Raw genomic sequence first — 221593 nt, 5'->3', positions numbered from 1 at the left:
TGCGAAAAGATTCCTGTGTTTCTCCATGGGGAGATATGAGTGAGAAGTGGGTAGTAGAGGAAGCCATAAGAGCAGGGACTACTCCATTGCTCTGCATCATTTTCTCATGACAAACATTATCTTACGCTGAGCGTGCAATACCTGCCTTAATTAATTCAAAGGTCTCATTTTGGTGATTAAGATAATTAGGCATTAATTAGTAGTAATAGATAGATGGTACTCCTCCGGTCCTTAATATAGGACCCAATTCTTGAGTTGGTTTTGATCCTAAATATAAGACCCATTTCTCATATTTATTAATTTTTTCTAAATTACCCCTATGGATCCTCTCTTAACCATAATCAAGTAGAAGAGGGAGGTGGGATATTAAGAAAGATGATTATGGTGTTTTAGGAAAAATGTGTCACTTTTCTTATAATTAACTAACTTACCTAATTTCCTTAATCTAATCAAATTAGTTAAATGGATTTTATATTAAGGACCGGAGGAGGAGTATTTGGACGGAACGGCATGCATTATAGATTTTCTGAGGTTCAATCAATCATCATCATCCCCTCCGCCCCCATGATTATAATTTCCTCCGCCGAACTCCACAAGAAAAATGTAATCTTTAAAGCACAAAAGAAAAACGGCACTATAGACCAGTTTCTGCCTTCTTCCCCTGGAAAATCCAGATCCCGGAGAGCTCGCCTCATGAATCGCCGAGTTTATCCACGTTCCTCTGCCCTTCATCTGCTTTTGGATCTTCAAACCTGGGGTTCGTTTGCGTCAAATAACAAATATTAACAATCAAAATTTATGTTTTAACGATTTTTTTTTTTTTGGGGGTCAAATTATGTTTTAACCAGTTTAACCCGAAGAGATGCATGTAAGTCTTGTTTCGGCTTTGCCACGAAAAAAAGAGGGTAGGCGTATTGGGTCTACAATAAAAGACGACTCGGAAATTTGGGATGAGAATTCATGACACGACACAGAGTTGAACGCGTCAAATTGTGAATTCTAAAGATGAGAAGCTGTGTTTAAAGTCTACGGATAAAGTCTTCCCGTCAATTCCACAGCCTTTAACAAGTTAAACGTGTCGTGCGTGTTGGTGTAAAGTTGAGAGTATTGCTTTAGGTCAAGCATCATAAAAAAAGTTGCCATAATATCATAATAATGAGCATTTCATGTGAGAGAACCATACATGATTGTGCTTGGAGGCAAGATAATCACAGTTCATTCTCTTTTTTTTTTTAATAGAGAATTCCAATAAAATTTCAAAGAAACAACATAGTTACTATAAAATCTTAATAAAACTAAGCAACTTGTAAGGATGAGTTTTAGAGTAGGAGATAACAATTCCTCACTTCTTATTGAAGCTTTTTATAGTTATTTCTTTTATATGAGACTCTATTGCAATTCTCGATTCTTTTTTTTTTAATACACTACTTGATCACACAAATATTAAGTTTGGGGTTTTATTTAAATATGACTCGTGGCGCTGCCTTAGAATTTTTTTCGTCAACTATGGGTCATTCTCAACTCATAAGAGCAAAATGAAGCAAGGCCCACCTGTGAAGCCCTGCTTTTGTTGGGCCTATGATCACATCAAATCGCAACCAATCTTTGTAATTCACTCAATTATCTTTTTAATTAGTTCAAGCTCGCTATTTTCATTCACGGCCCAAACAGAAAACCTCCTTGGATCAATTAGTTTCATCAGGGCCACGCATGCAAACCATATGTCCCCATATGGTGTGAGACCTGCTGGGCATTAGTAAATTGTGATATATCGTTTGATCAGCACAAATATGTGATTTATGTAGTTTAGATGATTCATAATAAACTGGGTTTTTTAATTAAAATAATTATAACGATAATTATGATTTAAGAGATTTTTAAAAGTTAAATATGTGGACATTTATGCGGATTACGTGTGAAGGCGGACAAATGTGGAGCCAGAGGAGTTAAGATGAATGGATTGAGTGGCGCAAATATCACTTTCGTTTGTGTGCCAACTAATTACCCTTTAAATGACTCCCTCCTAATTATTCGGCCATTCATTATTATTATTAATTTTAATTATATATTAATAATGGGCAACCCCTTGGCTTCCCTCAAAGGTCTATATTCCCTCCTCCTTTTAATTTCCATTGCATAACCAAGACAGGCAATCTATTTCTAACACTTAATTTTCAAGAAACAGGAAAAAGATTTCTCTGTGTGTATTTTTTTTTATAATAATTATAATTATAATCCCAATTCACTGTGCATGATTCATCTATTATCTCTGACTTCCGTGTGTGTTTCACATGAATGTCGCTTGTGCTTAATCCGTGAACCAACAAACAAGCCACTTTACTGCATCTTATGTTAATGTTTCAATTTATTTACCAAATACGGGTGAAGGTGTATGATTAACCCCTGTTTTTGTTAAAAAAAAAAATTATTATGCCTGTTGTGCTATTTATCATTTTCCATGCCCAAAAGACGAATGATATTTTAATTTGTTTTGTTGCCACTGCTATTGAAGTGGCGGAGAGAAATAAATTAACATAAAATCGATTTTATATCTTTTTCATAATTAATTAACCAAAATAACTGACTATTACTAAATTATATTATACAGAGCTATTTCTGTCCAGAATAAAATCTTGCAGAAAGAGAAACACACATGGAAAGAGGCCTCCACAGTTCACGTCCCTTTCTTTCTTACCGTCACAAGATCTTTGATCAAATTTTGCAGACTAATTAATATAAAGTTATTAAAAACTTTGGTGATAAGTTTCTTAAAATTCAGCAGTAATTATGGTAATTTTTCAAATTCCGTCAAGTCCAAGTCATGAGAGGGAATTCCTCCTAATGTTGTTAATTTAGGCCTAATTGGCCTGCCTGCCTAAGAGTATAAAGAGGGTGGTCAAGGGAATATAAACCAAAACTTGTCATTCCTATTGACCAAGAAAGTTGAACTTGTTAGAAGCTGTTGAACCAAAACCTTTCCTCTAAGACAAACCATCAGAACCAGTGGTCCTCCGCCAGGGTCGAACCTAACCCACACTTGTGATAGGTGAAGCCATGGATGTTTCAGAGGACTTCACCTTCCCCAGAATGAGCGACACTTGCCCTCTCACCATTGATTCACCTCCTCTCTGGAATATTCCATCTCCTGCTACTCATGAAGACGCCATAAAGGCAAACGAATCAGAAGCAAAAGTGATCGGTGATGAAGATCATGACAAAGATGAGGATACAATGGACTTATTGTGGGAGAACTTCAATGAGGATTTGTGTTCAACTTCTGCAGCCTCTGCTTCATCTTCTTCCACAGAGGTGATGTTTCTTTTTTTTTTTTCTTTCTGTTTAGCTTCATACCTAACCCATGGTGGTTTCTTAATCTGCAAAATTAGGATTAAATGATTAAGATTTTGTTGTGGGGTTGTTTAGAGTTCAGTTGGGTAATGATTGGTGTGTTGCAGAGCAGATGGTGGAAGTGAGATGTGGATCAGGAGCATTAACAATGGTGAAGAGCAATGGTTCAGTGATTGCATCAAACAGCTGTAAGCCTGGCACTTTGGTTCTTCTCAAGCTGTTGAAGAAACTCTTCTCTCTCACCACTCCTCATAGGAAACCCACCACCTCTGCAAGTAAAGTTTGCTGATCATTCTGTAATTCATTACTTTGCAATCATCCTACTGGTATCTGGCATCTAGCTAACAAGTAGTTTTGTTTTCTTCTTTTTATTTTTATTAATCCCCCATTTTGTCCCCGCCATTTCAATGTATATTTGATGAGAAATGAGAACCATACTTATGAATTTTACCGAAATCTCCATTCTTACCAGCTCTTTATGCACCCTCTGCCACTGTTGGCCAATATAATTGGTATGACAAAAACCCAATGGTAAGATTTAAGCAGAGAACAAAAACAGAGTAGTAGAATCACAATCATAATAAAGCTTCCCAACTCTTACATATCTCTGAAAAATAAACATAATCAGACCAATTTGGGAAGCATAACCTTCCACCTGCAATCTCACTTATTCTTGTTTTAATGATCTAGGATTGAAATTTTGGTATTTATTGTAAACTGGAAAGTACAAGCTTGCTCGAGAACAATGGTATAGTTGGGATTCATTTGTAAAACTCGATGACGCCATAAACGGAGAGGGCACGAGCAGCAACACGGAAGCTGGAGAATCCAGAGTTTTTGCAGAGCTTCTCGAATTGTTGCTCAGTTCTTTCTCTACCACCAGCTTGAATAAACATTGAGTTGTCTACAATAGACACATACTTAGAAGCAACACTTGACACTGGTTCCTCAGGCAATATCATGTCCAAAATGATCACCTTCCCATTTTCAGGAAGGGCTTTGTGACAGTTCTTCAACAGTGCCACACATTTTTCATCTGACCAATTGTGACACGTAGCCTGCACAAGTCAAAGAATCGTGTGATTTAACAGTCCAATAATATATATTCTCAGTAAATGTCAAACAATTGAGGATCATCCTACCTTGACCATAATAGCATCACCCTTGGGAACACTAACATACATGTCTCCTCCAACATGCTCGATTCCTTCACAGCATCAGACACATACAAACAATGCAGACCATCAGTACCTTTGAATTAAGTTAAAATTTAATGCTGATAGGGAATCATGTTGAATAGAAAGAACAAGTCAATATGTGAAGTAATAACGCCCTTGGTGATGTACCTGGGTGGGGCGGGGCATGTTGAATGACTTGGGGCAGATCAAAATTAATGCCCTTGATGTGAGGGTGCTTGGAGATTATCATTTGGAGGCTTTGACCAGTGCCTCCTCCAACATCAACCAAGGTTGAAACTCCTTCAAAGCCCTCATACACTTCCAAGTACTTCCTCATCTGAATTGCTGACAGGCCTGCCATTGCCTTGTTGAATGTGCGATTCAGCTCGGTCGCCTTCTCCATGTACTTCCACATTGTTATGCCATGTACTTTGTTGAACAGGTCCACTCCTCCATCCAGAATTGCTTCCTTTATGTTCAGCCTTCAGAGTGATGCATCCATATAGTTTTAGCCACGAAGTGAGTATATTTCAGAATTCAGATAGATCAATATTTGTACACTCTAGAATGACAAGTACGTCAAGTACTGTAAAAATCTGAGAAAGATGGAGAAATAAGACTGTTGGTGAAAATAGACGCTCGCACCCATTGGAACACTCTCTTCATATACCTTTTTTTTTTTTTTTTGGTATACACTCTCTTCATATACTTGATATGCATGGTACTCAGTTAAAAGATATGGGCATTGACCCTGTTTTCCTGGCCAAAAAAATATGGAGAAATAAGAGGGCTGGTGAAAATAGACACTCGCACCCATTGGATCTCCCTCGTCATATACTTGATAGGCATAGCACTCACTGGGTAAGTTAAAAGAGATGGGCATTGACCTGCTTTTCTGGAGAACAAATAATACTACTTCCTGTTCTTAATATAAGACTTTTTTTAACTTTTATTTTAATCCTAAATATAAGACTCTAATAAACTTTATCTCTTATATTTATATATATTTTTTCCAAAATAGTTCTTCTAATTATAGTAGTTCTAGCCAATAAACTTAATCAATAAGGATATTTTAGAAAAGACAATACCTATTTATTATAAATAATTAGCTTAACTTGTTTTCTTAATTTATTCAAATTAGTCAACTAATTTTTATATTTAGAAACGTAAATAGTAATATATTTGTTGGACGACATGGTTCTGTTATTTAGGAATGGCCCTTTTGAAAAGTTTGGCCGGGGAGCATATGGGCTGGGCTGAGGTCAGATGCCCTAATCTATAAATTAGATTAAGAAAAGGAGACTAGTTAATTCAAGTAGACTGGTCAGGCGGCATTAAAAGTAACTGTCAAACACACAACAGAGAGCATAAGAAGTGAAACATACCAAACTTTAGTAGTGGCTGGATGGCACTGGAGGTTGGAGAAAGAAGCGAGGCTCTCAGTTTTAGACTGGAGAAAATAAGTGCCAGCAAGAGACAGCCTATAAAGCCTCTCGACCTGGCCATGTTGGTTGGTGCGAGTGGTCCAATCCAGAACCTTGAAAGACGCCAGCACTCGCAGCATTCGATCGAGCCTGTCATGTAGCTCAGAGTGCTGAGTGGGAAGTTCAGAGGCAATCTCTGAAACTGACAAGTAACCCCCAGAAGCTCCTCCAGCTTTCTCTGACATCTTCTCAAACACGTTCAGCTCTATGGCGGCGTTAAGAATCCCAGGGAAAACCTGGAAGCTCGATAAGAGCATGGCATAGAGGCAGGCTTCATCGTCTTCTTCCTTGGTGGGAAGGCTGGGGTCCTCTGTGGAACTCATGCTTGATTGATCAGTGCCTGCTTTCCTTTTGTTGCAAGCACAGCAAATATGATATGGCTTGGTGAGGGAACACTTGGTGAATGGCCATATAAATAGTCAAATGGGAGTGCCATTTTTCAAATGATGAGCCAGTTATATTGCAGGCCAAATATTGTATTGTGTTTGAAATGGTCCTCACAAAGTTGTTATTTTTTTATTGTATTGGTCAGCACTCTCGATTGCGATATCGGGATTTTACTATTCTGATCGACCCAGTCTGAAAAGAATACTAATAATAAAGGAGGAGGTTAGGTGCGAGTGGTGCCATATCTACTTCCGTTGGCATTACCATGATCAGTCTTTGGCGCTGCTAATTTCCTTAATTATTTTATTCCCATACTCTCTCCCACTTGACATACTTGATTTCAGTGTGTGTGTGTCCAATGAGCACACAGCACGTTGCGCAGACGTGATTTTTTTTCCAAAAATTTTCTTATAATATTCCCTTTCTCTATCCTTTCGATTTGTAACATTTTTCAAAAAAGAAATCTAACTGAAAAAATTACCACAAGTTCGGAGTCCAACTTTGTGGTGAAATTTATCATTCAGGTTCTTGTAGATATAAAATTAAAAAAAAGTTGTGAGGAAAGAATTATATATAATACTAATTATATATATTACATGCACTTTCATTCTTTGTATTATACGGTTTTAGAATTCTATGAAAAAATTTACCCAAAAAAAAATCTGGAAACATAAACATGACAGATTAGTGACATAATAACGTGTTTAGTTATTAGCAGTGCCAATGTTTTACAGTCAATGGGCAAAGATATATACTCCTCTTGTTCTTAATATAGGACCCAATTATTGAGTTGGTTTTAGTCCTAAATATAAAACTCATTTCTTATATTTATTAGTTTTCTCTAAATTATCTCTTTGGATACTCCGTCAACTATAATCAAGTAGAAGAGGAAAATGAGGTATTAAGAAATATGATTATGGTATTTTAGAAAAAACGTGTCACGTTTCTTATAATTAACTAACTTACCTAACTTTATTAATCTAATCACATTAGTTAAATGGGTTTTATATTAAGGACAGGAGGAGTATATATATATTTGTTAATGTGTGAATGTTAATTAATCCCAATCATGACGCAAAAGACTCACTTGCGAAGCCTAGTCTTTGGCTATCTTAAAATAATAATATGATAACATAACATAATGGGGGCTGCTCAGGAAGATGCTCGGTCAGTATGATGGTTCGTCACGTCAAAGTGAAGTTTAGATAAAATATCATAGCTAGTGTAGTTTTTTTTTTTTTAAAGAATTATAATAAGATCCTAAACACAAAAATAATTATCAACAAATTTTAATAACAAATGAGTAATTGTCATTTATTATCCTATGTTATCGTTATAATTTTTTAATAATTAAGTTTCTTATTTAGAATTTTATAGCAATTCACCCGTCTTTCAATCCTTATCAATCCAAACAATTCATAGCATTAAATTAGTTTTATTTTAAGAGATGTTGAATTTATGTGCGTGGCTTATTTTGGGAGCATATGTGTGTGTGTGGATGTGTTCTGTAGGTTAGTCAATTTTGTGTGCAAAATTTGTCAAAGGTGGAATTTGAAACGGTGGACGGTGATATCGTCACATGTGACATCATGGTTTTTGATCAAATGTAAGAAAATGATCCACAGAGACCAATGACTGCTAACATTCGAGGGGGGGTTTCAGTCAACCTTGGATTCGCATTGAATTCGCAGATTGTTTTGGGTTATGGGTGGCGTGTGGGCCTCTTGGGCCCTCGCTCTTTGGACTTCATCTACTGGACTCATACATTTTGGATGGATTTGGGAGAACGACTCTTTCTTCAGGCATGTCATGTCCGTCAATCGTCATGATCAGATCACATTCCCATTTTCAGCAATGCCTTTGTTACAGTTTTCATATCTTACCAACCAACAGGGGTTGGTCTTGGCTCTACCAAAGGAGTTAATCGCTTACAATTACTATTTGATAGTGCCTCCAATAGAACAGTATGTGTGTTTATTTTGGGGGGGGGGAGTTTTCATCTCTTCATCCCAAGGAAGGAAGGGAGGAAGATTTGGTCACAGCTTATAGATTTTGAATTGGTGGCCGGTGGAACCATGAAAATATTAACCCCATGCCATAATTAATTAATTTCGTCAGCCATCTCATAATTAATCATTGGTCTTATAGTTTGTCTGATTCAACAATGAAACAGAGAGGATCCTCTGGCCGCGCTCCATTCTTTAATCCCATGTTCATAACTAAAAGCTCACATATCGAATTGCAAGTGGATTGCAATCATATACACACATTAAATTTTTCACAGGATTCATACACATTATCCCTCCAGTGACCAAGCTTCTTCTACTTAAACTTTAATTTGAAAAAGAATTGTATTTATTCATCTTGCCATTTATCAAGCACGTTAGGTTGAACAATATGGATGGAAACTTTTGCCAGTAATATTTTTCTTCACTTACTAGGTTCAAAACATAAAATTTCACTTGAGAGGAACAGGTGAATCAACTGTTAATGGTGATTAATTAGCTCCTTTATTAATGTACTAGACTGTTTTATTATTTAGCCCTTGAAACTTTTAATCGTACTCCCTGAAAAAAGCCTTCTCCCCATCTAAAATGCTGAATTAAAACAGTTCATTTTTCCAATTAAAAAGGTTTACATTATTCATCTATTTATAAATTACTCACAAGATCATGTCATCTTCATTCTGTAGTGGTCAGTCCATATATGGCTTGATGTTGTAAACGATGAAATGAGTCGATGACTATGAAAGCTTCTTAATATATTAACGTACAAGTACTTTTCTTTGAACAACTAATTAAAATGCAAAACCTCATATATATATATATATATATATTTAGATATGCAAGATTCATGCACTGAGCAACATTTAAAAATTACGTCTTATTATTCATAACTCATGAATATATTAATTGATAACAACAGTTCTAATAAGTTGTTTCTTGCGCACCTTACATCAGAACAATATTCAACACTATGAAGAAATGTATGCATCACACACGCACTCACGCCCATTCAGAAGTCATATAGCTCCCTTCATAAAACTTCGCTTTGTATTTGGTTTATTTGTAAAACTCGATGACTCCCAGGGCAGATGAGAAAACACGAGCGGCAACACGATAGCTGGAAAAGCCAGCAGCTTTGCCCAGTGCTTCCAATTCTTTCTCGGTTCTTTCCTTCCCACCAGCTTGCAGAAACATGACGTTGTCCAGAATCGCAACATATTTATCTCCGTCGGTTGCATTTGGTGCTTCCGGCATTATTAGGTCAATAATAATAAGCTTCCCACCTTTCTTGAGGGACTTGTGACAATTCTTCAGAACTTGTATGCATTTTTCATCTGCCCAGTTGTGAGTTGTAGCCTGCAAGAAAAAAAATAATATAAGCACGGCATTATCATTATCAAAACTTTGGATTTATCAGTATCAGTTATGAGTTGAACCTACTGACCTTGATCATTATCCCATCACCTTCCGGGACACCTTCGAACATACTTCCTCCAACATGTTTGACTCCTTTAATATATAATCCGAGGAAAATCATAAATGTTAGCTCAGAATTGAAGGAAATATTGTATTACCCGATGGGTTTTGGAAAGGATACGATTTAAACATCAACGATATTTACCTGGGTAGGATGGAGCATGCTGAACAACATGTGGCAAATCGAAGTTAATGCCCTGAATTGAAGGGTACTTCGAGACGATCATTTTGAGGCTTTGGCCGATGCCACCAGCAACATCAACCAGAGTTGATATTCCTTCGAATCCTTGGTATTTCTCAAGGATCTGCTTCATGTGCATGAATGAAAGATCGGCCATTGCCTTGTGAAAAAGAGTTTCGAAGGTCGCATCTTTTTTCATGTACTCAAACATCGACATCCCATGAACTTTCTTGAACAGGTCCTCTTCCTCGTCCAGTATCACTTGCTTGATGTTTTCCCTGCCATTATTGTTATATTCACAGCATATACCAGCAAAAATGTTAAAATAAGAATATATAGTTAAAGCCCCTATATACGGATCAACACATGAAGAACTTACCGAACTTTGATATAAGCTGGATGGTAGCTTAATAGTGAGACTGAGGCATAAGAGACTCCATCTTCATCGGGGACAAGGTATTTACCGGTAGGAGAAAGAGCATAAAGCCTCTCTGTGGTGCCATCATCAAGCTTCTTGGAAGAACAAGTCAAAACAGAATGACTTGCCAGCAAACACAGCAATCGGTCGAGTCGGCGAGCCGTGTCCGCATGTGGATTTGGAAGCTTTGAAGCAACTTCAGAGGGCGACATGCCCTTAGGGCTTCCCTCTCCAATGATCTTAAACAGGTTGAGCTCAATGGCAGCATTTAACACAGCGGGGTAAATCATGGCACTTGCCAGCATCATAGCATCAAGAGAAACATCATATTCATGATTATTCTCCATGGTGGGGCTCATACTTAGCTTAGCTTGCTGGCTTCTTCTCTAGCTATATATGGACGGTTATAAATATGAGAGCAGTTCTGTAGCCTAAAGCTTCACACAGCCTGATTTGGTCTTGCACTTGCGGGCGTTATTTATAGTGTAATGAGCCGTACATTCAAACCTTGCGAGATATGAGTACGTTTTTATATAAATCGTATTGGCTCGGATTAACCTTTTTTATTTCAATTGATGTTGGAGCATTAATTAATTACTACTTGCTATAGAAGTCACTTTCTAATTGACGCTTTATATATTTTATAGTGTAACTGGATCGTTCAAGGCGTTCAAAGTTCAAACCCTGTGAGATATATTTTTATATAGAAATTAAAAGTCGTACTGGCTCGGAATAAATTAACGCTTTTTATTTCAATAATCTTGGGGCATTAATCAATTACTACTTGCAATGGAGGTGATCACTTTCTGATCTAAGGCAAGCGAGCACATAAAAGGAGACTTTGTCCCCCCGCCCCCTCCCGGGGGGCAAAAAAAAAAAAAGGAGAATGTACAAATGTGGGTCATGAGAAATGTATAATTTTTGTACAAGGCGTGGAGCGAGAGTAATTGGTACATAAGAATATTAGTTGTCAAATAATAGTCGGATCATGATTATGAACGAGTCAAACATATTCCTCTGCCTGCGTTGACTGGGACTATTATTTCAAGTTTGGCTGGTTTATTTTTTGGTGCATAACAGGCGGGTGCGTAGCTATTCTAATTGACTGGGATTGTATAGATTACAGAACCGCAAAGGAAGCATTAAATACTGGGAAATATGAAGGAACAGTAATATAACATTTATGTACAGGCCACCAAAAAAAAAAACAGAATGCAATATTAATTGATATTATTTCTATAATTAAGCGCGGGTGCACCAGCCGGCCAGAAAAATTGTAATAACGCAGCGGTCAAGTCAAGCTCTTATATGAAATAATATTTCTGTTTGTTGTTTGGTTTTTATATATTTTCAATGCATTTTGATTGCTTCTTATTTTCTTTCAAATAGAGCCTGGATTAAATGGAGTACAGAGAGGGATTATAATATTGAACCTGGGACTCTTGACAGCTAATTTCCAATTTTGCCTTACCTTCGATGACATTGTTAAAGCGACGGATCGATGAAGAAAGGAAATGAATTTGGTTGAACAGGACCTACCTTGTTAGAATATGCATGGTGATGACAAGAAAACCGTCGTCTTTAGTGATCCTGTAAAATCTTGAGCGTTGGCTGGACTTGAGGGAGTAAAATGCACAACTCTTTTTTTTTTTTTTTTCCTTTTATTATTCAGTACTGATTAGATATTGATATGAGTGGAGTCTCTCACTTAATGTTATAACAAGAGTTTTTTCTTTCACCTCATGGACTAATATCTTAAAATGGTTTCTTCTTTTAAACTTAAGCTCATAATATTAATGATGTTTTCGTTGAGTATTTTATGGAATGTGGACTTTCAAATGAATTAGTCTTTTGACACTTCTACAATGAAGACTTTTTACTTTTGTTTTGCAGTGGACATGAAAAGAAGGGACATAAAAAGTACCCCTTTTTTACTTCTGTTTTGAACAGACGAGAAAAGTTGTAGTATTCACGTCTGGTTGATATAAACAGACATGAATTCACGTCTGTTTTGTTTAAAACAGACATGAAGTCTCTTCTGTTTTTGAAAACAGACATAAATGAGGGAGGTAAATAACACATTTTGTTGTAGTGTGGGATGAATTTTTCATTTGGAGTTTTGGACTTTTGTTCACAATAACGTATATTAGCGTAATGATGCTTCGTATGAACAAGAGCATACCATCAGCGTTGAACACTACTTTGATTATTTTGTTGTTGTTGACATTTTCCTACAGACAAAATCGCTTTAACTTAGAAGGAAGAACAGAATATCGCTTAATCACATAAAGCAAAAATACTACTACCTTTGGATCTAATTATAAGACTTTATTTTTATAGTCTACAAACGATATCTTATAATTAGGACCGAAGGTAGTATTTCTTTATAATTGCTCTTCAAGGTTAAAGTCTGACAATTTTATTTCTCAAATGTCCAAAGTCAAAACTTGTTCATCAACTATCTCCAGGATCCACCTGACTTTTGCTTAGGATTTTTGCACAGGGATCTGACCCCTGTTTAGTTTTTCTTTTTCCTCTCTCACAGCTTGCCTTCCTAGTCATCAAAGGGGGAAAAAAAGAAGAAGTCAGAACTTGTTGTTAAGTTGCGGAGGAAGTTTCCAAATGTAATATAAAAATATTGAGCAACGAGTTTTTATTTTCTTCTGTTTCAGGGTAAGAAAAAGCTTTTCTGTCCGTTGATATTAGCACGCTATACAATAGGGCCTGTTTGGAATCATGATCATAAGTACTTATGAATATATTTTATTTAAATCGAGACAAAACTTTTCTTACATTTTATTTTTTATTCTACAAATCACGATAAAAAAGTTACTTATAAGTCATTTCAATCAACCCTTTCCATCCATACATGTTTTTGCAAGAAGAATGTGAGTATTGCACCATAAAATTGATGTATGTTCGTCTTCTGGTTTGAACGATTGATCAAGATAATATATCGGTAGCTCGATTATCAATCTTGATGATGTCTTTCGATCAATCTATGGTAATAATTTTTTGGCGTAAAATTAACTATATATTATCTTTGGTTCTTAATATAAGAGTTAATTACCTATTTTGAGTAGATTAAAAAAGTTTTGGCTATTTGTAACAAATATGTATTATATATCTTCCCTAAAATATCATTGCTAATCATGTAATTATTATGTGATGAAACTTTTAACATGCGTAATCATTGCAAGAACTATTTTAGAAAAAGTGAATAAATATGAGATATAAAGTAGATTGAAATTTTATAATTAAGACCAAATTAAATATCAATCTAGATCTTATATTAAGAATAAGATAGAACTTTATCCATCAATTATAATTGGTATTATTCTATTAGCCAAGATAATGTTTGTTTCATTTATAGTGAAATAAATAGACGTTATATTAATAAATATTTTGTTAAATGAAAACTCGAATTAAAAATATTTATCTATAAGAAACTAAATTCAAAGGCTGAATTCAGGGAGAGGCGATGACATCGAAACGAAATGTATGTTATCCGTACGGGATCAAATTAAAGAATAATTTTATAAACAAATAAATTGAGAATCGGCACCTCATCGATCTCTCGGTAGTTATCTGACATGACAAAGAAGATTGATTTTTCTATACAGGTCAAATATGCATTTACTTGTCGCTTTATATACATAATAGACAAAAGAATATTTTGGCCCAATAATTTTAAGCCGCCGTGTGATTTGAAGGGAGGCGAGTTCAGCAGGATTTAAAAAACAAAAAAAAGAACAAGAAAAAGGAGGAGGGAGACGACTATAATTCTTTAAAAAAGAAGAAGAAGAATAAGATAAATTTATGCATTTATCTCGGAGAATAATTTATCTCGGAAATATATTGTGGATAAAGAAAATAAAATCTACTAATTTTTTAAAGGCACCTGAACCTAGTTGGACTTGAAGGGGTAAGATGATCTATAAAAAAAGGTTGAGGGTTCAAATCCTCCTAATATATAAAGTAAATTTACTAATTACTAATTTTCACCTAAGAAAACAAATAATAATACTATCTTCAGTCTGTAATATAAGAGCTAGTTTGACATTCAATTTAATTCTAAATATAAGACATTAGTTCACTTTATCTCTCATATTTATCTATTTTTTTAAGATAATAATTATAGTAATTGCACACAGTAAAGGTTTTATGAAATGACAATTTTAGTTAATACACATGATTGACAATAATATTTTAAAAAATAACGTTTAACTAATTTTTTAATTTACTTAAATTAGTTAACTAGCTCTTGTATTAAAGATCGAAGGTAATATGATATAAAAGGTTTCTCATGCTAAATTTTTATTTTATTCTTTTCTTGCGGTTTTTATTTAAGTGCTCTCTATCATTTCAGCAAGAACAAGGACTCACGTATTCTAATTACTAATTAGCTCTTTGTTGGTTAAAAAAAAAAAAAGCTCTTTAATTAAATTATTTTATGAACTCAATAATTTGAAATGGCACGCATCGCTGTCTCGTTAACATGGGGCATGGAAGCCACCCCAACGGGGCAGTTCAGCAAGCATCTTTTTTCCTCCGGGAAATTAACAAGTTGCATACTAATTAATAGGATAGTGATAATATATTTGTGCGAGGCTTGTAACTCTCTTAAAATTTTTTAAATATGAGATTATGAATTTAAACTCTTGATAAAAAGTATAATAATGAGCGTGAGTTATGCCAAAAATAATAATAATAAATTTGCACAACCTGTAAGTGTACTTTGAGGATTATTTTTTTCGTTTGGCCAGCATCAGCGTTGAGACTGTTGAAAATGTATGTTAGGGAGAATAATGTCACTCCAATTAGAATTAGAATACTAGTAATTTGCGTAACTAGTGGGTATGTTTAAATATTAACAGCTAATGTTACTTCAATCACATATTCAAAGTCAACTTTATAGTGCAAGGTTAAAAAAAAAACATTTATCATCATCTTTGTATCAGTTTTTCACTTTTTCTTATCACACGCTGCGCTCCCTTTCCTCTTTATTACTACAAAAAATTATTTGGCAACTTATATGTGTATGTGTTTAAAATTTTAAAAATAATATTGTCAATTAAATTAATTAACAAGAGAGGGCTGTTTAACTAGTTATGACTTATAGATTGCATAATTAGGAAAAAAAAATCAAAGCAAATAACATTTACTAGCAAAAGAAACTAGTTATTTTAGGCTTAAACAGTATATTATTTATGATATATGAAAAAATATCGTCACAATAAGAATAAAAGATAATACTCTCTCCTGTTTTAAATATATAAGTTAATTGAGAGGTTTGTTTTAATAATATTAAATGCAAAATCTCAATGCACTTTGTATTCTTTTGGCCAAAAAAAAAAAACTTTGTACTATGAATTTGTAAATATCGATTGCCTATATTAAATGAGGGTTCTCTCAATGAGAATAACAGTTAAAATGGGCATTTTAGTAAAACAAGCCGACAATTATTATAAAATAAATAAATAATTTAAGTAATTTATCTAATGTCTTCATACATACTACCTCCGGTCTTTAATATAACATCCTATTTGACTTTTATTTTGGTCCTAAATATAAGACCCCAATCCACTTTGTCTCTCATATTTATACATTTTTTTTTCCAAAATAACTCTTCTAACAATGATACTTCTAGTCAATACACTTATTAGTAAGGATATTTTAGGAAAAACAACACTTATTTAGGACAAATAACTAACTCAACTTACTTCCTTAATCTTCTCAAATTAGTCAACTGGCTCTTATAATTAGGACCGGAGGTAGTATTAGTTATCCCGTATTCGCATTTAGAGTCTAGGGGTTTGTGTGTGTATGAAGTTAGAAAAATAAGCAATTACTGGTAAAAATATGATTTGCTATAATCTTGGGAACGGCTCATAACAATGAGTTGACATGGTAATGGCATCATGGGACATGTATATTTTGCTCCTATTGTTTTATTTCCTTTTCTACATTTAATTTGTCATTTTATTTTATTTATAAATATAAAGTATCCAAATATCCTTTATCTATCACAATGGTTATTTTTTTATTCTCATACTAATTGGACAAATTATCTTTAGATGAGTTACATTAGTGATCGAGGGTATTACTTAATATTAATAATGTAACGTCTATTCAAAAGACGAAGACCGGTTGCGGGGTGCATCTACGGTCCACCCACGTGAAACCCTCCTAACCCCCGTTTTCTCCGTTTCTTTTGTTTTTTAAAATGTTTTTTATTTGGCCAAACTTTTGTTTTTAAAATGTTATACTCCCGATAAACATGTTGAATTTTTCTTTGGGAATTAAAAAATTAAAATTGAAAAAGAAGGAATCTCTCTGTCCTTTTGGTACTTTTAAGCAGCCACAACTTTGATTTAACCCCCAAGAGTATTTCATTAATTATGTGTTCTTGCACCTGACCCCCCCAAGACGCCACTTGCCAATTATCCCTCCATCTATACATTACTTCTAATTCTTAATATAAAATCTAATTAATTAATTTAAAAATAATAAGAAAGCTATTGAATTGTTTAATTATAACATATGTTATATTATCTCTCTAAAATACTTCTATGTATTATTAGATAGTATATTAATTTATAAGTAAGACAAATTGGTTAAAATAATAATAAATATAAATACTTTAAAGTAATTTAATAATTTTTTTAATCTTCTTATATTAATGATAAATAATAATATATTATTGTTGTTTTTGTTATTCAAATGGATCCTTAAGAAATGGTCACAAGTTTTACTTCTTCATCAAGGGGATGATACGTGCATTCGCGGTCTAGATGCATCATATTTTACTTCTCCTTCTCTCTGAATTTAATGCTTTTTTTATAATAAGGAAAAACAATTGTAATAAATAATATAGTACCTTATAAAGGATCTAATTTTAGAGTTGATATTAGTCTTATATATAAGATATATTTTATATATTTATCAATTTTTTCTTCAAATTAACCCTATTGATATTCCTTCAATAATAATCAAATAGAAAATAGAGAGAGATAATTAAGAAAGATACTTAAGATATTTTACAAAGAGTATATTATATTGATAAATTTAAATAATATTCTTAATCTACTCAAATTAATTAATTAGGTTTAGTATTATAAAGATTAGAGGAGTATTATAAACAGGGTATAGAGGTAGAAATTAAAAAGATTACGCCATCAATTAACAAACATGTCAAATCATGTCATTGTTTATGACTCTCGACTTAAGCACATCAAATCAACTTTACACATAATTAATCAATGGGAGAATTACAATAAAATTTCAAAAAAAACAAAACAAAATAGGTTTCAAAAATTGATATTTTTTATTTTAAAACTTATCATTACAAACTACTTAGATTGTTATTAAGATTTTTTTAGTAATTATTTTTTTTTATTGGGATTTGATTGTAATTATCCTTTAATTAATTCATACTCAATGAATTTAGCTTTCATGCAGAAGCTACCTTGCGTGTTTAAGTAAACCTTGAAAGCATTTTTTTTTTCAAGAATAATTTAATATTTAAGTTTGATTTAATTAATACTTCAGGTGGATCTTACAATATTGATGCAGAGACGACCAGACCACTATTTGTGAGTACTTGATTAGCTGCTGGGAGGGGATAAAAATAAAAGAACAAACCTTGACTTGATTAAAAATTTTCAGTGGACTTTGAAAATTTAGTTTTAAAATTTAGTCGCCGTTATTACTTCTATTTCAGTGGTTGGTCGGATGAACTTCACCAACTTATGTTAACCAACTAATTGTCAGTAACTCATGCCTTTGCTTTTGTTAACCTTCGAGTTAGTATTGAAATTAACTTCTTGTATTGGCCAAAAAAAAAAAAAAAAACAAAGAAAGAAATTAACGTGCCGTAACACTCTTTTGGGTTAGTAGAATTCAGTATATGTTAACAAAAGTATAGACTTTAACTTTCCCAGAGCTCGTTGTTTCACATTTTGCAAGTCTTTGTTCAAGAATTTATAACTTATATCTGTTATTTTGGAAATTGGTTTAAATACTTGGGTACTTAGCTTGTGAATATGTTTTGTAATTGGAGATCTAATTTAGTAATAATATTGTACGTGGTTGAATTTTTGGTTTGGTTCACCTTATATACTTAATGGTTGGTTCTACTCTTTTTTTTGTTTTTTTTTAAATTACAAGGAAAAATTAATTTGAAGATTCTTATAGTTTGCCGCTCTCATTTTGAATCAAGCCCCTGAGATTTTTTTTTTCCAATTAACTCCTTTAAGTTTGTACTGTGATATCCGTTAATCCTTCTCTCTCAAAACCGTTCAAGTGGAATGAAACTGATGAGACAAAGTGGACTCTTGTGCTGTGTGTAAATCTGAGAGTATCATAGAAGTTGCTTTCACTCATGGCCTTCTCTAATCCACAGAGATTTCTAAGTGAAAACTTGTAATGCATGTATATATATTTGGACACAATTCCATGACAGGTGAGAGCTGATCGTCAATCCTAATTAAATGCACATCATCATCATCAGAATCACACAGTACTATTGCTAATTCCTGCAAGAATTACTCGGCGGCAACACCTCCAGGCTCCGGCCGACCGCTTTCCCTCTGATCTTCATTATGGGCCTCTTTGTTCTCTGGACTTCATCTAATTTAGCACGAATTTATAAATTCAACACCATTGACTCTTTTTTACTCGGGGATTGTTTTGTCCATAGTGATATCCCCTTCCCATTTTTATCTGAATATTCCGTTTGCATTAAATATTCAAGGAAATTTATCGCCTCTCAATAATTTGCCCAGGTCACTCAACAATTTTTATTTACTTTGTGTATTATAAAAATATTTTTATTTGAACAACCAATTAATGGGAAAAATCCCTCCAAAAAAATTTAAATTTCAAAATATCAAATTAAGAATTCTGACAAAAATGTGTTGTCATTTGTTTTTCAAGTATAATCAATTGCTATTAAATTGTGGAAAACAAAACTGATTTGGGATTAATTTTGAAATTTCAATTTTTTTTTGGATTTTTCCTAATTAATATGCAAAAGCTCATTCAATTAGATGTGCAAGACTCATGTATCGTACAAAGTCTACAAATTGTGTCTCGCATTATTCATAACTTATAAATATATTAATTTATAACAATACTTCTAAGTCAGTAAGCTGTTTCTTGTAACTTACATCAGAACAAAATTCAACACTATGAAGAAAAGACAAACTTTTCATGCACACACACACACATATGTTGTCTGTATTACACACAACACGCGATCCTTTATTCAAAAATCATATTCCTCCCTTCAATATCACACCCAAAACTTCGCTTTTACATGGTTTGTTTGTAGAACTCAATGACTCCCAAAGCAGATGAGAAAACACGAGCGGCAACGCGATAGCTAGAAAAGCCAGCAGCTTTGCCCAGTGCTTCCAATTCTTTCTCGGTTCTTTCCTTCCCACCAGCTTGCAGAAACATGACGTTGTCAAGAATCGCAACATATTTATCCCCGTCGGTTGCATTTGGTGCTTCCGGCATTATTAGGTCAATAATAATAAGCTTCCCACCTTCCTTGAGGGACTTGTGACAATTCTTCAGAACTTGTATGCACTTGTCATCTGCCCAGTTATGAGTTGTAGCCTGCATCCAACAAAACAAATATAAGTACAGCTTTATCATTATCAAATTTAAACTCTGGATTTATTATGTGAAGTTGTTGTGTTGAACCAACTATATTCACCTTGATCATTATGGCATCACCTTCCGGCACACCTTCGAACATATTTCCTCCAACATGTTTGACTCCTTTAATATATAATCCGAGGAAAATCATAAATGTTAGCTCAGAAGGAAATATTGTATTACCCGATGAGTTTTGGAAAGGATGCGATTTAAACATCAAGGATATATATTTACCTGGGTAGGACGGGGCATGCTGAACAACATGTGGCAAATCAAAGTTAATGCCCTGAATTGAAGGGTACTTGCAGACGATCATTTTCAGGCTTTGGCCGATGCCACCAGCAACATCAACAAGGGTTGATATTCCTTCGAATCCTTGGTATTTCTCAAGGATCTGCTTCATGTGCATGAATGAAAGATCGGCCATTGCCTTGTGGAAAAGAGCTTCGAAGGTTGCATCTCTTTTCATGTACTCAAACATGGACATCCCGTGAACTTTCTTGAACAGGTCCTCTTCCTCGTCCAGTATCACTTGCTTGATGTTTTCCCTGCCATTATTGTGATATATTCACACCATATACCAACAAAATGTTAAAAAGAAGAATATATAGTTAAAGCCCCTGCATATGGAAAAGAACATGAAGAACTTACCGAACTTTGATATAAGCTGGATGGTAGCTTAATAGTGAGACTGAGGCATAAGAGACTCCATCTTCATCGGGGACAAGGTATTTACCGGTAGGAGAAAGAGCATAAAGCCTCTCAGTGGTACCATCGTCAAGCTTCTTGGAGGAACAAGTCAAAACAGAATGACTTGCCAGCAAACACAGCAATCGGTCGAGTCGGCGAGCCGTGTCAGCATGTGGATTTGGAAGCTTTGAAGCAATTTCAGAGGGTGACATGCCCTTAGGGCTTCCCTCTCCAATGATCTTAAACAGGTTGAGCTCAATGGCAGCATTTAACACTGCGGGGTAAACCATGGCACTTGCCAGCATCATAGCATCAAGAGAAACATCATATTCATGATTATTCTCCATGGTGGGGCTCATACTTAGCTTAGCTTGCTGGCTTCTTCTCTAGCTATATATGGACGGTTATAAATATGAGAGCAGTTCTTTAGCCTAAAGCTTCACACAGCCTGATTTAGTCTTGTACTTGTGGGGGTTATTTATAGTGTAACTGGATCGTGCAAGGCGTTCAAAGTTCAAACCCTGTGAGATATATTTTTATATAGAAATTAAAAGTCGTACTGGCTCGGAATAAATTAACGCTTTTTATTTCAATAATCCTGGGGCATTAATCAATTACTACTTGCAATGGAGGTGATCACTTTCTGATCTAAGGTAAGCGACCCTATTAAAGCAGAATTTGTTATCGGTACGATTTATAATACACTTTCTGATCTAAGGTAAGCGACCCTATCAAATAATACTCGAATCATATTCCTCTACCTACATTGACTACTGTACTATTCTTTCGAGTTTATCAGGTTTATTTTTTTTTCAATGCATTTTGATTACTTCTCATATTTTCTTTTAAATAAGGCCTCGATTAAATGGGATACAGAAGGACTGGAATATATTGAACTTGGGACTCTTGGCAGCTAATTATTTACCATTTGGCCTTACACTCGATGACATTATTAAAAGGACAAAAAGAAATTAGCTAAAGTATACCTCTGGTTATTTAACTTTATATGAGGTTTACGTAGATCGGTCTTCCTGCTTCCATGTCTAAGCCTCGTGTTCTCTACTTTTCTTCATCTGCTTCGGATCCTTGGAATCTTCTTTTTGCTTCCACTTGCCCTTTTTTCCCCCCCTTTAATATACGCTTACACTTACCATTCAATCTAACAGGCTGGTGCTCGTCAAGAATTATTTTCCACCACGTAAATCTTCAACCCAAGATAAAATTACTGAAGACCGGTTGGGGGTGCAGCTACGGCTTACCCACGTGAAACCTCCTAACCCCGGTTTTTTAAAATATTGTGCTCCCCACATAAACATGTTGAATTTTTCTTTGGGAGTTCAAAAAATAAAAACTGAAAAATGAAGGAATCTCTCTATCCTTTTAATAATTAATTTAGAGCAGCCACAACTTGATCTATTTCATTAATCATGTGTTCTACCACTTGACCCCCTCTCTTATAGAATATTCCACCTACATAATTAATTTGTACGCAATAACAATGAATTTAGCTTTCAGATAGAAACTACCTTGCGTACTATTACAAAATATTACCTTCAGTCCTAATTATAAGATCTCATTTGTAGTCTACAAACCATATCTTATAATTAAGACCGAAGGTAGTGTAAGTAACCCTTCGCAGGAATTTTTCTTTAAGAATAATTTAATATTTGAGTTTGATTTAATCAATACTTCAAGTGGAACTTGATTAGCTGAGAGGGGATTAAAAAAAGAAGAAAGAAAACTTGACTTGATTAAAAAATTTCCATAGACTTTGAAATTTTGGTTTTAAAATCTGGTTGCCGTTATACTTATATACTGCTATTAGAGAAGTCCTCCAAAAACAGTTTTCCGATGTTTAATTTATCACAACAAATCTAAACTCAATGCGCAAACAAAATTCCATTTCAGTGGTTGGTTGGATGAACTTATGTTAACCTAAACAATCACCCATGCCTGGCTTTAGTTGACCTTCGAGTTAGTATAGAAATTAACTCTTCCAAAGCTCTTAATTATTGTTTCACTTTTTACAAGTCCTTCGAAAATTTTTAACTTATATGTGTTATTTTGGATATTGGTTTAAATACTTGGGCACTTAGCTAGTAACTAGGTTTTGGATTAATTGGACATCTAATTTAGTAATAATATTTTACGTCATTGAGTTTTGATTTTAGGTTAATTTATATACTTATTGGATTTTAATTTGGATGTGCTAGAATTGTAATGTTGCTTTTTGTTTTTTACAACGATCAGGGGGCGCTTGAAAGGCAACAGTAACGTACATACCGACCAAAATGGAACATTGTTATATGACGTTTTTTTAACCATCAAATAAGTGAGGCCTCATTTAATGATTAATAATTATTACTTATTGGTTCAAAATTTAAATGACATCTAAATATTTGATGGTTAGCACTTAGCAACCATCAAGTAAGTCCTTTCTTCTAATAGTATTTTTCCACGTGGAGGCTAACATGTAGGGTTTGAATCTAATTAAACTAATCACAATTAACAGATATAATGGATGATGTTTAGGGAAAAAAGCATGTTTGCTTTGAAAACAACCAACACATGCGTGTGCGAAATAACTGATTAAAAAGGATGATATTTAATATTCTTAATAGTGAGTAATGAGTAGTCTCACATTGTGGTGGAATCACATTATGAATAGAAGCATACGTGTTTTTTTTAAAAAAATAAAACCCAAATTATACACAGATCCGTTGAGATTTATTAGTAATAAGTAAAATTTAAAGGACCTATTTATAATTGTTCCAACCAATTTTGGTTCAGGATATTTTGGGTTTCAGGGTGATAGTGGGTCATTTCTCTTGTTGGGCCTTGAGATAGAGCCCGATGGTTTTGGCTCTAGGCCTCAGCCCAAGTCGTAACAATGATCTTTCTTCAAACCGGCGCAGAAGGGAACAGAAAATAAAACTCGTTTCTTTGATTCAGTGACGAAACAAGCCCAGTTTCTCTTCAGTATGTTTTTCCCACCGTACATTCATTCGTTGGGATTACATTTTAACAATTCAGATTAATTTATATTTTACAAACTTATCAAATGATCTAAATATTCTGGTTAAATTGGAAAGGGAGAGTGAAAAAAGACAGTGTCATGAATAATTTATTAGATTTTATGAAGAGTCTTCTCTCCACAAAAAAAAAAAGGGTCTCATGAACTGTAGGGGTAAGTTACCATTCAACCACAATCCTTCAACCACAATCGCCACAGAAAATGGTTGATATTATTAAATCTTGAGCATATATGATTCGTACATAATATAACTCCAAATCAACCGTCTAGTTAATAACGAGTCGTTTTATAAATCATAAAGTCGTGAGTTTAAATCTTACTCCTAATGTGAAGGGAGATTCCAATTCACTTAAACTTTATTACAATAAGAAGAAATAGTTCTAAATCAATGGTAACAAGGTCGGAACAAGAATCCATCAAACTAAAGGCACACAAAAACAAACACACATACTTAATTAGCTTGCTACCTCTTTCTTTGGTGCAGACTCACTCTAAGATTATTAGCTATGCAAACTTTTCACTCAAAAGGGTATTTGACAACCTCCAAACCATAGTTTCAGAACACTTTTCTACAAAACGAGGCAAACTCCTTTACATATTTACTTTGTAAACCGTAAAAGCACTTCTGAAACTATGGTTTGGTTTCTATATAAACACCCTCTAAAGTTCACACCATTAACCTGCTTTTTCAGGTCTTCTTCTAGGAATGTAGCGCATTGGTCATTGATGACTCTTGAGATGAAAAGATACTGTATATAGTATTGATGATATATGGTTGTGCTGATTTTTCAGGAGCTAAATTTTTGGTATTCAAAATTAGTGCAAGCTTGAACAGAAGCTGTGTTCGAAGGTGTTGATGGTTTATTTGATATTTTGAGGCCTTTGAGGTAACAAAAGATACTATACATCACTTCTACAATATGCAGTGATTAATTAATTGGCTTGACTTTTTCATATATCAGACAATTCCCAAAATGATAGGCGTCATAAGATCTTGAAAACCGGAGGCAAAATTGATATCATATTGCATATTAAACTCGTCCTTTAATTAGCATTATATGGACCAACATTTCCTTCTGCTTGAGGGGTGTTTGGATAGAAACCAAACCATGGTTTCAGAAGTGCTTTTACGGATTACGAATATGGAGGATGTTATCTCGTTTTGCAAAAGTACTTCTGAAACTTAGGTTTTGGTTTTGCCAAACACCCCCTTGAAATGTCAACATGTATAAATATACATCACGTCACGTGACATGATTTCATCATTTAGTTTTCATGATTTAATGATTTATAAAATTTATTCATTTTTATATTAGGATGATTCAAACCCCCACAACACGAAACAAGTGTTATTCAACACAAATCGTATATGGAAAGGCTAAGAAAATAATTGAAAATAGCAAAATGACGGATGTAAAATAAACTAGGATCCGTTGCCTAAGACTCAACGTTATTCAATGATTTTGAAGGTCAAAAATAAATATTTATTCAAACACAGAAGAATTTGTTCCTTTAAAATTTATCAGGAATTCAGGAGTATTCTCCACAAGCAACAGAGACTAAATTTCTTTAAATATTATACGATTATTTATATTATTAGCCATTAAGCTTTGTACGAGGAATTAATAAGAGAGGAAACTACAAAATTAATGAAGTATTTCGTTGACCAGTATGAATAGCTAAAACTTCCGAGTTCTGGGCATATATTTCTCTATACTAGGGACCGTTGAATTTGATAAAATAATTAATCTATTATTCTAAATAAAACGAAATATTGAAAAAAATATTATACACATATATAATAATATATGTCCTGTATAAATTAAATTAGGATCTGTTGACTTTTAAATTAAAATACTCTAATAAGGTAAGAGAACTTCACCTGCATTTGTCATGACAGTTAATATAATGATTTACACCATAATAAATCATTTTATGTTTTGACTATAATATAACGAATTGTTCTTTACACTGATATATATTAATAATTTGGAAAGTTTCCCCTATATAAATTTTATCGTCTTACGGGCATTTCAGTTTGATTGAAATTTAGTAGTCTTGTCGTCTATGACTAAAGCTTAGTTTCCGCATAAAATAATTATATTTCTCTTCATAAACAAAATTAATGTATTGCCCCTATTTGTGTTAGAAAATAGAGCGCATGGTAACTGAAGTTTGTCTATTTTCTATGGCATTTGGTAATTATGATTACTTGTCTTGGTAATTATATTCTTATTATTTTTTGGTTGGTAAAAATTCTTATTTTGCTTCATTCTCTAATACTACCTCCGTTCTTAATATAACACTTCGTTTGATTTTTATTTTAGTTATAAATATAAGATCTCAATATATTGTATCTCTTATATTTATCTTCTTTTTTCAAGCTAGTCATTTTAATAATAGTAGTTCTAACCAATTAACTTGATGTGCGAAAATATTTTAAGAGAAAAATAATCTTTATTTATTATAAATAACTAACTTAACTTATTTTTTTATATTTAGAATAGGAGGTGGTACGTCATTAATGCCTAAAATGAAAAGGTACATCTAGGACTTGGATTTAACGCACAATGGCATGAAAACAAATGAAGAAAAATAAGGGAAAATTATAAAGAAATCCCGGACAAGAAAAATAGTTATTAATTGTCCTGAACTTGACTTATTACTAGCTAAAAGACTATTTGAAAACCTTATTAAAAAAACACACATAATAGGTTGTAGATAATTTTTAAGCTTTCTGGTAAAAAAAAAAAAGAAGATAATTTTTAAGCTTGATTGGTAAATGTTACAAGAGAGCTTGTAAAGATTTATTGGTAACCCAAAACTAGCATGGGATGAAGAAAAACTGACGAGTCTTGCAATGTTTATTTATACCAATCAAATTAACTGATCAGGTATGCTTTTGTATAAGTTCTTCAGGGAGTTTATTAATAGCAAGTTAAATTTGAAGAATCTTTTAACAATTTATTTTCCTGTGGAGCTTTATATGCCCAAACAATAACGACGAAGGAAGACATTTGGATTTCTTATAAGAAAGCTATGAATTATGAGTACTTTGGGCCATCCTTCAAAAACCATTACAAATATAATATATCAAAGTCGTGAATCCCAAAAAGGTCACGTGTTGATTAAAGGACTAGAGTATCACCATTTTTTTGTGTGCAAGAGATCCAAATGAAAACTAGCTAGCAAGTATGGCGTATTAAATGATGCCAAAAATAAAGGCACTAAGAGCGGCTTAATTTGATAGCGTGCTAGTGGGCAAAAGGCGATATATCGCCTTTGTATGTCTGCTACAGTAATTAACTTCGTCACTTGGTAAAGAGCCGGGAAAGAGATTTTATTTTATTCTAATACTACCTCCGATCCTTAATATAAGTTTTTATTTGATTTTTATTTTGATTTTAAATACAAGATTCTAATTTGTTTTTTTCTCATATTTATACGTCTTTTCTTAAGGTAGTCATTCTAATAATGATATTTCTAATCAATACACTTGATTAGTAAGGATATTTTAGGAAAGACAACACATATTTATTTTAAATAACTAATTTAACTTATTTCTTTAATTTACTCAAATTAATCAACTAATTCTCATATTTAGGACTGGAGTTAGTATGTTCAAAGTTCAAGCCTTTTCTTTTTTATTCTACCCCGTCCGGACTTGTCCCAATCTAACTCTCATCTCGTATTATCCAAATTCATAATTATTATGGTACGCTAAAAAATATAACATTGCCTTCTTCATAAAGCTATATACCCTTCCATTAAATTGAGTAATAATGACTAACTCCTTTTGACAGTGGAGATAAAATCATTATAATTCTGTTAAAAATGTTATGGAAAAAAAAAACTAAATTGGTGTCAATAATCCTTGATTCAGTCTTTCTCCAAAAAAAAAAAATCCTTGCTGATTCAATGGATGATGTCTACCAAATAAAAAATAAAACTTTTTTTTAACCAGAACATAATATTCAAACTTTGACGGTCTCCTATTTTTTGGTAAAACAATCTTTTATTTTATTTATTAGACATCACCCGTTGAATCAAGGATTATTGAGACCAATTTAATTTTTTTTTACTTTTTAAAAGAATTATAATTATTTTATCTCGATAAGCGGAAAATTAATTCTCCGATTATTTATTTGTTATCCAAAACAACTAATTAGTAGCAGTATTTAGTTTTTGTTGAGTCATTATCACTCGTTCATTTGATCAACTTCTAGTTTTGTCTTCATCTTTCTCGTAAATTAATTAGATTAAATGTAATAAGGTTAAATTAAGTTGTCGTATTTAATAGTTATAGCAAGACACCAATACCTCACGCATCCAATTAGACTCGTTAGTATTCAGTTTTTTTGACTTTGTTACGTATTGAAGTGCCCAATCCAATCTAATTCTTGAAATGATACTGATATTATTAAATCAATATTGCGACATTTAAGAATCTAATTTAACTCGTGTAAGAATATAATCTAAGTAAAAGTTTATTTTGACAAAATAAATCATCAATTCGATCCTTAATATAAGAGCTGGTTTGACTTTTAATTTGGTTCTAAACATAAGACTCTAATTCACTTTATCTTTTATATTTATTTATTTTTTCAAATTAATCCTTATAGTAATTATACATATTAAAAGATTCCATTAAATAATAGTTATAACTAATATATATAATTAGTAAGGATATTTCAGGAAAGATAACACTTAATTATTATAAATAAGTAACTTAACAAACTTTCTTAATCTATTCAAATTAGTCAATTAGCTTTTATATTAAGGATTATAAAAAGTACAATTTCTGATAACTCTGTTTAATTGCACTCTATATATAGAACGCTTGCAACTTCAATCTAGCTCCAAGCCATATAAACCAGAACCTCAAAAAGCTTCTTAGTAAAGCTGTTTCATTCCCTATTATCAACAGAAAAAAAAAAAAAGGCCAAAAGATGATGAGCTTCACTCAGATTCATCAAAACAATGGTCATGAAGATCACGATGAAGGTCATGCTCGCATCCAAGCCTTGATCCTAGCATGTGGACACACATACCCAGCTGCCATAAACGCAGCCAGTGATCTAGACCTCTTTGATATCATCGCAAAGGGAAGCCCCAACAATGGCGGCGCTCTTGTTTCTGTGTCTGAGATTGCTTCTCAGCTTCCTGTTCTGACCTCCAAGGTTTCCATATCAAAACTCGATCGCCTGCTTCGTTTTCTGGTGAGCTTCTCAGTCCTCACTTTCTCTGCTCGCTCCAACGAAGACGGAAGCATAGAGAAGCTGTATGGACTGTCCCCCACCGGAAAATACTTCGTCAAGAAACAGGACGGTTCTCCCACTTGGGCTTCCTTGTTCCACAAGCTGTCCTACCACCCATACATGGCTCGAGTCTGGTGAGTCATTAATTAAATTCAACGACTCCCTCTAGGTTATACAAACAAGCACACGAAATATATTACTGTGATATGTACGTGTAGGCTAAACTGCAAGGAGGCGGTTCTAGACGGAGGAGTGGACATATTTAAGAAAGTGAATGGGCAGAGGATGTACGAGTACGTGGAGAAGGACTTAGAGCTGAAGAACTTGTTTCAGAGGACAATGGCCGAAATATCTGCACTGCACATGGAGAAGATTCTGAAGTGTACCAAGGGTTCGAAGGCATATCTCAGCTTGTGGACGTGGCTGGTGGTATTGGTCAAAGCCTCAAGATGATCATCTCCAAGTATCCTTGCATGCAGGGTGTCAACTTTGACCTGCCACATGTCGTCCAAGATGCCCCTCACTTCCCAGGTACCTAGGCTACTTTTTCCACCTAACCAACACAGATCTGGTGTCGCTGATCGATACTAACAAAATCCTACACGTAACTTTTGAAGGACTAACACATGTAGGAGGGGACATGTTCAAGAGTGTACCAGAAGGAGAAGCTATAATGATTAAGGTAACAAATCTGAATTAATTTTCCTCTGCGATCCTAAACTATTCATATAGATGCTTCAGTTTGGGATCGTTAATAATAATTTGCGGCTACATTCACATTACAGGGAACAACTCATAACTGGTCAGATGAGAAGTGCGTGCAACTTTAATTTTTAGTAATTGCCGAGAAGCATTGAAGGAAGGTGGGAAGGTGATAGTAATAGACCTGATGATGCCACAAGATCCAGAAATCAGCCAGTCTGCAAAATACCTTAGCCTCTGACAGTGTAATGATGCTGCAAGGAGGCGGAAGGGAAAGAACTGAGAAGGAATTCGAGATTCTGTGCAAAAGAGCTGGCTTTTCTGGCTTCAAGCTTGCTTGTCGTGCTTTGTCCAATATCTTAGGAGTCATGGAATTTTATAAATAAGCTACATCATGGGTCTGTGGTTCATACAACATACTGTTCATGGTTTATCAAGTGTTTTTATATGGATATATAGAAGGGTAGAGTCTGGGATTGGTCGATAACCTAGCATACTGTGCAGTGTATTTTATCATACTGTTTTTGTTTGTCTCCTTTTATTGTTGTGTGGAGTGTTGATTAAAAATAAATAAGATTTTCTGTATCGGTATTTCATTTTCTCAGTGTTGCTTTATTTTCGTAGTCATATTTCTTGGGAATTTACTGGTTATCTGCTGATACACAAAAAACATGAGGGTGGGGTGTATAAATCAACCCAATCAAAACCATGATTCATTAATTCGTCGATATTCCAACTAATTAGTTCACTTTGATCTTGGAAGACTAACTTGCACAATTGCCAGTTTTTAAAGACTAAATAAGATCAAGATGTTGATTCAGCCTATATGGTGAGCCTACCCCAAAATACAAGGCAGAAGTGTGATTGATCCTTCAAGGTATGGTCAACAGACATTTCGAGAAATGTAATTCAATCTTCGGTTGATGCTTAACATCCCTCACTTTCAACAGACGTGCTTTTTGGTCTATTTAACATCAGCTAGATTGTTTACGATAGTTTTGAACGAGAAGAACAATCAATGTTATAAGGAGATGCAAATTTGGAAAAGATGAGAAACCATTTAATTTGTTGATGGACGTAATAAAATACTACTTCCAGTCTTTAATATAGGATTTAGTTACTAGTATTACCCTTGAGTCAATTTTAACTTCCACTCCAATAGTGCAAGGCAAATTACAAGTTTAGAGGGTACCGATTTCCCCTTCTCTCTTAGCCTTACGGACAGCTCTTCAACCGAGAAAATGAGATCACAGAGGGTGTAACCAATACCATTTTATTAGTCGATCTCCTCAAGCGATCATAATTTCCCAATATGCTAGAAATCATAGCCACGTGGCATCTGGCTAATATATCTTGCATCATCTTCTGCCAAGTCAAAACCCGGGCTAGGGAACCCTTCAGGACCTCTAGCAAAGCCACAGTTTATTTTCTGATCATGTGCCAAAATGATTTTTCCCTCTCGTCCGAGCTCTGATTGGCCTGCAAATCTGGGAATCCATTCTTTTTTTTTTTCTCTCCAAGGGGTTTCTCTTCTGAATCTGTATACTGCAAGTTCAATCTCGTAAACTTCTGACATTCTTGGGGCTCTACGAGCTTTGAAGTGGAGTTTAACAACTTCATCTCGCAAAATCCTGGAGAATAGTCACAGGACACGTCAAGCAAGCAATAGAGAAAATATTATCATGCAACAACATTCTTAAAGCAAAAACTAGTTCTATATTATGTAAGAAAGGGTGTTCTGAAAAAAAAATAAAGACAGCTATAAACAGTCCAAAAGACGGTGCTTGAAAATTACAGTTCTTCAATGGAGCTCAACAACGTAAGGGGCAGAATCTAACCAAAACAGACACACACAAAAATAACAAATTTTGCCTTCTGTACAAGAATAATTGTATGATTATCTAAAGGTCACAGAATTACTAATCTTTTTGGAAGTTGCATTGCAGAGATGGCATTGCTAGTACTTAGAGAATGTGACTAGGAAATAAACTAAGAACACAAATAGGGAATATGTATTCACCTGAAATTTCGACGCCTGGGTTTTCTTTTTGTTTTTACTGGTGGTTTACGGATTGGCTGTCCATTAATGAGGCTTTACGTGTGGAGCATTTGGTTTTACATCATGGGAATTTTTTTTCGTTCGGGAAGGAGGCCATCTCAGCATTCTCTGCAACAACATCATCCTTGGTTTCGGCATCAAAATAGTCAAGGGAGGCCTTATGAACTTCATTATTGGATTTTAGTGCAAAATTAGGATGTTCCTCCTTCATATTTCTACTATCATCACAGCCTTCAACCTGAGCATCATTAAATTAAAAAAGTCATCATAATCATCATCTATGTCAGCCGCTGCAATTTTCTTGTCCAGATCAGCAACATGAGACGTTCTTACATGAAACCATCTCATGCTAAGATCATTACGCTTGATATCCATCCTCTGTGGCATATTTCATACTTTCTTTGGGATGCTCAATTTCTCCTCGACTCTTTATATGTTATTACTTTTTATATTAATGTGAAATTCATGTTTCCATTAAAAAAGAGAGGTTCTCCCTTCATACTTTGCTTCATACGTTTTCTATTCGTAGTGTCCAGCTTTATTATACAATCCAACACCTCTTTGACCTAAGCCTGCATGAGAATCATCGTGTATTGTGATTCATCATCAAAAGACATCATCTTTATTAACATTTTCATTCCTGGAACCACCGCTGGCCTGTTCCATCATTTCCTGACTCTAATCTTCATCCCTTCTCCTATCATCTTTATCCCAATGCCTTCAGCCCCGGCCACGTCCCACAGAGCTCTTCCCTAACTCAAGGACTAGTTCTCCCTACCCTTGATACGTTTGTACGAAAATCAGAATCACCCCTTAAATCATCGGTCTCATCATTATAATTGTGATTATTTTGTTTCTGCAACAACAGTTAAACTAACATGAAACAACAAAGAATTCAGAAGCAAAAATCCATGGTATTATATCAGGCGAGAAAAAACTTCGGTGATCAAGTGACATTTGACTTCCAAGAATAAATCTGGTCACTAACAGTGAAAAAGAACACTCAGAATGTCTCTCACATGCCTTAATATTATAGAGTCGCTCAAGCAAAAACCAGAATCCTCATATTCGAAACACCTCGCCCACTCCTCAGGACTCATGCTTCTCAGCAACTAAAAAGGACAACGGGTACTCAATTGGATAACTTCAAGAACCGAACATCTTAAAAGAATACTATTTTAAAGCTGACCTTTGCGCTCTTAAGAATGTAACAATATGCCAGGACAGTGACAAGAAGGACCAGGGAGAGGAATACTAAGACAACTCGAACAGAGTAAAACTGAGCCTCGTCCAATCTCGCTGATCGCCAGAGGCTTTGGCGGTTGTGGATGTGGCACGCATTGCAATGGTGACGAGATCCTTTGTAGGAATGCAATACCATCTTTTGAAAATTTGAAGAGGAGGAAATGTTGTCGACATGCGACTTGCTGTGCATGTGGCTAATGAGGAAACGGTGGAGCGCTTGCAGGTTCTGTGCGATCGGGTTTGGGGGAAGAGTGTGTGATTCGGGTGCAAGTTGGCCTTGCGTTTTGAAGCCTTGGATGTTGAGAAGTTTGATGCTTGGGTGCCGAGGAACGTTAACAAGGCGGCGGATGTGCCCAAAGCCATTATGTATATACGTTCAAATTACAGTTTTCTTCTTTGTAAGCGTTCATAATGCCAGAGATTTAAGTATCCTCGACGACTAATCTTCCATTCCCGCTTTGTTTGAAACAAGACTCTTCTGAGTTTTTTTTACTCGAACTCAGCGAAATGAGCAGAAAACGATTGAGCTACTATAGAATCAATATATATAAATATATATACACATATATATCTATGATATACAGGATATCTTATTATTTATAAACCATAAAAGTAAAGCTTATTTAATCAAAGTATATAACACATGGATCCCACATTTAGTAATTAATGATGAGAAGATATAGAGGCTACCACCAGACACAAAAGTAAAATAAACGCTTGAAATTGAAGTCAATAGCTACAAGGCTAGAGAGTTGTTCAACATTCATACAGCTTGGACGGATTATTACGAAATGATGATAGCGCGAAGCACTAACTGTTTTTGAGCAAAAGCCCCCGGCCCCCCGCCCCGGGGGGAAGGGCTAAGCTAATTCATGGCATATTTTTGAGTCCAAGAACGGGCCATAGTTTCATATTTGGCTTTGTCGTTCTTGTAGATGTGAGCAATCTCAGGCACCGAAGGGTGGATCAGTGAGCAGTGAGCATATTGACTGCAGCACCTGCATGCATCATTCCATTACTCACCACAAATCAAGGTTTGTACATTTTATTTTGACAAAACTTAAGGGAGATTTGCATGGAGATATAGAAAGGCATTATACCTTAGAAACTGTAAGAGCAGGGCTCCACTGCTCTTTCAGAATGTCAAGACAGATACTTCCATAGCTGTTAACGTTTGGGTGATCTACCTTTGTTCTAAAGGAAACCTGTTCAAAACAACCAATTACTAAACGAGAATCGTCTCATATTGCAAAACTTAATGCGTGTATGTGTAACGGGGGGAAAAAACTAACTAGACTACTTGCATTAGCTGATTGATAAGGAGTCCATAGAGCTCTATCAAATTAAGCATTGTGAATTAATTACCTTGGGTGGCTTGAATGGATAATCTGGGGGAAAGTGGATGTTCACCAGGAAGACACCAGCATAAGGACTGTCTGCTGGGCCCATAATTGTGGCTTGCCAATGAAAAATATCTTCACCAACAGGGCCTGTACATATGATATGCACAATACATAACTTACTACCACTAAATCATAGTAAATATAAATTTTGGTTGTGATTGGTTATACTATGCACAGCACAACATATGGCTGCTACAGCGCACACAAGCTAGGTTGTAAGTTAGTAAAACAAAAGGAAACAAAAATTCAGATAAGATGATTTCGATGCGTACCAGCGCTACAGGAAACCGGAGGATCCTTCTGTAAGTCCCTCAATTCCTTATTAATGCGTTTTGAAGCCATTCTCACTCCTAAAATAGCAAGACATAACTACTGAGAACTAGTTGAGATCGAAATGCTTATATAACATGACATAATTGTATCCATTTCAAATCATCCCTGGGAAGAAAGGAAGATAAATAGCATATTTCAAAAACATTCTTCTCACACTTTAAAAAACATGGCATTGGATTTACATATTAGATATAACCAGGGAGCCAAGCGACGTCCCAATAAAATCAAGTTCCTTCTTTTCATTTAAACCTTATACTGCTTCCTTACTCACTGGGAAGGGCTTGTTAAAAGAGCACGTAAAAGCCCGGACTTAACATATAGGTTCTTTACCGGTAAGAAGACCGATTTTTATTAAACATAATAATAATACACGGTTAGACGAATAACAGACCGACTCTCCTCAGTATGAGGGAGAAGATGAAAGAGGGAGGCTACTTATAGTAAAGCCTTGGCATGATAGACCTCTCCTTCTCATATTAGTGGCCATATACCTTTAAGGACCGAAAAATAACATAGTCTGTAAGCAACGAAACTAAAGGAACAGCTAGTGACCAAATCAACGAAGTAATAGAACAAGACCCAAAAAGAATCGATGACAACAAAGAAAAGGACCCATCGAATTCCATGACGCAAAACAAGAAAACAGTAGAATCTCTACCAAAATCTAATAACTTCACAGCCGCTATATACGAAAGCCCACAAATAAAAGGAAGAGCGCGTTCAGTCTCGAAAGAATGATCAATGAAAAGTACGAAAATTGTTAGGGTTTTGGGTTTGAGAAACTCAACTAACCTCGCAAACCCAGGGATTTGATCTTCCTCGAGGGGAGGGCTAGCGTCCGGGAGTGAACGAATAACGGGATACGGGAGGATCTTCTATATATAGCCTCCGGCTGTCGTCGTATGCTCACAAGCCGGCTTCGGAGAAATGAACGATTTTTCCTGTTTTTCTCATATTTGTATGGTAAGATATACTCCTGTATAAATCCCCTCTGATTTTTTATTTCAAGATATTTAAATTTAAATTTAATTTTGAGATTAAATTAATTAATTTAAAATTTGATTTGAATTATATTACACTAAGAAAATAACCGTTGTTTGAATAGTTTATTAATAGATGTATTTGATGTTCATTATTTTCTTCAATTTATTATACCAAATATATGGAGAGCATATTAAAAGTTCGTGAAGTTAATTATATTAATTAATATAAAACATAAATTAAATATACATTACTTTATATTATTCATAATTATTCTATATTATTACTTCAGTTTTTTTTAAAACTTCACGCAGCTTCATGTTTTACTTGACTTAAATACTAAGTTTTATTTAAAAATTTAAAATAAAAATAAATCTGAATTCCACATATGAGGTTTGGCTTCATTATTGCATAATCTATAAATATTTTTATAAATATTTTTATGAAATTTTTTTAAATATTTTAGGGAGCAAGGTTAATTGATGCAAGTAACAAAAAGTAGTTAACTTTATGTAGTGAGCTTCTCTATTAATAAAAAATTTTGGCGCAAAAAAAAAAAAGAAAAGAAAAGAAATCCTAGTATGTGGAGGGAGACAAAATTCCTCTCACTGCGTCGACTGAGGGAGGTTGGGCTGAATATGTCTACTGATAACATAAAGAAAAGGTTTGTTCTCCCTCATAGATATCATTAATTGACAAATAGGATATTTGTGATGCATAAGACTTGAGTGTGTAAGTTTGTTAACAGTTTTTAATCTTAATAACGGACTTATCTTTAAAGGAGGTAGATTTTCAGGATTCTTTAATAACTATCCTTTATAAGGTTCATAGATGAAGGAGAGATGTTATGATCCTTAATGAGGTTATGAATCCTAATACTTTCTATTATCCCTTTCTTTCGACTTCTGTCCTCTTCCTTCAATATTATTTACCTGGCCAACTCTGATGCAGGATGAAAAATTTTAAGAACCAATTTGACTTAGTTGTCAGCATGGCATGTTCATTTGGTGAATTTTGCTTGCCTGAACTGAAGGGAGAGATTGTGGTTTGACAAGGAGGGAAAAGATGTCTGAAAATATGAAAAGGGAGAGGAAAAAAATGTTCTTTGATGCATAAGGAGTTAATGCAGAGAGAAGAGTCAGAGTGAAGAATAAATTGTTTGAAATCCATAAAGGAAAAGAAAAAATGGGATATGAAAGAGTGAGTAGCGTCACACACATGATATTGATGCATATCTGGTTGGTTAAACCTATCCAATTTGTTGAGCAGATAGAATGACCAGTAAGGTTAGATTTGGGCAAAGTTAGTTTCATAGTCTGGTTTGAATACACATCCATCTCATAGCTTAAACTAATTGAACCAGACACTGTCAAATAGTCACATATGATCACAGAAAGAGATGGAATATGTCTAAAGAGGCCCAAAAGTAAAATGCGAGGCACTCAGTTCTGTTTCTCAGTTTAAGTCTCTGAAGAGTACAGCCAAAGAGAAAGTTATAGATCTAAGGGCGCCAAACTAATGCGGCATGAGTGGATAATGATTATGTTCATTGAGTTAATTTGTTATTTGTAGTCTGAGTTGATGGCTTATTTATTACTTAGTGCTTTTGAAATTTCAAAATCAGTTGCCTGGGTCTTTGTGATATCTTATATTGTGGTAGGACTGATATTTTATGTCTTGTTTTGAACTGGGATTTCTTGAGGGCTATGTTTAGGTTGCTTAGTCTTGAGCTTACGTTAGTTGTCATACTACAAATAGGAACTTTTATTGGCCTATGTAAAGGCATGGTGTCAATTTTAGGAATTTACCTTTTAGGTTCTTTCCCATGCTACATCATAAGCTCTGCTACAAAAAGGAAGAATGGGATTTTTTTTTCTTCGAATTGGATGAAAAGGTTTCCTTGAAGATGGTGAAGGTTAGATAAAAAGGGAAATTTTTGAGGTGTGGACAACTGGACTTTGAAAAGGAAACACGTCAATCCTACATGAAGAATTGATGTAGATTCATGTAGTATTAAAGTAGATGGGACTACAAATCCAGCCTCTATCAAATTAAATGAGAATCTTGCGAAGGAATACATACCAATGTTAATTTGAGGTCTTGTTGTGCCAAAAACAGAGTACCGTTTTGATATTATTTAAACTAGGAAAAGAACCTTCATGTCTGGTGAGGTCGTGCACACTACTTTACTCAAGTTTGATTGTTGCCTGCAATACTCAATCAAGAGTCTATACATCATACTAATGCTAACATTTGAGCATCAGACCTGAATGCTGGGAATTTTTCTTCTGATAACTTCATATTTTTATTCATGGCCTCTTGTACTTGTATGATACTTCCTATACTGATCAAATTACTACTCTCCTGCTATTTTAAGCATTATTCTGATATGGAGTGCCATATAGAATCAAGGTCGTTTCACTGTTTTTATTATCTTGTTCAATGCCTCTTAGGTTCTGGAAGATATCACTCTTGGTTCACCCTGACAAATGCTCTCATCCTTTAGCCCACCAAGCATTTATTAAGATAAATAAAGCATTTAAAGAGTTACAAGATCCAAACAAGGTTAGTGATGCAGATTAACTAATTATTTTATTATTGTTTTGTTTTGTTTAATTATTTTTGTATTTTAGAGAGTGGGCAGTTACCCCACTCACCCCACTCTCCTCATTTTATTTCTTTTATTTATTTTGTTTCTTCCTTATAAATAGTCTAGGGTTTCAGTTGTAATCAGACTTGGCATTTTTAGAATTCATCGATCAGTTTTCTCCTGTTCTCCCTGCTCCTCTACTTCTCCTCTCTTCTTCTTCCTCTTCTCTAACCTCTCATCCCTTCCAATCCTTTCTTGTTTTACATCAATTTTGGTACCAGAGCCAGGTTTCCCTTGTGTCTTTTGATTTTTGAAACGCCCAAACACGCCCTTAGTCAAACAACCCACCGCTCCTTCACCATTGTTCGCTCACTCTCCGACAACCGTTCACCGCGCCGCCACTTCCATTCTCACCGTAGGCAACAGTCCGTCCAGATCTCAAAGTTTCACAACCAAAAACCACCGGAAACAGCCTTCACGAGCCAGCGTCACCATCAGCGTCACTTTGAAGGCCCAGATCTCACTTGTCCAACTTCCGTTTGCCACGAAACCACCGCCATCGCCTTCGTCACGAGGAACACGGCCAGCCACCAGAATTTCACGGTCAACGGAGATTCCACGCGCCTACACACTCCGGAAGAATCTATGCGCGTGATATCCACGCGCCTCCGTACCTCTGCGGCTCAGATTCAGTTTTAGCGAAAATTACACATTCTGGCCCATAATTTCCAGAAAATTTCGGATTCACCCCAGGTTTTGAAATTTTACTGTCTGACTCTATTTGTTGGAGGAAATTACACTTCTGGACCCGGATTTTGTCAAAATTTTCACTTCGGCCACAGAATCATTTAGACACTTTGGGGTAATTTTTTCTGGTATCTTTAAGTGTGTTGGTAAGGCGCAATTGACCCTCTCTTTAACTTACTGTGGCTAATTTGACATACTAGAGGTTACTAGTTTGCTTTTGCCATTTTATTGATTATTGTCTACCGTAGTTATTATATTTTATTAGCATTTTCATTTGTTTAAAAAAAAAAAGAAAGGAAAAAAAAGAAGAAAAAAAAGCAAAAAAAAAAAAAGGGAGGAAGAATTTATTTTCATTTTATTAGTAGCTCTTTACTTGCTTCATTATTTGTTGTTAGCTTTCGCCTATCTACTGCATGACTATTCGTGATATTGAAAATAGACAAGACACCTTAGACCAAACACTTCAATCTTTAGAACCTCGTGTTAGCTCCCTTCAATCCCAAATGGACCAGAGACTTCAGACCTTTGAACTAAAACTGAATGAACTTACCAAATGCCTTAAGGAATCTTTGGCCGAGATTAAGCAAGAATATAACTCCCAGTGTCAGGAGCTTAGAGCCACTACTCAGGAGCTTAAGGTATCTAATCAAGAGCTTAGGACCTCCCAGCAAGAAATTAGAGATTCTCTCCTAAGAATTGATAGGCATGTCTTTAGTAAAGGTGCAGAAGGGATTCTTGGAAATGTACCTGAGACCAATCAAGCGCACCTTAAGTTTGACACCATTGGACCATCTCACACTAAAGGCTCCTAACTGTCTGTAGGGCTACGTAACCCACAGGCTAAACCGCTACACGTTGAGACCCTTCCCCCATAGTTCGAGGAAGAGGACAACCCATGGGATGAGCAAGGGACAGAGGCTCGCTACGAATCCCATGTTGTGAACCGACGAGCCTATGGAGGATACGCCGCGCGCCCTAGGTATGGACGAGACCCGTCGCCGCCCAGACGTTACCGAGACACCCTCGGCAAGACTACAATGATGATGCGACGAAGAGGGTTAAAGTTGAGGCACCTGACTTTGATGGTCGTTTAGATGCGAATGCCTTCCTCGATTGGTTAGCCACCATGGACGACTACTTCGAGTGGTACAATATGAGTGACATACAACGCGTTCGTTTTACTAAGATGAAGCTCGTAGGATCCGCAAGGAAGTATTGGCAGTACGTCCAAACGAACCTTGAACGCCTAGGGCAACCTCCTGTCACTACTTGGGAGGAGATGAAGTTGAAGCTTAAGGAAAAGTACGTGCCGGTCAGTCACTTAAGCATGCTTTTCAACCAATTGAACAACCTCAAGCAGGGAACCTCATCGGCAGCCGACTACATCTCTCGATACGATGACCTTCTGATCCGCAATGACTTAAATGAGCCGAGTTTTGTGGTTATTGAGAGGTTCATCAGCGGCCTTAGGGATGACATACAGAGGGAGCTCAGAGTAAACCGTCCTTACACTTTAGAGGAAGCATATCATAAGGCTATCGACATTGACTCCCTGCCTAAGTATCCCTCTTTCAGGCGTCCCAGCTTCTCTGGATTAGAGTCTTATCCAACACGCAGCTCCACTGTTTCGGGCAATCAGCGGGTAAGTCAACAATTTTCAGGACCAAGCGCTTCTAGACCAAGAGAGTCATTAGCCTCGAACACTCGCACAGGTAGCCCATCGATAGAGTGTTTCAAGTGTCACTCTAAGGGACACATTGCTTCAAAGTGCCCGCAACGTGCATTGCTTATCGAATCTCAAGATGATGCACTACTCGAGAGCGAGTCAAACATCGTCATTGACCCTGTCGATATTCCTTCTGATGTGGACGACGAAATTAATTGTGATGACATGCCATTGGGTCATCTTAGAGTGATGCGATGCCTCCTGACTGTCCCAACGCCAGATGACTCATGGAAACGGAACAGTATCTTCCACACCTTCGTGAAGTGCGGTGATAAGTCATGCAAGCTAGTTATTGATAGTGGAAGTGAAAGGAATGTGATCTCTAGTCGAGGTGTTGCTCGTCTTGGACTTAAGACAGAGCAAATTGCTAAGCTTTTCCGAGTTGCATGGGTTGACAACACTTCATTGCTTATCACTCAGCAGTGTCGAGTTCCACTCCAGTTGGGTGACTATAAGGAGGATGTTTTATGTGTTGTGATTCCTATGGATGTGTCTCATATTCTTTTAGGACGCCCGTGGCTATATGACCATGATGTCACTATCCAAGGCCGAGCGAACAACCACATCTTCAAACATGAGGGCAAGACCATCTTACTCCGTCCTGCCAAACCTGAGCCTAAAGTAAAAGGTCTAATCCCCACGAAAGGATCCACTTCTAAACCTATCAACCTTCACCTCCTTCCGGAAAAGCAATTCATCGAAGAAAGTAGAGAGGTTGATGTCATCCTTGCTGTTGTTTCTAAAGTCATTTCTCCTCCTGCACCAACACCTGACAACTTCCCAAAAGAAGTGACCCAACTCTTGGATGAGTTTAAAGATGTTGCACCTGAGGAGTTACCTCCTGACTTGCCACCCATGAGGAACATCCAGCATGCAATCGATTTGGTTCCAGGATCACAGCTCCCCAACCTTCCACACTACAGGATGAACCCTAAAGATCGGGAAGAGCTCAATCGTCAGGTTAACAGCTTGCTTGAGAAGGGCTATATCCAGCATAGCCTCAGTCCTTGTGCTGTCCCTGCCCTTCTGACTCCGAAGAAAGACGGCTCGTGGAGAATGTGTGTTGATAGTCGAGCCATAAACAAGATAACTGTCAAGTACAGGTTCCCGATCCCTAGGTTAGAGGACATGCTTGATTTAGTGTCTGGATCTAAGTGGTTCTCCAAACTTGATCTTCGTAGTGGTTACCATCAGATTCGAATCAGACCAGGGGATGAGTGGAAGACTGCGTTCAAGACACAAGATGGACTGTACGAGTGGCTCGTTATGCCATTCGGTTTAACGAACGCCCCGAGTACGTTCATGCGAGTGATGACGCATATGCTGCAGCCCTATCTAGGAAAGTTCGTGGTTGTCTACTTTGATGACATTCTGGTTTTTAGTAAGTCCAGAGATGACCACTTACACCACCTTAGACAGGTGTTTCTGACCCTTAGGAAGGAGAAGTTTTATCTCAACCTGCCAAAGTGCTCCTTCCTACAGAATCAAGTTATGTTTCTCGGATTTATCGTCTCAGAACAAGGCTTGTCCGCAGACCCTGCAAAAGTCCGAGCTATCCAAGATTGGCCAGAACCGCAAACACTACATGAAGCCCGCAGCTTCCATGGGCTTGCATCCTTCTATCGGCGTTTTATCAAAGACTTCAGCACCCTTATGTCGCCAATTACTGACTGCCTGAAGAAGGATAAGTTCAATTGGACTCCCACGGCCTCTACAGCTTTCAACACTATTAAGGAGAAACTCTCAAGTGCTCCTGTCCTGGCTTTACCTGATTTCAACAAGTGCTTTGAAGTTGCGTGCGATGCATCCGGGGTTGGGATAGGAGGCGTTCTAAGCCAAGAAGGCCACCCCGTTGTCTACTTCAGTGAGAAGCTTAATGAGGCCAAGCAAAAATACTCCACGTACGAGAAGGAGTTCTACGCCATTGTTCGTTCTTTGGAACATTGGAAGTACTATCTCTTTCCCCAACAGTTTGTTATCTACTCAGACCACCAGTCTCTCAAGTTCCTTAGCTCCCAACGGCACTTGAATGCCAAACATGCCAAGTGGAGTGAATTCATTCAGGAATTTACCTTCGTGGTCAAGCACCGCCCAGGGGTAGAGAACAAAGTAGCTGACGCTCTTAGCCGAAGAATCCACGTTCTCAACACTCTGACGGTTAGTGTCGTGGGCTTTGACAGGCTCAAGGATGAGTACACCTCGTGTCCTGACTTTGGCATAATTTATAACGAGGTTAAAGATGGCAACCGCCACGATCATGTGGATTTCCTTATCAATGATGGCTACCTATTCCGTGGGACAAGATTGTGCATTCCCCGCACGTCAGTACGTGATTTTCTTGTTTGGGAATTGCATGCTGGAGGGTTAGCCGGACACTTCGGTGTTCAGAAGACTACGGTCCTGGTTGAAGATAGGTTCTACTGGCCTTCCCTTAAGCGTGATGTTGCTCGAATCCTTTCCCAGTGTCGTACATGCCATACGGCCAAAGCAAAGAAGAGGAATACTGGATTGTACACGCCTCTTCCTGTTCCTGAGGCACCTTGGAAGGACATTAGCATGGATTTCGTGCTTGGATTGCCTAAGACAGTGAGAGGGCACGACTCTGTCTTGGTTGTGGTTGATAGATTCTCAAAGATGGCACATTTTATTCCGTGCACTAGGACTACCGATGCCTCACATCTGGCAAAGCTTTTCTTTCGAGAGGTTGTGCGTCTTCACGGTTTGCCTACCACTATCGTCTCTGATAGGGATGTCAAGTTTGTCAGCTGTTTTTGGAAGACCCTTTGGAAGCTATTCGGTACACAACTGAAGTTCTCGTCTGCTTTCCACCCTCAGACTGACGGACAGACTGAAGTGACTAACCGTAGCTTAGGTGACCTGCTCCGTAGTTTAGTTGGCGATAAGCTTGGTAACTGGGATTTAGTCTTGCCTATAGCTGAATTTGCTTACAATAACTCGGTCAATAGATCCACTGGCAAAAGCCCATTCCAAATTGTTCAAGGTTACAACCCAAAGCAGCCTGTTGACCTTGTTCCCCTTCCCCTGTCTGCTCGCCCTTCTGAGTCCGCCGAGACCTTTGCACATCGCCTTCACGATATTCATGCTGAGGTTAGGCGTAAGTTAACTTTAAATAATGACAGGTATAAGGTAGCTGCTAATGTCCATCGACGTCACCAGGAGTTCGATGTTGGCGATCTTGTCATGGCTCGTATACGGCCTGAGCGTTTTCCAAAGAGGCCTTACAAGAAGCTGCATGCCCGTGCCTCTAGCCCATTTTGCATTTCCAAGAAGTTAGGGCCCAATGCATACTTATTAGAGTTACCTCCAGATATGGCTATCAGTCCAGTATTTAATGTTGAGGATCTTGTTCCTTACCGGGGCACTTTCGAGCCACCCCCTTTGTGTTCTGATGATTCTGCAGGTACCTCGACCTACCAAGCCCCAACTCCACCGTTGCCCAAGGTTGCGCCGCCTGCCCCAGCCATTGATGCCGTGATGGATGAGCAGACGATATCCACTCCAGCAGGTCCCATAAGTCGTTACCTCGTTCGTTGGAAAGGCTGCACTGATGCAGACGCCACATGGCTCACCGAGGACGAATTTCGTCGTATGGACCCCGCCTTCCTTGATGACTTCCAGCTGTCCAACTCTCCAGTGGCGAGTTCTTCCAACCCGGGGAGAAATGATGCAGATTAACTAATTATTTTATTTTTGTTTTGTTTTGTTTAATTATTTTTGTATTTTAGAGAGTGGGCAGTTACCCCACTCACCCCACTCTCCTCATTTTATTTCTTTTATTTATTTTGTTTCTTCCTTATAAATAGTCTAGGGTTTCAGTTGTAATCAGACTTGGCATTTTTAGAATTCATCGATCAGTTTTCTCCCGTTCTCCCTGCTCCTCTACTTCTCCTCTCTTCTTCTTCCTCTTCTCTAACCTCTCATCCCTTCCAATCCTTTCTTGTTTTACATCAGTTAGTCTGCTATGGAGTATGTTTTATTATTTTTGCGACTAATAGATGAGAGTTTTGATGAAAAATTTGTTTGCTTCATCAATATCATTGAATCTTTCTGCTAGTTGTTATCTTGCTGCTGCAACCGTATTTGGTCAAATGGTAATTGATATTTATCTATTTAACAAGACAGCATTGTTCCTTTTGCAGAGGAAAGCAATGGATGATAAAATCAAGCAGAAGCAAGAGCAGGAAGATTTAAAGGTACGACAGATAGTTGGCTTGCTTAGCTTATAACTTCCATGACCAATACCTTTTATGTGTCTGCAGGCTGAGTTCAAAGCTATGCGTGAGGCTGCACTCTGGCGAAGATCACAAGGTGGCTTATTTTATTTAGTTTTAATTTCTTGCATATCAGGGTGGGAAGAATGATAGAGGTGGGGAAAATAAAAAGAAATAAGAGTACATGGGAGCCTTGAACAATCTAATGTCTATTATTGACCTTGCTAATAAAAGAAGAAATAGATTTGCAATTTGTAGGATATAACGTATAGTTTATTAGAGGGGATGATTTTAGCTGTTTTTTCCCTTACTTTTCTACTTATACCTTGTACGCATTGAACTGGGATTAATGTGGGGGTATAAAAATTTATACTAATGTACTGATGTATATTCTTTTCTTGTCTTATACAGAAATTGGACTGATATTAAAAAAGCTTTTTTTTATTTTGTTCTTAATTTGGATTGTCTTGCTTTGTGCCGCTGGGAGAAGGTGCTTTAGGATGTATAGTGATTAGTGACCAGGGCACTTGATGGAGTGTTGCCTGTTATGCATTAATAACTAAACACAGTGCTAAAGTGTTAATTCAGCTGTAATCTTTTTGTGGTGTGCTCTTTCCTTTGATGGTGCTAGTTTACATTTTGAGGGAACATAGGTATACCACACGAACTTTCCGATTGCATGGCCTACCCTTGTAATATGTATTGCAAACACAGTGCTGAAGTGTTAATTCCGATTGCATGTGAGTGCGGCAGTGTTGGTAATCGGGTGTCAGTACTTCTAGAGTTTGTTATCTTATTGTTAGGAAGCTTGTTGGCAGGTATATCAATGGAAGGTGATGATGTGCTTCTGGCAGAGACAGAGGTCAAAGAGGAACTAAAAAGAGATGAATGGATGACAACACTGCCTCCTGAGAGGAAAGTAAGTAATCTTGATCCTTCAATTGTTGGCCTGTAGGAGAGCTTATAAATGAATCCATCAGCACTTATAAGATCAAGAGAGTATGAGCTTGAAAGTATAAAGAAATATTGAAATATGGTCTCTCTTTTTTCCAAAAGGTGGGAAATAGTCACAACCATAGCAGTGAACATTTTGATTTGTGTAAAGGGAGCTCTATCTATTAATATTTCGGTGATTTCGCTAAATGAAGACCATTTGTTTGATGTTTCAGCCTGGTATGCCCACACAAACGACTAAGTTCAGCCGGAGCTCAAAGGAAGGCCGTGGTGATACCAGTGCTTGGACGGATACTCCATCAGACAGAGCCCAGAAAGCAAAGATGAAGTATGTATTCTATTCAAAAGTGCTTTTGGTGGTCAATTTTGCTTCCCTTCTGTTTAGAGCATGAATTAAGGAGATTTGGGTCTCCATAAAGCGACGCCAGTGCTAGTTATGTGTTTTGATTTAATTAGATTATTAATTATTAATTTATATGTTGAAGTTTGTAATTGATACTTCATTTTGGGATGACTGCATGGTGGTCACTGACTCCAAGATGACCACCACATGTTGGAAGTTTTAGTTTTGTTAGAATTTTGCTGAGTGGATACCTGTGTGTGGAATTGCTAGAGGCGAATTATTGGTTCATTGACTTGTTTTTCACTGACAATAACAAAACGTCATATTCAGAGTAGATAGCTTTGTTTTAGTTTTCTGTTGGTCTTGTATCGTAATGATATTTTCATGGCAGTTATTTAGAGGCATACAATGAGGCTACTGCGCTTGCCTCAAATGACGAGGCCAAGAAAAGGGCTAGTGAGGATGCAGAGTTGGTGGACAAATACAATAAAGCGAAGAGGTCAAAATCATTGGTACAAAAGCACCAAGAAGAGCTTACTGGCAAGTCTAAGAAGAAATCAAAGCGGAAACAAGAAGCAGAGAAAGAAGAATGGGTGGGTAATCATCCATGGAAGCCTTGGGACCGTGAAAAGGATCTCACGGCTGGGAGGAAGAGTGTGAGATTGGATCCTGAAAGCATGGGTGAGGGCTTATCTTCAAGGTTTTCTGCTGGAACCTTTCAGAGAAACTTCCTTTGAATGCTATCTGAGCTTGCAATTATCCTCATCAGTCAGTCTTTTGCTTAGGCGGTACTTCTCTTTGTTGAGTTCTTTACATTTGCCTTCTGTACAAGAATAATTGTATGATTATCTAAAGGTCACAGAATTACTAATCTTTTTGGAAGTTGCATTGCAGAGATGGCATTGCTAGTACTTAGAGAATGTGACTAGGAAATAAACTAAGAACACAAATAGGGAATATGTATTCACCTGAAATTTCGACGCCTGGGTTTTCTTTTTGTTTTTACTGGTGGTTTACGGATTGGCTGTCCATTAATGAGGCTTTACGTGTGGAGCATTTGGTTTTACATCATGGGAATTTTTTTTCGTTCGGGGAGGAGGCCATCTCAGCATTCTCTGCAACAACATCATCCTTGGTTTCGGCATCAAAATAGTCAAGGGAGGCCTTATGAACTTCATTATTGGATTTTAGTGCAAAATTAGGATGTTCCTCCTTCATATTTCTACTATCATCACAGCCTTCAACCTGAGCATCATTAAATTAAAGAAGTCATCATAATCATCATCTATGTCAGCCGCTGCAATTTTCTTGTCCAGATCAGCAACATGAGACGTTCTTACATGAAACCATCTCATGCTAAGATCATTACGCTTGATATCCATCCTCTGTGGCATATTTCATACTTTCTTTGGGATGCTCAATTTCTCCTCGACTCTTTATATGTTATTACTTTTTATATTAATGTGAAATTCATGTTTCCATTAAAAAAGAGAGGTTCTCCCTTCATACTTTGCTTCATACGTTTTCTATTCGTAGTGTCCAGCTTTATTATACAATCCAACACCTCTTTGACCTAAGCCTGCATGAGAATCATCGTGTATTGTGATTCATCATCAAAAGACATCATCTTTATTAACATTTTCATTCCTGGAACCACCGCTGGCCTGTTCCATCATTTCCTGACTCTAATCTTCATCCCTTCTCCTATCATCTTTATCCCAATGCCTTCAGCCCCGGCCACGTCCCACAGAGCTCTTCCCTAACTCCAGGACTCTAGTTCTCCCTACCCTTGATACGTTTGTACGAAAATCAGAATCACCCCTTAAATCATCGATCTCATCATTATGATTATGATTATTTTGTTTCTGCAACAACAGTTAAACTAACATGAAACAACAAAGAATTCAGAAGCAAAAATCCATGGTATTATATCAGGCGAGAAAAAACTTCGGTGATCAAGTGACATTTGACTTCCAAGAATAAATCTGGTCACTAACAGTGAAAAAGAACACTCAGAATGTCTCTCACATGCCTTAATATTATAGAGTCGCTCAAGCAAAAACCAGAATCCTCATATTCGAAACACCTCGCCCACTCCTCAGGACTCATGCTTCTCAGCAACTAAAAAGGACAACGGGTACTCAATTGGATAACTTCAAGAACCGAACATCTTAAAAGAATACTATTTTAAAGCTGACCTTTGCGCTCTTAACAATGTAACAATATGCCAGGACAGTGACAAGAAGGACGAGGGAGAGGAATACTAGGACAACTCGAACAGAGTAAAACTGAGCCTCGTCCAATCTCGCTGATCGCCAGAGGCTTTGGCGGTTGTGGATGTGGCACACATTGCAATGGTGACGAGATCCTTTGTAGGAATGCAATACCATCTTTTGAAAATTTGAAGAGGAGGAAATGTTGTCGACATGCGACTTGCTGTGCATGTGGCTAATGAGGAAACGGTGGAGCGCTTCCAGGTTCTGTGCGATCGGGCTTGGGGGAAGAGTGTGTGATTCGGGTGCAAGTTGGCCTTGCGTTTTGAAGCCTTGGATGTTGAGAAGTTTGATGCTTGGGTGCCGAGGAACGTTAACAAGGCGGCGGATGTGCCCAAAGCCATTATGTATATACGTTCAAATTACAGTTTTCTTCTTTGTAAGCGTTCATAATGCCAGAGATTTAAGTATCCTCGACGACTAATCTTCCATTCCCGCTTTGTTTGAAACAAGACTCTTCTGAGTTTTTTTGACTCGAACTCAGCGAAGTGAGCAGAAAACGATTGAGCCACTACAGAATCAATATATATATATATATATATATATATCTATGATATACAGGATATCTTATTATTTATAAACCATAAAAGTAAAGCTTATTTAATCAAAGTATATAACACATGGATTCCACATTTAGTAATTAATGATGAGAAGATATATAGGCTACCACCAGACACAAAAGTAAAATAAACGCTTGAAATTGAAGTCAATAGCTACAAGGCTAGAGAGTTGTTCAACATTCATACAGCTTGGACGGATTATTACGAAATGATGATAGCGCGAAGCACTAACTGTTTCTGAGCAAAAGCCCCCGGCCCCCCGCCCGGGGGGGGAGGGCTAAGCTAATTCATGGCATATTTTTGAGTCCAAGAACGGGCCGTAGTTTCATATTTGGCTTTGTCGTTCTTGTAGATGTGAGCAATCTCAGGCACCAAAGGGTCATCTGGGTTTGGATCAGTGAGCAGTGAGCATATTGACAGCAGCACCTGCATGCATCATTCCATTACTCACCACAAATCAAGGTTTGTACATCTTATTTTGACAAAACTTAAGGGAGATTTGCATGGAGATATAGAAAGGCATTATACCTTAGAAACTGTAAGAGCAGGGCTCCACTGCTCTTTCAGAATGTCAAGACAGATACTTCCATTGCTGTTAATGTTTGGGTGATATACCTTTGTTCTAAAGGAAACCTGTTCAAAACAACCAATTACTAAACGAGAATCGTCTCATATTGCAAAACTTAATGCGTGTGTATGTGTAACGGGGAAAAACTAACTAGACTACTTGCATTAGCTGATTGATAAGGAGTCCATAGAGCTCTATCAAATTAAGCATTGTGAATTAATTACCTTGGGTGGCTTGAATGGATAATCTGGGGGAAAGTGGATGTTCACCAGGAATACACCCCCAGCATAAGGACTGTCTGCTGGGCCCATAATTGTGGCTTGCCAATGAAACATATCTTCACCAACAGGGCCTGTACATATGATATGCACAATACATAACTTACTACCACTAAATCATAGTAAATATAAATTTTGGTTGTGATTGGTTATACTATGCACAGCACAACATATGGCTGCTACAGCGCACACAAGCTAGGTTGTAAGTTAGTAAAACAAAAGGAAACAAAAATTCAGATAAGATGATTTCGATGCGTACCAGCGCTACAGGAAACCGGAGGATCCTTCTGTAAGTCCCTCAATTCCTTATTAATGCGTTTTGAAGCCATTCTCACTCCTAAAATAGCAAGACATAACTACTGAGAACTAGTTGAGATCGAAATGCTTATATAACATGACATATAATTGTATCCATTTCAAATCATCCCTGGGAAGAAAGGAAGATAAATAGCATATTTCAAAAACATTCTTCTCACACTTTAAAAAACATGGCATTGGATTTACATATTAGATATAACCAGGGAGCCAAGCGACGTCCCAATAAAATCAAGTTCCTTCTTTTCATTTAAACCTTATACTGCTTCCTTACTCACTGGGAAGGGCTTGTTAAAAGAGCACGTAAAAGCCCGGACTTAACATATAGGTTCTTTAGCGGTAAAGAAGACCGATTTTTATTAAACATAATAATAATACACGGTTAGACGAATAACAGACCGACTCTCCTCAGTATGAGGGAGAAGATGAAAGAGGGAGGCTACTTATAGTAAAGCCTTGGCATGATAGACCTCTCCTTCTCATATTAGTGGCCATATACCTTTAAGGACCGAAAAATAACATAGTCTGTAAGCAACGAAACTAAAGGAACAGCTAGTGACCAAATCAACGAAGTAATAGAACAAGACCCAAAAAGAATCGATGACAACAAAGAAAAGGACCCATCGAATTCCATGACGCAAAACAAGAAAACAGTAGAATCTCTACCAAAATCTAATAACTTCACAGCCGCTATATACGAAAGCCCACAAATAAAAGGAAGAGCGCGTTCAGTCTCGAAAGAATGATCAATGAAAAGTACGAAAATTGTTAGGGTTTTGGGTTTGAGAAACTCAACTAACCTCGCAAACCCAGGGATTTGATCTTCCTCGAGGGGAGGGCTAGCGTCCGGGAGTGAACGAATAACGGGATACGGGAGGATCTTCTATATATAGCCTCCGGCTGTCGTCGTATGCTCACAAGCCGGCTTCGGAGAAATGAACGATTTTTCCTGTTTTTCTCATATTTGTATGGTAAGATATACTCCTGTATAAATCCCCTCTGATTTTTTATTTCAAGATATTTAAATTTAAATTTAATTTTGAGATTAAATTAATTAATTTAAAATTTGATTTGAATTATATTACACTAAGAAAATAACCGTTGTTTGAATAGTTTATTAATAGATGTATTTGATGTTCATTATTTTCTTCAATTTATTATACCAAATATATGGAGAGCATATTAAAAGTTTGTGAAGTTAATTATATTAATTAATATAAAACATAAATTAAATATACATTACTTTATATTATTCATAAATTATTCTATATTATTACTTCAGTTTTTTTTAAAACTTCATGCAGCTTCATATTTTACTTGACTTAAATACTAAGTTTTATTTAAAAATTTAAAATAAAAATAAATCTGAATTCCACATATGAGGTTTGGCTTCATTATTGCATAATCTATAAGTATTTTTATAAATATTTTTATGAAAATTTTTTTAAATATTTTAGGAATCAAGGTTAATTGATGCAAGTAACAAAAAGTATTTAACTTTATGTAGTGAGCTTCTCTATTAATCAAAAATTTTGGCGCAAAAAAAAAAAAAAAAGAAATCCTAGTATGTGGAGGGAGACAAAATTCCTCTCGCTGCATCGATTGAGGGAGGCTGGGCTGAATCTGCTTCCATCTTCTGCTTCTACCTTCGCAGTTGAATTTCCTCGACCTGGAGCCGTCTCTGCTCATGCTACTTTTCCTTTCGTAGATTCACGACTTCTCAAATCCCCAAATGAGCGACAGAAAAAAGAAGCAGAAGCTAGAGGACGCAACCAGTAGTTCGCCATCGTCATCTTCTCCATCGACTTCCTCCGACTCCGACCACTCTTCAAAGAGGCGGCACCGTCATCGAAAGGAGCGGCGCAGAAGAAGCGATGTCAGGTCCCAGAGAGAGAGAGAACGGAGAAGGGAAAAGGACGAGAAAAGAAGAAGGAAGAAGAGGGACAGGAAGAAGAGTGGCAGAAACAGAGAGAGAAAAGAAAGGAAGATGAGAAGAGAAGGGAAAAAGAAGAAGAGGAACTACGATTCCGATGAAATTAGTGAAGACGGGTTTGATTCTTCCAGTAGTGGGTCCGAGGAGGAAGAAAGATTGAGAGTCGAACCTGAAACTGTGGTGCGTGAAATGATGGAGGAATTTCCTAATGTTGGCAACGATTTGAAACAGGTACTTTTCTTACTTTCAACCATTTCTGTTTTGAGTGTTGGTTCGGTAGATGATTTTGGTGGTGTTTAGTGAATCTAATTATACCAGTTAAATTGCTCAGATAACATTCATTGAAGACTTCTAAGCTAGAAATATGTTGCAGGCAATCAGGCAAATGCAATATTAATACCGTAATTTATTAATCAACAGTAATTGTCTTTTTGATGTTACCATGCCCAAGCAAATAAACGAAAAGTAAGGAGTACTTTGAAGTTTAAATACTCAATTAGAGCTGTAAATGACACCCTGCCATTTGATTGATGGTCATTGTGGCGTTTTCATTTTCGCTATGAACTTTATTAGAAAATTAGAAAATACGTAGGATATGTCCCACGGCTCAAATAGAATCTCCGATCTCTCTCTCTAGTCTCTACCATTCTCCCCCTTCCCCCTGCAAGTTTGTATTGTGGTGCATATATGTTTACAGTTTTTCTTCATCTTTTTTCTATTATAGCTTTTGCAAATGATTGATGATGGGCAAGCTGTTGACATCAAGGGAATATCTGAAAGATTGCTTATGAAGCGTTTGAAGAAGCTGTTTCTTTCACTAAATCTTGAGGAAAATGGAGATAGAGTATTCTTACTTCCCTCCAAAGTTCGTCCTACTTTGGAAGTTGTTGGTCCTCTAATTCACGCATATATAGGTTCCGGAAAGGAGCAATTAGACACTTCTGCAGCAATGACTGAAACACATTCAGTTCCAACAGATATGAGGAATGAGAAGATGGTTGATGACCCAGAAGCTCCTTCTGCTGGTCCCCAAAGAAGGTGAGAGGGTGAATATTTTTTGTTATATTAAATTTAATGAAACATAGCCTTCTGTAAGTATTAGAGATATTGACAGCAAAAGGATTCATTATCTGTTTCATTTATTCTCATGTTTCTTCTCTTTTGTTTCTTTTAACAATAGTCGCTGTTCTTTATTGTCTATAGTTCTAGTTAAATATCTTTGGTAGATATTTATTAATCAGCTCACTTGTAGGAAAATCTATTGAAGAAACTGCTTTATTAGTTTGGTCTGTCAATATGTGTCATACTTAGCCTTCTTTATATTGTATCATTTCGATAACTTGCTAAGATAAAATGTAAGTGTGCATACTGAAGCTTTCCTGTAATTTTAACCTATGTCTTGAGATATCTGCTGCCCTCCTATGGGAAGTGGGGTTGCTAGAACAGGAAACAAGGTGTCTTTACCCTTGGAGTTACACATTTTCTAGTTTTCATATTCCCTTTTTCTTCGGTGTTTTATGGGTACTATGAACTCTGGGCTATTCGTTTGTTTCAATAGGTTGCTGTTTACCTTATTGTATTACTTTTGGGAGAGTGAGTGACTTGTCACACAAAAGGGTGGTTCGCAAGAATCAAGAGAAATAACTTGATTTGATGGAGTTTGTAGATCCTCCATCTGAACAGAAATTTAACTGTTTTTTTTCGTAAGTTGACATTTTCGTATCTTTACAAACTTAATCTGTAATTCGATAATATTTTTTTAAGGATTATTTATTTTTCATGTTATTTTAATTACTGATATATTATTTCTGCAGAATGATAGGCCCTGCAATGCCATCAGCTGAGTTACTTGCTGCAGCTGCCAAATTAACAGAGGCTCAAGCTGAGCTCAGGTGCCAACTTATGATGTTTTCCTTGGTAAATGCTTTATATCATTTTATTTCCAGGACGTAATTCACATCATTCTATGCTTTTTGAAACTTTCAAATTTATTCTTAGAGAAGCAGAAGTGGCAGATGATGGCGAATTATTCATAGGACCTCCACCACCTGCTATGGTTACTGAAGCAGAATCGGCCAATGAGGCAGAACGCTTTGAAGAGGTATTTAACTTTAGTGATACATCTAAGTAAAAGTTTTTCTTTGTGCAATTATTAGGTATATTTTTTACTTTTTTGTTTAATTTTAAAAATGGTGCATGTAGGTTAAACTTTCTCTCTTGTGGTAAGTTTTAAGATAAAAGCCTTGGTTTGTCCAATTCGTGTACGGTATTTTTATTTAAAGGTAGCATTTTTCTTAGGAACCTGAAAAATTAGGAAGTTCAATTTGGTGGCCTCTGTACTTTGATGTCTCTTTTGTCTTCTGTTGGCCTATGCTTTCTAATGTCTCCATCTTTTCATATCTCTTTTCAATATTTAAACCTGAAATGAAGAGCCGTTTCATCCAGGATTTCCGATTATTCTGACATGTCTCTTTTTTTCTACGTGTTATTACCCATTCAAATGAATTTTAAATAGTTAATTACACTCTAATCTTTTGTATGGCATTGAACAATATATCTTACGTTTGGCTTCTCAATCATTTATTTCAGGTCACAAGGATCATGGAAGCTGAGGCTGACAGCCCATATGATATTCTTGGAGTCAACCATAATATGTCTACTGATAACATAAAGAAAAGGTTTGTTCTCCCTCATAGATATCATTAATTGACAAATAGGATATTTGTTATGCATAAGACTTGAGTGTGTAAGTTTGTTAACAGTTTTTAATCTTAATAACAGACTTATCTTTAAAGGAGGTAGATTTTCAGGATTCTTTAATAACTATCCTTTATAAGGTTAATAGATGAAGGAGAGATGTTATGATCCTTAATGAGGTTATGAATCCTAATACTTTCTATTATCCCTTTCTTTCGACTTCTGTCCTCTTCCTTCAATATTATTTACCTGGCCAACTCTGATGCAGGATGAAAAATTTTAAGAACCAATTTGACTTAGTTGTCAGCATGGCATGTTCATTTGGTGAATTTTGCTTGCCTGAACTGAAGGGAGAGATTGTGGTTTGCCAAGGAGGGAAAAGATGTCTGAAAATATGAAAAAGGGAGAGGAAAAAAAATGTTCTTTGATGCGTAAGGATTTAATGCAGAGAGAAGAGTCAGAGTGAAGAATAAATTGTTTGAAATCCATAAAGGAAAAGAAAAAATGGGATATGAAAGAGTGAGTAGCGTCACATATATGATATTGATGCATATCTGGTTGGTTAAACCTATCCAATTTGTTGAGCAGATAGAATGACCAGTAAGGTTAGATTTGGGCAAAGTTAGTTTCATAGTCTGGTTTGAATACACATCCATCTCATAGCTTAAACTAATTGAACCAGACACTGTCAAATAGTCACATATGATCACAGAAAGAGATGGAATATGTCTAAAGAGGCCCAAAAGTAAAATGCGAGGCACTCAGTTCTGTTTCTCAGTTTAAGTCTCTGAAGAGTACAACCAAAGAGAAAGTTATAGATCTAAGGGCGCCAAACTAATGCGGCATGAGTGGATAATGATTATGTTCATTGAGTTAATTTGTTATTTGTAGTCTGAGTTGATGGCTTATTTATTACTTAGTGCTTTTGAAATTTCAAAATCGGTCTTTGTGATATCTTATATTGTGGTAGGACTGATATTTTATGTCTTGTTTTGAACTGGGATTTCTTGAGGGCTATGTTTAGGTTGCTTAGTCTTGAGCTTACGTTAGTTGTCATACTACAAATAGGAACTTTTATTGGCCTATGTAAAGGCATGGTGTCAATTTTAGGAATTTACCTTTTAGGTTCTTTCCCATGCTACATCATAAGCTCTGCTACAAAAAGGAAGAATGAGATTTTTTTTTCTTCGAATGGGATGAAAAGGTTTCCTTGAAGATGGTGAAGGTTAGATAAAAAGGGAAATTGTTGAGGTGTGGACAACTGGACTTTGAAAAGGAAACACGTCAATCCTACATGAAGAATTGATGTAGATTCATGTAGTATTAAAGTAGATGGGACTACAAATCCAGCCTCTATCAAATTAAATGAGAATCTTGCGAAGGAATACATACCAATGTTAATTTGAGGTCTTGTTGTGCCAAAAACAGAGTACCGTTTTGATATTATTTAAACTAGGAAAAGAACCTTCATGTCTGGTGAAGGTCGTGCACACTACTTTACTCAAGTTTGATTGTTGCCTGCAATACTCAATCAAGAGTCTATACATCATACTAATGCTAACATTTGAGCATCAGACCTGAATGCTGGGAATTTTTCTTCTGATAACTTCATATTTTTATTCATGGCCTCTTGTACTTGTATGATACTTCCTGTACTGATCAAATTACTACTCTCCTGCTATTTTAAGCATTATTCTGATATGGAGTGCCATATAAAATCAAGGTCATTTCACTGTTTTTATTATCTTGTTCAATGCCTCTTAGGTACTGGAAGATATCACTCTTGGTTCACCCTGACAAATGCTCTCATCCTTTAGCCCACCAAGCATTTATTAAGATAAATAAAGCATTTAAAGAGTTACAAGATCCAGACAAGGTTAGTCTGCTATGGAGTATGTTTTATTATTTCTGCGACTAATAGATGAGAGTTTTGATGAAAAATTTGTTTGCTTCATCAATATCATTGAATCTTTCTGCTAGTTGTTATCTTGCTGCTGCAACCGTATTTGGTCAAATGATAATTGATATTTATCTATTTAACAAGACAGCATTGTTCCTTTTGCAGAGGAAAGCAATGGATGATAAAATCAAGCAGAAGCAAGAGCAGGAAGATTTAAAGGTACGACAGATAGTTGGCTTGCTTAGCTTATAACTTCCATGACCAATACCTTTTATGTGTCTGCAGGCTGAGTTCAAAGCTATGCGTGAGGCTGCACTCTGGCGAAGATCACAAGGTGGCTTATTTTATTTAGTTTTAATTTCTTGCATATCAGGGTGGGAAGAATGATAGAGGTGGGGAAAATAAAAAGAAATAAGAGTACATGGGAGCCTTGAACAATCTAATGTCTATTATTGACCTTGCTAATAAAAGAAGAAATAGATTTGCAATTTGTAGGATATAACGTATAGTTTATTAGAGGGGACGATTTTAGCTGTTTTTTCCCTTACTTTTCTACTTATACCTTGTATGCATTGAACTGGGATTAATGTGAGGGTATAAAAATTTATACTAATGTACTGATGTATATTCTTTTCTTGTCTTGTACAGAAATTGGACTGATATTACAAAAGCTTTTTTTTATTTTGTTCTTAATTTGGATTGTCTTGCTTTGTGCCGCTGGGAGAAGGTGCTTTAGGATGTATAGTGATTAGTGACCAGCGCACTTGATGGAGTGTTGCCTGTTATGCATTAATAACTAAACACAGTGCTAAAGTGTTAATTCAGCGGTAATCTTTTTGTGGTGTGCTCTTTCCTTTGATGGTGCTAGTTTACATTTTGAGGGAACATAGGTATACCACACGAACTTTCCGATTGCATGGCCTACCCTTGTAATATGTATTGCAAACACAGTGCTGAAGTGTTAATTCCGATTGCATGTGAGTGCGGCAGTGTTGGTAATCGGGTGTCAGTACTTCTAGAGTTTGTTATCTTATTGTTAGGAAGCTTGTTGGCAGGTATATCAATGGAAGGTGATGATGTGCTTCTGGCAGAGACAGAGGTCAAAGAGGAACTAAAAAGAGATGAATGGATGACAACACTGCCTCCTGAGAGGAAAGTAAGTAATCTTGATCCTTCAATTGTTGGCCTGTAGGAGAGCTTATAAATGAATCCATCAGCACTTATAAGATCAAGAGAGTATGAGCTTGAAAGTATAAAGAAATATTGAAATATGGTCTCTCTTTTTTCCAAAAGGTGGGAAATAGTCACAACCATAGCAGTGAACATTTTGATTTGTGTAAAGGGAGCTCTATCTATTAATATTTCGGTGATTTCGCTAAATGAAGACCATTTGTTTGATGTTTCAGCCTGGTATGCCCACACAAACGACTAAGTTCAGCCGGAGCTCAAAGGAAGGCCGTGGTGATACCAGTGCTTGGACGGATACTCCATCAGACAGAGCCCAGAAAGCAAAGATGAAGTATGTATTCTATTCAAAAGTGCTTTTGGTGGTCAATTTTGCTTCCCTTCTGTTTAGAGCATGAATTAAGGAGATTTGGGTCTCCATAAAGTGACGCCAGTGCTAGTTATGTGTTTTGATTTAATTAGATTATTAATTATTAATTTATATGTTGAAGTTTGTAATTGATACTTCATTTTGGGATGACTGCATGGTGGTCACTGACTCCAAGATGACCACCACATGTTGGAAGTTTTAGTTTTGTTAGAATTTTGCTGAGTGGATACCTGTGTGTGGAATTGCTAGAGGCGAATTATTGGTTCATTGACTTGTTTTTCACTGACAATAACAAAACGTCATATTCAGAGTAGATAGCTTTGTTTTAGTTTTCTGTTGGTCTTGTATCGTAATGATATTTTCATGGCAGTTATTTAGAGGCATACAATGAGGCTACTGCGCTTGCCTCAAATGACGAGGCCAAGAAAAGGGCTAGTGAGGATGCAGAGTTGGTGGACAAATACAATAAAGCGAAGAGGTCAAAATCATTGGTACAAAAGCACCAAGAAGAGCTTACTGGCAAGTCTAAGAAGAAATCAAAGCGGAAACAAGAAGCAGAGAAAGAAGATTGGGTGGGTGATCATCCATGGAAGCCTTGGGACCGTGAAAAGGATCTCACGGCTGGGAGGAAGAGTGTGAGATTGGATCCTGAAAGCATGGGTGAGGGCTTATCTTCAAGGTTTTCTGCTGGAACCTTTCAGAGAAACTTCCTTTGAATGCTATCTGAGCTTGCAATTATCCTCATCAGTCAGTCTCTTTTGCTTAGGCGGTACTTCTGTTTGTTGAGTTCTTTACATTTGCAAAATCCTTGGAGAAGTTTATGTTCTTTGGGTGCTTAGCTTCTCATTTGATTTTCTTTCTTTGGTTAACATCATATTACTATGGATAGACTTGTATGCATGGTTGTCCAAAAAAAAAAAAAAAGCGCAAGACTCGTATGCATGGATAATTTTTAAAGATTCAATCTGCGAAAAAATTAGCATCCTTTCAAGAGTCTACTATTGCTTTGACCAGTTCGGTTCGACTTCGAAAATATTTACTTTCTATACAACCGCGCTCGGTGGCTATCAATTTGTCAGATGAATTTTGGGAGATTGAAGGCTCCGGCACCATAAATTTATGCAGAGTTCATTAAACGCCATTAATATTAGTGGCTCGTGTTTGTGGCAGCTCTTCATCAGTGGTTAAATGATGCTGTTGTTCAAAAGTCTATTATGTTCAAAAAATTTTGAGATTGATAATGATCATTCTTTTCTAAGTGAACTAGAATTTTTTTTTTTTTTATAGTTATAAGAATTTCAGTTATCTAAATAATGTATCTAAGAGTGATGATTCCGACTATGATCATTACATGTATGATACTAAATATAGTTGGAATAATCACATTAATAATGGTATTGACAGTTATCTTCATTTTCAAATCTATATTGATTTCAAGTTCGAGAGCTATTTCACATCTTTTTTTTTTTATTTTCAAAATGTTATTATCTTATGTTCCAAAGGAACTCCTAAGCAATGAGAACAAGACAAGCAAAAATGAAATTAAAGACCGCCACAAGTTAGGGATCGCAAATCAATGCAGGACAGTCTCGACAAATTCAGAAGATGGACATTTGGTGTCTCAACGAAAGATATTTCCATATCAAACTTAGGGCAGGCAAGAAAATCCAAAAATCTATATCCTCTTCAACAAGCACACATCAGGTTTGGTGTTTAAAAAAAAAGAAGAGAAAATTACACTTAGGTCCCATAGAGCACAATTAATATCAAAAAGGTCTCTCGAAATCGCAAAATGATTCTGAAGTCCCCAGGGACCTGTGTGTAATTAATTCTAATTGTGAAATTACCTACTTACCCCTGTTAATTTTATTGCAGCAATTCGTTTACAATCTCAACAGTGGCTGTTAACAACCCGAGAAGACGTGATTGACAACCTCGGCAGTGCTCATGACAACTCACTCTGTGGAATGCCAGGGGCGTTGTTGAGGTTGTTAACCACCTCTTCTCGAGTTGTTAACAGTCACTGTTGAGGTTGTAAATAGGTTCAAATTAACAGGAGTAACTACGTAATTTTACAATTAGAATTAATTACACACAGGTCCCTGGAGACTTCATAATCATTTCGCGATTTCGAGAGACCTTTTTTATATTAATTATGCTCTGTGGGACCTAAGTGTAATTTTCCTTAAAAAAAGGCGCATTGGTATTCTCCCGTTACCATAAAGGGATAGATATAATGATGAGTTTGAAAATGTATGCTTTGTAAATACATTTAATATATGTGGGACAAAGCAGCCCAACCTCTAGTAGTCCCACAAACCGCCCCAAGGTGCCCCCAACAATTGCTTGGTTCACACTATTTCTCGTTCGATGAAGCAAGCCCCACCAGCTATGGATGTAGCTATCCCCATTGCAAGAGTAGGCCCCATTTATGATATAACATCATCATCATCATCATCATCTTCGTCTTCCTCACCTTCCAATGGCTTCTTCGCTGCGGCTGTGTCCCCAACACTTTATTGGTTATCTTGTATGCATATTTCTAACATATGTTGGCCTTCAATGAAAGAGACTTCAATTAGTTACCCCTTTTATATTTAGATCAACCACTTACTTCCACTACCATCTCTACCAATACAAGTATTACATAAAGTTCCCCTTTGTCCACCTCAAAAGGACCTAAGAATTTAAAGGGTTTGGCCTGATGTTTTGATTTGACGAACTTGTCACATTGTGAGCGTGCATTCATATATATATATATATATATATATATAATACATATGTGAGAGATAGAGAGAAAAGAAAATAATGAATCTAAAAGTAGAATGTGCAAGGCTCAGATACAAGACTGCAGAGCGAGGATCACGGCAAGCAAAAAAATATTTTGGTGTATTATGTAAATTGATACTTTTAAAATTTTAACATTGTAATTTCCAACACGGGCAAGGTAAATAAGAAAGTGGGATATTGAGCATGATCAAGCTGCAGTTTCTTACACTATAAATAATTTTAATTCTCTTTCCAAACCATCATAAAGACTCAATCTTATATATATACATATATATATTCACCCAGCAGAGTAGTATACAAAATTTTAGTGTGGCTGCTTGACATTGAAAAACCGACGCATAATGGCGGTGCCATCATTAATGCTATAGCTAACCCCATGTATACAGAAGCGTATGATTGCCAATTGATATGTATTTGACTTAAAACCACCATTTAAGAGGAACCTTGTTTGTAGTTGATATTGCAAGATCCTGTTAATTATCACCGTCACAATGTTGGCTAATCAAAGGTGGTGCCGTCCGACCACCTTCGACACAACCTGGTAACCGGCCACGATAGTGACAAATATCACACTGATTTCTACCTCATTAGTTTTGTCCACTGTCTTAGAGTTGACTTGAGGTGAGTTAATGACAGGGTCATTATTTGTTCCGCCTTTTTCGTCCCTGCTTTCTGAATTTTAACCTTAGTCATAATTAAGCTAGCTAAAGCTCAAAGGTCAAACTATAGTAGAAATTTCTGTTTTCATTAAGAATTTGATGCAAGCAAAAAATGTTTTAAAATGGGTAGGAAGAAGTCTTAAGCATAACATTTCTACTCTGACAAGAGAATTTATCTTGAATATAAATGGATTTGAATTGAACTTGTGGGCACGATTCAATTCCAAAATCAATCAACCTGTAAACCAGACGAAAAAATTTAGTCCACTATCACGGTGCATTAACCCGTCACCTATGTACTCTGCCACCCTTTTGTCCTTTTTTCTGGGCTTTTAATATCATCGATAATAATAAAAAGTCTGTTATGGAACAGCTCTGAAAAAAAAACTCATAAAAAGTATGAGTTTTCTCACTAGATAAGTAAGCCATATCAGATTCTGAAGGGTCGAAGGACTCCCTCAGTTTGCAGCCCTACATAGTGTGAGTAGTAATTATGTAGTTACAGTTTGTGCCTTGCCCAACACATGGAAGCGTTGGAACAACCATAATTTATACGAAAAAGTGGAAAGAAATATCAAAGCAACAGAAAATAATTTGAATATAGCTTCTTCTCCACTAAATGTGACATCCTGATGCAGAGGGATAGAGATACAAAAGAATGAGAATGTGTACATGAGGCTCTGGGTCTACCTCCTTTAATTTTTGTGATCATATCTCTTTAACAATTAAGTTTCCCATTAAATAGCAAAGAATTTCAAATATTAAAGGAAAAAAATTGATGACCTTTTCTAGGTAACATGTAAGAGTATTGATTAAAATCATGTAACAAGATACGTTCATAATTATTTTTTCTTCCTTGTGTTGCATGCTAAAATAATAATAGCCCTTTTCTGTTTCAGCCAATTGATTGCACATCTTGTTCACACACAAGTCTTGATTTTTGGTACTTGCACTGAAACCTAGATTTCTAATTCATTCTCTTTTTCCTTTGGCTCCACCCATATGAATTATTTCAATTATTCACTTTCAACCAAAAAATATCTAGCGGGGTGGTCCACGCAGCTTCACCTTTTGTATTTTCTTAATATAATGCCTTTCCCCCCTAATACCCCCATGAGAAACAGTCTAGCCACCTTTCAAAACAAGCTAGCTAGTATTCATTATTCAATCTACACATACATATTCGTTTTCCAATTTTTCTTATTTGACAGACTTTTATGAATTTTCTTATTTGCATTTGATGTGAAAATGAATTATAGAGCAGCGGTGAAAGCAGAACGATAGTCACATGCAATGTCTGTATTCTGCAGTAGTAACTGAGCAAGCTTTTGTTCTATGAAGCTTCCATTCAATAAGAACCCCAAATATTTGCATTTATATATAAAGCAGTGGCTGTCCCACTTATATTATTTAAGTATTGATGTGGAGCTTCAAGATGTTATTGGAGGTTTGCAGGAAAAACATAAACGTAAACATATAATAAAAAGGACATAGATGTCTTGTTCTGAAAGAAATAGTTAAGTTTTATTAATAAAGTACAATGCGCAACATTGATTAATTTTCTTAGTATCTAAACATATCTATAATTCTATGTACATGCTTACAGTATTTATTTAACAACACATCCCTACACCTCAACCCTCATCTAGAACAAAGAGCCCACATTAATAAAAACAAGTTTTGTTTTATTCTTCTTAATTAGTTATTTATTGTCCATGTATAATTACACCTTTTATGCTGCTGCTGCTTATCGGTGCTAATTAATTGAATCAGTTCTTGCCGATATCTGGAATCATTAAAGACACAAATAGAATTTCATGCTATTTTAACAATATTCTTTTCTAATCAAAGGTTGATTGCGAAATGCAGCCAATCAGAAATAGAAAATCTAGCTTATGCTAATAATGACAACTTTAAAATATCATTGAAAGGTTAAAGTCGGTTGTTCACATCGATTGTGATGATTTTATCAGATTGGGTTCATGATTTTATATGATCTATGCAAATTTGACATGGGACCCATCATTTTTATCTTGAATAGTTGTTTTTGGAGGTAAGAACTTGAAAATTATTAACAATGTCATTAAAATAATAAGCCACACAGGGCTGTCCCCGAATCACCTCTTCTGATCCCTATAACTTATAAAACTATATCTATCACCGATGCGGTGAAGTGGTGATTTTGGAAGATCAGTGAGATTAGGGTTTTGGTCAACAAGAGATTCACTTGTTGATTTATCCGTTTGAAAATTCAGCGACCGACCCAAGAAAGTTGTGGATACGTTTATCTTAAAAGCAATGAAGGATATCACGATTAAGGATACTGGTTTGACAACGAATTCTGGAGTTCTAGTGGCCACAACTTTCATTTGTTTTGACAATTTTGTTGTCTTCTCCTTCGTGCAATTCACATGGATGGATCTTTTGCTTTCTTGTTTTGTTGATCGATGATTGTTCAAGTTTCCATGTTGTTTACGTCATGTTTAGTTAATGAATTCTTTTTGTCTGGTGCAAATCAATTCTCATCAGACAATAAAAATACTCCATAAATTAACGATATAAACCAATAATTACAAAATCTCCGTGAATTTTAAAGCTTTTTAATTTGATTATGTATAGCTGTTAAGAGATTATAAACAACACTCGTTAAAGTGTGTTTAATCATCAATAGAAAATACATGGAACGGACTAGTGGTTACTCATAGCATACTCGTCTGCTAATAAAAATTAGGATAACCAAATGATAATTCTATTTCTTTTATTATTTTTATGGAGAGATACAAAAATATACTATTTATCTACGAAATTACTTTGTATTCTACCTTCTTTTTTCACATTTGACCTTATGTATAAAATACACCTTGGAAGAATCTTTCGGGACATTTGGATTCTCTATCTTCAAAGCGTTAGTTAAGGTTTTGCAATTGTTTGTAAGCTAATTAATAGTGAAGTTCCGGATTTCAGGGCTCATAGACAAGCAACCTACTGGAAACCACAAGATTAATTATTAAATAAAAAGAATTTATATCTGATAGATTTAGAAGCAAAGAATACTTTGGAAATCATTCTATTAACTTTTCTTGTTTGAGATGGAGTGTGGGGCTTTCTGTTTTTTCTCTTTCATGAAAATAGTTTAATAAACAAAAGACAAAATATATGCTTACGTCATTAGTTATATATCCAAGATGACATTTAGTTATCTTACTTAATGACTCAATAATTTGAAATTAATAAGAAAATCATTATGTTATTTAGTTTTGATTGTTGAAGTTTTTGTATCGATACTTTTCTTACCTTCTCTTTGATGGAAAAGTAGCACCAACTTTATTTATTTGATGTTTTCCTTCCTCTTAACAATTGCCCATGATAGCTTTTCACACAGAAGAGTTTGAAAGTTTATAAAAATATTTTAATAATTCAATTTATATTTCTTGCACGTTAGAATTTCTCTTCAATAACCAAAAATGCTATTCACATTAATTATCTTAACTTCAACTTAGGAAAGACAAATAATAAAAAGCACGAGTTTTGAAAATGACGCGGATTCTCTTGATTAACTTTAATTAGAATTTAAGGAAAAATGTACTTACACTCCTTATAGTTTCACTTACTTAGTATTAAGTCTTTAACCATTTATAATTAAGTATTTAGATTTTCCCCCTCGAATTTAATACTTAAATCATAGATAATTTATAATTCTATTCCTTTTCATTGTATTTTAACCAAAATTTTGTTAAAAAAGTGATTGCATTTACTTCTTATCAGTATTTTTATCTCTACGCTAAGCATAAAGCATATATTTGAGTTTTTATCAAGGCAATGTACAATTCGTTGCACGATAAAATTAAAAAAATTATGAAAATTGTAATAATAATTACAGAACTTGTATACTGTAGGAACCAATCAGAAAATTTTAAATTATAGAAAATTGAATAAAAAGATCAAAAGCATATCTACCAAGGAACTTAATATCTTTATCTATAGCTCAAGGTCTATAAAGAACATTTTGCAACGTTTTAAAGTTATGTTAGTTTTATGGTTAGGCATTAGTTACTTCAGAGGGGTTAAATTAATGTGATTTTACCTCACATGTGTGGACAGAAAATATTGTGAATATATATGTAAATGCTGGTAAAAGATGACATCAGTGTCAGTACTAAACTAACATTACTGATTAATAATATAATGCAAGTTGGAACTAATTAATAAAATAAAAAGTGATGTTGTACCAGCAGTTGTAGGCGTAAGGATATATTAATTTGTGGTTGTAAGCTTCCCATTTAAGCTTTCGGCTTTTCAAATTAATGAATGGGATTTTCGTCCTAGATTTGCTCCTCTTTTGTTAATGTAATGGGTCCTCCCTGAATAAGACAATAAACCCTAAAAAAGTGCTTTGTTAGTTGCGTATCTTATTCTAGGCTTAATAGGATGATGTGAATATTGGGTTTTTATTTCTAAGTAAGTTATAACAAATTCAGAAAAAGGTCGGGATAAGCCATAACTTCTTTTAAATTAGATAGCGGGATTTTTTTTTTAAACATGATATGTGAAAAATCATCAACTTCTATTTTCACTTTTTAGATAGCTAGCTAGACTCAAACCATGCCAAGCTTATGTATTGTTTAGATTCCTATAAATTACTCTCTCCGCTTCTGGTGGACGATCGATAACTCTATTACATGATGTGTTCTCAAGTTGTTTTGCATATATGTATGAGATTGTTTATATATATGTTGATCATATATACGAGTATTTGTGAGAAGTTTATGAAGAAACATGATATAGATATACATTATATTGAGTAAATTAGGCAAACAAGCTAAGAAGCTGTGAAAAAAAGATTATCCTGAAGAATGGTGGAGCTGTTGTGGGGAGAACACAAATGATTAAGTGTTTGATAAGGACAGCTTGGAGGACTGAGAAAGCCTCCACATGGCAAAAAGGTAATGATACCAAATGTCTTAGCAGACTTTGCACCAAACACAAGTCTCTGCGTGGCCAAAACTATGTGACATTCATTTTTGTCTCTCTGTGACGATGCTCCACTTGGTTTACTCATCAGCTGGCAAGAGAGATATATGGCTCGCTCCCTCGCTCGATCGCTACAAATTAACAAATATTATATACACGTATATGTATGGTTCTTGAGAGGTAATTTCCCTTTCTAGCTGTGCACCTTTACTATTTGGTGTGGCCTAGCTCTCTATATATATATATATATATTATAGCTCTCTCCCTAGCTAGTCTACTTCCACTCCAAGGTTGCCTACTCTTCAATTATTACTGCTGCTTAATCAACAAACATTGCCACTTGAGCCTTTGATTAATCATGGATAATTTAATTCAGAAGTTTAATCTGCAGTTAACTGTAATCTATTTTAAGATTTAAATATACTGCCACAGGCCTTGGATATCAGCTAGGTCATTTGAATTGAGTGGACCATTAACTCAATCCAACTTAAGATTAAATAATCTACAAATTGCTGGATCAACCTCAACACAAAGACTATGGCATATTGTTCGTGACCATTAACAACTATCGCTGACTACAGATTACCGTGATGTGTGAATTATAGTCACGTGCGTTGATTACACAAGAAGAAGAAACAGGAATTAATTAGTGTGGGATAAAGAGGAACAGAAGGTATAGTGAAAGGGTTGAAGTGGTGAGAAAATGAAGGCTTAGGGCATAATATGGCGGTGGGAGAGAGGAGGGAGGGTGGGGGTGGCGTGAAAACTTGGTGTCACGCCGTCCAAACAAAAATCTTTTGCCTTCTGATATCTATGTGCCTTCCCCACGCGCAATCAATGCCTTCCTCTGCCACACCCTCCTTATATATATTTATCACTCTTCTGCTTCTTTTCTCAACAACACCTTTCGTCCTTCTGTTCACATCTCCCTATATATATACACACCTCCTTTCTCTCTTTATTTTACACAAAACATTCACCTCTCTCTCTCTCTCTCTCTCTTCTTTTTAGCCCCTTCCTTCCTTTCAGTGCCTCAGGCAAGCTCAGGAACGGAAGAAGATCATGACAGCAACCCAGTTTTCCGTGAGTACTCACTATTATTTATACTCTGAAATTTTACGTTTTTAATCCAAGTACAAATTGACGTGGCTTATACCACCCGAAGCCGGAGTCGTATCTAATTTCTATTTACCAAATCCTTTGGTGGGATTCCCCCGGGGAACTTGATCAACCTTTTGCTGTGCTTTCTGTTCCTGAAAACATTGTAGCTTATTGTTTCTCTTGTGCATTGCATTTATTCTTTTCTTTGTATTCGGATCAATGCGAGAGTCTTCCTTACTGTTTCCTCATTACTTAGATAGTTAGTATTCAAATGGGGTATGATTAGGGTTCGTTGACTCTACAGGATAAGAGTCCTTCACGTAGCGATTGTGTCTTTCGAAATTTCCGAAATTTCATTAGCTGCTCTTGAGATGATAGTGGAACTTGTCTAGAACAAGCGATGTATAATGCTGTTTAGGTGTGAATGCGGGGTGATTCCTTGTTGCGGATAAATGACTGTAAAATAATTGTCACCAGAGAGACGTTTTTCTTTATGCCGCAATAAAAATATTTTAATTAATTACTGGAATGATGGTATGTTTTTAAGTTTGTTAATTAACACGAGAAATATGGAGTTTTATACTTAATTTTGTTTAATTCATCGTTATTTAAAAAGCTTAACCGTGTTTTTGTAAATATTAATTAGTTACCCTTAGTTATGCAGCTTGATCGGTCTTCACTGATTAGTATTTTTCTGTTCAATTTTACTCTATATATATATATATATATATATATTATATAAAGAAACAGTTATATTTAAATTAGTTTGGATAAGTTAAAAGACCATGAAGGTGATATAAATAATATTATATATGCCAGAGGCGGAGGTCTTTATCCACCACCAGCCACGGCTTGAGAGAGTAATAGTGCACTGCACTCAAAGAAATGTGTCATGCTTGTGCCAGCAAAGTCAAGCTTTACGGCCAACTTTTGTGTTCACCATACTTTTTTCTCAAGTTCATGCAACTTATTAATTAAAACCAATTAGTATATAGGACAAAATAGAACTAGGGCTTCTTAGGATTAATAATAACATGCCCATATATATATTGTTTGTTAAATCTGTCTCATTAATGGTGGGTTCCACTCTTGGTCTGCCAATTTTGTGTTTGCACATGGTGCCCAATTGTTGGTCCAATATATATAACAAAATTTCATTACCACCATCATGATTACTTCTACTACTACTACACACACACGCATCTATATGTCTGTTTTCAACCCTAGTTACTTTTTATAGAGCCATAAGGCTGTAAAACTATGATGACGATGGTTAAGATAAAGAAAGAAGTAAAGCTTTGATTATTTGGGCCATTTTGAATTAATTATAATAATAAACCCAAGCTCCTATGCATCTGATCAGTGCAATTATAGTGATTGTTTTTGGTTTCAGGAGAGATCAAGCATGGAGATGGAATCCTGTGTTCCGCCGGGGTTTAGATTTCGTCCGACAGAGGAAGAACTTGTAGGGTACTACCTCAAAAGGAAGATAAACTCGTTGAAAATGGATCTAGATGTTATTGCAGAGATCGATCTGTACAAAATTGAACCCTGGGACATTCAAGGTAGTGTAATAAACCAATAAAAGATGTGATTAGAAGGAGTGTGTGTGTGTGTGTGTGTGCTGGAAATGAATGTATGAACACTTAGGTGAATGGTGCAGATAAATGCAAGATGGGGTACGAGGAAGAGAAGGAGTGGTACTTTTTCAGTCACAAGGACAAGAAATACCCAACAGGGACGAGAACAAACAGAGCGACAGCGGCAGGATTCTGGAAAGCAACGGGGAGGGACAAGGCAGTGATGTCCAAGAAGAACAGAATCATAGGCATGAGGAAGACCCTCGTCTTCTACAAGGGACGTGCCCCTTATGGCTCCAAGACCGATTGGATTATGCATGAATTTCGCCTCCAAACTTCCCAACATGCCCCTCCTCAGGTTTCTGTCCCTTTGACTTTTATAATCATGATCATAATCTTTCTCATGTGGCTTTATAAGTAGGATACACACACAAGTAGTTATAATAAAAACCATACATTCAAACTCGTATTACCACCTTTTTCTAAAAGGCCCTTTAATTAGCCTTTTCCATCCGAAGCCCCATGTTCAAAAGCAAACGTAACCACAACCATGAAACGTTCATATGTACTTTTTTTTTTTGGTGGTATATAATCAACCTTTGGATATAAATATATATTTATATATATGATAATTAACCTCTGCATATTCGGTTGATTTTATTTATTTATTAGAGTTAAATTTATTTAAAATTTTAAGTGCAGGAAGTCATTATTCTCACAAAGGAAGATTCAACCACCTCAAAAATATTCTGGCTGGCAAAATAATAATAATAAAAAATGCGAAATAGATTTGTATTAGTCTAATCATTTTAACATTCCACACGGGTAGTTCTTTTTATTTTTACAGTCTCCATAAATCATGCGTTTGATAATTTCAATAAAGTCCAAAAGAAGAAAGTTTGTCAAATGTACTGGACTATGAGTAGCTGAGCATGTTCATTTCATCTTAAAAAAATAAAATAAAATAGATCAATATCTAATATGTGAAAAATCTGAAGGCGAAAGTTTATTATGCAGGAAGAAGGATGGGTGGTGTGCCGAGCATTCACGAAACCTAGTCCTACTCAGCCCAGACAAAGTTTCGAATGTTGGGGCAGCCAAGCACACTTTTCAGGGACCAAATAAGCAGCATTACAAGCCCTCCATCAATATCATTTACAAGCGAAACCCTAAATCAGGTGCTTTATCCAACTAATGAAGGGACAAGTTTTATTCATCCCTTCACTTCGAATCATCATCACCAACAGTTTCTGTCAAACGATACCGTTTTGGACGACCACAACAGCAGCCAGCTTGTTGAGCTCATTCCACAGCTAGATAGCCCCACAGCTTCTTTGTCAGCTAGAGCAGTGAAACAAAATGGCTTCACAAATGAAGACAGTTACGGTCAAGAAAGGACCAGTAATAATAACAACGTTAACGATGGCCAAGGCATTGATTGGAAGAGCTTGGACAGCTTGTTCACTTCTCAGTTCGCAGACGATACCGCCACTGCTGCTTATTTTTCTCAACCAAACTTGCCCTTGGTACCACATAGTAGTCATGACCTACAAGTATTACAGCCTCAAAACCATCAAGCTAGCCATGTCCTGGGATGCTTTCCTGATTCATAACTAGGGCTTCGCGTGATCATGTCTCCGGTGCCTTGAAAATAAGTTTCTGATGTATTAACCAAAATGGTGGATTTCACCATCTTCATTATGTTATATATAATATATGTAGCGTTGTCCAGAAAATGGAAAGCCTAAAGGTCTTTTTAGCAGAAAACCTTTGGCAGAAAATTTTCTCCCCATATGAAAGAATTAAGATTCCTTGACAACTGAATCCCTGCCAAGTCTAAAGAATTTGAATAGAAACCTCTTTGACAAACTTTTGGTTCGAAGTTTGACTTTTCAGTGTCAATGTTTTTTCATCTATAAATGTGAATTTCTCTTTAATTTCTAGATTGCCATAATGAATTGGTTCTGCTTTACCGGCAAAGAAGCCATTTTAGTTCCATATCACTGTCCCAAAAAGAAATAGGTGGCAGAAATCCTACATGAATAGTTCAAGTTAAAAGAAAAAATTAAGATATATGGATCTAGTTTAGATAAAAGTAAGTTAATTATAAACCTGTAAGCATAATTCAGAGTGTCCTTCACATGCTCGATTAGTTATTTAATCAGAGTTGGTTCAATAATTAATCAACTTCTAATAGATTGGAAAGGGCTACTTTTGAAAAAATGGGCCCCAAGTCAAAGAACGCCTGCCGGATTCAGCTCACCTATCACTAATCTAATCAAGTTATAATTACCTATGATTCTCACGCATAAAGAAGAACCGAAAATTAATCACCCGTATGTATGTTGTACGCACACAGTAAAGTGTTTGGCTTCTTTTCCGTTACTTGTCTCTGTCCTCTTTTGAAATGTGACCTAATTAAACCGCTCATCAAGTGAGAACAGATTTTGAAATTTGAGTCTGAGTTTGTTCCGCAGGATATCAGAGCAGCACTCAGCACTTGAAAAGATCGACAGGATCCTCTGAAGTTGAGGATCCCTTAGTGAAGTTGATTTTCCTAATTTTACAAAGAGGAAAGGCAACACAACTTTACCAACCTCACCAAATTAAACTTGAGAGTTGAGAGAACGTTTTTGCTTATAGTAGTATTAAATAAGGGAACAATGACATTGAGGACGTCGAATAAACTAATTTGAAGTGAATGAAGATATCAATTGATTTTAAGAAACGGAAAATATATTAGGATCTGATGATATATATGTGAAGGAATGACTTTGAGAAGATATACGTAAGATTGTGCTTGCTATTTCAAAACGTGACTCAGCAACTATATGTCTTCATGTGCAAAGTTATGAGGGCGGCGCCGCGCGTTCAAATATGAAATCTATAAACTGTCTGGTATGTCTGGTAAATATGAAATCTATAAACTGTCTGGTTCTTAGTATAAGATTTGTTTGATTTTTATTTAGGTATTAATTATAAAATCCCAATCTATATTAATGAGAAGGGTGAATGATAATTGAGAAGTAGTATAAGCGAATAAGTATATATTTAGTTTCATGTATGTTGGAATGAACACCCGCCTGATAAATAGCTGTGACAGCTTCAAAACTCATGCTAAATATATACAAGACCCGGTATGCCTTGCACGGTTGCACCACATAGTAGCTAGTGTCTTTAATGAGATATATGGTTAATTAAAAATTGAAATTTTCTAAATTTATTTCTTAATTTAAGGGTAGCAATGTGTTCAGAATAAATCCATTTGAGGGAGCAGATATGCTTAGAATATTCATGTTGTAACCAATTCCTAAAATTAGAATATTCGATGCGCTACAAGACAAAATATATCCCATTGCCATCCCTCTTGTAATTTCTCAAATCCATCGTTCATTCCCCGGCTTTGTTTGTTTTATAAACTTCTCTCATGATTTTACTTACTAACTTAGCAATATTTTTTTTTTATAAAAAAAGCTTAGAAATAGCAACACAAAATGTTCATCCATTACAAAATGCTGAATCCCAAGTTTGGGAAATAGTGATAACATTATAAGTTAGATTATACTACCTCTTGTCCTAATTATAAGACATTACTTGTAGTCTATAAACGGAGTCTCATAATTAAGACTGGAGATAGTATTTTGTTACAAATTCTTTTTTTTTTCAAAAAAATCTCTTTGGAGAAAAAATACAATAATTAATGTGTTTTTTTGGGAAGTATGTGAACACAAAAATGAAACTTAAATTTAAAAATCCTCATTTGGTCACCTAAATAATGAAAATCCTCATTTGAGCACACGTGACCAAATTGAGATTTTGAAATTTGCTTAAAAAAAAACCAAATTGCCCTTTAATTTGTTTTTTCAAAAAACCATCAAGCATCCTCAGGAAACCCAACTATTTTTTGGGATTTTTCCAAGTCCAATAATAAGATGAACAACTTCTTTGATGTGATTAACAAGTTTGTTATAATATTTAACAACAGGTTTTTCAAAAAATTTAAAAATTGATATTTTTACAACTTTAGTAATGCGGTTAACAAGTTTTTTAATGCTATTAACAAGTTTACTATAGTAGTTAATAATAGGTTTTTCACAAAATTCAAAAAGTAGTATTTTTACAGTTTTAGTAATGCGGTTAACAAGTTATGTAATGATATTAACAACTCTTATAACAAGTCATTTTTACAACTCTTAGAACAATATTAACAATTCTTATAACCCATATTAGCAAGTCATTTTAATGGCACTATGACAGTTGTTAATATCGTTGCATGACTTGTTAACTGTATTTACTCAAGTTGTAAAAATAGCATTTTTTGAAAATTCTAAAAAAATATATTGTTAATTGTTATACTAAATTTATTAATAACATTAAAAAAATTTGTTGACCGCGTTATTAAAGTCGTAAAAATGCCAATTTTTGAATTTTTTTGAAAAAATTGTCGTTAAATACTATAATGAATTTGCTAATCGCATGAAAGAACTTGTTAATCATATTACATGGATTTGAGAAAATCCTAAAAAAGTTATTGATCATTGAAGCTCTGTTGATAGGTCGTCGGCCAACCACTAGAGCTCAAGCAACTGACAGCCCACTTGAACTCTGACAGTGGTTAGGGGCGCTAGAGCTCTGGTGACTGGCTGGCCAGTGAGGGTATTTGATGGTTTTAAAAAATAAATAGTAAAGGATAATTTGATCTTTTTAGCAAATTTTAAAATTCTAATTCAGTCATATATGCTCAAAAGACGGTTTTCATTATTGAGGTGATTTAATAGGAATTTTCAAATTTAACTGTCATTTTTGTGTTATTTTTCTGTGTTTTTTCTGTCAACAACACATCAACATGTATTAGTTCTCATGGAAGGAGCCTAGGCTGGGTACAAAAATACAAGATTCCAAGTTCAAATTTGTGTGTGAGAGTACGCAAAAAGCCTTTAGAACTAATGTCTCTAATTAGGACCAATACCTGCAATTGGATTGACATTGGTTAATTGTGACTTAGATAACCATATACAAATAACGTAACAATAACATCCTACTCAACAAATTTTGAATTCAAATTAATATTAAGATAATAGGGTATGAATTTACCAGAAATATTGGCATTGGGGATTGGCAATTTTAAGGCAAGTAGTTCATCAGCCCAAAAAAAAAAAAAAGGCCCAGTAGTAGTGTTTGAAATATTTTATTGAGGGTGAAGACTAAAAAAGGTATTTTATCGAGGGTAAATCGACAGCAAAATTACTCACATTATAGATCATCAACATTTTTATCATTTTTCAGATTAATTTCGATTAAGTTAGCATATTCATCCGCTGGAGACATAAAAACAGAGATAGATATTAAGTTAATTAGCACTCTTCTGGCCCTTAATATAAGAACCTAATTGTTAAATTGGTTTTGATCATAAATATAAGACCCATTTATCATATTTATCAATTTTTTTAAATTACTCCTATAAATACTCCATCAACCATAATCAAGTAGAAGAAAAAGATGAGGTATTAAAAAAGATAATTATGATATTTTAGGAAAAACATATCACATTTTTTATAATTAACTAACTTACATAACTTCTTTAATCTAATCAAATTAATGAAATAGCTCTTTTAAACCGGAAGAATATATTAATAATCTGTGGTATCGATCGATTAAACATAAATGACTAAATAAGACAATAAATTGCCGAAAAGTCAAATACAATGTACAATACAATTATGTATACGAGCTATATTTAATGGGAAAAAACAACTAAAAATACAGATGAATTAAAAATTGACCTTCTTCTCCATGAGTCATCAAAATCTTCCTCAGATCTCTTCCTCCACGTACATCAGCAAATTAATTTTGCTACCATCCGCAATCTGGCTCTTCTTCCCTCTCCCTCCCTCCAAAATCCTAGGGTTTTCTTTCGTTCACTGAGAATTGCTAGCTTTAGAGGCTTCATATCATCGCCCCATCAAATCTCGAGTTGACAAAGTCTCCCGTTTTTGGTTCATCCTACTGATACACGAAATTTGATGGACACATCCTGATTTGATTGATTGATGTGGCTCACCTACGTTTCCCCTCTGCGACTTCACAGTTTATGTCATTTTGGCACTCTGGCGCCACAAATGGTAACGCTTTCATGAAAGTAGCGCTGACTCTTTCTGGAGTTGCAATTCGTGCGTGAGCGACGCGCTAATCATGGCGGCACCGAGGAATCTGGTGGTCGATACTGGGAGGTTCATGAGGGATGAAGAGAATGGCGAGGAGGACGAGGACAAGAAATCCAAATTCGAGAGGTTTCCGCTTAATAGGTGGGAATTCGCGGCCGCGCTCGGCGTGTTCTTTGTTTTCTCCGCCGGTTTGATTTGTATTTACTTGACAATGCCAGCGGCGGAATATGGAAAGATTAAACTGCCACGCACAATTTCGGATCTTCGTATCCTCAAGTACGTTTACCTATCTTCCTGGAATGATTGTGTGATTAACGTCGATTCTGATTATGTTTATTGACCGGACACCTCCTGGATTTTGTTGACGAATTCAGCTGGTTTTTAACTTGTTTCTGCCCCGTTTATACCTTGAAATTAAGCTGAGATGGCTAATAACAATGCAATCTAGGCAGAGATGAAATAACCCGTGACGTGATCCTTGCTTAGTCTGGGAATTCAACAGGGTAGTTCTTCCCTTTTCATCTACTGGTTATAAATGGATTTCAAGCTTGTGCTCATTTATCATGATATACTGATCACTTTTCTACTCCATTGTGGAAGAATGATAAAGACTCGGTTGCTTGATTTCTTGATGAATACCATCAATATTCAGTTGCTCAGTTCAAAGTGCCGTCCCCCCTTCCCCCTTCATATCGTACTTTTCTCTCAACACCATTTTTCTTTTCCTCTTTTGTTTATTTGGCAGGGATCATTTTGCAACATACGCAGATAATCACCCAGCGCAATTTATTCTTGGTTACTGCTCTACCTACATCTTCATGCAGACTTTTATGATTCCGGGAACAATTTTCATGTCTTTGTTAGCTGGAGCCCTTTTTGGAGTTTTTCGTGGAATTCTGTTAGTTGTTTTCAATGCTACAGCTGGAGCATCATCCTGCTTCTTTTTGTCTAAGTTAATTGGCCGGCCTATAGTTTCTTGGTTATGGCCTGAAAAGTTAAGGTTTTTCCAAGGAGAGGTGCGATTTTTTTTTCCTTTCTTTTATTCAACAATCATCTTGAAGATTGTGAGACTTCTGTATTAACCTATTTTGCTCTGTTAAATCAGATAGCAAAGAGAAGGGATAAGCTGCTAAATTACATGCTTTTTCTGAGAGTTACCCCTACATTGCCAAACCTATTCATCAATCTGGCATCTCCAATTGTCGATATACCATTTCATATCTTCTTTTTGGCAACATTGATTGGTCTTATCCCAGCCTCTTACATTACTGTCAGAGTAAGTTTTTGTTCCCATCTTTATGCCATAGTATAATATGCTGATCCTTCCCCGTCAACACTTGTGTTTTACTGAACTTTTTTTTTTTAAGAGATAATTTTGTCTTTTCATCCCAATCCCATTTCTTACAGTTGCTCTGTTACCTTCTTCATTAGAATCTTTATAACAGAATAAAATTTGTTAGACATTCTGAGTATAAGATGGGTATCCAGTATTAGAGAACAAAAAGGAGGAAGAGAGAGAACGGGGGGTTGAAAATGCCATTTTACATATATTAAAGGTTGAATGGACTTGTTTGTCATGCCCAGAAACTCTTGCCAAATTGACTTATGCAGATAAACTTTAAAGCTTGACCACAGAGGGTCATTTTTCGTACCAGGTCATAACCATTGCTATAGCGCATTGTGCATCATGGCGCATACGAAAATATGAATATATCAGATATATTTAGTATTATTTAGGATAACGACAAATCAACATCAACACTGCGCAAATAAACCATTAATGTGTAGGAAAAACTAAACACATTCACAGCATAAGAATTTAAAAGTCATACATAAAGCAACACATCAAGTTCTTAAATCATAAATGCGTCAATCTGTGGCAAATTTTAGGAGATTATGGTGGGTGCCGGGTGGAGGGATTAAAACTTACTCAAAGAAGAGAGTAGTTATGGTCCTTTTTTATGTCGCTGGAATGTGCATGTAAAATGTGGATACTTGTTTCACTTTGTAATGAGTACTTATGGTCGTTTTTTATGCTGTTGATCATATTCTGGTTTCCATTTAGTCGTGATGTACGGATCTGAATGCATCCGGGAATTTTCTTTTCTTTTATAGCGGCTATTTGTCTGCAATTCGCTTTCGCTCTGTTCATATCATCTTCACTGTTTCTCAACCAGGCTGGTCGTGCTCTTGGGGATTTGAAGTCAGTGAAGGATCTATATGATTTCAAGACACTAGTTGTGCTCTTCCTGATTGGCTTTATCATCATATTTCCTTCATTTTTGAAGAGAAAGCGAATCTATGAGTAGAATTTGCAATGGCATGGCCGGCTTCATTCTATTGTCAAAGGCAAGTCAAGATGACCAAAACATTGAATTACAGTGGATAATATGATTACTCAAGATATCCATTAGAAAGGATATGTGATGAAAATATTAGCGTACCCTTTTATTTTCTTTTGGAGGCTCTTGAATTAATTACTCAGTGTGTAGCCTTGAGGCATCAGGAAGCATGCGGTGAATATTTGGCGAAGCTGTATCTCCAATAGCCGGACAGCATACAGGAATCGATTTTTCCTCTGTGCTATTATTACCTGTTCAATTATTAATAGTAATTAAGTAAAGATTATGTTATAGCGGCTGAAATCAACCATTTCTCTGGGGCACGGTTTGATTGTCGAGGTGAAAAGGAAATCATTTTTCATTTGCGGGATGATGTTTATTATGTTGTACTAATTATTATTCATTAAAATATATTATTTTTTTAGTAAGAAATGAGGTTCATCTCTCGTGTCCAAACTTGTTTTTATGTTTCTTTTTTGTTTTTTTTTTAATTTATTGTCCCCTGCACTTCTGCATGCCAAACAGCTGGTTAAAATATTCATTTTAATATTTTTGTTTGCTCTTTATTTATTTATTTTTATATATTGTTTTCATGGCCCTTGAGGAAAATTTAAGGGCAATAGTTTCTGTATTTTCTGTTGGTATGGAATTTTTCAGATCAGTTACACTATTATATTGTAAATATTCAAATTAAAATATTTAGTAAAGAAATGAAACTCATACAAAGTGCAAAAAAGATACAATAAAAATGAGCGCTCGGAACCGTGTGGCTATAAATATGAAAAAAATAAAGTAAAATAAAAAAGTGACTTGTTTGTCTTTACAAATTGCAATCGTGCTTCCTATCTGTACAATACATCAATTTGCTTAGTGTGTGTGAATCAAGATGAGTCATTTACTTGGAAGGCATCTGCTATATTGAAGTTCAAATTGCCTCTTGTAGTTCTGCCGCTGCCAAACCCTCCATCCCCCTGCTTCATCATTGCTACGAACTCCCCATAATCAATTCTCCCATCCTGCAATATCAGCCACACCATATTTGTCGCTTGTCATTCAGTCACTCATGGATCCACATATATAAATAAATAAGCCACAGATATTATAACAGAGTATTCCTGAAGTGCCTCTCAACCAATCTCTAATCACTTCAAAGCCGGTGTTTCAAATAGAATTCCAGTAGACTTGAAAAAAATCATTTAGGAACTTACATTGTCTAGATCAATCTCTGACATAACATCTAGATTCACGTCACCTAAGCCAAACTCTTTACAAGCCTGTTGAAGCTCATCAATGGTGATGTATCCACTGCCATCTTTGTCAAAATAGGAAAATGCTGCAAGTAAATTCTCCTCTCTTTCCGTCTTATTCATGTGCAATGTGGCAGCAAGAAATTCACCATAGTCGATTGTTCCACTTTGGTCTATGTCAGCCTGGCAAATTCACAAGGAAGTCTCCAAACTCAACATATATGGCACTAAAAATCATCGAATCATTTGAAATAATATCAAACCCCTTACTTCTAATACACCGTAGGATATTTACCTACCGCATCCATTAGGGATTTGATTTCGGATTCCATTAGATCAGAACCGACCCTTTTTAGACCTTCTTTGAGTTCCTCAAATGTTATAGTCCCGCTATTGTCTGTGTCAATCATCTTGAACAACTCTTTTAAACCACCGATTTCTTCCTCTGAGAGCCTTTCTGCTATCACCTGGAAAGGGATTTTATTTGCAATTCAATATTGCATTATTTGGATTAACACCTGATATGTAAGAACTGGACAGAACATATATATCATAAACGGATTCATAACAGGACATATAAACGGATGGACTGATTTTTAGTTGCGAAGGGACAATCATTTAAATCAATGATTTTATTTACTCTCACCAGAAGAATATAAATGCAACATACCCGTAATGCCATCTTCTTCACTTTATTCATAGCTGAGAACTGTTTCAGACGGGACAAAACCGCGGAATCCAGAGGTTTGTCAGGTGCAACATTATCATCATTTATCCAAGGGTGACCTGATCGAACAAACTCCATCATCTTGACATCATAATACGGAAGACAAACGTAAAAGCACACAACTACACAAGACTTGCCCCAAGAATTGCCAGTTAAAACTGGTATCAAGGATCTTACACAAGACTTCATGGGCAGAAATTCTTTTCTTAGGATCCTTCTCTAGCATTTTGCTCACCAAATCTTTAGCACTTTCTGATAAGCTTGGCCATGGGTCAGATTGAAAATCTGGCTTTCCTTGTAATATGTGTCTGAAAATGCCTGGTTCAGTTTCTGCAGGTGCTCGGAAAGCAAATGCAGCTCAGGGATAACGAATAATGAAAAGATAAGATGAGTGAACAACATATAGAGGACAAAGCTTCAGGCTGCAAATCCAAGGGAGTCACAGTCTCACAGATAAGTTTTAAAGAACATTACCGGCCCAAAAAGGTGGGACTCCACTCAGCAAGATGTAAAGGATAACTCCAGCACTCCATACATCTGCTTCTGGTCCATAACGCTTGCACAAAATCTCGGGGGCAACATAGTAGGGGCTTCCAACTACATCGGAAAAGGTTTGTCCTGGAGAAAAAACAAAAAGAAAAGTTGGTAGTGGTGATGATAGACCTAGCGAACTTAATACTGACTGCGCCAAAGTGAAAATAATTTTCAGGTCTAAAATGAGAACAAAGTATTGTGATGCAGAGCATTGCTCTTAAAATATTAAACTCCTAGCTACGCGTTTCTTTAGGGAAGAAAGAGTTCATTTGTCCACAGTGTTCAAGCCTAGTATTGCTTTTCAAGATTCCTTGTGCTAAGTTCCTATATCCCAAAAGGTGATCATGTCTTCTCGCCAAAAGGTAATGATGTCACAAGTCCTTTCACGGTTGTAAAAATCTCAAACACACTCAATTACTTCTTTCTGATGTGATAATTAATAGGGAAGCCCACAGTATTACATGCATCACAAAATTTTAGAGCGAGCCAAGCAAGGCGAGTTAAATAAGAAATATCAGGAAACCCTGTTACATGAACTTGAGGAGGGTAACAATAAATGATCAATAAATGTTTTTGAAGAATTATCATCGAAAAAAGAATGGAAAAGCCAAGTTATTACAGTCAAAATTAATCAATGCCAGCACGCAACACATAAAGCCCATTGGCCTATGAATCAACCATAAACCATTATTTATAGATCACAAAAGAAGCCTTGTGGCCAGTGCAAACACTTGCATGAAGGATTTTAATTAAAGGAGATTCAGCCTATCGACAAAAAGTGAGATTCGATAATAAAACAAGTCACAACTTTGATACAGTGGAGAGCTTGGTAATCTCGGGTGACAAAAATGAATAGGGAATTCCATGTAGACTGAACCTACACAACAATGCATGTCTTGGATACAATCTGAATTTTCAAACAAAATACAATCAATTGTTCGCATAATTCAAATGAATAATAGACGGGAATGAAAGATCAGACATCCAATTACCAACCTGGCCTGTAAAAGACAGAGAGGCCAAAATCCGTAGCCTTCATCTGAGCATCGTCACTAGAACTATCAAACAAGAAATTCTCAGGCTTGAGATCCCTATGCATGACCCCAAGAGAGTGACAAGCTTCGACCACGCCAACAATGGTCTTTATCAGCTTGACCGCCTCTCTCTCACTGTAATGCCCCTTTTGAATAATCCTATCAAACAGCTCACCCCCAGCACAAAGCTCCATAACCAGGTGCACAAACACAGCGTCCTCATACGTGCCTTGTATCCGAACCACATTGGGGTGCTCCGACAGATGATGCATGATCTGAATCTCTCTCCACACGTCTTCGTAATCCTCCTTGCACAAGAGCTTCCGCTTGGGAATCGATTTGCAAGCGTACTGTTCACCTGACACCTTGTGCGTACAGAGGTACGTGGTCCCAAATTGGCCTTGCCCAAGTTTCTTTCCCACAAGGTAATGGTCCCTTAGTCTAGGGGTTTCGTAGGGCAAGACCGCCATGGTTTTTGCTGAAGAAGGTTTCTTCTCCATCTCCGTTCAACAATGGTGGAACAGGTGAATTGCTTGGCCTCCAGAGATTAATGCTGGAGCTGGATTGTTGGTGGTTGGGATCGATACTCTTCTTGCTTCTACCTTGCGGTCGTTTTTCTCTCCCTCTTTTGCGGCGATGTTATCAGGAATCAGTTGTTCGCAATCTGGCTTATTATTAGTCAAGAAATGGCAATGGCGTTTACTATTATTATTATCGTTGGGATCGGCATCGATCTCATGGTTCCATTCACTGGATGAGAAGCCGCTGAGTTCCACATAGGAGAAGCCCCACAAGGAGAAGCCCCCAAGAAAGCATCGTGTTCTTCCTGCGCAAAAATGGAGCGCGCCCTACACTAGGAAAATCTATAAAAAATAGTAGTTTGGTCCATTAATATTTTAAATTAATTAATGTTTTAAAGTTTGTCCTTTTATTTATTATGTTTTAAATTTAATTAATCCTAAAGAAAAAAATGAACTTGTGATATCAGAAGAACCTTAAAAAAAATTTGATCACTTACAGAAATAGACTTATAATTTTAATTTATAAGTAAAATTTTAATAATAATTTACCAACATAATAATAATACATAAATATATAATAAATAAATAATTAATGTGTATATAATTATAAAATATGATTAAATATATTTATAAAAAATATGTTTATAAAAAAATAACCAATTGGGTCATATAGGCTCCACCTCTCCCTTTTGTTCCAAAGCAAAAAAATTTTGCTTTTCCATGGTTTTGGTTTTGGAGGGGGTGTATTGGGTAGATTATTCCAAACCTTGGTTGGGTCCCCAACCATGATTTGGGGTGTAACCCAACACACCCTAGTGTGAGTAGAAAATGAAAACACTTCGAAGTTTTGAGGCAGATAAAAAAATATAAATGCTTCTTCTACACGCGAGCCGTATTTTTGACGGATAGAGGTAATATTGTCTTATAAAAGGAATACAATTAAAGAGTTACTTTGAAATTAAATAGTTTTTTAATAGATTTACGAAATACGAAAAAGAATAAGAAAAGTTTATCTTAACTTAATAAAATGTATTTATAAAAGATTTTACTGTTGTGTCAAACGGGCCTAAATGGTTACCGTTGCTATGAGGAAATGTGCTCCTTGGAGGTCATATTCGAATTCAAACTTCAGTTCAACCTCAGGCAACACGTTCCCGTGTCCATTATTCACTTATTTTAGCTTGTCTTCTAGCAAAAAAAACAAAAATGGAAAGAAGGATCAAAGGAGCCTAACCTATTTTGAAGGGTGGAAATATTGTGTGACAGTTCTTTAAAAAATGATGATTTCAGGTCAAAAAAAAGAAAAAGAAAAAATGATGATTGAAGTTCTTTTCTTTCCAACTATATTTGTAACTTATTTTTATTTTAAATTTAATTTTCAACATCGTGTATATTGGTTGCAATTTACGCGGAGAAGCGACATGTTTGAATATTCTTCTTCTTCTTCTGCATAAATTTTGGTCGAAGGCTTGCTTGAATATTCGACGGAAATGAGTGATAGAGACTAATAAGACGCACTAATCACGAGCCACAACGAAAAATATGACTTTGTATTTTTTCCAGACTTCAAAAAAACACAATAAATCATTATTGAAGAAAAATGGGAAAAAATGAATCCAATTACCCAACCGAGACGACCCGATCGTTCCTGCTAGCTCCGAGGTGGTGCCATCGGTCTTGTCCAGCAACGCAAACACTGAGACACAGATCTGAAATCCAGAAGAAAGACTCTTCCAATTTCCCCGTCTCTTGGCACCCAGAAAGGGAAATAAACATCAAGCCGTGTAAATGTCGAGCGACAGCGAAGATGAGGACGAGCTCCTCCAAATGGCTTTGAAGGAGCAATCTCAACGGGATGTCAGTTATGGCAAATCTTCCGCTTCTTCCAATTCTCGCAAGCCTGTCGCTAACTACGTCCAGCCTCCCTCGTCTCAACCCAGGAGGGCTGCACCTGTGGTGAATAGCAGTGGCGCCAGGCCGATGCAGAGCAAGGGGAGTAGTGGCGCTCGGAAAGTTGAGGATGATGATGATGATTCAGAAGTGGAGATGCTCAGCATATCCAGTGGGGATGAGGATTCTACTAAGGATCGAAATGTGGGGTCGAGAAAAAGAGGAGGTGGCTCCGCTGCTGCTGGCGGCAGAGCGGGAGCGCAGGATGATGATCGGGCCTGGGACGGCGGGGAGCCTGCTTGCTGGAAGCATGTTGACGAGGCCGAGGTATGCGATGACTCGGGTTTATATGTGTGATCAGTTTTTACTGGATGGAGTTTCCAGCTCTCAAGTGATGAATTACGGATCATATTATCGTTCTTTTAGTGAATTACTATTTAATTTTGTGCGTCATGCTTCCCCTATTGGTTTGATATAAAGGTAAAAGTCGTAGAATTCGTTGTGACTAAACTGAAACAGTTGAGTAAGTTTGAGCTTATTAATATTGGGTGAACTTTTGATATCCATTAGTTATTGACTTATCTTAGACAACAATGCTGTCATTGTGTTGATATCATCTGTCAACATTCTCCTTGGCTGTTCCTCTGTGATGTTGTAGAAGTAGCAAACTGTAAAATGGATTATGGTATTTGTTTCGTGTACTTGTTTCTATGCTGATGTTGACCGATAAATAGCAGTCAAATAACCATATATTGGGACAGTAGTGCTTCAAAATGTTTGCATGTGGTTTTGTTGAGCATAGTTGCCTTCCTGGGAGAAGCAAAAGGAAATCCAGGTCTTGACACACCTGTCTGAATGCTCACTCTGTGGTTAAAGGTCTTTCATCCGGACAATGTAAATAGGATGTTAAATGAAAAAAAAATGGATTAACTGTGGTACTTTTCACAAATAACCTCAGTTAAATGGTTATAATTGGCTAGCTTTTTGAAATCAAAATTTCCGAAAATAGTGAAGAGTACAATAGCAAAGGTATCTATTTGAAACCCCCTAAATCTGGGGGAATGGTAAACATGGCTCTTTGAGGGCTTTTGAAGATGCTAAGTGGTTATTAAATGATGCTGATCATGTTGTTGCCTGTGTTTTTGTTGCTTTGTTTCTGTTCTGGGTTTTCTTTTTTATGTTTTCAGTGTCTTTTGCTTTACCTCTTCATTCTGAGACCTTTTAAAGATGAAAATTTTTTATGTTCCTGTTATGTTATTCAATTTTCTACTGTTCCTGTTATGTTATTCAATTTTCTACTGTTCCTGTTATGTTATTCCACCAATGGGCTATGCCTTTTCCTTTATGACCTGATTTAATCACTTACTAAAATTTGGGGGTATGGAAATGCTGTAATGCTGTACTCTGACGCATTTGTTTAGTAAAATCAGCATTGAAATTTGAAAACCACTTCTTTTTTTCGCTCATCTCTTTATAAAAAGGCAAACAAGGGAAAAATGCTTTACCTCCCTTATCTTTTAGGCCCATCTTATATCTTCAAGAGCATGTATTGTCATATGAGTGTCTCTTGTTCCTTGTGCTATGTGAACTGTTACTTATTATATCTTCTTTTCAGATGTTTTTCCTAGCACCTATTATTAATATTTCTTTCTGTTTAATTTAATGTAGTTGGGCTTCTTTGACAGCTTGCTCGTAGGGTTCGTGGAATGAGAGAATCAAGAACAGCACCAGTGGCTCAAAAATACGAGCGCAAAGTTTCAGCAAAGGGTAGAAAGGGACTCAACAACTTGCAGTCATTTCCTCGTGGCATGGAATGTGTCGATCCTCTGGGATTGGGGTAAATTCACTTTGACTTTTTGCCTAGCAGATACACTGTTTCCCGCTATTTCTCATGTTACCCTTATATTTGCACTGTCTCCACTTTCCATTATTTTCCATGTTACTGACGTTTAAAGAGTCCAACCATTGTGCTTAACTGTGACTGACAGGATCATAGACAACAGAACCTTAAAGTTGATCACTGAGTCTTCAGATGATTCTCCAATGAATAACAAAGATCATCTGGATAGCACCCTACGTGGTATTCCTTTTTGTTATTACATATTGTGTGACTTTTTTAATTTTTAAAGCAGTTTCTTTGCTGTGTTTGCTTTCATTTCCCATGCATATAGAATTTTTCCCCCCAAAAATAATGTTTGTTGCGACATGTGACTAGGAGGAAACAAGTGTCCAAACCATAAATTAACAGTCAAGAAGGAATGATGAGACGTTCGTTTGCATTTATTATTGCATGATCTGTATGAAGTCACATTATTTATAAGCCATGAATAGTGTGGCTTGCCTCAAACTCTATGTGAAGCTCGGGACCCACAATCTAGTTTTAAAAAAATGAGTAAAGTTGCTGTCCTAGGAGTGTGTTCTGAAAACTATCTGGAAACTAAAGCTAGGGTTTTACCTGGTTCTAGTGTGTCTAAGATCATTATAATGTGGAACTTTTGTTGTTTAGATTAGCTAAAGAACTTGTGTCCATTCGTATGGTTGATAGAATTTTTGATGCCACAACACAGAGAAATTGATGTATTTTTCGGAGAACTTTGATGCAAAGCTGTTTTTGTCACGGATACACCAAGAAACATCTGCTGCTGATCTGGAGGCTGGTGCACTTGCATTGAAAACTGATTTCAAAAGTCGTACTCAACAGAGAAAGCAACTTGTTAAGGACAACTTTGACTGCTTTGTCTCATGCAAAACCACAATTGATGGTATGGACTTGACCCTTGCTTGTTATTCAACTGTCAAAGAAGCAAGCTATTATTCATAGATTAGACAACAGGTAGTTCTGTCACCCTCAAGTTCTAGTTGTCCCTCCTCGGATGATCACAGATATGAGTAAAATCTAAATTTAGTAGTGGCACTAGCATTATCTAGGAATGTTCCTTCATTTTAACTTAAAACGTATTTTCTCTTATGCAGATATTGAGTCTAAGCTGAAACGGATTGAGGAAGATCCAGAAGGGTCTGGGACTACCCATTTGTTTAATATTATTCAAGGGGTTAGTGTGCAGGCCAATCGTGCTTTTCAGTCTTTATTTGAAAGACAGGTATGCGATATCTAAATTCTAAAATTCTTCTGTAGCTGTTATTCTAGAATTTACGTACTTTTTTATATTTGTTCTTGCTGAATTTTGTAGGCTCAAGCAGAAAAGATCAGGACTGTCCAAGGAATGCTACAGAGGTTCCGGACACTATTTAACTTGCCAAGTACTATCCGTGTTAGCATTAGCAAGGGAGAATATGATTTGGCAGTCAGGGAGTACAAGAAGGCCAAGTCAATTGCCCTACCATCTCACGTATAAGACTATCTTCTATTTTGTGTATTAAGTTTCTTTCCCTCTTAAGCAATGAGTATTGTCTTGGACAAGTCACATTCTTAATTTGTCGCTGAAGTTTTTTCTACTGATGACTTGCCTGTTTCTAATTGTCAGTTTTGTCCTTGAACTTAGGGATATGTCAGAATAAATTATAACAGTTACCAGTGTCGTGTGTGTATGATGTTTTCAAGGCGATAGTTAATAATAAAGGAAATTAATGTACTACTTTTTCATCGGTATTTAATTTACAAATCTCTTTCTGTGCTTCATGAAGAGTAATATTTGATATTTGCTTTTTTCTTTTTGATTTCAAAGATTGTATGCAAGTGTATTATATATTGGTGTTAGTGTTGTTAATGTTAGTATCTGTAGCACTTTTGGTTTTAGAAGCTCTCATTTTCGTGGGTTAATCATCTGTTAAAATTTGCTGAATTATTCTGGTTTTCCTATTATCTAAGAAATTATTGGGGCATATTATGCTTGTGGATATCCTCAATTATTGTATTGTTTGTTTTTCATGTTCTTGATTGAGTTTATTTGTTTATTGTTATGGTTCAGATTCAGGTGGGGATCCTAAAACGTGTCCTTGAAGAGGTTGAAAAAGTAATGCGTGAGTTCAAATCTACGCTTTACAAGTCCATGGAAGATCCCCAAATAGACATAACAAATGTAAGTTTGCTGGCTGAAAATAATTTGGCCTGCATGAGAAGTTGCATTTCTAATTTTATGTCAATATGTGAACATATAGTACTTCCTCTTGTATTGACTATTGATTCAAGAGTCTAAATCTTAGATTCAAGAGCAGTAGGGGTTTAGGCAATGTGATCCTTTTTCTCCTTTCCTCTCTACACTAGTGGTCAGTGTGCTTAGTTGAATTCTTTTTAAGGTTGTTGAGAGAGGTATTTGTTTACTCCATTGTAAGCAATTGTGCCTGTTCAGTCTGTGGTTAGTGATGCTCATTGGTGAGTAGTCAGACAGCCATTGGCTCATTTGAGATGCCATCTCAGCAGGTGCTTTGAGCTTGTTCTTGTTCAAGGTCAACCAGAGGAATGTATCTTACCGTTGGGTGAGCAGGCAAGCAAGGCTCTCTGGTATTATGGAAAAAAAATCAGAAATCGTGCTTTGAAGTTGGGACTTTATTTGAATAATGGAGCCGTACATGTATAGGACTCATGGCAGTGTGATTGTTGTTGAATTTCTGAATGTAGAGAATCCAAAAAAGGAAAGGAAATGCATATAATATAGGTTGATAAACAAAAGGAAAAAATAGATACAAGATGCATTTAAGTGATGGCAATCGCAAGTGATGAAGAAAGGAAATTATTTATTGAAAATAGAGCTTTTGCACATTGATCACCATAAGCGATATTGTATACAAGTCAAAGTAAAGGCCTATGGATCCAGTGACAGAATAAACAATAATATGCTAAGGATCTTCAAGTGACACCAGTTCCTGGTTCAGTGGCTTCCAGCAGCAGAGAACACTGACAGTATCTTGATAAATGAGGTAACTTTCCCTATGGATGACTCCAAGATGGGACCCCTTTTGGAAGTTGACTGGGTTGGAATATGTCAGTGAACTTGCTCTCTGCATGTCGTTATTGTGGCTTCTTATCACTATGCTGAACTGTAAAAATTCAAGGTTGATGATCTTTTGAGCTTGTTCTTTTAGATTGAAGCTATGTCAGACATGCAGATGGCAAAAATGGTGCCAGAAAGACATAACCTATTGCCAATCTCTTAGGTGTATGGAGACCGTATAAGGAAAGTAGTCAGCACTGTTAATAGTTAGTGATGAGGAGAATGGTTACTATATTCTGTTATAATGGTTAGTCAGAGTCTTGATTAATTAACCTACATAACTTGTAATTAGCCAATAGAAACACTTATGGTAGGTGGTTGGAGATTCTAAGCATTCTATTTATCTCCTTCCCAATATTATTTGTTCTACCTTCTCTTTTCTTTATACTATCAAGTGATATCAGAGTGACTGGTTTTTGGACCGTGGTTGAAGCCACTTGTTTGCAAGCTACCCTGAGGGTTTTAAGAAGATATGTTCATGCAGTTAGAGATGGATTTCTATGAACTTTTTATGAACGTACTAAATGAGAATATGATTTTATGGAGCATTTAGATATTTATGTTTATGCCTATCACTTCATTGTTTGCAATCAGCATATTAATATGTATATGCAAAACCCTATGGTCAGCACAGCAAAGAGGACCTGTGAACTGGCAATAGTGATTTTATAGTTTTAATTTGGTAAAGAGGTGTTGATGGGTTGTAAACTTGCAGTTTATTTTTCTTGTTTATTACTATATTCAGAAGTGACTCTTGCTCTAACTTCTTCATGCAGCTTGAGAATACTGTTAGGTTACTGGTGGAGCTGGAACCTGAGTCAGATCCAGTGTGGCATTATTTGAATATACAGGTTAGATAGTTTGAAACCTGTCAATCAGTGCTTATCTTTACAGGTGCAGTTCAGTTGCATGCTAAACAGTACTAGCTACGATGGATAAACAGATTAGATATGTCAGTGCGCTGCTGTTGGTGATATTGTTGTGGACTTTATTGAAGATTGCTCTCTTATTGATTCTTATTTCCCCTTTCCCTTAGAAAATTATTTCAAGTTAGGTACTGTGCTTCATTATTTTGAACGTCTTAATTTTATATCTGAAGGAGAAATTCCTAAATCTATTGATTTCTCTCTTTTTGTTTTTTTTTTTTGTTTTTGGCAGAACCAAAGAATTCATGGTTTGCTTGAAAAATGTACTCTAGACCATGAAGCTAGGATGGAAATTTTGCATAATGAGTTACGTGAAAGAGCTCTTTCTGATGCTAGATGGAGGCAGATTCAAGAAGAACTAAGTCAACCTGTATGTGCAATTGATAGAAATCCCTTGTTGTATGATATTTGCTAGCTAGATGTTAATCTGGTGGCAATCTTTTCTTTCTAATATTATTTTTATGACTTTTGTCAGTCAGATATTAATGACTATTCAAGTCTGGGCAATACCCATCCTACGGTCCAATCACATCCAGTAGATTTGACTGGTGAAGAAGTTGATGCTTTTAGAGGAAGGTATATACGGAGATTAACTGCTGTTATCATTCATCACATACCAGCCTTCTGGAAGGTTGCTCTTTCTGTTTTCAGTGGAAAATTCGCAAAGGTATTATGAATATTTCCTTTTGTCAAATTATATATGCAAATCATGCATTGTTCCATATTGTTCAAATAAGTTCATGATTGGACTTGCAATATTTTTACGTCATATTTCAGTCTTGTTTATTTCAGCTTGTCCTAGATAGTTACACCTGTTGTAATTATTTTTTGCTCTCTTTTCTTCTTTTTCTAGTCTTCACAAGTTCCTTCTGAATCAACTACCAATAATTCAGCAAATAGGACTGAAGAAAAAGTCGGTGATATGAAATATTCAAGTCATTCTCTTGATGAAGTGGCAGCAATGATATGCAGTACAATATCACTGTATGGAGTCAAGGTAATTGTGCTCTCTTGACCCTTTTTGTTCCCCACTATAAAACAAGAGTCTTTACTAAATAGTTTCTTTGATTTTGTCACTGATTTTGTCCTTTGATTGAATTTCAATCCTTATTTATCCCTTTTAAAAATCTGTTGAGCCTTGTAGTTTTTCAACAGTGTTCTAGAAATATGTGAAGAGTTATTCCTGACGTAATATAGCTGAAACTTTTTTCTGGCTAGATAGTAGTTTTGTGTTCAAATTTAAAAAAGTACGTTATTTTTGTTTTCCTATCTATAGCAGTAATGTGTTGCTTATGTAGATATTTCCTGATGGTCTACCTTTGGTGCAGGTTACCAACATTTTTGGTGATCTTGAAGAGTCAAACATCCTCCGGTCATATATGAGTGATGCCATAGAGGATATATATAAGGCATGCCTAGCTTTTGAAGTGAAGGAAGCTGCTCCTCCTATTGCAGGTATTGATTCTTTGAATCTGAAAATAATTTCCTTGTCAAGATCTGAGTGCTTGTATTTATTTATTTATTTTTTTTTCAGTTGCTGCTCTCAGAGCACTTCATTCAGAGATTATGAGGATTTACATTCTTAGGCTTTGCTCCTGGATGCGAGCATCAGCTGCACAAATTTCAAAAGATGATACATGGGTTACTGTATCAATTCTTGAAAGGAACAAATCCCCATATGCAATATCATACTTGCCATTAGCATTCCGTTCAGTGGTGGCTTCAGCAATGGACCGAATCAATTTGTAAGTCTAAATATCTTTCTGTAGGAGTTGAAAGGTTTTTGAATGAAAATTACACAATGTTGATATGTCAAATCTATCAATCTTGTGTGGATATCCAAAACTTGCTTCATATTTATTTTGTCTCTTGGCTCCGAATTTCCTTGCACACCACTAATGTTGAGCTTTTTTCCCTTTTTTTGTGGGGTGGGGGTGGTGGGGGTTTGAGATGCTTTGACATAGATGATGCGATAGACAAAGTCGTATGGATTGTGGAAGCTATTAGGTGCCAGGATTTAGAATTTCAAACTTGCCACTGATTTTATTTATATAACGTTTAAGCTGTAGTAGCCCCTCTAAAGGAAGAAGAGACAGGAGTTAAACCAGCTTGAGATACAGCCAGAGAAATGAAGCAAAAACAGAAAAGAAAAGAAATGGGAGAATCAACACCACTGACATTTGAGAGCCAGCATCTCTCCGCACCTTCATGAAATTCTTCTACCAGCCTTAGTTTTACGTCCTAACCCATAGATAAACCCTTCCAATGATCTCATTTTATGGACCTTAAAACTGGTGGAAGACGTGGGATGAGTTGCTTATTATCAAGCTTTGCATGGACCTTAAGCCGTTCCCCAGAATAACCCACTTGTGCCCATAATTTCTATCTATTTGGCCGATAAGACCAATATATTGTGAATGAATTCTTGCATCAATTCAATGTCTGGTTTGATTTTCAAAACATTGGTTACAAGACAAGTTAAAGACTCGTTAAGGTATATAATTATGGAATAGTATGCTATTAATTATAGAATTAGTTCCATGCTAAACATGCCAATTGCAACTAATGTATTCTCCTCATTATTTAGTCAACATAAGTACATCCGAACATTTAGCTTTATTAATGACATTGTCTTAAGTTGTTTGGTCCCTAAGAAATTTGATCCCACCTAATGGGAAGTAACTACTTGTAAGCTGTTTGGTAGTTTCTCTTGGAGCTTGTTATATCCAACTTTCACAGACATGTTCACTTTTTATACTCTATTCAATCTCCGGAAAGTATGTTTTTACTTAACAAAAACCTGGTCTACTCGCCTTGGTGGAATGTGTTTAATGCGTGTTGGGATCACTTCAGTTACTTACTGACTATAATACACAATTTCTAGAAGATAAAATGTTTGGAATGAAGCTCTATATTTCTCTAGGTATCACAGTACTCATCTGTATTTTAAAAAATTTCAAATTTGATGGGAAGCTCTCTGCTTCACAACTGTCATAGTGTGTGTGTGTGTGTGTGTTCCCCCCCCCCCCTCCAAGTTAAAACTAGTCTGATATTATTTATCTATTCAGGATGATTCAGTCTTTAAGGAATGAGGCAAAGAAGTCGAAGGATACATTTGCACATCTTCAAGAAATTCAGAATCTATCAGACTTGCATTTTTAAATTGTTTCCTGGATTTTGCTGGTATGTTGGATGAGTTGGCCTGCTAGTATGTTCTGGCATATTTTTCTGGTTATGGAACCCGTCCAGTAACGAAACTTGCTTGCATGATTGACTGCCAGGTAATTTAGAGCACATTGTAAGTGAGCTTAAGCAGTATACCCCAAGTAGGGAAGGCTCCTTCTTACCAAATGGATATTCACATGAATTTGAAGAAAATGTATCTTCTGATCTTCATGGAGGTTTTGCTGATCCCCACCAGCAGTTTCTAATAGTTCTAAGTAATATCGGATATTGCAAGGATGAGCTCTCTCATGAATTATATGGAAAATATGAGCATGTTTGGCTGAGTTCCAGGTACTTTATCATTGTTTCCTTTCGATGCTACTAAAATGCTAATAAATTCTTCAGTCTACAGACGTAAGTAAAAACTGCTGCACTCACCTGGATGCATTACCACTGTAGTTGAATGGAGTTTGCTGACCTGATTCGGTTCCAAGAACTAATCCTGCCAGCAAGTTTTCATTCATTTTATGTCAGAAATTTTCAGGATCTTTAATCAGTTTGCCCTGTGTCCTTGCTTACCAAGAATTCACACACCAGATTGATATCTACCACTCTGATGATTCTTATTATCTGTATTGTTTTCGCTGTTAACTGCTATGGAGATATGTTTTGGCTAAGAATAAATTGTTTCTCTTGCTGCATCAGCTTTGTTGCTTCCTGCTATAAAACATTTTGTTCACAATTGAGTCTCTTGTATATTATTCATGAATTCTGGTACTTGGTTTGCCTTTACCTAATTCAGGGGTAAAGATGAAGCAGATAGTGATGTCCAAGATCTTGTCATGTGTTTCTCTGGGCTTGAAGAGAAGGTCCTTGAACAATATACTTTTGCAAAGGTAATGAGAAAATATGTCTACTCCCTCATGTCCTGTAAGATTTTTTTTTTTGGTTAAATTGTGTGGTAGTTCTCCTATAAATCTTTTCTTACATATGTATGGAACTCCATTTCTCTAGAAAGTTCAAATTTAGATCAATTATTCTCCGGGATCCTTAAAAACCTGGACTTTTTCTCGTTAAGAAAAACTGTGCTCGGTTTTCTTACTTTCAGTGTTCAACACGTTTCCTTGTTCTTTCATCAGGCGAACTTGATCAGATCTGCTGCTATCAATTATCTGTTGAATTCTGGCATTCAGTGGGGAGCAGCACCTGCAGTTAAAGTGAGTTGCAAGCAATGATAAGCGTTATTGTAAATGTGACAGCTTTCATTATTTTTTCACTCCAAAATGTTTACTTCTTTTTCTGGATTTTTCTTTAACCTAGAGTACCATTTTCAGGGTGTGCGTGATTCAGCAGTGGAGTTGCTGCACACATTGGTAGCTGTGCATGCAGAGGTAATAATTGCATGCTAATGGAAATTATCTTTTCTTTCTTTTTTTTAATGTTGCAAGATAAATTTGGACAAGGAGACACGTGTTTTTTGAAAATACAACCATTCTGCTCCAACCCCGAGTCACTGAAGCGCACTAACTAAACATTTGCCCCATACCCCGGCAAATAACTTTGAACTTCTGAAGAAAAAGACTTCCACTATATAGAGCATAGCCAATTTTTCAATTGGGGGGGGGGGGGGAAGAACCGCCTCTGTTTTTTTTTTTTTTTTAAGAGAGGCCAAAATGGAAGAAGGAAAAGAAAAGAAGAATATTGTGTCTATTTCTGAATGAGATTATCGCAGATACCTTAGGAGGTGTAGTCTTGATTTGTTGCCTTTTTAAAATTAATGCTTGACTCGATCTTAGGCAATAAAATTCTAAATGGGCTTTGAATGAGGAGTTCTGCTGAATGTTAATCTTACCCTTTTTATACTGTTTCTGACCTAATGCCAATGGTAATATATTTTCTAACTTCACAATATGTGGTCCCAAGCAGATCTACCATTTAGGAGCCTTGTTTATGAACCTGGATTTATGTCAAAATAATATTTGGTCAATGCTAAAGGAGGCAAATTGTTATTTTAGTATATTTGTATGGAAATATTCTGCTGAGATGAACTGTGCCTTGTCATAGGTTTTTGCTGGTGCTAAGCCCCTCTTAGATAAGACACTAGGCATTCTTGTGGAAGGCCTCATTGACACCTTAATCAGCATTTTCCATGAAAATGAAGCTACAGATCTTAGGACTCTTGATACGAATGGATTCTGTCAGCTCATGTTGGAGGTATGTTTCATGCAATTTTATGTAGGTAGAATTACAAACAGGTCCCAAGTAAAGAAATTAAAAATTTTCTCAATCCCGTATACAAGTCAAACTTCTATGGTTACAGTGGTTAGGACCTATGGGTGATTAATTTTCTTATTTGGGACCTATATGTAGTTCTCCCTTTTATTTATTTCTTTAACCATGCACTATGATCATAGCACACAATGTCAACTATGATTATCTTGATATATAGTATGCATTTGAGTCATTTCTTTTGACAGTTATATCGATGGTTGTGCTTGCTAGCATGAGTGAAAAGGGGGAAATTTAATCGAAACATCCCTTTCTTCCTTTCCGTTTGTTCTTGCCAGGCTGTTCATTTGACATCAGAAAATCATCCATTCCTCTATTGTTATCTTGAGTTTCTAAACGTGTCTGCCATGAGGCACGGCCCTTTTACTTCAAAAGTTTTGCCCGTCTAACATTGATGATTTTTCCACACAATAGAAACTCCTTCGCATCTTTTGATTGTTGGTAAAATAATGGCCTTTTTGCCTCTCCCCCCCCCCCCCCAAAAAAAAAAAAACTGGTAATACAAAGGATTTGAATTCTAGAGCACTATTTATATCTCACCTTAAATATCATGACTCAATGCTGAGATCTGATGGATTTGATCAACTGGCTTTCATTTATGCAGCTTGAATACTTTGAGACAATATTAAACCCGTATTTTACATCCGGTGCAAGAGAGTCCTTGAAGTCCTTGCAAGGTTTGCTTCTAGAGAAAGCAACGGAAAGCGTGACTGATATTGTGGACAATCCTGGACACAATCGTCGGCCAACTCGTGGAAGTGAAGATGCAGTTGCAGATGACAGGCTACAAGGGGCAACTGTATCACCGGATGAACTTATTGTAAGCGACTTCTTTATGCATTTTGACTTTTTGTTTCGCTACAAATCCTTGGTTTTTGCTGGATTCGACCTGCTACATAAAGATGGTGTTGTATTTCATTTTATTCCCTCATAGGAATCACTTTGTTCAATTTATTTTATTCCGTGTATCACCCGAGCAGTTAAAATTGTGCTTGTGCATTTCAGGCTTTGGCACAGCAGTATAGCTCTGAGTTGCTTCAATCAGAGCTGGAGCGGACACGTATTAACACGGCATGTTTTGTGGAATCAATGCCTCTGGGTTCGGTGCCAGAACCCGCGAAAACTGCATACTCCACCTTCAAGGGATCAATGGATTCTCCTAGCAGAAATTATAGAGGTACCAATCACACAGGATCCCCAAGTTTCTCTCGGAGACAACGATGAGTATTTCAGCAGCCATTCCCTTTGTTTTCCTGTTATGTGTTGTTGTATTTTAGTTTAAATATAGTTAATAATGGAATATTGAACTCTCGTGCTTTGCTGTCATTTTTTCCCCTTTTATTGGTGTTTTTGGTTCTAATGGGAGTTTTGGGCCTTGTATTCTGTATAGAAGTTTCTTTTGGGGGGGCTTAGTTAGGCAAGGTTAATGTCTTTTTTGGTTTTCTTACTTCTTACATGGTATCATTTAAAATGTTAATATTTTTATATATATTCTTTTTTAAAATTTAGGTATTAAATTTTAAAAAGTTTGTTTTAGTAAAATATAATTATATTTGGACTCAATAAAGGACTGCATAACGTGCTCATGATTGTGTCATGATTCACACTCAATCTGAGGATTAGTTATGTTGAATCCCCATTGCCGTTTGCCGAGTAGGGTTTTACGTTGTTTTGGGTTTGTATCTCCGTATCCATCAAATCCAGGCAATGAATGCAAATGGTTATCTCTTATAACGCTAATTTGTTGGCAGCTCCAACATGCCTTCATATCAAACGACTGCTGATTATATAATGAAATGGCAACGAGACCGCAATTTCATTCGAATTACGCCCTGTAACAGTATCCCAGGAAAGTCGTTGAGCCACATTGTAGTGAGACTATCCATATATGGCATCAGTATTGATGAATGCATCATATTAACTTTAATACCTTCATAATAACGAGGCTCCAAAACAAGATAATTTTTCTACAAATATGGGTGTATTATTTAAAAACATTAATTTAAGCAATTCCCGACCTCAATGGCAGCACCGAAATCTCCAATAAAAAGACTATATTTGCCCCCTTTCTTTTAATTAAAAAAGGTGTACGGTATACTGTAAGAAATGTTTGTATTTGTCATGTTTTTATCAGCAAAATTCATGTGCAGAGGTTATTTCCTTCTTTGCCATGAACGTCTTGATGTTCCAACTGGCTCAATTCTATTGGCACTCGGCATGTGCTCCCACATAACAACGATCCATAACCTACCAACTTCTACCCTTCAATTGTTTATTTGGGAAGACATGGATTTGGGTAAGGAACTGATTTCTTATATTAACATTTTTATTCAACTAGATTTTATGAATTCGATTTTAAATTTCAAATTGCACGTTATGTTATTAGCGCAATATTAATAATAACAGAATTGGATCACATGGTGTTAGAGAGTACGAAGCTTGCGTGTAGTCTCGCTGGCCTAGAAGTTGCATGCCTTCATGCGTTGTATAAATACGCCTGCGCCTTGTCTATTATTTCTGCTCACACTCAGCGCCAAATAATGGACGCGCCACCACCTGATCCCAAACGCCGCCCTCCTTTATTGTCTTCCTCTTTCCCCATCACTCTCAAGGTATCTCCGCTTCTTTTAATCACTTGTCTCTCACTTTCTGATCTCAATTAAGGATTTGAATTACCTGCCTTTATATGTATCTGTCATGCAGTTCATGGACGTGACTTACAGGGCCAAGATAGTGAACAAGCATGGAGGCAGAAGCATCAGGCGAATGTTCGCACCTTCGTCCCACCAAGGAACAAACCCCGACACCACCTCGTTACGAGAGCGAACCATTCTCAACGGTATTACCGGTATGGCTTCTCCGGGGCAGATCCTGGCCGTCCTCGGCCCATCGGGCAGCGGAAAATCAACGCTCCTGAATGCAATATCCGGCAGACTCAAAGGAGACGGCCTCGCCGGCACTGTTCTCGCAAATGGCGCTAAACTCAGTAAAACCATTCTTCGGCGAACCGGCTTCGTCAGCCAGGACGACTTGCTCTACCCTCACCTCACCGTCCGGGAGACCTTGGTCTTCTGCTCCCTTCTTCGCCTCCCAACAAGTCTCTCAAAGAAGGAGAAGATGGAGGTGGTGGACTCGGTGATCTCCGAGTTGGGTCTGGGGAAATGCGAGAACACCATCGTAGGCAACAGCTTCGTCCGGGGAGTGTCAGGGGGCGAAAGGAAGCGCGTCAGCATCGCGCGCGAGGTGCTGATGAACCCGAGCCTGTTGATCCTGGACGAACCAACTTCGGGTCTCGACTCAACGGCGGCGCAGCGGGTGGTGAAAACTCTGAGGTCGCTGGCGCAGAAGGGGAAGACAGTGGTGACGTCGGTGCACCAGCCGTCAAGCCAGGCGTACCAAGAGTTCGATGCGGTGCTGCTGCTGTCGGACGGGAAGTGCCTGTACTTCGGGAAAGGCAGCGACGCCATGAGCTACTTTGAGTCAATCGGATTGACGCCGTCTTTCCCAGTGAACCCCGCCGATTTTCTGCTTGATCTCGCTAACGGTACGTCATTCGTCTTTGTTTCTTTTTCGGTATTTTCATACGCATGTTTGCTGTTACTGAAATTAATGGTAACGAATTATAAATATACGCTTGAACTATATGGTAAGTTAGAGGTAAGTTTCGGGTGCAGGAGCGCAAAGAAATGGAAGTGACAGGAGTAAATTTTTTTTCCTTTATTGTGAGCATTTGCATGGAGTGCGACTACTCATAATAATTCATATATAAATTGTGCGGCTCTACATAATCTGCTTATATTTTAAGCTGATAATAACACACATAATGATCGAAGCAATGGTTTGTAAAATATGTGCGAGTGAATTTGGAGAGGTGCGTGACAGTGTGGTGATCTGAGTGGTGAGGGTGTTATTGGTGTGTTGGGCAGTTTGGGTGGTTACGTGGGAAGGCATTTCTATGACGAAGGAGTTAATTAGTTAGCTAGAACTAATTAATTGGTTTTGATTTGTGGGTTATAAACTTCAATGGGCACACATGGCATCTTGCTAATTGCGACGCAAGACTCATTGTTAATGTGAGGTGCTAATACAATATTATAGTGTATTACATTATATTAATTAATTCTCTCTTCAAGTGGGAACATAATCCAGAAAACAATCCAATCAATCCGATTCAGTTGTCGTGGTTGTTTCTCAGTCACATCTTTTCTTTTCATCCCCCCCCCGGGGGGGGGGGGGGGCCTTCCTTTATCAATTATGATCAATTATCAACTTATACATTGCTCATGGGGGAAATTCCTTCACGGCCTATATGCAACACGCGTCTTCTTTCCCTTTGAGGCGGTTGTTTTTTAATTCATGGGGCCAACTTGATTTGTTGCCTACCTAGTGATGCATGCCCCTCTCAAGGATTCGCATTGTTAGAAGGGCATCCCTTCTTTATGGGAGCTTCACAAAAATATTTCTTCTCTTCTTTTCCCTTACTCATAATATTTAACCAAAGATCCCATTCACCATAACATCAGCGTCTCTTCATGGCCCCTTGTTTTTCTTTCCCTTTTAATTAAAAACAAGGTTGAGTTCGAACGAAACGTATGTACATATAATTAATTAACATGATTAAGAAACTGCATTGGTCCGTGTTGATTATGAACATGTACAGCCTCCGATCCACATCTAATCTTATCAGATGCGGGTCCCAGTATTTCTTTGCGGGGTCCTCCTAATATTTCTGATTTGAAAAGGATCGATGGCCCCTGTCTTCTTCAATTCGTTTTAAAGAATAAACTTGTAGTCAGGATTTAATCTCCATCAACGTATGGACTTGGGATCAAATCCTCGCTCCACAAGTTAATTGATGAGGATTTAATGTCTTCATGTACGGGACCCAATCATCCTTTTCATTACCAATTCATTGATATGACATGCTTTGCAAAGTCATATGCATCCCCTTCCAATCTACTCTTCCTCTCATGTCGCCCTGCATTTGGTTGCTTTATTTTATTTTATTAAGCCATTCTCTCATTATCTCTTTTGCGGAAAATGTTTATTTCTTTTCAAAAGAGATCAGCATTTTAAAATAAACAAAAGAACAAAAAACTATATAGATTTTATGTGTTACTTTTTCTATATATGCATCCCCAATAAAATAATGATGTGTTCAACAATACTATCCAACTTGAAGAATATTTTAGAGCAGTGTGTTGTGTGTGTGTTTTGAGAGAATGGATAGGTGCAGCGGTGGTGGGTTCTATATAAATGCCACTAAACATAATCCACAATTAATTAATGCGCGAAGCAACAGGGAGGGGAAGTGGCATTTGACTTGGAAACTTTTATAGTTTTACGGGATTTAGCGTTGTAAGCACTTAGGATTACTGTGATTCTCCCATCAAAACTTTCTAGATTGAGGAAGTTGAAGGGCCATCGTTATGGATTGTAACGTAGATTTAATTTGGAGGTGGAGAAGCAGCAGATGGTGACGGCATTATATTGATTCCGTGATAGGCCGTCAATATGTGTTTAAAAAAATATTAGCAGTAATAGCAGCGACGTAATTAATCTCAGTGCGTTTTGAATAAATTTGATTGGTTTGGATCACAATTCAATTCGTAACCTTTAATTCACCCGCCACCATTGGAGTGCTTTCTGTGGGAGTCCAATAACATTTGTCTCTCGAGTTGGCATCTTGCTCACTATCGTAGTCCAATACATAGGATAAATTAATCAAAACTTATGAGTTGATGAGATATATGCCTGATTATAAATTACGAAGCTAGGCAATAAGCGTAGAAATTATAAGCACAAACACTTGTAAACATAAACGTCTCGATGATCGTATCAATAGAAATATAGATCATACAACAACAATAAACACTCCGTTTATCTCTACACGTGTCGAAAATTAATTGACTTCAGTGGTATGGGCAGTTGTAGATGATTCCCTTTTCGGGCTCACTTTTCAAAGGCCGGCCGGGTTTCTAGGAAGTTCCTGCGAGGCCTCTTCATCACCCTATAAACACACACACACACACACACACACACACTTGGTCGGGTCATATTTGTGGATCTGGATCCACAATGGGCCGCGTATAGAAACGGATCATCCTCTCTTGCTTGTCTTGAACCTTGTGGTCTATCTCAAGTCTAAAGTCTGAACGGTGCCTCCTGAAAGAAAGGTGTCAAAAATGGAGGTATACGTGTACCCTCAAAACTTACTGATTAACTGTCAATCGAGCAGAAGACGTCAGTAGCACCATAGTCACTGGGATTTGCTCTGATACAAAACTACTACTCCGGTCCTAATTATAAGACCCAATTGACTTATTTGAGGAGATTAAGGAAGTAAGTTAAGTTGGTTATTTATAATAAATAAGTGTTGTTATTCCTAAAATATCCTTGCTAATTAAGTATATTGGCTAAAACTATCATTATTAGAAGGATTATCTTGGAAAAAAATGCATAAATATAAGAGAGAAAATGGATTGGGTCTTATAATTAGGACCAAATAAAAAGTCAAATTGGGTCTTATAATAAGGACCGGAGGAGTATATATGATTACTGCTTTTAGTTAAGAATTAGAAAGAATGCTACTTCCCCTTGAATCGTTAGATATGACGGTTATTAATGATAATGACTGCCGGAACCAGACCATCACTGCATTCTTCATAACTGTTTACATTAAATTCTCGTTTTGCATAGTGAATTTATGCAGTGCTTGCGATGGATTCATGTCAATTTGAAGAAACCAATATTATCGTAGAAGAGAGGAAATTTCAATATAATGTACGCACAGGTAAATTTATCTTGTCTTAATATTAAATATTTGATGTTGCAGATGTTTGTCAAGTCAATGGTATAGGTGAAAGAGATAGGCCAAACATAAAACAGAACCTTGTTCGTTCATACCACACCACACTGGCTCCCAAGGTCAAAGCTGCTTGCAAGGACAGTTCTGCAAAGAACACTAACCACTTGATCAAAAACAGGTGCTCTTCTGAAGAACGTGGCTATGGCCATCGTAGTAATACTAGAGACAAGATCAGCTTCTCAAATTGGTTCAACCAATTCAGCATTCTGCTCCACAGAAGCCTCAAAGAAAGAAGGCACGAATCCTTCAACACTCTCAGAGTCTCCCAAGTGGTCGCTTCTGCATTATTGGCCGGCTCACTCTGGTGGCACTCTCACTATACCAACATCCAAGACAGGCTTGGCCTTCTCTTCTTCATCTCCATCTTCTGGGGCGTCTTCCCAGCTTTCAACTCAGTCTTCGCTTTCCCTCAAGAGCGCCCCATCGTCACCAAAGAGCGAGCCTCTGGTATGTACACCTTGTCTTCCTATTTCACGGCCCGAATTGTAGGAGACCTGCCCATGGAGCTCCTTCTTCCCACAGTTTTCCTCATTGTGACTTACTGGATGTGTGGGTTAGAGACGGATCTGTGGGCTTTCTTGCTGACATTGCTGGTACTTCTGGGACACGTTCTTGTGTGCCAGGGACTTGGGCTGGCTTTAGGTGCGGCAATAATGGATGCAAAGCAGGCTTCCACTGCAGCAGCAGTGACGATGCTGGCTTTTGTGATAACAGGAGGGTACTATGTGCACAAAGTGCCATCTTGCATGGGTTGGATTAAGTATACATCCACAATCTTTTACTGTTATAGGCTTCTGATAAGTGTGCAGTATGGGGATGGCAATAGAATCTCACATCTTCTAGGTTGCTCTCATCCTCATAGGCAAACTGCTGGGGCTGGCTGCAAATTTGTTGAGGACGACGTGGTGGGCCAAATCAGCCCTTTGGGAAGCACTGCGGCTATGTTGCTTATGCTTGTTGTTTATAGATTATTAGCTTACCTTGCATTGAAGCGTATCAAGGGTTGAACGTAGCTACATATCTGTATGGCATGCTATGTGTATTATTTATTTACATGCGTGCTGCTATATTTGGAAGGTTCCGTATTATTGAAGAAACCCTTGGATGCTAGCATTTGAAGGACATCGAGATATCCTGAAACAGATGGGTCAATAATTTTAACTTCATACAGATCATCGATCTCTCCCTTAAATGTTTTATAATAGATGTTGGATTGACTAGTTGATTCCCGATGGCCCTGCAATGAGACACAATTTCTGGTGTAGAATTCAATTTGAAATGAAGTGAATCATTATACGTACATTTGGGCTTCAAATTCCAGATGAATCTCTGTCAGTTTCAATGTTCAGCGAAGATCTACAAACATTTTCTTCTTACAAACACTTGCGTTTTTGGGCAGACAAACTTTGATAATTGGCATATATGAAGTCTCATGCATTAATTGGGACCTACATAGAGAATATTCCGACATGTTCATACGAATGAAACGAGAGAAAAAACTTAATTGGGAAAAAAAAAGTGGGGGAAAGAAAGTAAATGAAAAGATGATTAATTTATAGATGTCGAGGGTATCAAAAACTAGGTGCATAAGGATAAACAAACTGGCAACAACACGTGCCGTTGAAGTATGTAAATGATGAACTCATAATATAGATGGCCATTATTGTTACTTCTAGTTCTTGGTATTTTTACTTGTATTTAAGGTTTGCTAATTATTTATATACATGCAAGTAGAAATTAAAGAAATGTTATGGAAAGATGTATTTGGACTCGTAAGAGAATCTTGTTACTTATAATTCCTAGTATTCTGCATGTTGGTTTGTGTTGCGATGCCTAGCTTGCTCTAGAATCCTAGCATATGAGAAAGACATGGCCAATAATTAGATAATATTATTAATGGATTAGACATTTTTCTCCTTGGCCATGTGAGTATATAAACCCTTGTCAGTATGAAATTTAATTTCTTTTAATATTTTGACAAATATATGATTAATCCTACTTTATTCATTATCAACATTTTGTCTATCTTATTGACATAAATAATATATAAGATATATGTATAGTGCCAACCGGTATGATTATATATTTACAGTTAAAAGTTTTGACAACATTAGTATCAGAATTTAATGCATGAAGAGCTGAATTAAAAATTGTGAATTATATGAAGATCTAATTATATTTTTCAATTAAAAAATAATTAATGTGAAAACATGGGCACAGGAGACAAAGACAGGAGTAAAAACATTAAAGAGGAGAAAATAAATATGGAAAAGGGGACAAATGGATATATTGCGCATTTATATTGTGACGTGTATTTAACAAGAAATAGAGCATTTATGCTGTGATGTGTACTGATCAAGAAATTGCGTATTTCGAAAATGTGATAGACAGTTAAGAGAGCAAAATAAAGCAAATGAGATTTGATTATGATTTGAATCAGAGATTTAATTTGTTGATGGATGCATATTATATATATATATATATATATAATTGCAAGTTAGAATAATATTGAATGCCGTCAATTGGGCAGGCCCCCATGTGATTGTACCCACAACACTTCTGCACTTGGTTTTGTCTCACCTCCTTTATTTTTATCTCCCTTTTTTATTTTTGTCATGTCTCATTTTTCCTCCTCATTTATTACTGCGGCCACTTTGTAACTTGCAAGTCACTGATTAATTAAAGGTATATATATTTCCCAGTTTGATAATAATATTTTACTAAAAAAATTTAAATGTAAAAACTTGCTTAAGTGTTAATTACTTTTAATATTTATATATTTACTTTCAATGTTTAATTTTTTATAATAAAAATATAACATATATATTAGCTGTCATTGGAAAAAAAAATGCTTGTGATCAATCTAACTTATTCAATTTTCAATTTGATTTTCATAATTCAAGATATTGCGAAATTTTAACAATAACGACTAAATTAATTTTTAATTAGTAGGATTCGATTGCGAATTTTGAGATTAAAAATAACATAATTATAAGGACCAAAATTATAATGTTTTCTTATTTTTAGTTACTTTTTCATGTATAATAAAGAAAATCTCTTACAGGGTCATATGCTTATTAAAAAAATATATCGTACGATTTCCTTTGGCGAATAATTGAATACACTATATATGATGGATATACGTACCTTGCAAAAATTGGGCAAGTGGAGTTAAAGTCATTTTAAAATGAAAATGCTAAAATATGCGTCAATATAAAACACATCAAACATGTTTATTTAATTTATTCGAAGTTAGCTTACGAAACCAAGAGGGAAAAAAAAAAGGTAGCTTAAATTTGAAACTTCTTTGTTTTTCTTTCTGTTTCGTTTTGTTTTTGACAAGAAAGTTTTTCATCATATTTGATCCTTCAACTTTAAGACTGGATATGTGCAAAGACAAATAAATAAATAAATAAAATAGAGCTACTCTCTTCGATCGCTAAGGAGCCATATAAATTTTTGCAAAGAATGGCAAGAGAATACAAATAGGGATAGCGAACTACATATTCTCTATTTCTTTCTTATTTCTTCTCTCTTCCTCACCAACATCCTCCAGATCTCAAATGGATTCTTCTGCAGGTCGTAACCACCATCTCCAGCGAAGGCAATGTGCCGGAAAACGCCCATCTTCCCGCCGGATTCCGTCGTTCTCCTCCTCCTCCTCCTCTTCTTCCTCCCTTGATCAGTCAACGTGTTCTCATGATGATTCGCTTCTGGGTCCTGCAACCCCTCTTAGATTAATCTCCCGCATCCCGTTCTCCTGGGAACATTTTCCCGGAATCCCCAAGAATCATAACCACAACAACAAGATCGAGCCCTCCCCCTCCCACAAACTCTTACCCTTGCCTCCTCCGACAATCACTCATCTTGAAGATCATCAAATTCGGACTCGGAAGAAGAATTTGAGTCAAGGTAGTTTTCAAAGGGATCCTTTCTTTGCTGCTCTAGTTGAATGCTCAAAGTCTAAGAACGATTATGATCATCATGAAGAAGCTTCCACTAGCAGCAGTCTCTGGAATAACAATGTGGCTAAGGTTTCGAGAAGTCTCAGTGGTCGTTTTGAGTTTGTCAGTTTTTTTGCTTCTTGCAAGAGAACCTGTGCTGTTTCCGAATCTCTGGTTCATCTTCCAAGCTCCAGAAGAACAAGCTGAAGAAACAGACACACCAGACACTGCCCCCTATACAGACAATAAACTTTGATATGTACATGTGTTATTGTGTGCTTGTTTATTGTTTTATTTTACCGTAAGTATTCATGGAGCTTTGTGTAGAAGAAACAATAATGGACACGATAGCCACCGATTCCTCTAAGATTTCTGATCTCGGAGATTCCTAGCTAGCTGAAATGTGCTGTTGTTCTTGTCGGCATTGAGAAAAATAGAGGTATTTTCGTTTTTTCCCCTTGTTTTTATCTTTTTTTTAGATTTTGATATTTGCGAAGACAAGTTTGGCTTTGGAAACCTGAGCTATTGCAATGCGTTGATGCAAGTAGGAAGTAGAGACAAGGATTACTGAAAAATATTTTGATCATTTTTTCCTAAAAATAGGGTGATGTTTTTTGGCATTATCCGACATTGAAATAATGTGCAGTATACAATACGTGGATGTTCTGGATTTCATGTGACTGTCATATTATGAGTGAAATTTACATTACTCCATGTGGGAATTATAGTCGTACGCTGGATCACTGTGGAAAGAGTGCAAAGTTGTTGATTCTTTGACTTTGGTATTCATTGGTGAATGTGATCATTTCTTAATTCCTAGTTACGATTTCAATAAAAACAACTGCGTATGCAGAATTAGAGTTGGATAGGTGTGGCCTATTTTATCTGCAAGCATATATATATATATATATATATATATGTTGATGTATGTTTTTGCTTTTTGTTTTTTTTTGTTTTGGGCCTGAGTTGATGTATGTTTTTTTATATCATTATTTGTTAGGCCAGATTCAAGTCGTATTATAGGATGATGCACGTTATTCTTAACTTCTCTGTTAATTTTGAAACCTCCTTTTTGGTAGTAATAATACGAAAGGATAACGACTAAATTATGCAATAAAGTTTGTGTTTATTTAGAAGAGAATATATATATTTGGATTAATATAATATTTGGTCCTTCAAGTTTGTCCTTATTTTGGTTTTGGTTCCTTAAATTTTAAACAATAGGTTTTGGTCTCTGAAGAGACAAAATAGTCCAAGTTTTTATTAGATTATAGTGACTTGAAGAATCAAAACCTTGTTATTGAAAATTTAAAAGACCAAAACTAAAATAAAAATAAATTTGAGGGACCAAAATTTGTATTAGCCCTGTATATTTCGTACAAGAAACTTGCAAACCGAAAGGGTGCACTGAATTAATGCCTAACGAGATTCCAGCTTAGCTGTAAATATATTTCTTTAAAAAGTCATGGCAATTATTTCGGTTTATTTATAATTTATAATTAAAATGAAAAGGCATATATATATATATATATATATATATATTTTGGGGTTGGGGCAGCCAGTGAATGCATAGGAAGCATCCAACTAAATATCATAATTGGTTTAGACAATGCTGGGACTCGGCTTTTGGTGAATGGGTCCGTAGATCTATCTGTGTAAACAATACCATAATGCAGCACGCATATTGCTTGCTGTACTATTTTGTTCAGATCCCTCCGCCTTTCGTTACAATTTAATTATCATCGTAAGGGATTATTTATTTAAAATAATAAATATCACTGTGAAAGTCATTTAAATATGTGGCTGTGTTCACTGCTCTCTGTTATATACTACCTCCAATCCTTAATATGAGAATTCGTTTGATTTTTACTTTGGTATAAGATATTAAACTCCAATCTATTTTATTTCTCATATTTATCTTTTTTTTTCAAGGTAGTCCTTCTAATAATAGTAGTTCTAACCAATACACTTGATTAACAAAATATTTTAGAAAAGATAATATTTATTTATTACAAATAACTAATTTAACTAGTTTTCTTAATCTTTTTAAATTAGTTAACTAGTTTTTATATTAAGAATTAGAGATAATATTATTAAGTTACTGAGCACAGAGCAGGCGGCAGACGGCTTCCAATTCCATCTCTATAGAGTGGGTGTACGTAATTGATTTAGTTTGGAATCAGGAGTAGAATAGCAGGAAAATATATATATATATATATATATATGAATGAAAATTTGAAATATTAAAACCAAATTATTAATAAAAATATTTCTCAGGTGTTAAAATAGTAATCTCTATTTAAGAGTATTTGTATTAGCTAGGTGGTGTGGGATATATTATTCCTTTCAGAGCGTGTATTTGGTCTTGTCTCGCAAATCGGATTCAAAAATAATTTTTTATTGGTTGTTTCAAACGGAAAATGAGTGGTCCATGATGGCTATATTATTCATCTAATTAAGTGCTCCTAATTTATTAGGTATTTATAGCTTTCCCCCATTTTCATGGTTTTTGCTGATACTAATGGTGTGGCTATTTCATTTGTTTCCTTGCCTCTATGAAATGAAATATTAATTCGATTTATCTGCCACTTCATTTTTTTTCAAAAGAAAAAAATTATGTTCTTCATCACTGTTATGAAATGAGCAGAATCAGTATTTAATGTGCGTGCGTGTGTTTTATTTTTTAATAAATATGTGTTATCAGAAAGGATATAAAAGGGGGAAAAAAACCAACAATAGCACCCGAAAGAAAACGGACAGCAGAGAATCAATTTTAAGAGATATACCAGAGTGTGTAACGTTGAAGATTGTTTAGAAAACTGAAAGCGGTAATCTTCTTTATTCTTACTCACTACAATTTGGTTTATATACTTAAATTAAAAGTATATTGTTTATCATTTAATTTTACACAAAATATTATTTTGGTTCCCTAACTATATAATGTTTTTTTAAGTCATCTGACTGAGTTTTGTTAACCAAAAATACGAATATTAGAGTTTTAAATATTAATAATATATTTTCAAATACTGATATGTTAAGTTTAATTTTTTGAAATAACTATTATTAAAATAACAAATTCGATGTTAAGGTTGAAGGATTAAATATTTGCTTTATTTTTAATTTTATTTTAGAGTTTTTACGCTGATCGATGTATTACTGCTCAATAAACCCTTTTTTCAATCAATGAGATTGTTTTTACACGATTTTGCTATTCAATCATGATGGAAAAATGTCATGTAACAAAACAGATTTAGTTTTATTTCCCGGCCAAAAAAATAGGATTGGTTTTATACAAATACTTCTCGATGCCATGGTCAACAATTTTTTTTTGGCAATCTCTTTAATCTTTTAAGGCATGGAATTGATGCCTGTGAAAACTACTTATAAACATATTATTTAAAATATGCTTTAAGAATTGACACTACTCTGACCATATCTAATGCTCCAATTTCTACCAAAATCGTAGTTGATGCTACATTGTTGATAGATAATAAATATTAGATGCGACTAACAAAGAAAAAGTTACCAACATGACGACACTAAAGACGGATTGGCTACTTCCATAAAACATATAATGCATATTAAATAGTTAAATTTTTTAATAACTTTGAAAATTAATATGTAAATGAATAAAATTGATTTGATGGTAATTACAAATTTATTTGGTGATCTCTATGAATTACTTGTCTACTTGGCTACCACTATTTAGAGAAGCAACCAATAAAATTTGCAATGTAAAGCGTCATGCCATCAATACAGCCCACATACAAGTAAACAACACTGAGATTTGAGTATGGATGCCCAGCAGTCGATAGATGATTTCAAAGAAATTTGTGCTTGAATTATTGCCACATGATCTACAGTCATATAACTTAAGATATGCATGTGAGGGCCTTGCAACTGTTTTCAAGGTCTTATAAATGTCTGCCTTTAAAGGAAGAACAGCCCTAGAACATATCACAAAATTGTACAAGTAAAAGCCATATTGACGCCATGAAGCACGCGCATATCAAAATGGGGAACTTTGACACTACCCTTGAAGGAAACGCAAAACCTCTCCATAATAATTAGGCTCCCCAATGGGAATGCTGATTCCAGAGCCAACAGCTATATTGCGAAATGTCCCTGGTCAGTTTTAACAAAGATGCCAACATGTGTTCATTTAATCCTGCTTATCTCCAGGTTTATACTCTCTGCTCTGACCCTCCAACACAGAGCTTCTGGCATGATCACCCTGGTCTTGATTCGGTACTCTCTCATAACCATCGTCTCCTTTGTATAAGGTCTGAATAAGCATCAATACCGCCACCACAAAAACAAAAATGTAAACCATTCTGATGTCGAAAGATCTATGGAATACTTTCAGCAGTGACGGGCCACTAGTTCTTTTCTGCAATGTTTTGCCTTCCCTGTATCCTTCTATTAATTTAGTTATCTGGGTTGCTTGATCCTCCCCATTTATGCTTTCAGAACCAACAACCTGAAAATCATTATTTAAAAACAAAAAATTGGCAATGGAAATTTGAGTGAAAAAAGAAAGCATCAATTATATAATTTAAGTTAATATGTTTGTTTATATATACGTAGTACAGGGAGTTTTTAAGTAATGCGAACAGCAGGATCGAAATCAACTATCCTCATGCATTAAATGAGAGGTAAAATAAGATATTTGAAAGTTTCGCTTGGAAGAATGACTTATTCAACATTTATGGTGAACAAACGCATTTAGTCCTGTCTGCAGTTTACCTTTGAGGAAATATTGAAGAATAATCAATATTGAAAGTGACTATGTAATAACACAGATATATCCACTAAATTTAATAGAAGCATCAGACCATAAAAGGGGATATAGATGCTGTTGACCTTGAAATTTGACATCACATGTTCCCATTAGATAGTGAAACCAAATCCATGACAAGGCACAAAGATAAGAAGACTAATGGAGGTTGAAAGCCACCAATTTGCATCGAATTTTTACAATTTCACTTTACCCCAATAGTTTGCGACTTCACGACCATTATGTACATCAATATCATGAAACTTCAAAAGGATTGATGAACTAATCATAACAGGGTATCTCAAGTCTAAAGCACCCTCTGAAAATGTTGGCCTATCAGCTGTGCATATATTCACAAATTTTGAAATGTTGTATGTTTTTTCCTCCATGAACCCATCCCAAATACATGCATAACATATATATGCCAATTGATAAGACATTGAAAATGTAAACTTGAGATTATGCAGCTATGTAAAACGGAAATCAGAAATCACTTAGAGAGCAATAATTAGGATAAAATAGCTCCTTCTAAGGTAGAATGCGAAGACTTACAGTAAGGTAATCATCACTTCCATCCCAAATGACCATCTTTGGTAGTTCAGTACTGATGTCAAATTTCTCTGCAAATTCCTCCAACTGTGCAACCCCAACATAACTAAATATTAAATCACGGTTTGCAGATGCAGCAGCCTTCAGTAACTTAATCAGTTCCTTTGTTTTTTCTTCATTTTCATCCTCCACAATTGTTAGAACAATTTTTCTCCCATCAGAACTCATCAACTTCAGTGTGTCGTGGGATACAGGAACAGCCAAAGGGATCAGGTTTTGTTTTACAAAATCTTCCAAAAATTCCTCTGTCATTTAAAATGAGGACAGGACAAACAAAAAACCATGTCATGATGCATCCAAGTTGAAGCATACATAGCAGTTAAAAATGATGAATATAGCATTATGATGTGATGGCAGAATTCGCCAACATGATTTTGTATGCATATACGTGTGGACGGGTGTGTCATAGATATTGAACTCAGATCATGCTTAGAAGAAAAAATTGCCATGAAAAATGTATCAAAAGTTCTTCACCTACCTAAATTGTTCCCACAACGAAAGTTGCATTTTAGACCATTACATTTTATCTTCAGTTATTATTCGTATGCTACTCGTATGCTATCTGATGATAAACAAATTGATTCTAGCCGTGAGATACCATGAGTAGAAACAGTCAGGGAAACCATAAAATCCTGCCCATATCATACGAGCTGCAAAGATAGGAACTGACAAATAGGTCTCCGCCCATCAAATATTTTCAATACAAAATGCATCTCCTACATGAGCAATTGGAGCTTAGAAACACCTTCTTTAAAATTGGCATCATAAACGAAGTAACTATCATGTCATCATCAAAGTAGCAGATGCACGCACATAATCCAGGAAGTGTTAAACCCAAGGCAAATGGCAAGAGATGTGTACAAGAGAAGTGAAGTACACGGAAACGGTATTTACAAAGTACTAATTAGTATAAGATAATTGCAAACTATCCATGTTCTTTCAAGTGCAAACTAACCTTCAAATGGACCATAAAAGGTGCTCCGCTCATTGTAACTTGGGTTAATAGAAACCAAAGCAGGAACCTTATCAAAATCGTACACCACCATAACATCCTCCGAAAAATCCTTTGCTACAGAAAACCAGGCATTTTTCTTATATTTTTGGGCTAACTTTTCAATCATCGAATTGTTCAGCCCAAAGCCAATATATATGGGGAAAAAGGTGCCAGCTGCTTCAACAAAGTCACTGATAGCAGAATCTGAATCAAGGATGGAAACATCAGAAGCAGCAAACTTCTTCAGGTAGCGAACAAGTAACTCTGCTTGCCTTGGTCCCCGATATTCAGTGGGGATACCATTACTGAACAGCATAAGGCTAGGATATGCGCTACATCACAGAATAAATTTTCTATCATCAGTTCATTTCCAGTAAAAATATCCTGATGTATTCTCCGCTCTCTCTCCCTCCCTTAAAATGTTTGTTAATTTTATAGTCTAGTGCTAGCACCTCATAAGCTAAGGAAAAACGGGAGAAAAAGCATATATCGAGGTTGTTAAAACGAAGATTATCTTCATATCAAATAAATAAATAAATAAAGATTATATTAATAAGCAATATACAGGGACGGAACAACATACTCAACGTCATATTTTTTTGCAAGGCTGGTAAACTTGTCTGCATTTACTTTTGCAATGACAATGGGTTCCTTCAAGGCAGCAAGTGCAGGGGCAGCAGCATCCAACTGCAAGGCAACGAATTAGATATTTTATTCGTCTCACTTAGAATAAAACATAAGAATAACTAAGCTAATATACCTAATTAAGTAGAATCAAACACGAACAGCTATGTTGTGTGACAAACCTATTGCCGCCTGCCCTAACCTCTTAGATGTTCAAACTCAACAGAAAGAAGCATTCCTATAATAAATAACACCAATACTAGTTTACAGCACTCTTTTGTGTAGCAATACACAAACAGAACAGAGGAGTGGCAGCGCAGTTGCCTCCGCTAGATCGCCCTACAATGTTTGAACGTGGATCGGAGTTCAATTTGAATTAGGAGATTCCAAGCTAGTGAAGATCAAAATAAAAAAAATAAAAAAAAAATTCTCCTGCCTAATAAAACCACGGGTAACCCCATGAAAGGTTGAATACTATCACTATCTGAGCTTCGAGTCGCCCAAAGTTGTCCTCTGGAACAAATCAGAGGACATATGAAGCGCATACCTCGGGAGAGAGACGCTTGCAGTGACCGCACCAGGGAGCGTAGAAGTCAACGAAGACAAGGTCGAAGGTCGATATCACGGAGTCGAAGTTGGATTCATCCAATTCCAACACCGTCCCATCCACCGAGAAAGGCTGAGCGGAAGAAAAAGCCGAAAAATTTAAGAGCAAAGAATGAATCAGAAGAAAAACAGACGCAACCAAATGCTTCATCTTCGATCCGATTAGCAACAAGGCCTCTCTCAGCGCCCCCTTTTCTAGTCGACTTACCTTTCCTTCTCCGTTTTCATTTCACAGTTCTACTATTTTTGTTAGCGGCCGTTCAGAGCAGGTGAGCGTTCCAGCATAAAAGTTCAAATTCATCGATTTTTTTCTTCCCTTGTTAATATTTTCGATACTATTTATTTACAAAGTAATAAATATCCATTCATCCTCAAAAGATAAACAAGCAATTTTAAAATAAATTTATCACTAAATGCGATTAAATAAATAACTCAATATCAATATATTGGACTGAAGTTGAGCTGACATTAATGAATTGTATTTTAAGTATTTTAAAGTTTAAACTATTACACACACATACACATAGGGGTGTTCACGGGACGGATCGGGACCGGGACAGGCCCGTCCCGGTTCCGTCCCGATGAACAGTAACGGGACAGATTTTTTGTCTCGTATCTCGTCCGTCCCGGGTTGTCCCGGTCCCGATCGGGACGGGACGGATCCAGGACGGGACCAGAACGTCCCGAAATAATTTTTTTTTAATTTTTTTTAATTTTTTTAAAAAATCTGATTTTTTAATTATATTTTTTTGAGCTTAAATCTTATAAAAACATCTTTTTTATTTGTTTGGGCACTCTTAAATAAAAGCTCAAATATTACATATAATAGTTATTAAAAACTCTAAACAAAAGCTTTTAACACAATAAATGACTTCACGCCAACGAACAAAGAGAAAATTGCATCGTATTAACTTGCTCCAGAGCCGAAGAAAGCATCATTCCAGTGATACGAGTCAAGCCCGAGACGTTTAGCATACGAAATGAAAATAAGCAACTATCTTAAATAACGTATTAGACTTGGGTTCATCGGATGGACCAATTGGCACAAATTTGTGAGATCAGGCAATTAAGAACACAGGCCAAGACCACGGACACGAGCCATGTCTTCTTCCTACATCTATGAAACAATAAAATTATTCAAAGGCAAATCTAAGGTTACACAGTTGCACAGTTCCAATTGGAGACGAAACACAGTTCAAATTTGTTGCTAAAATTCTAATCATCAATAATCTCAAATCATTAACAAATATAAAAACTCTAAATAAATATATCCATAGTTCCATACAATAGTCTCAAATCTTAAAAAAATATGAAAAAAATGATATTATATAAAAAATTAAAATTTTTTTTTAAAAAAAAGGAACCGGGACGGGACCGGGACGGGACAACCCCGTCCCGTGTCCCGTCCCGTCCCGGTCCCTTTTTTGTCCCGTCCCGATTTGTCCCGTCCCGTCCCAATAAGACCGGGACCGGAACGGACCGACCGGGACGGGCCGGCCTTAAACACCCCTACATACACAGATATATATATATATATATATAATATTTTGTTCGATAACAATATATAGATTGTGTCTTTGGGAATCAGCATAGTGTTGGGATGGAAAAAGAACAAAAGAATCACCATACTGCAAAACATCATCGTTGTCATTCTAAAATGCTGTATGTGCACGCTGCATAGTCAATGCGGGTCAATTTGAAATTACTGAAAATTTTTAGTATATATGGAATTGGAAATATAGTCACACACACACACGCGGCATAAGCATGTTTTAGTTTGGATACGTGAGATCCGAACCGAATTGCATGTTATTGATAGCCAGTGGACAGAGTGACAACCAAATGGTCCAAATACCAATTTAGCTGTAGGCATTGGCGAATATCTAGTCCATAATTTATTTGGTTTCTTTTTCTTTTCTTTTCTTTTTCTTGGGTGGTTGTTTTTTTTTGGGGGGGGGGGTTGTTTAGGCTAAACATGGATTAAATTGGGGGATTAGAATTTATTTCAGAATCGTTCACCAATCAAATTATATATAGTTGCTAAAATACTTAAGTCCAGTGGCCAAACAGGCAAGCACCCACTTGCGAGCTGCGTCCCATGAATTTGCCCCTGATTGTCTGATTGCATGGATTCAAAATACATTGTTTTTGACCAAGCCAAGAATAAGGCCCTCATCTAGTAACAGCCAAGTCCCAAGGAGGAGAGAAAGACTAACTGTATTTACTTACTATCATCAAAGAATTGTCAACCGCATCTCACACTATTCCCCACGTGTCAACTATGATACACCAACAACGCAACTACTGTGATCTGGCTTCACCAGTGGATTCATCATCAATCAACAATTTCCTCAGGACAGCCGATATACATATATATAAGAAGAAGAATAATCAACCTCAGGAAAACAATCCGTTTCCCTATATCTAGATCACAAGGCCTGTATGATCCATCTTTGATCTGTCTGTCACCATCAAGCTAATCTACAAGTCCACCAAAAAATACTACTCCTAGGTTCTTGCATTCCTTCCGCCTTTTCTGCTAATAGCCTCACATAGCCGGCATGGAAGGGTGTCAAGACTCACTGCTCGAGTTCTTCCGTAATTACCCAATACGCCACATCTTCTCCATGCGTGGTATTCGGCATATGCTACTGGATCATTAGCTAGGCTCTTCACATATGAAGCCAGTTCTTCCAGGGACTTGAACTTTGTACCATCGATTATCGAATGCGGAGGAACAAAATCCATAACATTTGGTGCACCAAAATATATCGGAACCGCACCAGAGTCCAAGGCATAAAATAACTTCTCTGTCACATAACTTTCAGTCCAAGTATTCTCAATTGCAAGAACAAACTTGTAGTGAGACATGGCACAATGCAAGTGATCCCACCATTTTGGGGTCACACTAGCATCATTTGCACACTTGGGATAAAAAGATAGCGCCATGTCTGGACCACCAACATTATTAAGGCATTTGCCAAATGAATGGTGTGGCAGCAAGCTCAGTAGTTTCTCGGCAAGTTCATTCCTCTGAGAAAGACACCTTGACGAAGACCAATAAACAAGTGTATCCTATGAATGACAAATAAGATTTAGCTACTATGAGCCCAAATTTTTCTTTTATTCTATCATCCTAATATCCTTAATGACAAATCACTTACATTGTTTTTGTATGGGGAGATATGATAGTTTCGCCCGTTGTGAAACAGAGCACCTGCATAGGTTGACTGTACATCATCTTCAGCATGATAACTAATAAACATCTCTTCTCGGCCTGATCGCCTTCTACCAGCTTCAAGATCCATGTATACACGAAGAGGTTGTCCAATACGTCTCTGAAATCAAAATAAGAAAGAAGTGAAATAAACTGGGCCAAATGGAGATTCAAAAAGTACACACACAAACACAAGGAGCCAAAACAAAAACACTGAACTGAACTGTACACAATCAGCACCACAAACTAGGTCATGGCTTGACACTTGAGCCGTATAAGGTAGTGGAGGTACAATTAAGCCAAAGCCATAATACTTTTACGTCCCCAGAGGTAGGGGTTAGTTTCAAATTGAACATGTGATCATTGGAGGAAGCAACAACGTTACACTATGCCTAGTATATCATCATATAGCCTACAAGGAGGAAGATAAAAGTTAAGGATACAAATTGAAATGACATTGTGTTATGTTTATTGGTGAGATATTGAGACAGTTGGATAGGTTTGCTTCCTCTGATAGCTACACATTCAACAGGTAAACTAATCCTAATAACAATTTGGACAGGATAAGCAATTAAGTTATTGAAAATTTCTGCAAACATTTGGGGCAATGATCAGAGACTTAAAATGAAAGAATATGTGTCTTTAGCCCATAGTTTATAGATCACTTTTATGCCACAATGTCTCAGTAATGCTTCTTCAGAAATAGTTGCCACAGGGAACATAGTTGCCGCTGATGCTGATAATGGGAGGGCCAATTATCTATGGGATATGTGGAGGAATTTGATGCGAGGAAGCATAATAGAATGAGAATGCCCACTTGGAAGTTAAGGAATTATTAAGGGGCCGATGAAAAAGAAAAGGGGCATGGATAAGTGGATTCTCTTTCTCTGGCGCTTTCTTCTTATTCATTGATTTTTCCTCTGCCACTTTCTTCTGATTCCTCTTACTGAATTTGACAATTTGAACTTAAAGTAAACTGGAAATGACTTGAGTATATCACACCTTGTTAAAGAAATAGATCCAGAGGAGACCTATTCAGTTACTTGGTATTTGTGATTCATGATTGTTAGCTACCTTTTCACACCCCTTCCGTTGTATAGATGTTCATGTTTCAGGGTACGAATTAATGAATCACATTTTGTGAAACACATAATGTAAGGAGCATCTAAAGGAAAGAGCTCCGCTATTATAGATTTCCCCTGAAATTGGTCACTCATAATTGAAACGTAAGAAATAGAATTATATCACATGCATGAAGTTCAGCAAATTCTGAAGGATAGAGATCCTAGGGATAGCTACACATCAGGTTCTCATGAATGCACATAAACATCGACCTGATCAACCCTCTTATCCTTCTTCAGCATACTAGATTTAAATTTCTAGATAGGAAATCTTTTCAAATCTACGAAACCCACCATCCTTACCAAAACCGTCACCAAAACTAGAAATGCCAATTTCAGGAGAATTAATCAAAGGAATGAACCATTTTCGATCAGAGACTTACCCGTAGTGGAGGCGTGGTTGTTTCAAACAACAAGGCATCAGGCTTGTCCGCCAAAACAGAAGATTTCGTCCATAAACAGCTCAACCCACATCGGCAAGAGTACAAATTGTCTAAATTATCGGGAATCCAAGTCCATCCCTTGACCAAAACGCTAACATGGCTCGATTTCAAGCTTCCACATTCCGATTCACCGCCAATCTCTTGCAAAGAAGAAGTCTTTGATTTGTTTAGCAGGTTAACTTCACCGTGTTTCTGCCTGAACCGAGGACAACCCACCTGAGAGTCCCATTTCCTGAAGGCACCCACCAGATCGGTGAAGGGTTCTGGTACAGAGGTGGTGGAATCGTGGATGGGTTGGACGGATGATGATACGGAGGGAAGCTCAAGGACACCGGAGAAGAAAAGGATGAGGAAACTGAAACTAATCATGGCAGCGACGGTGACGGAGTTAACTGGTTTCGATGGCATGGTTGACTCTTATAGAGAGGGAGAGAGGAGTGTGAAGGATTTTCAGAGAAATGGAGGGTGCATGAGAAAGAGAATGGAGTCCAAGGCGACTTCGTCTACACAGTTGCATTCCTTTCGAGTTTGGTGATAGACGAGTCTCTTCAGTCGTTAGGGGTTGTTTGGATCGGATACCTTTTCAAAGCCCATTCGTAGGATACAATTTTATGCCATCCATGGTTAACAGTGTCAATTGTAGTACATTCCCTGTAGTGAATATAAGTGAATATAGGGATTAATTTAACTTTTAATTTAATTTTAAATATAAAATCTTAATTTATTTTGTTTTTTATGTTTATCTATTTTTTAAAATGATTTTTATAGTAGTTGTACATGTTAAATATTTCATTAAATGATAGTTTTTTAGCTAATACATATGATTAGTAAGGATATATTAAAAAGACAATATCTATTTATTACAAATAACTAATTTAGTTAGCAAAATTTTTTAATCTATTTAAATTAGTCAACTAACTCTTATATTAAAAATCAAAAATAGCATATAACCTTTTTTAGGGTTAATATATAGCCTTAGCCCTTGATATTTACGTTAAATTTAGTTTTAGTTCATCAAATTTTAAATCATGGATTTTTGCCTCTTAAGAGGCAAATATAGTCCAAATGTTTATTAAATTATATAGACCAATATTTTAGACTAAAAGAAATTTAAGGAACCAAAATTTTAACTTGAAATTTGATGGACTAAAACTAAAATAAGAACAAATTTGAATATAAAAAATTGTATTAACTTTCTTTTTTTAATATTCTAAAATGCAGGAAAGGTAGGTCTAGATTTACTTATTTTTGCCCTCTCAATGAAAAATCGATATATATATTTATATAAGCAATAAAAACGAAAAAAATTGTAATGGTCCGCAGCATTTCAAATTAGAGTTAATAGGATGGGGAGACGTAAAATAGGAGTAAGATGCTAAATGAACATAAGAAGAGACAAACTTTATAAAGAGAAGCTGAATTTCCTACATGATGATACCATCCGATGCCTTGAGTAAAGATATTACTCCTCCTATGCTTAATATATGACTCAATTGTTAATTTAGTTTTAGTTCTAAATATAATAACCCATTTTTCATATTTATTAATTTTTTCTAAATTATCCTTATAGATACTCCATCAATCATAATTAAGTAGAAGAGAGAGAAGGGATATTAAGAAAGATGATTATGGTGTTTTAAGAAAAACATGTCATATTTCTTATAATTGACTAACTTACCTAATTTCCTTAATCTAATCAAATTAGTTAAATGGGTCTTATATTAAGAACTGGAAAAGTATATACTACCTCCAATACTTAATATAAGAACTCGTTTGAATTTTATTTTAGTTATAAATATAAAACCCTAATTTACTTTGTATCTCATATTTATTCATTTTTTTTAAAGGTAGTCCTTATGATAATGATAGTTTTAGTGAATACACTTACTTTATAGTGATATTTTAGAAAAAAAACAACATATATTTACTGTAAATAACTAACTTAACTAGCTTTCTTAATCTATTTAAATTAGTCAGCCGGCTCTTGTATTAAAGAAATATGAGATATTATATTGGAATTGATCAGCAATTTCCTGAAGCAAAGGCGAGCTAAATCGAATATTTGTGGATCTGTGTCAGAAGCAGTAAAGACCCGAGGCTCTTTGTTATTGTTGCGATATAAATGATGGATGCACGCACATGATGGTGTGGGCTTTTTATGCTTCAGTTTCCTCATCTGGGTCAACCATTGAAGATGGGAAGGCAAAGGACCAATATAAAGAACTACAAAGATCAAGGAGGATATTGACTTCAGCCAAGTGATGAGAATGTCCAATGAGTGTCAGGACAATCATGTTGCAAAAGGAGAGAGGAGTATGAAGAATTTCCATTGCTACCCTTATGAGGGGAATATAATTTCTGAACCCCAATTTCAAAATCCACCGTTTGCAGTGATTGATGGGAATTTGCTCACCAGAAGCAACCTTCCATTTGATATTTTGAGTGATGATGATCGATGTCTGAGACCTCTAAGATTCCTTTCCAGAACCAACAAGAGTTTTAATTAAGGTCTTGCAGTCATGAGATGAGTCAGTGTGTGTGTGTGTGTGTTTGTTTTTATTCTCATCGTGTTTCTTACAAGAGAGCTCTCTTCAAAGTCATGATTCGCTAGAGCCTAGAAGGGCTTTGTTCATTAATTAGCTAGGCGTGTATGCCGCATTACACCTGGGAGAACAAAGGATATTCTTTTTAACAAGATGTATGCATCTTCTTCCTGCAACCATGATACCACCAGGAAAAAAGAATTAATCAATTGGGTAGCCATGAGATTACAGAACTACTCGTTGGGTGGCTTGAAGCATGACAGAAGATAAGCGTTGGAGGATGATAATACATATTTTATGAAGTTTAATATATACTGATGCTTGAGAGAGAAGTTTGACCTTCCAAGTAATCGTAGTTAATAACAACTAATTGCCCGGCGATATGGACTATTACGTTGCAAAGCTCGAGTTCATTAGTTGCTAGAGTCGGGATTATTTGAACGTTTTTTCCCTAGTCGAAAGAAGATTTTCTTGAGCCTAAATATCATATCCTGGTGCCCATAAATAAATATGCTTGTACTTTAAGACAAACACGAATTGAAACTAAAACATCCTAGCCCCAGACATCCTTTCCGTTGTATCCAAAAAAAAAAAAATCCCACCCGCAAACAGAAAATGGGATTGCATAATTTTGAGGTTGTTGAATAGAATGCGACTTTGCCGTAAGATCATGTGGAATAAGTTGTCCCTGGAACCTTTTGTTTGCGGTCGTTGGCGTCTTCCACAAGCAAGTTCCAAGCGTCCGCCAATATAATCATGCCATCGTCAAGTCTTCCTGCGCCAACCGATTGACATTGATATTCCTTATCTAGGCCAAACCAGTTGACAGTTGAGCACTGGATATGACAACGAATATTAATCTGCCATTCCATTGTTTCTGATAATAATGATAGAATGGTAGGTAGCGCAGTTGATATTTCACATTACTATGATATTCTTTGTAGTTATCATCTCTCCACAAGGTTCATTTTTACAAAGACTAAATATTATACATATTTCCTTGCCTTGAAAATCGAACGCCCATTCCCATTTTTCACCAGACATTACATATATTCTCCCCTTTCCACCTCTCTGTATATTCCACTTCTTATAGGTCATAGCATTTGGTGAGGCTAGATGCATGATTAGTGCTACTGCTGAATTACTTGAGTAGCTTTTATTAAGAATTACGATTAATTTAATTGACTTCTTTTCATATTAATTTTTTATACTCAACAATATTATACGGACGGATTGGATTTTTCATATTATATATATAGCTTGTATTTTAAATTGGTTATCTATAATTCTGTATATCACCTTTCATAAATCTAACCATATTTACTCACAATGTGTGTTGTTTGATCAGCATGTCAAGATTGAGTGGTTGAAATTATGCACTTAATCCATAAAACTTAGCAAGCCTGCTAAGTAAATATCATAATGGAAAATTTTACTGGGTATTAGTTTGAAATTTTAAGTTCGTCGGATAATAAAAAAGCATGTTGTGTTGTATCTTTCTGTAAACACTAAATTACTCTCCCAAAAAGGTAGAATTATGGTGCAATTTATATGAAACTTAATTAAATGATGACTAAAATGGATCGATATGTATATGCATAACAACAAAGTCCCGCATAAATATATCATCTCCCTTGTGTACTAAACAGAAAACAGATGCGTTATTAGTCAGTATTAGGATTATACGCTACATCATTATAGAATATCATATCAGTTTAATTTTTAGGTACATGGGCTTGGAGTAGCAACACTACTGTTGAATCCAGATTCTCCCCTACCAATATTAGAGGTCGGTGAAAAGAGTACATATATCAATAGATCACATTACTCATTGATCTTCTCTATCTTCCATAGATCTTTCAATCCCGGAAAGAGATCCATACTAAGGACAGCGGCACCTGCACATTCACCAACTAATATTTAGTCACGAATATGATGTTTAAATAAATAATGAGACCATAATATGGCCATATATACGTTGTACTACTTGTCCAAATGAGCAATAAGTCTTCTGAAAGAAGAAGCATCACAAGGCAGAACAATCCCCTGGGGGTTATTAAAGCCATATTCATCAGCAGCTTTGTCTAGCAATTTCTGGAACATAGGATTCTTCAGGTATGTCATAGGAACCACAAATCTTTCCATTTCCATCCCCACATACACCACAAAGTGACCTTTTGGAGTCCCTTTGACCTCTTCTTTCTTTGACATCATCTGCTGGGAGAAACCACACAGATATTACCTAGTGCACCAGGATGCGAACGATATGCTGCATTATATCATCTCGAAATGGATATATGGGGCTTGAAAAGTGTGCCATTTTATGATTTGTTTTTTCTTTATATCCGCAAATTCAAGATAAGGTATGTAGGGGGGCAGTAGATAAAAATTCTTAACCAAAGACTTTCTAAGCCACTTTGACCGGTAGACAACAGATAAATTTAGTTCATCAATTAAAGTGCAATATGTAGTTTAGTGTACATACACTCCCACTTCTGTCGCATTTGATATTTACCGAAATGTTTTAAAGAGGCTTGAAACAAACTTCTGATCTCCCTAGCTAGCTCCTTTAGTTTTAATTAATTGAAACAAAGCTAGTCTTGCCATTCGACTGCAGTTAAGCCCTTTTGTGACTTAGATTTTATGATAACAGAAGTTTAACCCGTTTTTACCAGTTTTGACCAATTTTTTTTAATCAATCTTTTGACTGGTTTCCTATTGGGCAGCTTTAGAGAATTCTGAATCAGACTAAAATATATAATTTGTTGGGTCACCATTCCCAATCTGATATTATTCTAAAAACGACATTGATATCACTCTAAATTAATTTCACTCAATATTATGAAAGAAGGAAAGGGACTGGAGAAAGATCATGTTACTAAATTAGCTCTGAGATTAACCAATTAACATGCAGTGAACTGGATTCATGCAGCCCAAATTGCATCTACAAAAGGGTGGTTAATTAATCAACTGAAACAAATATCACTTTTTGTTAAGGGAAGAATTAAAAAAACGAAAGGATTTGATTGCAGTATTTCGAATTTGATGATCAGAATATTCTTAGATAGGTTAATCCCCTTCTTAAATAACTTTAATTTCACAGTAATTTTAGGCATCAATTCGAAATTTAATTAAATTCAACAGTGATTTCGAACAGGCACACCATACGGGCAATGGTGGAGAGAAACGTTACCCCTTTTCAGTTCAGCTAATCCTATCAGTTAATCATAATTAAAACTTCTACAGTTCGTACTAGACAGAAATATGTAGCTTCCGGAAAAGCTTGCCGTGAAAGTGGACTTTTCAGCACCATACACTGCAACAACATATGTAGTCCTGCGTTCCAAAAGGATACATGCATGCACAGCAGAGAGAGAGAGGTGGGGGAGGGCCTAGAGGCTAGCAATATAGGGCAATGAGTGATTTAGTGTGGGCATTATTAATGAAGGTTGTCTGAGACTCTGAGGATATATTATAGCGAAGCTGGATCTTGTGATTTACTTGCACTCGCACATGGTGTCTCTGTGCACATCTGAATCTGCATGCATGCAAAAACAAAACACCTTCCATACCCAACCATAAGAACCCTCACCCTTCTCATCAAACCACAACGTGCATGGCTTGTCCCGCAAAACGACGTCATCTCTGATCACTGAATCTAGTTACCTCTTCAGATAATCCCCAGCTCCCAAACAAGCTCGACAATGATGTGCCCAGAAAGAATATTATAACCAAATTGACATAAAGTAGTTCTCCATATATATTATCTTTCAAATATAATCCTATATTCGAATCCACCGGCTGCATGGAGGAGGAAAGAGTCGCTTTTAACTTTTAATTAGTTTATCGTAGTCGTGAACGTATGAGAAGCTAATGATGATTGCTTTTTCTGGCAAGTGGGTTATTGTCACATAGATTCAGATGAACGTATTTTCTCTTCCAAAACCAGTTTTTTTATTGAAATAAACAAGCAAGGAGTAGTTTATATGGTCAAGCAGCTTGGTTTGCTGCTTCAAAAATAATTAACTGACAGAACAAGAGTTTCTTTTTGGCCAAAGGTAGTACACAAGGAACGAGTGCAACTATCATATCTTAAACCAGTAGAATGTTTACTAGAAAAGTAATAAAGTTTCTTGTAAAACATATATAAAGTGGAAGTAATTAATAAGCACTTCGATATATAAGAGTTTGAGTTCTCTACAGCGTGAAGGTCATAAACTATTCAATAATATTAGACTACTTTTGATAGATACACAAAGGATTTGGGGTATGCGTGCGTGCGTGCGTGCGTGTGTATAGTGAGGGAAAAAATCCACTGGTTGCATCGGCTTTTAGTTTGGTTGACTTATCAGATAAAGAGTTTATTCATTGTGAATTCCAACATAATACATGATTTCATAGTATGATCACATGGTTTTCATAGTATACCTCGCTAATTTCGGATTTCTTTAATACTACAACCAAACAAATATTATATGATTAGCCATAATCAACTACCAAATTATCTCTTTGAAATGAATTTTGAGATCTTTTTGTAATCATCAAAACAACCAAGTGGTCGACTGAAATTAAGGGTTCGATTCTTAACATATGCAATCTTTTATTTTATATACAAAGATTGTATTATATTAATTATTCTATGATTAATTTTTTTTCCATAAATTCTATAATTAACTCTTGAGACACCCCATACATCTCTAACGAAAATCGCATACAATTCTGCTAAAATCATATGTCTTCCCCCTTTCCTTTGTTTGCTAACATAAGAATGACTTGGTCACTAATTACAAAAATACTCGATTAATCGAGTCATCATCACCATAAAACAATTGAATTACCAAATACTGATTACATACACATTCAGCAATGGGAAAAGTCAATTATCGATCAATTTGTCATAATCTATGTTTTATTCGTATTATACTAGTAGTTAATTAATTTTAAGTGTGAATAATTAATCCCTCTGTTTTTTGAGGAAAAAATTTGGCAAACATTCATTCAAATTAAGTTTAGCTGGGCGCGACTAAATAATAGCCCATTAATAAATCAATGCGACCTTTTATGCCAATTAAGTTCTACTGGCCTTCATATCTAAGCTAGAAAGCCAAAATTTAAACGAAAACGTCGTCCTCGCCGTGTTCAAGCAAGTCAATTCGTTGAATCCAATTGACACAAACTAACAACTTTTGGTCCTTTCTAAAAATATATCAGTTTTTTAGCGTCTTCTCTTTTTAATTTAATTAAAATATCAATATAAATCAATCATTAATTTATATATAAAAAGCTAACTTTCTAGGTAGCTGAGAAAGTATTCTAGCTACGTGGTCTTTGGACTTTGGATCCGGTGCAATTTTAAAGAAACGCATGAAGTACACATTTTACTTTATTATTTTCGAAAGAAAAGGATGCGGGTAGATGCCAAGCAAGTTAAAATGACTTGTAAAAAATATTAAAATAAGATTAAAGGAATACTAAATCCAAATGTTATAGTCTTTTTTTATTTAAAAAAAGAAAAAGAAAAGTTCACGGTACACATGGTGGAGTTCTAAGTTCTAATTCCTACCACCAGCTGCGTCGAATTGATTGAAAGTAAATCATTTATGAGAATCAAGTAGTTGAGCAAAATTATATTAACCAGAGCCGTGACCCATTTGGCTTGTTGAAATGTAAGAACCGGGCTTGGGAAAATATATAGGTCCAAAATGAGCAGCCACAAGCGGATAAGCATCCAAGTTATTATAAGTCAATGAGCATTTATTACCCAAAAAAAAAGTCTATGAGCATTTAAAGTTTCAAAATTTCTCATAGAAAATATTAAAATTCAATTCAAGCTTAGTGGAAACTTGATTAAATTCAAAAATGAATGTTAACACGACATCACTCTGGTGCAACCCTCAAATGTAAAGGAGAGAATTTGTGACGAACTCTTAATCTTGAGACTTGAATTCCCTCAAGGAGGAAGAAGCATTCAAACCAAAGCTGTTCCTGTTTTCATTATTTCAGCATGCTTTATTTTATATTTTTTTAGAGAAATGAATAATATTTATTGCATCCTTTTTTTATGAAAAAAATTTCTCAAGTTGCCTAAATTAATTAAAATTTATTTTGTCTCATTATTTGGAACAAAATTTATATACGGAGTATTGATTGAAGAAAAAAGGAAAAATATATGGACAAGGATGAATGAAATGAGATTTAAAATATGGAGAATTATACTACTCCTTCGGTCCTAAATATAAGACACTTATACACTAGTATAAGTGTCTTATATTTAGGACCGCAGGAGTAATAAATAGCCAAATTCATAAATTCCTAGTTAATATAGTAAAACACGTACATTATCATTCACATAATGTAAATTTATTATTTAAAATACTCCTGTGGTCCTTAATGTAGGGATTAATTAGAGAGTTGATGTTGGTACTATATGTAAGACCTATTTCATATTTGTATCAATTTTTTCCAAATTTTTTTATTGATATTCCCTCATAATAATCAAATAGGAGAGAGATAAAGGGAATGAAGAAAAATACTTGGGGTATTTAAAAAAGGACATATTATATCAATTGATTTAACTGACATTCATAATATGCTTAAATTATCTGATTAAGTTTTACCTTAAGGACTGGAGGAGTGTTTATTAGGCGCATGACGTAAATTCATAACTAAACAAGATATTTAACATTAACAACTAATCGGCACAAATTTATGAGAGGGCAGTAGTCCTTAGAAATGAAAATGTGAGAATTTGGTGGTTGCATGTAATTCTGCATTAAAAATACAAACGGCACGTGCTAATTGCTATGATCGACCGTTCCGGTGATCCCTCGGCCAGGTTGCAAGCTGCTACACGGGCGTTAGTTTGCATTAGAAAGAAGAGGCAAAACAGAAACAAATCAATCACAGAAAGCAGAGTTCCCTTCCGCTGCTCTTCCTCTCTCGCCACACTCTTCCTCTCCCATTCTCGTTCTCATTTATACTACATGCTTCTTTTTTCCTTTCCTTCCCTCTTCTTCATCTACCTCTTCCCCACCACCATTCGCCGCGGAATTTAGCGGCCGCCCCCCGTGTCCTCCGTCCGACAATCATCCCTCCTGCGTCTCTTCTTGAGGTTCGTTCCTTCTCTTTATACCTGTGAGCGTCTTTCTGACTCTTTTCCTTCTCTTACATTTCTTCTCAACAATGCTTCAGATCTATTCCTTTTTGGATGTATTGGTGAATTGAACTAGTTTCGTTTCTGACCTCGCATTTTGACTCTGTTATGCGTGTTTCCTCGTCTAATATTGTCTTAGTCATGTGATGATGGTGCTTTTTGACGTTCTTGTTGGATCCTGATTTGTTGCTCGTTTCAGTAAGTCCATGAGTGAAATTCTCGCTGGTCTCACAATGCAGTATTTTTAACTAATATTCATACTGCTATATTTATCTGTAACTGATAGTATAATTACCAGACGATGAAACTCTTACTTTCGCATTGCCTTTTTTCTTCTTCCACGCTGATAAAAGTAATTTTGTATGTATTATTTCAGGGTGTTATTCCCGGTACGTCTGGTAGTGCAGTCCTTTTTTGCTTAAAATTTATCAAGCTTTTATTTTTCTTCCCTCTTTTACTTAATTTCCCTTAAGTATTGAGAATAGTATTTAGCCATCATAGATAGTTTTCTGGATGTAGCCCCCTATTTTCTCTTATTATCATTTCAGTATTGCAGAAGTGGACAAAAATGGATGGGCCTGGGGAATTTCAGTTTGTCAACTCGAACTGCTCTATCTCTGATATGGATGATTATGACATCTCACGTCTCATTGGGAAGCCAAGGTTGAACATAGAGAGACAAAGATCATTTGATGAGAGGTCACTGAGTGAACTGTCAATTGGTTTTGCAAGAGGAGGAGCGGACAATTTTGAGACATATTCACCTGGAAATAGATCTGGTCTTGACACTCCAGTTTCATCAACTCGGAACTCATTTGAGCCTCACCCTATAGTTGCTGATGCATGGGAATCCCTTAGAAAATCCCTAGTATATTTTAGAGGCCAACCAGTTGGCACAATCGCAGCTGTTGATCATCAATCTGAGGAAGTTCTAAACTATGATCAGGTGAACAATTCATTTCATGACGAAAGATCTCACTCTATTTTTTGGGTGACCAGTTGACATTTTAAAACATATGAACTATGTTAAACTGATTGAGTTATGAAATTGAGGCACTGGCATATGCTTGCTAGACAACGTCTTTTGACTTGGAATCCAAAAAAAATTGGATTATTGAGAAGTAATTGAAGAAAATTTGAACCTGGAACATCATATAATATTGAGGGTTACCGAGTCATTTACAATGGGAGACATATGAGTTGAGATATAAGAACTTAAGTTACTGCATAATTTACAATGTGAGACATGATGAATTTGAACATAATTGAAATATAACAGCATAAATTATTGCATTATCTCTACGCAATATGGAAACTCTAACCGGCTACATTTTTCATGAGCCATGCATGAATAGCGCGGCTTTTCAAACTCTAAGCAAAACATGGCACCCACAATAGTTTACGATATAAAACATGCTATGGATAACTGCTTAGTTGATGTGTAACAATCTTAGGTTCCTCTTAATAAAATAAATTTGTCTTTTATGAGATAATATACAAAAAATGGAGGCTTCACTATGTATTTGGCATGCATTTTTTGTTCAAAATTGACTGAAAACCATCAATCACAATTAAAAGTGTTTCAAAAATTAGTAGTTTGACATATAACCTTGGCATGTGCTGCTTTTGGAAATAGCAATTTTGGATTATTTTTGCATGACAAACTCCAGCCAAGCAAAGAAAGAAATCGAGAAACAGTCCAGACTCAAACAATCCGGAAAAACAAAGCACAAGCATAACTATAGTTAATTATTGAGAAAGGTTTTACTGCGAACAGTTTTCTGCACTTGCTGCATTTTGAAGCTGTAATTACCAGAATATAGATATTGATTTACCACATGGACTTAAATGTTGCTAGTGAAACGCTCTGCATCTGTGTGTGCGCGTGTGTGTGTGTGTATTTCCCCCTGGTACGATAAATGGCAGTAGGGAAGCCAGTCCCAGTCCCAGGATCATCAGGCGAGATGCCAATGCCTTGGATCGGACCTACATTTCTTTGTCGATGTACATAATATATTGCGTCCCATGAGAAATTGTTGACTAAGGCATGAAGCTCTTGGCTTTTTTTGTGAGTCTTGTTAAGTACACAACTCAGAGTGTCAAGGACTAAATCTTTTAATATTGATGTACTAATGCAAGACAATTAACAGATAGTTCGCGAAGAAATGTATTAAATGAAATGTGCCTTTATTGATCACCTTTTACTTTGTAGGTTTTTGTTCGAGATTTTGTGCCTAGTGCTCTGGCCTTTTTGATGAATGGTGAACCAGATATAGTTAAGAACTTCTTACTGAAGACACTGCATCTTCAAGGCTGGGAAAAAAAAGTAGATCGGTTTAAGCTGGGTGAAGGTGCCATGCCAGCTAGTTTCAAAGTTCTTCATGATCCTATTAGGAAAACAGATACTATTGTAGCAGATTTTGGTGAAAGTGCAATTGGAAGAGTTGCTCCCGTTGACTCTGGATTTTGGTGGATCATTTTGCTTCGTGCATACACAAAGTCTACTGGGGATCTAACCCTGGCTGAAACACCAGAGTGTCAAAAGGGAATGAGACTTATATTGACTCTGTGTTTATCAGAGGGGTTTGATACATTCCCTACTCTGCTTTGTGCGGATGGATGCTGTATGATTGACCGAAGAATGGTAAGTCAAACTGCCTAATCAGTTTGATATGTCAATAATATTGATATTGCTTATTGCCTTGACAGATGCTATATTCCTAACTCTTTCCACTTTGTATTTGGAATTTTATCGACATTAATTTGACTTGACTTATAAATTGATCAGCTTTTCTCACTTGGATAACTATTTGTTCGTGTTTGCTACTGTTCATCTGAATTTGGTTTTGGTGTTAGTTTTTCCTTTAAGCATGCACTTGAATAGATGAATGTGTCAGATGAGAAGCAGACAGATGTGAAGATAAGCATGCTTGAGAAACATCGCAAGGAATTTCATGTTCTTCAAACAACATTAGCTTCAATCAGAATGGCTTCAGGAAATTAAATTTGGGTCATTGGAGCTTCTGTGCTCTGTTGAGGACAGTGAGGAGCTTAATAATCTTACAGCCACTACTTCACAATTTTCCTTCTTAAATCAATACATCTGATGAGTTATAATCTGTGTTTTCATCCACTTGCATCAGAAGGGGTGGATGCATGATCTGTGCTCATCGTTGCATATTTAATTATAGCCGTGATTATGTGTCATCTGAGAAACATATTTCTTGTAAACTCTTGTAGCTGCGTAATTTTCTTAACCAGGTCGAGCATTTTAGAGTGCAAGGTGATGCAAGATGCAGTTTTTGTTGCAACTCTCTCGTATTTCATATCTGATGACATACATACTAAGTAGTTTTCAGTTGTTTCTAGATAAGCTTTCTCTTGTTGCAACCTCTATTAGTTTCTTCTTTCTTTCTTTGTTTTTTCCAGGGTATTTATGGCTACCCTATAGAGATTCAAGCGCTTTTCTTCATGGCATTGAGATGTGCTTTGGCAATGTTGAAACAAGATGCAGAGGGGAAAGAATGCATCGAGCGTGTAGTGAAGCGTCTGCATGCACTAAGTTTTCACATGCGTGGTTACTTTTGGCTAGATTTCCAACAACTAAATGACATTTACCGGTATAAGACCGAGGAGTACTCACATACTGCAGTAAATAAGTTTAACGTTATTCCTGATTCAATCCCAGACTGGGTGTTTGATTTTATGCCAACACGTGGTGGCTACTTTATTGGCAATGTCAGTCCTGCTAGGATGGATTTCCGATGGTTTACTTTAGGAAATTGTATTGCGATTCTGTCTTCTCTTGCAACACCAGAGCAATCAATGGCCATAATGGATCTTATTGAAGCAAAATGGGATGAATTGGTTGGGGAAATGCCCCTAAAAGTATGCTATCCTGCAATAGAGAGCCATGAGTGGCGAATTGTGACTGGTTGTGATCCCAAAAATACCAGATGGAGTTATCATAACGGAGGATCTTGGCCAGGTGCTTCCCTTCTCTTCTCATGTTTAGTTATGCAAAATGCATTTAACGACTGTGGTCAATTATTTTTTTTCCCCTCCAGTTTTTATAACTTTTGGCCACCAGCTCTTAGTAACTCATGTTTTATCGGATGTTTTACTAAACCCAAATGCTTTGGGAATTACTAATTGACCGAGTAAATGACATAGAGCAAATGCTAAAGGATCTAACCATTAGGCGTTATGCTACGAAGTTATAAAGATAACGAAAGTGGATTTCTTAAATAGTTAAACACATGGTAGAAGCACAAGGTTTTGATGGGTGTGGTTTGAATGCAGTGCTATTGTGGGTGCTGACGGCTGCTTGCATCAAAACGGGGAGGCCACAAATAGCGAGACGCGCAATAGAGCTGGCAGAGAATCGGTTACTGAAGGATGGGTGGCCAGAGTATTATGATGGGAAACTGGGGAGATATATTGGGAAGCAGGCAAGAAAATACCAAACGTGGTCCATAGCAGGTTATCTGGTGGCCAAGATGATGTTGGAGGACCCCTCCCACTTGGGCATGGTTTCCCTGGAAGAAGACAAGCAGATGAAGCCAGTTCTTAAAAGATCGTCTTCTTGGACTTGCTAACGGCTTCAGTTGATATATTAGCAGTGGGGGAAAAGGAACAAGAGATTAAAACGAGATTATTGCTTTTAATAACAGGAACAGTGTATTCTTCTGGGCCAGCACCTTCGTCATTGGCTTCGTTGAAAGCGGGGCTCGTGTATAGTGGCGGCTGCTGCCTGGACTCGCCTCGCGTCACGCTTTCTCCCAATAACGAACACAAACTTCCAACATACCAGCTCATACATGCAAGAATCCTTGACGCTGTTTAGGCCCCCAGCGAAATTTTTTAGGATTCCGCTTTGGAATAGTGCTTCTAAGCACGGCATTTTGAAAACAAATGAATGAATGAAAAGGTAAAACCGTTTGAAAATTTAAAATTGAATAACATCAGAGTATCAGTGGCTAATAAGTTTGCACATAAAATTTGAAATCTTCATATTCAATGAATCATTGACTTGTCTCTTTTTGGTGTTGAGGGGCAGAATTTTGTGGAATTTAATTATTACTATTATCTTTGTGACACTTTTATTATTGTTATATGACTGTTGCTTGCTTATCCTCAATATGATTTTATGAGGGACAATGGATTGAATGGGCGGAAAATATCTCCTGCGGGAGCGCACATGGGTTTGGGCCACGAGATAGTGAGGAACGCTGCAAATTGGTACAATGGCCCACAATGAAGAATCACAAGTCAAATAATGGATTAACTATTTTGAGTGGGTTTTAAGGGCCCAATTACCGCAATATTGACCTTGCTTTCACGTGACCAACTGGGACGCCACATTCCTGTGCGCCCCAGATTTTAGGCACGCATTCTTCTTTTTCTTTTTTTTTTCCCGGCCAGGGCACATGTACCACATTCAGTCTTATAGTCAGTGTTAAAATATTTTTCTATTAAACCGTCTTTTCTTCGGGGGGAAGGGGGGGTGGCGGCAAAATTTTTTCAAGAATGTTTACGCCTAATATGTTGATTTCGGTGGATCAGAAATTATCATGTAAATATTCTGTTTAACATTGTGCCCGATGCGAGGAATTCAGTGTAAAAGAGCATGTTCAGAGAAAGTTATGCCACGTGTTTATGCATTGAGGCTTCTGGGCAAAAATGAAGAGTTTGATTGCGGGGTCATTCATGCTACATTGTTATGAGAATGATGATCCTTCGTATAAGCATTACATAACTATAATTAAATTCCGTTTTTTTTTTTAATGATGATGGAAATAACTGATATACGATCTTGTCATTAACATATTATTTGAGCCAGCGGATCAGTCGGTTGGAATTTGGAAATGCCCCTCCCCAGTGTGGCGGCAGCGGAGCAAGTAAACAGGGGGAAAAAAAGAAAAGAAAAGCGGAGCTAATCAAGTACACAAAACCGAAACGAAGTAAACAACATTGGAAGTGGCTTTAGAAAATATCTAGCCACGTTTGGTGAGCCTGCATAGGTCTAATAAAAGACATAGTGGATGTGAAAGTAAAGAATATTATTGAGCTTCCACGTTTGGGAATACAGAGAGGAGGAAGTTGGGAAGTTAAGCAGGGTGGATGAAACACGCATGAAGGCCGACCCCAACTGTCACAAACACTATGGGATGCACTGACACTGAGAAGGAAGCACAGATTGGGCCACCGCCACGACTTCTAGCTTTAATTTCAACAACACAATATTTATAGCCACAAAGCGTGGTGGCTTCCCTCCATCATCATCTTCATTTCATTTGTTTATTAATTAATTGAATGAAGCCGGAGAGAGAGGCGGTGGTGCAAATCCGGCGTGGCTTGCCTTCTTTCTTACCAACACGTGTGTTCGTTCACCACCATTCCTCATCCTCCTCTTCCCCATTATACTTTTGACTCCCCTTCTCTTCTCAGTTCTCACCCTACCCCCAGATATATACTCACTTATAAATTAATACTCCATCCTGTTAATAAATATTTTATTTTTAACATTTCTCTTATGTATGGGGGAAAAGTGCGCGAGAGTTTCATATATGAGTAGGAAAATTGAAAAAACAGTTGATTAAAATTTATAAATAGGATCGGCCGTGCTGTATATATCCAAATTAAACACTCTCATCCTCCACATTCACTCCACTCTATCTATCTATCTATCTGTGGTAGCCTTGCACTAGCCTTCATTCTCGGGGTGCCTACTTGTCATATATCATCATCATTATGTTCACGAAAGCCACTATATAAACCTGCTGTCATGCACCACAAAACCCCTCATCATCAGGTCAACACTCAGCACTCTTAAATCTCATCCCAACATGATATCCAACTTCTACCCCCTCGCTCTCTTCCTCTTCTTCTTCATCACTCTCACCGTGGCTTCCGCCGGCGACGGCCCCTCCAGAAAGATCGGTTCTTTCCAGCCCCAAATGGTTCCGCAGAGTACCGCAACCCCCACGGGGGCCACTGGTTCCGCCCACGGTCCCAACTGGGACTACTCCTGGGGCTGGGGCTCCGCCCCCGGCAGTGGTTGGGGCTACGGTTCCGGCTCTGGCCGCTCTCCCTCCGGTTTCGGCAGAGGCTTCGGCTATGGCTTCGGCTCCAGCTCCGGCTCAGGATCCGGGTATGGTTCCGGCTACGGATCAGGATCAGGTTCGGGCGGCGCTGGTGGCGGGGGCGGCGGGTATGGAGGAGGGAATGGCGGATCGCACGGTGGCGGCTATGGCAACCGCTTTCCGCCGTACAGTTGGAGTGGAACAAATAACAATGGGTAACTGATGTAACGGTGCGGATGTATGTAGGCGGCATATATAGCCACTGAATTAATATAATAATGAATGAAGTGTTTATGTTGGAGGGCATGGTATTAATATTGATAAAATAATATTAATATTAATACTAATGCACAACAAATAGTATAATAGTGTGGTGTGTATGCAGGAAATCTATAGCCAGCGCTAGTCATGAGCTATCTATGTATACGAGGTTTGCTTTTATGAGGTGAAAATCCTTTGCGTGTAGTGTTATATGCCAGTGGCTCACCCACAGCTTCCTCTCTACCACACAATCTGTCTTATTTTAATCACGTCCTTCATTAAATTAGGGCTAATAATTAGGGATCATTAAGTATAAAATAAAAGATCAAATTTTTTTGGCAAAGAGAAGTTCAAATATTAAATTAGAGATAGTTTTTTTTTTTTTTTTAGACTCATCAAAAAAAGAGATAGTTTTTTTAGTAGAAAACTGAAATCATTCTTAAAGAGTCAACTTACAAATACCAGAACTAGTCTCCTAGCTCAACATCTGCCCTAAAAGTTCCATGTGGAAGTTGGTCCAGGAAGGATAGACAACGTCCATACCATGAGAGGTTCTGGTCAAATAATTAGCTAAACCTAATAGTTATCTGCTAGTATAACCAATACTAACCTGCCAGTCCTGGTGGAGCAACAATCTAGTTTCGTCAATCAAATCTTTAAAAGGATGATCGACATCACTTCCCTTCAAGATCGGATTGATTGCCTCTATACAGTCAGACTTGACAACTATTTTCCTAAGATTCTTACACCAACAAACATTTAAACCATATAAAATCCCAAAAACTTCCGTCAAGGCCAAGGGTATTGAAACAGTATTGCATTGAAAACGACATAACTAGTTTCCTTCTTGATTTCGCAAGACCCCTCCACACGTGCTTCTTCCATCCCGAAGTACTGATCCGTCCACCTCCAAGTAAGCACAATCCCCATTGTTGTTACTGATCTCCGTAGGCATCTATTCGCTACTGAAGAAGGTGCATCTTTCCGCTAGTTCTTTATCCATACCGGCTCTGAAGAAGCTATCATTGGCATTAGTCTGTAAGACGGCCTGTGATGGCTTGAAAAGTTTCTTGCATCTTGATACCCAAATATCCCAGCAGATGTATCCAAATAAGTATTTCCATTGAAGTTTCTTTGTGTGCTCTTTTCTAGCTTCCTTCTTAAATTCCATCAGATCCAACTCTCTCCTTGCATATTTGTAAAGTCTTCCCACATTGAATCATCCACCATTGACTTCCAACGGTCTCTAACATTGGTACAATCCCTAATCATGTACATGGCGTCTTCCATGTTGCGGCATTTAAAAGGACATGATGGTTCCTCAAGCATCCCTCTATGTGTTCTCATCTCTGTTGTGTGCACTCGGTTGTGAGCTAGTAACCATAGGAAGGTTTTAATTTTCTCCGGTCCTGGCCATCTCCATAGGAGTCGCCACACGTTATCAGCCGCTCTTGTGTAAATTAGAGATAGTTTTGAAAAATGGTGGTTTTATTACCACACGCATGTTTAAGCATGATAACTAGCATCATTTTTTAAAAAAATTTGTTTCTTTTATTTAAGGCAGGATGTAATTATTTTTGTGTGGATACATTTAGCTCATAGGTTCGACTTAACAATTAAAATAAAACAATATACGCAATATGTTATTAGCATTTTTGGCCGGGCGTTTGCATATTTTAGAAATCATCAAATCCATTATTATACATCGGTAGAACTTAGGTAAACCATAAAAGTTTCTGCCCAGAAAAAACACCAAAGCTCGATGCATAGTAGAATTAACTAATTATTTGAAATAACTTTATCGAACACATGTTTATTCATGTAATATGACTAGATAATTTGAGCAGTGATTCACACAGACAACAGTAGGAGATTGATGTCAATCACGTGACTTAATGGAAAGGATAACTACGTACTCCTTTCAATTTTTATTATAAGATATTTTTAAAAGAACTAAATAGTTTTTGTTATAGGTGACTTCATGAAACATCAACTAAGCTTTTCTAGTATTACGACTATTGAAGATGATTATTAATCATAACGAAATAAATAATATAAATTTAAAAAAGAGTTCATTTAGATACCAGTAAAAATGAAAATCTGTTCTATTTTCATCTAAAGTTAATGATTCATTTATCCATTTTTTTAGTTCTGGTTAGTACGTAGGTTGTTAGAAATATATCTCATAGTAAGCTGCATATCTTTACAAACAAAGCGTTGGTCTGCCTATATATATACATACACCACATGAGCCATGCTCCACCCGAGTAGGGTAAGTAATGGGGTTAATACTATCTTTAACCCTGAAATTTAGTCTTATTATAGTTTTAGTAAAGACTTTTGGTCCTAAAACAAGATCTCACGACTAAAACTAAACCACTTGTTTCAAATTTCAAAAATAATCGAAACTAAAATGAAGTTAGATTTGGCAGAATAAAGATGATATTAATCCATAATAATTTAATAATCTGGTTAACTAGTGTAGCCGCAGTATCACGCAAAGGTAAGGAATTTACTCACGCGCACTTCACCAAGTAATCACGATCAATAAATAATGCAATGGAATCATCCGTCATTAATTTCTCCGATATTACCCCTCTTTTTCTTTATTTTCATAATCACTCTTTTTTTTTTTTGCCAACAAAATAATCAGTCTTTAATTGCCCATTGTCATTTCAACATCAGTACATAAAAGCCATCCCCATCTTAATTCATCATGCATGCCTAACAATTTGACCTTTATTTGGACTAATCTACATATTTTTTTGACGAACCGCAATTCAAACCCTTATAAATGGTTTACTCTAATATTATAGAGATAACGTTTTAATTTCATTTGTAGATATAAACTCTATTGTAGCATTTTCGAGTTCGGGTCTCATTTGTATTTGATTGTTAGCTAGGAGACTAAGTAACTAAATTTCTTAGCATAAAAGGAATATATGTTTTTATTATTTTTGTAAAATATCACATCAAAAATGAAAATAATTTTTCATGGATTTTTCATATATGAAAAAAATTAATTAATATATTATCATATAATCAAAGTAGTTTTTGAAAGGAATTTACTCCTGGAAATGAGTAATAAAACGAAACGGACAAAATCGTGGCCGCAAAGCGAAGTTTGAAACCAATTTATTACTGGCCTTTATTTGCGTAATTAATTAGGTGCATTTATAACTTGTTTTTCAAATACTGTGCCTCCAGTATTTTGTTTCCCCCTCATTGCCGCCACAATAAGCTATACCATCCATGGCTCTGGATCCAGAAATGGCTGTTCACCAATTTGGATGTTCTGGTAAGTGCTTGTGTGGTGGATGGAAATAGCAACCCATTTATCATCAGCGATACTTTTTACATGTGGCTTTCACTGATTTCTCAACGCACTCTTTGTTTCATTTCTCTCACTCTCTATCTCTCTCTTACAGACCAATCAAACACTGCTTTTCTTTCTGACAACCCCACATGTCCATGAATCAAAACATATAATAAATTAGTTGCATAGCAATGCTTCTATATACAGTGTCTTGTTGAATCCACATCTTCCATAGATATAACTTTCAGTAAAATTTTTATTTTCCAAATTTGATTTGGAAGTGCTACGTTTTATCATTCCCCTTCAATTTAGATAATCATGATTAATTGCTAATTTGAAATATATATTTTACAGTACGTTCGTTTCTCTTGAAATAAATGATATTATGGCAAGAAAAAGATTTAAATTAAAATTTAAACTTTCATTTAAAAATAAACTATCTACTTAATAAAATAATTAAGGCAAAAACGACGTGCATTAATTAGTCGGGGCCCGGTTTCATGTTGAAAATGAATTTAATTTGAAGTGTTATGGAATTCAAATTTGAGCGCAGATTGTAGGGAAAAGAGGAAGAAGGTGGATGTGAAGGATGAAGAGATGAAAGGCTTGGGATCAGAAGGCCAGTCCAAGTTTGATCTGAGAAGGAGTTTGGCATGGGATACTGCATTTTTCACAAGTCCTGGTACTCGTAATACTATAATTGCTGCAGTCAGACTAATTTAATGAAATTGAAATGGTTAATTATTATATGACAATCATGCGAGCATCTGTCTGATCAGGATTTCTAGAACCAGAGGAGTTGTTTCATTGTTGTACTTGGGACAATCAGAAGGCATCGGCAGAAATGAAAACTAAAGCTAATGAGTCCAATTCAAGGACCAGTTTAGCTTGGGACAGTGCTTTCCTCACCTCTGAAGGCATGCTCGCTCTTCACCTTTTTCCTTATTTTCAAACTTCTTACTTTGGCATTACGAGTTATTAGTTAGCAGGGTAAAATCTAGTTGGCGAAGTCTGTCTTTTATCCCGATACTCCAAGGAAGATTAGTCTTAATGGCTAGTAAAAGATAATCACATTCTCACCAAATTTAATACTAAAATCTTTTTGGGGTTTTAACAAAACAAAATAAGCATGCTGACAAAACTATGTAAACTACACCAACCACTTATAAACGCAGAAGTAAATTATACACAAGCTTCTTCTGAATTTGGCTAAAACTATGTAAACTTCCTTCTATGTCTAAATTTTGAAATATATAGAAACCTTGTCCAAATATATAATTTCAGCAAAATTCAATCAACAGCATATAGCTTATTGTTTGTTTGGCTTTGAAGCTTACGGAAATGATTGGTGTGGCAGGAGTATTGAATCCTGTAGAGCTGTGTCTGGTGAACAAAGGATTTAAGAAGTCAGAGATGCATCTTCTTTCTGCAATCCAAGAGCTAAGGATGTCGTCTCTCTCAACTGACAGTGATGGATCCTCCTCATTAGCCTCCCTTGAGCTTCAACTTTTTGAAGATCCCCAACCTCATGATACCCATCCTGTACCAAAGTACACACAAATGCACAAGATTCATCGTAAGATTCACTCCTTCATGTTTGTTATCTGCACTAGTATTAGCATATATAATGCAAGATATTTAATGTTTCTGTACCTTGGTTTGTCTTTGAACTTGCCAAATTCTCAGCACACAAAAGAATGGATGGCCCAACTCAACCTAAGGTACGTTCTTGTCACGGTTGACTAACTCTGTGCGGCCTTGAGGTTTTACTTTGAATGATGCATCATTTGCTCCGAAAATTCAGATGAAATCGTTGCCAAATCCCAGAAAGCAAACTGCCCATCAGTTTCAGAAAATTTCTAAAGAGGTTTCCACAACCCCATCACCAAAACAGGCATGTTCCTTCATAGTTAACTAGAATTTGAGTTTATTGTGACTTGCGATGCTGCTTCTAGTACTCTGCCCTCTGCGTCATTGAGCAATATCATGAATTGAAATCATATTTTACAATTCATTGAATGGGCTTGTAGTCTTTTTTTTTTCTTTTTTTTTTGAGACAAACTAATATATGTCTACTGATGAAAGTGTTCTGACGGAAGTGAATTCAATCCCTCATCATTATCTTGGTCATCTCTTAAGCCACCAAAATCATCAGGAAGGGTTAAAAGTACTGAAATGGCCCCCACCAAAAGGATTTCTCTGATTGCAAATGAAGTCAAACAAGATGGCAAACATGTTAACAAGACTGGTAAGCTCGAACATGATTATCACTGTGATAGCAAACCTGGTTACTATAAGGAATCTTACAAGAAAAAGGAACTGAAAAATTCATGTGCATGTGTTAGGGAAAAGTTCGATGGCAGCAGGTAAACCCAGATCGCCTCTAAAATCTTCACAAAGTGAAAGTGATTGTCATAATTCCTCATACATGAAAAAGAAGTATCACTGTATATCGTATATAGCCCCAACTTCAACAGCCTGCAGAGATCAGAGAGTTCGTCCCAAAGGAACTTCCATTGCACCACCAAGCAATTCTGTTCCATTGCTTTCTTCAACAAATTTAAAACCTTCTAGCATCCGATTGCCATTGCCCAAAATTGGATACTTTGATCAGGTCAGTCGCATTAGATTTTATTTAGGTCTCATGATTTAATCATGCTGCATTTTAACTTGGTTTACGGATTTCACTTACAGGTCGAAGCAGGAAGGGAAGAGAGTGGTGGACAAAATGGAAGTGAAAATAGATCAAAAGCACTGAAAGATAAAGATGATATTAAGATTTCAAAGGGTTGTTCTCAGCATTGTGAAGACAAAACCAAAGATTTCATCAGAAATCACAAAACGAGGACTAAAACTACCACAGAAGCACAAGCAGAGTTGTGTGCTAAGGGCAAGAGGCCAATATCGCACAAAGTGGCTAAAGTTCTTCCACGCCATTGTCAGGCAATTACAACTACTGGGGACGGTGGTGATGTACTCATAGAGCTTAGTACAAATCAAGATCCATAAAAACTTTAGCGAGCCGGGCTACATCCTAATACTCTGCCCTGTCAGAACTCTGAAGTGTTTATTAGATTTGATTGTGCTCGGAACAGACTGCAAATTTTTCTGTTTTCCGGGAAAGTATTCATGTCTTTCCCAGAAAAGAGTGTTTTCATATTTTCGTGATTAAGATAACTTTGCTTGTCAACAATCAAAACCATCATAATAAATGAAAAGAGCATTATGAAATTCGTTTCTATTGAAAAGAACTGCAATAACTGAGTTGAAATCAGATCGTGTTTCGTACTGATATTACACTGAATTTGAACTGAACAACTTAGAGTACAATGCAGATCACAAAGCCTGTTGCATCTACAGAATAATTATTATCATTCTATTAAGAACAGCTAAAACGTCTATCTTTCTAAAGACAACAGATGGGGAACAGAAGATACAGTAAAGTCGAACCCACATGCGTAAACCGGTGAAAATATTAAAGGGAAAAAAACAGAGCAGATATGTGAAGTATCATCCAACGAGGACATAAATGGCATATATAATGCCAGGTATATATCCCAAAATTGTCAGCAACAGGCATATCCAGAACTCCACCTGCAATTCCCAATTCATTTCCTATATCAGTCACTGTGTGTTTCTAATTAATGTAATTCATTCCTTACATAGACCGGGAATGAATCAAAAGAAAAATTCATTAAGATTCTCCTGACTCCAGAAATAGGAGTAATTTTCAAGCTATATAAACATTCATTGATGCGAGTCAGGAAGAAGGAAAACCGACAGTTAAGTTTAAAGGAATCTTATTTACTCGGAGAACATTTACAAGGGACTAAAGAAGTCAGCGAACTCAAAGTTTTCATTGAAAATTCTAACTAAATCTAAATTACTTCATATGAAACAAAAAAAAAAAATTCTGAAGCTAATTTTGCTTGAATAATGAAAGCAACAGAAATACAGAAAAGAAAAGTTGTCATTAAAAAGTAAATAACATGGGGAGAAAGAGAGAGAGAGGGAGAGAGGGTACGTACTCCACAGCCATATCTGAGGAAGACTCCAACAGGTGGAAGCAATATTGCTAAGATAACTTCTAAGAACGTCTCTGAACCCATCACCGTCCTTTCCTCCTCTTTCAGTCTTATCGTCTGCGTACTTCTTATAGAAAGGGTTCAAAGCAGCATGGGAAGACACGTGTATGGGATCTTGACACGTGTGGCCTCCTTGATGACCATGTTGTGGCTGTAAAAATCATACTCGTTCATATTTACATGCAGATGAGATAAACATCATTCCAGAATGTGTCCTCTTCATGCCTGCATTTATTTCAACGATCCAGATTCAGATTCCAATGAATAAATGAAAGCAGAGCTAGTAGAGTAATAATTTTGGGCGCCGTGATATCCTGTCGGAACATTGTTTTAATTTTTAAACTCTGCTGTCTTCGATGCCTAAAGAACATAGACGTTAGAAGCGAATGGAAGAAATAAATATACCAGTATTTATTGTCTGTTATGCATGATGAGCAAATGATTTTTATTGGGCTTTTGTAGAATTTTACAGATAAAAACTACTACATCTAATTGCTACCCGATTAAAACTTGATTTTATTTTTTTTTTTTTTGGCCAGCAAAAACTTGATTTTATTGGACCTCTTTCAACTTTCTTTGTCTACGGGCTTTGTATACGGATAAAGCCAAATTATGTTTTATTTAGGGGTTTAATAATTTTATTTGTAAAAAAAAAAAAAAAAGAAGCTAAAAGAGATTCTTGCCGCCCAACTTAAATATGACTTTGTAAGTTGACCTCGCATTCATATCTCAGCTGAGGTGCTGAGTTTGAGCCTAGAGTCGTTCCTGAAAACAAAAAAGAAGATTCATTTATATCAATTAAATTGGAGAATATAAAGGAGGAAACAGTCTATCTGATTTATTTGACAAGTATAAATATGGGTTGAATATTATTATTATTATTATTATTATGATGCACAAGGAGGATAAACAAAACTGAGAGGGCTTCATATTTATTTATTGTGAGAATTGTGAATGGCGTATAATAAGCTGAATTGGCAATAAATATGGCGGGTAAAGCGTCTGGATTTGTGATGTGAAAGGCAAGGCAAAGCGCAGGTCTTGATTCTGCGTCAGTTTCAGTTGGTTTCCTTCTTCCCCCCACGAATTGCCTCAATCATTTCTCTGCCGTCGCAATGTCTCGAGAGAGAAAAAGAGCCGTCTTACCTCCTGCCCAAGAGGTATCCACGTACCCACCCTGTTGAATTCTTACATTCTACCTATCATCATTAATTAATACCTTTGCTATTCAACAGAGATGCATCCTCACAGGAAATTTTCCCTTCTCACTTCTTGTTCCTTGCATCCTCATAATAGCTTTTCCGCCTGTGGATTCATTTCCTATATTTATTATCTTGTGATATGAAATTATATGCAGCATATTGATAGATTGGAGAAACTGGTAAAAGAGGGCAATTACTATCGAGCTCAACAAATGTACAAATCTATCAGCACCAGGTTCAAACCTCTCAGTTTCATTTCATGGCTTTCCAATCGATCACTATATTTGATTCTTAATTCTAATCATTATGGTAATGGGGAAATGCAAATAAGCTCACGTGATTTATTCCCTGTTCTCAAGATATCTCTGTATATATTTTGAAAATAGAAAATAAACACGTGTGTGTGTGTGTGTGTGTGTCTGTAAGTTTCCATAAAATAATTTACTGAAACAGAGATTGATCTGATGAATGGTACGTACAGATATGTAAATGCTGAGAGGTTCTCGGAAGCTTTAGACATATTAGAATCAGGAGCATGCCTGCAGCTGGAAGAGGGACAGGTCATAATACTTTTCATTTCAATTCAGTGTATTTACAAGTTTGTAGGGAGGGAATTAAAATGCGTAGGTTATGAAATTAACTAGGGGTTGATGGATGGATGGATGGATCAGGAAATCTGCGGAGCAGAGCTTGCCTTAATATTTGCGGAGACACTAGAGCAGGGCAAAATTCCTTGTGACGATCAAAGTCTTGGTATATACATGTATATCTGTGTGCTGTGTTTTTGTATATGTGTGAATGAAGAAGGATGAATGGGTAATAATAATAGATAAACAGGGCGGGTGAAGAAAATATACAGTAAGTTTCCGAGAGGGACACTGCCGAGTAACTTGGAGGATGAGGAAGACATGCAGAAACTAACAGAAGCGCTTGGGGTGGCCAAAATAAGAGTCGACGGCTGTTCCTCTTTCTTGAAAGCCGCCATCCGCTGGTCCGCCGTCTTTGGTCCCGACGGTCATGGCTCTCCCATCCTTCACCTTCTGCTCGCTGAATACGCTTATTCTGAGTCCCCCGAGCCGGTAATTCATCCATATTCACCCCTTTCATTCTTTTCTTTATTCTCATTTGTGATTATTAATTCATATTATTGCAGGATATGGCTAAGGTGACTTATCATTTTGTGAGAGGAAATGATCCTTCCATGTTGGCTTCTACTCTTGTCAATTTTATGTCCAAGGTGTACATTCCTGCGTGCTTTCTTCTTCTACTTTTACAAAATTAATTAGGGACTAATTACTATTCTTCCACAAGCTTCTACTAATAAGCCTCTCCAACTACTTTTTAGTGTTATCCTGGAGAAGATGATTTGGCCATTGCTCGAGCAATTTTGAGGTAAACAAGAGATTTTCGTTGTTCTCAATGTATGCTAAGCTTCTTATTCGTTTAATTTAACTTTTGCAATCTGATCAGTCCTACCTCTGTGTGTGTGTGTGCGTGTTTTTTTTTTTTTTTTTGGGGGGGTGTTGGAGAGACACGGGGAAAAAAGGAAGATGGTGGTTGTAGAAATAACATGATTTTCATATTTATTAATATATTTTTTGTGCTACTTTTTATGAACGTAAAGGATCTAGCAAATTTTTATCAATGTACAAATTAACAAAGTTTCATAGCTAGAAATTACCTATTTCTTGCGTGACATGACAGGTACTTATCTTCAGGTAATCTGAAAGATGCAAAAATACTTATGGAAGTTATAAAGAGAGAAGCTGAGGCTGCAGACATTGAGTTCCCTCAGACAGACTTGATGCAGTTCGTCAGTTTCCTTTTGCCAACGTACGTAAGTTTTCATCTTTTTCTTTATGGACTGATTCATCCATTCTTTGTTCTTCAGTCCACATATAAAGAATAGACATGTAATGCGTTGCATTGATCCATGTTGAACTGATAGATTACTAACTGCATCAACTATTTTTGATAGGTAATTAAACTATTTCCATATGTTTGTGTGTATTTAACTCCTATTTTGTTTCCTGGTAATGATTGGTACTATTTGGATCCTGTAAAGTTCAAGCCTTGGGGATGAAATCCTACACAAAATACTAATACTCTGTGTTCATCTTTCTTTATGTAAACAAGACAATCTATATATAACACTTAAGTATTAGGCTATCGGTACTCTGCATACAAGTTCATGTTTAGATTCATCATTGAATAACAACTGTGTAAAGATTTCAGAATCAGTTTTAGCTTGTCTACGAAATCCTAAGATCTATTGAAAATTCTGACTCTGTCTATAAATTCTTCCCCTTCTGCCAACGATGCAGGTTGGAGAGAAATGTTTTTCCTCTTTTTACCATGCTGAGATCGAAATATAAGTTATGTATTAGCAGGGAACCTGGATTCAACGAGGTTAGTACAGATTACGCACAATAGTATGAGATGAAATGAGATTCAGTGCATTGCTTGAAGCTTTTTCGTTACCTTCTCCCAAGTCTCACCGTACTCAACTCTTCAACATAGCCATATGGTTTGCTACGAATTTAATTTGACATAATGATATATTAACAATATATGCATGCGGGGTTATTATTGAAGTTGAATAAATGAGTGTGGTTGGCTTGACATGAAAGTGTGGTGTACGTAGATGATAGATGCCATTGCGGAGAAATTCTATGGGGTGCAGCGAAGGAATGCCATGGGCATGTTCGAAGATATATTCAAGGTCCCTTTTCTGACCATCTTAACTGATTTCTTCTCCAATTTCATTTTGGAATATAAAACACACGCGCACAGAGTGTTTATTTTTGGATTATCATAACTGATCTCTTGATTGAAATTATACGCAGACGATGAAGATGCCTAATGATGTTCGATTTTGAGATATCGCATTGAATTACTTCTCCTACGGTAAATAAGTCTGACAAAATCTGTACGCTATGTTATGTGGGGTTATTGAAGATTCTTATGCTTGTGTTATTATGTTTTATGTCCACTCTATCCCACCTTGGAATCACCAGCTTCATTAACTTCTAACACGTCTTCATCCTTTTCTTTTCTTTTCTTTTTTAATCATTTTATGCATTCCAAAATCCATCCAATCTAGTTACTCTGTCAGCAAAACTTAACTTTTCTAGCATATTTGATGGAGTACTCCTCGTCTAAAGTTTTATTATAAATGTTTTGTATAGTGTATAGTTCAGAGGGAAAAGATTAAATGAGCAAAATAAATAAATGATAAACATATATACACATGCTTCTATTTTACGTAACTCCCCCTGAACTCAAACGATTTTACTAACAAGGAACCGAATTACGTCCTTCCAACTGTCACTGAGCAACAACGTCAGCTTTTCAAATGAGGGCACCGTTAAGTTTAAGAATCAACTTGAGTTCAAATTGGATCATATATCTAGAGATTATCAAAATAAGGTTTTAGAGTTTTTATTTAAGTTGAAGCTCCCTCATTTCTTCTGCTTGCATGAACTCGTTGTAAATGCTTGCAGATAGACCAACTACGAAAGAGTCGTACCAATTAAGCTTGCCGGATGAAGACTGCCTGACTTGCAATGATCTTTTTCCTCAGTCATAGCACAAGAAGAATGCTTAAATATCAGCGTCAAGCTTTCATTATAGGACCTCTCTTTCTTCTCATTCCTCTCTTGCCATAAATAGGCAGAAAAAGAAAGAGAAAAAGGGGGGAGAAAAAACAGAGAAGGTGAAAACAGATATAACAGCTCCATGATACTTTCTTCTTTACTCTTTTGAAGTTTTTAAGATTTGTGTATGCATGTATGCAGAGTTTTGACTTGAGAAGTGTTTGTTAGGCTTAAGTCCCTCGCATCTATGCGGGAGATCTTCTTAAATAGAATCCTCTTGAAAAATTAATTAGTACTATTAAAGAAAACTCGCTTACTTTACTTCTATACGACACAGGAATAATATTCTTCAAATACAAGTCGACTAATTCTCACATTTGTTATGGTTCCTTCTACTTTTTATTGGATGCTTGGCATTGGCGCCCTGATTATCCTTCGTAAAATGCAAGCCAATTAAATATGCCAATTAATGTTGGTGAAAAATTCATATTTTTCACGTCACATTAATAACATATTATAATGCACAGCTCATTTTTCAAACTCATATACAGCACACTGGAAAATTTATTTAGTTAGCAATTAATAAATAAACATTAAACTACACAGACTATCATTCTTCTTCTGGTTTTCTTTTTTTTTTTTGGTGTTTTTTTTGGGGGGGGGGGGAGAACAATCATGTAGCATTATTGAACAATGTGCAGTTTGCAGTACTAGTTAAATGCTGCGAGCAACTAGAAATCACTCATCGATTGAAAAGACCACGCCATCGTTCTTGATGAAGCTGTGCGGCGTATGATCAATCACCTACATAAACAGAACCCGAGGTTAGGCTCATGACATGTAAATAGATAGAAGAAAACCAAGTGTAGCAGATGGTTATTTTGCCGCATCAATAGTATTCTCAATTCAATTGAACTTGAACTTAAGCCTTAGAATCAAGCCTCTTATGACCTTCAATTGATGTGTTATTCCGGTAAAGATTACATGACGTCCAAGGTTCCTTTGAAGAACCTTGCACAAGAACTAATGAACTGTGATGCATGAGAAACTTCAGATATAGGAAAGGCGAAAAGGCTCACATTTGTGTTGCTTAGCTCAAGATTGTAGAAGTCCATTGTTTGTGCCTTAAATAGAGGGCCAGCATGCCAGGTCCCTAGCTTAAGCTTCAGAAATTTGGAACCAGAAACCTTAAAAACCTGGACATCCTCGACAGCAGGAGGCACATATAGATGACCACAGCGTGATTGCACAGCCTTTTTGCTATTGTCGTCCTTGACTTCATTCGACTGAACAATGGATGGCTTAGCAACGCCAAGATACCAAACATGACCGCCAATTGACCCAAGGCACTGGGTCACACTTGCATGGTGCGTAATCGTAGAAAACTCAAGAGGACGATTTTCAAGATGCATAATGTAAAACCTGTCAATATGAAGGATTGGATCATTTTCAACTCCAAACGCATGCTCCCACCCCACCCAAAAAAAAAAAAAAGGAATATAAATAAATCTTATTTGATAGGATAGATTTAAGCTCTTCATAACTCAATCAGTTCTTCTCAATGTTGCCAGCATATCTTAGAAAAAAGAGCCGTGACCAAGTATTGCTTAAACTAGCTCCCAGAAACATGCTCCAAGAAGCGGATGAATGGATTTATGCAACATGAACGCTTCATTAGTTGTCTTCCAAATAACTAAAAACTAGTATTACATTTGTTGGCCACCAAACTCATCTCTATAGTTTGTTATCAATCCATCTTCGGTGATAAAAGAAATAAATCAAATAACATCTAATCGGTCACTTGTTGATCAAGGTACCTAGTACAGTAAATTTAGCGATACGTCCAGACTTTTAACTATGAAAGCAAAATAAACAGCCACTTGACTTGCATATTGACCTAGGTTAACAATATTAGTAAGAACCCAATAAAAAGTTCTGATTTCTTATGCTGCAGACTCCAAGTTTCTTCCCCACAACCAGTTTCAGAAAGGGTCCAACCACAATTATCAAGTCAGTCGAAATCGAAATCCTCAGAACTGCGAACCATGTCCACGCATATACTTGGATGTAATCCCGTTTAACAAGAAATCAATTGAACTGATAGAAGAAAATGAATTAAAAAAAAAAAAGGAGGGAGAGAGCAGAATCTAAAAGTCGCTTTCCGCATAACAGAAAAACAACACACTCATACGCAAGGAAGGTTATTAAGGACCTGGGAGTTCCACGGCTCAGGTCCAGTTGAGCGTCATGAGGACCGAACTCGTCGCCGTCCGGCGAAGCCTCGATGACCTGACCGTAGTCTTTGAAAGTTGAGGGAGTCGCGTCTATTGGCCTCAGCTTCACCACGGTCGGCGTCTCGGACTTCGATTCGTCGGAGGCGTCCATGGCAGGGCAGCTGATTCCTAGAGCGGCCTGGGTCAAAGACTATGGATTTCAATTTTCATGGGGGGTACAGAGGCCGCCGTTGGATATATGATAGAGTAATTGTGGTGGTCATGAATCATGATGCGATCAAATCGACATCAGGCATGTACGGGCACTAAGGCTTGCTCTTTAGAAGGTCTTGGGTTCAATCCGCTGTAATTTAATTTATCAGTTTTTATATTATTATGTTTTGTTTTATGAGTTGTAAAGTTTATCAAAGTTTAATAAATAAATAATCATAACCTTTAGCTGTTAAATAAATCCATTTACGATCAAGTCGATGCCAAATTGTTGCTATGGTTACTCCACAATAATTGATTTGAAAGAAAGAAAGGATTAACATCCGTAAACAAGTGAAGAAAGTGAAAGAAATGGCTAACTCTTGTTTTCAAGATAAAATTTGCAAGTGCAAATTGAAGTGGATCACAAATACGGATGGCAAACCACAAATGTACAGAACAGAAAGTGCTAGAGGGGGATGCAGGTGAATCAAGAATTAAGAAGCTTGGTCATTCATAATTCTAGTCATGGCCTTTCTGGCCAGCTCGTAGCCTGCAAAATTGAAGGCGCCAAGTGGAGCAACCCAGAAGAACCTGGGCACTGCTCCTTTATATAAGCCGAGCGGTCCCTCATGGCGGAGGATCGAGAGAGTAACTACGGCGGCCGACAGAGATTGACCTTGTGCGGTCATCATTCTGGTTTTGATTACATCCAATGGTGTCGTCATGACAGCGGTGAAGCCACCGCATAAAGCCCCGACAGCCACTGTCTCCCAAGGTTGCAGTTCCCGCCCTAGTAATTGCTGCACAGCCTTCAACACCAGCACCACACTCTACTCAGTACTATCAGAGATGATGCGAAATACTAGTCACAACATTGAGCATGGTGATTCATTCCGGTTAACATATATATATATGTATGTATGTATGTATGTAGCCATATATGCCCCAGTTCAACGCCACAGAACACACACATGCTTCAGTCGTACCCCGATCATCATACAACGCTAACTCCTTACAACGGAATTTCTTCATTGAACGGGGAACCATATTTTATCTCTACAGAAAGTTATGTCAGCTTGTTACAGTGTATGAATACGCGCGTCTGGATGAATGGAAGCCTATTTCATCAATAAATAAATACGAGTATATCGATATGAAAAAACTGAACAAGGCATTGAAGTTATGTACCTTCTTGGATTCCTCATAAAGCCCGCTGCCGGCGACATAAAACGGAATCTCACGGCAAAGGGTAGCTACAGTTCCGCGAAAGAAACCCCCGAGTCCATGCTGGCGCCAAATCCCAACGGTAGCCTCCCCCACATTCTCAAAAAGACTAGCCTGCAATTGCTGCTTTAACACCTCACAGGGTATACGTGCCGCCGTTCCCAAAAATGTGCTGCACAATGATGTTATAGATTGTATCTGCATAAAATACTAAGCATTTAGCATGATGGATTTGAAAAGTAACATCAAAAAATATTAAATGACATTTTAAAGGACAGCACCAACCACAGTTTAACAAATTAAGCAGTCATGCTCAATGAAAAAAATTCATCATTGTCCAGGACAACTTTGTTTTAACTATATTGTTAGAGGGAAAAGCAGAGAAGCTACATAGCCAGAAGTGGTTTGTCCAATCTTAATTCATTCATTAGGAAGTGCAGATGGTCCACAAAAGACTCTGGTGGGACATGCACGTCTTAACAATTATCTGAACGCCATTCATCCCTTCAAATTCCGCCAAACACTCCCTAACTACTGAGGAAATTTACTTTGTTCTCCAAAACCTAAACAATATGAAACGAGGATGAAAGAGATATAGTAACCTGACCACGAACTAACTAGCATATAAATAAAAGAAAATTAGAAGAGTTTTACAGTAGACCTGGAAGTTTGGTAATGTCGGAGCAGCATTTATCAGCACTAGCCTACTTGCTTCAGATATTCCAGTTCGCAAGCCATGGCTGCATTATCAAAAGGGATCATGAGCTTACTAGAATAATAATACTGTCATTGCTGAGTGTAAGCACTGATGAAGCTTTCCCCTTTCATTTTCTGCTTTTATTACTTCAGGTGTGAAGATGTGGAGAGTATTGGAAAGTATACAACCTTGAAAACTGTCCCAGAATTGCTGGTATTGACCCCCGGTATAAACCTCTTGCTCCAATTTGTGGAAGCTTAGAAATGATTTCAGGTAAGGTTAGGGTGGATGCTTGTACTTGAGTCTAGCGTACGAAACAAGACAATGATGAGCTTTAGTTGTGTAAAAGATCCAAAAATATCAGATAAATGAGAAGATGGAGTTACTAGCAACACTTAAAGCATCCAAAGCATCAACATTGTTAATAATGTAATGAAATTGTTAGCAAGAATACACCTTGATTGTGTCAACTGGATGCATTAATGCACAAGACATGGCACAAGAAAGGCCCCCTGCCAGCGCCGATATTAGAACACTTTCAGCAGGCTTTTCAACCGGTGGTGGAACAGCAACGCCAGTACCCCTGAAGGTATAACCATTGGCAACAAGAGTTTCTAACATAAGCATTGAATCTTAGTCATTGGCAGCTAGTGAGAGTTGGGACAATAAGGAAATCAAAGTACTATGTCCAACATTTTGCATTCTTTCTAATCTTGTTGCATAGTTTCATAATTCCTGAACCCTTGAGAAATTATTCTTGAAATGAAAGAGGAGCGCTTAATCCTCTCACGACTAGAGAATACAATCAACAAACCTAGGATCATTCAAGATGAATCAAATACTTAGTGGAGTAAGGATAATGAGATCAGCACCGATGGAAAAGACAATAAAACGGTTGATGAGTAGTGTATATATGATTATATATATCTACCTTGGATCCTTTTGAAGACGATATGGGGGGAGAAGAAGCATAAAACTGCGGAAGTGTCCGTAGGAGATAGACCCTTCAGTGTCTGCATTCAGAAATCTCGTCATAGCCTCTGCATTGTCTTCGTTCGCTGGGAGTCCAGCATTCTTTAGTGATTTCAATGTTTCACTCTTCGTAAGTGTCCCAGACTTGCCTAGACACAAAGAAGTATATGCACGAAGAATTGTTGGCTCCTTCTGCTCCATCACAGATGAAAACTGTTTCCAACCAAAAGACCTGCAAAACAAGTGACTTTTGGTACGGGACATAAATTCATGAGCATATCTTGGTGGCAATTTTCTCATTCTCATTGCGACTTTCAGATCTTCCAGAGTTACTTGCCCATCACCATCTCTATCCAACTCCTCAAAGAGCCTCCTCCCTGTAAGAATATGATGATGCAAATAGGGATTAGCACATATAAGAGCATTCGAGTTGTTCTGCCTCTCGTTGACATTGCATACCTTCGCCCTCTGTATATTTAAAGAAGTCTTGCGTCGAGGATAGCTTGACATCGGGATTTTCTTGTAGAAGCTCAATCAATTCTGCCAATGAAATTGAGGAAGCAGAAGAATTAATTCTTCCCATTTCTTCCCTGATTTCAACAGGAGCGCTGCCATCTTGCTCTTGTTTAGCTGAATGGCTTACTTCTATTATACTTGATGGCACACCGCCCACTTTTGCAAATTTTAAATTTCTTAAGAACCTATTTGCATGTTGTCGGTGCCTTTCCAAAATACTAGTGATGAATGCTTTCAAATGACTAAAATCAGATGAAGGATGCAGCAGATTAGTCTTTTCACGGTCACTATCGTTTCCCTGCAATCCTTGATCCAACTTACTAAGATTTGGAGTCAAGCGATCGGAAATAAAACCTATTAAGCATTCGAATGAAACACGATGTACCCCCTTCCTTTTTACATCCTTGTCCCGAAATATCTCGATGGACTGACCGTTAAATTCTGTTTGCTTCCATTCCCATGGAACATTGGACTTCCGGTACGAACATGGATAATCTTCAGCGTCCATTTTCTGGAATCGCTTTTGTCCTGATTCGAAAGGAGTTGGCGGCGACTGAAGAAAGCCATTAACCAAAAAAGACCAGTTGACAGCAAACTGAAAACAGTTGGTGGAAGGCCCATCCTCCTTAGTCAACGCCTTCTCTTTTGACCGATCTCTTGAATTCTGTAACCCCCTCTTTTGCTCATCTTTAACCTTCTTCACACCACAGATCTGAAACTTACAACCTTCGCTCACTTGGGCACCATTTCCCTTATTCTTTGGTCTCGCCAAGCAAGGTTCAAACTTTGCCATGGGCTGAATGCCCACTTCCAGTGGCGAAAGCAATTCTTTCACAACCTTAACGGAATTAAAGAAAGAATCAACAGGATCTTTGGCGGACATCAGTACTGACTAACCGTTTGGAGACACGGCGGCCTACGCAATCTCCTTCTCTGTGCTAGCAATAACGAAGTTGAAAAGGCACAAAATTCAAGTAGACCAATACAGTTGAAGGAACAGATAATGCATCACATTGTCATCAGGAGCTATAAAGCCCAAAACTAGATCAGGTTTTCTTGGTCACCCATACCAGTTCCAGTTCCAGTTCCGGTTTCGGTTTCGGTTTCAGTTTCAGTTTGACTGTTGGAGTTTTAGCTTTATGAGACTGCCTTAATTTTTTTTTTTTTTTTTTTTTGTGTTTTAGGTGAAATCTACAATCTTTTCATTCTTTTAGGAAGCTTTGCTGCGTACGAAAGCTCGCTAATAGTTGGTGCATGTGAAACAAATTAAACATAGATTCTTTCCTAGAATTTTTTTTCTTCCAATTTTACCATAAGAGACCTCTTAGATTGTGAGTAATGCAACAATCCAATCTCCAACTGCCCAAGTAAAATTGTGACGAGAGTGTCATTATGTTTTACTTAACATAGAAATTGTCAAGCTTTGAGACGAGGCCACTTTTATTGTGATGATAAGTATCATGATACTCATTCCTACAGTAAAATCTAAGTCATTTAAAATTGGTTTTAATAGTTTAGATTTAAATTTTTTAACTAGTGATTTTTAGATAAAAAATTTTAAAAAAAAACTTACAGTTATTTTGGATTATGTACATATTAAAAAGAAATTTTTTTTTTGAAAAACAAAAACATTAAATATTAAATATCGACTATCTATATTAAATTTGAATGGTTGAGATTGATAAGCATCACGGTGATGAGCACTGAAATTGATTCCGCTTTGAGATTGACCTGTTAGCTATATCTCCCATGCCATGGATGAAAATATTTAACTAATTACATCTTGTTGATCGAATAAATTATAAAAATACATGTATTTTTTTTGGCCAATAAAATACATGTAATTCTGAATCATGAAAAGTTGAATATTTATCTTTCAATAATGACAAGAGCATATATTTGAAATGTGAGTAAGGAGACATTCTGTATAAGGAAGACATTTTTATTGTGTGATAATTAGGTGTATTTTGTTTTCATTTTAGGATAGATATAGATATATGTACATATATAAACCAATTTTAAATAGTGAGTATCTTTTTAATTGAAAGTTGCTGGGGGGGGGGGGAATTGATCGCTTATCTTTATTTTCACGTTAATATATACGGTTTGATTCTTTTTTGGAAATTGCTTGGTAAACATTTTAGAATCATTTCCTATGTTATCAAATTAAAACTTAATATGGCCATAAAAAAAAAAAGCCACGTTGGCAATAAAGGCACTCAAAAAGAAAATAAAGCTGGTGCACAAAAAATAAATTAGCTTATGGGGGAAATGGGAGCAAGATTAATTTGAATGAGCTTGAAAATTACAGAACCAGAAATAGCAAATAAGTTGAGGTGGACATGAGTTATGAAGGGAAGGAGAGAAGTAACGAAGAAGAAAGCATTCGGTGACGGAGCGGTTGGCCAGGAATGAGTTATGAGTGTGAGTGAAGTGGTGGCTTGTGGTTATGGCGGAATGTGTGGATGTGAGGAGGACAAGAATGCCTCTTGGAAGCAGAGGGAGAGAGGGCACATAATTTGGAAGAAGGTGCAGCACAAGACTTGGACTTGGCCTTCCCTGATGCGCTGCCCGCCACTCTCTCCTCATCCTCTCTCACTGCCAATCCCCCAATGCTATGCCTCCGATGGTGCTGCCCTCGCCTTGGCTCTCCCTCTTCAATATCACTTGAATGGTGGCTTGGTTTTTGAGCCACTGAACCCCGCTCCTTGCCGCCACCTCCATCTCACCCCACGCCCCTCCTCCCATCCATCTCTCCCCCCAGCTCCAGCGCCAATCTGGGTTCGTGCTTCCCATCAACGTCCTGTTTCCGCTCTTTGAGGCCTTCTTCCATGTTTGCTGGTTTTCCCACAGTTCTTATTATTAGCTTTCGTATGATGCTCTGTCACACTCATACAAACTCAATATCTCTGCATTATTTACGATTTAATTTAGAGTCTTTACCTGATGTAAGGATGAGTAAGTCCGAGCCCTCTCCCTTCTCACAGCTGCTTCTCTTCTGTCCAGCAGCCTTGCTTCAATTTCTTCCTTAGATTTCGTGCTATCATCCCATTCTTCTCCAATCTGCATTATTGCGTTCCCCTCTGCAATTAGTCCAAATTATCAAAAGCAGTATCCATCACACAAGATCCATTCCCAGCCTCCTTTTAACAGCGGAATACAAGCGATATCTTATTAACCGGACGTGCGTGCCCAAAATACCAGAAGGAACGAGTCATCCAAAGATGTCAGCGTTGTAATCACAGAACCTTAAATATACAAACTAAGCAGACGCCTGGCCTGAAAAATTCACCGACTCATATTTATCGTGAGGAGATTTAGACATTAATTACGTGCTGTATGTGATTGAGAAGTTCAATTTGAGGGCGAAAGGAGAATAATAAATCGATTGTCAAAACTTAACCCTGCAAACAATGTACTTCACTACATCACATTAGCCACTGCCACCACCAACAAAAACAACAATAGTAGAATCTGGATACGATAGAGGACACATTTTATTAGGCTGATCAAATGAAAATTCTCCCTGTAACACACACTGCACCATATAGAATCTGCATTAAAAAGCTAGAAAGTATGAAGAAAATTTACAGTGATTTGCGTCTTGTTGAGTTCCTTCTCATGTTTACGCTGCAGCTGCCGCTGAAGGGACTGGTTCTCGTCAGACATTCTAATTCTCCTCTCACAAATCTGAGATTTCACCTTTGCAAGAGTCTGCATGCATCGTAAGGAGGCTACTGCTTGCTGTTTCACAGAGTGCCCTTGCATCAATGTTCTCAACCTCATCAGCCCTCTTAATGCATGCAATGTTGTTCTCGCCTAAAAACCCCAGAAACAAGACAAAGTTACATTCACATACATATTACTCAAGCTAGCTAGTATTGCTGCAAATTGTATCAACAGAAAGGAAGCTGCTCTTTTGAGAAGGCACATCCACATACCAGATACCCTCGAAATGCCGTCTGAATTTTGATAGCAGCTATTTCTTCCTTTGTCTTCCCCAGGTAATGAGGCGGACTTGTTAGATGAACATTAACCTCTTCATTAGTAGCCTGTGCGTCATCAGCAGTTGCAGCATCCGCTGTAACAGCAGTAGGGGCATCATCTACTGGATAATCTTGCTTGATCTCTTCCTGACCAGTGCCAATAGATGGAAGAGGAGGGGCAACATCAAATACTGGTTCTTCTTTGGATGAAAGAGGTGGTTCCAAATCTGCTGGTTCGGCAGACCATGTTGTCTTCAGCTTATTGTGGTTTTTCTGATTTTCATTTAAAAGACAAAAAAAATTGTGATGAATTAAAATCTGCTGTGATTTCCGAGCAGAAGCGTAAAATTTACTTTCTTCTTTTTCTTGCCAGAGATAATATGGGACAGTCACACAAGAAAATAATATAATAAACCTGATATTTCTTGGAATCAGCAGGACTGATAACTTTCTTCACTGTAGAAAACCAACCCCATTTTCTAGCCATGTCCTAGCATTTATCTTTGAAGACGACGACAACAACAAAACTTTGTGTAAGGAAAATAGTTACAGCAAGGGAAGGATGAACAAGTGCTAAGAGTTACAAATCTCAACAGAGGGAATAAGACACGGACATTTTAATTTCAAGTAATACACATTAAATCTGAAAGATTCTACGTGCCGCTAAGTGCATGTACGTACACCACCAAATGGTCAGGATGCAGTTCATATATTTATGAAAGTAATTCGTGTATATGCAGCAAGCAAGTCCTGATCGATCTTACATATATACTGTATAAACCTGGTGCGTATATAACTATTTCTTCGTTGAATTCAAAGCTAGCTAGGTAGGCTAGCTGTCAAATGTAAGCCAAATTCCATACTTGCATGGTACTGTAAAAGGAAATTAGACACGAATTTGAACAGAAACTCAAATTGGTAAAGGCAAGTCTTTAGATTCTGGAAACTGATATGCGAATAACTAGCATGCATGTTTTAAACAATACTAAAGTTACAATATGATAATACCTTTGCATGAAAAGCGAGATGTGGGGTTATGGGAAGCGAGGTAATTGTTGGGCGTTCAGCCCCAGTGCAGACGAGAAGTTGATGGCCGGGCGTGAATATTGAAGGGAAAACAGAGAGGGACCAGAACTTGGCCAAGAAACCTTCAAAGGGACCAAATGCGACGGTTACACTAGAAATCGTTGGGTTAGGAGAACCGAACCTTACTTAATTACTTATTGTATTTACTATCTTTAGAAATAAAATAATAATTGCTACAGTGGAACAAATAAAATATTTTACTAATCCCCCCCCCCCGGGTGTTGAATATCAGATAAAGAGCCTGTCTGCATCGTAAATTCCATTATTTATTATGAAATATAAATTTTTGCATTGAAGGCAGAAGTTTTTCCGCTGGCTGACCAATGTCTACAAGCCTAACGCTGACATAGTTCAAACACGTGGAGCCAACCAGTGAGTTTCCATTAAACCAAACCCGATAAAGTAGCACGAAGTGATGGCTGCCCCCTCACAGCACATTTTGCCATGAAGCATGCATTTCATATTTACCTGTATTGTCGTCACAACGTACACAACAACAAAAATATATATATATATATATATATATAGTGCCAATGTCATGTTAAAATATAATTTTATATTATTTTACATCTTTATTACTGCTCGTATCATATGTTTCAATTTATAAAATGTTTTCGGAATAAATTGCGAAGACCAATAAATCTCATTAAAAATAGTTAGAAATCTTAATATTTTTAGGAGATATAAAGTTTCAAAAATGCCCTTTATTTAACACTAACTCTTAATTAAGAGGGTATTTTCGAAATTACAAAGTCATTAATGAATCATATATATGTATAGGTAATAATACTTCTCGTGTGCATATCAGACACCCGGGAGTAGATTTCAATCCTATAGACTCATGCCCATTTGGTGCTGAAATGGAGGGATATTGCTGAGGCCCGGAAGCGGGGAATGAAGAAAGTAGCCTTCTGCAAGATCCGTTTGAAGCAGAAGTCGAGAAACTCTTTCCCTCCGTGATCTCCCCGTCTACAGTCGGACGATGATTTCACCAAACAAGACCAACACAGATTGCCGTCCGATCACAGGGACGACCACAACAACGATTTCCTCGAGTTTTTCAGCCAAGACTTGACTGCTGCCTCAGGCTCAGCCCATTCATAATGTGAAAATTACATCCTTTTTTAAGGCAAAAGCATTCCGTTCAAAGGCCAGAAACTTGAAGGGAGTGAAACGGGGTTGAAAGAGATTAGGATGCCGCCGACCGCACTGTTGCCGCCGACGGAGCTATGGGCAGCGGGAAAGAGCAGGTGGAGGAGAAACGGAAAAGGGTAGGGGAAAACGCTGAAGTGCTTGCTGGCTGGGTTTTGCGAGAAATAACGTAGCAAGAGCTCAGCGCATGTCGCATGTCATTGGCTAGTTTTCATTTCTTGCAACCATAATTAAGGATATTTATGAATTTAAGAATTAATTAAACATTATGATCGTCAAGTTAGTTTTCATTTCTTCTAACCAAAAACGTGTCTTTAAAAATCCCTTAATTATATTCAAAACCAGAGGCAGTAGTATATTTTTTTAATAACAACGGCCTCGATACATCCATCTCTATTGGTCTCAATGTCAGATATGAAAATTCCAACAAGAAATTACTTCTTCAATAGAAATAACTAATAATCCCCCCTCCCTTTTTTTAGTTGTTGTCTTTTTCCGTTTTCTTTTTGGCATTCGAAGGACCTTTCTGTCTATAGCATGTTTTCGTTTACTCAGGTGCTTGGATATTGCTGTCAGTTTTATAAAGTACAGCCGAGGGCATTTTTGGAACAATAGAAATAACCATAATTTCTATTGGAGGCCTATGTAGCAACATAATTTCTATTCATGACCAAAAAATTCTGAAACTTCATTGCAAGTTTTTTGGAGCAAAATGAAATTAAATTAAAAAGCAAAATATCCAGGTTACCTTTAATATTTGGGGGGAAAAAAGAAAAAGAAAATAGTCTGACAGGGTTTTACTCTTAGTCTATTATAATAGAAACCAAATTTCATCTGCCGCATAAAAGTTGGTTTGTGTTCTCTATGCTCTGTTCTCTCAGCATTCTCAGTTCACATTTTCTCGTTTCTGATGAAGGTTATAGTCATATTTGTTAGCATTCTCTCATGTTTTCTATGCTTGTTCGTGTTCTCTTGATACAAATCTCGTCTCCCTATAATGTTTTTTACTACTCTATGCTTAGGTGCACTTTTTCTATTTGTATTCTTTTCACATGCTCTCACTAAAAGTCCCATCTCTCATTTTTGTTGGTAGTGTTTCTATTGTACTAATTTCAAAGAACTAATGGGTACTTTCAATTTTCAATTGGTTATTGATATTTGTTGGCAATTATAGTAATTGCTATGCTATTGCCAATGTCTTTTTGTGTTTTTTGTAGTATACTCTGTTTTGTAATTTCTAGTTTTTATGAGTCTTGCTGGTACATGTCTCTAGTATTAAAAATTGAAGTAAAGGAAAATAACAAGTATATTTACTCGGGTAACGAGTGAAGTTAGAAAATTTACACCAAGAATTAGTTATATTTATAAGTTAATCGTAGCAATTTCATGTTTACTAGTATAACAAGTGAAGTTAGGCAATTTTATAATAACAATTAGTATATGTACGAAATAATGGTAGTAAATTCGTGTTTGTTGGTGTAACAATCGAAGTTAGACCATTTACAACAAATATTAGTGCATTTACAAGTTGATTGTAGGAAATTTATGCTTACTGGTGTAACAACTAAAGTTATGGTTCACTTTGAGTTTTTAATGTTCTATGTGTGCAAAATTATCCATGGTCTTATTGTTGTGCTATAGTAACAACTCAATTCGTTGAGGTTGGAGCTATTATAGTTGCATATGTTGAGGATTACTTTTTATTCTTAACTCAAGAAATTTTTTTTGGCAAACTTGTGATTCCAATTGAAACACACGACTTTTCTAGGCCAGATTCTCTTCGATATGATGGGTACACATCTCCTATCTTCTTGCAACCACTATTGACTACTTGTCATTTTGGAAGGCCTAGAACTCAGAGGATTGAATCTCAATTCCAATAAAAGAGAGTGTATCATTGCTTAAGATATGACGAAGCTGGTCATACTAGAAAGACTTACAGGAATCCAAACACTACGTGTCTTTATTGGTGGACATAGTCTTTTCTAGTTTCGTATACAACTTTTATATATATATTATATATATGAATCCCAAATGTATTTTGGGAATGGTTAGGGAACCACCTATGACAACTCATTTAGGTTTTTTGGGTGGGTTGGAATTCACTTTATGTAATGCCATGAATAATGGTAAAAACTTTCATGATGGTACTTGGTGATAAGTTATCTCAAGTACTGTAGTGAAATTGGATGGCAAATATATAAATATATGGACACATTTGCAAATGGACGTGTTTCTGTTGTTAATCTACATACCTTGTTACAAATTTACAAATTCCTGTTGAGAATAGTCTCTTCCAGGCTTGTTAATTATCATGTTCAACTTTTTCAATTAAATTATACAACTTGCAAATTGACGTATTTTTGTTGTAAATGTACGTACCCTCATTGCAAATATGCAAATTCCAATTGTGAATAGTCCCTCTCAAATAGTTAACTTTTCCAATTAAATTAGCCCACTTACAAATGGACATATTTGTATTGTTATTTGTATTGCAAATTAATTTATGTATTCCTTCTCTTGTTGCAAATTCTCAAGTTTAATTATGAATAATTCCAAATTCTCAAATTCCTTGAATAATTCCTCCCACACTTGAAAGTTATCAAAAACTTTTCCCATTAAATTAACTTACTTGAAAATGGACATATTTTATTATTAATTTATGCATTTTTGTTGCAAATTCTCAAATTTTAGTTGTGAATAATTTCTCCCACACTTGTAAATTATCAAAAACTTTTCAATTAAATTAATTTACTTGCAAATAGACGTATTTCTGTTGTTAATTTATGTTTGTTGTAAATTCGCAAATTCCATGTATAAATAGTTGCTCCTATATTATAAATTATCATGAACTTTTCCAATTAAATTAACCCACTTATAAATGGATGTGTTCCTGTTGTGAATTTATGTATTGTTATTACAAATTTAGGAATTCCACTTGTGAATAATTTGCGACTGCGAAGCCTCTCGTTCAAGACTTGCAGGAATGATGACGAAGGCTCTCCTTACTAGAACAGTGGCGACGGTGAAGGCTCTACTTACCAGAGCAGCGAAAATGGCGAAGGCTCTCAGTAGCGATAACGGGTGAAACCTCTCATTAAACATGAGAGAATGCTAACAAATATGACTGTACACTTTATTAGAGACGAGAAAAAGTAAATTGAGAATGCTGAGAGAACAGAGCATAGAGAACATAAACCAATTTTTATGCGGTAGAGGAAATTTGGTTTCTATTTTGAGAGATTGAGAATAAAACCCTATCAGATCATTTTATTTTCTTTTTCAAATATTAAGGGCAATCTGGACACTTTGCTTCTCAATTTAATTTTAGTTGGACTCTAAAAAACCTGCAGTGAAGTTTCAGAATTATTTGGTCCTGAATAAAAATTATGCTGTTACATGGGTCTTTTAATGAAATTGTCCCTACCACAAAGATCATCCTCATACCCTGCCCTTTCCGCTTCACTGCACTGGGCTCTTATCATTCTCCCCTGCGGCTAGGGTTTTAGCGCTGCTGTTGGATTTTTTCATAGGTTCATTTTCTCTGCCTTCGCCTTTCTGCCTTGCCTTTCGCTTCTATCTTTAGACATTGAGAATCTTGGATGGTTTTTCAGGAATCTTATTTCTATATTATCTTCATTCAATAAATATCCTTTTTCATCACGTGCTGTCCATTTAAAATTTATGTTCATATTCGTGTGCGATTATTGTTTTCCTGATTTTTCATCCTTCTTTGGTAGTTTCAACTCTGCTGGCAGTGTTTAGCTCTTATTGATTCAACTTTTGGGCCCACGTCTTTTTCATATTGTCGTGGTAAGAGGTTTTGTGACCTTCTGGACTATTGCTTCGGTCAATGAATTGATCTCCTTATCGAGGAGGATCAATGCATGTCTCGATGCCATTTTGAACTAATCGTTCGATTGACTATGTTTAAAATATTCATTGGGCCGAAGGAATTTTCTTCCCCCTGCTAGACTATGTGTGGCCCTTCTGATTCGCCTTTCCTTTTACTTTGATTACGTAATCTAATGCAATATTGTTTTCTTGTGTGTCTTATGCTAATCATATGTATTTGATTATGTAAGCTGAATATGGATTGGTATTTTACATTGATCCGTGTATTTGAAATATGTTGTGGGTAATTTGTGATTTCATTTTTTATTTTGGCAGTTGATTCTAGTTTAAGCTGCAATGGGTAAGGAAAAGAGTCACATCAACATTGTGGTCATTGGCCATGTCGACTCTGGGAAATCAACCACCACTGGCCACCTAATCTACAAGCTTGGTGGTATTGACAAGCGTGTTATTGAGAGATTTGAGAAAGAAGCTGCTGAGATGAACAAGAGATCATTCAAGTATGCGTGGGTTCTTGATAAGCTTAAGGCCGAGAGGGAACGAGGAATTACAATTGATATTGCTTTGTGGAAATTCGAGACCACTAAGTACTACTGCACGGTCATTGATGCTCCAGGGCACAGAGATTTCATCAAAAACATGATTACTGGGACATCCCAAGCTGATTGTGCTGTTCTTATCATTGATTCTACAACTGGTGGTTTTGAAGCTGGTATTTCGAAGGATGGACAGACCCGTGAGCATGCTCTCCTTGCTTTCACCCTTGGTGTCAAGCAAATGATCTGTTGCTGCAACAAGGTTTGTGTTTAAGCCTCATAGATCTATGCACTCTCACTTCAGTGAAGTCGAGTTTCTTGATACTTGAATTAACTATTAATTGCTCTATTGCCTTATAATCTTCATGACAGATGGATGCTACTACTCCCAAGTACTCCAAGGCCAGGTATGATGAAATTGTTAAGGAAGTGTCTTCATACTTGAAGAAGGTTGGTTACAACCCAGACAAAATTCCGTTTGTTCCCATATCTGGCTTTGAGGGTGACAACATGATTGAGAGGTCGACCAACCTCGATTGGTACAAGGGTCCAACCCTACTGGAAGCTCTTGATCAGATCCAGGAGCCAAAGAGACCTTCAGACAAGCCTCTTCGATTGCCCCTTCAGGATGTCTACAAGATTGGAGGAATAGGCACTGTCCCAGTGGGACGTGTTGAGACTGGTATCCTGAAGCCTGGTATGGTTGTGACTTTTGGTCCTAGTGGACTGACAACTGAAGTTAAGTCTGTGGAGATGCACCATGAGTCTCTCCAGGAGGCACTTCCCGGTGACAATGTGGGATTCAATGTTAAGAATGTTGCAGTTAAGGATCTCAAGCGTGGATATGTTGCCTCAAATTCTAAGGATGACCCTGCCAAGGAGGCTGCGAACTTCACATCTCAAGTTATCATAATGAACCACCCTGGTCAGATTGGGAATGGCTATGCCCCAGTGCTTGATTGCCACACTTCCCACATTGCTGTCAAGTTTGCTGAAATTTTGACCAAGATTGATAGGCGATCTGGTAAGGAGCTTGAGAAGGAGCCTAAGTTTTTGAAGAATGGTGATGCTGGTTTCGTGAAGATGATTCCCACCAAGCCTATGGTCGTTGAAACTTTCTCTGCGTATCCTCCCCTTGGTCGATTTGCTGTGAGGGACATGCGTCAAACTGTGGCTGTGGGAGTCATCAAGAGCGTGGAGAAGAAAGATGCTACATCGGCCAAGATCACCAAGGCTGCACAGAAGAAGGGCAAATGAATTGTCCGGGTTTCTTTACCAAAGGAAGTGTGTGATTTTGGTTACAGTGAACGCTGGTTTCTTGTAGGTAATACACCTTTCCAGAGTCAAAGTGTATGGTGTATTGTTTGTTGTTTGAATTTTCCACCCTCGTCTTGCAACCTTTGTTCCCAGAACTGGGTTCTTGATCGACGGTGGCGAGGTTGAGTCTGTTTCTTGGTTTTGTTTTGGCGTTTACATTCAGCCGCCGCAATGTCAAGTGTCTTTGATTGAACTATCATTTTTGTATGGACGCCGCGGGCTAGTCTGTTCAAGTGTTGGCATTATATTATATTTCTGTCCTATTTCGTGATTTTGGGGGGTAAATGTTTGCTTCCGTTCTGCGTTCGGCCGCTCGCGCTGGTGGTGCTTTTCAAACTAATTTAGTTTTTATATTTAACCCTGGGTTTTGATGTCGCTGATGTCATGAGGAATCCTGCGTGAAAAGTTCATCTCCGCAAATGCTGCGGTTACGGTTTCTTCTTCACTGCCACAGCTTAGTGATTCAATATATGCTATCATTCCTTGTCTCTAAATATGATGGTGACAATTAATAGATAAATTTACAATTAGTAATAATTACTATTGCTATTGATTATATGGTTCATTTATTATCTTGTCAATTTTAAATGAAGAAATTATTTGAATATTGTGGATAAGACAAAAATCGCGTTAGAAGAATTATTTATAGTTTGGGCAGTAGCAATACTAAAATCAATTTCACATGAAAGAAATAGCAACTAATGTTGTCTTAAACTTCTAAAGTAATAGATAAATAGAAACAATAACCTTATTTAAAAAATAATAAAATAATCATTCTCTTATTCATCTTAACAGTTAAAATTACCAATTTTAACTTTTTTGTCAAATTATTAATAACTTCAATATAAAAAAACAAATTACAATCATGAGCTATTAGGTGTTGAATGCATCTGTAGACGTCATTTAGTTTTGGGAAGCACTGCTCGTAAATTACCCGTGATTCTATAAGCAGTTGGTCATAGTTTTCTTCAAATGAGAAGTCATATGGTTTGCAAATTTACATGCCATTCTAAAGCACAATTGAGCGGTTCACCCATAATTTTCTAATAGTCGGACACCACAATGTGGGGAAACATACATTTTTGTGCACACTCCAAAAATATTTATGATCATATTTCATAAATTATGATTAAATAATAATTTTAAAGAAATTTACCCTCACTTCAAGCAAATACTTTATCATGATAACTCCTAAAATGGCATCATTGATATTTGATAATCATCAAAAGCGTCATCCTCCTGATCTCTCAGGCTGCCTCATTCAAGACCCTAGGCTTGCATACCAACCTCATATTTGACAGACGGTGAGCACTGCAAAACAACTATGGTGCCCCGACTAGTTTTTTCATCTCTTCTATATCAACTCTTCTACAACTCTTCATTCATTCATAGCATATAAATAAATGAACAGTTGAAGAGAATTTACCTTTCCACTATTGAATTAACCAATTATAAACTTCGTATGGAGAATGTTATAAATTTGTTGCCATCGGATGTTCCAACCCAAGAAGGCAAGAAGATAATAGGCATAGATTAAGTCGTTCATGCTAACTTATGACCTAATAGAAACACAATATACTTCATACATGAATTCCCCAATACTACCAACAACAATCATGACCAGGGCACCATAGCAGCAGCACAGCAACATTAAAACAGAAAGTGCCTCCAGATTCTAAGGTGTAGAATCACACAAAGAATAAGCACTAATTTGAACAACATAAAAAAAACCGTAAAATAAAAGTAATGCTCCAGTTGCATCAAAATACTAGAGCATATGATGTTGCAAAATGCCACTCCAAGTGAGTTCCATACAAATCAAATCTCAAACATGTTATTTTATCGAAACAAAAATACTGGGACAGAAACTTAATCCACCGATGGATATTGACCCAGGGATATCATTATCATCCTTAATAGCAAACTTTCTGAGAGTTTATATCAGTGTGTTTCAAATCACAAGTTTTTGAAAGCTGACTCCTGAGGTACTTTTTGAGGTGTCAATCTTGCCAAAAGCGCCTTATTATGGCAATGATCTGCGTCAACAAAGTAATAGTTCCCATTAGCCTTAAATGTTACAAAAGGTCTCTGGGTGTTGGGTAGACGAATGTCGGCAAACTTAATCGTCTTGGGCACATAAGTTGCCAGCCATGACATCATCTCCACCTCAAAGCTATCTGAACCAGGCTGCCACCTGAGTTTGTGGATGTAAGGGCTAACAAACCAGTGAAGTGCAGCCGTTGTAGAAGCACTGAGGAATATTACGGATGATGCTACTGCACCCTTCAAGATGACATTCATATCAGGGGATGTCATGAAGGTTATGACAGGACCCAGAGATACTGAGAGGCAGCAAGTTGAGAGAGACAACAGTTTAACTTTTTTTATGGTGGATGAGATAGGACCGTAATAAACAACTCCATTTTCCTTGTCATGTTCACCGGATTGTCCTCCTCTACCACGAGGTCCAATGCTAATCTTGTCGTCTTCCTCTGTCGTCACTGATTGGGATGCCCATCTCCTTTGGACAGCAGCAAGCTGCATGGAAAATTCGGATGCAGGATTGGCGCTGATGACACGTCTGCATGTCCAGGAGCTTGAACGATGATAGGCTGACGCATGGAGGCAAACGTACAACATAAAATAAAAAATCATATCATTAATTTCCAAATTCCAATAATTATACTGTGAACTTACAGAGACAATATTCCAGAAAAAGACTTGTACATACATAAATTTAAAATCCATGACTAATCGAACTACACTAAATTAGATGCAGTTCAAGGTACCAGACAAAAAGAACCAAGATTTAAGACTAACTTCTCCAAACATATGATGCATGATATAAAAGGTATAGAAAGTGGGCTATCACATGCAGGGAACTATTAAATCTAGATATGCAGTGCAACCAATAAATAAATGAATAAATAAATAAGAAAGAGTTGACAGAACCTATCATTTTTTTACTTATATAGATTAGACATCTTCGAATAACTGAGGTACTAAACTTTAGATGTAAATCTGTGGCATATTACACACATAACATACCTCAGAACAAATTCCGCAGCAAAGGAGAAATCTAGCAATATTATTTGGTGACCAAAAGACAACCACATGGGTTTCAAACCTGGATTTTCCGAAAGTAGTTGCCACATACAATCTGGCAATTTTTTTTTTTTTTCGCCTTTTTGTGCTGCGGAATCCATAACTAGAATTAGTAGGCCTTGGTAGAGTTCCGTCTTCACGTCAATTACCAAGAATGATTAAAAATTATATTCCCCAGTGGAAGAACATGATGCTCGGCACATTGTTTCAGACGAATCAGTGAAAATAGCGGATTATAAATTTAACTCCTAATGCACATTGAACTCCGTCAGACCCAAAGTAAAAGAAGCTCTATAATCTAAAACTCTCGCATTACAATTTTCATTATAAGGTTTTACCAGCGGTTGGAACAATTGCTATCTGTCGCTACCATCAAAATCTCGTACCTAGCTATAGAGCTTCTTTCATCACAAATTCAAGCAGTATGTTATGGAGGCTAGATTATAATGCTTATCTAGACTAATAAGAAAATCCATCGTGGCGGGTATTCAATGCAGTTCACTAGTAAATGCTGAATTTCCCAGTATTTAACCAGAAGGACTAAGTTTAAGCCGCCTTAGGTTAGTTTGTAAACTTGCTCTTATCTGTCTTAGAGAATAAGAGTCCATAAAGAGAACTCGAAAACGGCGATACAGAGCGATGTCCGTATCTTTTCCAGGCAGAAAACTAGGGATTTCAAACGTTTAAGCATATTCCCATTCCCCATAACACTGATGAAAATGGGAACGCAAATTTACATTATGTTGTAGGTCATTCACAAAACACACAAATGGACCGGTAAGGGAGAGGGCGAAGAGAGAAACCTGAAGGGAGGAAACTGGAAGTGGAGCGCGTCGCCTGCGATCGGAGCAACTGGAGGAGAGCCGCTCTTGCCATTGCCGCACGCTGCCGATGCCGAATGAAACCTCGTCGCAGAAAGGCCCATTTCTGCTTAATGGGGAGGAGGGATTTAGTTTCATTTATCTTGTGTATATAAAATTTCTAGAAGCAAGCCCATCAAAACGGGCATTTGGTCTAGTGGTATGATTCTCGCTTAGGGTGCGAGAGGTCCCGAGTTCAATTCTCGGAATGCCCCAGAGCTGGAGCTAATGTTTCGCTTTTGTGCCAAACGGTGTTTTGGGCTCTGTCGTGCATTGCACCCGCATGGCAGAACCCAAAATCCCCAGACGCTGCCTTGCAAGACCTATGATGAGGAGTTGAGGGCCCAATCTGCCGCTATTCGTAACATTGTCCCAAACCCAAGCGGGCATTGCTCTCCATCATCTTCAGCAGGGTTATTCCCAAAGGGCTCCTGGGCAGTCAAAACTACGCTTTAATCGCATGGTTTATACTTTAGGTCAAGACAGTACCTGCGTTCAACATTCTAATGTTTTTTTTTTTTTTTGTCTTTACATTGGATACACCAAATAATATTTTTGGGTACTAGACACGTCTTAAAAAAATATTTTGAGGTGCTGAATATATTAAAAAATATTTCGCAATGCTGGACGCGCCTAAAAAAATATTTTAAGGTACTGAATGCACCATAAAATACTTTAAAGTGTTAGATACATTCGAGAAATATTTTGAAGTGCTGAATGCACTTTAACCCTATACTCCCTCTATCTCTTATTATAAGATCCAATTTTTTAAATGGGTCTATCTCTTTTTATAAAATCCTCTTTGAGTTTGTCTAAACATTTAATACATTATTACCTATTTTACTCCTAATTTAATACATTTAATATGTTTTCTTTCTTCATTTATCTCACTATTACTCTCTCACATTTACCCATTTATATATAAGGGTATATTTGAAAAAAAAAATTGTATCTACTATATATTACTCCTCCGGTCCTTATTATAAGACCCAATTTGACTTTTTATTTGGTCCTAATTATAAGACCCAATCCATTTTCTCTCTTATATTTATGCATTTTTTTCTAAGATAATCTTTCTAATAATGATAGTTTTAGCCAATATACTTAATTAGCAAGGATATTTTAGGAATGACAACACTTATTTATTATAAATAACCAACTTAACTTACTTCCTTAATCTCCTCAAATAAGTCAATTGGGTCTTATAATTAGGACCGGAGGAGTATTACTTTTAACCAATATTAACTGTTTTCTTAAACAGCACAATTTAGTTAAAAAGATTTTATAATAAAGAGGTGGAGGGAGTACTTTATTATGACATTGGACTCAATATTCGAATTCAGTGAAATTCCAAATAGCTGCAATTGCGGTGATTAATGTAATGCATATGGTTTAATGCTAATCGACTCATAATAATATTAAAATTATTCCAACACAACAATCTCCGCATGTGCCGTCATTAATTAGGTTGAGGCGGGTGGTTGCTGTTACGTTGTAGAAATTAATAGGGTGTCGGTGGATGCCTTGGCAACATACACTAGCAAAACTATATAGTTCATCCGTTTTATTTACTCATATACACTATCATGTTCTAAATCTCAAGATATAACTACTGCCTTCGGTTATAAGAGGTAGATAGTGTAGATTTAACACGACAAATAGAGACAAGGGAGAGTAATATATGGGTCCTCCCACCCCCATATGAGTATTCTGTGAACACCTCCCTGTTGTATGTATTCACTTATTCATGGATAGTCTTGCCGAGCGGGGTGTTAGAGTTCAACCCTATACATTTGGCGTGAGGTAAATGAAAAGGAGGAGAAATTTTTTTTTTAATGAGCTCGACTTAAAAAAAATTAGATAAATACGATTATAAAATTTTGATAAGAAGAAGATATAGAATAAAAGAGTAAGAAAAATTAAGGGTTAAGATACATCCAATATCTTGAAATATTTTGTACAATATTCAGCATCCTAAAGTATTTTTTAGGTGCATCTAATAATACCTTGAAGTATTTTTTTTTTTTGCATCAATACTGGATCCACCAAGAAAATATTTTTAAGTGCTGCGCACACCTGAAAAAAATTTTGAAGTACTAAATGCATCTTAACCTAAAAATTAATCAAAAGTCTTTTACCCCCTTTTCAATTTTTTAAGTAAATTAAGATTATATACCATATATAAATTAGGTAAATTAGTTTATAAAAATAATAAATGTAAAAAATAAAACGAATTAAGATATTATATTTAGAATCACCTCTAAATTACAACTAAGCTGTATATTGAAGAGCACAAGTCTAGATCCAGAAGCAGTGTTAGTTTTATTTTGGTAACAGAAGGTTTGTCTAGAGTGGCGGAGTAACTAATAATAATAACTAGTGCAGGTCATAAACGAGCTCAACGATAGATGATAGATGTTGGTGCAGCGAGCGATAGACAAGTACAGGCTCAGGAGTTGTCTTTTGCGGACTGACACCGGACATGCAGGAGAAAGATAAAAGGATAATGAATGAATCCAAGAAAGACAACAACCAAGTTGGCAAACTCATAATTCTACTTATCATTAACCCAATTTCTTCCATCATGCCATCATCTCCTATCATTCCTACTTTCGCTTTTTAACCTTTCAAGGCAAGACAATGGAAGTATTTAGCATGGCCCTATCCGCGCAGTAGCAACGTAGATGATATATGACGAGACTGTGCTTCCATTTTAGCATGCCAGAGGAGCTCTTTTTGCTTTCCCTATTTCCATATTCTTTCCGCCAAACACGTCCCAATGCGGACTTTCAAAACAAATAAAAATTAATGTCATCAGCACACATCCATGCATGATTCTACTTTTTTCTCTGCAGCTGGCAAGAAATCCCGGCGCAGCACCATCTTTAATGTGGTGTACCAAACCATGTATCTAACCATGAATGATAGATTTCACACATAAGTCCCGTACAAATACGTTACACTGTAAAAAATCATATAATCATATACCTCCTTACAAATTTTGAAAAACCTTCCTATACATAATATTTATGGTTTGAGATGACTTTACTGACTCACAATTAGGTAACATAATCTTCAATTTATCTCTGCTTCTCACCTTCGAAAGAGCAACGTATAATTACTCATGGGTAAAAACTGGCTTACACAAGTACAATCCCTCACAACGTAATGATTATCCCTGATTTTTATTTACAGTCATCGCAAATGAAAGAGACATGGAGAATTATCTTCTTTTCATCTGCAATGGCAACTGACTGTCAGAAAGATTTATGTCCATCCCATGAATTAAAACCTTATTATTAGGCTTCAATTCATTCAATGTTATGGCCTCAATGACAGATTTTCTAAGGTAACTAATATAGAGCCTAGTCCTTGGTCAAAGTTTCTTAGCAACATGACATGTGCATTAACCTTCAAACATAACTTGTGCAATGGCCATCCAGAACTATTAATTGTATTCGCCCTCAAATCCATTGCCATCTTGAGATGACTTGCAAACAGTATTACAACTAAAGTATTCAATTGACTCACCAGGCAGCAAAGAGCACATATACTCATTCACCTGATTAACACACTCAATAGTTGGTGCCACGACTGCCTTATCATTCAAAAATTAAGATGCAAATCAGGATATGTTGACTCTGTCATAGAAGCACTTGGATCTGCACACCTATGTATTAGCAGATCTTGAAGAATTTCAATCTTTGCAGTACTATCGTGCAGCATGCCCAACTTGCCATCTCCAACATTCAGCAACCCTTGAGAAAAAATATGCATTCGTGTATCATCATTCAAAAAGGAGGCATATATAGATAGCCTCGGGTTCTTAATCAATTGAAATATGAAGCAATGATCCAACAAATATGACGAACTTATGCACGCGTTAACCATACTTGCCTTCGTACCTTTCGGTATAACTGGAAGTATTTGATGAAAGTCATCACTGATCACGATGTACTTTTCACCAAATGGCTGATTAACACGTCAACAAAATTGCTGACTTTCCCATCTGTATACTTACCACATTTTCAATCAAAGGCGATTTCAAATATCCTCACTCATTAAAATAATCTGTTGCTTATAAAATAACCGATCGAACAAGGATATGTTTGTGGAATGATGAAAGAAGTTGACCAGCTTCTTAAATTTACATATTTCTTAAATACTGCTTTCTTCCATTGTTAGTAAAGTCTGGAAGATTGAACATTACGAAGCAATGTAGAGCTTCCCTCCATTTTGAGAAGTTTCCTTTTATAACCAATCAGTTTAATGATCAAAAGTAATAATTTACTGTAAATTAATCAAATAATCAAAATTTGGTCCGTAAACCCATGAAAGAATGAACAAAAATGGCGCTTAAAATAGAAAGAATGCATGTACTTCTACAGTCCCATGTGCGCCAGCCAACTGCTCAATCAAGTTGCGTGATAGACGCATATGGAAGAGAAACAAAACACACGCAAGTGACAGGAATATTCAAAGCAAGCTTTTGAGTATTGATAATTATTACAACCCGGCCGTCAAGGAGATGCATATAAATGCCTGGACTTCAATTGTTACTACTCATTTCTACTAATTATAATCATTATGAATGGGAATCACGACTGCCCCTTGTAAATTCCAATCCCTTTCACCTTTCCTCGGTGTCCCACACTCTCATTCTCTGTCCCTTTCTTTGCTCTCTCGTACTCTCCTCTTGGTTTTTAGTTTTGTCAAATCTCTCTCACTGTCTCACTTTGCTTTGGGTTCCTGCACTCTTTTAATCTCTGGCATTACAGTCCAGATTGTTTTTGTTGTTGGGATCTGTGCTTCTTCCATAAACTGCATCATCGCTATTGCTATTCTTCACTTCTGTTCTCTGCCTTCTTTTATGGTCTTGGAGTAAGCTGGCAGTAAGAAGGCTAGAAAACCCAGAATTTTTTTGGTCTCTTATTCTGGGTTTTCCTTACCTTTTGCAACTTTCAGATTTATAGATCATGGGTTTTCCTTCTCAGCTCTATTTATGTTTGCATTTGTTCATCTTTTTGGGAATTTGTCTGGCTTCTCCTCTTGGAGATCAAAAGAGAGACAGGATCACCGATTTGCCAGGACAACCAAAGAATGTGGGTTTTGCTCAGTACTCGGGCTATGTGACAGTGAATAAGGAGTCAGGGAGGGCATTGTTTTATTGGTTGACTGAAGCACCACCAAGTCGTGGACCCAAGTCAAGGCCATTAGTGTTATGGCTTAACGGCGGTCCTGGATGCTCCTCTGTTGCTTATGGGTCCTCTGAAGAGATAGGACCTTTTCGCATTAGGCCTGATGGGAAGTCACTGTACTTGAATCCTTACGCTTGGAACAAACGTCAGTAATGTTCGCAGCACCAGCAGTTTCCCATTCTCACTATTTTTTCCCCTGTAACGCATCTTCGTGTCTTCTGAATTTTTGGGTATTGCAGTGGCAAATTTACTGTTCCTTGATTCTCCCGCTGGTGTTGGCTTTTCATATACGAACAAAACGTCGGATCTGTTTACAATGGGAGATCGCAGAACAGGTAAATATGCTGTTTTGACATTGTTTTGGCGTAGCACTTGTTACAATTATGTTCTATCTGCTTTGAGATATAATTGCTCACGAGCATGAAATTTTGGGATCTGGGTTTCGTGACTTCGCAGCTGAAGATGCATATACATTTCTTGTTAATTGGTTTAAAAGATTTCCGCAGTATAGACATAGAGAATTCTACATTGCTGGAGAGAGTTATGCTGGTACTTGTTCACAAATTTATCATTCAATTCTTTTGTGTCAAGATGATGATGATCCGATTTTTAAAAATCCGTTTCAGGTCACTATGTTCCTCAGTTAGCTCGGATTATTTACCAGCAAAACAAGGGTATCAAGAATCCGGTTATTAATTTTAAGGGATTTATGGTGAGTTTGTAAGATCCACATGACAACGACAAATCTTTATTTAGGGGATAAAAGAGAATCTTTTATGCTCATTGAGAGGCCTTTATGCTATTCAATAACCATCTAATGATTGCCATCTTTCACTGATCTCTATCAGGTTGGAAATGCTGTTACTGATGATTACCATGATTACATTGGTACATTTGAGTACTGGTGGACTCATGGCTTGATTTCAGATTCCACCTATAGGATGCTGCGAATTACCTGTACTTCTGGGTCCTCCCTGCATCCAACATTGCAATGCATGCAGGCCCTCAGAGGGGCAGTTGTGGAACAGGGGAACATTGATCCATATAGCATCTATACACGGCCATGCAATAACACAGCATCACTTAGACATGGCTTGAGGGGTCGCTACGTATGCCCTGCCTTTTTATCAATCCGTTTGATTTATGTATAGGCATGCAAAGGACATTTACATGCAAGGTTTTAGATACATGGGTAGATCTAGATCATAATGGCGTATATTACATGAAAAAAAATGGAATCATAAACTGTGTATGATTCCTGTCTTACTGCTTGAGAAATCTCTATCAATGATGCTTCCGCCATCCTGAATTTTGGTTGCTAAAATAGTTTCCCTCTGCAGGAAATAGTGGAAGCTTTGAAACTAAAAACTAATGGGCAACTACTATAGAGCATTGAGCTATCTGTTTTAGTTTGCGGAATTCTCAAAGGTGTTGATAGTATTTGGAAGAGGCTAAAGCTGGGAGAACTTCCCTAACATTCTTGATTAAATAATGGCATATTGGTTTCCTAAACTATACGTTGTATTGGTGTCCCATCCAGATGCAAACAGGAAAACATAACTTTTTGTTTGCTAATCTTTAGAAAAAGCACATTTACTCAAGTTTATTTTCAATTATATTGTCATTTTGCCTTAACTGATTAAGAAGTTGATTCAAGCATTGATAAAGCAGCCACTTCATCCTTTTGTCTTCAAGTTGCCTTTTCTTTGTTTGCCTGTCTCTTTCTATCAATATTTCACTTAGTTTAATATAAGAGATGACTTGTGGACTCACTATTTTGGTTGCCTCAGATATACTCATCACTATAAAATTTTAATTAGCAGGAGGGGGGAAAAAAAACTGCAAGAAGAGATCTTTCGCAGGATGTGATTTCTGAATAACTCTGACTTAGCTGATTTGTTTTACGTTTCAGCAGTCAAAGCCTGTTAAATGAATTTGTTAATGTTTCTTAATTTCTATTTTAGGGTCATTTCAAACCAAAGAGAATTTATGCAAATTATATTGCAAATGACCATTTATTGTGGCTATACAAACATTCATCCCTTGTGGTTAATATTCTTTGGTCAATTTTGTTACTAGATACATTTTGGTCACCCCTTGTCAGGATATTTGGCTGATTTTATGTGTTTCTTAAACCTGTGACTTCCAAGCTCAGCCATGGATGTCTCGAGCGTACGATCCCTGCACAGAAAGGTTTGCAGACTTATACTTCAATCGTCCAGAAGTTCAGAAAGCACTGCACGCCAATACAACAGGGATTAGTTATTCGTGGAAGTCGTGCAGGTATATGCTTTTAAAGCAATATATGATCTGTTCTTTTGGGAGTTATTTCTATCACAGTGTTAAAAGTTTCACTTAACAGCGACATTGTTGGGAATTATTGGGCGGATTCTCCACTATCTATGCTTCCTATATATCATGAACTCATTCATGCTGGTCTCAGGATATGGGTGTACAGGTGAGTTTGCTCACTGCCTCTGACCCTACTTTTCTTCTCCCTGCTCGTACCTGTGAAGCTGAAATATTTCAATTACATGATTGCTCTGGTTGTTATAATCGGATTTGCTGCTGTCTAAACTTAATAGGAATTATTTTTGTGTATAGATTGCTGACAAACTCCACTAAGAACATTCAGGTGTTGTATAAGTAGATGTTGTAGATCTTTAGCTGTCTTCACCCCCTCCAAATCTGAAAGGAAGACAAAAATGAATTTCCATGGTTTCCATCCATGCCTAATAATTCATCTATTATGCCATGCTTTGAAATTTATGTTTGGAACTTTGACTTGACGCCACACAGATAGTACTTAGGTTTCATCTTGCAAAAGTTAAAACTCAATAAACCCATCAAGTCACTGCAAAATTAAGACTTCAGTGAACACCCCTTGGGTCTTGAATGTTCCTTTTGAGTTGCTTGTTTTAGTTATGTTGGACAAATTTAATATCCTAATAGTATCTGGAAACCCATGAGCTAAAGTGTGGGATTTTTCAGTCAACCCGCCTCTAGGCTAAAAAGAAAAATGAAAAAGCTTTGTGTGGAGGATCTGTTGTGCTATTCTATGATCTACCCAATAGGGAAACTATATATACATATCATTCAGATTGATCACATCCAATAACCTAACTGACATCCCTAAAATAATGATTATTACATAGTTGATTCAAAAAGCCAAACTCCTTTGATTCTACTTAGAAAAGCATATTAAGCTTGGGCTCAACTAAACAATCCAGGAGAGAGAATGATTCCTAATCTAGTTAGTAAGATATTCTGGGGCCAAACAACTAGAGCGTAAATTCTCAAATGACCGACATCCAATCCCTGATTCCTCAGTTACAAAGCTCTGGTCTGAAATTACAATTTTATAAAAGAAAGCAATACAATTATCTTAAATTTTATTCCCAAGTAATTTCATATTTCTAGGCTTGCTGGTTCAGTCTTCGCATTACCGAGTTTCTGTGTCATTTCAAATGACAAATTGTAGCTCAGCGAAAAAGGATGCTTCGGCTTTGAGGTGGATAAATTATATTGATCTGTTTAAGAGGCATGTTGAAAACAGTAATGGGTTCTGGAACACCCTTGCCTATAAAACATATTGGGAACTTATCTGACCTATATTGTCCATGAAATTGATGTTTATGTGGAATGTTTAGCTTCGTCTTGTCTTACTGCTTGATATTTGGTTTTTCTGAATGAAAAGTGAGCGTTGTTAATAATTTTCTATGATTTATTGGCTTTGCGCTGTTTCTGATCGTGGCTCTGCATTTACCATTTTCGCAGTGGAGATACAGATGCTGTGGTTCCAGTAACTGCAACTCGATATTCTATTGATGCCTTAAAGTTGGCTACCATCGTCAACTGGTATCCTTGGAATGATAATGGCAAGGTTAGTTGTAACTACTAACACAACATGATATGGAAACTGACACGAGAAAATATAATATAAATATATGTGTGTATATCACCAATGTGCAGTTTCAAATGCTGGAGCTCCAATTTTAAGTATAGATGCTTCATGGTTTTTCTTTTATGATGCTTCATAGGCTTAGAGCAAGCTTTCTGAAACCGTACCCTGAGTGAACTAGGAATCATTTTGTAATTTTAGCAGAAGAATAAGTGGCCATATGTCTCAAATGGTCAAACGGGTAAAAAATGAGCCTTCAGAATTTCTAAATTTAAAAATGAAAAAGCCAGTTTAAACTGGTTTTGAGCGGTTTGTTTTTTTACTAATGTGGTTAATTCTTGATGGGTTCAACTTGGTTTTGAACGGTTCTTTGGGCTGATCGGTGTTCTAGAATAACTGAAGCAGACGGAATGAGTAACAGATTGTGGGATTAACAGTAACAACTAACAACTAGGTGTATGTATATAGAAGAATTCAGTAACTGTATTGCTTTTCTGTTATGTTGCATTTCTGCTTAGTGCATTTATTTGTTGTGCGTGGAAGGTTGGAGGTTGGAGCCAAGTTTATAAAGGCCTTACGTTGGTTACAGTCACGGGAGCAGGGCATGAGGTTCCTCTTCACAGGCCTCGCCAAGCATTTATTCTTTTCAGGTCATTCTTGGAGAACAAGTCCATGCCTAGCTGAATAACACAGGAAGCATACACAACCATTCATAGTACTCCCAAACGAAATAACACCCATCATTCATTTACATACGACGGGGCTGAAAGACACGCGATAAGGAATGCATTCCTCATGAGTTCCCTCTTGCCTCTCAGCTGCCTACAAAAATTAGACCAAGCTCTTTCCTCAATGTTTGAAATATGTAGAATATTCATGTGAATTTTATTCTTTATAAGGTTTCTATTAATCATTATATGAAATGTGTGGGCCATTCTATGCAACGAACGTCCGGCATAATACTGCTCTCATCAATGAATACATGATACTTTTTTTCTCCTTAAAGATGAGAGTGTAATGAAAAAACGTGTACTGTTAGTTAACGGAATAGACTAGTAGTTGTCACCTGGAGAAAGTTTGAATGGACGCTGTCGAAATTAGCATTTTATTGATTTATTTGTCAATAAACCGGCGTGTAAAGCTACATACTGTAGATAGTCTCGTAATACCTACAAAGCACCTAAGATCACATGTTGACATGGAGTGTAACATGCAAGTGAACTTTGATCAAGATGATCCGATGGTTAGACACCATTGGAAATCGACTTCTGTATACATCATGTGTATGTATAATTAATTAATTTCTAAATGAAGACGGCTGTGTGATTCACATGTTATTATGTCATATATTTTTCAAGAGTCCATGTTTGATGATTTGCTTGGGTAATTCTTTGTGGCCTCCTCTATATCTGTTCAAATGCAAGCGGCTATCAATTCAACTTTCTTCGCTGATGGTATATATTTGGATGAGTTGCAAAAAAATGATTGGGCGGTGTGATTTGAAAGACGGAACTATTGAATTGATTAGTATTTGTTGAAAAGAAGAGTCGTAACTCATAATATCCAAGAAAGCGGAGGGATAATGAAGAGAAATGATTCCGAAACGAGAATGGATGATGAGGTGCGAAGACAAAAGGTGTATTGATTCCGAGAAAGGACGAGTGATAGAGAGAGGGAGGGGGTGGCGCATTCAATTTGGACGGTTCATAGGAAGGTTGTGAGAGGAAACCAAGTTGAGAGACTGGGATGCAGAGTCAAATGGCGACACTCTTCAGCCCTCACAAAAGTCTCCACCCTTTCATCGTTTACGCAGCTCTCTCCTTTTTGGCGGCAGCGGACAACTAATTTTGGATGGCTGTCATGTCATTGTCAGGGATTGGGGGAGAGTGGACTTTTCGTTATCCGGCGTCTGTAGTATTATCCGAATTATTATTATTATTATTATTGTTGTTGTTGTTGATGAAATAAATTTCGGGCGGCAGAGATTTTTGTGTTTGTGATAGAGACGGGCATTTAAGGGTGTGTTTGGTTGGAGGGGAGGGGAGGGGAGAGGAAGGAAAATGAACCCCTCCCCTCATTTGGTTAAAAATTTTGAAGGGGAGGGGAGCTAAAATGTCCCCTCCCCCATTTTGGCTCCCCTCCAAATTGGGGGTTTTTGGAGGGGAGTCAAAATTTTGGACCATTATGCCCTTGTAGTTTTTTTAATATTTCACTTCTACCCATAAAATATATTATTATAATATTTATTTCAAATAAAAAATATATTATCCTAAGTAAAAAAATAAAAAATATATACATTATTATAATTAAAAATATATTATAAAAATTATTTAAAAATAAAAAATTATTTAAATAAAAAATTATAATATTATAAAATTAATTTTTTATAAATATATTATTTATTAAATATATTTTAAAGCTGGAAAAAAAAGATAGCTTAAAGAAAATAAAATTTCATTTTTCTTAGAGCATATAAAATTTGTTAATTTGATTATTTTAAATATATTATTATATTAATTAGAATAAAAAATTACTATACCAATTTTTTAATACACATATTAACATGATAAGACTGAATTTTTATTAAATTATATGATTTAAATTAAGATGTAAATTAATTTATATAATATATCAATAAAAAAACATAAACTAATATGTAAGGGTAAAATGGTAAATTGATTATTACTATCCCTCCCCTCCCCTCCTTAAACCAAACAAGGAATCATTAAATACCCTCCCCTCCCCTCATTTTTAATCAAACCAAACAAGGTGAGGATGAAACTTCCCCTCCCCTCCCCTCCCCTCCCCTCCCCTCAAACCAAACAGGCCCTAAATGACGATCCCGCCACGTCGTCTATTTTAAAACACAAAAATGCCTAATTATCAAAAGACCTCAACCCGCCAGCTGATTTCGTCAATGCACTCACCTCCACGCAGCCATCTATCATTTTATTTACAAATACAATTAGTTTTATTCACTCTTGAATTACTCATTTTGTAATGAAATTAAAATGGGATAGCATGAGTCAGTCGTCTGATGCGCCGCAAAAGTGTTTTTTTTTTTTTTTTGGGTTCTTTATTATCTTCAAGACGGAAGCAGGGGGCAAAGAATCCACTGTTTGTTCATATTTGATTTATTTTATATGTTTTTATTATTTTCTATTTAACATATGCAGATTTTAAAATAAAGGCGATCATTCAATTTTGTTTTAGTTTTAAAAGAATAAGGGTGTCGTTTAAGAAATTACACATTGAAAGATTTCAAATCCAAATCCAGAAGCACAGGAGATTGGGGTAACAGCATTTGTTGAATGGGATACTTATCAACGTAATCTCGGTGCCTGCTCATCCCTCCAAATTCAATGCCTTTGACCGATGCTCCTTCCATAAACGGAATGCCAATTTTATCCGTCTCACTGACCCCACCAGCGATGATGTTCATTCGTTTATCACTTCATATTTCCGATCACAACGTACCACCCTTTTGCAACTTGAGAGTCTTAAACAAGCAGTGGGGCCCATCAAGGACCCAATGCCAGAATCCCTTCATTTCTCCTCCTCTTTTTTTAATCCACTTGCCTCTGCCTAGGCCAAACCCGTCTCTCCTGCTTCATCCTGCAGCTTCCCCCAATCTATTCATTTTTAGTAAACCCAGTTTACTTTCAAACTTTTCTGCTCCCATTCAATTGGGCCTTCCTCTCCGAAAAGTAACATTTAATATGCATACAAGCTTCTTTAAATAATGAAAGTTCATCCCATAACTAACTTGGAACAGGCAAAAGAAACGGCTGATGTCACGCGTTTATATGAATGATACCATGAACCTCTTCAGTGATTTCACTAGAATATTGATGGTTGTTTTCCTTTTTAATGGATTTAATCAATAAATTTGAAAAAAAAAAAACACAACAACAACAACAAAAGAGTTTAGCATGGATGGCAGAGCAGAGAGGAGCCCCTTACTCATCTTCTTATTCGCTCTGGTCAATGTTTGACCAATCATTGGTTTGAAAATGTCAAAGCCTTATTCCTCTGAGCAATACACACTAACGCGCTCCCTTTTCCTCCCTCGCTCCCGTATTTAAACCTCTTCCGGTGCAAATAAGCAGAACCCACCCCACACAGGAACCTATTCTCGTCGTCCCACGCTGACTTGTCACTCCCTGCATAATTTTCCCCTCCCTCCCCATTTCTCCTCCCGTGCCTTGCAGAGATCGGCAGACCCAGCGCAGCTCGCGGGATGGCTCAAGCTAAAGAGCGAACCTTGGAGGATACCCCGACCTGGGCCGTTGCTGTCGTGTGCTTCGTCTTGCTCGCTATTTCCATCGCCATTGAACACCTTCTTCATGTTGTTGGACATGTATGCGTTTTTGTTTCTTTTCTGGCACTGCGTAAACTGATTCCTGCTTATATGGAGTTGAGAGCAATTTATTTGCACAGGACGCACAATTTTTTGGCATGACCTTACTATTACAATAATTGTGGTGCACCGTTCTGATAACTTCCTGCTTCTTGAAATTATACAGTGGTTCAAGAAGAAGCACAAAAGGGCTCTGTATGAAGCACTCGAAAAGGTTAAAGGAGGTACTTATCCTTCTTGTGACTGGCTTTGTTGGTTTTTCCAACCTCTTTAATTATTTTTTTTTTGGTGATAACCTCTTTAATTTGACGTAACAACTTTCTTGCGTTTGGACTTGCTACAGAGCTCATGCTGCTGGGCTTCATATCGCTGCTGCTCACGGTGTTTCAGGATCCTATTTCCAATATCTGCATATCAGAAAAAGTTGCCGCCTCTTGGCATCCTTGTGCTGTTCCAAAAACACAAACTCAAGCCCAATCTGATCCTGAGGACTCTGACGACCACAATTCTCGCAAACTTCTCCAGTTTCTGGACCCCTCACCTCGACGTGTTCTCGCCACCAAAGGATACGACAAATGCGCAGACAAGGCAAGCTCATCCATCACCTTCATGTGAAAGCAAGAGAGATTCATTAATTAAGCTGATGACATCCTTAACCATGCTAATCAAATCAAGTGGTCCCTCCTAACTCCCATGTTTTGTATTTGCAGGGTAAAGTGGCTTTTGTTTCTGCTTACGGCATCCATCAGCTCCATATATTCATCTTTGTGCTCGCAATTTTTCATGTCCTTCAGTGCATTATCACGCTCGCTTTGGGCAGAACTAAGGTACTTACAGCGTTCAACTTAAGGAAATCACATCCAACAATTACTTCTCCTTTCTTCTTGTCTTTAACTCTTCGATTGCTTCACTGGGTTCAGATGAACAAATGGAAGAACTGGGAAGATGAGACGAAGACTCTTGAATATCAATGCTATAATGGTACGAAACTGATTGGCAATTTTATTCACGAGTACCAGAACGGTATTTTTGCATATTTACTCTTTTCAAGACTTGCTTTTCAATGTTGTCGCACAATAATAGGAAGCTTTGAGATTTGGTCCCTCATGAATTTCTTTCTCAATTTTGTTTCGCCCACCTGAATACTTTTCATTTAACCTCACAAATAAGATATTATCAACAATATTCTTTCACTACTAAAAAAAAAATTTTATTGATCCTAACTGCGGTCACAGACAAGCACAACGAAATTATATTTTTAAATTAGCTGCAGTCTCAGAACATTGGGCACTGCGTTATCTTTTCCAAAAAAAAAAAAATCTCTGAGCGGGTAAATTGAGGAAATAATTTTATAAACGGTCAAATCAAGAGATGAGATATCTTTGAGGGACTAAAACAAAAAATATTATATGAGTGAGAGACAAAATTAGAGTTCTGCCCTTTTCAAGAGTCAATCAATAAAATTAGCTTATAATGCACCCGCTTGCCGTGATTTTAGTCAATGAAATAAAAAAAGCTATATAGAGCAGCCACTCCCCCATGATCCATCTGTTATATGCGTTTAAAATAAGGGCTACAGGCCAAACCTATTTGGTTGCTGGGGAAATTTTGCTCTTTTTTTTTGGGGGGGGGGGGGGGTGGTGACGCGAAGATTGACTTCCTAATTATATATTAAGTATAGTATTATTTCATGTGCTTTCTTGGAATGAGGATACTAATTTGTAGCTTTGATTTCGTCCAAAGACGTGTGTGAGCGACAAAAGATGAATTTAATTATCACAATTTTGGAAGTTTGGGGTACGCACCATGTCTGACATTGCAATTTGCATGATATGTATTGCAGATCCTGAGAGGTTCAGGTTTACGAGGGAAACAACATTTGGGAGAAGGCATATGAATACGTGGACTCGTTCTCCCATTTCACTATGGATTGTGAGTTCAAAAATTGCATACATTGCCTAGTCGGATTATAATGAGCTCTTCATTTAGCTTGCTCTGGAATTATCTGAACTTAAAACATCATATTGATATAATTAAGCATCAAGCCTGGCATTCTAAGGCATCCTTATCCCTTTTAAACCAGGTTTGCTTCTTTAGACAGTTCTTTGGATCGGTTACAAAGGTTGACTACGTGGCACTAAGGCATGGATTTATCATTGTGAGTCTCTGCTCTCTCAAATGTCTAAATTAAAAGCTTTTGGTTCAGAAAACAACCCCAGACCTGAGACTAATTAACCACGTAATTGCAGGCTCATTTGGCCCCCGGAAGCGAATCAAAATTTGATTTCCACAAGTACATCAAAAGATCACTTGAGGAGGACTTTAAAGTTGTGGTGGGAATAAGGTAAGAGACATCGACCATGAGGATCTTAATTTGCCTAATCTTTTTTTAATAACTCTACCTGGCAACCTAATCTTCAACTTACTGGCACTTGCAGTCCCATCATATGGTTTACGGCGGTCCTGTTCCTTCTGACAAACACCCATGGTAAGCCTAACTCAAAAAATTTTAGAGAAATTTGCTTATGACGTACTTCTCCAGTCTTAAATATAAAACCCATTTTATAGTGTAATTTATACTACAAGATGGGTTTTATATTTAGTACTGAAGGCAGTATAATGATATGCATTAGTTGTGACTTGTGTGATTGGGTGTGTACAGGATGGCGCTCTCATTTGTGGCTTCCATTTATCCCACTGATTGTAAGTACCAAGAGCACTCTTGTAAACAGTCGATTTTAAAAGTTTGTAATTGTCTTGCTATGTTCGGATGATAGGCTATAGCTAATACTATGTTTCAATGTAACTTGGATGTTGCAGATAATCTTATTGGTTGGTGCCAAGCTTCAAACGATTATAACAAAGATGGCATTGAGGATTCAAGAAAGAGGGGACGTGGTGAAGGGTGCACCGGTGGTTGAACCAGGGGATCACCTTTTCTGGTTCAATCGCCCTCGTCTTCTCCTCTTTTTGATTCATCTCGTTCTCTTTCAGGTTCTTTTTCTATTTTCATACTTCCTTTCACTTTGAATGCTACTGCTTATGATGATATATGGTTATGACTGAATTGCTTGCCGCTCTAATTTGTTGCAGAACGCATTTGAACTTGCATTTTTCGCTTGGAGTACAGTAAGTTTCTTATCTCGTCTTCGTGAACTTCACTTAATTTTGTGCTGGAATGGACCATATGTTTGCTATTAATGGACATGACTGCAAAAAACTTTTATCAGAAGCAATTCGTAAAAATAAATGTATTTGACAGAGAATGTGTCAATATAATCATGAAAAATTCGAAGAAGCCACAACACATTTTCACCATCAGAAAAAGTGCACAATAGGGAGATATGCACTTGCAGAGTTATATTTTCTTTAGCCCAGATTCCTGTTCTTTTCTAGAGACGTTGCTGGTGTATAATTTAGTGCCTGAAATTTTTTTTCTTTTAAGAAAATGAAGCATACTCACATGAGGGGTTTATATTTTCTAGCCAGAATAGAACACTAGCCTCAATACTTGTCTAACTCTACCTATGCCATTTGTCTTTTCGTGTTTCAGTATGAATTCTCTATAAACTCTTGCTTCCACCAAGATACAGCGGATATTGTCATTAGAATTACAATCGGGTAAGTTCCCTCCTTCTGCAAAATAATATGAACACTCCCATACATTGAACGGCTAGGCACAACCGTTGATCATTCATGAGCTCATGTTTTGGATATTATTACCTCATTATTATGGCATCGATCAGTAGCATGCTAAAGTACTAATATACGAGTTCCAAATTTTGCAGGGTTATCATTCAAGTTCTGTGCAGCTATGTGACCCTGCCTCTTTATGCTCTGGTCACCCAGGTAAAAAAATATGAATGAGTACTCCCACAAGTAGTTGCATCAGATTCATTCTTTAATAAAAAGCACTCCTTCACCGGCTCATTAATTTAATCGAAATCATGGTTTTGTATAGGTGAAGTTTCTTAATTAGATGGAGATATAACAACAAACGTAGTAATTATTTTCAGTTCAGGAAGTCAACAAAACCATCTAATTAATTAATTAGATGGTTTTGTTAATAATTAATTAATTCAGATTAAAGCAGCAGGCACTGATATATGAGTGGTGTTGACTCACTGATGGCAGATGGGTTCAAGCATGAAGCCAACAATTTTCAATGACAGAGTAGCAACTGCACTGAAGAACTGGCACCACGCAGCCAGGAAGAACGTGAAAGAAAGCAAGCACTCCTTATTATCAGAATCGGTGACTCCATTCTCCAGCAGGCCTGCCACTCCAAGCCGCGGCATGTCTCCAGTTCATCTGCTGCAAAACCACCCCTTGAGAAGCACTGAAAGTGCCCATACTTCTCCCAGGGCTTCTTCTTCGAGCTACCAGGACAACGACCATTGGGACATCGAAGGCTCACCTTCCCCTAGTCGCCACCCTCACGATCAGGCTGTTTCGCAGCCCACCGCCGCTGCTTCTGATTTGCCCCCTCTTCCTCAGCATGAGATCACCATTGCCTTATCTGACTTCTCTTTCGACAAGCGGCATTTGGATAGAGACTAATCATCGAGGATCAAGCTTTCTTTCTTGCCCACAATTTGTACATGAAAATTTCTTTAAGTGTTTATACACGCACACATAGAGGTTTATTTTCGTTGCAAATTGAGAATTTTCATGTATTTCAAAAGGAGGTATAATATTAGAAAAAAATGTGATTTCATTTCCTTTCCTTTCAACCGTTATTCATTTTTGTTTAGTATTACTAGGTTCAATTGAAGTCAGCTTTCTTAACGTGATTTTTCTATTTATAAATTCTTCCAACTTATTTAAGGCAAATTAAATCGCGTTCGCTTAGCACATTCCAATAGGTTCCGAATTCAAATTTTAGTTACTAACACACAAAAGCAAAGATGTCCCTGTTATAAATTATATTTGCTATATTACTATTGATAGTTTTCCTTCCATGTTCTTTTCCTCGTGTGCATTAGTAATATCTATGCCCAAACATAACTTCTTGGGCCCCAAAAAAAATTGCAAATTCATTAACAATTAAGATTAAATGTATATTGAGTTACCGTCAAAATCTTTTTTTGGGAAATAAAAGAGGGCCAAAAAAAAAAAAAGTTATACTAACGGAAAGTTCCCAATTTGTCACACTCAGTCGGCGTCTTCAACTGTGAAGGGCACGAATAAAAAACAGAAGGTTCAGCAATTCCCAAGTATACCAGCCACACCATTGCAAGCTCTGGGCAAGATTTGTAGCTTCGCATACTTTGTATTTTGAGAATCAGTAAGCTACAGTTAGTAGGTTCAACAATCAACGTTGGAATTCAGCGTATCAATAAGGCACTGTGCATTTTTTTTTTAATATGCACAAGTATCAACAATTCTGTTCAAGTCACTGTCGGCCATTAAATATAAGCACTTCTCTTAATGAGAATTCAAATATTGATTTATCATGTATATTATAAGAGACTAATTCTTCCTTTTAAACCCAATACTTATTAGTCATTTGATTGAGCGATGACTCCATCTTCCCATGCCAAGGTCGGACCTTTGAGGATAGCCCAGTGTTGAGCTTCCATAGCAGAACACTAAAATCCAAAGAATGAGATCTGCAGGGACGCTGCATCCCTTCTTTCAGCCCAGAATCGTTTCGTGAATTTGTTGGGCGCCCACTTCCCTGAACTTGACTTTGCCAGCCGCGGACTTTCGAAGCATTAAACGGCTTCAGGGGATTTTATTAGAATAAGCAAGCCCTAATTTCTTGTTTTGGTCCCAAAGCTTGGAGCCATCTACATATCAATTTGTACTTAAGGGTGTTTGGTTTTAACTGAAAATACTTTATAAAGATATTTTCATACAAATTGAGATACAATTCTTCTCACATATGTATTTTGTATATAGTAAAATTTCTTTTTTTAAAACTACTCATTTCGTCCCTTGTTATAAGATCTACTTAATATTATATGGTTTTAAAAAAACTGTTAAAATTAATTAAAAATAATAAATATGTTGAAAATGTCTTTTTGTTCCTTAAGTATGTCCTTATTTATAAGTGGGTAGGTGTGAGTGAAAAAAAATGGAGAGAATGTATGGGGAAAAGGTAATACGAGAAAGTATATTAATTAAGGGTAAAGTAAGTAAAAATGTATTTATTGTTTAGACAAATTTAAAAAAGATTTTATAAATAGGAATAAACCAATTTAAAAAATAGGATCTTATAATAAGGGATGGAGGAATATGATTCGGTTTTTACTCAAATATTTTGTGTTCCCACTTCCTTACTTGGATCCTAGTTTCGACCCATCTCGGTTTGAGGCACGGGGATCATTCTGGATGACGATATTGGCTCCTTCGAGTAACAGTCCACAACATTTGCTTTCATAAAATATGATTTTCATTTCTTCCCCGCTTGCTAAAAAGACATGTTTAAGCAGCAAACACACAAGAAATTCCTATCTACGCATCAAAGAATCAAAGAAGTATATAATTGGCCGAATAGTCAGATCAATCAGAAACTTCAGGCAAAAAAAAAAGATCTGTCAGAACTCAGAAACTAGCTACGCAAGCATACCAACTTTGGCCAGAAAAAAGGAGGGGGAAAAAGGAATCTAGGTAAGCACACCAATCAACGAAACAAATTAAAATACAAAGCAAGGATGCCTAGATTAACAAAAAAACAACAAACAGAAGCGGATGTAATCCTCCTCTTGAGCATAACATTATATCCTTGATCATTATATTTGGCAATCCAGAGCACTGATACAATAAAAACACCCCCCCCCCAAAAAAAAAAGGGGGGATGACCATTGACCAAACAGTTCCACACGTATGGAGATACATACAAATCCTCGATTGTGAGAAATGGATGCCAAGTAATTAATTTTCGACGAATAAATGAGAAGTAATGTGAAGGACAGAACTGGATTATATACGAGACTAGATGTGGGTAGGTAGGGAGGGTGAAGATGAATAAGAAGGGGAAGTTGGCGGAGATTTGGTCTTGCGAATATACTTTCTGGCCCAAACATGCTTTCCATTGATGCTGAACTTCACTTTGCCTTTGCCTTCCAGCACCGCATCTATCAAACCTATGGCATTCCCACGCACAACCAGCCGAGCATATAGAGGTTGCTCCATCATTTCCACTTCTTGCATACATACTTCTTCTATCATATCTCCATATCTTCTGCAACAAATGAATCAAGAGAGAATTGACGTTTATCCCCCTTGGTAAATACAATTGAGAATTATTATATACAAGTCTAGTGCGTAATACAGGGAAATGCAGAAAGAACCTTGAGAAGTAGTCTCGGACCTCAGCCTCAGAAATAGGGTACCCTTTTGAGAAAGTCAAAAAGATGGTCCTTTCATCAGGGGGCACATTCCTTCCCGCACCAGTAGTACTCAGCTCCAACCTCTTTAACATCTTACTCACCTCATCATTCTGAGACTCATACTGAGCAATAGTGTTGTGTTGGGGCTGCACAGCATGACGAGTAGAGTCATAATAAGCAGGTTGCACCCCCGGATTTATCTGGCTCCGCTTTATCATAGCCTTCTCACTTCCCACTTTCTGCACTATGTCGGTGAAGGCTCTGATGCAGACGTCGTTGATTATTTTGGTGATGGCATGGACTATGGGCTCACGGTTTTGGAGCAAGTAACGGATGGTGACGCTCCTCTGAGTGATACTCTGGGTTAAACGCAAGTCTTTGATGAGGTTGGAGTCATGAGGGAATTGGTCGCCCTCGATGCAGCTCAAGGCCAAGACGACCTCATTTACGAGGTCACGGAGTAATGAATCAGAAGCACTGAGGAGCTTGGACACGAGCCTGAAATCCTTGCTCATCTTCTCCAGCCAAATGAGGTATGCCATGACCTGCATGGCCTCGTTGGGTTCGCGGCCAAGAGACACCAAGAGCCGGGTGAAGAGAATGCGGTCGATGTTGTGAAACTGGTTAAATTCATTTTGGGAGCAAGAAGACGGAGAAGCCATAGTTTATTATGGAGGTGAAGGAAGGTGGTTGGTAGGGTTTGATATTTAAGGACATGAAGGGGCGCCATTGACGACCTTTTGAAGGTAACCATTCATGAGTGGAGTGCATTTCTGTGTTGATAAAATCTTTCCATGTGTGCTCCAATGAATTTGGATATGTATCTATGGATCTGTAATAGAGAGATGGAGCTCAATGAATCTCACGTCTCTTTCTATTTCTTTCCTCCGTCGTCATTCGTCAAAAGAGAGGATCCATCTCAAATACTCAATACTCAGAAACTCCGACTTCTTAATTTGCTTTGTTCGACGAAATTAATGGGGTGAAAGGTTTGTAAATGGATTTTCTTTTCCGATGGATTTTGTAAATTGATTTGTGTATCCCTGAATCCTGATTTACTTATGTTTGAAAATCTAAACAGTTGAATTTACGGTCTATCATTTACTAATAATAACTAATAATAATAAATAATAATAATGGAGTAATTTGATTTCGTTTAATTAAACGAGTAAATGCAATGTTGTAGAGTAAAAATTACACTAAATTAATTAAGATTTAAGACTACCAAAAAAAAAATTTAATGATCCCCACCTCTCAGGATACAAAGCGCCTATGTGAATCTTCGTTAATTCCTGATATTAAAAAATTTTCAACGATTTTATAGCTGGAAAATATTTTTAAATTAAAGTTATAAATATGTACAAACTCCCAAGTATATCTCGCTTGGTGATATTATTTCTCGTTTAAGTTCTTCTTATGATGCCATAGGTTCGGTTCATTGAACAAATTAAATATATAAACTAAGGTGGCATGCACTCAATCCATGTTATGAACTGAATATATAGATAAGTACATTTAACCATTTATTAATTGAACATAAAATTATTACTAATCAATTGTATTAATTATAAAATATATAATTAATTTGTTCTAATTATAAAAGTTAATTGACTAATTTGAGGAAATAAAAGAAAGAAGTTAAGTTAATTATTTGTAACAAATAGGTGATGTCTTTCCTAAAATATCCTTACTAATAAATTGTATGGGCTAAAACTACCATTGTTAGAAGGATTATTTTGAGAAAAAAATGCATGAATATGAGAGACAAATTGGATTGAGGTCTTATATTTAGAATCAAAATAAAAGTCAAATAAGGTCTCATATTTTTTTTTTTGAGCAAAACAAGTCAATTTTATTAATAACCAAAAGAAAGGTACAAACACCAATAGCCCAAAGGCTGGAAAAGCAAACACTCAAAAGCCTATAATACAACCTAACACACAAACCTTACCAAAGAAAGAAGACCAAACAGAAAATAAACTGACTTACTGAGAAACTAAAAATAGAGGACACTTAGCCAATACCAGTACGGTCCCTACACACCAGGCCACAGGAGCTCACATCATTAGTCAAAACAGCCAACAGAGAGGATGGTGGCTTTGAAAGCCATCCCGAAGGTACCATGCCCCTCAATGCCTCAGCTGCAATTAGATCAGCAGCCTTGTTTCCTTTTCTGTCAACCAGGGAAAGATTCCATGAAGACTTACCCGAAAGACTATCAATGCATTTCTGCACCACCTCTGAACAGCACCACTCTCCTCCTTTCCCATCCTTCCTCTGCATTAGACCATACAACTCCTGGCAATCCATCTCAAAGACCACATGAACCCAGTTTTTTATTTCAGCAACTTCTAAAGCAGATAGAAGAGCTAAGCATTCAGACATAAATGGTGAACTCGACTCCACCTTCTTCCCTAAGCCTCCAATAAACTCTCCTTTCTCATTTCTGCATACCACACCAATTGCTGCTTCCTTAGAGTCATGCTTGAAAGCCCCATCCATGTTAATTTTGATCGTGTTAGCTGCTGGTCTCAACCACTCCTGGTTTCTATCACATCCCTTCCTGCCCCCTTCCTTCCTTCCCTCCCTTTCAGTTGCATTCTGGAAATCTCTAACTAATCTCATTGCTTTTGCCACACAATTCAAGGCATCAACATCTTCTCCTTCAAAAATTGCCTTGCATCTAGATTTCCAGATCCACTAGCAGATTCCTGCAAAAATTGCTAAATTTTGTTTATCCTTACCCATTTTACTGTCCAACCATTCTTCCAACCATTTGTCAAACCGAAAGTTTCCCTTATCATCAAACTTCAGTGACAAAGGGGAGCCAAACCAGCAGACTTTTGCCCATGGACACTGAAATAGCATGTGCTCAACAGTTTCCACATGTGTTCTGCAGATCTCACATATCGGGGTCACTGAACATTTCTTCCTGAATAACGCTTCCTTAGTTGCCAAAGCCCCATTCACAGCCCTCCACATAAAATGCAGCACCTTAGGAGGTAATTTAATGTTCCAGATCCCGCTCCACAGGTTCTTAGAGGGTTTATAAGAAGAACTAGGCTTATCAGTAGCATTATCCCTCATTATGTTCAGAGCAATCTTATAGCCTAGTTTTACCATGTATTCACCGCTTCTGCTTTTTAGCCACACCCTTTTGTCATTGCTGCTTATTGATGGAATTTTGACCTGCATAATGAGTTCTTTGTCTTCATCATCAAGTGCATCTTGTGTCTCATCAAAATACCACTTTCCTTCTTTAATCAAACTACTTACCTTGAGATTTCTTGAATTATCATTCAAATTCCTACTTTTCAATTTCAAAGAGTCTGCAGTAGGAATCCATTGATCATTAAAAATAGAGATCTTCTCACCATTCCCCACTTTCCAGCATAGGTCCTTCCTTATCAGGTCCCTTCCATTTAAAACACTCGACCACCCCCAGGATGCTTTATTTCCTTTCTTTGCTTCCAAAAAGCATCCATTAGGGAAATATATGCCCTTCAACATTTTTACCCAAAGAGCATCTGGTTGTTGCACCATTCTCCATGCTGTTTTTGCTAGCAGAGCTAAGTTAAAGGCTTCTAGCTCTCTGAATCCCATACCCCCTTCTCCTTTAGCTTTGCACAAACTTTTCCAAGACTTCCAATGGATTCTCCCCTCCTGTTCCTTCTGGCCCCACCAGAACTTAGAAACCATACTGTCCAGCTCAACACAACATTTTCGAGGGAATTTGAAGCAAGACATTGAAAACACAGGTATTGCATTCGCCACTGACTTAACCAGCACTTCTCTTCCCGCAAAAGTTAAAAGCTTTTGTTTCCAACCCTGCAATCTTAAACTCATCTTGCATTTCACAAAATTAAGAGCTTCAGCTTTAGATTTCCCCCAAATCAGTGGTAGTCCCAGATACTTCCCTGGGTTCTCGCTTGCCTTTATCCCCAGAACATCATATATTTCTTTTTTCAAGCTATCACTGGCGTTCTTTGAGAAAAAAACACAGGATTTATCAAAATTCACCACCTGACCTGATGCTTCACAGTAACAATCCAGTATGCTCTTTAACAACCTACAGTTTCTCTTCTCTGCATTAATGAAGAAAAGAGCATCATCTGCAAAAAAGCAGTGAGATAGAATTGGGCAACTTGCAGCTAGTTTAATACCTTTTAAACGACTCCTCTCCACAAACCACTGTGTCATCACCGAAAGAGCTTCAGCAGCCAGGATAAAGAGATAAGGAGACAACGGGTCCCCTTGTCTAATACCTCTCTCCATGTTTATATCAGCCACCTTCCTTCCTCCTACGAGCAGACTCAAACTAGCTGAAGTCACACATTCCATAACCCAGGTAATCCACTTCTCCCCAAACCCGAGTCTTCTCATCACTTCTTCTACAAACTTCCATTCTAACCTGTCATAGGCTTTGTTCATATCTATTTTGATGGCCATATCCACCCTCTTCCCCTTCTTCTTATTCTTCAGATAGTGAAAGGCTTCATGAGCAATCAAGATGTTATCTTGAATCAGTCTGCCAGTTACAAACGCCCTTTGATGCTCAGATATGATTCTAGATAGCAACATTTTCATTCTGTTTGCTAGGACCTTGGATACAATCTTATAGGCAAAATTACAAAGTCCAATAGGCCTGAATTGCCCCACAGATTCAGCATTCTCCACCTTTGGAATCAGAACAATATTGGTTTTATTTACCAAGTTCAAACTAGTATTATTCTGAAAGAAATCTTTTACCATCAAAACTACCTCCTCATTAACCACATTCCAGGCTGCATGGTAGAAAATACCAGAAAAACCATCAGGCCCAGGTGCTTTAGAGCCATTTAGTTGAAAAGCTGCTAATTTGATTTCCTCCACTGTAACTTCTCTTTCAAGCAGCAAATTATCTTCCATAGTCACTTTCTTTTCTACAAACTGAAGGGCTACCTCCATATTTCTATTCCCTCCCGATGTGAATAAGTTCTTGTAAAATTCTGTGAAGGCCCCATTAATTTCGCTTTCTTCCTCTATCCATCTGCCACTGTCATTTTTCAGTCTAACAACTTTGTTCCTGGCCCTTCTTCTCATAGTGCTTAAGTGGAAGAATTTGGTGTTTTTGTCACCACTTGATAACCAGTTTACTCTTGATCTCTGCCACCAATATTTTTCCTCCCTTTCCCACGCTTCTTCTATCTTTTTAATTAAAACTTCTGCTTCTCTTCTGCTATCCTCTGTTAAGGCCCCACTATTACATACTTCCAGCTAGCAGGTCAGCTCTTCCACTAATTTTCGTGCATTTGGGAAGTTCTCCTTGCCCCACCTTATTAAAGCCCTCCTACATTTCAATAGCCTTTTGACCAGCTCTTGCACCTTATTTCTACTTTCATACACTTCTTTCTTCCAGCTATTTTCAACTACCGAAATAAACTGCTCATGTTCAGCCCAAACAGCTTCAAATTTAAACATTCTTTGTACTTTTGAGTGTTTAAATTCAAAGTCAACTACCAGCAAATGATGATCAGATCCTAATGGTTCTATATGAGAAACCACCACATTTCCAAATTCATCACAAAATTCAGTATTGGCCATGGCTCTGTCAATCCTTTCCTTCACATGATTTACCCCCAGCCTCCTATTACACCATGTGAATTTAGGACCCTGAAATCCCAGATCAATCAACTGGCAATCGGCCATCATACTCTGAAAATTAAGCACCCTTCTCATATCAACTGGTAGTCTGCCCATCTTCTCTTCATTTGACAAAACATCATTAAAATCACCCACGCAGAACCAAGCACCCTCAATTCCCTCTGCTATGCTTCTCAATTTGTTCCACACCAGCATCTTCCCTTCATCTGTAGGAGATCCATAGACGAAGGTAATATATTTAGGAACCTTTACCGTGTTTGAGACCACTGAAACATGAATTATGTTTGGTGAATTGTGCCACACATTCACCACCAAGTCTTTAATCCATAAAATTGCCATTCCTCCACTTCTACCTCTTGGCTCCACAAAAAAAGCCTCATCCATCTGACATTGTTCTTGAATTCTTTTCATCTTTTCACTTTTTATTTTTGTTTCCATTAGGAAGATTAATGAGGGTCTACTCTTCAGAACTTCCTCCCTCAATTTTTTGACTGTCAAGGCTCTTCCCAAACCCTGACAGTTCCAGGAAATTAGCTTCATTGATCCTTGGTGGCTGTTTGAGGCCAGCCACCAGGACCTTCAGCATCATTCATACTCAACTCCTCCAACACCATCCTGTCTTCTCCTTTCTTCTCTCTACTTCTGCCACCACCCTTTATCAGTGAATTTCTTCTATTTCCACTTCTTCGCATCTGTCTCTTAATAGCTCCAACGCTCCTCCTTCCTTCTTTTACTACCCTCTCCTCTTGAGGCATCTGTGTACATTCAAGAGGTTCATCAGGAAATGATAGTTTCCTCCTTTTAATGACTCCCTCTTCTTCTTCAAACTCCATTCCTCTCTTCAATCTTATTCTCTTTAAACTATCCATGACATCAGAGATTGGAGACGCAGCTCCATAAACCACTATTGCTTTAGTGATGTCAAAATTATTTTCCTCAGCCTTCTGCCCTCCTTCTTCTCCCTTCATGCTGTTTAGTTTCTGTACTTCACTTCCTCCTTTATTTACTTCAGTCTCTTGATCCAGTCTTGCATCAATCTCGGAGATGCTTGGTTTAATCAGCTTTTCAATTTCCCTGCTAGTTTCAACATTAATTGGGACCGTGACCTTATTCTTCTTCACTTCTAAGTTTCTGCTTTCCCCTTCCTGATTCTTCATCTTTGAACACTTCTCTTTTTCAACTATTATACTTCTCTCAGTTAGAGCAGGTCTATTAGCAGATATTTCAAACTCCTCCCACCCCATTGTCTCACAAATAGTCTGCTCTGTAATCATTCTAGCAGCTGGACTGCTTAGCCAGGTGCCAAACCTTCTAGATACATCCTCCTCCTCATCAGAGTGGTAAGGACAATGTTTCTGATCATGACCTATCCGACCACACCAGAAACAGAATTGTTGCAGTCTCTCATACTTAATCTTGATCCACACCGGGTCCATGTCAGGTCTCGGTGTCCATATTCCAGTGATCAGTGGTTTTCTCAGGTCCACCACCACCCTTGCCCTTAGGAAGCTTCTGGTCAACAGATTACCTCTTCTCGGATCTTCGATCATCACCACATTACCAACCATTGAACCGAGTATCCTCACATTCTCAATATCCATAGCCTCCTCTGGCAGATCATGAAATTGGATCCAAAACGGGCAACTATGGAAATCTACTTCACTAAAGGTCATAAAATCCTTCCATATTTGAATATTAAGCAACTGACCTTGTATAGACCATGGTCTTCCTTTCAGAATCCTCATACGGTCCTCCGCTCGACGGAATTCAAATATGAACGCATTTTGATCCACATCAGTAATCTCCAGATCTTCATTCTTCGTGAGATTCCATCCTTTGCGAATCATCTATAAAACCGTCGTTTTATTCATATTCTTCATAGACATTAATTTTCCAACTAATGCTCCACCGAACAACTTCCTCTGATTCTTATTCTTCCAAACCAGCTTCGCTTCCAGACCTTCATTCTGGTTCTCGTTTCGTCCGTCAAACATCTTCTTCTGCGTATCTTCCTCCATATTTTCTACCTCCGACACTCCAATCACCAATCCTCACTTTGTCGAGAAGTCGCAATGAACGAGCTACTCGACTCTCTTTTAACTCCGTCGCAGTGGGCGGCGGAGATCTCACTGAAAGGCGGCAAGAAGAAAAACTGCCGTAACTAACTCTCACAGGGAGAGAGAAAAGCTCTCACGTGGAGAGAGAAGATAAATAAGGTCTCATATTAAGGACCGGAAGTAGTACTTTCAAAAGAACGTTTTTGTTTTTTTTTTTTGTTGGCCAATTCAAAGTTACATTCTACCTTGGCTCATATTCTCGAAATACCATGTCATCTGTTTGGGGGATATACTACCTACGGTACTACGATACGCATTGGCCGAAAAAATTATTACTACCCCCGGCTTCTTGATAAAGTCTGTTTGACTTCTGTTTTAATTTTAAATATAATATTTTAATTTTTTTTGTATTCATTTATTTTTTGAAGATATTTCTTATAATAATACTAGTTTTAGCCAATACACTTGATTAGTAAGAATATTTTAGAAAACACAACACCTATTTATTACAAATAATTAATTTAATTAGTTTTGTTAGTCTACCTAAATTAGTCATATTACAATAAATTTTTCCCTACCCAACGTTTGGGAGGAAAGAAAATTGAAAAAATCACAATTAAAAACTCTGAAATTTAAAAAATACAGATAGAGACCAATGACAACTTTATTACAATTTTTGATAATAATAATATGCTATGAAGTTGTCAAAACTCATAATGAAGTTGTCACGAATCCTTATCTACGTTTTTCAAATTCCAAGATCTTTTTTGTGATTTTTAAAAAAAAATTGTGGTGATTTTGGGAATGGCCCGAAAAGGAGAATGGGAAATAAAGAGTCAAGGACTGCCGGGTTTCAATTGAAGAGGCCGGGGGTTGGAAATTGTGACTGGGAAAACGCGTCGTATTCAAGTAGGATGAGATTGAGATGAGGTCGCTTTGTAACTGCTTAATTAGCCTCTCTTAATAATTAATGGCCTCTTTTGTCTAACTCTTGTGTGTTACTCTTCTTATCTTATTTACAAGTCACTTTTAATATGTTTTATACTAATAAACTAAAAACTTAAATTTTATGAACTTTCGTTTAAAATTCAACAATTTTTTAACTTTTTTCTTATTTAAAATCCCTTATATAAACAAAGTCAACACAATATTAAATGAAAAATAAAATCATACATTCATATAAAAAAATATATGACTAAAAAATGCCTTCTTTCTTTGTAAGTAGAATAACACACACATTGGATTAGGTTCTTTGCATTTCATTTGCATGTGATTCTTAGACTCGAGTTGGATAATGCTGTACTCAACCGGCTATGGCCAGAGAAATGTATGTCCACGTCAGCATACGGTCTTATTCTTGAATTTACGACAATTCAGCATCACATAAATTTATCCTCTTATTGCCTTAAGGAAAATCGATAAAAATGTTCACGCAATACTATTTCAAGCAGAGGCAAGTTATACCATAACTTTCTAAAGCTGAAGCGCAATATTGTCAAGTGATTCAAATAATAAAATCCCATATTTATTCTTTTTCCATTGCATCCATAAAATTTTTTTAAAAAAAACTCGGTTTACAGTAAGCTTCCAAAAGCAGATTATTCTCTGATCGAACCTTCATCATCACCTAATACACTAAGCATTTTTCATTCCCTTCTTGATTTTAGCTGACAGCACATCATATGCTTTGGCCCATGCATTGCCCAGCTCCTCGTTCCACTTCGCTCCCACTCCTTCTTTTATTGTTTTTAGCATTGCCTCCCTCAGCGCCTACAAATCAAAAATCAGCTTCACTTCATCACTAGCTCATCACGAAGAAAAAAAATTAGATGACCAAGTTTTAATTATACATATTTATTAAGAGCATATTACTAGTTCTAATTACTTTGCATCACCTCGAAATGAGAATCAATAACTCCTTTTTGAACATGCACAGAACTCATCTGCTTCAATGTAGCATCTTCTATCACAATATCTCCTTTCTCTCGTAGTTGAATGGCTGATTCAAAAGTCTAAAAATCCACAAATCATAGTATTTACACATTAATTGTAGTATGTATGTCTTTGTTTTAAAACCTTCGAGATAGTCTTGTAATACAAGTGGGACAAACAAGAGAGGATAAAAATTAAATTACAAGTAAGAAGCACAGGAAGGGATCCATTCTTTTCATTAAAGGAAACATTTCTATGTTAGTTTCTGTAGTACTTTTATAAACTTACCAGCTTAAAAACCTTCATGGCCTGGGCCTCTAGCTGCGGGTTATTTTTGGGAACTTCATTTGCGTCCTTCAGGAAAGGAAACATGTCTTTTGCCGCGGGTAAAATCTCCAACAACCTATTCAGTTGAACCAAAAAAAATAAGAAACGAGGAAAGACATTTAATACATTAGCAAATTAAATGAAATGGAGTTGAAGAGGAAGGTAAAATAAAAAAAAATGAGGTTATATATCGCAATAGACAATTACAGGGCGTAGAAACGAATACTGTGGTGGGAAAAGTTTTTTGTCAAATCTTCCCAAGAGCTTTTGACTAGAGCCTCTTCCTTCTCAGTGAAGCTAGCCATTGATAAACTTAATTTGCTTTATGGTGTTCTGAAAACACAAAGTTAGTCTGTGTAAGGATTTTGAAAGCAAACTCACACTTTGATAATTGAGGCAGATCGTGTGAAGAACAATGATCGATTTTTTAGAGCATTCAAATGATCTGGCTTTGGAATACAAGATATTGGATGATGATAGGCATAGGAATGCTCATTAGTGCGTCTTCGTTTTGGTCTGTTTTCTCTTTCTTTTTGAACATTTTTCTCATTTGTATGCAAAGTAAATAAAGCAGTAGTGCCTGTCACCCCACTAGAATAATGACTCTGTATTTGTTTCTTCGAAAACTAATTAACGGCCTTGAAGGTAGACATATTTTGATCACAGAAAATTACATGTTCTCTCTAGGCAAAACTAATTAATTGACATGAACCTGGCCAAGCCAATCACACTTTCGACTTGCCACATGACGCATTGAACTCTTTCCCGGGGGAGTGAATGCTTCTCCAAGAGTATGAGTGACAAAAATTGTTTTATGACAATTTCATTATATAATTGCACGAGGAAATAGAAAATTGATTGAAATCACATTCTTACCTTGATTGCATGAGAATTCTATATTTGCGTTGACATACGGTTATATTGATGATGTCGCTGAATACATGTAACTTGTATTTCCTTGTTTTTCCCTTTCTTGTAGGGTGAATGTATGTAAAAGAATTTTAAGTTCATCTCAGTTATTATAACCATTTTTAACGAAAATCAAAGAAATAAATCCAGTAAAATTATTTAAAAAATCATATTTACTCCCATATTACATGTGTTTAGTGGGATTATTCTTCCCAAAGAACAATAAAATTGAGGATTCAGCAGAATAATCTGGAACTGCCATGATCAAGCTTTGGTGGAAGTTCAACGGATGCCCGAGGGAGATCTAAAGGGGAAGGCACATGCAAAATATTACAGAATAATAAAAATAAAAAGACAACATGATTAAGCAGAGTCTCAGACGAATTGTTGAAAAATCTCAAAGTGAATGACGAGTGAACAAATTAAACGATGAGGGGAAAAGCCCTAGCTCCTAACAGATGAAAGTAGGTACATACCAAATCAAAGGGTGTTAATTAATTGTGGATGGCCTCACCAGATTGAACCTTATAACTGGTAATGTTGGTTGAAGGGGGCGTGTGGAGCATTTTATAACGAGATCAACAGTGTGTTGGTGCGTTTCTTTCTGCATGATGTGCGCTTTGCTTCTTGGTGCGTTTCTTTCTCCAACTTGCGTGCACATACTTTGATCAAAATCAATCAACTATGACTGGCCTTAAATCTCATCCCTGTTGGTCAGAATAATTCATACATTTTATAATTTCTTATTAATTCTCTTATGTCATATTATAAATTTAAATTTAAAAGTTTAAAATTCCCAAATCACAGTATTCACACGTTAATTATATATGGCATGGTATGCCATCATTAAAAAAAAAAAAAAAAGTGGGGCTAAACATTGAGTCACAGTAGCTTACCACGTTTGCTCTCATTACCACAATTTCATGTACATGCCTGACTTGAAAAATCCTGGAACAGGTGAGTTAAAAAAACCACTTAATTGCAGGGGTGTGTTCCTTATGGGACTCGAGTGAGTCATCTTTAACGCATTGCTAACTTGTGCTTATGGTGCCCAGAGTTGCGAGGTTGGAGGGTAAGCGGTGCTTTGCTTTTCTGAAGTCCAATTGCAGCAAACCGAACGGCCCCAAGACGTGCGTGCATGTAAAGGATTATATTGACTGGTAAATAATGGTGCGAATGCAATCATACGCGAACAGGTCTACGTAAAACAAAGCACCACATAATTCACTCTACCACGAATGATGCTGTATCTATATTAACTTCGTGATGCTTGTGGTGTCAACACAGTTACTTCTCAGATGTCTTGGTCTTGGCCATGAAAGTAATTGCATGTCTGTGACTACTTCGCTGCTGTGCAGCCGTATGTCGCATCACCTGCGAGTACTTTTCCATACGAATTCAGTAATTCACCAGTCCATCATATGTGGACTCAAATAATAATCCATCATCCGCTCTACATTATTATGAATATCGCTTCCCAACACACCATGAACTCCTAACACTGTTGTAAATCAATTCCACACGCTATCTTTGCTCTTCTCTATACCGGAATCTCTTCACCTTTTAAGTTCAAACCGTTATTTTGTCACCTTTAGTCTAAATTGCACACCCTCTAAATTTTGTTAAAATAACCCTTTCATCGGTTTAGCTATCCTAATTACTACCTCTGATCCTAATTATAAGACTTTGTTTGTAATCTACAAATGAGATCTTATAAATAGGACTAGAGGTAGTATTAACTAAGCAAGATCCAAAAAAATTCGGCAAGAACTCGGTCCACAGCTGTTTGAATGGCAAAAGAACTGGACTCTTCCTTTAAAGCTTGGGTTTGGGGTTTCGAGATTCTCTAGACCATGTGGGAGGGATTATCTTGTATTCTTGGGCTGGTTCCGTCTCTTCAACTTCACCTTCGTTTAGAATGTCTTCGGGGAAAGCATTTGGATTGGCTTTGATGCAGTTCTGGAGAGCAACAAATGGATGTACACAGTCTGATCCCTAAGACATGAGAGAAAACAGCATAATTCAGCACTAAATTATAATGAAGAAAATATAAAGGAAGAACGAGCATTTCAAAGCTACTTAATTGGTTGGCACATGTAGTTTAAAGCATACCACCATTAGAACTCTGAACTCCCGAAACAGTATGATTTGTGTCAACCAATATGATATAATGATAAACCAAAAATAGTACTCCATGCAAAAAAGGTATAACTGGGAATCTTTGTGATTATTGATGACATTTTTGGTTCATAGAAAATGAGAAATGTGAAAGGATACGGGTCATGGACAGTCATACCCGGGAAGCATTTGACAAATTGCTACCTAACATCCTATGGTAGCATGAAAATCAATGTCATGATGTGGGACACCAATATACAAGATATTATGGCGTACAAAAATGTCCATGTCTAGCATGACAATAGGAACTGTCACAAAAAGAATGCAGTTGGTATTTCATAAATGTCAATTGAGCCCTTAAAGACGAGATATGAGAGGATGAGAAGCTTATTTTGGTGACCTTTTGAGTGGCATGAAATGATTGCGTAACCCCTTAAATGGTGTGATCAAATGAAACTATAACATGTTGGACGATATCCATCATCTTGAATATCAAATTAACAAATACAGAAATCACAGATGACAACTTTAATCCACGATATCAGATCAAAATGAAAATATGGCAAGATACCAAATGCCTCCTGAAATATCGTCCATCTCTACTGCAAGGTAATCAAAACTACAAGCAACTGTAACGCTCACTTAAAATCAAATTGAAAGACAAAGACCATCCCACTGCTCCCTGCTTCTCATTTCATGAATAATACATGAATAAGAACAGCTATTTCTCAGAATAAATCCATTGACTAAATAGGAGAATTATTGCCCTAGGTGCCAAGTTGCTAATCACCCATTTCCAGGTACCTTCTCCTCAGCAGTGCTCTTGAGAAAACAAAGGAACGCCTCTGAAAACTGGTTTCCACATGGACCACTTCGTAAGTCAGCTATGCAAGGGCATTCCAAAGCTTTCTTAGCTTTTACCTCAACAGACTGAAATTAGAAAAATTCAATTTCATTAACTCAAATTGCATGTTGGAAGCACGTAAACTCACATGTTAGGAATGAACCAACCTCTGTCCCTTCATTTCCATAAGCTACAGCATCTGTAATTAATGAAAACAGGTAATCACCCATCACAGTTCCAATCATCTACAAATTTAGTGCCAAGATGAAACAACGATACTGATTCACAGCATGCTAATTTGTTATGGTACAAAGAAATTAAAGAGAAAGGAGAGACTGTATTTGACTCGCATTCAAAACTATTTATTACAATAAACTCTAATTTAACGTATTCCCCAAAGGAATTTTGTCTGCGTGAATAATTACTGATTCTTACTTGAACATAGATTTCAACTATTCAGGTTTTTGGCAGCATTTAATAACAGGATGACACCATGACAGTGAATCAGCAATAGCAATTGCCAGTTGTGCCAACTGCCGGTCAAGGCAACAGTAATCAAAATGGTTCATCTTTCAATAGGGATAGAAGCTAAGAACTGAACACTGATGAGGAGGTATTGCCTGGCAGCTATAAAGCATTGATCTCAGAAACAACACTCTCAGATATGGATCTTTATACTCAAATTCAAACCAATACAACACAACATTTCAAACTTCTTATGAAGACTATATATCTCATTATTCTGTACTATTCTTATTCTTATCATATCATGTATATTCGTGTCAAAGTTGACGTTTTAGCTCGGCAACAGGCCGGCTCACACAGAAAAAGGATCTGAAGCGATACCGGCACTGCAATGCCAAAGGATAATTAGTACGAAATGCAATATGAAATATCATATCTTATTTGATACAAGTGTCATACATGAACAGCATAAAACTTTGTTTTTGCGGGGATAAAAACGGTGCTTTATAGACAATATGTGAAATTGTCCGTGAACTGTAATTAGAGAGAAAACATTACACTAGTGGTTATGAATCAACAATGGGTAAGGAGGCTGGAAAATTAGAAAGTGCAAAAGCTGAGAGCCCACAACTTCAACTAGGCATTTTGACAAACACGCGAAGCCAATAAACTTTGACGAGCTAGTGAATAATCTGAATTTGGCAATCGAGCATAGCACATTACGATACAAAGTTAGAAAGGAAAAGGAAAGAACCCGCAATGGCAGTTTCCAAGGAAGTGGAGTTTGACTTGGTAGTTTCATCTTTGACAGCAGCAGCAGGAGCAGCGTCAGCACTCATTGTTTGGCCCATCTTCGAATCTTCGAAAGATATCAATAGTGACCCAGTCACAGCATTCAACGAAGCAGGCTTTTGGGTGCTTGCTCCGTAACGAATCAATCCCGAGTGAATCTTATTTCAAATAGCTTCTCAGTAAGATATAAGGAAAACTCACTCGCGCTCGAAACGCTGGAATAGTAATAACAAGAACAGGTAAAATTGTCCGATTAAAATACACTATTTGGGTCAAAATGTAATTTGATAAATCAAAATATAACGAGAAATTAAAAAAAGACCTGAATCCGGAGGGAGAAGTGGAATTCGGAAATGGCAGAATAAGGTGGTTTTTGAAGGATGCGTGATCCGATGGCTTCGATGTGGCAGCCTGTGCGGAGTAATAAATACCTAGTGCTCCTGCCTGGGCTTTTCCCGTTGCGTTAAGACTCACAGACGAGGGCAGAAAGAAGTAAGTTCTTTTTTCTTTTTCTTTTTTTCCCCTTGGTTTTAGTTTTTAGGCTGTTCTTCTGCGGTAAAAAAAAAAAAAATCACATACAAACTGTTGCTGTGGTTTTGAAAACAGAGCAACACAATCAGCATAATAAAGCTTCATCCCTTGCAGTCTGGCACAGGTTACAGTCAATGGTTGTCAAAAGTCAAAGTAGTTATCCAAAGTCAAACTGCAAAATCAATTACGTCCGCCCAATTAGTCTTCTAACAACAGAATTATATTTGCATTAACTGGATACTGAATAATAAATTGAAAAATCCAAGTCCACTATAAAGCTCTCCCAGCCAACAAAACACGTGCGAGTCAAGTCGTCTTGCCTCTTGGAAAATCCAATAATATGGATGCTCTTACGTTATTCCACCGGCGAGTTGAGACTACCTGCTTCCCCTACAATTCGATACCAGCAAGCACCAGTTCTGGGATTTAAGTGCCCCTCCCTCACCACCTCCAAAGCCGCATCTATTATCATCAAGAGCCAATTCTCGACTTGCCCTTCAGAATTAGCCGCGAATCTATCTTGTGCAGCTAGCCATATGAAAATTTATATCTATTATGCACTTTTAACTTCTAAATTTTACTCCACATTTTCTCAGCAGCTCCACGGTTAAAGTTTTTCCAAAAACCATTTGAAAGTTCTGTGCTTGTGTCCATTTCCTGCATTATGGCGAGCATTTTGCAGGCATACGGAGCACAACATTTTTTTCATCCAAAATCCAATTGCAACGACTGTTGAATCAATCATATGATCTGACTGAACAACACCATCACATAATAAACCCAATCGATGGAAGAATGCCATAAACTACTAATAACTTCCTAATCCACTTCGTCATCGCTGCAGGAGGAAGAATGGGAACTTGACTGTTTGGACAACGGGTCAAGACGTTGATGACCCGTACGAGATCACCGTTGTAGGAGACTAGATTATCTAAGTTTTTCATGATGAATCATCCATAATCTGAGAAAAGGTGTGGAATTTGGTTTTCAATTTTGGACAGGAAGAAGTTTTCGTTCAACCGCATTGGAAAAACTGCCAGTGCTACGCGTCACCGACAGCGAGGGCGACGACTAACTTTTAGTTCAGTCTTGATTTATCTCCCTCCGTCTTCTTTGTGAAGTAAGGGAATGAAGGCATGAGAGAGGGTTGAGGAACATTTGCTCGATAGACGAAGGAGGAACAAGAGATGAGCAGACAGGGGGAAACGAAATTATTGAAACTGAAATCTTATTAAAATAATAATAACGTAAATTAAGTAAATGCCAGTTAGGATTAAAATATGAGAGTTAGTTAGCCGAAGCATAGATGATGTGGTTCTCTAGATATGGGTGAGAATTTCTGTCAGGGAAGTCCAAATCACAAAATAAGAAAGCTACCTTATAAAAGCTATAATACAAAGCAACTACTACCTCTTTTTCCTATATTTAATATAAAAGCTAGTGAATTAATTTGAGTAGGATAAAAAAATTAGTTAAGTTAGTTATTTATAATAAATATTTGTTATTTTTTCTAAAATATCCTTACTAATCAAATATATTGGCTAGAACTATCATTATTATAAGAACTATCTTAAAAAAAATAATAAATATAAAAAAACAAAATGAATTAGAATCTTATATTTAAAATCAAAATTAAAAAAAAACTCATATTAAGAATTGGGAAGATAGTAATTTATATCTGAAAAAACAACGTCCAACTTCTCCGGTGATCTGTTGTTCCAATAGAATAACAATGAGAAAAACAAGATCAACTTCTCCTCACTCTTCACTGGGCCATTCCTCCACTGCCCCTCCGTTGAGCTGAAATGGCGTAGTATTTTATTTTTTTCACCCCTTACTCCTTTTTCACTTTATTTTTTCATCAAATGTTGATCACCTCTTTTGTTGTCCAACATCACTCCTCTTCTCTCTCTCTCTCTCTCTTCTCTTTTTGCCAAACTCCTCCATTCTTGTCCTGAGCTGATTATTTGTAATTAATATATAGATGATTTATCGCACTTCTTTAAAAAAATACTTTTACGATTTAATGATTAAAATTTAATACTTAAAAATAAAAATATCCCTAGGCCAATAAAATAAAAATATCACAATACATAGGGAAAAAAATAATTAAATATAGGAAAGAATATGGAGGCCGACTATTTATTTACGCAAGAATGATGAATCAGCAGCGCCATCGTTAATCCAATTATACAATTCACAGTGTTCAATGTATAATAAGAAAAACAGACAGCTACTGAACACTCTACAGATAAGAACCTGAGGGTTTAAGAATCAAGATTTACTCCCTCAGATCCTACCACCTTATCAATTTTACGTTTCTCTTTCCCGTGCCCTTTGAACTTCCTCTTTACACAATGGAATATGCTCGGATCACCTCCACAATAGGTGCTCGGCATAAAGGGCACTTTCCTCCACCACGAACTAATTCATTGGCACATTTTGAACAAGTGCACATGTGACCACATCTGCAAGGTAAAGGATATCAGACCATTGCATCTTACGGTCACAAATAGAATAGAGATTACATCCCACTAAAATAAATTACAAAAAGAAAAAACTGAGTTTGGGTTTTTGTATTCACTAAAAAGTAAGAATGCATCATGCATACAATACCTGTACAAAAGCGAATCAATATGGCTATCACAACAAACACAACAAGTTCCTTTTTTTACATGGCCCCATTTAGACCCATCTTCAGATGTCTCGGCGCCCATTCCTGCAAGGTCGAATTAATATCATATCAATAACTCGAGGTAAAGAATAAACACAAATAAATAGCTGTTAAAGGAAATGTAACCAATATAACTTCATCATCTATAATGAAAGTAGGTTCTTTCCTCCAAAACACAAGACCCACAACGAAGAACGGGGGGGAATTAAATATGGACCCAAAAAATTGAAGAAAGGAATTCTACCGCAACCAAAAAGGGGAAAAAAATTAAATAAGGTCCTAAAAAATGTATGGAAAGAATCATACCACTTTCACCCGCTGAACGATTCAGCGCTGCAGACACTTCCTGTCTGACAGAGCGTTGTAACTCCAGCTGCATATCCATGCAAGCCTCCAACATCCTCTGCATGTGATTCATGCCTTGCTGAAGTCTTGCCATATCTGATCTCAAATCATTGATTATCTCCCATTCCTACCCCGAAAACCAATCAGTATCAATACCCATAACCTTGCTTGAGCACCAAGTTCAATACTTACGTAGTATGAAGGCATTTATAGGTACAGACTAAATTTACAATATCTTAATAAACAGAAGGAGTAGGATTGAGAGCCCAGATTGATTATCTACCCAGGGCAAAAAAAGAAGAAGAAGAGCCCAGGTTAATATCTCAACCAACTTCTAATTGCTTTCTTGTTCCCAGAAAAAACTCACTAGTAACTATCAATGATTTCAAATAAAAAGAAAAGCAATGCACTTTCCTTTTCCACATAGACATTCAAGAGGAAACAAATTTCAGTAAACATGCAGTGATCTTTTAAAAGCTAAGTTGAAGAAAGAAGGGAGAAAACAAGGCCAACGTAAGTAGACTCACAATTTCAGACCGATGCATGCTATGGCGAGACCATCCAGTCTGATGCAAGTCCTGGTGCCAAAGCGGTTGAGGTGGAGGAACTGGCGGAGATGGCAACACTAGAGAAGGCCTATTAATAGCATCATGTTGAGCCCCATTTCGTTCATCTGCCTGTTGTTCAGGATCCCCGTCAGGTGAGGCAGGAGCTGGTGTTGGCAAGTTTCTGTGCAAATCCCAGTCAATAGGTGCACGGTTTTGCCTTTCCACGTATGACTGGATTAATTGGTCCAGACTTTCACGGAAACCACTGCGAAGAAGATTGGAAACACTTCTCCTGAAAAAGGCAAAAATGCATCAACTATAACCCTGCTTCCTTCAAGAAACATAAGCCAGTAGATCAAATATCAAACTAAGGTTTGAAAGACTGTTTATATAAAGCCTTCTCTGAAACAAAAGAAAGAATTACCTGCTCAAAAGTTCTCTAAGCTCCATGCTATATACATTATCATCCTCTGGTGGATGAAACCTATTGAATCTCCTAAAAGGAACACCACGTCGATTCCTTGGAGGACCAGAGGGCTCTTCAGACCAATTACCAGCAGCTTCCCTTGAATTATCCTGATGCCAAATTCCCCGAGCTTCTCGTGGATGAGCATCTTCCCCTTCAACATTTATTGGAGAATCATGCCGCCAATCACTTGCAGCCCTTCCATCTCTTAATTGATTCAACGGACCATAAGCTCTCCGTGGCCAATTTCTACGACCATCTTCAGTAACTTGTTCCTGCCAGTTTCCCCCTTGATTACTAGTTTCTTGCCAACTCATACTCTCACTAGTGCTACTTTCGAAAGCTCCTGTTTGATCAGCCAACTGCTGCACATCAGTTTCCAGGCTCCTAACCTGCCCTTGTTCATAAATTTCGTGCTGGGCATCTGTTGAATTGTTTTCTTGGTTCACATCACTTCTGGTTTCGCTGCTATTACTATTAGACATGGCATCAGAATTGCTGCTAGCTTGACCACGAACAATATTTTCTAATCTTGAGCGAAACCCTTCTCTGAATTGTCAAAGAAAGAGCATCACTAAGAATCATAACACATGCAACTTTTGCCTCAAAAATAATCTTCAAGATTATTCCTTTTTCTTTTTCTGTGAACAAATTTACCATAGATAGATACCAGAGATGCGGCAACATGTTAAAAAGGAAACTTCTTGATATATTCAGATGACACCAAATTGAACTGAATTTTAAAAAGGAAAAAGAAACACACCAAGTGAGCAGACTAGGTACACATCTCAAGTCTTGTTGAATTGCAAAACATAAATATGCAAATGTCACTGCTTATTGATGAAACTTATGGGCATGACCCAAAGTACTACTGCGTTCAAGTAAAGGCTTAACGGATCAGGGTAAATAGAAATCATATAGAAATGCTCCCATAATCACTCCCGGAGGTATCTAAAAAATGTTATTCAGTTGATACTTGATAAGAATCAAAAGAAGTGAAGTTACAAACTTAAACGATAGAACATCAAGCAAATTTCAACTTTCTGAAATAAAATCTGAATCACTGAGACACCGACGAGAGGCCACCTAAATTGGCAAAAGAGAAGGCCGACCCAGAAAAAATAAATAAATAAATAAAAGGACCAAATGGTACCATATTCTAAAAGGAAAAGGAAGAAGAAATTAAATCCTAATTTTAAGAAGAAAAGAATGTCCTCAAGTCTTGGATGCACACCTTAAACCAGAGACTGTGTGACGTTGTCTTAACTGAACTAATTCATTTGCTGCCACAGAAGGAGGTCTCTCGTCTTCTATAGTTCTTTCATTTCGGAGGAATCTACCTCTGAGTAATGACTGGAAAAGTATTTATGTATCAATAGTCAAGTTACAACAAGCAGAAGCAGAAGTTTGAGGTTATATAATTTAAAATTTTTAAAAATATAATATAATAAAAAAGCGCTAAGCCAAACATTTCATTGCAGTCACATGATTTACTATGTTTTTACAGAGAAATTAATTGAAACAAATAACAAAATATCAAAATGACAACAAAAATATTAATTATGGTTCACATGATGATGAAAGTAGATCTACAATAAATTCAATTTGACATTCTAAGAATCAAAAGAATAAATAAATTAAAAAGGAAATTATCAGCAACAATAATTTGTGTGGATGTGAAAATCACAATATATGCAGAAATATAATAGACACCCGTACATAATCCTACAATCTCAGTCAAGTTTAAGAAGCTATGTATAGTGATTTCCAAACCAATATGTTACAGAGGGCAGGAGCACTGATCCATATTCTATCATTTCTGTTCAGCATCCTCTGTTAATAACAGAACCAGTGACAATTTTAACTATATCAAGGGGCCAAGCAAGGAAAATATTCAGAGCAGATATATCAGAACCGAAAGCAAACATCAGCAGAATATTCAGTATCAAGAGAATCACTGCACATTTCAAAACAGTTTCATATATGGCCATCTGAATAGAAATGCTGATTGCAAGAGGCTCATGCTATATTTTTCAATTCTTCTACGTCATGATTCCAACCATGCAAAGACATTGCAAGGAAGTTAATTTCAACTCTAAGAGAAAATCCAACAGACCTGAATGCGGTTACGATGAGCAAAATCAGAAACAGCACGGTGCTCCAACAAACCCTGCAGCTCTCTTTGTCTTTCCCTTTCAACCCTCACAAGCAAATCAACCAAAGCTTGTCGTCCACGCAACCTCAACAAATCTCTGCGTACATGCTCTGGCTGGCCATCATCATGATCAGTTAACAATCCATCACGGACTCTCTCAACTCGAGAGCCACTTTCAGTGGGTTGACTATCCCTCCGGCTCCCACGAGAACCTCGCTGTTGACTTGTCATTTGCACCCACTCCCTGACAATTCTCACCCTTTCACGCTCTGTTTCACCAAGCCACTCTGCTCTGCGATTATTGTTTCTTTGACTTGCATCAGATGAATGATCACTGATGCCACTTTCCATCCATCCCCGCACAATCTGCCTAACTCTCTCCCTCTCAACCTCACCAAGATCAGGAGATTGCTCCCTGCTAGACCCATTATGGTCGCCATTTTCATGCCTTGATTGAATCTGATCATGCGACCAAGTACCATAATCATTTTCACTTTCACTTGCATCCACCAAACTCCCCTGATTCTCACTTCCCCGACTATCTGAAATGGTACTTGATCCGTTGGCATTAGAATCAGCAATCCTTTGTTGACGCAGCCTTTCCCTCATCCTTTCATGCGCCCGACTAAGCAAGTGTTCATCCTCCAATTCACGCCACATCTGAAGAATTGCAGAAGCCTGAGTGTTGGGCCTCTCTACAGCCCCCTCCTGGCCAGAAGTTGGAGTCTGTGATCCCCTCAAAAAAGAGGAGTCCAACATTGAGACTGTGTGCAACCCAGCAAGTGCCATCAACTCAGACTCCCGATTCCTTCTCTCAATTGTAGTTATCATCTCTTGGGCCTGGTGGGCAGCCCATCTGCTCAAAATCCGTGAGTGGCGCCGGCGTGCAGCTGATGACTCTGCTAAATCATCCCCCTCAAGATCAGATCTTCTCCTCCTCCTAGCTAGCTGATCACCCTCATCATCCTCCCCATCCTGAGTCCGGGCAGAACTACATGAAGCAAAGGACATGCAATCATCCAAGTGGCCCCGCATAAAGTCCTCCAGCCCACGTTCAAAGTCAGTATGGGCATCAGTGGATTCAGGCTTCTGTTGTAGCGGTTGAAAATCTGCCATCTTCGCCCAAATATTTACCCTCACCACCACCCTCAAAACCCAATTTATATTCCTCTGTCAATCCCCCGTTACAAGCACACCCTAAACCACCATTTGAGAAGCCTAAAATCTAAACAAACACAAAGAAGAGGGCAGCTAAACCACCATTTCAATCTCTCGGAAACCGAAAAGGAAGAGAAAAAAGAAAAAGAAAAAGGGGAACCACAATCTGAGCGACAGACTCATGGGAAAGTGGGGGAGAAAAAAACGGGTTGGTTCAATTAAATTAAAATTGAAAGTCGCACACATACCCGCACCTGATAAATTACAAGAGTCAAAATCCAACAAATAAAACCAAAATTGAGACAGATAAAAAACGATATGAAGATAACGCACTGAATTAAAATACAATTGGGATCATGAACAAGAAAAAGAGACAATGTACAAATTAAGTGGCGAAGCTAGGGCAGGAGGGAGTGCCAAAGAAGAAGACGTACCTTAAACAGGCAAAGTGAAACAAACCCTATCGTGTGGTTGTTCAGAATGGGGAAATGTTAAGATTGTGAAAGACGCAGTAAGTGAGAAAGAGAGGAGAAATGAGAAACGCGACGATGCGAGAATTTATACGAGACAAATGAGGAAGGGGAAGAAAGGGGAGAGAGAGAAGATAGAGATTTACAATTTTATTATATTTTGCAGAATGGGAGGGAAGAGAGAAGAGGCGGAGGGAGGGCGTATGAGTTCCTAACACGTAATGGGATGGCCATTAAACTTGATTTCCCTGCTTTTAGCTGAATATCTATTATTTGCTCGCCATGTGTCACCAATATAGTTGGGGCCAGTCGTAATCCCCTCCCCCGATTCACCACACCGCTAATTTCTTTCCCCACCAAGACTGCCCTCCCAGCACAAATTGTTTCAAGCTCCCATTCATCCAATATATAATACTTCAGTGTTCTTTTTTATATTTTCTACTATGAATTATAAATTTTTTCTTTGTTTTGTCATCTTTCTTTTGGTTAATAAACAGGGTTTCATGTAATCTATTTTTGGCCTCACGAAATAATGCAGGTTCTTGTTGTGATTGTTATTTTTATTTTTTTCATTGAAGCCTCTTTGAATTTCAAGCTTCTCGCCTCAGTAAATAGATTCTGTGATAGAATAATAACTCCAATAAGAGGATAGCAAAACAAAAATAATTAGTCCTTTGATGCGAAAATGTCATTATTATTATTATTAAATTGTGTCCCCATCAAAGCAATTACTCTTCCGATCTTTAATATAGGACCTAATTATTAAATTAATTTTGTTTTAAATATAAGACCTATATCTTATATTTATCAATTTTTTCTAAATTATTCTTATAAATACTCCCTCAACCATAATCAAGTAAGTAAGGGAAGAATGATATTAAAAAAATGATTATGATATTTTAGAAAAAAACATGTCATATTTCTTATAATTAACTAACTTACCTAACTTTCTTAATTTAATCAAATTAGTTAAATAAGTCTTATATTAAAAACCGGAGGAATATTTTTTTGTAGTTATTTCACACTTTGAGTACAATATTTGATAATGTGGAGAGAAAAAAGGACATGCAGTTGCCTGAAAATAAGTGGCCATCGGCTGAGCGAGTTTAGAGTACAAGACTGGTGATATCTCAAAATAATTTTGCACAGATATTTGGTTAGGAGGTGGACACGTCTGAGAAAATAGCCGGTAAGTGGATATTAAGTATGGATGATGATGGGTTGGGGGGGGGGGGGGGGATAATAGAAATGAAAAATATGTAAAATGAAGTTAAAAAGAATACAATAGGTGTGGTGGTAGGGTGGGGAAGGAGCCAGCAGAGAGGAAGAGGAGCCAAATCAGGGCCTTGTCTCACTCTCCTTTCTCCAACGTTCCTCCTTTTTGGAATTTCCGCCTCTCCCCACCCTCTCATTTCCCCAGCACAACACAAATATCTTATTCCCTTTCTTCCTTAGACTTACCATTGACCCTAACAGCGTTCCAATCTGACCTATATATTCAGGTCTCACATTAAAAAAAAAAAAAAAAAGTTTTTTTCAATAATATTTATTATATTTTTATTGTTCCTTCTTGAAATAAAACGCATATCTATCTTTAAAATTTGTATTTTATTCCCTTATTTATATCTTGTATTTCAAACGTTCTTTATCCATGTGGACTTGGCGCCAACGATGAAACTGTGTGTGTGTGTGTGTGTGTTCCGCATGTCGATTTCCATCAGTTTCTATGACTTATAAACTACAGAATCTCAAAATTGCCAGGGAAGTTTAAAAGTAATAGCTAATGGCACATGGAGTCACACAGATTTATTTTCGATCGAATTTGAGGGAAGTAAAATTAATGAGATGAAAAACATATATATATATATAATAATGAAATGTGGGATTATTTTTGGAAGGGGTTAGGTAGAGAAGGGAATATGTATGGGAGGGGTGGTTTTTGATTTGATTAATTAATAATTCAAGTTTAGGTGGGTGAGGTAGTATGGCATTGACTAAAGTTCAAACATTGTTACTGTCGTGTGTGTCTGTTGGACCAAGCACCCATAGAGTAACGCGTGCGCACTTATGTGTGTGTATATATGTATGTACATATATACTTTGAATTAAATAAAAGTGAACAAATCGAGAAATATATGTATATATAGTATTCTCCTATATATGTATTTGCATTCAGAATGGGCAAGGAATGTTCTTCCCTAGTACCCTCCACGTGCGTCTATACCTGCTGTCCCCCTCCACCACCCCAGGCCCCCCACCAAAAAAAAATGTTAATAAGACATACCACCTAGTTGATGACTAATTTAGAGAAATTAATAAAATTAATTAAGTTAATTATTTATAATAAATATGTGTTATTTTTCTTAGAATACTCTAACTAATCATGTGTACATATTACCTAAAATTACCATTTGATAGAATATTTAACATGTGCAAACTATTACAAAAATTACTTTTAAACTAACTCTTATATTAAGAACCGCAGTAGTAGTATATCAATATGTAGTATGCTCTTGCTATAGCTAGATTAAACTGTCGTTCGGGTAATACACGGTTGGAGTACGTACGAGAATATACGCCTGGATATTATTAGTATTATTAATCCTTTCCATTCGCATTAATTCATCTATCTCACATATTCCTTAATTCAACAATATATAGTATTCGTGCAAATGCAAACCTATCACGACCCAGAGAATAAGTGAGAGGCAATAATGATTGATCTTATATATAGAATCAATGATTTTTAGTTATTTGACTAGTCACATGTTATCTTTATATATGTCGTCAAACTGATTCTTCATATATACTTTTAATGCTCGCTTACAAAATAAATCTCCTCCATCAAATGTTGACAAGAGTATGAGCAAAACATACTGGACTTTGTTAATAGATCGGCATCCTTCATGTCAACACTCCCTGTATAAAATTAGATATTGAAGGTTTTGTTGGGGGGGGGGGATAAAGGGGGTGCATTAGTAAAATAGCGAAATATATAGAGCATGATGATGATGATGGAAGTAGCTCGCTTGGAATTGAAGTATGAATGATGAAGGGAAAAGGTTGGGGCAGTATAAATAAAAGTGAACAGTGGTAATGGAAGGAGTAAATGATGAGGCGAATTAACGAAGGAAGGAAATTAAGTGACATCAGTAGCGAGGGGCACATGAAGGGGAAATTAGGTAGAATGATGAGATATGTAATATGTATGGGAGAAATAAAAGGGAGGCATGAAGAGATGAGGGGAAAGAGGCAAGTGTCCATTCATGTGGAGACAAACTATTTGTGCGATCCATCAAATATGTTCCTCAATTAATCTCTCATTCACATGCATCTGCGTTCCTAATTGTCTCCTTCCAATCATCCAACACCATAGTCCGCCCTTTCCCACAAACCTCCATCCCCAGCAAGCCATTCATATTCCATCTCTCCCTCCTCTCTCATCTATCTATCCTTCATCATCCAAATTTCAACTACAATTTCCTATTCATCATTTCCTACCCATCACCTTGAATTTTCACTTCTTTCAAATATACGTCTTAGTCCCTGCAATTTTACTCAGCTTTTTCAAAAATTGTATTCACATGTGTCCTTTGAGTCTCAACTTTTACTTTTAAAAAAAAAAAAATTACTTTTCCGGTCCTAAATATAAAACTTATTTTATAGTATAAATTATACTATAAAATCGGTCTTATATTTAGAACTAGAGAAGTATATTATTTTCGGCCTTTATTTACTCCATTTTTCGTTTCATTCTTATGATTGAAATCATGTGCCATGAGATTTAAATAATATTGGGTGTAGCCCCTTTTGTTATACTTAATACGAAATACTCCTCCGGTCTTTAATATAAAACCCATTTAACAAATTTGATTAGATTAAGAAAGTTAGGTAAGTTAGTTAATTATAAGAAAAGTGACACATTTTTCCTAAAACACCATAATCATTTTTCTTAATATCCCCTCTTCCTTTTCTACTTGATTATGGCTGAGGGAGTATCCATAGAGGTAATTTAGAGAAAATTGATAAATATGATAAATGAGTCTTATATTTAGACCAAAATCTACTCAAGAATTGAGTCTTATATTAAGGATCAGAGGAGCAGCTTATTCATTCATTTTTAATTTCGGAATTCTTAAATTAAATAATAAATAAAGTATAAGGCGTAAATTCTCCTAATTTCGGAGATTGAACATTCTTTTGAGGGGGGCGGGAAGGCTTGATCGTACTTAAAGGAGTAACTCTAGTAGGTCAACAATGATAGGTTGCGGTGGAGGAATTGAAGAGCCCACGATGTTGCACGAATGCGAATGGATGCGTTCGCATTGTATATTTGTGAATGTCTTCTTTCAATAATTGATTATTTATGAACTTTTCCAGTTCAAAGTTGGGATATGGGGGCATCAGCATCCTAAGTTATTGATAGGATTATGTGAATAGGGCGCAAAATTAATGTACTTATTTCCAGTCACATCAAGACATGTGAATTCTTTTATGTGTCATTTGTTCCATAACAAACTCTTGCTATCAATGCTTCTAATGCTTTAAAATCTAGTTGTTCTAGCTTGATTAGATAAAAGTATAATATATATATATATATATAACTTTTTATTTAGTTGGAATAATAAAATTGTCTTTTAATTAAAAAAAACCTAAATTATATAAAACTTCTCTGAACTTTGAGATGGTTGCATATAACCCCTCTAATATTTCAAAGTTTAAATTCAACCCCCTTCATCTTATACTTTTTTATTATGGACCCCCAATTGTTAACTCGCTGATATCTTTTTAATAGAATTTGTTATGTTAGATTAATATAAAACATCTTGTATCCCACATGGCATCCTATTTAAGTTAATTTTATAAAACTCTCTTAAACTTTAAGCTAGTTACACATAACTTTCCCGATATTTAATACTAAAGTCCCCTTAAATTAATGCTTCATCCCCCAATTTAATGCTTATCAAAAAGCTCATTCTTTCACAGTAAGATTTTTACAATGTTATGATCTTATTTCACAATCTTAATAAATTTATTAAGGTTTTCGCAATTGTTTATTGATAAAATAGTAATTTTTGTGTGGCAAATAATAGAGGAAAAAACGTTATTCAAAAATTTTTATTGACAAAAAATATAAGAATAAAAATGAGAAGAAAGAGTTTTTTTTTAATGATAAGATGACATTTTAATCCCTATATAAAAATGATATAATATTATAAAATAATTATATTAGATAGGATGCCATGTAAGACGCAAGTGTCTTATGTTAATCTGATATGACAAATTCTGTTAAAAAAAAAATGATAAGTTAACAGTAAGATGTCCATAATAAAAATATCTAATGGGATCATTTTAAACTTGAAAATGTTAGATTTATAGTACAACTGACCCATAAACTAGGAAAGTGTTTGTATAATAGAGTGAAAAAAAAATAGACAAGAGAATGAAACTGATATGTGGGACAAAAATGATGAAGAGTTAAAGTTGAGAATGTAAGCAACGACGAATATATATGTTTATATATATATATATATATATAATGAAACGCGTTTTCCTCTTGGCCCTTCAAATGGTCACCAGAAAAATATATGATAGTTTTATCTCAAATTCTCAATTTACATAAGATATTTTTTTAAAATGTTTTCATGACCACCAAAAACCCTTCAAATCTTGCTGCAAAATTTATGTTCTTCCCACGCATTTAGATTGTGGGACTTAAATGACTTAATTTAATTGATGAATGATGCATTGCAATGGTAGAGCTACAATTTTGTTGTCATGATGATGATTGATGTTGTGTCCATGTTGGTCCTGTGCATTCCATTTCATGTTATTGGGCGGACATGTAAGGAGAAGCCTATCTTGTTTCCTTTCCCCTCTCAACTCATCCTCAGTTCTCAAATGCCCATCTCATTAACCCAATGGTCTGCGCTGTGGCCCATGGTAAATGGAAACTAAATCCTTGAAATCTTACGCTCACGCCCCTTTACGTCTCCTTTCCCAGGCATTCCATTGCGTCATTCAGGCCATACATATACAAACAGAATGCTAAGTTGCTAACGTTCCCCTCAATTGAACCTACACAGGACTCAAGCGTATTCCGCTTAACAATTACAAAACTTCAGCAGCTGAAACCCCAACAGTTCAACGCTGTTTTAGAGCCACAGTAGAAAAAAGTTGCCAAAACACTTGGTCTAACTAATCCTGTAAGAGATCACTCCAATGCGACATCAACAATCTGCTCCTCCACCGACATCAGCAAAACTGGACAAGCTAGCCTAATAAGAGAATTCAGCCTTTCATATGCTTGGCACACATTACTCAACCATACCGAAATCTGACTCTGGAGAGCCACCATGTTCCACCTCAAGAAACACAGAAAAACCAAAATCTGACTACTCAAACCCCACAGATTCAAATTCGAACCCAAAACTGAATGCTCTTAGCCAGCATCTCAAACTACAGACAAGGCACGGATTAGGTTATTGATGTAAAAAACCAGATTCGTAAGCACATCAAGTGGTGCTCTATTGTTTCCACCCCTTTTGAACCATTTGTGGGACTCAAGTTTTAGCGAAAGAATAATTGTACCACTCTCTTGAAATCACCCCTATGTTCCCAGCTTAACGAGTTAGAAGCAGTTTTGATCGGCCGACAAAAAACGCCCGAGAAACCTCAACCTACATGGACCCAATTTATCCATCTCATTACGAAAACGAATCAACTATGGGGAAAAACAGGGGGAAACCGGAAAACCATCTAGCGATGCCAAATCAAATTTGAAATGCTATAACATGACACTTTGCAGAGCACTGAAAACAAAAGCAATTTTTTTCCCATTAAAGCTTTAACGATGAGCTTCCAGTACAGAGAACGGACTAAAATTTTTCAAACCCTTTACAATGTGAAATGCCTAATTCAAAGATTGCCAAGTCAAGGCCCTTTTAACAATTCTAAGAGCTGGTAAACTTAGTGACGGCCTTGGTCCCCTCAGATACGGCATGCTTGGCCAACTCGCCGGGCAGCACAAGCCTGACAGCCGTCTGAATCTCCCGTGAGGTGATGGTGGGCTTCTTGTTGTAGCGAGCCAGTCTAGAAGCCTCCTGCGCAAGCTTCTCGAAGATATCGTTAATAAAACTGTTCATGATCCCCATGGCTTTGCTCGAGATCCCAATATCAGGATGCACCTGCTTCAACACCTTAAAGATGTAAATCTTGTAAGTCTCAACGCTCTTCGCCTTCTTCTTCTTCTTCTTGTCAGACGAAGCAGATTCCTTGGGGATCTTCTTCTCGGCCTTGGTCTTCTCCGCGGGAGCCTTCTCCGCCGGCTTCTTCTCCGCCTTCGCCATAGTTACAAAGCAGCAAACTAGAAATAAGAACTACCGAACTGATCGGAAGGGATAGCGAGAAAAATATGCGAGCGAGCGATGAGCTGAACAGAGGGATAGAGGAAGTATATAGGAGCTCTTGGAAGAAAGTGATTGGCTGGGGGCTGTGGAATAGAAAAGAAGGGGATTGATGACGGGGACGATTAGATGAGGAGAAAGAAAGAAAAAAACGGACGGGGACGATGTGTTGGGGAATACGGAGCGAAGGAATCGCGGGGCGATTTGAATAATTGAGTCTTGTGCGCCTGCTCATGTGTTGGCGGGGGCGTTCAAAATTCGGAGGGAATGCTTTTTAGCTTTCACCAAAATAACGCGCCAGCACTCAGCAGTCAGCAGTCTGGTGAAAACAAATGGAAATATCATCAATATTGTCGGTGCTTATCGAAT

General features: G+C 36.7%; 35 protein-coding genes, 1 non-coding gene and 1 pseudogene across 39 annotated transcripts; 18 read left to right on the top strand and 19 right to left on the bottom strand.

Moving 5' to 3' along the window:
• The first annotated feature begins 2874 nt into the window (after positions 1-2874).
• LOC114738967 (uncharacterized) lies at positions 2875-3804 on the top strand. 2 transcript variants are annotated; one of them, XM_028927031.1, is made up of 2 exons: positions 2875-3309; positions 3461-3804. In XM_028927031.1, the coding sequence occupies exons 1-2, from the start codon at positions 3055-3057 to the stop codon at positions 3635-3637; spliced, it is 432 nt and encodes a 143-aa protein (XP_028782864.1). In that variant the 5' UTR covers positions 2875-3054; the 3' UTR covers positions 3638-3804. The 2 variants fall into 2 exon arrangements, with proteins under 2 accessions (XP_028782864.1, XP_028782865.1); XM_028927032.1 differs by having other exon boundaries at positions 3456-3804.
• A 122-nt stretch (positions 3805-3926) lies between these two features.
• Positions 3927-6407, bottom strand: LOC114738964 (isoliquiritigenin 2'-O-methyltransferase). The gene is made up of 4 exons (XM_028927028.1): positions 5912-6407; positions 4695-5008; positions 4491-4555; positions 3927-4406 (listed from the first exon to the last, which is right to left on the bottom strand). The coding sequence occupies exons 1-4, from the start codon at positions 6331-6333 to the stop codon at positions 4110-4112; spliced, it is 1098 nt and encodes a 365-aa protein (XP_028782861.1). The 5' UTR covers positions 6334-6407; the 3' UTR covers positions 3927-4109.
• A 2858-nt stretch (positions 6408-9265) lies between these two features.
• LOC114738966 (isoliquiritigenin 2'-O-methyltransferase-like) lies at positions 9266-10896 on the bottom strand. Its single transcript, XM_028927030.1, has 4 exons — positions 10440-10896; positions 10025-10338; positions 9848-9912; positions 9266-9759 (listed from the first exon to the last, which is right to left on the bottom strand). The coding sequence occupies exons 1-4, from the start codon at positions 10835-10837 to the stop codon at positions 9460-9462; spliced, it is 1077 nt and encodes a 358-aa protein (XP_028782863.1). The 5' UTR covers positions 10838-10896; the 3' UTR covers positions 9266-9459.
• Positions 10897-19587: 8691 nt separating this feature from the next.
• Positions 19588-21266, bottom strand: LOC114738965 (isoliquiritigenin 2'-O-methyltransferase-like). Its single transcript, XM_028927029.1, has 4 exons — positions 20796-21266; positions 20379-20692; positions 20203-20267; positions 19588-20102 (listed from the first exon to the last, which is right to left on the bottom strand). Exons 1-4 carry the CDS (start codon positions 21191-21193, stop codon positions 19794-19796), a joined length of 1086 nt encoding a protein of 361 aa, XP_028782862.1. The 5' UTR covers positions 21194-21266; the 3' UTR covers positions 19588-19793.
• Positions 21267-28801: 7535 nt separating this feature from the next.
• Positions 28802-29995, top strand: LOC114738959 (isoliquiritigenin 2'-O-methyltransferase-like). The gene is made up of 4 exons (XM_028927023.1): positions 28802-29260; positions 29345-29657; positions 29744-29808; positions 29912-29995. The coding sequence occupies exons 1-2, from the start codon at positions 28818-28820 to the stop codon at positions 29577-29579; spliced, it is 678 nt and encodes a 225-aa protein (XP_028782856.1). The 5' UTR covers positions 28802-28817; the 3' UTR covers positions 29580-29657; positions 29744-29808; positions 29912-29995.
• A 3823-nt stretch (positions 29996-33818) lies between these two features.
• On the bottom strand, positions 33819-35811 carry LOC114738961 (ubiquitin-conjugating enzyme E2-17 kDa-like; annotated as a pseudogene).
• A 619-nt stretch (positions 35812-36430) lies between these two features.
• Positions 36431-47211, top strand: LOC114738958 (GPALPP motifs-containing protein 1-like). Its single transcript, XM_028927022.1, has 7 exons — positions 36431-36513; positions 38303-38414; positions 45073-45126; positions 45193-45241; positions 45963-46063; positions 46314-46426; positions 46833-47211. The coding sequence occupies exons 1-7, from the start codon at positions 36431-36433 to the stop codon at positions 47176-47178; spliced, it is 858 nt and encodes a 285-aa protein (XP_028782855.1). The 3' UTR covers positions 47179-47211.
• Positions 47212-49284: 2073 nt separating this feature from the next.
• Positions 49285-51363, bottom strand: LOC114738960 (ubiquitin-conjugating enzyme E2-17 kDa). Its single transcript, XM_028927024.1, has 5 exons — positions 51236-51363; positions 50380-50457; positions 50067-50194; positions 49803-49907; positions 49285-49700 (listed from the first exon to the last, which is right to left on the bottom strand). The coding sequence occupies exons 2-5, from the start codon at positions 50447-50449 to the stop codon at positions 49557-49559; spliced, it is 447 nt and encodes a 148-aa protein (XP_028782857.1). The 5' UTR covers positions 50450-50457; positions 51236-51363; the 3' UTR covers positions 49285-49556.
• A 635-nt stretch (positions 51364-51998) lies between these two features.
• LOC114738976 (DNA ligase 1) lies at positions 51999-59505 on the top strand. Its single transcript, XM_028927042.1, has 11 exons — positions 51999-52599; positions 53093-53406; positions 54183-54260; positions 54367-54469; positions 54958-55046; positions 56830-56941; positions 57131-57184; positions 57251-57299; positions 58021-58121; positions 58372-58484; positions 58891-59505. Exons 1-11 carry the CDS (start codon positions 52168-52170, stop codon positions 59234-59236), a joined length of 1791 nt encoding a protein of 596 aa, XP_028782875.1. The 5' UTR covers positions 51999-52167; the 3' UTR covers positions 59237-59505.
• An 8440-nt stretch (positions 59506-67945) lies between these two features.
• Positions 67946-71493, top strand: LOC114738982 (NAC domain-containing protein 30-like). The gene is given in 5 exon segments (XM_028927047.1): positions 67946-68023; positions 69435-69606; positions 69705-69979; positions 70639-70734; positions 70737-71493. Coding segments are annotated over 5 exon segments (1062 nt in total). The 5' UTR covers positions 67946-68002; the 3' UTR covers positions 71235-71493.
• Positions 71494-75426: 3933 nt separating this feature from the next.
• On the top strand, positions 75427-78538 carry LOC114738983 (uncharacterized membrane protein At4g09580). Its single transcript, XM_028927049.1, has 4 exons — positions 75427-76061; positions 76531-76801; positions 76891-77061; positions 77963-78538. Exons 1-4 carry the CDS (start codon positions 75814-75816, stop codon positions 78092-78094), a joined length of 822 nt encoding a protein of 273 aa, XP_028782882.1. The 5' UTR covers positions 75427-75813; the 3' UTR covers positions 78095-78538.
• A 349-nt stretch (positions 78539-78887) lies between these two features.
• Positions 78888-82360, bottom strand: LOC114738978 (calcium-dependent protein kinase 4-like). The gene is made up of 7 exons (XM_028927044.1): positions 81632-82360; positions 80576-80719; positions 80279-80431; positions 80045-80160; positions 79674-79841; positions 79336-79557; positions 78888-79143 (listed from the first exon to the last, which is right to left on the bottom strand). The coding sequence occupies exons 1-7, from the start codon at positions 82167-82169 to the stop codon at positions 79009-79011; spliced, it is 1476 nt and encodes a 491-aa protein (XP_028782877.1). The 5' UTR covers positions 82170-82360; the 3' UTR covers positions 78888-79008.
• A 1464-nt stretch (positions 82361-83824) lies between these two features.
• Positions 83825-96898, top strand: LOC114738974 (exocyst complex component SEC5A-like). Its single transcript, XM_028927040.1, is given in 22 exon segments — positions 83825-84407; positions 85766-85917; positions 86069-86160; positions 86648-86842; positions 87054-87181; positions 87272-87430; positions 88010-88120; positions 89809-89883; positions 90191-90328; positions 90434-90625; positions 90812-90955; positions 91287-91413; positions 91493-91703; positions 93027-93091; positions 93094-93141; positions 93240-93474; positions 93926-94019; positions 94263-94340; positions 94458-94514; positions 95188-95337; positions 96017-96232; positions 96418-96898. Coding segments are annotated over 22 exon segments (3315 nt in total). The 5' UTR covers positions 83825-83978; the 3' UTR covers positions 96637-96898.
• A 1020-nt stretch (positions 96899-97918) lies between these two features.
• On the top strand, positions 97919-103580 carry LOC114738975 (ABC transporter G family member 25-like). The gene is made up of 3 exons (XM_028927041.1): positions 97919-98024; positions 98116-98956; positions 102248-103580. The coding sequence occupies exons 1-3, from the start codon at positions 97953-97955 to the stop codon at positions 103285-103287; spliced, it is 1953 nt and encodes a 650-aa protein (XP_028782874.1). The 5' UTR covers positions 97919-97952; the 3' UTR covers positions 103288-103580.
• A 2263-nt stretch (positions 103581-105843) lies between these two features.
• On the top strand, positions 105844-106741 carry LOC114738957 (uncharacterized). The gene has a single exon (XM_028927021.1). It carries the CDS (start codon positions 105844-105846, stop codon positions 106429-106431), a length of 588 nt encoding a protein of 195 aa, XP_028782854.1. The 3' UTR covers positions 106432-106741.
• A 3299-nt stretch (positions 106742-110040) lies between these two features.
• Positions 110041-114089, bottom strand: LOC114738980 (protein disulfide-isomerase 5-2). Its single transcript, XM_028927045.1, has 5 exons — positions 113776-114089; positions 113188-113291; positions 112566-112936; positions 111554-111855; positions 110041-110704 (listed from the first exon to the last, which is right to left on the bottom strand). The coding sequence occupies exons 1-5, from the start codon at positions 113983-113985 to the stop codon at positions 110387-110389; spliced, it is 1305 nt and encodes a 434-aa protein (XP_028782878.1). The 5' UTR covers positions 113986-114089; the 3' UTR covers positions 110041-110386.
• Positions 114090-115927: 1838 nt separating this feature from the next.
• Positions 115928-119167, bottom strand: LOC114738981 (alpha-(1,4)-fucosyltransferase). Its single transcript, XM_028927046.1, has 3 exons — positions 118556-119167; positions 116999-117172; positions 115928-116909 (listed from the first exon to the last, which is right to left on the bottom strand). The coding sequence occupies exons 1-3, from the start codon at positions 119021-119023 to the stop codon at positions 116343-116345; spliced, it is 1209 nt and encodes a 402-aa protein (XP_028782879.1). The 5' UTR covers positions 119024-119167; the 3' UTR covers positions 115928-116342.
• A 9043-nt stretch (positions 119168-128210) lies between these two features.
• On the top strand, positions 128211-133327 carry LOC114738977 (probable alkaline/neutral invertase D). The gene is made up of 5 exons (XM_028927043.1): positions 128211-128269; positions 128860-129257; positions 130524-130955; positions 131741-132299; positions 132614-133327. The coding sequence occupies exons 2-5, from the start codon at positions 128880-128882 to the stop codon at positions 132907-132909; spliced, it is 1665 nt and encodes a 554-aa protein (XP_028782876.1). The 5' UTR covers positions 128211-128269; positions 128860-128879; the 3' UTR covers positions 132910-133327.
• A 1677-nt stretch (positions 133328-135004) lies between these two features.
• LOC114738985 (glycine-rich cell wall structural protein 2-like) lies at positions 135005-135901 on the top strand. The gene has a single exon (XM_028927051.1). It carries the CDS (start codon positions 135160-135162, stop codon positions 135613-135615), a length of 456 nt encoding a protein of 151 aa, XP_028782884.1. The 5' UTR covers positions 135005-135159; the 3' UTR covers positions 135616-135901.
• Positions 135902-140244: 4343 nt separating this feature from the next.
• Positions 140245-140891, top strand: LOC114738956 (uncharacterized). Its single transcript, XM_028927020.1, has 3 exons — positions 140245-140549; positions 140660-140694; positions 140778-140891. Exons 1-3 carry the CDS (start codon positions 140315-140317, stop codon positions 140889-140891), a joined length of 384 nt encoding a protein of 127 aa, XP_028782853.1. The 5' UTR covers positions 140245-140314.
• Positions 140892-141059: 168 nt separating this feature from the next.
• LOC114738984 (uncharacterized) lies at positions 141060-142148 on the top strand. Its single transcript, XM_028927050.1, has 3 exons — positions 141060-141221; positions 141319-141587; positions 141668-142148. The coding sequence occupies exons 1-3, from the start codon at positions 141149-141151 to the stop codon at positions 141980-141982; spliced, it is 657 nt and encodes a 218-aa protein (XP_028782883.1). The 5' UTR covers positions 141060-141148; the 3' UTR covers positions 141983-142148.
• A 131-nt stretch (positions 142149-142279) lies between these two features.
• Positions 142280-143082, bottom strand: LOC114738986 (salt stress-induced hydrophobic peptide ESI3). Its single transcript, XM_028927052.1, has 2 exons — positions 143002-143082; positions 142280-142567 (listed from the first exon to the last, which is right to left on the bottom strand). Exons 1-2 carry the CDS (start codon positions 143080-143082, stop codon positions 142484-142486), a joined length of 165 nt encoding a protein of 54 aa, XP_028782885.1. The 3' UTR covers positions 142280-142483.
• Positions 143083-144173: 1091 nt separating this feature from the next.
• Positions 144174-147139, top strand: LOC114738955 (Golgi to ER traffic protein 4 homolog). Its single transcript, XM_028927018.1, has 11 exons — positions 144174-144218; positions 144416-144495; positions 144742-144820; positions 144932-145013; positions 145098-145339; positions 145414-145497; positions 145606-145652; positions 145965-146093; positions 146585-146669; positions 146905-146982; positions 147107-147139. Exons 1-11 carry the CDS (start codon positions 144174-144176, stop codon positions 147137-147139), a joined length of 984 nt encoding a protein of 327 aa, XP_028782851.1.
• A 1347-nt stretch (positions 147140-148486) lies between these two features.
• Positions 148487-150471, bottom strand: LOC114738950 (uncharacterized). 2 transcript variants are annotated; one of them, XM_028927014.1, is made up of 3 exons: positions 150069-150455; positions 148936-149278; positions 148487-148660 (listed from the first exon to the last, which is right to left on the bottom strand). In XM_028927014.1, the coding sequence occupies exons 1-3, from the start codon at positions 150239-150241 to the stop codon at positions 148595-148597; spliced, it is 582 nt and encodes a 193-aa protein (XP_028782847.1). In that variant the 5' UTR covers positions 150242-150455; the 3' UTR covers positions 148487-148594. The 2 variants fall into 2 exon arrangements, with proteins under 2 accessions (XP_028782847.1, XP_028782846.1); XM_028927013.1 differs by lacking the exon at positions 148487-148660 and adding an exon at positions 148786-148807 and having other exon boundaries at positions 148841-149278; positions 150069-150471.
• A 109-nt stretch (positions 150472-150580) lies between these two features.
• LOC114738949 (calcium-binding mitochondrial carrier protein SCaMC-1-like) lies at positions 150581-154623 on the bottom strand. Its single transcript, XM_028927012.1, has 7 exons — positions 153635-154623; positions 153135-153552; positions 152660-152786; positions 152392-152507; positions 152168-152246; positions 151471-151704; positions 150581-151091 (listed from the first exon to the last, which is right to left on the bottom strand). The coding sequence occupies exons 1-7, from the start codon at positions 154572-154574 to the stop codon at positions 150777-150779; spliced, it is 2229 nt and encodes a 742-aa protein (XP_028782845.1). The 5' UTR covers positions 154575-154623; the 3' UTR covers positions 150581-150776.
• Positions 154624-156286: 1663 nt separating this feature from the next.
• On the bottom strand, positions 156287-158164 carry LOC114738954 (protein IQ-DOMAIN 1-like). The gene is made up of 5 exons (XM_028927017.1): positions 158093-158164; positions 157633-157950; positions 157321-157510; positions 156635-156774; positions 156287-156529 (listed from the first exon to the last, which is right to left on the bottom strand). Exons 1-5 carry the CDS (start codon positions 158162-158164, stop codon positions 156287-156289), a joined length of 963 nt encoding a protein of 320 aa, XP_028782850.1.
• Positions 158165-163385: 5221 nt separating this feature from the next.
• LOC114738968 (elongation factor 1-alpha) lies at positions 163386-165908 on the top strand. Of its 2 annotated transcripts, none has more exons than XM_028927033.1 (3): positions 163386-163448; positions 164086-164568; positions 164679-165908. In XM_028927033.1, the coding sequence occupies exons 2-3, from the start codon at positions 164107-164109 to the stop codon at positions 165561-165563; spliced, it is 1347 nt and encodes a 448-aa protein (XP_028782866.1). In that variant the 5' UTR covers positions 163386-163448; positions 164086-164106; the 3' UTR covers positions 165564-165908. The 2 variants fall into 2 exon arrangements, with proteins under 2 accessions (XP_028782866.1, XP_028782867.1); XM_028927034.1 differs by lacking the exon at positions 163386-163448 and adding an exon at positions 163540-163728.
• Positions 165909-167356: 1448 nt separating this feature from the next.
• On the bottom strand, positions 167357-169705 carry LOC114738951 (uncharacterized). The gene is made up of 2 exons (XM_028927015.1): positions 169532-169705; positions 167357-168235 (listed from the first exon to the last, which is right to left on the bottom strand). The coding sequence occupies exons 1-2, from the start codon at positions 169602-169604 to the stop codon at positions 167580-167582; spliced, it is 729 nt and encodes a 242-aa protein (XP_028782848.1). The 5' UTR covers positions 169605-169705; the 3' UTR covers positions 167357-167579.
• A 26-nt stretch (positions 169706-169731) lies between these two features.
• Positions 169732-169803, top strand: TRNAP-AGG (transfer RNA proline (anticodon AGG)). The gene has a single exon. It is a non-coding gene; the product is annotated as a tRNA-Pro (tRNA).
• Positions 169804-174219: 4416 nt separating this feature from the next.
• LOC114738971 (serine carboxypeptidase-like 27) lies at positions 174220-179655 on the top strand. Its single transcript, XM_028927036.1, has 9 exons — positions 174220-174931; positions 175026-175121; positions 175243-175335; positions 175413-175498; positions 175635-175895; positions 176942-177069; positions 177149-177244; positions 178564-178669; positions 179231-179655. The coding sequence occupies exons 1-9, from the start codon at positions 174565-174567 to the stop codon at positions 179369-179371; spliced, it is 1374 nt and encodes a 457-aa protein (XP_028782869.1). The 5' UTR covers positions 174220-174564; the 3' UTR covers positions 179372-179655.
• Positions 179656-182853: 3198 nt separating this feature from the next.
• LOC114738972 (MLO-like protein 2) lies at positions 182854-187770 on the top strand. The gene is made up of 15 exons (XM_028927038.1): positions 182854-183047; positions 183214-183271; positions 183391-183635; positions 183758-183874; positions 183968-184028; positions 184891-184979; positions 185131-185205; positions 185297-185391; positions 185486-185535; positions 185710-185750; positions 185868-186041; positions 186141-186176; positions 186601-186668; positions 186836-186896; positions 187182-187770. The coding sequence occupies exons 1-15, from the start codon at positions 182928-182930 to the stop codon at positions 187605-187607; spliced, it is 1716 nt and encodes a 571-aa protein (XP_028782871.1). The 5' UTR covers positions 182854-182927; the 3' UTR covers positions 187608-187770.
• A 2216-nt stretch (positions 187771-189986) lies between these two features.
• LOC114738953 (uncharacterized) lies at positions 189987-191046 on the bottom strand. The gene is made up of 2 exons (XM_028927016.1): positions 190346-191046; positions 189987-190236 (listed from the first exon to the last, which is right to left on the bottom strand). The coding sequence occupies exons 1-2, from the start codon at positions 191044-191046 to the stop codon at positions 189987-189989; spliced, it is 951 nt and encodes a 316-aa protein (XP_028782849.1).
• A 5517-nt stretch (positions 191047-196563) lies between these two features.
• LOC114738970 (uncharacterized) lies at positions 196564-197874 on the bottom strand. The gene has a single exon (XM_028927035.1). It carries the CDS (start codon positions 197872-197874, stop codon positions 196564-196566), a length of 1311 nt encoding a protein of 436 aa, XP_028782868.1.
• A 1845-nt stretch (positions 197875-199719) lies between these two features.
• LOC114738948 (non-symbiotic hemoglobin 2-like) lies at positions 199720-200648 on the bottom strand. The gene is made up of 4 exons (XM_028927011.1): positions 200551-200648; positions 200305-200419; positions 199980-200096; positions 199720-199854 (listed from the first exon to the last, which is right to left on the bottom strand). Exons 1-4 carry the CDS (start codon positions 200646-200648, stop codon positions 199720-199722), a joined length of 465 nt encoding a protein of 154 aa, XP_028782844.1.
• A 2344-nt stretch (positions 200649-202992) lies between these two features.
• Positions 202993-205928, bottom strand: LOC114738963 (mitochondrial intermembrane space import and assembly protein 40 homolog). Its single transcript, XM_028927027.1, has 5 exons — positions 205794-205928; positions 205434-205629; positions 204382-204413; positions 204175-204300; positions 202993-203247 (listed from the first exon to the last, which is right to left on the bottom strand). The coding sequence occupies exons 2-5, from the start codon at positions 205528-205530 to the stop codon at positions 203068-203070; spliced, it is 435 nt and encodes a 144-aa protein (XP_028782860.1). The 5' UTR covers positions 205531-205629; positions 205794-205928; the 3' UTR covers positions 202993-203067.
• Positions 205929-208111: 2183 nt separating this feature from the next.
• On the bottom strand, positions 208112-213994 carry LOC114738962 (uncharacterized). Its single transcript, XM_028927025.1, has 8 exons — positions 213783-213994; positions 212152-213602; positions 211270-211388; positions 209994-210584; positions 209549-209861; positions 208983-209148; positions 208619-208721; positions 208112-208470 (listed from the first exon to the last, which is right to left on the bottom strand). Exons 2-8 carry the CDS (start codon positions 213304-213306, stop codon positions 208353-208355), a joined length of 2565 nt encoding a protein of 854 aa, XP_028782858.1. The 5' UTR covers positions 213307-213602; positions 213783-213994; the 3' UTR covers positions 208112-208352.
• A 6637-nt stretch (positions 213995-220631) lies between these two features.
• LOC114738973 (probable histone H2B.3) lies at positions 220632-221258 on the bottom strand. The gene has a single exon (XM_028927039.1). It carries the CDS (start codon positions 221165-221167, stop codon positions 220772-220774), a length of 396 nt encoding a protein of 131 aa, XP_028782872.1. The 5' UTR covers positions 221168-221258; the 3' UTR covers positions 220632-220771.
• Between the last annotated feature and the right edge of the window lie 335 nt (positions 221259-221593).

Source organism: Neltuma alba, unplaced genomic scaffold (assembly GCF_004799145.2).
Source record: "Neltuma alba isolate B1F8T4 unplaced genomic scaffold, ASM479914v2 tig00013730_pilon, whole genome shotgun sequence".
NCBI lineage: Eukaryota > Viridiplantae > Streptophyta > Magnoliopsida > Fabales > Fabaceae > Neltuma > Neltuma alba.
This window is presented reverse-complemented; position numbering and strand designations above follow the sequence as displayed.

Bases quoted from the DNA above. Each gene is read 5' to 3' on its own strand.
- LOC114738967 (XM_028927031.1), top strand. From the start codon at position 3,055: ATGGATGTTTCAGAGGACTTCACCTTCCCCAGAATGAGCGACACTTGC. The intron at 3,310-3,460 runs GTGATGTTTCTT...GTTGCAGAGCAG, and splicing joins CTTCATCTTCTTCCACAGAG to ATGGTGGAAGTGAGATGTGG.
- LOC114738964 (XM_028927028.1), bottom strand. From the start codon at position 6,333: ATGAGTTCCACAGAGGACCCCAGCCTTCCCACCAAGGAAGAAGACGAT. The intron at 5,009-5,911 runs GTATGTTTCACT...ATCACTCTGAAG, and splicing joins CCAGCCACTACTAAAGTTTG to GCTGAACATAAAGGAAGCAA. The intron at 4,556-4,694 runs GTACATCACCAA...GATGCTGTGAAG, and splicing joins ACATGCCCCGCCCCACCCAG to GAATCGAGCATGTTGGAGGA.
- LOC114738966 (XM_028927030.1), bottom strand. From the start codon at position 10,837: ATGAGCCCCACCATGGAGAATAATCATGAATATGATGTTTCTCTTGAT. The intron at 10,339-10,439 runs GTAAGTTCTTCA...CAATAATGGCAG, and splicing joins CCAGCTTATATCAAAGTTCG to GGAAAACATCAAGCAAGTGA. The intron at 9,913-10,024 runs GTAAATATCGTT...TATATATTAAAG, and splicing joins GCATGCTCCATCCTACCCAG to GAGTCAAACATGTTGGAGGA.
- LOC114738965 (XM_028927029.1), bottom strand. From the start codon at position 21,193: ATGAGCCCCACCATGGAGAATAATCATGAATATGATGTTTCTCTTGAT. The intron at 20,693-20,795 runs GTAAGTTCTTCA...CAATAATGGCAG, and splicing joins CCAGCTTATATCAAAGTTCG to GGAAAACATCAAGCAAGTGA. The intron at 20,268-20,378 runs GTAAATATATAT...TATATATTAAAG, and splicing joins GCATGCCCCGTCCTACCCAG to GAGTCAAACATGTTGGAGGA.
- LOC114738959 (XM_028927023.1), top strand. From the start codon at position 28,818: ATGATGAGCTTCACTCAGATTCATCAAAACAATGGTCATGAAGATCAC. The intron at 29,261-29,344 runs GTGAGTCATTAA...ATGTACGTGTAG, and splicing joins CCATACATGGCTCGAGTCTG to GCTAAACTGCAAGGAGGCGG.
- LOC114738958 (XM_028927022.1), top strand. From the start codon at position 36,431: ATGTGGAGGGAGACAAAATTCCTCTCACTGCGTCGACTGAGGGAGGTT. The intron at 36,514-38,302 runs GTTTGTTCTCCC...AATGCCTCTTAG, and splicing joins ACTGATAACATAAAGAAAAG to GTTCTGGAAGATATCACTCT. The intron at 38,415-45,072 runs GTTAGTGATGCA...TTCCTTTTGCAG, and splicing joins AGTTACAAGATCCAAACAAG to AGGAAAGCAATGGATGATAA.
- LOC114738960 (XM_028927024.1), bottom strand. From the start codon at position 50,449: ATGGCTTCAAAACGCATTAATAAGGAATTGAGGGACTTACAGAAGGAT. The intron at 50,195-50,379 runs GTACGCATCGAA...TCATATGTACAG, and splicing joins TCCGGTTTCCTGTAGCGCTG to GCCCTGTTGGTGAAGATATG. The intron at 49,908-50,066 runs GTAATTAATTCA...TGTTTTGAACAG, and splicing joins ATCCATTCAAGCCACCCAAG to GTTTCCTTTAGAACAAAGGT.
- LOC114738976 (XM_028927042.1), top strand. From the start codon at position 52,168: ATGAGCGACAGAAAAAAGAAGCAGAAGCTAGAGGACGCAACCAGTAGT. The intron at 53,407-54,182 runs GTGAGAGGGTGA...TTATTTCTGCAG, and splicing joins TCTGCTGGTCCCCAAAGAAG to AATGATAGGCCCTGCAATGC. The intron at 58,122-58,371 runs GTAAGTAATCTT...TTGATGTTTCAG, and splicing joins CACTGCCTCCTGAGAGGAAA to CCTGGTATGCCCACACAAAC.
- LOC114738983 (XM_028927049.1), top strand. From the start codon at position 75,814: ATGGCGGCACCGAGGAATCTGGTGGTCGATACTGGGAGGTTCATGAGG. The intron at 76,802-76,890 runs GTGCGATTTTTT...CTGTTAAATCAG, and splicing joins TAAGGTTTTTCCAAGGAGAG to ATAGCAAAGAGAAGGGATAA. The intron at 77,062-77,962 runs GTAAGTTTTTGT...TTTCTCAACCAG, and splicing joins CCTCTTACATTACTGTCAGA to GCTGGTCGTGCTCTTGGGGA.
- LOC114738978 (XM_028927044.1), bottom strand. From the start codon at position 82,169: ATGGAGAAGAAACCTTCTTCAGCAAAAACCATGGCGGTCTTGCCCTAC. The intron at 80,161-80,278 runs GTAAGATCCTTG...TTGTTCGATCAG, and splicing joins TTCTGCCCATGAAGTCTTGT to GTCACCCTTGGATAAATGAT. The intron at 79,842-80,044 runs GTATGTTGCATT...ATCCCTTTCCAG, and splicing joins TGAAGAAGATGGCATTACGG to GTGATAGCAGAAAGGCTCTC.
- LOC114738975 (XM_028927041.1), top strand. From the start codon at position 97,953: ATGGACGCGCCACCACCTGATCCCAAACGCCGCCCTCCTTTATTGTCT. The intron at 98,025-98,115 runs GTATCTCCGCTT...TCTGTCATGCAG, and splicing joins CTTTCCCCATCACTCTCAAG to TTCATGGACGTGACTTACAG. The intron at 98,957-102,247 runs GTACGTCATTCG...TTGATGTTGCAG, and splicing joins TCTGCTTGATCTCGCTAACG to ATGTTTGTCAAGTCAATGGT.
- LOC114738957 (XM_028927021.1), top strand. From the start codon at position 105,844: ATGGATTCTTCTGCAGGTCGTAACCACCATCTCCAGCGAAGGCAATGT.
- LOC114738980 (XM_028927045.1), bottom strand. From the start codon at position 113,985: ATGAAGCATTTGGTTGCGTCTGTTTTTCTTCTGATTCATTCTTTGCTC. The intron at 113,292-113,775 runs GTATGCGCTTCA...GTTGCCTTGCAG, and splicing joins GCAAGCGTCTCTCTCCCGAG to TTGGATGCTGCTGCCCCTGC. The intron at 111,856-112,565 runs GTTAGTTTGCAC...TTTAAATGACAG, and splicing joins CTTTTATGGTCCATTTGAAG to AGGAATTTTTGGAAGATTTT.
- LOC114738981 (XM_028927046.1), bottom strand. From the start codon at position 119,023: ATGCCATCGAAACCAGTTAACTCCGTCACCGTCGCTGCCATGATTAGT. The intron at 117,173-118,555 runs GTAAGTCTCTGA...TTTTGATTTCAG, and splicing joins CAACCACGCCTCCACTACGG to AGACGTATTGGACAACCTCT. The intron at 116,910-116,998 runs GTAAGTGATTTG...TGTCATTCATAG, and splicing joins TCTCCCCATACAAAAACAAT to GATACACTTGTTTATTGGTC.
- LOC114738977 (XM_028927043.1), top strand. From the start codon at position 128,880: ATGGATGGGCCTGGGGAATTTCAGTTTGTCAACTCGAACTGCTCTATC. The intron at 130,956-131,740 runs GTAAGTCAAACT...TGTTTTTTCCAG, and splicing joins GTATGATTGACCGAAGAATG to GGTATTTATGGCTACCCTAT. The intron at 132,300-132,613 runs GTGCTTCCCTTC...GTTTGAATGCAG, and splicing joins TAACGGAGGATCTTGGCCAG to TGCTATTGTGGGTGCTGACG.
- LOC114738985 (XM_028927051.1), top strand. From the start codon at position 135,160: ATGATATCCAACTTCTACCCCCTCGCTCTCTTCCTCTTCTTCTTCATC.
- LOC114738956 (XM_028927020.1), top strand. From the start codon at position 140,315: ATGATTGGTGTGGCAGGAGTATTGAATCCTGTAGAGCTGTGTCTGGTG. The intron at 140,550-140,659 runs GTAAGATTCACT...CCAAATTCTCAG, and splicing joins ACAAATGCACAAGATTCATC to CACACAAAAGAATGGATGGC. The intron at 140,695-140,777 runs GTACGTTCTTGT...CCGAAAATTCAG, and splicing joins ATGGCCCAACTCAACCTAAG to ATGAAATCGTTGCCAAATCC.
- LOC114738984 (XM_028927050.1), top strand. From the start codon at position 141,149: ATGGCCCCCACCAAAAGGATTTCTCTGATTGCAAATGAAGTCAAACAA. The intron at 141,222-141,318 runs GTAAGCTCGAAC...TGCATGTGTTAG, and splicing joins CAAACATGTTAACAAGACTG to GGAAAAGTTCGATGGCAGCA. The intron at 141,588-141,667 runs GTCAGTCGCATT...TTTCACTTACAG, and splicing joins AAATTGGATACTTTGATCAG to GTCGAAGCAGGAAGGGAAGA.
- LOC114738986 (XM_028927052.1), bottom strand. From the start codon at position 143,082: ATGGGTTCAGAGACGTTCTTAGAAGTTATCTTAGCAATATTGCTTCCA. The intron at 142,568-143,001 runs GTACGTACCCTC...TGGGAATTGCAG, and splicing joins TCCTCAGATATGGCTGTGGA to GTGGAGTTCTGGATATGCCT.
- LOC114738955 (XM_028927018.1), top strand. From the start codon at position 144,174: ATGTCTCGAGAGAGAAAAAGAGCCGTCTTACCTCCTGCCCAAGAG. The intron at 145,653-145,964 runs GTAAACAAGAGA...GTGACATGACAG, and splicing joins ATTGCTCGAGCAATTTTGAG to GTACTTATCTTCAGGTAATC. The intron at 146,983-147,106 runs GTCCCTTTTCTG...AATTATACGCAG, and splicing joins TGTTCGAAGATATATTCAAG to ACGATGAAGATGCCTAATGA.
- LOC114738950 (XM_028927013.1), bottom strand. From the start codon at position 150,241: ATGGACGCCTCCGACGAATCGAAGTCCGAGACGCCGACCGTGGTGAAG. The intron at 149,279-150,068 runs GTCCTTAATAAC...TCATATTGACAG, and splicing joins CTGAGCCGTGGAACTCCCAG to GTTTTACATTATGCATCTTG.
- LOC114738949 (XM_028927012.1), bottom strand. From the start codon at position 154,574: ATGTCCGCCAAAGATCCTGTTGATTCTTTCTTTAATTCCGTTAAGGTT. The intron at 153,553-153,634 runs GTATGCAATGTC...ATATTCTTACAG, and splicing joins TAAATATACAGAGGGCGAAG to GGAGGAGGCTCTTTGAGGAG. The intron at 152,247-152,391 runs GTTGTATACTTT...TTGATAATGCAG, and splicing joins ATTCTGGGACAGTTTTCAAG to CCATGGCTTGCGAACTGGAA.
- LOC114738954 (XM_028927017.1), bottom strand. From the start codon at position 158,164: ATGGCTAGAAAATGGGGTTGGTTTTCTACAGTGAAGAAAGTTATCAGT. The intron at 157,951-158,092 runs GTTTATTATATT...AATGAAAATCAG, and splicing joins CTGATTCCAAGAAATATCAG to AAAAACCACAATAAGCTGAA. The intron at 156,775-157,320 runs GTAAACATGAGA...GACTAATTGCAG, and splicing joins CCTTCAGCGGCAGCTGCAGC to AGGGGAACGCAATAATGCAG.
- LOC114738968 (XM_028927033.1), top strand. From the start codon at position 164,107: ATGGGTAAGGAAAAGAGTCACATCAACATTGTGGTCATTGGCCATGTC. The intron at 164,569-164,678 runs GTTTGTGTTTAA...TCTTCATGACAG, and splicing joins TGATCTGTTGCTGCAACAAG to ATGGATGCTACTACTCCCAA.
- LOC114738951 (XM_028927015.1), bottom strand. From the start codon at position 169,604: ATGGCAAGAGCGGCTCTCCTCCAGTTGCTCCGATCGCAGGCGACGCGC. The intron at 168,236-169,531 runs GTTTCTCTCTTC...TCCATGCGTCAG, and splicing joins TTCCAGTTTCCTCCCTTCAG to CCTATCATCGTTCAAGCTCC.
- LOC114738971 (XM_028927036.1), top strand. From the start codon at position 174,565: ATGGGTTTTCCTTCTCAGCTCTATTTATGTTTGCATTTGTTCATCTTT. The intron at 174,932-175,025 runs GTCAGTAATGTT...TGGGTATTGCAG, and splicing joins TCCTTACGCTTGGAACAAAC to TGGCAAATTTACTGTTCCTT. The intron at 175,122-175,242 runs GTAAATATGCTG...GTGACTTCGCAG, and splicing joins AATGGGAGATCGCAGAACAG to CTGAAGATGCATATACATTT.
- LOC114738972 (XM_028927038.1), top strand. From the start codon at position 182,928: ATGGCTCAAGCTAAAGAGCGAACCTTGGAGGATACCCCGACCTGGGCC. The intron at 185,751-185,867 runs GTAAGTACCAAG...TGGATGTTGCAG, and splicing joins TTCCATTTATCCCACTGATT to ATAATCTTATTGGTTGGTGC. The intron at 186,042-186,140 runs GTTCTTTTTCTA...AATTTGTTGCAG, and splicing joins TTCATCTCGTTCTCTTTCAG to AACGCATTTGAACTTGCATT.
- LOC114738953 (XM_028927016.1), bottom strand. From the start codon at position 191,046: ATGGCTTCTCCGTCTTCTTGCTCCCAAAATGAATTTAACCAGTTTCAC. The intron at 190,237-190,345 runs GTTCTTTCTGCA...CATTTGTTGCAG, and splicing joins GTCCGAGACTACTTCTCAAG to AAGATATGGAGATATGATAG.
- LOC114738970 (XM_028927035.1), bottom strand. From the start codon at position 197,874: ATGATTCGCAAAGGATGGAATCTCACGAAGAATGAAGATCTGGAGATT.
- LOC114738948 (XM_028927011.1), bottom strand. From the start codon at position 200,648: ATGGCTAGCTTCACTGAGAAGGAAGAGGCTCTAGTCAAAAGCTCTTGG. The intron at 200,420-200,550 runs GTAATTGTCTAT...TCAACTGAATAG, and splicing joins AGTATTCGTTTCTACGCCCT to GTTGTTGGAGATTTTACCCG. The intron at 199,855-199,979 runs GTGATGCAAAGT...TTTGATTTGTAG, and splicing joins TTATTGATTCTCATTTCGAG to GCGCTGAGGGAGGCAATGCT.
- LOC114738963 (XM_028927027.1), bottom strand. From the start codon at position 205,530: ATGGGCCAAACAATGAGTGCTGACGCTGCTCCTGCTGCTGCTGTCAAA. The intron at 204,301-204,381 runs GTTGGTTCATTC...TTCTAATTTCAG, and splicing joins ATGGAAATGAAGGGACAGAG to TCTGTTGAGGTAAAAGCTAA. The intron at 203,248-204,174 runs GTACCTGGAAAT...CTCATGTCTTAG, and splicing joins AGAGCACTGCTGAGGAGAAG to GGATCAGACTGTGTACATCC.
- LOC114738962 (XM_028927025.1), bottom strand. From the start codon at position 213,306: ATGGCAGATTTTCAACCGCTACAACAGAAGCCTGAATCCACTGATGCC. The intron at 209,149-209,548 runs GTGAGTCTACTT...TTTTCGGGGTAG, and splicing joins GCATGCATCGGTCTGAAATT to GAATGGGAGATAATCAATGA. The intron at 208,471-208,618 runs GTATTGTATGCA...TTTACCTTGCAG, and splicing joins ATTGATTCGCTTTTGTACAG to ATGTGGTCACATGTGCACTT.
- LOC114738973 (XM_028927039.1), bottom strand. From the start codon at position 221,167: ATGGCGAAGGCGGAGAAGAAGCCGGCGGAGAAGGCTCCCGCGGAGAAG.